This window comes from Microtus pennsylvanicus, chromosome 21 (assembly GCF_037038515.1).
Source record: "Microtus pennsylvanicus isolate mMicPen1 chromosome 21, mMicPen1.hap1, whole genome shotgun sequence".
In the NCBI taxonomy this organism is placed as follows: Eukaryota; Metazoa; Chordata; class Mammalia; order Rodentia; family Cricetidae; genus Microtus; species Microtus pennsylvanicus.
Window position 1 is genome coordinate 26088044 of NC_134599.1, and position 288358 is coordinate 26376401.

The following is a 288358-nucleotide window of genomic DNA, read 5'->3' on the forward strand; positions in this document are numbered from 1 at the left end:
GACTTGGGAACAATACAATCACAATTAAATTATTAATATTAATTACAATAATATTTGTATTCATGAGAAGCTCAGATATAGACCACTAAGCTTATTTCAAGGCATTTTAATGTGTTTTAGAGATCTACTTGCAGACAAGCTGCCCTAGTCATGTGCTTTGACTCCTCAGATTTTATTTTAAGAACGCACTAATGTTTTGAGCTAGCATACAGCTAGCATGCAATGTCATTGCTTTCATTACAGTGTTATCATACATATGCTATTGTGCTTTGTTCATTTTGTGCCTCTCTCCCCACTGCCAGTCCTCCTGTTAACTCTCTACATGCCAATATTTACGTTTTCTATTTTAAAACAAGAAGAAAAAATGTTTAGAAGTTCAGAATAAGAAAACAAACCAAAGAGAACTCTCTTTTTGATCCTCTGGTGACTTTTAAACATCACAGGGGCATAGAAACATTCAAATCTTTGCACAGGTATGGCCAGAGATGTGTGTGTGTGTGTGTGTGTGTGTGTGTGTGTGTGTGCATGTGAGTGTGTATGTGAGTGTGTATGAGTGCGTGTATGTGAGTGTATGCATGTGAGTGAGTTGTGTGTTCATGAGTGTGTGAGTGTGTGTATGAGTGTGTTAGTGTGTGAATGTGTGTGAGTGTATGCATGTGAGTGTGTGTATGAGTGCATGCATGTGATTGTATGTGTGCATGAATGCATGTGAGCGTGTGTGTGTGTGTGTGTGTGTGTGTGTGTGTGTGTGTGTGTGTGTACAGTTTCTGCCTTGCCTAAGCAGAAAGTAGACAATTCCTTAACAGGAACAAGATAAGGATGAGTTAACTGAGAAGGTAGGGAAGACCTGGAAGTCTTAAGTCAGTATGGTTTCAGTAAAATTGTGGTTCTGAATAGGTAAATGGCTGCTTCCCTCATCACCAAGCAAAGACATGCAAACACCTTCACAACTAGCAGGGAAGCTCTATAGTGAAAGAACATAAGGAGGTCAGACTGCGTGTACAATGACATTGTTTTTCAAGTACACGTCCTACATCTTTTAGAACACTCATAGAATCTCTCTCAGTCTCCATTCTTATTCCATAAAATGTGCCTGATCATAACTTATGATGAAATTTCTACAAGAATTAAAGGAAAGAAGATATACAAAGTATTTTGCATATAGCTCTACTTGCTCAGTCAAGGCCTGTAGGAAGTAGAAGAGATATTGAGTGTGTTAGAATAGGGGCTGGTGGAAGGGCTCGGATGGTAAAGATACTTTCTGCTAAGCCTGAAGCCCTGAGTTTGTTCCCCAGGACCTACATGTTGGAAGAAGACAACAAGAGTTGTCCTCTGACATATTCCACCCCAAAACACACACACACACACACACACACACGAAATAAATGTAATAAATTAAATTATATAAATACGTTCTCCATTCTTCCGCCATCCTGCACGATATGCCTGACTCTTCTTGACATGTTTTTTTTTTCACAAGATTTTCAGAATCAAGCACTTCTTGGCCAAGAAACAAAAGCAAAATTGTCCTATTCCCCCAATAGATTCAGATAAAAATAAGAAACAAAATCAAAAACAAATCCAAAAGGAGACATGGGAGAAGGAGGCTGGGTCTGCCAGAATACACCATGATGACCAGACTGAGGTTTATGCTGAGTCATGGCCATTGACCTTACCAAATAGAGCTCAATGTTTTATCCTCTGAAGACTTGATCATGTTCAAATTGGGGGTCTGATTTGCTGTTTTCTGTTCCTTGTGGCCTAATTGGTTTGCTCAGTAATAAAATGCAGAACTTAAAAAAGAGATAAATACATTCTTTTTATTTTGTTTTTTTTTAGTCTTTATTTTCTTTTCTGTTGTTTTTTCACTTATTTATTTATTTTTAAAAAAGAAAACAAACTATCTCTTTTCATTGTACATACCAATCCAAGTTCCCACTACCTCCTCTCCTCCCATTTCCTCCACATACCCTCCCACTCCACCCCCATTCAATCCTCAGAGGGGGTAAGGAACATTGCTTTGGGGAAGGTCCAAGGCCCTCCCTACAATATCGAGGCTGAGCAAGGTATCATCCAAAGAGAATAGGTTCCCAAAAAGCCAGTACATGCAGTAGGGATAAACTCTGGTGTCACTGCCAGTGTCTCCTTGATCTGCTCTAGTCATACAACTGTCGGCCACATTTGGAGGGACTAGTCTGGTCCTATGTTTGTTCCTTCCCAGTCCAGCTGGAGTTGGTGAGCTCCCATTAGCTCAGGAAAACTGTTTCAGTGGTTGAACCCATCATGGTCTTGACCTCTTTGCTCATATTCCCACTCCTTTCACTCTTCAACTGGGCTTTGTGAGCTTAGTCCAGTGCTCCAATGCAGGTCTCTGCCTCTATTTCCCTAAGTTGCTGGATGATGGTTCTATGGTGACATTTAAGATATTCATCAGTCTAACTATAAGGCAAAGCCAGTTCGAGCCCCCTCTCCTCTGTTGCATAGGGTCTTAGCTGGGGTCATTCTTGTGGATTCCTGGGAATTTCTCTAGAGCCATGTTTCTGCTAACCCTATAATAGCTTCCTCAATCAAGATATCTCTTTCTTCAAAGATTTAAAGTTCTTGTCATACAGGTCTTCCACTTGTTTGGTTAGAGTTACTCCAAGATACTTTATGTTATTTGTGGCTGTTGTGAAGGGTGTTGATTCTCTGATATCTTTCTCAGCCCATTTATCATCTGTGTGAAGGAGAGCTACTGATTTTTTCAAGTTAATCTTGTATTCTGTTATATTTCTGAAGGTGTTTATAAGTTATAGAAGTTCCTTGGTAGAATTTTTGGGGTAATTTATGTAAACTATCATATCATCAGCAAGTGATGTGTTCTTGGATTCAGTTTGCCAGTATTTTATTGAGTATATTTGTATCAATATTCATGAGTGAAATTGGTCTGTAATTCTCTTTCTTAGTAATGTCTTTGTGTGGTTTGGGTATCAGGGTAATTGTACTCTCATAAAAAGAGTTTGGCAATGTTCCTTCTGTTTCTATTGTGTAGAACAATTTGAGGAGTATTGGTATTTGTTCTTCTTTGAAAATCTTGTAGAATTCTAAGCCCAGGGTGGGTTCTTTGTTTTTTTTGGAGGGGGTTGGTTTTGGAGGGGGAGTTGATGACTGTTTCTATTTATTTAGTAGTTATAGGTCTAATTTGCTTACCTGGACTTTATTTAATTATGTTAAGTGATATTTATCCAGAAAATTGTCCATTTCCTTTAAGTTTTCCAATTTTGTGAGGTACAGGTTTTCAAAACATGATCTAATGAGTCTCTGGATTTCTTCCATGTCTGTTGTTATGTCTTTCTTTTCATTTCTAATTTTGTTAATTTAGATATTCTCTCTCTGCCTTTTGGTTAGTTTGGATAAAGGTTTGTCTATTTTGTTGGTTTTCTTGAAGAACCAATTCTTTGTCTCATTGATTCTTTGAAACGCATTCTTTTAAAAAAATGTTTAAGGAGCAGTCAGTGTGTGAACTGATCATTTCATACATGATGGTTAAAAAAAGGTGCCTGCCCAATAATAAGAAATGTTTCTCTGAACACTGATTGATGTACTTAGTTTCTTAGAAATAAGAAAGAAACTTTGATAATGGCCCAAGAGTTTGAACTTGAAGAAAGGAACAAATAGTCAACTCAGGTCCACATAGGCTGAAAATGGAGTCTGAAAATGAGAGGAAACTATGTATCATAAAAACTGCTGCCTGGAACAAGAGTAAGTTGCCTTTCTGTTATGCGGCAATATTTGGAATATTTGATGGAGAGGGCGTGTCTAGGAACAATCTTTTATACACAGTAAATATGTATTACTCTTAATAAAGAGCTGACTGGCTGGTGGCTAGGCAGAATTTCTGGGGCTGAGAGAATGCTAAGAAGAAAGGAGGTGGAATCTCAGGAGCGAGGAAGAGATTGCCATGAGACTCAGAGCGAGCATAATGGGAAGTACACGGATGAGGTAAACAAGCCTGGGGCAGCAAATTTAAGTTATAAGAGCTAGCTAAAAACAAGCCTAACCTATCAGTCAAGCATTTATAATTAATATTAAGTCTCTGTGTGGTTATTTGGGAGACAGATGATGGGACAGAGCAGGCCTGAGATCACAATGAAAAACTCTGCCTACACATGTCCATCAGATAAGGACATCAAAGGCCCAGGTCACAGATAGCAACCTCAGATACCATCATCTCATCAACAGAGGTGGCGAGCCAGGAAACCAGGTATCCAGAAAAAAGAAGCAAGAGAAGCAAGAGGGGATCTTGGGACAGACTTACTAAAATGTGGCAATGCAAAGTAAAATATCCTTTTGCATTGTTATTTGAGGAGACAGAGCTAAGGAAATGACGAACGCAGGCAACCTACTGTGTGTTACAGGGGAACCCAAAGATGGCTTCTGTTGAGACACACCGTGTATGAAGCTGCAAAGACTCAGCTCATGGAAAGTGGTCAGAACCCCAAAACACCAGTTTCCCCATGTGTAAAGTGAGGGTTTTGGATGTGGTGATATCAAAAGGACTGCTCAATGCTGAAGCTGTATTTTTCTCCTCATTTCGTTAAGAAATCTCAGAGCCTTAGGTAGAGCAATCCTTTCTCGGAGCACAGAATGTTTGTACCTCCCTTACAAAAATTATACTTAAAGTATTCATCTGTGAAATTGTAATTCTAGTGAAAAATCTGCAGGTTTTTTTCCCCCGAGTTCCAAGTGTGCAGTAAAGAAAAGTTAACAACAAAGTGAAAAGCAGAAAGACAGACGTCACCCGTCTGACTTCAGAGTTCCTAGGCTATCCTGGAATTGCAGACTCTGACACCACACGTTTGATTCTGCACGCAGCTCGCTGCCACTGGGTAAGTCTCCTGGCAGATTCCTTTGCTTCTTCTCATTGTCCCTTTGTTACTCCTCTACGATGATGTCAATTTTCCACGAAGTAAGATACCATTGTTCAGAGGCACCAGCGTTATCTCATGTACCACCGAGAAGGAAAATAAACAACTATCTGGAAAGCTGCGACTGTGCACCTTACTGTCAGAGTATTCAAAGAATTTCAAAGGATGTTTCACGATCCATGAAATCTGGTATCTGGAGAAAATAAGAGTCTGATGGGGCTGTCTGTCTCTAAAAGCTCCAGCGAGTCTCTGATAGAATAAATTCTGGGCCTGTTGGCTAAGATGTTGGGTTTTCACTATTTAATCCAGCTTTACCAGCCTTGAGTCCCAACATGTACTACCAAGAACCTGGCAAACTCAAAGTCACTCTTTCTTCCCCTGTGAAAGCACATCTTCCTTCCTTCCTTCATCAGCATTTACTGAGGACTCACTGTACCCCAAGCACTGTCCTTGGCTCTCAACCTTTTTATTTTCTCAAACAACATTTTTGTTGTGTGATGTTTTACTCTTTTGGCTTTCTGAGGTGTCTAGGTGATTCCCTGATAAATCACACATGGAGGCTTATTCTTAGTTATGAATATCCAGGCTTAGCTTGACTTGTTTCTTGGCAGATTTTCTCACTTAAATTATCTCAATTACCTTTTGCCTCTGGGCTTTTATCTTTCTTTTCTGTAAATCTTCCTTTCACTCTTACTCTGTGGCTGGGTGGCTGGCTGGGTGGCTGGTCCCTGAGGTCCTCATCCCCTTGTTCTCTTTTACTTCATCTCTTCCTTGTTTCTCCTTCTATTTGCACTCTCTGTCTGCTAGCCCCGCCTATCCTTGCTCCTGCCTCACTATTGGTCATTCAGCTCTTTCTTAGGACCATCAGGCATTTTAGACAAGCAAAGAATCACAGCTTCACAGTTAAAGAAATGCATCATAAGCAAAAGTCACACATCTTAAAATAATATTCTCCAACACATTTTTGAGATTAGAATTCTACCATTTCCCCATTCCCTTTTCTCTCTCTGAACCTCCCATGTATTCTGCCTTGCTTCCTTTCAAACATATAACCTCTTTCTCTTTGTTACATATCTGAATATATATACACAATGTGTGTGTGTGTGTGTGTGTGTGTGTTCCTTAGTCACCTGTAAACTGAGGACCTCTTGAGCTTTCGCTGTTCCATGCCCATGCTCGTATATCTATTGGTGTTATCTTTGTTTGGGTCATATTTAAGCAACCACGTTAGTGAAATTTCGTGGGTGTAGCTTCTGACATTTCTAGAGGACAAAGTCTCACAGCAAACTTCCTATTCCTCTGGCTCTTATGAAACGCTCCCCCCACTCCGTCTTCTGCCATGACTCCTATGCCTTAGGTGTGGGAGTCATGTTGTAAATAAAACCATTGGAACTGGGCTGCGCAACTCTGAATTTTGATCAGTTGTGGTTTCTGTAATGGTCTCTGTTGCAAAGGGAAGTTTCCTTGTTGGGGATGAGAACTACACTTACCTGTGGGTATTAGGACAAGATTTAGAATGGGGTTATGGATTGTGCTGCTTTAAAAAAAAGGGGGTGATCGTAGGCTTTCCTCCATGATCCATTATTTCACCTGCCCTGAGTCATTGGCTAGGTTTCGAGTACCAGAAGTGTTTCCCTCTTGTTGAGCAGACCTTCAGCCCAATCAGAGAGCTGCTGGTGACCCCCAAGGTACACATGTCACTATTGTACCCTTAGGGTTATTGTGTCATACCGGTCACTGTAGTTCACAGATGTCACCCTGGGTAGAACCCTTGCTCCTCTTTTGGACTCTTTCATAGTGACTTCTGGTACCATGAAAGTTAGTCCTCATGGAGGAGGCTTTCAGAGCAGCTCCAATTCAGGTCCTCTGAGTCCTGTGTCCAAAATGCATTATATCTTCAGCAATAAGGACTTACTTTCCATTTCTGGTCAGCAAACAGGGGCAAGAACAATGGCCTGTAGTGTTTTCGTTACAAAACTACAAACGAGGTCTTATGCCTGATTTGAGTTTTGTTAGTCTGGTTCTTAGAGGAAGCATTCTTAGACCATATGGGAAATTTTCATTTAAACTATGTATGTACATTTATATACAAACTTAGATGACTTGTAGGTAGTTTTAGGTCAGTAGTTAATAGTAATTTCCTGTTAAGTTTTTCAGAAATTCTTACTATAATTTTATTCTCCTCCCTCTTTCTTCTGTATTTAGCTCCCCATTTCCTAATTTGTATTTTAAAAACCCCCTACCATTTTTCTACCCCCCTCACCACTTCTGATTGCTTGTACTTTGTCAATCCCCCTCTTTTTTGCTCCTGTTGCTCCCTCTGTCCCCTGCAATGGTTGGTTTTACTTTCCTTGTTTCTAAAGTTACTCCAGGTCACATATGAAGATATGATGCGAGGAGCTTCAAATGAGAGAGAACATGCGACTTAAATTTCCTTTGCTTCTTTCACGTAGACTCAGTGGGATAAAATTCTATTACACTATCCTAGGTGGTGGGCCCTTCAAGCACAGGAAAGTAACCTTCTATATTTTAAAAATCTTTTACCAAACTTGCTCTCTGACATCATGTGTATATACTCCATTCTAATTACTATTTACTCCCACTTTCTCTTATCTCCCTGCACTTCCAGTACCATCTTTTCTCTGTAGGTCCTTTTCCCAAATTCATGTCCTTTTGATTGGTTTTGTGAAGTATTGACTTTAACCAGAGGCATCTGTGTGAACTATCCATTGGAGCAGAATAAGATTCTCAGTAGAAACATAACTGAAGACAATGTGTGCCCTTCTCCCAGAATCCATCAGTAGCCAATCAATAATTCAGCAAAGAGGGCCATGTGGGCCCCATCACATTCTGTGACGATCTATTGATAGGTCCGCTCTGGTGCAGGCACATTGCAACTGTCACTACTGCTAGAGACCACGGCAGCATTGGCTGTGTCATGCCCAAAAGATAGATTCTACAGATCTTCTCCCTATCATTCCACTTTCATGTTTTTGAAACTTCTTTTTTTTTTATTCAATGTTCCCAGAGCCTTAGAAGGGGTGATATAAATGCCCTGCTTCGGGCTGAGCACTTGGGAGTTACTTATATTTTCATTCATCATCACACATGGCTCTGCGAAACTTCCCTGCTCAAGATTGAGAGTAGCATTTTTTATACGGTAAATAATCAGAAGATAGTTTAGTGCTGTATCAATTTATCTAAATGACAGGAGTAAGGGTCTAGGACTCCTTGGCCATGGGTTTTTAATCAGATTTACTATACGGTCATGGATTACCTTTTATGAAATAGGCCTCAAAGCTGATCCGAGAGCACTTGGTTACTCACATACACTGTGCCATTACCACACCCATGTACTCATTTTCTCCGCAAGCAGGTATTGTAGTTCTTAGGGTTCTCAGCTGGGTAAGATCTCTGGTCACTTCCCCTTGGAAGTCTGCAGTGCATTGATTTTTGCAGTCAGGGTAGTGATTAGGAAATACGATGCAACTTCTACCTTCAAAGACTCTCTTGTCTATTTATTAGAGACCCGGCTGGTGAGATAAATAGAAAAGGTGACATTATAAAGGGAACTAAAGGAATAATCCTCACATGGGCCAGATGCCCTCCTCGATACCAAAACTATAGACCAAATACCATTTCCCAAGACTTTCAAGGACCAAGAATTCATTGAATAGTGGATGATATTATGCTTTTAATAAAAACTTTCATCAGAAAAAGTGTTAGCATTGGGGAACCGAAGAGATGACTTAGCGGTTAGGACTGCTTGCTGTTCTTTGAGAGAACTTGGATTCAGTTCCCAGCACCCATATTAGCTCACAACTGCCTATTATTTCAACTCAAGGGTCTCATTACGCTCTGCTGGCCTCCATGGGCACCTGAATGCACGTGGAATATATACATAGATATGTACACATAATTATAAACTAAAAATAAATCTTCTTTGTTGAGTATCTATTATATGTTCTTGTACTATAGATAGTAATTTATTTAGTGACTAATGAGAAAAATTAAATCCAGATTAGATTACTTACCCAAATTCACATAGAAAATGGTGATCAGGGTCAGAAATTGGTCTCAGGTCAGTCTGATGTCTAAGATCATGTTCTTTCTATTAAAGCATCTTGTGGTACAAGGCCTTCTCCTCATCTTCCTCATCAAGGGCTGTCTCCATTTAATCAGCTATTGGTCAGAGGAAAAATAATAGTCATCTTTTTAAAACACCTGCATTGGCATCACTGGCTAGTTCTGCTTGGCAAAATCTGTCTGGGAAACATGACGTGATCTTTGGCAATGACCGGTTAATGAGAGAAATATTTTGGAATCTATTTCCTGTATTTTCTTCCTTCATCGGTTCATTCTCACAAGCTCAATCTTGCTTTTTTTCCCTCTTGCCAATTTCAAGACAGTAATTCTTTATAAAGTCATGGAACATTTGCAATGAGATTTTGGTCAATGGTTTTCATTTGTTTATCAAATCTAATATGAATTTGAACAGGCTTGTGAAATATACCAATTACAGACTGTACGATAGCAGAAACGCGTTAAGCTATTAAAGATAAATAATGACAGAAAATGTTGGTTCAATGAGCTCAGAGCCCGACATTGGGACATTAAAATATGCTTTGAGTTCAGTGATAAATAGGAGGTATTAGAGTTTACGAAAAAAATCTCCAGATCTTGATGAAATGGAGTACCAGTGAGCAGGTGTCTAAAGAGGTAAAGTACATAGCACTATTACAAAAGAGGCTTGGTAGATCTGGAGGACTTGGATAAAGGGGAAAGATGGAAGTCTGAAGTGTCCATTCTTTGAGCATACAGGCTCTTGGTTACTCATAATGAAGTCATGGATAGCAAAAGTCTGAGAGCATGGGAAGATCAGGAAATAAAACTTACTACGTAGCATCAGAGAGATGGTCACTTAAGTGCAAAGTTTGGATGTTACTTAATTTAATACCTACAAATCAGTACCAACGAACTGTTATGGTCCTCTTGGAATACCACAATAGAGAAAGTATTTTAAATGTAAATATTAGTAACTTAAGCATTGGATTGCCATTACATACACAACAGACAAGTGTAAGTTAGTCATAAGTACTTATAAAAATAGCATTTTTTTCTAATAACACATAGCAAAAGACAAAGCCTGAGTAAACAATGATTGCTAAATAATAAATGAAATATTTTTTTCCAAAGACAATTAGTGAAACAAACAAGCTTAAAATTTCAGTGATTTACCATAGTAGAGACTTTTTTCTCATTCAATTTAGAAGCCACTGAGATTCAGTGACCGCAATGTACGGGGGTATGTGTGTGTACCTGGAAAGTCCACTTCATGCAGTCAGTCACGCAAGGATGGAGAATCCATTCATCTGATGGATTTCAAATCTACTGGTGCTTCATAATTCTCTGTAGAAAACCTTAAGGCCATCCACCAGAAAGCAAATCAAACAAGTAGGGTGGTGGAGAGGGGTTTGACCTTTGATGTGGGATATGTAAGAACCTGAGTCGCTTCCATTCACACTTCTTGGCTCCAGCTAAATACGAGAATGCAGATGAGTGTTGGGTAGCTGTGTCTAGAATGAGGACCAAGGAACAGAGATTCTGTCAAATTTTACCATTTCCCACCAGAAAAGAGGCAAGAAATTTTCATCTTCAATGACAAAGAAGTCACATGATATTGAGAGCATGAAGACCAAAATATCAACATTCGGTGAACAATAGCATATCAAATTTACATTCAGATGAGTAATATTTCCTCACCAGCAATCACATGGAAAAGCTGTGTCCTTATTCCATGAGTACGCCCACGATCTACATTCTCTGTGACTCTTCTGTTATTTTCTCTAGAGTCTAGAGTCCAGAATAAGTTTTGGTGCTTTCCAGTACTTTCAACAGTGGCAGATCCTCCTTTGAGGACAAACCCTATGGGGGTTATAAAAAGCTGGAGCCACATGAGTGAAGAGCAGCTCCTGCTTCAGTTATAGCCTGGTAAGTCACATTCAGCAAACAGCAGGGCTTGTCTCCCCAGAGGGCTACATACAGCCGCTCCCAAACAAACACTGGAAGACTGTTAGATAAATGAAATCATTGTTAACATTTTTGACTTTATTTCTTAATAGAGCCTTCATACAGACTTGGAAAGAATGGCTGCCACTTACATCTATGAATTTTCAGGGTATTGAAACTTTGCATTAGAAAAAGAGATGGGTATGGAATACAGAGGGCTGTATAGAAGGCAGGAAGTAGAAATAAAAGTATCTCTTCCTCACAGTGGAGTGTAGCCAAGACCTCTATTCTCCATTTTTTACACTGTCCTCCCCCCCCTTCCTCCTTCCCTCTTCCCCTTCCCCAGTTGTTGCTAAATAGCCCAATTAAGCCTTCCAAGTGCTGAAATAGGAACCAGGCTAGTGTGCCACCTAGCCTGATACCCATACTTAATCTTTGTAGGTATGGAAAAGGTAAGGATGGTTAGCCTATGGTATCTTATCTAGTCTCATCTTCTAGGGGGAGAGGTCTCACTAATTTATTTGCTTTAATTAGTCTGGTTTTTAAAAGCATTTATTAGAAGAAAATTGTAACTGACAATATACTACTTTCTCTAAAAAACCATGCAACATACAATTTGACATGTTACATGAGTTGGTAATTGATGAAAAACCACACTATTTGGTGATGTATAGATGAAATCTCATAATATCGAAAAATTAAAATTTAATAGAATAAGGAATGTGAAAACAATTTTGAAAGTTAAAAAGCATAATTTTATAATATAAGATTCTTTATACAGCAATGAATGAAGATTTTTAATGCACGGGCCTCCACTGGGAAGGTGTGACTTTTCACAGTTTGAAGGGATACGTGTGGATAAAATTTTTCTGCGGAGTCATTTGCCAATGCCTATCAAAATGGAGCATATTTTAACCCACGGTTAATTCCATTTAGGAGTTTACCAAAGGAAATAACCATACAAGGGTTTGATGACTTGATGGTGACCATAACTTTATTTGGGACCGTGAAAATGTGTGTCAAACAAACAGAAACCCTCAAGGTATATTCCTGCGCCATCCATGAACCATGTGGCCTGTTCAAGGGCATTTTTATCAGCAGTAAAATGATGCAGTTATTGATCCTAAGGAGCAGTGTGAGCAATGAAGCAATTGGGAAGTAAGATGTCTACCTTAGTTTAGTTTTCACATCTTATAGGGAAAAAAATGAGCCTTCACAGATGTGTGACAAATATGGTCAACTATTATATATCAATGATGAGACTGAGTGTTTTTTTCCCTTCCTTCTTACTTCCCCTCTTCTTCTTCCCCTTCCTCCTTCCCTTCTCTTTCTCCTTTCTTCTCTTTCTTTCTTCCCTTGTCTTCTATTCTTTTCTTTCATTCTGTTCTTACATAAGATGGGTAATATTGCCTATGGTCCATGGTCCTAGAATCCCTGAGCAAGAGGGATTGGTGAGTCGAGAGGTTTTTTGTTGTTGTTGTTGTTTTGTTTTTAAGTTGGTTTTTTTTTTTGAGACAGGTTCTCCCTGACTGCCCTCAAATTCGCAGAGATCTACCAGCCTCTTCCTCCCAAATGCTGGGCTTAAAAGCATGTACCCCACCACCTGGCTTCAGAGTTACCCTTAAAGTCTGAATTCAAATGCCACTTCCCATTTAGAGCATCCTCAGCCTTGCTCAGACAGTCACAGGCTCTCTCGATATAGAACTCTGAGACTCCCTTGGGAACACAACCCACACATATTACCAAGGCCATAGGAAACAACAGAAAACAAAAACTGCACTTCAGTCAATGAGTGGAGGCATCTGAAGGTGGCACCTTAATTCAACGGCAGCAGTGAGAAGAGAGGGATGTTTCTGAGAAATAGCGTGCAATGCCAAGGGAAGAGAGCCTCTGATTCCACCCATGTTACTCTTCCTAAAGTTCCTTAGTCCATGCTACACTCACTGTCTTTACTGTACCAGGGTCCTCTCTAGACTCATCTACTCTGAGTCTGCGCTTCTGGGAAAGCAACTTGCCATGCCCTAGTAACTATAGGAAATGGTTAAATAGGCTCTTCAGTAAAAACAGGTATGTAGTCCAAACCTGACATCCATGAACAAGGCCTTCTATGCTTAGAACCCTTCACCTGTAAAATGTAGGCAACTTAAGCCATTCCCCCCAATGGCATGTGAGATCCAGTTTTGGGTGGATAGAAGGTTTCGGAGAGTAATGAACCCCTATAAGATGCTGAACATGCTGGCATTTAAAAGTGTTAGCTGTGGAGCTGGAGAGATGGCTCTGTGGCTAAGAACACTGGCTGCTCTTCCAGAGGATTCAAGCAGGCAAGAGATTCACGGACATGCGTGCAGGCAAAATACCCATGAGCATCAAATAAAAAGTTGTTAGTGATTATTTGTTATCATCATTAATCACTGCTCTTTAAAATAAGTTCAAGATGAGAAGGAAATTGATAAACATCACAAAATCTAAAATCCCAAGATTGGTGGAGACTGCCACAGTAGATCTAACAGAAGACCCCAAGAAGCTTTTAAAAAGCAAATAAAAGGCAGACAGATGTTACATAACAATATATGATAAAAAAAATAAACAGCTAGGATTCTGTCTTGTTGGGAAAGAGTCAAGTTGAGTGAATGTTATGTTATGTTATGGGCACAGATGTTTGAAAGACCAATGTCTCAGACCCATGGACATGGCAAAACCTTCCCCAGATGAGGCTCAGAGGCACGGGAAAGCATCCCTCTGATCCATGTGCAGATGTTGATCATGTGTGCAAAAAATATCCACTGCGGCTGCTCTCTCTGTTTACAGCCTGGGCCTTTCAAGGGACTGCAGCTTCTCCTGTCCACTTGGTCTTAGCTTTTCTGTGCATCTGCATGTTTGTCTTCTCTACCGGTCAGGCCAATCCCTGGAGCTATGCTGGATGAGTCACCCTCTCAAGCTCAAAACTTGGAAATGCCTTCAGTTAGATTCTCCCAATAAAAACAGCATAGGAAGACATGCATTTCCCAATACAACACCCTATAAAGTTGGGATTCTTGTCTTCATCTTACAGAGGAGAGAACAGCTTTGGAATGCAAAGCACCTGTTTAAACTTGTACAGAGAAAGCAAGGATCTGGTGGAACCTTAAAGAGAACCGGGGTTCTGTGTGCAGATCTTCCTATCTAGTTCGTGTCTCCGGAGCAGCTACCACACCCTGACGAAGCAGAAGAGACAAGAACTCCCTTCAGTGTGACATGCTGGATGGTGACAGCATAGCCCAGGCATCAGACCAAAAGCGGAAAAACAGGTAGCTGAACCCTCAGTCCAGGAGTTTATCTTCATCTCTGAAATTCTCTGATCCTAGACTCGGTCAGTATCCTTATATGGGAAAGCCAGCTAGGGATCGGGGAGACAGGAGAAACGGGATAAAGGGAGTCTGACCTATGGCTGTCATAATAGTTTCCTGTAATATGTATGCAACTGTTTTTTTTAATAAAAGATTTTTTTCCTCTTGTATAACTCTATTCTTTTTTGTTTGTTTTTGAGTTGTTTCTCTGCGTAACAGCTCTCTAGCTGTCCTGGAATTTGCTTTGTAGGCCAGGCTGGCCTTGAACTCACAGAGATCTGCCTGTGTCCGCCTCCCGAGGACTGGGATTAAAGGCATGCACCACCACCATGCCAGACTGTGTAACACTATTCTAATAACGCATGTGTCTCACTCAGAAGACAATATCTTACATTTTTCTTTTCGCTCTAGGGATACAAAACAGCATGCCCATCCCAAAAATGTGACTCCAGGACAAAAGCTCTTCCACACATTTCGGGAGCTTCTCCTAGTATTTCCATGTAGTGCGCACACTGTCCCACTGTCTGCTGGGCCCCCAACTGGGCACTTTGATTTTCACAGTGCATCCTGTTCTCCTCCAACCTGCCCAGTGGCCAATAGAGGGCGGACTGTCCCTTCCCTCCAGACCTCCGTCTGAGGAAAGCGCAACTTCTTTTGCTTTGGGACCGTCATCCCCCCCCACTGCTCCAGGTTCTAAGACACTCTCCTTCCTCAACTGTGCCTTCCATGTGCTTAGTGTAGAGATGATTACTAAGAAAGATGGGTCAGACAAAATATCCAAGTGTCTTTTTTTTGTGTGTAATTCTTCTCCTTTGCCAACTCAAGCCTGTTCTAAGTATGGGCCCCTCCAATGGGCTGACAATCTGAGTTTAGAGGTGCTTAGTCATTGTGTTATAACATGATCAGCCTCCAGAGAGGTACTTTGGAACGCTGTAGAACAGATAAGGGAATATCCTTAAGCGTTCTCGAGAAAGAGACATGAAACTATATGCCATATAAGCCCTGCTTCTTAATATTTTGAGTCTTTCTGGGCCCATGTCACCTTTCTCGGCCTACTTTCCAAGTTGGGACCTTATTAGTACCATGGTAAGCTGAACTAGCCTCTTTCTTTACCCTTAGTCTGGTTCCTATAGAAGATGACAGGATCTCTTCTATATTGGCATTGCTTCGGTTTCTGGACACCTTATACCCTTTAGGATCCCAGGAAAGAAATGTGTTGACTGAGCTCCAGTCTCAGATAATCTGGGAAAGCATTGGAGGTTTCTCACTTGCCACTCAGCTACTGTACTCAAGAATCCCATTCACTCCTGTGACTTAATTCTATGGCAAAGGACACATGCAGCTGAATTATTTTAAGTTAGTCCTTTCTACATCTGTCAATCTTCCTTACCATATTTCTATCTTCTAATTTTGTCTACCTATGAAGTCTCAAAGCAGGATGAGTAGCGGCCTCCATTTTGCTGCTTGTCTATACTCAGATCTGTAGTGGTTCCCAGTTCTTAATATATTGCCCTAAAAGGGAAGAAAAGCAAATGTACAAATGAAGAGTGAAACTTTAGACAAAGGTTAGCACACCCCTTTCAGACTACAGTGTCTTTTTCACTTCTGCCTCTTCTCTATTTCCTGACCTTGGCTTTTCCTGAGTCCAGCAGTGTTATCTGCTATGTTTTTAATAATGTCTTTATTCTTGCATTTGAACAGAAGTACAGATAACCTCTGTAGGGGTGGAAGGGATGTTATAACAAGGTTCAATGACGACAGTCTGTTGGCAAATCCCACTGTGAAGTGCTGGTGCCTTGTTGGGCAACAAGACACAAACATTTATTATGCTCTTTCATATTTGGTTTTGCTAAAAGAAAACCTAGCAGATTGTAAATGACTTCACCCTTTACTTTTTATAGGGCTACGAGATATGAAAACCTTTGGGGATGATCTAGTTTGACCACGTGAAATGTGCCACAAAATGCCTGGATAATAGTCACCCCAAAAGCAGTTTAAACTCCCAAGAAAAGGGGGTGCTCTCTCCCCCTTCCTAGTATTGAAGTTTCCCTCTACCCTCCTTCTTCAACAATCAGTATAATTAATGAAACATTTCCTCTCTTCAGCACAAACGTTTATAGTTTTCTGATGTCATTGGTTAGGGGAATGTTCCACTGGTGACTCTGGCTTTTTTGTTGAGGACTACCACGGTTAAAGCAAAATATTCTCCACAAGAGCAAATCTGTTCCACAAACAGGATTCCAAAGGCATCTTAGTCTCCTTTTGCCTTACACTGGTGCCATTAACTCTAGGTCCATTAGTCATGATGTTCCTGGTCTCTCTGGCGGCCACCTATCTGCAGGAAGACCATGTCAAGCAGCCAAGACCCCTCCACACTTGCCACAGCACCAGCCTGTTTTACATAACGATCCAAATCACTTTTTTTTGTTAATGTATTTTATTTATCCTTGTGGGGGGGCACTAAGGAACCGACGAAAGGACTACTGGTTCTAGCCTGATCAGTGATCACAACCATCACTGGGCGAATCTTCTGTGAAATAGATTGAAGATAAGCCCTCCACGCGTGCACAGTGCCTCTCTTCCGTTGTTCCTTGGCTCATTACAAAGAATATTTAGCCACGTACCTTCTTTATTAATATGCTCAAGATAAATCTTTGAGAGAAGGCATGATGGGAAGAGGGAAAGGAAAGCCCACCTCTTTTGCTCAGGAGCTTGAAAAACAAAACGGCAGTGTCAGGTGGCATGTGAGGATGTATAAGCTCTCCCAGTCTAGCATCATGTCAAGACTTGTACACCAGTACTGAGCCTTACTCCAGAGAAGGATTCAGCTCTGTTACTTTCCAGTCACCCCTTTCTTGATACAGCACCTCCGCACAGACATACAGAACGCGGATCGTTAAAATTCAACTCAAGCTACAGCCCTCCCCAACACTGTCCCGGCTCAGAATATTTGCCTAGCCCATTTAGAGCAATCAAACCCACCAGCAGTTTGGCTGGAGACGTCTCGGGCTTCCCAAGACTCCATTACATAATATCTTTTACAAAGTCTATTCCCAGCTCGAGTGGAAGATGGATTCTCGTCCAGTTTGCGGAAATTCCACGCGTTCGCTTCCCTTTCCTGGGGTTCGATCCGGCCAGTGCCCAGCCTAGGCTGCAGCAATCGCTCGGGCTAGGATCCCCACCACTCTCTGGAACTCAAAAAACTAACACCCCGAGGTGCAGCCGTCCCGCCCCCACGGCGCTCCCAGGCTAGCCCTCGTGGCCCGGTGCCGGCCGGGACTAACGTCGCTACGAGTGTCTCCTATTCCTGGCCGCAGCGCGCTCGCGGGGACCGGGCCCGAGCCCGGATGACCGGCCGCAGGGGCCGACTCGGTACGCCGGGCTGCGGAGGAAGGAGAGGGGGAGGAGGAGGAGGCGTGGAGGGAGGAAGGGCCCGGGCAGCCCCGGAGGGAGGCGAGGGGGAGGGGAGGGGGCCGGCCGGCCCGAGGGTGGGGGGGCAGCCAATGAGCAGCGCGCGGCGCGGGGAGGGCGGGGGGGGGGGGGATGAGGTAGGATGGGGGAGGGCGCAGCCGGAGCGGCGGAGGCTCCAGCCATAAACAAGCGCCCGGAGGAGCGGCGCGGGAGAGAGGCGAGCCGGGCACACGGAGCGGACGCCACGGACCTTCTGCTGTGCTACCGCGCCCACTCGGCGGCTCGGGAGGTGGGGACCGGCCGGGAGGCTGCGCTGCCGTCTTCTTGACCGGGCGTTCAGCAGCAGAGCCAAGGACCAGAGGAAGCCACCAGCCCTGCTCCAGAGCGGAGCGCAAGCCACCGCCGTCGCCGCCAGAAGTTTGGGTTGAACCGGAGCTGCCGCGAGGAAACTTTTTTTCCTCTTTTCCCCCTCCCGCCCGGGAGGAGAAGGAGAAGGAGGAGGGGAAGCCACCCGCCACCGCTGCCGCTGGCGCCAACGCTCGTGGGCTCCGGGTCGGCGCGGCCCGCAGGGGCGGCGGGGGCCTCGCCCCGCGAGGGGAGGAGCGCCCCGGGGGCCCCTAAGGGGGCACGAGGACCGCGGGCTGCGGGTGCGGCAGCGGCGGCGCGTGTGCCCCGCGCAGGGGAGGGCGCCCGCCCCGCTCCCGGCCCGGCTGCGAGGAGGAGGCGGCGGCGCAGGAGGATGTACTTGGTGGCGGGGGGCAGGGGGCTGGCCGGCTGCGGGCACCTCTCGGTCTCGCTGCTGGGGCTGCTGCTGCTGCTGACTCGCTCAGGCACCCGGGCGCTGGTCTGCCTGCCCTGTGACGAGTCCAAGTGCGAGGAGCCTCGGAACTGCCCGGGGAGCATCGTGCAGGGCGTCTGCGGCTGCTGCTACATGTGCGCCCGCCAGAGGAACGAGAGCTGCGGTGGAGCCTATGGGCTCCATGGAGCCTGCGACCGGGGGCTGCGCTGTGTCATCCGCCCCCCGCTCAATGGCGACTCCATCACCGAGTACGAAGTGGGCGTCTGCGAAGGTACGGCCTCCCTGCCGCGCTCCCCCTCCCACCTGGCCCGCGCAGAACAAAGTTTGCCTGATACTTTTCCCAGAGGAGAGAGGGTTGCTGGGGAGGAGGGACCGTCGCTGTCCCCGGGAGGTTGCCCTAGATGCCTGCCCAGCGGCGGGCGAGGTTGGGTTTCGTGGGTGAGCTCCTCTCAACCCCGCATAGACACGCACACGTGCAGTGATCTGGTCTTACACTGGGTGGCCCTTCCACGCCCTGGGCCGGGGTGCAGCGTTCAGGGGACACTGCGGAGGCTGGCACACGCGAGCCCCTCGGGGAGTCCGCCCCTGCGACCCTGCCCGCATAGCGCAGTGTGGCACCCAGGGTTGTACGCAGTCGGCGCAGCCGGCTTCCGATAGCGGAGTAGACCTGTGCTCCAGCTTAACACTCCCTGTGTGACTCTATTTTTTTTCTTTGCGCTCTTCCTTCACCTCCTTCCTCCTCCTTCGCGTAATAAATCAATTTCAGCTCCGGAATATGTCAGCCCAGGCGAAGTTACACATGGTGGTTACTCATTTATTTGCGTATTGGAAACGGTCAAAGGCTTACTCTTCTGGACGGCGAAAGGGGGTGGGGTGGGGGCTGCATCTGGATTGAAAAGTTATGGCTCACTACAAGAGGTTTCCTTTCACGATCCAGCGTCCGCGTGTTTCCTGAGCTGGTGCTGATGTCTTTTTGTTTGTTTGACAGCAGAGTCTGCTCTATTGGCTTCGCCGTGGTGCATTGTGTAACGCGGTGTGGAGATGTGCTGGGCGTTGATAGTGGAGCCTCCGTGGCTGGGAATTAGTGGGCCTTCCAAACGCGTGTGGCTCTACTTCTGCCTCAGGGTGCCTGGTGTGTTTGAGGTCTAAAGAGATGTAATCAGTTCTTTTATTTTGCTAATGGACTGGATTGTCTGGTACTAGTGGGATCTTCTGCTTACTTAGAGCTCAGACTTTGCTGGCCCACGACGTTGTTCCTGGTATCCTATGAGTGAGCAGGGGTCAGCAATCTTTCTAGGGTAGTGGCTAGGGAGAACAGCTGCCCGCTGCTTTCCCCCGTTGTCAGCCAGCCCCTGGGACACTGGTTTATCCTGAAGCATCTTTGTGTGTGTGTGTGTGTGTGTGTGTGTGTGTGTGTGTGTGTGTGTGTGCTTGTTGTGCTGGGCTACCGAAAAGGAGATGACAACCTTAGGGACAAACGTGGGTGTATTAAAAGGCTTGGGTGCTGCAATAACTCTTTAAACACGAGTTTATTTTTACCCATGGTTTTAAGGTATAGGACAGTTAGTGGAAAATCGGGGAGGCCTTCCTGATTTGGAAGCTAGTGGGCAGTAATGAGTGAAGGGCTGTGTTCCTTTTGGATAGTGCCCTCATTTTCCTGACACCCAGAAACGACCCTCCTGGTGTCCTTTTACAACGTGGGTTTGTTTCTCAGCTCAGGGAAAATGGTCATCAGACAGACTGATAGAATTTCATGTTTTGCCTTTACGCATTCTGAATGACTTAGACTAAAAGGTGCTAGGTGCTTCTCTGAACCCTGCCGCGTGGAGTGCATCACTTGACCCAGCCTCAGGCAGAAATGTAAAGGAGGAGGAGCCTGATTAAATCCAGTGGAAAGTACAGGGCAGTGAGGACTTTGGAAGGCTCAGGAGAGTGTGACCCTTGTTTGTTTTTTCATGTGTTTCTAGTGGAGGAAATGCTTGGGGGAGCATTGACAGTAATCAAGTGTTTTGGCAGCAACACCCCAAGTCACAGTAAGGAATGATTTTGGCAGTTTGTTGGGGAGCCTGTCATTCCTCTGAAATGATCCATCCCGCACGCCTGCCTTACCCCTGGTAACACCAGGTGCAATGACTGTTGGCCTTGAAAATGCTTGGAAGGGTTTCTTGACATGATTGTATTTCAATTAGTGTTCTCTGGAAAGACATTTCATTTAGCAGGCCTGTTTGTAGCTCAATGCTGTGGGTGCATCCCAATCCCCCCTCCCTCCCACCCTCCCTCTCTTCCTTTCTTGCCTTCTTCCCTTTTTCCTTCCTTCACTACAAGCAGCAGCCAAATAGAATCTTAAACCCATGAAACCAAGGTAAAAGAGACAGTGTTTTCTGGTATGATGTAATGGCTAGATTTAGAGAGTCCTTTTCAACCGTGTATCTAAAATTTTAGAATTTTTCACATCAATATAAAATGTATGGAACACATAAGTTAACTGAGGAACCCTTTTTCCTTTTTTTTTTTTTTCAGGATTAGAGGACTCTTTCCAAGTCACTAATTATCTAGGAGGTGTTCCCACCCCCATTTTTATTTTTTTCTGTAACTTTGCATAAAATTTCTCAATGGCCGGTGGTTCCCTCAGTTTCCATTTTTATTCAGAAATTCATGTGTTTTTATCATAACTCACATGAATAGGAATGGCTTTATTTTATTCATGTTCAAAGTCTCATGGACCGCATTTTTTGCACTAAAATGACCCCTACTGGTTGTATCTGTTAATGAAAAATCTTTTGAAAGCTTATTTAGTTGGCTAGCCTGAGAAAATATATTTCGTGCTATAAAAATATGACTAATCAACCTGCTTTCGAAGACATGGCTTAAGTATGAATTTTTATTACTGCTTGTCAGCTTGCAGAAATTTTTGTTATTCCCACACTGACTTTGCTGGGGGCAGGGGAGAGTTATGTTTGTAAGCACAGTTCACCAAGAATGTTTTGGGTCGGTGGCCAGAATGAACCCTTTTACAGACGTGGCTCACTGTTTCAGGCTATTATGGCACGCTGACCCTTAAAAATACATGACCAGTCCTAACCGTAAGAAGAACCCCAAAGAGAAAGATTCATTTCTGAAAGACGAGGAATCAAGACCTGTGAATCAAGTGACATATACCCTGAGGTTTCTTCTCTGCAGTTGGGCACCACCGTTTTCTGAAGCTTGCACGCTGTGGCCCCAGCCTATACCGAGCTGGATGCTTCACTGTTTTCAAAACTAGTGCCAATTAGTACCTCTATCATAACTCCGTTTTCCCGGTTACTTTAGCTTCCACTCCGCCACGCTCCATACTGAGGCAGGAAGAACGTAATATTGTGTGGTGGGAACTTAAAGCAAAGAGCAAGGTTTTGTGTTCTGAACTGTTTTTTGTGACGTTCCAGTTTCTTTACTTGTCCCCTGGGACAGTCAGTAGCCTCTGATGTCTGCGTGGAGAGCATGGGGGGTGTGAGGGGAGGCCCCAGAGAGCAGTTGCCCAGGACCAGGCAGACATACCAAAACGTTTGGCTGGTCCTGAGGCATACGGACACTACCCTTTTTACTCCCGGAGAGGATGGGAAGTTGAGAGTATAGATTTTTTCCTAATGAAGTCAAAGAGAGGCGGGTCAAAGTTAATGCTTCTCTACTGAAGTTACAGCAACTTGACAAAGCCAGGGTTCCAGACTGTTGTTTGTCAGCAATGCATGGGTTTCATTTTCTACCTCAGAAGTCGTTAGGTAGCGTCTATGCTTTGATGCCGTAGAGAAAGGCAAGTAGAGGGCGTGCAAAATATGTATGGGAAGAGAAACCAACTCGAGTAAACAAGGAAGTAATTAATTCCTCCTCAGAGTAAATATTGACCAAACCCACAGGACCAACTCTTCACTGTACATACACAAATGACAGGACAGAAATGACCTTCATTTTGACTGCCAGGCTTATAGAAGTCTCCCTGTGGTTAAGGAGTCCGGTCACATAAAACACTTGGCAGAGAACAAATGAGTTGCATACCGTAGAACAGAAAGGCAAAACCAGCAGGAATGTAGATAATTTGCTGCTGGTAATGCGTGGTTAACAGTAAACCAGGGAACCCTGCAAGCAGTGTGTTGGGGGTCCATTCGTAAGCAGAAGTCACTTTCATTTATAAAACATCTTAGTGTGTCTGTGTGTGTGAGTGTGTGTCTGTGAGAGAGTTTGTGTGTGAGTGTGTGTGTCTATAGAGTGAGTGTGTATACAGAGTGCCACAGTGTGTGCTTGTATGGATGCCAGAGGTTCTCTCCTACTCCCCTGGGGGTCCTGGGGATTGAACTCAGGGTGTCAGGCTTGGCAGCAAGCGCCTTTACCAGTTGAGCAACCACCTGCCCCAGACAGCTTCATTCATGAAGAAAAGTGAACAACCACCAAACTCTGGATATTACAGTTATTTATAGGAGCTATTGGGAGATTCAGTACAGGTTTCTGTTCTCCATGGTTCAGTTCCTATCCAGGGGACATGGGGAGGTGTCTGGGAGATGCAGGGTGCAGGCACTATGAAGATTCAGATAAGATGATGACCCCAGAAAGTGGGTGGACTAAAGGCTAAGGGATGAGAAAAGGAGAAAAAAAAAACATTGAATTCATCTTAGCACAACTATATCATCCTTTGAAGAATGATCCAAAACACATTCCAGAGATTAATTGTGAAATTCCTGAAAAATGTGGGTGTGTTTAACTCAGGAAATGGTGCCAGAGATGACAACGAAGCCTTCAGCTGTAAACGAGGCAGGGTGGGAGGTGGTGAAATGCGTGGAAGGTAGACATGTTTGGCAAAGCCAGGCACGTTGTTACGGTTGTTGCCCCATGTTCCAGATGGTACATTTCGTGTAAGGATTTTGGAGACATCTCAGTCTAGGCTGTTTAATTCTTAGAGGAAGGCGTGGTCGAGTAGCAAGTGGCATGGATTCCTGTCGTCTTCGAAGTCTAATTCTCCAAAGCATCGTTTTCAAAGACCAGCCTCACTTTGGCCCTGAAATCAATCACTCGTTCATCGATTTTTTTTTCTTCTTCCCCTGCTGTTTACAAGGCTGTCTACAGGAGTAGAAGGAAGCCAGGGAGCCTGGGGATCCTTCAGGGATAGGCTCCATTCTGTACCTCAGTTCTCAACCTGTGGGGTCACAACCCCTCTGGATATCTCTTATCAGCTATCTGGCATATCAGATATTTACATTATGATTCATAACAGCAAGATTACAGTTATAAAGTAGCAAGGAAAACAACTTTATGGTTGAGGGTCTGCACGACACGAACTGTATTGAAGGGTCTGAGCATGGGGGTTGGGGTTGAGAACCACCGCTGTGTGCTCCTTTAGTCGAGATAAGACAGACCTCCCTCTACCCAGAAAAGGTGGTTGGAAGTTCAAATCAAGTAAAGATGGTGTTTGATTCTGCAGTCTCACTTGCTGGGCTTATGGGTTAGATTTGTTACCATAAGAATCAGAGGTTCCGAAGTGGTAGCCTTCCTGGCCTCTTTCGAGCCCCTGCAATAAGGTGTCGGAGTGTTTCCAACACTTGAGAAGGAGCCTGCATTTTTACTACTTCTCTAGCTGTGGTTCACGATGGTAGGTTTCCTTTGGTGGGTTTTTTTCTTTGCTCTGTCTTACGCTAAGCCTGCACCGGAATGTGGGCAGTGAAGTGGGTGGAATCTCCCTCTTACCTGCTCCCACTCTCCTGCCATTGGCCTGGTCAGATCTGAGACCTCTGTCCTAAATAGACCGTTCTCCATCAATGGACTGAGGCATGCCAAACTACGCCTGTTTAAGGATGCCCTCGGGGTAAAAACAGAACTCTTTTTTTTTTAATTAATTTATTTATTTATTAAAGATTTCTGTCCCTTCCCCGCCACTGCCTCCCATTTTCCTCCTCCTCCCCCAATCAAGTCCCCCTCCCTCGTCAGCCCAAAGAGCAATCAGGGTTCCCTGCCCTGTGGGAAGTCCAAGGACCACCCACCTCCATCCAGGTCTAGTAAGGTGAGCATCCAAACATTGGAGCACCGGACAGAAATCTCAAGGTCCAAATCAGGAGCAGAAGGAGAGAGAGCACGAGCAAGGAACTCAGGACCGCGAGGGGTGCACCCACACACTGAGACGATGGGGATGTTTTATCGGGAACTCACCAAGGCCAGCTGGCCTGGGTCTGAAAAAGCCTGGGATAAAACTGGACTCGAAAAACAGAACTCTTAAGTGTCTGTTTGGGGCCCACATGGATGAAAAAAGTTTTTTTTTTTTTAAGGATTCTATTTTTCTTTGTTTGTTTCAAAGTGAACACATTTCAAGTCCTTATCTCCCCACTCCAGCCCCCATTTTATTCTGAAGTCAAGAAATGCCCCTGCTGTAGTGGATGAACGTGAAGGTCAGGAACTTGGTAGCTTGTGTGGAATCCTCTCCTGAGTCTGTGTTTTCGGGGTTAATCATAGGATTGTCCTAAGAACTCCCCTCAGTCCCCAGGAAACAGCAGGGCGGAAAACAGCTGACATCCAGCAAGGCTTCCCTTCTCAGCTCATGCAAGTCTAACATGACCTGGGCTCATTTCCTCCCTCCACCTAACCTTCTGGTTCCTCAGTGCCTGCTGGGAGTAAGAGGGTGGGATTTCTATAGTAGGTTCAAGTTCTTGCTGCCATCCCCCAGCAGCACCAGTGCAGCCAGATAAACTTGAGACCAGCTGGTTATGCCACCTCTAAATAATGACTGCAGAGTTTGTATATTTTGTGTAAATAGGAAATCTAAAATTCTTTGTGTTGCCTCGTTGGAATTGTATATTTAGCTCTTTTTTTTTCTTTCCCTGTGGGCTAGTATTTCATCTGGGGAGGAGGGGGGAGGGGCAAGCGCCCTCGAATTAGTAATGTACATTTTCTTTTATGTTACATTCTTAAAGATTTTGCAGATAGTTCCTCAGGTGTGTGGGGGTGAGGGGCAGGTGTCAAGCATAGCCTTGAACTAACGTATGTTGGCACAGCTCACCACCCCCTCACTCATCACCTTGCTAACTCTAGGCCCACCTGCTGCAGTGCTTGATACAAACCTCAAAGCCAGAAGTGTAAGCAGCCCATTCCTTTCTAGAATAACCACTTTACCCTCTTTCTGGTTCTGTCGTTTCCCTATTAAGTTAGGGAGCTCCAGCTAGCCAGAGAAACATCTGTCCACAAATTGTTTAACGGGCATCTGCTGTAGCTCTGGTTTCTGCATTATAAAATCCCGATACCATTTTCTGTAAAAACTGGGCTTCTGGAGGTTTAACAGCCCACGGTCACCTGGGAGCTTATTAAAAATGCAGCTTTGGTGACGAGAGATTATAGCTTGGTGGCAGGGCACATGTCAAGCATGTGCACGGCCCTGACCCCCACACCTAAGCAAACAGCAGACTCTGATTCAGGATTCCCTGGGTGGACCCTGGTGGTTGTCACTCTCCTGTGGGGACTGTAGGGTTAGTCCTAGGATCGTTCCCAGTACACAGCTTTTGTAGCGTGAAGTTGATGCATAAGGGTATCTGAAAACTGTCACCTGCTATGGCAATTGTATTTCAATCACAGTAAATAAGAGAGGACCCCTGTTGCCGTAGAGGTCATGGTTTAATGATGGATAGGGAGGCCTGGGGCTGTTCATTGGTCGGGGCAGTCCTAGACAGGGAAACCTGAGCTAGGGATGTACTGAGCACACCGGAGCAGGTGAGAGGTCTCTAACTTGTCCTCTGACGGCCAGGAACAGACGGTTCAGCCCCACCCAGGAGTGTCTTCTCTTTCTTTTAGCTCATTCTTGTCCACCACCACCACCACCAAAAGTAGGTCTTGAGCGTAGGTACAGCCAATGTTCATATCTTGACTCAGTTTTTAACTACGAGACCAACCTTGACTAGTGTTCCATGGCTTTGGTTTTCTCGTGGAAACCTGGAATGCCGTGAACTTCCATCAGGAAATTGCAGTGAAGATTAGCGATAACAAATGTGAATATATACTGTAGGATATTGAGCAGATAGGAGTGTTCTAAGATTATATGCTTACACTTAAGTACTAAATACTGCCCGTGGTAGATTTTTTTTTTAAAAAAATAACTAATAGTAATTCTAATTTGCATCCTTTCTTATTTTCATCATTGTTGGCTTTCCCTGCGTGTAAATTCAGAAGTCAGGTTTGTGGATATACTCACACCTCCTCCACACATACTCTTTCCACGGGAGGCTGAGGATGGCAATTCTGCTCTCAGATGTTTGTCCCAGAGAAAATGACTCTATAGTCCAGAGAACAAGGTGTTCCTTGGCTTGGCCTAGGGTAATTTCTAGGCCCCGTGGAGTTTGGTGGAATGTGAACGTCTGCTTCGCTCTGTGCTTTGAATCCTTACTTTGAAAGAAGTTTTCAAACTCCTATCTTTTAAAAGGTCACAAGGTAGGAGGTGTTGTCTCAAGACCCAGGGCCAGGTCTCCTCTGTCTTGCATGTGGTGTCCTTTGAGGAGAGTGAGTACGTCAGGGTTACCACAGATCGGCCTGCTGGGGCTATGGAGAGTGTGTCACAAGGGAAGGGGCAGGCATTCCACGATTAAAATATCTGACACACAGTGTAGGTGTGGTCCCACAATATGGCAATTGTTAACTGTGTGTCCTTCCTTCTTGCCTAGAAATGAGTGCCATTTAGTAGTAAATAAACATTAGCTCAGAGTTCCCGCGATGAATACTTCCTATTGGCTGTTGTGGAGCAAGGAGGAAGAACCTAATGGAAGTAAACTCAGATCAGTAATTTAGAGTTGAATCATGTGGACACCAAACTTCATAACATAGCAGAAACTGGAATTCTTTTCCCCAGACACTCAGTTAGCACCGTTCATTGAGATGTCCTCTGTCTTTTATCAGGAGTGTTGGTATTCAAGCATGTAACCTGTAATCAAAATGAGAAGAAAAAAGATCCTACAAAACATCAGGGTTTTCTTCTATGTCAATGCTAGTCACACCCAAGTATAACATTCTGATTAGAAACATTCTGAAAACACGTGTCTTATGAGTATGGAAGAAAGGAAATGAAGGGGCTGGAGAGACGACACAGTGGTTAAGAGCACCAGCTGTTCTTCCAGAGGACCTGGCTTTGATTCCCAGCACCCACACGGTGGCTCACAGCTGTCTTGTAATTCCAGTTTCAGGGTTCTTAGTGGGCACCAGGCATGCATTTATATGTACAGACAAAACACCCATAAATAAAGGAAATTAAGGGATGGCTCTATCTTAAGAGTGTCATTAGTTTTATTTCTAATTCCTGAGGATTTGACACTCACTTTTGACTACTCTAAAAGTTAGTGAACTAAGCCTTTAGCAACCGGCTATCCCGAACGGGGTTTTGTTTGTTTGTTTCTGATTTTTTTCTTTCCGGCTGTAAGCTGTGAATAGAGACTGTGTCTGTCTTGTTTAGCATTTCAAAACAAAATTCATAAACAAACATCTCAGATTCAAGACAGAAAGGAATTTCTGGCAGGGCAGGATGAAACCTGAGCTGGCAGAGCCCCGCTTCCTGGAGGGAACTTACCCAACTTCACGTCCAAAGGCCATAGAAAAAAAGGGTTCCCAGTTGTGTTTAAACCAAAGATGTCTAGATGCTGAAGGATTGTGACACCTCTCTGAGACTCCAGAAGACCTGTCAGAAAGAGGCGAATCTGCCTGGAGGATGTTCCACCTGGACCAGACAGTAGCAAGAACTATTTAGTCCCCCCTCCCCTTAGCCTCTTTGCTTGTCAAGAATAAGGACCCAGGGCTCCATCCCCCAAAATTGGAGTTTATCATTCTGCGTATCTAGCATGAAGTTTATGTCTCCTTCCACCTGCTCTTGGGAGATTGTTTGTTTGAAGGTATGAACCAGGTGAGGTAAAGGGGTGGGGTTTCAGACCATCCTGTCTCTGCCAATCAATGTAGAAGGATCTCTCCATGACTTGAGTGGGGACGCTGTGTGCTTTTTAAGAACCCAAGCTGGTATATTTTCAGGCAGGTTTTAGGAACATTCTTACCACTACCTATGACTTAAAATGAAAAGGCTAAATGACCCGTCTTTTAATCGCTGTGTGAATGTACCTGTTTATGTCCTGGCTTGTTTCAGAACGGTTTTGAGGCTTTTCCCAGGGGTAGATATCACCAGATTCTTATGTATGAGAGCAGGGTACTAAACGGAGAAAAGAAAATCGTCACGGCTTCTGGATCTTTCTTCATCACCCAAACAGCTCCGTGACTTAAAGCCCTGTAACTACGCAGTGCTTCACTTTGTCTTCATTTGTCACAAGGAAATTAGGCAGTTCCCTGTCCGAAAGCAGGGGGATGAAATCAGATGGGTTCCCAAGGCTGTTCTTTGGTCACAAGATCTGAGCTTTTATGACCCAGAAGTGCTGGCCAAGGATCAGGTATTAGCTCGTGTTTACAGAGGGAAAGAAGAGTAGAGGCCATCCACCTGATGCCCAACCAGGTGCTGGAAACTGGAGGCTCAGCAGGAAAACTCCAAGAAGTCTGCTCTGGCTGTATTTATTGGGGCACATCGGATGACAGCAAAAACATCATTATAGGGGCATTAGCGACATCTGTGAGATGCCTGCAATCTGTCACTGTTAACCGTGTTCTAATCTTCACCACCCAAGTCTACACTGGCCTGCTGCTTTCATTCTTTCTTCGTTTCTCATTTGCTCTGTTAATTATTACAGTTATGCTGGGCCCAAGGTAGGTAGGTGACATACCTCAGAGGGGGAAGCTTGGGCAAAGACAGGTCAAAACTCGCCCCGATTCACATGCTCCTTTCTGCCTCTGACATTGGGGAGAGCTGAGTAATTGCTGCTCTTCCTCATGACTGCAGGCAGCAGCCAGATTCTCCGCATTCTTCTACCTTCGCTGCTGTTTTCACTTGCCAGGGAGTTTCCTCAAGGAGCCAATGAATTTAAAGAAACATAACTGCCAGGGTACAAAAGTGTGTCTGTGGGGGGGCTGCCCAAGGTACCTCAAGTTAGAAGGATGCAATGATACTGCCAGGACCAAACCCCCGGCTGTACTGACTACTCACTGAGCCTTTTAGTCTCTCTGTGATGCAATACATCTTCACTTAACCTGTTTTCAAAGTACAGGCCAGTGCTGAAGCTTGGGAAGGTGCCTCTAGGAGTTTCTAGAAACTTCCACCTTCCTTTTCATATTCTACCGAAGGCTTGGGAGCATGAGCCCATAACCCTCCGACTCAGTGAATGTGTTCTAGAGATTGGGACCCCTCGTCATTTCCTCCAGCAGATATATCTGTCACCTTTCTTTGTCTGCATGCTGTTCCACATTTACAAGGACAGTCTTCCAGAATGACACCGAATGGTTTAATTCCCGTCAGTATTTACTCATTGATAAGTCTGCTGAATGTTGTAAACTCCCAAGTTAATTCCGGTCAGTATTTATTCATTGATAAGTCTGCTGAATGTTGTATACTCCCAGATGATAGCATACAACGTGAAAAATCATTATGACGTGGTTTTCCGGATTCTGGGTTTAATACCCCAAGTCACTGATCCCTTCCAATAAGGACTTACTTTTTAATTTTCTGTAATAGTTTGCTTTTTACACCATCCCCGCATAGCCCTTTCTTCCTATCTGTGAAACTGTTATCCAGTTTACTATGGACTGAGTGGACATTGTATATTGTACCTGCATTTGTTTCTTCATTTCCAGACGATGGTATCGAACGTTAAATCCTGTTCCAGACCTTGCCTTATCTCTTCTTGTCTAGCTTGCTAGATAATAGCTAGTAGCCATGAGAATAGCCATTGAGATGTGGGTGGTGGTGTTCACTTGCCAACTCGAGCTTTTGCCTGAGATGGGTTTCCCTGCATTCTTCCGTGGTGTATAAATAGGTCTTTATTTGGGTTTCTTCCTGCTTGATTGGGACATCTAGCGGGAGAACTTTGAGTGCATGAAGTTCTGGCTCCCAAAACTCTGTCTCGGAAGCAACCAGAAAGAATGCTACGTGTGTGTTGCAGTGAGTGCATGTTGGGAAACCCAGAGGATACCCAGGGGGCCCGTTCTCCACATTGCCCACCCTGGTGGTTCATCCTCCTTCTCTAGAAGAACCTCATGCAAACTGGAGGGCAAGTGCCTTAGAAGCCTATGGGAAAATGCTTCCCACTTACCTGCCTGTTCTCCCCAGCATGCTTGCTTTCAGCTCTCTGGCTGTTGGTAGCCTCGCTATTCCCAGAAGTCAGTGCCAAGCGACCCATCATCCTCTCTGAGGACTTTTTCCAGCATGTGTGCACGAACAGCTAAAGGATTCTGTGAAAGTCTTCACGGAGCCCAGAACTTCAGATTCCTTTGCTGTGGCATGTAATAACAAGAAACAAAAAAAGTGATAAAAGTTTGTAAAACACAGATCTTTACGAGGCTGTAGTTAACCTTCTGGCCTGAAAAGAAATGCTCAGGACCGAAAGATGTTTCTGTGGCATCAGCAATCGGGATTCTGAGTGGTGCATCCCCAGAAGCATCCTTGAGCGAGACAGCTGTTATCCCTCCTTTGCAGTTTATCGTTACCTTAGAAGTTGGATGTGTGCCTGTGTGCGTGCTGTCAGTTACTGAGGTTACAACACGGATACTCCATGTTACTGGTGGTATGCTGAAAACCATAGCGCGCTGGATTAGCACGCTAAGATAGTTGCCTCTCTGGAGACCAGCAAACCAAAGGGGCTGCCTCCAGAAGATTGTACATTGCTTTATATACTGTATGTGCATGTGTTTGCTTGGGTGTGTGTGCATGCGTGTGTATGCAGGTGTTTGTGTGTGGATGTGTTTATGCGTGTGTGGATGTGCAGGTGTGTATATGCATGGATGTGTGGGTGTATGTGGATGTGTGTGTACATGTGTATGTATGTATGAATGGGGGGGTTATTGGTTGATATTGGATATCTTAGTTGCTCTCCGTCTTATTTTTTGAAACTGAGTCTTTCACTGAGCCTGAAGCTCACTAATTTGATCAGACTAGCTGGCCGGTGAGCTGCATCTCACTGTCTCCATCCCACCCTGCTGGGGGTTTAGATGACCCATGCCTAGCCTCTGCACGAGGGTGGGTGATGTGAACCCAGGTTCTTACGCTTGTGCGACAGGTGCTCTACTGATTAAACCATCTCCCCAGCCCTGTTTTATCTATTAAATTTGAACATAGGCTCTAACGGAAGGCTTTCAAACTGCCTGTTTAATTGGAATATCGATGAGGAGCAAGTGGCACTTAGGAATACTGACATTTATTTCTTGGTGATTGAGACAAGCTTTAATGTGTCCAGAGCAGTGAAGGACGCTTTATAACAGGCTAACATTAAACATAGTTTTTGACCTTATAAAGGAATTTTAGATGTGCGAGCCAAAAGCAAACCCAGGAATCTAGGGTGAGAAATGGAAGACGTCTGTAGGGAAATAAACAAAATACAAGAAGCCAAAGGTGCTTTTTTGTTGGAAAGAGATCCTGTTATTTTCAAAGACTGAGCTGGGAAAAGGTGAGCCCTCGGCAGCCAAGTTTATTGATGCTCTGTTCAGAATACATTAGACACTTAGAAAGACCGAGGAGAGAGAAAAGGCTCTGCCAGCAGAGGCCTGGAAAACTTGAGGGAGATAATGTATTTACAAGTTTTAATAGCATAAAACACATCCAAGAGAAATACATAATTGCAGCTGCGTTTGGCAATGAAAATAGCCCGTGCATTCTACTTTTTAAATTGTCTGTGAATATGTAAGCTTTTGCCCTGGGGTCAGAAATACTTGGGTGATAATGTTTCTTCAGAGAATGGAAAAGTAGAAGGTATTAGGAAGTAAAAAGAAAGAGGAGGAGTAAGGAGGAATAGTCAACCTTTTTACTCTGGAGGGGGTGTATTTTATATGTGTAATCATTACAGTTGTTTCTAATCTTAGTGTAATAAGCATTTAACTTCCCATGGGGCTGTGATAGTTTGCATATTATTACCGAAAGCCCACAGGTAAGGGAAAATTAAGAGTGCTAAATTAAAAGGCCTGGCTGTCTTGCTCCTAATGTCTTGGGTTTTCCAACCTGATTTCAACCTTGGGCCAAGACCCTTGGAAGAAAATCAGAAACTTGGAAATGTGCTCAATACGTTGGTCATCCTGCGCCTACCAGATCTAGCAGCGAGGCCAGGAACTGGAAACTGGGTGTGGTGTCGGCTTTCAGAGCCGGCTGCAGAGGCTGCAGCCTTTTCGTGTGTTCCCATCCTCAGGCCGGGACTCTAGGCTGCTTTCTTTGTGAAGCCTTCCTGCCCTGCCCAGGAAAAAGTAATGCCATCCCCTACCCCTGGGTGCCCAGAAATAGCTCTTTCCCCTTCCCTTCTTCCAGGCCTTTCAGACTGTGTTAGAGTTCATATTTCTGCCTTCCTCCCTGCCTGGTTGTGATCTGCTTCAGTGCCAGGATTGTGTGTTATTCTGGCACTTGGCACACAGGAAGAACTCAATGAGCATTTGTTGACTAAATCCAGACTCAAGGTCATCCAAGATGTTAGACAAAAACTTTTCCGTCTCAGCCATTTGGTTTGTATTGTGGAAACTGAAACAAGAGGTACTTACCTGGACTCACCACCCCCTTACACCCCCATCCACCGCCGGTAAAAAAAAATATCCTGTCAATCCCAGAGGATGCACAAGTTGGTTTTAGCTGTGTCCACCCCAGCAAGTCTTAGGTTTTTGGTAGCGTTCCCACAGTGAGTTGAATGCAGCTATATTTAACAAGTATCGTAAAGCATTTTTAAATTTATTCGTCGGGACTTGTCTCTCCCGTTTATCATCAGTGTCCCCTTTCATGTGCAGCCCCCTCACCCCCTTGTGAGAATTGTCCTTTAGGAAGTGCCTGCTGCTAGCCTTTTCCTGATGGCCAGGGAGTCTGGTGCACTGAACAGGTTGGGCGATTAGCTGCTGGTAAACTTCTGAGAAAGGATTATGGGCAGCTTCGTGACCACACGTCAGATGGCCGCTCAGGAACACTTGACAGTAACATAGACTTCTGGAGCCTCAGCACATCCAAAATGGTGCCAGCTCACTGGGAGGGACTTGAGTTCAACCAGGATGCCTTGGATGTGTGGAGTCTGTGCTAAGTGCAGTGAATTGGGCTGCTTGCTCACCCTCTCAGGTGATCTCCCGGTCCTGAGGAATTTAGGTTCCTCTGGGGAAGAAAACCCTAAACCAACATCAGGAGGGTGGAGGTGTGACTGGATAATGAAAATGCCTCCCAGTGGCTTTCAGCAGGAAGTCCGCAGGAATGCAGCAGGAGGAATTTGGGGAAGTACAATCCCCTTTGGATTTACTCCAAACCCTGTAATTTTAGGGACTGAGGAATCTTTGATGATTAGTAGCAGGAGCCCCAACTTGTTGTATTTAGTGGCAGGGAGCTGCTTTTGCTTCAACACTAGCCGTGAACTTTCTGTTTGTTTGTTTTCCTAAAGGTCTTACAGTGATTTACAAACTAAGGCAAATTGACATTGGATACTTCAGGGAACAGGCGCAAATTAGACTAAGCCCCTCTCTCTGCTGCCAGGGAAGATTTGAACAAGATAAAGTGCAGGGGTCAAGTCACAGACACCTAGAGACTCACTCTGACAGGTGTGTGGTCCAGCCAGTGCTGAGACCAAACTCAGGCAGGGCGTTGGGCTCACACCATCCCCTCCCATGTAGTTTAATCATTGAAGCAAACATGCCTGGGGAGTCACGTTGATTTTGATGTCCGTGCTGCCGCAATCTGTCATTCGCACATTTTAGAGGCTCATCCCATACCCAGCTGTAATTGTTGATATGTTCCTATTACAGTTGGTGGGTTTCCCAGTCACGCAGTTCAGGTTTTCTTATTGATCACGTCTTACTGTTATTAAAGATTTTTGGAACTGGAAAGGGGATGTTGGAACAGATGGCTAAGTTACTTGGATTGTCCATAGTCCATAGTTGGCAGTGAAAAGTGGAGACGTCTAAGTTAAGAACTCTGGCGATTTCCTGATCTGTTAGCTCTCTAGAAATTATCGGAGGCTTAAATAAAGGTGAGCCTCTAGACGTCAGGGCCGGGTTTCCCTCTTTGAATGCTGTTTTTTTGTTTTGTTTTGTTGTTTTTAAGATCTTTCTCAGCAGGTGGCACTTTTGATTTGATGACAAACAGTGCCCCTCTGAGGTCTGTGTTCTTAAATCTGTGATTCCTCTAGTTAATTCAGAGGGCTGGTGAACCCTAAGCCTACTTGCTTGCTTGCTGCTGCAGTGCATGCAGTCTTATCCTTGGACTTCAGCAGAATAAATGAATGGAGGCTGAGGATTGGGAAGCATACTTGAAGGAGGACGTGCCCATCTGACTGTAAGCCAGAGCAAACAGTCCTTGTAACAGAAAGACTCCTGGGAGGAGAGGACTGGAGAAGTGAGTGTGAACTCTAACGAGAAAGTCCCATTTTAGTCACACAGGTAGCTATACTCCCCCAGTCTTGAAGAGAACCCCTCAGCGCTATTAGGGGGAGGTCGTTGTTTGAACTGGCTTTTGACTGGCTTATCATGCCTACATTTGAACACAGCAATGGTACTTGAGGAGAAAAGTGATGTTTGAGATAGAGAAGGCAAACAGGAGGGCTACTGGGGGCAGGGAAGACATCAGTGACCTAAGAAGGAGTCTTGCAGAGTAATCAGTGGCCTGGCAGAGTGGTAGTGGGAATGTTGTCCCTGAGTCTGCACCTGTGGAAACAGACATTCTGCATTCCTTACAGGGGAGATGGGTCACTACAGTGGACAGCTGTGTGTATGCATGGATTTTGTGATATGTGCATATTCATATATAAGGAACCATATGTGTAACACACATGGGCGCAGGGAAGGATCCTGACAACAACCTCTTTCTGTCTAGTCTTGTTGACTATCATGAGTTCATGGAGCTCCTAGACTCCTGGTTCCAACAAGTCCTCCTGTCTCTGGCTGTCATTGGTGTGTAGAGATGAATGCATGTACATTCTTTCTGTGCATAAATCTGCCTGGATCTTCTATCTTCTGAAGTTACTGGGGTTATCAAGAAATTTATAGTTGCAAATGTCACGACCAGGGCATTCACAAAAGCAGCCTATTCAAAAAGATTGATTAAAAAAACATTCCTTAAACCCTTGTTGCTTAAAAATTCTTGGTGCTAGCCAGTGGTGGCACGTGCCTTTAATTCCAGCACTAGGAAGGCAGAGGCAGGCAGATCTCTGGGAGTTCAAGACCAGCCTGGTCTACAAGAGCTAGTTCCAGGACAGGGTCCAAACTACAGAGAAACCCTGTCTCAAAAAACAAAACAAAACAAAATCCTTGGTGCTAAGTTACATATGCAACACCCCTCATGTAAAAAGAGACCCAAGGTTCATTCATGGCCCCTTATCTAAAGTCTTCCTTTGTAGCTCCAGGTTTGAACATCTTAGTCTCCATCACTAGTACATTGTGTGTGCTAGGGCCAAATATCGGGCCTGCTGCCTTCAGTTTACACGAAGCTATTACAAAAGTAGCGCGACTTTACTTGAGAACTGAGGAAGAGCGAAGGCAAAGTTATCCAGAATACTCTTCCTAAAACACAGACCACCTTCATGTTCCTATCTAGTCTTTTATACATGGAGTTTTTGTGTTTTTACCATGCATTGTACACCTGCTTCTTTCAGGTTAATGGGCAGACTTTCCTACCTCGTTACACAATTTCCTTTTTTAATTGAAGCCAAGCGATTGGGTTGCACCGACTATAGACTTCTACTTCATTTCTTTCAAGAAGGACAAAAAAATAAAATCATTCCAGATGAACTTAGTCAAAGTTTTCTGGGTGCCTAAGTTCTTCCAGCAGTTGACTGCAATTGTGCCATCTCCCCTGCTGAGTAAGGATTAACCACTGAGTGCTTACCGTCTGCCCTTTGCATCTCTGCTCAGGGAGAAATGTACCTCTTCATTGTGGTGTGTTCTGTACCACCAGCACTGCGGTGACTCCTAAGGGCACCGGAGCTTTGCAGAACTAATGATTGTAGGTTTTGTGTAAGTCGTTAGCCCACTGGGAGGGATGTTTTTAGTTCATGGCTTTGGGGGTGGGGGGAGTGGAGTAGCATATAATAGAATTGCATATGCTTATTTAGTATGAATAATGAGTTTAACGAACTCAATCCTAAATAGGAACTAGATATTAGCTTCACAATGAGTTTGCAGCCTTTGTACGCTGCATATACCATATATTGTAGTTACTGTGGATTTTATCTATTTCAAACAATCCCCCACTTCTGTCATTCTATAAAATGAAACATGGAAACCCAGATGTTATCCAGCAAGGCACAAACTAGACGAATGGTCAGAGTTGATGGTTAAAATCCTAGCAGGGAAACATATTTTTCTAATACTATCAACTTTCTACTTGTTTCTACAATTCTGATGCTAGTTACCTAGTCAATTTATAGCCCGTGTTTCCATATTTCAGTTTTTTTTATATTTAAAGGCTCTTGACTCTGCCATTTGCACAAATAGTCTATAAAATCATATGATCAGGTTTCACATAGATGTTTTGTATTTATTTTGAGTACCTTTAGATTTGAGGAATACAAAATCTTTTGGTTGCCCCCATAGCGCATGTGTCTGAATTATAAGTGTACACTGTACATGATATATGCCAATCAAGATAGTCCACAAAACACAAACACTGCCAGGCTACTTGAGAGAGTACCTATCTAGACTAAGCTTTCTCTGTGTGTGTTTAACTAGTACTTAATAAATACTTTTTTAACCAAAATACTGACTTAAAGGAACATAACTTAGTACTAAAGAAGTAATTTGTAGGTGAAATAATGTCAAATATAGCAATTTAACCTTGGTTATTTATGAGATTTATGATAATAACATTAAGTTAGCATGTAAAAACTCCCAGATTACAGCACATAGCTTAATCAATATTTTCTACAATCATAGACAGATGTTTGCCATTCTTCTTCACTTTTAGCACATCAAAGTGTGTGTGCTGAAGTCGTGTCTCGCAGAGGAAGAAACGGGTGTGAGAAGGCTGCTTGCAAATCAAAAAAGGTTAGAAAACAAGAGAAGGCCTGGGACTTTCCTAAGGTGTAACTCAAGGTGGGGCGTGCACTGCTGAGATCCGTTTATAAAGCCGTTTTGAGATGAGACTCAATAGCTCGGCTGCAGTGCTAGAGTTAATCTTTAATCAGCTGTTCTTTATTGTCTCCGCAGACGACAAGGGCTCCATCAGCCCAGCCTATAAACGTTTAAATCCATTTATAAAGCGCTCGATGGGTGTCGTCCTTGTATGGCAGATGATACAGCTTGTAGAGCAGCGTAAGCTATGTAAGGAGGAGGGGGCGTTGAATCAGTAGGTGAATGACAGAGTGATGTTGCTGGGCTGCGTTTCCTTGCTTACAGGGCCCTGGAGTGTGGCCAACTCAGATGAGCGGGGAGGAGGAGTTGGATTTTGAGAGCCTTGGGTTTATGTCTGGCTGTTGGGATGTGCAAATGTTAGAGAAGGCATTAGATACAGTTTGAGGTTCTGGCCAGAAGTGGATGCTGGACAGGATTGTTTATGGATGGATGTTTATAGCAGCTTCACACTTTCCCTCCTTAAGAGTCATTCGTTCCAAAAGGCAGCCTTGGAGGCTGGCTTTCCTTGGTGGCTATCTTGGGCGACTCCAGCACTGTGCTGACCTCAGCCGTCGTCCATTTCTTTCTGCATTCTTTTTTTTTTCTGCATTCTTATTTCAATATTCAATTTCAATTTAAAAAATGAGCATCAAATTTGGGGGGGGGGGGAGACAGTTTCTGTGTCTACTACAAGCACACTGTCTTTGACAGACAGAGCGGCGTGTGGGAGTTTGTGCGTTGTGCCTGTCCTTCCCTGTGTCCAGCACCCGGCTAGGGCAGCAGCTGTCTAACCTTGGCTTTCGTGTGTCTGTCAGTTGGCCACTGACCTACCTCGCACAGGGTCTGAATTCTTTCCACTGCTTCTACCCATGGGGCTCAGGAAAAGCCCACATGGAAAAGCTGGCCGTGGTTGATTCCCCACCTCCCAGCACACATGAACTTGGGGATGTGCGGAGCCAGTGACCACAGCTCTCTTCATTAGTAGGCACTCCCGGCCTTCCCTGTGGCGCCAGTATACCCCCCCCCCACTCAGTACTACCTTAGTGCTAGTTCCCCAGACGGTGGGGGTCAGGGTCCTCATGGGACATGATACCCACATGTGCCATTAGCGTGGTCTCCCTTTACTATGGAGTGTTAGGGTCAAGTTTCAAGAAAGACTAGCTGGAGGAAATTACTTCCTTGGGAAAAATCTAGATGACAGATTCCTTCGAGAGAAACCACATTTTGTTAATAGAGGCAAAATTGCCTCTGGATGGGAGTTCATGCTCTGAAGTCAGTTCACAGCCCAATCCGGCAGCTTGTGTGCTGTAAGATTGCATTATCCTGGCCAAGCCACTCACTCTCTGTGCTTTGCGTCTGGAAATGGCCACGATGCCGGTGTCTTCTCACTTAGGTGGTTAGGAGAAATGATGAATTTCGTTCACTCATGCAAAGGAATTAGAATAGTGTGGTGCGCATGCTGCATACGCAGTAAATGCTGGCTGTCATTCTGTCTTCATCCCTTGGCAGACAACAGTGGGTTTTACAGACCAGGTGCTTGTTAAATGCCGGGTTAAGGGTTATATATTCAGAAGTTTGGAACGTGGTTTTCTTTTCTCTTCCTAACTATAAATAGAAGTGCTGTTGGTTTGCAACCCAGTAGGGTAGGTGCGAGGATATTGACTTGCTTGGTTGGGAGTTCCAAATTCCCTTGTAATCACTGTGTGCCTGTGATTTGATCAGATCTAACATACCCAGCTTCGTTAATAGTCACTGACTCCGAAGGTAATTTGGGGAAGATGAAAGAGCTTAATCAGGTGACTTATTTCCAGTAAACACTGTTATTGGGACATTCCAAGCTCCTAAAATAGGTGGTGGATATAATAAGAAAGCTCTGCTCTCTATTTATGGGCTCACCCTGTATCCTCAGAACTGGTTTCCCTTCAGGTGGGCATCCCACGAGGGTAGACAGATATTTTGTAATTAAGTTGTTTACTGTGTCCTTTTGTTAGCTCCTCAGTACCTAGTATGGAGGCATGTAAGTAGCAGTTGCTTAGTGACTCTTTTTCTTTTTCTAATAAATGAATAGTAGATAGGTATTTATCTTCCATTGGATAAAACCTGTGCTCGGAAGGGACATCTATTGATGACTTTCTTCGTAGGTAGATGCCACCTTGGGTATTGAATCTGAGGGTGCCTCTCAGAGTTCCCACTCATACCAGAGGAACAGATGGTCTGCAGATGGTCCAGATGAGCGTTCGGGGTTGGGGCAAGGTGGGCAGGAGGGGCAGGGTGGGATGCCACCAGTCATCCATGATTTGTCCAGAGGCTTCTCACAGCTCTTACAAGTGAGCTGAATCTTTGGCAGTTGTTTTGTTTTTGTTTTCTCTAAAGAAAACAGATTTCAAAGTTTTTGCTGACAACATTTCATTTGGTAAAGACTGAGCTGGAGGACAAGACGTTTGGTTCCAGAAGCTGGCAGTCGCCATTTTAAAAAGGCCATCCTAGCTAGAAAAGGTGTAAAGGGCTGGCAATGAAGTCCTGTGTCTGGTTTTTTGTTTTGTTTTGTTTTGTTTTGTTTTGTTTTGTTTTGTTTTTAAGTGTTTCTTCTCATTCAAAAAGTAATTTAGATAGATTATTTATGTGACAGGATTGCAGAAATAATCCCGTTTCATGGTGGAGTTTGTTAGAGCTTTAGACAAACCTGTACATGTACTCATGCAAAAAAAAGGAAGGAAGCTTGTCCTGTTTTAAAAACCCCATTTCTACTGTTCATGGTCATTTTAATAACTTCCCATTCTACTTCTCAGGGCATTTCAGGACTTTTTCCCCCCATTAATTCTTTTCCTAGTACTCAACTTACAAAATGAAAAAAATAATAAATTTATTGTAATGCAAATGACGGCAGGGTGATTCTAGTGTGGCAAGATTATTTTGCCCTGGTTTAAAGGATTCATCCTTGTATAGGGAGAATGGAAGGGCATGCGGTCCCTTTCTCTTCCCCACATCTGTCTCACCCACATTGAAGCGGTCCATTTAAAGTTGGATCTTCATAAAAGGAAGAGCTGTCATAGGCGCACTTTATGGGCCGTCTAATTGCTTCTGCTGTAGTTCCACACTGCTTATGTGCAAAGCTCAGGCGCTTTTATTTCATCGCTGACAGGAACGCAGCCTGCCAACAATACCGGGAGAGCGGCTCGTGGCAGTAATGTGCAGTTTTTTGTGAACAGAGCACTGAGCCATTTTCTTCTGGAAGGTAGTGTGTGCAGGAGAGGGAGGGGGCGAGAGGAAGGGAGGGAGTCCAGATACTAGCTAATTTTTGATGATCTGCCACTTACAGAGCCGCTTCGTACTGGTGGTTGAGTCTTAACAACTGAGACAGCCTTACGGCAGCCCTTGCTTGATAAGAAGGAGGTGGGCGATGAGTGGTTAATTGGTCAGGAATTCCTTTTCTCTTTTTTAAACAAAAGTAATTGCTTAGAGTAAGATGGCTCTTAGCATTTCTTTTTGTGAGGTCTTATTAACTCTTTCTTGCTTAGTCTCTGCTATTTAGCTTCGCTCATAGGCATTCATTGAAAGCAATTGATTGGGGAAGAAAACATTAACTTAACAGTGTAGCTGATGGATTTGATCCATGCAGGGTCTTCTCCCACTCTGTCTTGAGACAGAATCTGGCTGACATGTGAAGGGTACGGCACCCTAGATAGGCTCCTTTGCTTCCTCCACTTCCGTGCTCTCCCAGCATGTCCTCTCTCTTCCTTCCCTCTCAGATCTGTTTCCAGCAGGGCAGCCACATTCTGACATGGCCCTGTTTAACCCTACAATTTGGCCTACAGAGTCTGGGAGATCTGGGCTTGAGTTGCAGAAAAATTCAGTACGGGGAGAGGTTCTATGTTGTTGCTCAGAGACTTAAGACGTTTGGATGTCACCTGGAAGTGGAAGTGGCGTTTTATCAGTCAGACTCTGAAAGAAACTGGGGCCAGAGAACCATTCCTTTATCAGGAGCCAGAATCATGGAGGTGCTTCTTCAGAAAAGCCTCCTCGGCCAGCCCCCCATTCTGCGATTAGATCTGAGACCCTGAAAGAATTATCCAATGAGCTTACTATTTTAAAAAGATCCTCCAAGTCTGTAGTGATGGCCTCGTCTTCCTCCCTCGTCCACAGAGGTTGGAAAACTTGTCCTTGTCCATTGTGAAAGGAGTTCTTGGGGTCCCTGATTTCCCACTGGCCCCATGGTGTTGTCCCTAGCATAGCGTACAGTGAGCTGGAATTGGCCCCTGGTGAACTTTTAACTCCAGCCTCCTTGCCCTGCCCCCACCCCCCACGAAGGAATCTGGAGCCCTCCATGTGGTGGTGTGAAGCCGCTGGAATGTGGCACTCTGACCCCTGGCAGTTGGATGTCCTGGATGGACCTGGCCTGGGAAACAGGAAGGAATTGGGAGGGGGAAGGCTTGCCCCATGGCCTTGGGGTGGGATAGAGGAAAAGAAAACACAGGGTGGTATTAACTCCCCCACTCCCCAAAGTAGTCCAGAAGGCTTCCACCCAGAGGGTTGACAGGCAGGGACAGGTGTGTTTTTCTTCAGACTAGGTGGATGTTGAACCTTCAGCAGAGCTGGCTTCAGGCAAGTAAGCAGCCACAGAGGTGGGGTAGTGAGGAAGGGATTTGAAGTGAAGAAGGGAGGCAGATACAGGAATGCTCAGGATGTTGGAGATGTTGAAAAGGGTGGATTGAAAACAAGAACGTCTGGTGACTGTATAGACTGAGCACATTTCTCACTCCAGAAACCAAATGTATTAGGAGAGACCCACCCCCCCACCCCAAAACCTTGCATCCCATTATGTAAAGTGGAGTAGACCCCACTTGAGAAATAATGTGTTAGGTTAGGGATGGGACCAGAGCAACACTGAGGTTAATTGTTACTCATCTGTCTCTCTTTTTCTATTGCTAATGGACCACACTAGACAAGAGAGGGTCAGTCGCCTCTGTGGAAAAGGTTTGCAGAACAAACCTCAGGGTAATGATGTTCACACCCACTCCCCCGCCCGCCCGCCCCCGCCGCTCCAGGGTATTGCCCCTCTGCAGGACAGACGTGGCCTCCTAACCGAATTCTTTGGTAGAGAATCTACGTAAGCCCTTCTCTAGTCATGAGTTAGTTATACTGGTTCCAAACTGCAGTGCGATTTGATGGGAAGGCGAGCAAGCATTTTTGTTAAAGATTCTGAAAATTAAAGCCCATGCTTTTGCGAAGGGAGGAGAAATGATGGCAGAGTCTGTTTGTGAGACACCTGCTTTGGAGTAGAGACATCCTATTGCCCCTGGACTTGAAGGAATTGGGTTTCCTCTGCAGCTGGAATCTCTGTGCCTGGGAAATTAACTCTTCTTAGCCCAACGTTGTCCTGAGGTAACCAGTGCCCCATGGTTATTCTGCATCTGTGGGAAGCAAGGATACTGTCTCCCTTCCCTCCTTCCCACATGACATTGTGCTGAGCCCTGGGACAGGTGCTCTGCAATGTTGCTGACTAGAAATGTCTTGGTTATTAGTTCAGTTGGGTTCAGGGTTCATTCATTGGCTGTTTAAGCAAGGTGTATACAGAAGGCCTTCTTAACTCGGCTTCTGCAAGAAGGGAGGCAAATACAAGAATGCCAGAATCTCATGATTCGAGGTGTGCATCTCTAGTCTGCCTGAGAACATAGCCATGGCTGTGAATTGGGAGGTTCAGAACCAACAGAAGTCTTGAAGAAGATTTCAGGTGCCCCCATCCAGTGCACAACTGGGTATCATTGTCTCCCTAATCATTCGGTGGACACTAGTGATCGTAATTACAGCTAGCTAACCAGGCTGTGGGTTTGATTATAGTGCCCTTTGGAAAGTTCGCCAGTTTAGTTCTTTCTTTTCGTATATAAAAATCTATCCATTCTTATAGCCTGTACTGTACTTAGCAAAACTATGAAGTGATTTTTCCAACCTTTGGGTGGGAGTTAGGGTAGATCTAGGTCCTCAAGTTGTGAGTCTTGCGATTTGAATAATTTGAATAATTTCCTCGTGGCTTTCTTCACTACTCCGAAGACTGACTTTAAATAGAATACCATCGCGGAAGACTGGTTTTGAAACATCCACCTCCCTGACTGCAGATGGGAATACGTACTGCGGTAGCATGTGGGGGAAGAATTGGGTGATTCACGCTTTTTGTTTACATTTCACTTGGAGCAGACTAGTTACTCTCTTGCGAGTGCATGCTTATGCATGCATGTGTTCTAATTAGAAATACAAAAATGTCTGAACTTCATTCTTTCACACTGCTATGGTTTAAAATACCTGAAAATTACCATCTTGCCCCCAGAAGGCCTAATTACTGTAAAGTTTATTTATTTTGCATCTCCTGATATTAAATATGAATGTGCCCGCAGTGCAACCCCGACTCTCGGAGACCTACAGGAGGATGGTAACTGCTGCTTGTTTTGTTTTGCAGTGTAGTAGCTGTAGTAGAGAATGCTGCTGATTGGTCACCGACCCAGATATACCATTCTCTTACTTCCCTCAGCAAGTGGGTTTCGTAGTCTCACTGTGTGCTTTCCATCGGCTCCACACGGAGCAGGTTTTGGAAATGAACGCATCTTTGGCTCCCAGACACTTAAGAGTTCAGATGCAAAGCAGCCACTGTAATGCTTTAGGGTAAGGGACGGGTTGTGGATGGATCTGCTAGATGGGGCGTGTGGAGAAAATCTTAGACACTTTGGAGCTGGTTAAGCTAGACTGGGTATTTGCAACTGTGTGGAGGAACAGGAGGTCAGTGGTACCAAGAAGAGAAATGCGATCTACTGAAGCCCATGGAAATGAAAATGTACCTGGACCTGGGGAACTGACTCATTCAGGAGATATTTCTGGAGGACCTGCTTGTGTTGAATTCTACTGCAGTCCCAGAAGGTACAGAGGTAAAGACAGGCAAAAATCCCTACCCACTTAAAACTTTGTGGTAAAGAAAGAAGCGGCAAAATAAAGTAAAGCAAAGCCTGGAAGTGAACAGGGACTGTGGAGGTGCTAGCTGGCTTGTATGTTTAAATAAAATAATTAGGGAAGGTCTTGCCACAAAGGTGAAGCCTGCCTTGGACCTTAGGAGGAAGGGTGTGAGCCATGCACACACCCAAAGGTGGATGTTCCTAATGGTTGGAACTGGGCCTGGGCCTGGGCCCCGAGGCTTCTTCTTCCACTGAGGGTAGGAGGAGCAGGCTGCTAAGTGCATGTTGTTGAAAGGTCAGCTGGAGCAGGACACAGATTCATTTGTCAGTGTGACTCCCCAGGCAGGAAGAGGCTGTGTAGACTGAGGTCCTGAGTGTGGAATCACTGAGACCCCCGCTCCACTAAACCTTGACTTTGACCTGGGTATCCATTATGTTTAGAGATACAGCTCCCACCCGGCAGAAACTCCCAGGGTTTTGAGAAACGTGCAGCCATGTCTTGCAAACATGGACTTGAGGTTTTTTTAAAAAAACATTTTGTGATCAGTTTCGGTTGTGCTTTAGGGGGTTACATCACTGCTGCATAAACCACGGGTCCAGACCTCCAACATGGGAGGATTGGCTCCCTGACACGTTGGAAGACAAGAACGCCTTTTGTTGGCCCATAGTCGGCTTTCGCTTCGTGATGGAGAATCCAGAGCAAATTTGAAGGGCGAACTGTCTTTAAAGTCACTGTGTCAGACATTTCTCCAGTTGCCGGGGTTCCCTAATAAGCCACCGCTCTTACTCTAGTTCTCGTTTTTAATTTTACACCACTACTGTTCTCATAAATAGTAGCCAGAAATTAAAAAAAAATCTAGATGTACACTTCAGGCTTTCCATAATGGTGAAATGAGCTACCTAGCGGTAGCTAGAAAACCTTACACTGTTCACAAAATCATTGTGCTCGTTACTTTTACTGGGAAACCGGGACCAAATAATGAGAGAGTCCTGTAGTAATAGGTAGATAGATGTAGGTGAGATCAAATGTAAACATATCTTACTGTACACACCCCCGGCCCCACACACAGGTTTGAGTTATTGACTTTTTGTTTACACACACGCACGCACACACACACACACACACACACACACACACACACACACACACACTATGATGTTGAGAGCTGAGCTCAAGAGCTTCTGCATGGTGGGCAAGTGTTCTGCCACTGACCTATCCCCTCCAATCCCGAAGGTTTAGATTTTCAAGTAAGAGCTTTAGGGGAGGTGCTTTGAAGAAGAGTGTTGGTACCGCAGGTAAGAATCGACCAGAAGTCCCATTGTTGGACTATCTTTTCCCTGAAGATCAGCTTCCACTCAATGGATCTTGAAGTATGCAGGCATTAGTAAGGTGACGCTCACAGCAGGCTTAAGTTGATATATGAAAACATTTCTTGCAGCAAATGCTGACCGAATTCACAAAGTTACTCTCCTGAAAGCATTCCTTAATGCTACTTATAGATCATTACACCTTTAAAAAGTCATTCTGTGCCCTTCAGGAGTCTTGCTGCATACGAAAGCATTGTTTGCTCTCACAAAGAAACCCTTGTTTCTTAGAAGGTAGGAGAGTTGAGATCACATTTATATGCTTAGATTTCTGTCCCTCTGATGGTTGTAAAGGTTTGCCCATGGATTGTTTGTCTTGGCCTAAGGTGTGTATGCCTGTTCCCAATGGTTAAGGGATCCTCATCAGTGGGCCTTAAGGTCATGTTCCCTGGAGATAGGCGTCTCCAGCCTGAAAGTCAGTTGCATTTCTGCCCTGCTTCGTCCAGATCTCAGGTCTTGAGCATCCAGTGAACTTGATTTTGTTCATCTTCTGCTCAGCTCACTCCCCTGTGTTCTTAAGTCTTCTTGCCTGTGATTACAGTCTGCATGGAATTCAGACCTAGTTGGCTCAATTCTCACCTCAGCCAAGTGAGTTAATCCTGATGGGGCCCCTAGTCCGTTCACTGGCACATAGCAGTTGCTCACCGAGTGTTGGCTGTTATCAGGGGCTGAGAACTGCTTCTCTAATCTCTTGTTGACTGTTCGGCTTCTGTGACGAACAACTTAAATTCTCCAAAGGGCGTACTTCGTTGTTGTTGCTTAAGGACCCAGAGGCATCTTTCACTGGGGTAGCTCACAGTTTTGGATAAGTGCAATGCTCATACTTTGTCTTCCGGTTTGCTCTTGGTTATTTGACTAACAGATAGGAGGCTAACAGCATACATTAATATTTATAAAATAGTTCTGTGCATTATTCATGCGCACAAGTGCCTTTCTAGCAAAAGGCATTAACTTGTGTCACGTTATCTAATGTTATGTTATGCAGAAGTGGCAGAAAGGAAACCAAGAGTTTATTATTTGTTATTATTTCTCGAAAATAGTTGAGGTGTATTACATTCATTCACTCATTCAAAATGTCATAAATATTGATACACAGAAGGCTTGACAATGCAGTGTTGCGATTAAAGGGAAACTAGAGTTTGTATTCGTTTTGTCATATTAAAAGCCTAGAATCCAAAGACGCTTTTTCAGTCATGGTTGGGTTTCTTCATCTTGCACCAAACTAATTTTCTAGAAATAATTTGACTTTTAAATATTCACATTACTTAGCTCACATTCGAGTCCTCCTGTCTTCGGTTCCCATCCCTTCTGCAGACATTCATTTTGCAAAGTTGGTATTTGCCGGCTCAGTAATGAAACACCCGTGTCACAGAAGCCACTGTGGTGGTTGAGTGAATATGTCCCCAGTAAGTTCCATTTGGTGACGCTGTTTAGGAAGGTTTAGGAGCTGCAGCCTTGGAACAGGGAATACGTACTGAAGATGGGCTTTGAGAGTTCATAGGAGCTTCTGTGAATGGTAAGCAGAGCTGTGCAAAGTCATGGCATCAAGGAACAGTGCGCATAACTGAGGAACAGACACCACTCTGTTGCTGGTGGAAGGGGCCATGTGGAAGACAAGAGGCTGAAGATGTGTGTTGGGATTAGTCTAAATGGCTTTGTGCTCCATGCCAAGGACTCGGATGGCCAGATGTTGGACTTTTTATAGGCCATTGTTTGCAACTAACATGTCCTTAAAAAGCCTTGGGGCTGCTCTCATAATGCCTCTCGATGAGTGTTATTTCCACGAAAGTACCTCTTTAGGAAGATCAAACACTGGGACATATGAGGGACAGCTGAGGGCTTTTAGGGAATCTTGAAGAAATAAAACAAAATATTAGATCCCTCCCCAAGATGATTTCACCTTAACTAAGACTTCTTCATTTGAGGCAGCAGAACATTTGATAATTGATAGTCTTCGGGACTAGATAAACATAGAGCTATGTTTTACTGGACATTTCAGTGATGGCTGCATCTGTAGTTCACCTTTCTTAATACATACTTTGAAACTTAGTTTTCAAAACTCAGCTGGTCGCTTAGTAGGAAACTACTTACTTAAATTATGACTTCCATACCTACATAATTCTGTGGCAGTACCCTCAATAAATTTTTAGTATTTCACAATTTCAACAGTCTTTGCCAGAATCTTTAAAAGAACTTGAGAGTAAAATCTAAAGGGACCTCATGAATTATCCATTCCAGCCCCTTTTTAGTCATTAAAATTTCAGAGCCCCAAGAGCTAAATGCCAAAGGGTCCTCGCAGGAACCAGTGTCAGATCCAAGGCTGCGGTCTCCTGGGCCGGGGCCCTCTCTGCTACCTCACCCGTTTGTCTTAGTCTCTGTGTCCATGTGCAGCTTGCGGTAGTTTCTAGAGTAGACAGAGTTGGGAATTGCTCTGTACTGTGTTGGCTGGAACCTGACTTTCTCTCCTCTCGTCCAGTTTTTCGTTCGTTGGTTTGTTTTTTTAAATCCTTGCTCCTAGAATCAAGACTTACCTTCTCCTAAACCCCCTTACTGTTCTTCACCAGCATTCTGTAGTCAGAAAGGAAATGATTTTCCCCATGGATTTCCCTCACTCCTTCAACATATGTGTTATATAACTTGGGGTTGCATGGTGTGTACTAGAAACGCCTTTCCCGACATTGCAAGGCTCAGTTTGGCAAACATAACAGATAACGGGCCTCTGTTTGGAGAGTCAGATTGAAGGAAAGACAAAATCAGTCCCCTTACGTTCGCACTTCATTTTTGGCCCTCCTGTTAGTGGCCTTGCCGAAGCACGTGATGGGACATGCAGAGGTAGAACCTTGTACTTATTAATCAATATGTAATAAAACGATCTAGTCAACTGTATTGCTCCTTGTCCATGAATTCATCCCTAAGACACAGTAGGAATCAGTGTTCTTGTCCATTGCATATTTAGGGCTTCCGATCCTTTCCATCCAGAGTCAATATCCATGGGAGTATTTTAGCATTGCCATTGTTTAGAGACTCGGGTTTTGCCCACTCTAGTGCATAGTGACATACACCCAACATGGCTTCATGTGCAGATGTCCGCAAAGCACAATTTTGTAGCAGAAGTCCTTTCTTCTGATATCCATAAACATGACCTTCCTGCTTCGCCCCGGTACAGCCCAAGAAAGAGAGCGAGAGGGAAGCACTGCTCCCGGAACATCGACTTTAAGCCCAGAGCAGAGAGAATGAAAGCTCACTGCATTAGACTCCTCCAGGAGCAGAACGGAAAGCCTGATAACAGCCAGCTGGGAGCCGGGGCTGCGCAGAGCAGCATTTTGGACCTTATACTGGGGTTTCTAGGCTGGCGTGGAAAGAGATACCAGTGTTAGCTATTTGCATCTTACCATAGCCACAGGGATATGTGAACAGCTGAAGAATTAATTTGATCTATATTCCCAGAAGTCTCTCCTCTGCCAACAGAATTCCATTACAGTGGGCTTCGGCGTGTGTACCGTGAGTTTGTTTCTTGCGTTTAATATCTGCTCTAGCATATTTCTGGTAAGTGGACTGCTCCAGAATGGAGTGCAGCTACCTCTCAGAAACTCCATTAACCTGAGCAGGGACAGCATAGTAAAGGTGGGCATTTGTACACTCAGCCTCCAGGAAGGCAGATTCCAGGTTAGCACAGCCCTCTCTCCAGTAAGTGTTATCACACCCGAAATGTTTTCTTTTCAGAAGGAAGACTACTTCGAGGAGCGGAGAAGTTGAGTCCTGGGTTAGTCAGGCTGACAGGTTCACAATCAGTTCTTGGAGCATCCCATACGGTGTAGAGGAGAGATCTGGTTCCTCTTAGACCTGGAGTTCAGGGGCCTACCAGACTTCTTGCATGAGGTCTTGCTACATCCCTCTGCTAAACACTTCCCCTCTACTCTCAGCATGGAAGGCTTTGTATTTCAAATCGTGCGTATCAAGTTTGGAGGAAGGCCATTACAGACACCATCCAGGATATAGTTAGATACGATGGAGCAGAGAAGCAGTCCAAGAGGAAACGAATAGGGGGCAGAGTTTTTACAGTACCTCCACGTGTTCTACATTAAATAAGGAAGTCGCTTCCGTTCTGCAAAGCTACCTTCTGTACTGAAACTGCCAGAGCTGTTGAAAAGCACAAGGCTAGGCGATGTCACTTTAAACCTATAGGGCCACGTGCTTAGGGGATACCTGTAAACTACATGAACGTATCGACACAGGTGTAAGCTGCCCAGGCTCGGCCCCAGATACCTGGCAGTTTTATACAGGCCAGAAATCATTCTGTTCCCTTCGGAACTTGGAGCCCAAAGATAGGTGGTTACTTATGATGGGGTCCAGTTTTGTGAGAATGAAACAAAAGATCCAGAGTCACTTCTTCCTCTGCTTCTGCATTTCTTTCTGTTGCTTAACACATGCCAAAGTTTCTTCTGCTTTTATATTTTTGTTGGCAACCTTTCTAGTTGGCTTAATGTAGCAGAAGTTTTAGCCAGTGGGGAATCCCCTTTTTTTGTACTAAATGAAGGGATAGAAACTAGATTACCTGAGTAGCACCGGCGTCTATTGTTGATACTTTTACTGTGATTGTTTAAAAAACAGAAAGAGATCTCAAATAACCTGTTTGTTTATTTACATACGCACACACATACACACATATGTATAGATAACATTAATATCTTATAAAAAGATCTCATGAACAAGTAAGCTTTTGATTTTTTATTTGGACATTTGTGACTTACAAATCCCATGTGAGTGTAATTGTATTTGGGAAGCCTATTGGTCATGTTTCTTTTGCTGTGATCCAGTTCCAGGACTAAAGCGTTTTACAGTAGAGTTTCTTTAGCCTTGTGGTTTCACAGGGAGAGTCCTTAAAGTATGGAAGGCATGGCAGCAGGAAGCCGAGCGATCAGACATTCAACTGCAAACACGAAGCAGAGAAAAAGAACTGAAAGTAGGGTGAGCTTTTAAACCCTCAAAGCCTGACCCCCAGTGATGCACTTCCTTTATCAGGGCCACGCCTCTGCATACCCTTCTGAAAGAGTGCCGATCATCTAGGAACCGAATATTCAAATACATGAGTCTGAGGGGAACATTTTGCTTTCAGACTACCACAAGAGGCATTTTTCTGGTTCAGTGATGACCTTTAGAGGTATGCCTGGTGCGTTGTTATTTCTTAGCCTTCTTCGTCTTGAGTCTCCTGCTGTCATGACTGGAAAACCAGCAGGGCAAGGCCATGAATCAGGACAATTCTTAAAGTGTGGGTTGCAGCCTTCTACAGCCCCCAAGACCATTTCAGATGGCACACAAGACCACAACTGCCTATGTAATACTAAATTTGTATGTGTCTCCTCCCTACCCCACATCCATTTGACAACAGTTGGAGCCAAAACAACAGTGCCAAGTAAAACGCATCTTAGTCCAAATAGAGGTTATAGCACCAGACTTCAATGAGTCTTCCTTTTCACCAGCTTGCATGGTGCTACGCAGTAAATGATACAACAAATAAGATAAAACAACAACAACCCTTCCCCAAGGAGGTGCTTGATGGAAAGGAAGGTTATTAATTGTATTAATTTTCAACTCTTCATCTCACAAGTTCTATGAGACGGTACGAGGATGTGCCTGAGAAGTAAATTCTGCTGCACACAGAAAGATGTCTCTCTGGAGGAAAAGGCATGGAGTTTCCAGGGAAAGCCTGTGTGGAGGTGTCCTGTTGGCATTTGGATATACTTACGTACTTGGACATACCTGGAAACACAGCCCTTTGGCTTTGTACGCAACTTTAGGTTTCTCTTACAGTTAAGAAATGTAATTAACATTCTGATTTGTTATCTTATAGTACCAACTTGAAAATACCTTTGCAATAGAATCTGTTGACCCTTCTGTCTAGGAGACTACATCAACTCACATGTTGAAACAAAAAATAAGGGACAGTACCCTGATCTTGACTCTGGTTCTGTTCCAACCAGCCCAAAGAGAAGCCGAGAACTGTGCCAGAAAATCCGGTGCTGTGTTGTGTAGACATCTTCAGAGAGAAGTCACCACCCCTGTGTAGTACTGTAGATAGGACCATCCTGGTTCTGCTGTCTGAAGTGTTCTGAAACGCAGCTCTGAGCCCTGATATAGCACAAAGTCTGTTCAGATATTTTATTTTTTTAAAAATCTGACATTTGAAACAGTTTTGGTTTCAAGGATTAGGATAAGAAAGTTTCAACTGCCTCAGATTTGATTAGCTTTGTGATCTAATCAATTTTCGTTAAATTTTGCTTTCAATCCCTGTTGATTTTCTGTTATTTTAAAGTATAATGTTCTGTAATAGAAAGCTGTGAAAGCATTTGTCTTCGAAGCATGCTGTTCTCAATCCTATAAAACAACCGTTGCTAAGGGAACTGCTTGCCAAAAAGAAAAACAAGTATTGATTAGGTGGGGCCAGAGAACTGAGAGGTTTCTTTTCAGCGCAGTCGAGAAATACATCTAAGATATTGTCGGCACAGAGAGGCTCGCCTAGGCTAATGATTCGAATGGGTGCTGGTGACATCCCAAGGGGACAGCAGCCTTACCTGTGGAACTGTAGGTGCAGGCTGTGCTGCAGCAGGGTACTTGGGCCAAGAGACAAAGCAATGCAGAGCCAGGGGTGTCAAGAAGGTCTGTGGCCCTTTTTTTCTGATTCCCAATTCAGGGCCATTGGTCTTCCTGTGTGAGAACGGGAGCCTTATCTGGTAATCCACACAGCTTGGCTCTGTGAAAGGTTTTCTTGAAAGGATGCTAAAGTCTACCAGGTGTTGAGTGGTCACTGTCTGAGAGCTGAACCGAGAAAGAGAACAATGGCAGATGACTCCCAGTTGGAAACTACCCGTGGCCAAGCATTTTTTTACAATATGTGCCTAGGCTGGGCAGTGGTGGCACACGCCTTTAATCCCGGCACTCGGGAGGCAGAGGCAGGCGACCCTCTGTGAGCGCAAGGCCAGCCTAGTTTACAGAACAAGTTCCAGGACAGACCCCAAAGCTACACAGAGAAACCCTGTCTCAAACAAACAAACAAAACAAAAAAGTTCCTCACTCAGTGCTTTCATGACAAGCTTCTAAAATAAGATCTGCTTAAAAATGCTTCTTTTATATATTATTTTGGGACACACTCTTTCTTGTGACATCATGTGTCTGTTTTATAATAAGATTTTTTGTTATATATACATATATATGTGAGTATATATGTTCATATGTTCACATATGTGTATATGTATATATGCACATATATGCACACACATATATATTATATACTATGTGTTGAGGTTAAGGAAACTGATGGTTGTATTTCCCTGTTCCTGCCAGCTAGGTCTCTGGCCCATGAAGAAAGTTTAACTTAGATAAAACCTCGATATAAGCAAGAGAACCTGCCCATATACTTGCAGATAGATGGAAGATGGAACAGTTCATTCTCCTGGGCATTGGGAGAAAGCATCTCGAATGAGGTTCTCATTGATCTAAGTCTCAAAGAATGACTAAGAGTTACATGAAGCAGAAAGCAGACGTGTTCTCGGTAGAAACACAAAGCACTAGGAACAATTAACAGGGTTGTAGTGAGAACATCAGTGCACATGCAGGATATATCTGTGAGGGGGATCTCGAAATAGTCATAGACTCTATCATGAAGAATGTTATATTCAGCAGTAAAGTTTGGACTTTGTTGTCTGGCAAGGAGAGCCACCGAATAGCCTTGGCTTTTTAAGAAAGACAATGGTAGCAAACGTGTAGGAAGTAAGGTGGAAGGACACGGAAATAGTGGTGGGGGACAGTAGAGGACTGGGTGGTAGCCCCCTCTCTCCTGGGGGTGATGGTTTAATGTAGGCGTGGGGTGTTTTGGGGGAAGATTGATTGTGGAATAAGCAATTTGGAAATGCCACACGTGTTCATTAAGTCAGTATTTGAGATTTCCTTTCGTTTATAAAGGGGGAGACATGGATGGTCTTTCAAGGCTGCAAACATTTTATGAATTACCTAGAAGTTTCGCAATACTTGGGATTGAACTGTCTCTGCATTGCAGATTTGAATATGCAGTCACAAAAAGTCCTTTGCAAGTGTCTCTGAACTGTACCAAGACCGCCCTGATAGCACACCGACAGCGACACAGAGAAAGCATGGAGGTGCCACCCCGTGACGTAACTGAGGACAGATAATGCTTCTTCTGTCTTGAGCTGCTTGGTGTATTTTCTGGTTTTCAGGGGATTTGAGTGGTTTCAGATACCATGAAGCATGCCTTTGTGCGTGTGAGTATTATTTACGTGTAATTTCTGAAGACCTAGTGCAGGCTAAGTAAGAGAATAGATTATAAAACAGATCACTTGGGTATCTGCTTCAACTTTGAAACCGAGAGATAATCAAAGCTGAGGGAGGCATTGATTACGTAAGTGAGCTTCACCTAAAACCAACACAGCTTTCTCTCCTCTGCCATCTCAGAGAACCACCCCGAAGCTTCTTAGGTTGTGATTTCTTCTCCCAAGATTCTTTGGCAAGAATATTATTTCAATAAGGGAAGAGTAATCTTGTCTAGTGTGTGCATTGAGAAGATCAGCGTTAGCTCTGTAAAAACCATAGCGGTTTGTTTGCATTGTCTTCTATGCAAACATAACTGCCACCCCCCGCCCCCAACTTCCCATGTTAAGGATTCATGTCAAGGTCTCCAACTGCTAGGCTTGCTCTCTGCTGCAGAACTACACACCCCTGCTGAGGAATACTGTCTTAAGACGGCATTTATTCGTTAGTGTGAACAGCAGGTGCAAGTGCTCTTAAATTCAAGCACTTTGAAACATTCTTTCTAGATACTGTTATCAGAAACATGTTTGCCGTCCAGCAGTCAGTCCCAGTTCTGATATGATAGGGTCTTTTAAAGATAACGTGAAGAGGGGGAGACTCATGTCCCTGGTGTCTGTAGAGAAGTACTGTGGTTCTCCGTAACAAGGCATTTCAGCTAGGAGGAGCATTGTTAAGAACGAACCCTAACTAGTGTTTCTTATGTGTGTGGCCTTTTCCTGAACTGGCTCCCAGAAAAAGCTGGTTTTAAAGATTTTAATTCTCAGTCATTGTAATTATGTGTGCTTATATGGGTGTGTACACATGAGGACAGATACTGATGAAGGCCAGAAGTTGGTATCAGAGCTCCCCTGAAATGGAATTACAGGAGATTGTTAGCTGCCAGTGTGGATGCTGGGAGTAGACCCCAGGTCCTCTACAAAAGCAGTTCTTGCTCTTAACCACTGAGCCTTCTTTCCAGCCCCAATGCTGGCTTTAGAACCTGTTTCATTACTGTCTATTCCAGTCCATGGCCAGCACCTGAATTGGTCTCAGCTTCTGAATGTCATGGCGTCTCTTCTCTCACTCGGTTGTAGCTCTTTTGTGTTGTAGTCATCATCGGCTCCGTTGTAGGTCGTGTTGGGTACCATCAGTGGGTCCCAAATATGCCGAAGGTGATCGATCTCCTCCTTTGGATCTCATTCTCTTATCTCAGTGGTATCTGATGTTTACTAGCTGACTTGGTGTATTGTGGTCTACAGTAAGAAAAAAATTAACCTAGTTTTCCTTTTGAGATTGGCAAATGTAACTCGTATATACGTGTAGTGAAAGTGGTGAAGTTGAAAAAGCTTTGTTTAAACATTTAAAAGTGTGTGTGTTGTACGCCTATGCATATGCGACGGAGAACAACCTTGGATGTCATTCCTCAGACACCATCCACCCTTTTGTTCTGAGAAGGGTCTGTAGAATTCACCCATTCATCCAGGCTGATTGACCAGCAGCTCCCAGGGAGCCTCTTGTCACTTTCTCTTCAGCACTGGGAGTATAACAGCAACACACTCGGCTCTGGTGGGTCCTCCCAAGTGGGCAGCGAGGCACACTGGAGTCGTGGATTTTGGTCAGAAATGTTTGTGTATGTGACTGTTTATTTTCTACATGTGTGGCTGTATTTCAGGCTTCCCAGGGACTAAGACAAGGCTGTGTTGCATTCATGTGTACAGTTTCCACCCACACTGCCTTTCCCAAATGAAGGCCTCCCAGTGGGATGCTCACCTTGACATCCCAGCGTGTGTTTGGTCTCACGGCACTTGAATGAAGCAGTGAGCAAACCGTTCTGTGCCTGACTGTTTTACAGATGAGGACTGGGATGATGACCAGCTGCTCGGTTTTGAACCATGCAATGAAAATCTTATCTCGGGCTGCAATATCATCAATGGGAAATGTGAATGTGACACCATCCGGACCTGCAGCAATCCCTTCGAGTTTCCAAGGAAGGACATGTGTCTCTCCGCTCTAAAGAGGATTCAAGGTAAGCGTGGGTTCTTCGTTGCCAGCCTCTACAATGTGTGACTCTGTTCCGTGATAGCCTATGAGCCTGCCGAGGCAAGGACAACCTCATGGAGTCCTGGGTTTCAAAATGCGTATCGGGTGCCGGTGTGACCGGAGGTGTGTGTGTGTGTGTGTTTCCCAGAAGTTGGGGATGGGGTGCTGTCATCTCGTGAGCACGGTGCCTTGTGCCAGCTGGCCTAGGTCACCTCTGCATAATGGATGATTTCATGAGTGGTGTGCTTGGAATCAGCATCTGTTGTCACCGGGTCCATTCTGCTTGATTGACCCTTGCATGGTGCTCTGCTAATTAGAAAGCTGGCTCATCTGGCAGACAGGAAGAGCGCGCCAGAGGAGAGAAGTGTGCCTTTACGTTGAAAGCTAAGGTTAATTTCGCCAGGAGCCAGAATCGGGAAGGTCTGAATGGACTGTGAGACATTTCACCTCTGGAGAGAAGTCAGAAATTGTATTAAAAGAACGAGAAAATTACACTAATATGGGCTAGAAACTTTGTCCGTTCATACGTACAACCTAGGAGAAGCGATTGATCCTTGAAAATATATTTGTAAACGTAGAAATTCCAAGAGAAGTGCCCAGAGTTTAGTGTTGGAGCTCGCAACAAAAACTGAGAGGAAGGAGGGAGGCCTGGATGTCAGCTCTGTCTGTCCAGCACTGAGTTCTCCCTCGGCCCCTGGTTCCTTTTGGAAATGAGAGAAAAAGTATGAAGAGGCGACAGTCTTAAATTCACCTTTTTCCTTTCCAATGTTGTCGTTTTAAGAACGACAAAACACACAGTTTGGAATAACAAGGACTTCAGCGTCCAAAAATCAAACCCCTGGGGCAGTAGAGCAGGACTGAAGCTTCTGGAATGTATTACATTTACAATGTATTGGATTTATTAAACTGCTGTAAATAATAAGGCATTTATAATAACCTATAAAATAATACTGCTTTTTGTATTTACCAGAACTACTTAATCATTGAGAGAATATAGCATAAAATAATAGAAATGAAATATGAATTATTATTAGCAGTAGTATTTTGTGGCACAGGTAATTGAACCCAGGCAGGGCCTCACTCATGCTAGGCAAGGAAGGGCTTTCCTACCGACTTTTTTGAGTTGCTTACTTATTCTCTCATCAATCACATCCCGACCACAGGTTCCTCTCCCTCTTCTCCTCCCAGCGCTCCTCCATCTCCCCTCTCCCCCAGATCCACTGCTCCTCCGCTTCCCTTCAGAAAAGAGCAGGCCTCCCAGGGATATCAGCTGACCGCAGCATAACAAGTCACAATAAGACTAGGCACATACCCCTCATCAAGGCTGGACAATTAACCCAGTAGGAAGAAAAGGGTCCCAGGAGTAGGCAAGAGTGTCAGAGATGCCCCCACTCCCCACAAGAACACCAAGCTACACAGCTATAACATATATGCAGAGGACCTAGGTCATACCTCATAAGCTCCATGATTGTTGCTTTGGTCTCTGTGAGCTCCATGAGCCCTACATAGTTGATTCTGTGTGCTGGCTTCTCTCCCCAGCCTGAGATAAAGGTTCAGAACCACAAGAGAGTTGTAAATAGCATCCATTCCTGTCCTTAAAGTGTGCATTGTTAATTGGAGTTTCCACATATAGGTAAGTTACAAGGTTAACCGTGATGCAAACGCCTAGGGTTATAGATGATTTGCTTATATGACTCTTTAAATCATCAGCAGATATGTGCATATTTTAAGAGTTAGATTATATGAAATAGCATGGCAGATTAGATCCCTCCCTTCTTGCCACTCTTACACTTATGAAGCTGCTTTATTCCAGGTTTCCCACTGCACTGCAATGGCTGTCACTCAGCCACGTTGCCGTCATTTAACTAACTCCCTGCTCCTGAGCATAGCCCCTTCACAGCCCTCCACCTTGTTCGAGATGTAGCAATTTCAATAGGAAATTTGTCACCAGACCTGCTGTTCACATACAAGTAGGACATTGTGTGTAATGAATTAGGCATTCGTTCATGACCTTGGAAAAAGTGATCCTACAATGACTACTTGTGACAGGTACCATCTCAACATTGAGATCATCCCCACAGTAATTGCTGTATCTAGTTATATGCCTTCACTTAAAAAATAAATAAAAAGTAAAATAAAAACTTAAGCTAATTTTGTCAGAAGGTCTTCATATAATCCAGAGGTAGAATTGATTGAGGTCATTGGAGGTTAAATGCTTTGTTAGTCAAAATAAGGCATTCTATAATTTTTGAGATCATTTCCAGAACTCGAGATTGGGGGATTTCCCTTTTCTGAGGAGGAATTTTGAAGAATAAATCCTTTCTTATTGTTCAGCAACATGCAAAACTTAAAGATGCTTTTGAACTTATTAAGTCATTGGGAGTAATAGGAGCTTGATAGTTGGGGTGCTATAGTTATCTTATGGTCAAGAAAAAATGACCCAGAATTGTAACTTAAGATATGGTGGGGTGTCCCAGGCTTTTTGTTTTGGCCCACCAACCAGCTCCCAGATCATGACACAGAAACTTAATACTGGTTTTGAATGTTCTGCCTAGCTGAGACTCGGTTTTCTGGCTAGCTGTTTTAATTTAAACTAACTTGTTTCTCTTTTATCTACTTTTCCCCCTCAGGGCTTTTAACCTTTTCTTTCTGTATAATTTGCATTCACTAATTCTCATGTCTGACTGGCTGGCAACTTCCTGGCTTCTTGCCCCAGGAGTGGCCCTCATTCTCGCCTCCTCACGGTCTGCCATTTTTAGCCTAGATTTCTCCTATTTATTCTTTCTGCCTGCCAGCCCCGCCTATCCTTTTCTGCTTAGCTATTGGCCGTTCAGCTCTTTATTAGACCAATTAGGAGCATTAAGTGGCAAGGTGAAATGAATGCAACATAATTTTTAATTTTTAATTAATAATTAAATGCAACGTAAACAAATGTAACACCCTTTGCATGGTAAAAGTAATATTCCACAGTGTAAACAAGTGTAGCACATCTTTGCCTACTTAACATGATATTCCACAACAGTGGAGGGTAAAGTCTGTTTGGATAAGGGTGGATTTTAGAACTGAGAACAACCAGAACTAAAGAACACAATTTTTTTTGAACTGAGAATCTGTATGATTTACACTAGGAAAAGTGGTCAGTACGAACATGGTTTTATGCAGGTAGCTAGTAGGAAATAAAGATGAGGAGACTGAAGAATTGCTCAAGGAATAGGATCACTGGGGCTGAGAGAACCCATGCGAGCTGCGGTGGACCCCGGGGACAGTGTGACAAGGACAATAAACAGGAGCAGGGACAGGAACCAAGAAGTCTGCAGACGAATGTGCTAGCGTTGCTTTGTGATGTTCCCCGAATACACACACTTTAAGTGAACAGGAGAGTATCCCTGAGAGGAGACCTCTCGAAAAAGAGAAACGCCCCCACTTAGGAGATGATGGAGAAGCATCCCGGTTCACACTGCTTGGCTAAAGAGTGATCTGTAAAATGTATCCTTGAATAGGCTTCTTAGCCACACTTTACGTGGGATTCTAGAACAGTATGGATTGTACAGCACACTTGGCGTTGCACATTGGACATTTTGGAAACAGAGGTAGAGACATGGGACTTTAGAAAGAGTGTTGTTAAATGATGTGTACCCTTTTGCTGACTGAGGAAAGGTGAGCAGTTGTGTATTGACATGCGGTGCTTTCTGTCACAGATAATCTGCTGTGAACGGAGGTTTCGTGGAGGAACTAGCAGTTGAGTTTAGCTCTGAGAAGTGCATTGAGTAGCTCTACAGAAGAGAGACTATAAAGGCAAGCTTGGACAGAGGAGATGGTATTGACGGGAGGGCTTGGGGTTGGTTGAATCGGCAAGCTTTGGTGGAGAATATGAACGGATAAAAAAGAAGAAATCTCCCAAATTTGGTAGGGCAGGTATCAGAATAAAAGACTAGTGGGTGATGGCCAAGATAGATTTTAGGGAGCTGATGAATAGGTTGTGTGCAGTGGTCATTTGCTATGTGTGGGACACAGTGAGAGCAGCTCCATGGGAGACTGATTGACAAGAACCTCCAGAGTTTGTTTGGCTGTGTTTGAGTTAACCATGGAGATGCGCCATGAAGCAAAAACTCAGGGGGAGGGGTGGGATCTGAAGTGGAGATGAGGCTAATGAGAATGTGGTGTCTCCCATGACTTTGGGGTACATCAGTGATGTGAGCACATGGAACATGCTTTAGGAAAACTAATGTAGCAGGAACGGACTTGATAGAGGAGAAAGGGTGGTTAGCAACCGGAAGTGGCATAAAGGGACCTGTGCAGTGAGAGAGGTCCTAGTCATAGCTGCTCTCAACTAAGTGACAGACTCATCCGTGGCTGTTGGCACCAGAATGGTAAAATGGGATACATAATTTCTAACTGGTCGTTAAGTGATTGATCAGGCTCGGTTGCTTTGCTTTGCATTCCTTAAAGTTTGTAGGACTGTTTGCATTAGAGCTGGCCAGCCCAGAAGGGGAGCTGGCTCAAAGCAGAAATCCTAAAATAAGGAAATGACTGGAAAGGGAAGTGACACCGGGGTGATGGCCATAGACGATCAGGATCCAGAAGAGCCCTCCCCTCCGCCAGCACTCAGATGTACCTTCAGGGACTGTTCCCTTTCCTTCCAGCTCCTGCTTAGCTTTCATGCTGCCCTGCCTGTGCTGGGCCATGCAGGAGGTGCTGAGTGTACACATGCCACTCATCCCCTGACTTACCGGGTCCACCCTGCTCTACCGTTAGCCAAAGACTTCTTCTGGGTGGCTCTGTGGGTGCAGGAGCATAAGCTGTATTATGAAGGGGAAGTTTGAATGTCATTTCTTAACAAAAGATGAGTTATAAGCGCCCCAAGACAAACTCAGTTTACAGCGTTTCCGATCTGTATTTATTTTCCTGTTGCTGCTTAACACGAATGGAAGTTTGGTCTTTGTGTTGTGTGCTTCTGTTCTCGGAAGCCAACCTGATACTGACGCCTTCAGTTTTTGCTTGCTTGCATGTTTTTGTTTTGTTTTGTTTCCCTTTGAATTTTAAGGCCATCAGAGCCTTGGCTTTTAACTCAATTCATTATTTCAGTTCTGTCTAAGGAAAGATATTGTTTCTTTCTAGCTCATTTTTTAGTGTTTTGATATTTTCTCTCACATTTGTCCCCTGCAGGATCGGGAGCCAAAGTTAGATTTTATTTCTGATGGTTATCTCTCTCCTGGTCTCTTGACTACACGCTGTGCTCTGTGACCCCCCTCAGGACTCCTGGCTCTCTCTCTGTGCCATTTGTAATATTTGTCACTAAACGAAAATTACCTTGTATTTGGAAAGCAGTATTGTACTGTATTCTTTCATAGAACTTTCCCAAAAAAAATATTTTTAGATGTAGATATGAGGTAGAAGTTGGGGGTCCTCCCAGAAAACACACTTAGAAAAATGAGGTAACTTGATGCTGTGTGTGTAGCATTAACCTTTATCCACTACGTGAGGCAGTGCATGGAATTCCCTCCTGTTTCTCTTGCCCTCGGAACCACCTGATGGAGACACTTCAGATGCAATAGGAAGGCTGCTGTCCTATGACATAAGCACAGGGAAGGTAGAAGGCCTACTCTTCTGCCCCGCCCACTCATCCTCTTCTGGCCTACATCCACAGTGAGGGCCTGGTGTCTCTGGTTTTCTCAGAGCTCTTGATTTACCAGGGCTCACCTACAGCAGGGGACTGTGCGTGGCCAGCAAACCCCAGCAGAAAGAGCTCCCTGCTGGCTCTCCCCACTCGAGTAGGAGAGCCTGTTCACATAGCTCTTCTTCCCTCCCCAGAGAAACAGATGTGTTATGCTGTCCCAGGAGAACGTTGTGTCTTTAATCACTAGACCAACTTTGAACAACTTCTTCCTTGTTTTTCCAAATAAAGCATATGCCTGCCTCAGACTGCTTTACTTTAAATATCAACACACAGTGGTCTCACTATGCAATTAAAGATTTCCTCCAAGTAAATGCTAAAAGAAATTAAAATGTAAATGGGAGTGTTTTACCTGTCGCTGCTGTTAATGCAGCGCAGGGTGGCTCAGTGGGTAAGGACGCTGGCTGCCAGGCTCTGATCTGAGTTTCATCCTCAGAACCACTGTGATGGAAGGAGAGAACTGACTCCTCCAAACTGTCTTCACGCACACATATGCACATATCGTATGTAAACGTAGAAAATATGATCATCACTACTACTATTCATATTATTATGCTTAAGACCACATACTAAAGGATAAAATAAACCCTGAAGTTAGATTCTGGAGAAAACCATCTGTGTGTAATAGAGGTGACAGCCTTGCATAGCCAAGTGGTCTGATCCTCACATTTAAAACCTCCTGTCCTTGGATTTTCGTGTGGATTACTCCCCTGTATCCTACATGGTATTAAATATCAGTGCCTTCAAATATTGTCTAATGTAATATGGACTGTTAGAAACAATAACATTGTGGTTATTAACTTACAGGTCATAGGTATAGTTGTATGTGACTGCTGGTTATTTGGAAACTTGATTTAGCACACTTAAACCTCTTCTAACAATGTTCTGTTGACGAGAGGATAGATATGGGCTGCGTGCTGTCTAATGAGGGGTATGACATCAGGGAGACACTTTGGGCCTTTTCAGGCTGCTGCAAATGAATTCATTGATGATGATGATGATGATGATATATATATATATATATATAATATATATATATATAATATATATATATATATATATATCTTCTCTTGTTTCCTCAAAAAGGGTAAACTCAACACATGTGACCTTGCCTTCTCAACTTTAGGACTTTGGTATTTACAGATTCCTAATTGCTAAGTCAGGTTCTTCATTAAAACCATTCAACCTCGTTTCTATTTTTCTTCAGCTAATTAGAGCTGAAAACCATGCTGGGTTACGCTTATGAATGTATTACTCTAACTCATAGGAATTGTCTCCAATTTTAATTTTAAAAGAACCCAATTAATATTGCTTATAAACTTTGGGACTGTTAGCTCTTCTTGTAGCCAAGTGAAAAACACATTATCCACACCTTCCAGATGGTGCAAGGACCTCATTACCATCAGGGTCCCCGTGGCTTTCCCGTTGGCTACTCAAATGCCGTCTACAGATCCTTCCTCTACTCAGTTAGGACAATCAGGCCACTGTGCAGTTTCACATCTGTGTCACCGCTGCATTCTTTTTGTAAAGACAATTATGGATTGATAATGCAGTATGCTGTTCTCTAAAAAGCAACAAAACTTTACTATGAAGAACTTGCAGTTAAAACATCACAAGGCAAAATTAACTAGACCACAAGTCTGTATAGCTAGCTATAGAGTTAGAGTCATTCTGCATTTTTCATTTGGGAAAAATAAAGGCTTATAAAAAAGAGATGTACATATAGAAGTATGTGTGTATAATCTTGAAATGGCTTTAGCTTCTATTTCATTTTCAGTTCCAACAGTGACAGGGGAAAGAAAATAGATTCAAAATAAATGTTTGAAACAGTAGACTTTTTATCTTAGGTTAATGCTTAAATCAGTATTCTAAAAGCGTGTATGATAGGTACAGACTCCTAGAAGAATTATTGTTAAAAACATGCTTGAATTCATTTCTGTTTTGATGTTCTGATAAGTGATACAAGAAAAACAGAAAAGGCTACCAAAAGGCGGAAACCAGTGTCAAGTATCTGGGAAATAAAAACAGGAAGCTCAGGAACTTGGCCTCAGACCAGTTGGAGGGAGCAGTTGCTTGAATGGTTGTCCCTGCATTTTAGCTGTGGGACGTCAGACCACGGTGACCCACCTTCTGGGGGTTGCGGATTCTTGTGCCCCTCAAGGAGATAAGAGGAAGTTCTGACTAAATATGTTGTTGCTGTTGGTCAGAGAAGCGTGGGTGGATAGGTAAAGAGGAAAATTTTGTTCCGCTGCGCTGGGAATGCAGGAAGGAGTTAGCGTTAAATGGACTTCCACGTTTACGTCAGAGCAGTACATTCCCGGTGTGTTCTCTAGGCAAGGACCCTGAGTCCTGTACCGTTCCTTGGTTCCTTTTCGTTTTCAACCTTTTAAAGAACTACATAACTCTATACTTTCCAGACACGTTTTCTGTTCTGAGATGTATCCCTTCAACCAAGCGCGTGCCTGTCCTTTTTCCATCTCCCTCACCTCAGGTTACCGCAGCGCCCGACTTAGTGGAGAGCAGCGGCTACACATGTATAGGTTTAATTTAACAGTGTACTCAATGTGCACTTTCAAAATGCATCAGTTATCGTTGCCAAAAGGATAAAATGCATCCCAGTTTCTTCAGCAAGGGCAATAAGGGTCTTTTAGAACCAGGTTGACACTTTGTCTTTCCACCTCCAGGGACTGCTTACCAGATGTTGATCTAATGCCTGACCGCAGCAGGTTGCCGCTTTCTCTCCTGTGTACCTCCGAGCGGTCCCTCCTGTGTTTGTGGTTTCTTACTTCTCAGTTGTTCCCAGGGTTCAGCATGTGCTCCATCACACAGAGCTGCCGAGTGGCTGCCTGGCCCAGCTATGTCCAGCTGAACCCCGGACCACGCAGAAGGGTTTTCCTGATAACGAGCACAGGATATAGAATCGCAGCTCCCTGAGCGGCCACAGGGACAACTGACTGAAGTGGAGAGCAGGAGGGACTGCAATGTCTGGGCTTCTCCAGTCCCTGCAGAGCAGCAGATCTGTTCTGCAGAGCTGGGTCACCAACCAGAGGGTAGGAACCACCACAGGTCTCCGGAACTGTTCTTATATGTGTACCCCAGGCCATTCAAACCTCACTAACCACCGTGATTAGTATTCCCAACCTATTATCTGGGTGTGGACACTTCACTCAAACTGGACAACTTATATTTGTACTTTTTACTTGAGGGACCAGAGCGGGAGTGGAGTGGGGGGGAGGTGTTGTCCTTGGAAGGAAGTTCAGGCCTGAGTTTGAGAGCACAGTGACTTTAGCAAGAATCTGCCTTCAGTCAAAATGCTGATTATTGCAAATATCCGTATGGTCTTTCAGTGTAGGTGTGGATTTGGTAGAGTTGTTTTATGCTTTTCTAGGTTTGCCAGTATTATATATTTACTAATATCTTGGTTCAGAGGTCACCTGAGTGGGAAAGGCCCTCATGATTATAGAAGAGTTTCATTTTTTTAAAGAATGGGGGAAAAAAGTCTTTCTCAGTGGAAGGGGCAGGGTTGATGCATACAGCTTCACCCAAATAGACCTCTGTGTGAGTGAAGAGTTTCTCCACCTGCAGCGGAAGTCACTTGGACCAGCCTCTGTGTGACAAGAAGAATGTGAGGTGGCCATGTTTGTCCTTGTCCCATATGAGCATCCCATTCGGTCTTCCAGAATTCTGTCCACTTCAGAAGCCCAGACTCATGTTTCTCTCTTTATACATCTTCTGACAACCTAGGGAAATGCTCGCCCAGGCAGTGGCATGGACAGGATAGTCACAATCAGTCGAATGGTGCAGGGCATGGCAGTTCAGGGCAGACTGGACTCACTGAATTGTAATGAGTTTCAAAGCCCTCTGTGACTCATAGGCGAGCTATGTTTACCTCCAGACCTTATGCCTCTGTCCTCTTTGTGCAATAAAGAACTTTCTCAAGAAAGTCCTTTCAGGGTTCATTAGAATTCAACCTTTGGTTTAAAAAAGTTTAGAAATGTTCTAATAAAATTTGATTCACCCCCCCCCCCCAGTACAAATTGACCTCAGCTAAGCCTACGGTAGCTTGGGGCGCTCAGATAATTTCTCTGGAAGTGTGCGAGGTTCTTCTTTTAATGGTGTCTAGGCTCTAAGATGACCACAGAGGGCTCACATGGGTTGCTGATGCCTCTGAAGTCCTGGACATTCTCTTTCATAGGACGCCTTCCTGCTTTTGATTTGTGACCTCTGTTGCTAAGTGTTTTTTTACATCAGGAGGAAGTGACAGCAATAAGCAATGACTGTAAAGCTGGGGAAGGGAAGGCATTAACACCATGTGAATGTTTGTGTGGTTTTCAGGGGCTGGAATGTTCCTCTGAATCAAGGATGTCTTCTTTGTTTCTGGCTGACAACTTCCTAGTTTTCCAAGGGGTAGGGAAACTTTTTATTCTTTTCTCTGTCGCTGGAAGTCTTTTTTTTTTTTTTAATTTCCCGAAAAGCAAGTACAGTGTTTTCTGCTTATCAGAGGTCCTTCTTTTCCTGTTCCAATAACAAGAGAACAATACAGGAATTTAATAATGCTTAAAGATTGATTGTTTCTTAATGTACCCAGATATTTGTCTGAAGATAAAAAATGCAGGTTTTATAACATAGAGAAAAACTGTTTGTTGGTAGTATAAACAGTTATTGTGTATTTGTTTTGTTTTTTGCTTCCCTTTTATCCAGTTTAGAAAACAAAATGGGTTTTGTTTTTTGGTTAAAAATGTGGAGCTCTGTTGTTAAAAGTGCAGAAAATTGAGAAGTTGTTAAGGACACTGGTTGAGCCTGCTAGAAGGGCACGTAAAGGTGTCTGGAAGATGTCTCAGCCCTGTTTGTGCTTTTATATTATATTAAAGATCTTTCTCAAAAGAAAAACTAGTTAGTCTGCCTTGAAGAGCTTTTGAAAATGCCAGGAGTGTGTCTTTGCAATAGAAGATGTGAGAAGGCACTCTTGGCTGTGTTGGTGCAGTTTTCAGGGTGTGTGGTCTTTCAGATGCGTTCTGCAAGTGTACTCGAAACCTGGTGACCTGTCTCACTGTGGTCGTCCTATGTGTTACGCCCTTCTCTGGAGTGTGAGACAGAATCTGAGGTTCTCTGCTGTGTCTGATTCAGGTCCGGGTAACCAGTCAGGCTTTTAAACTGCCTAAATACTCGGCACATGCCATTTACCGCGATGTTTATCTCTGCCTTCGTGAAGAGACAGCAAGATTTACACTTCTAGTGTCCGTTGGCGCTCTGCTTGCTAATCGAACTAGAATCTTCTAAGTGCTTTCCTGTGGAGAGTCAGCTCATCTCTGGTCATCAGGAATGTTGCAAATGAGATTATGCTGTAGTCTTGTTATAGACCTTAGTGGGACGTGGAACTCAGGAATGTTATCCGCGTGTTCCTTTGTGTCCCTGCCTGGATCCATGTCTGCTTAATGCTCCCGGGAGTCCTTTGACTGCATCAGGGGTTAAACATGAAAGGACGAATGTGTCTGTCTTGACTAATAGGTCATTCTTGGAAATGAGTGTGGCCATCTTGTTAGCTCTTCATGTGTGTGCGTCTGCATCCACATATGTGTTGCCAAGTGTAACAAAGATGACAATGGTGCTGCAGTCCCTGGTGACAAGTTTCCTGAGAACTTTGCTCCTCTTTGATGGTCATAGCTTCCCTGCTAACCTCTGCCGTACACATTCCAGCCATTCTTTTTAAGAGCAAGTGTGATTTTTATATACTTTGTAAACATCTGAGGGAGAAAGAACAAGCTCTTACTCCTCAAATAAATATTATTCAAGCTCCTTCCACTTTCATTTCCCTTATCACCAGGACAACCACACCCAATTTTGCTATTAAACTATGTTGTCTATCTGCTTCCCACATGCCAGCCAAGCTCGCCCTATTGAGTAGCAAAGGAAACACAACAGATAAAGTTGAATACTGTCTTCCTCCTGTTGACATTTCTAGAGCAGCAAGTCCTAGAGTTTGTCTCCTCTGCATAGACAAGAAGTGTCGTGGGTCATGATCAGATGGCATATCCCTCGGTAACCATGATAACTCCCAGCAGAATTCTTTAGAACATTCCAGAATTCTGATAAACAGAAGAAGAATGACTATTAGCTTACGAACTGTTTGCTTCATTTTTCTATATATGGAGAGAAAACGTGGGGGCAAAGCTAAAGCTCGTGTAGGCTGTTGGCTTCTCCCAGGGCTCAGAGTCAAGGCCATCCCAGCTCTCCCTAAGTCAGTAGTTCTCAACCCTTGGGTCATGACCCCTTTGGGGATTGAACAGTCCTTTCACAGAAAACACAAAGATTTACATGACAATCCCTAATAGTAGCCAAATTACAGTTATTAAATAGCAATAAAAATAATCTTATGGTTGGGGGTCATCACAACATAGGAACTATATTAAACTATATTAAATGGTCACAGCATTAAGAGGGTTGAGAGCAAGTTTGTCTTGGAGAAGCCTCCATGTTTGGCCACTCTTGTGGTGGGACACTTGGCTGTATTCTATGGCGTTGGTGGCTTTACTGCAGGGTTGTGTCATTGCTCCGTTCAGAGGGACTGCCCACAAAATCCTGCACTAACTTTGATGTTTCATGCATTTTTGTGCCATAGGTTTCTTAGTAAATATCCCAGCAAGATTATTTTGCCACTCCCCCCCAGAGTTCCTTCTGTTTTAAATATGTTTCTGAAAACTTAAATGCAAGTCATATCAGCAAATGGAGTGACCCACTTGGTGACCATTTGTTTAAGGTGATGGCTGACTCTGTTGTATTTCCTATGGCAGAGATACCGGTTTTTGTTTTACCAAGGAAACACATTTCACTTCCTTACTCATCGTAGGTGAAGCAGTTCCTAGGAAGAGAAATCATCACCACACCTCATGTTATTTACTATTATCTGAGGCAACAAAAATAAGGCACTGTCCCCGAAGTGTTATAAATCACAGCACATAGACACACCAAGGCCTAAGAAGGTAGTAAACGTGAAACGGGCGTGCAAATGCGGCCTTCACGCGCTGGCCCTTTGAAGGGGCTTGGGCAATCAGTAAAAAGCACTAGGAATTCATATAAGCCCTGCTCGAAAGTAATACCAGGGTTTCCCTTAAATGCTGCTGAATGGATTCTGCTGTGTTAAATGCCAGTTAAATGTGTATCACCAGCATGCCTAATAAAAGGAGAGGATGACAAAAATATCTACTTAAGGCTTTGAAACCTTGAAGCCCTTTAATGTGCTTTTGACCTTCAGCGAAAGGACATAGTCACAGAGCAGAGGAAATGCCTTACATTCTAGCATCTGGGTTTGTTTCTTTATACTTTTTTTGGCACAGTTATAACAGTAAGGCTTTTCTTTCCTCTTTTTTTTTTCACAGTACAGTCAACACAGGTTTTCAAACAAGTAGGGAAAGACAGTCCCAGGGCCAACAGCAATGAGTGGCAGGGCATGATTGAATGGTTTTGCTGTTGTAGGGAAGCCTAGAACCCAAAAGCAAACTAACAGAAGCCCACACAAACACAAATTTTATATAAAATGGGATACCTAGGTGTGTGTGTGTGTGTGTGCATAAACACACTTCCGTATGCCCAGCGCGTGGTCGAGTGAATGCCGTCTTGTGTTGAGCTTGTTGATTCTGTCAGCTGTGCTGGGGTTATTCCATCTCATGTGGTTTTTGGATCCTCCCTCGGATTTCCAGCTGTTTGAAGATTATTTCTTCAAGGGTTTTCCCCCACCCCTGTAGTTGAGAAAATAACTTGGTTTAGTTGAAGTCCTTCTTGAAGCATGCGTCTTCTGTCTGACAGGAGCCCTTCCTTTCAACTCACTTAGCATTTCAGCCAGTCTGTCATCTGTCCTTAGTAAAAGGGCACGTAAACTTCCGAGAATGAAACAGCGAGATCTGATTTTCTTTCCATTAGTGAGATTTTCATATCAAGACAAAACTGGAAGTACATTTGTATTTGTCGTGATTTCCCAGCTTTACCTCTAATGGATTTGTTTGCGTGTGAAATTTTCTTCAGACTTTGAATGACATCACACAGCTTCTCTGAGGCAGATGGGTTTTGTAGGACCTTGATTTGGTGGAGCATCTTCCTGCTTTTGATGTCCATACCGTTTTATCAGCTTGTGTCGCTCCGACATGGAGGACATCGGGGAAGTGATGTGTGAATGCTTACGAGCGGAAGAAAAGCAGTTCTTAAAGGTAGCCTCGAAAGTTGTTCTCCAAAACTCACGGGTTCACAAAAGTGTTTGTCTGAAGTACTAGTTCCCAGTGTGCGCATTCAGCTAGCCATCCATTCACTCGCTCACTCAGCAGATAGCTGTTGCGCGCCCGCTGTGCTCCACAGAGTTCAACAGGAACCAGACAGACAGGGTGGAGCTCCTACCTGTCCTGTGCTGCCCAGAGCGCAGGTAGACCCCCACAGTTGAAGCTGATTCGCAGGGTGCTGGGACAGAGAGAGGGTGGTTAGAGAAGGCTGTCTCTGCTGAGGTGGTCTGGAAGACAGACCGAGCGGGAGAGAGGTGTTATGCTGCGGACCTAGAGAAGGCGATGGAGAGACAGCTCTGCCATGAAGAACTCTTCTGCAGAGGACCCAGCTGCGGTTCCAGGCACCCACATTGGCTAGCTCACAACTGCCTGTAACTTCAGCCCCACGGATCTCGGCCAGCTGTGCTTAAGTACCCAGGCTGACACACAGACACACGCGTACAGATAATTAAAGTGAATCATATATGTATACAACAGGAGCTAAGCCACAACCATGGCAGCTGTGGTGGTCCATTTCTTTAATCCCAGTGCTTGGGAGGCAGAGGCAAGTGGATTTCTATGAGTTTTGAGGCTTGCCTGGTTTACATAGCCAGTTCTAGGCCAGCCAAAGCTACATAGTGAGACCCTTTCTCAAAAACACAAAGCAAAGCCAAAATAAAAATTTATTATCACAGCAACAATAATGTTAAATAGATAACATGCCTGGGGAGAAAATTCCTAGGCGGGGCAGCACGTGTTAAGTGACCCTATTGTAGGGAATGTTCCCTGTCCTGGGAGCCCGAACTGTTGGTGCGGCTGGTATGTTGAGGGCTGGGAAGGTGGCAGGAAAGGTAAGGAAGGACTCATTTACACCTACAGTAGTACGTTTCGATTCTTCTCTTAATACACTAGGAATCTATGGCAATGCATTAAGCTTCAGCAGAGATAGTAGGGAGCGCTGTTTTTAAGATCAACTCTGGCCACCCTGGGAAAAAAATGATTTTACCTGGAGGCTGCAGGGTTCTTAGGGGTATTCCTCTTGACCCTGGAGGAGAATTCTGTCAGCCGGACCAGGGTATTATGGATGAGATAGAGAGAAGGGTGTGGAATCCCTGTCCTGGAAACACTCTATTGAAATACTGGGTTTCACATTAGGAGCAGGGTTTGAAAACAACCTTTAGGAGGTAGTACCTATTCCTAGGTGAGGTGACAAGGCAAAGGCCTAGTGGAGTCAGCGACCCTTTGGAATCTGCCGAAGTGTATCGAGGAGGATGTGTTTCTGCAGCCCTTTCCTCCTGTGCTGATATTTGGGCGGGAAGCCAGCCCAGGGACCAGAGTATCTGGGACAGTGAAAGGAAACTTCTGATGCAAGCTGTGCATCCCGCTGCTGGCCAGCCCATGCCCGACTTCTTCCTTGAGCCCAGCCCCCCCCCCCCCACTCCCGTCTTTGGAGAATGATTGTTGGTTTTCCCTGGGGATGTTAGCAAAATTCCTATCCCAATTTGCTCAGCTTCCCTCTAAAATTATTCACAGAATCTTTAAGTTTTGACAAGAAGCATCTACTGTCTCTGGCGCGATTATTCTCACACCGGAATCCCTGGAGAATCAGGACCAGCGAAGGCAAATGCAAGTTGATTTGTGCGGTAGCTCATGCATATTCCACAGCGCGCAGAGCCTCTCCATTCTGGGTCTCAGTTCTCTCACGGAGGGTGCACCCTTGAGTGCGCCGGGACTTTGTTGCGCTCTCAACCGTCCCAGTCACACCCCCATTATATTTTATTCTCCTACGCGTCACCCTGGAAGCAGAGACGGTGCCTGGCACGTAGAATAATTAGTAGATAATGTATGGGGGGAAATGGACTGAAATGAAGTTATGAGAATGGTAACTCACGATGAAATTAGAGAATGAATCCGACTTTATTTTGCCGCCATCGTGGAGGATGAAGAGAAACCGTGGCATGCGGTATTGGGAATAAAACGTCGTCTCAATCAAGAAGAACAAGGAGACCATGCAGACAGATTATCAGAAAGCATTGCAAAGTTTAAAACCCATTCAGGTTTCAGAAAAAAAATCCCAAAGTCATGACCAGCAACAGGAATCAGCCTCCAGCCAGTAGGCAGCAGCATGATTTCTGGAGCGTCCCAGCGGGTAGGAAATGGGACCCTTACTCCCTTTAATAACCGTGTATTTGTCTTCTGGAAAGAAAAGACATAGCAGGTCTGGGGTTTGGGTTGTTTTTTCCTTTGTATTTGGGTTTAGTTGTGCCTCATTTTGTTTAAGCTCACCATTTTGGCTCTGGTAACATTCCTTTTTCGAATTACTGCTGCCAGCATTTTTTTTTTGATACAAAAGGAAAATAGTATTTGCTGTTTGTAGTTAGAGGAAACCCTGGCGTGAATTCCTCCAGAAACTTAAGAGAGAAATTATTAGCCATATCCAGACCGGTAGCTAGCTGGCTCAGAGTCTCCTCCCAGGAGCATTCCTGATTAATGGGGGAATCTGTTCTGTAGTCAGAAGCCTCCTTCTCAAGCCCAGGCTGTCCTGGCTGCAGCCATGACCAGCTGCGCAGCTGCAGTCACTGCCAGGGCTGTGCTTCTGATTCGATGCCACTGCACGTTGGAGGTGGTGGACGGGAGCTGGGAGTTTGGAAGAGCACCTGGGATGGTTTGGATGTGTCACCTGGTAACAAAGATGCAGCAGCCTCCCAGGGGCCTCCCACTGGAAGGGGTGGCTGGATGCACTTAGGAGCCCTTTCATTATTTTTCCTTGTTGTTTTGTTTTGTTCTCTTCGCAGGATTTCTCTGTGAAACCTTGGTTGTTCTGGAACTCACTCTGTAAACCAGGCTGGCCTCGAACTCACAGAGATCCGCGCGTCTCTGCCTCCCGAGTGCTGAGATTAAAGGCCTGTGTCAGCATGCCCAGCTGCATCCTGGCTTTTATCCAGATCCCTGCAGCTCCTGTCTTTAGAGAGCAGCTTGCTCTGTGCATCTCCTGATAATCCTTTCCACTTCCCCAGCTCCCACCATACTGCTCATGGGTTCTGTTTGCTTCCATCCATTTCTGCTACAGCCCTCTCCCCAAACCCCCACTGAAACAGCCCATTGGCCTCTTTCCAGGAATAATAACCCACCTCAATTTTTTTAAAAACATAAAACGTTTCCCAGTATAAGAGTGCTAATAGAGTTTGTGACAGCACTGATGGCCTGAAGATAAAAATATTATCATAACTGATGATGTGTACCTAATTCCAGGTAACTTTCCCCTCGATCCATTTGGAGTCTCATGGGAGTCTCCATGAAGGACAGTCTGCTACATCTGTGAGACCCTAAAGACAAAACACAGATCTGGAAGAAATCAGTAATGGGTAAACCCTGTAGCTAAAGAATTTTAATGTAGCCGAAGAGTCAACAGTAGAAGACACAACCCCAACTGGAGATGAGTCTGGCGTTCTTAAGAAGACAATATTAGAGCAGAATAGGCTATTGGAATGAAATGAGCATTTTGTCCATTCGCAAAGGCCATAGGAGTGCCCAGAAGTAGTCTTATTCTGATTGAGGAAATAGAGGATGGTCTTTCCTGCCAGAGAAGGTAGCATTTTATTAGACCCTAGGGAGAACAGATTTTAAAGATGGCGTAGGATAGAGCACCTTCCACACCAAGGCGATGGTAGGGATGTGGAGGAAAGTCCTGGGAGGTGGAGTGCAGGCCTTCAGAATTTGGGAGCTCCCATGAGAGATATGGACAGTAAGTGCTTTGAAGAAGGCTGGAGTGAAGCGGTCGGGTGTGGGGAGACACTGTTCCCTGGAGGCCAAGAGAGCTGTCTACAAAGAGTGTGCTCTTGCTTGTGAAGGTTAGCTGTGAGCATGCCTGCAGACAGAGGCCTGAGCACAGAGGAGGGATGGCGGCCCCACAGCCCCTCGCAGAGGAGGGATGGCGGCCCCACAGCCCCTCGCAGAGGAGGGATGGGGGCCCCACAGCCCCTTCACCTGCTCTCTGCTGGTGTTGTCTGCGCTCGAGTTCTGTCAGGTCCCGCTTGCCTCTTTTTACTTTTGTACAGTTGGAAAGTGGGGTACACTGCCAAGGCAGACATGGGGCAGAGCTACCTTCCGTCAGCGGGAAATGGCAGCTGCAGATCTCTAGGTCTTTTTCTCTGTGGGATTCACAGGCAGAGGGGTGCAAGCTTTGCTTTCTTTACGTCCCAGTCCTGATATCTCCGTGGACTGACGGTAGGCTAGTGGCTCCGCTTCGATGGGCCAAGGAGCCATCCCTTCCTCAACAGTTAAAATGAGGACATAGTCTTGATTGTAGGATCCCCACTGTTCAAATCAAGGCCCCCATCCTTCCATTTTCTGCTTTCTTACACTTTGGCTGTCCTCTCTCCCCTGGGATTCGTCTGCTTTAATCACTTCATGATCTAACCACACTATATCTGTGATATCTGCGTGCCCCCTGCTAACTTAGCACATGCATGTTTAAAGAAATTCTCTGACGCCGTTAAATATTATACACGCTTCATGTGTATGTAAAAAGAAAAAGTCTTGAAGCTTAATGTCGAATTCCAGGTATACGGATGAGTACTCTTAGAACACAAGGGAGATTTTGTTGGGAAAGGGCTGGTGGACCCTGCAAGGCGTTAAAATGTATGTATACTCTAATCAATGTCATTAATAATTTTGTCTTTTGGGTTTGCATCTGCTACTGGTTTGGACTGTTGTAATTTCTGTCAGGGTGAAATTGTATTCACCATTGTAACTGGTTAGTTTTGGTCAACCTGACACAAGCTAGTGTCATCTGGGAAGGGGGATCTTTAATCGAGAAAAATGCCTTCATCCGACTGGCCTACAGGCAGGTCTTTGGAGTATTTCTTGATTAATGGTTGATGTAGGAGGGCCCAACCCATTGTGAGCAATTCCACCCTTGGCCAGGTCATCCTGGGAAGTATTAAAAAAACTGAATGTGAGCCTGAGAGTCAGCCAGAGAGCAGTGATCCTCTGTGGTCTCTGCATCAGTTCCTACTCTGGCTTCCCCTCATGATGGAACTGCAAGTTTTAAGAGGAAATAAACCCATTCCTCCCCAAGTTGATTTGGTCATGGTGTTCACCCCAGCGACAGAAACCCAAACTAGAACACGTGTAAGGTATAGTTCTCGTAGGCATCCAAGACTAGATAGCTTGGTGTGTGCAACTTGTTACGACTAAGCTCGGGCCGATTTTTACGTTTGCATGTTCTTGAGAATGTTTTTGAGAATGTGGCAAGTTCTTGGTACACATACCGTATTTACCACATTGAACATATGAGTGTACTTAATTTAGTAAGGGACTTGTGCCACAAGGACTAGCTCTTTTAATATTGCTTTCCTTCTTCTGAAATTTATGCTGAGCACAACTTTTTGTATTATTTTTTTCTGGAGCCAACTATTTTAAAACAAGAAATGCATTAATAAGTAAAGGAGTTTTTGAGCTATTTTGACCTGGCTGCCATGTGCAGGATTCCCATACTACTGCACGGTGGCATTGTGCAGTGGTTAAACTTAGTGGGGAGACTAAGAAACAAGGGAAAGGCTAGGGGAGATAGCTTCGTTGGTACAATGCTTGCCGTAAAAGCATGGGCCCCTGAGTTCAGCCTCCAGAATCTATAGAAAAGCATGTTGCTGCATGCTAATAGTCCCAGTAATGGCTGAGACAGAGACAGGTGCACCGCTGGGGTTCGTTGATCAGCCGACCTAACCTAATCAGCGTTCTCTAGACCAGTGAGAGACCTTGTCTCAAAAACCAAGCTGGTTAATTGCCCAAGAAGCAACTTAAGGTTGACCTCTACAAGCACATGTATGTGTAAGTGTGCATGCACACACACACACACACACACACACACACACACACACACACACACACACATACACAGCATGGCATACACATACACAAAAAAGTAAAAACATCAAAAAGTAGCTGATTCTTTAATTTTAATAAAAAAATAGTGATATTAGAGACCAGTTGTTTTATCTTTTTGATGACCATGAATAACGCAAGACCCAATCAGTTCTCTGATCCTTTTAAACATACCATCACTCTGTTCTTACTTCCTCTGTCTTACATTTCCCTGTTTGTGCCACAGATTTATATATATTTATATCCCCCCCCGCACCTCCTCTTTCTGACTTCTTCCTGCATCCCTTATCTGCTCTTTAATGGTTGAAACGTCCTTGCCTGCTAGCAAACCATAGCACTTTACTCCGTGTATTAAAAATAAATCATCTCCTGGAGGGATAGCTCTCTGTGGAGGACTTGATTAGTGTTCACGAGGCTCTGGGTTAGGTGCTCAGCACTGTTTTGAAAATAAGTAAGTAAAAACAAATCTCAGTTCTGAGGTTGCAAATACTATAATAATAACTATCATCTCTAGCATGCTCACCCTGTTCCAGAAGTCAGCAGGCACTTCTTGGGGACTGTCATATTTCATACAAGAACCCTGTGTAGTAAGGTCAAGGGGTGGAAGAACTTCCCAATGAAAAGTTCACAGCCAGAACAGTCAGAATGAGATAGAGCCACCCCTCTGCCCCTGCCCAGTGACCTTGTTCTGGATCTCATGCTAGTGACCAGTTCTGTTCCCTTTGCTGCTTCAGCAGTTCAGACCATCACAGTATAATGATTTGCAGGCAGGGTTTTGACAGACAGGGACTGGAAGCATAGCCGAGACCCTTTCCTCTTGCGGTCCTGAGTCTGAAATGCCCTTGGAGAGCTGCGATTTTTTAGATACATCCAATGCCCAGCTGTTTTTTGGGGAGCCAGGAAAGTCTTCACTCTGTGCTGGCGAGTTTTATGTCAACTTGACACAAGCTTGAGTCATTTTGGAAGAGGGAACTGTTGTAAAACGAAACAAGAGAGACCTTGGCAGCAGTGGGTGAGTCCATGGCGGGGCGGGTAAGGGACAGACATACCATGCAGGCAGAACTTATGTGGGAGTTTTATTGAGATAAATGAAGTGGAGGAGGGGAAAGAAGGAAAGAGAAATACCGAGAGAAAGAGGAAGAAGAAGGCTTGGACCAGTGGGGAAGAGAGATTGGGAAGGGGCTGGCCAAGGTACTGCCTGGGTTTATCTTGCCAGGTGATAGGGGCCAGCATGATGCCGAAATCCTGAAAGGAAGCTCAGTTTTAAAAATGCTCCCCTTAGACTGGTCTGTGGGCAAGCTTGTGGAGCATTTTCCTGAGTGATGCTTGACGTGGGAGGACACAGTTCGCCATGGACAGTGCCGCCCTTGGACTGGTAGTCCTGTGTGCTCTGTTAGGGTGCCAGGCTGAGCAAGCCACGAAGAACAATCCTTCCGGTCAGCAGCCGTGTTTTATGGCCTCTCCGTCAGTTCCTGCCTCCAGGTTCCTATCTCGAGATCCTACCCTGACTTTTCTGGATGATAGGCTACCAGTCGTAAGCTGAAATAAACCCTTTCTTTTCCGAGTTGCCTTTTGGTCTTGGTGTTCACCCCAGCTACAGACACCCTGACTGAGGTAGCCCCCTACGGAGCTCTGAAGTTGGAGGTGAAAATTGTGGAGTTGCTGACATTATGTTTCCGGTCTTGTGTCCCTCCTGCCTCTGTCGCCTGCCCTGTGGAGGCCACACAGGATATGGACGCTTGGGAGACCTGTGTAAGAAGCTGAGAATATAAAGCGATTTGCTAAAAGGAATTTTTTATTGGAGTAACATTGTAAAAGCCATGTTTTCATATACTCTTCTGATCCTTAGAGCCACATAGCATCGATTAAATTAAATCTGAAATCATAATCACTCATTTTATAGCAGTGGTGATATTCTTAGATTGTAAAATTAGTACAGATCCCAAAACCACCGAGAAACCCTGTTTTGAAAAACAACTACCCCCACCCCCCCAAAAAAATAATACAGACCTGTTTTCCAAAGACTTTTTTTTAAAAAAAAATCTGACTTTCGTGCATTCATGGTTTGCTTTTCCTAATCAATTTCTTTTGGAAAAATTATGCTTTTAAGTGTTGCCGTGAAGAAGCATTTGGACATCGGTGAAAAGCTTGATAATTAGTGTTATCTGAATGCTTATTTACCTCAGCTAAGAAGTGCTGAAATTAACCTTCATGAAGCAAGTGTGTTTCTTGACAAGTTTATTTATCAAAAGCTATTTTGTTGTTGTTGTTGTTTGCATGATCTTAAGGTGACCACATAGATGTGTGTCACATTTTTAACTTTCATACGTAGGCCTATGTTTTTCCTTTCCTCCTGTCAGTCCCCCGAAAGGCTTCAGTATTTCAGTGGAATTGTAAGGATGACACCCTAGTTTTGCGGGAAAAAGGGAACTAATGCCTGGCAAAACAAAAATAATGCATAATAATATAAAATATGCTTTATGTTGGGATTCTCAGGCAGAGTGTTAGCTTTCCACCGCTATAACAAAATCACCAAGATCAGCAGTTCGTAAAGAGAAAGGCTTGACATGATAACGCTTTATGGTTTCCAGTTTGTGATTGGTTGACCCAGTTTCAGTGTTAGCATATCATGCCCGAAGGACACTGGTGCACCTCATGGCCGGAAAGCAATGAGAAAAGGAACCAGATTCCCACGATCCCATTCAGAGACCTAAGAACCTTCCATAAAGTTCCCCCTTCCAAAGGCTCCGCTGACTCGGTGGTACCACTCTGGGGGCCAGTCTGTACAGTCTGTTCTTGGCTTCTGGAGACTGTTTTCCCCCAAGATACTATTTTTATTGATTATTTTGGAATTTACATAATGTACCCGATCACACTTGATTCCTGTACTCGGTCCTCCAGGTCCTCCAGCCTTCCTTCCCTCCCCTCCTTTTTCTGTTTTCAGTCACCTGTAGTGGTCTTCAGTGGTTGAGGGCCTTTTCTTCTGAATGCCTTTAGAAGTTAGGTTTTTATTTTGGGAAGCAGCCAAAAGGCCCGTGGAGTCCTATCTGCTTAATAACACAGGTAGGCCCTTTGGGGAATTGTATTTCTGCTGAAACGTAAGTTCAAACTGTTAGGCACCAAGAGTGATTTTTTTATTATTGTTTATAATTTTATTATTATCTCATGAACTACTGTAAAAGAAAATGTCAGAGGGGGTATTAGGGGAAAGTATTGAGAAGTGGCAGAATGGGAATAGTCATGGGCCTCCCCGAGGCAACTGAAGAATGACATGATTTGAATATAGAAATTCCTTGATGCCTCTTAGGGACCGCTTAGTTTGGTATTATATGTCATACATCAGGCGCAATTAATATTATTTGATTTAAAACAAATTTTAGAGTACTTTCAGCACTCTCAACCTTTAATGTGGATGTTAGTGGTTTGCTGGGGCCAGGGGCATATGCCTGTTCCGTTTAGAAGTTCCTATGAGTAGATGCTAGAAAGGAATGGCGGTTCGAAAGAAAATGGCCCCCCAGAGGGGAGTAGCACTATTAGGAGGTGTGACTTTACAAGAGTAGGTGTGGCCTTGTTGGAGGATGTGTATCACTCTGGGGTGGACTTTGAGGTCACCTGTGCTCAGTCTACACACATTGTGACACACAGTTCACTTCGTGTTGTCTGTGGATCAAGAAGTATAACTCAGCTCCAGTAAGGACCCTGTCTGCCCGCACACCACCTTGCTTTCCACCATGATAATAATGGACTCAACCTCTGACATTGTACACCAGCCCCAATTCCGTGTTTTCCTTTATAAGAGTTGCAGTGATCATGGTGTCCCTTCACAGCAGTAAAACCCTAAGACAAAAGATAAACAGCTTCTTCCTCTGTATATTTGAAGCTTTAAATGCTGGTCAAAATCCTCAGTATCCAAGGCCACTGGGTTCTCGTGGCTGTGTTGTTGGGGTTTCCTGCCAGTCCCTGCCAGTGTTGAGTGTGGGGTTGCTTCGCTGCCTCTCTTCAGATGCACGCGTTGTTCAGCAAGTCAGCTCGCCATTGCAAGAGGGAGCATCCTGGGAGCACTGTGCTATGGTAGGAGGTGTCTACGATGCTGAGACTTTGCTTTGTGAATGATGTGGTTCATGGGATGGACTTTTGCAGAACTCTGTAGTAGCAGACAGCTTCCTGCACTGGGGCACACAAGTCTAACGATGCCCCCTGTGCTTCTACCATACAAGACTTTGGAAGTGGACGTTTGTGGCAGGGCCTGTTACTGCTGACGCTAAGGTTTGCTACCCATAGCCCATTGTCTTCTGTGGTCATGCTTTCTTGGTCTCCTGACATAGGTCAAACCGGAAACTGGGAATGGAAATACTGTCCCGCGAAAGTCTGCTTCACCTTCTTTCTGAGGAGCCTCTAAGCACGTAGGAATAGATGTGGTGGAAATAAGACATAGACTGTGTGGGAAGAAGGGAATTGCTTTCATCCTGGAGTCTTCTCATACTCGGTGAGATCCGCCTGTTTATGTTAGGCTTGGAGATACTTTAGAATTCACTTTAATGCACTGTGCAGTGCTTTGGAAATGACAGCTGAATTTAGGCAGTTTGTTTGCAGAACGAATTTTTGAACCTTTCATTGTGTTTGAGGTAAATAGTGACATACTAGAAGCCGTAAGCAGAATCCTTCCCGTTTTTTTCTCACGCCACATGGTCCCATCAGGCTTCTGGTAGAACATGCTTTTCATTATTTAAAATAGCCGTGCTGGACTGGGAAAGCCATGAAAACATCCATAAAGTCAATTATATTTGAGACACACCCTCTCCTTTGCTGGTTAAGCCTAGTGTCAATTTTATAACATTCCTTTGTTAGCAAAGTCAATATGGTTGCCGTGCAATGCTGTAGTAATGTTCAGCTCATTGTGTGCAGACGTTTCTAGAGTAAGAGAATGCTAACAAGTACCCAGCTGTAGGACTCACGAGTCCGCAGCTGTAGTACTAACGAGTACCCAGCTTGAGCACTAATGAGTACCCAGCTGTTTACTAGCCCACACTTATCAAGACTGGTGTGTAGCTAGGACAGGAGACATTGTGAACTTAGTATGTGTTTTAATGCTTTAGGCTGATGATGCCTGGTTATTGTAGCAAATTATATGAATCTTTTTTCTCCTCGTATCCTTTGATTCTTTAGAGTTTGCATTATTGATGTGGTTCTCTGATATAAAAGGATCCGTAACTTTCTGTAAGGATTTGGAAGTCAAGAGTTAGTGATAATTACAACTACCAATAGTTATTTGTATGCCAGATGTGTCTATAAGAAATTTCTCAAGGGCTGGGGAGATGGCTCAGTGGTTTAAGTCGACCTAAGTTCAGAACCCCAGAACCCACATAAAGCCAGGCATGGCGGCATCTACAGTCCTGGAGCTCCTACAGTGAGATGGAGACAGGGGAGTCCCAACCACTCCTAAGCCAGCTATCCTGTGGGCAACAACAGTGAACAGAGACCCTTTCTCAGAGTACAAAGTGGATGGCGAGGACCAACACCCAAGTTGTCCTCCCACCCTCTGTGTACTTGAAATGGCACACGTGTCCCCCTAGACACGCACACCTATGTGAGAGCACACATGTGAGTAACAGTGACAGAGATGGACAGAGACAGAGAATGAGACGTTTCTTGAAAACTGAAGCTAGGCAACGTCCTTCTGACTGTCTGTGCTCAGCACAATCAGGCGCTCAATTACCTATGGAAAGAAAGAGCCTCGCAGGAAGTCAGATTCATGGGAGCTAGGAAAGGGTGTGAGAGAGAAAACTGAAAGGGCCATGGCAGCTGATGAGCGTCCTGCTGTGCTCCTCTGGGTGTTACGTGAAGTATCAGAGAAACATAGGTCTTACAAGACTCAGGTGCCAGCTTCATGGAAACACATCACTCTGGTTTTCCGTGATGTATCTATAAATAATGATGTAATGTGTGCATTTTAAAATAGGTGTATTGCAGAATCCACGAGAAGAGGGCTAGAGGGAAAGATTAGATTTTGATGTAGACAGAAGTGAAGAGATATTTGCAGGGGAAATGGCTTTGGCTTGATGGTGACCTGCAAGCTCTTGAGGTTAGGGACCACTTTATATCTCCAGAACCCTCAGTATACCTAGCTAGAATGTCTTCAGTGCTCAGCAAATGTTAGGGAGGTTGATAGTCTGGCCGGCAGGGGAGTGTGGGTGAGGAATGTAAGTGATGAGCACTCCTAAGCCTGGACTGTGGCCTCTAGCCTCAAAAATGGTCAGCTAGGGGATGGGTGAGGCAGCTTAAACTTGGATTTCTTATTTGTGATAAGTAATGACTAGAAGTTAGTCTAAATTATTTCTCAAAGTGAAAGATCACTTTCTTATTTTTTTTTCTTTACACTGGCATAATTAAGCATTGCTAATTGATAATCTGTCTCTAACTCATGGCTGTGAGATGGCCCTACTGGTAAAGAAGTTTGCCATCAAACCCAACGACCTGAGGTCAATTCCTGGAAAGACTTGAGACACGCTGGAAGGAGAGAACCAAGTCCCTCAAGTTGTCCTCTGACCTTGACAAGCGTGCCCTGGCATGCACCCACACGCCCACATAAACAAATGTGATAATAGTTTCTAAAGGAGGCTTTGCTAGTGGTGCACTGTTAGAGCCAACATTCTCCCCTGATGAGAGGAGTCTTCTGACGCGTTCTTAATTGGGTAGTGGGTTATTGTAGTTAGATGGTAGGTTATGGCAGAAGATGAGCAACCATGATTTATTCAGAATTTATTGCACGGAGAGCCGCACAGTGGACCCTCGCTGTTCATTGATTTAGCACTCACAAATTCAGTTATTCATGACACACTGACCCAGGAGATCCATAGCGTGTAGCGATTTGTAATTTGAATCAGATGTGCTCCGAAGCAGCTGTGCAGGAGTGGAGCACTTACCCAGTGACAAGCCAACCGCCCAGTTGTTTTTAGCTCATTATCACACACGTAGGAAGTCAAGAACTGGTCAAAGGTTTTCTTCTTGATGAAATAGAAAATGCTAAGAGCCGACATTGTGGGTGAAGAGGATGTAACGGGGTCCTAGAAAGTGATCTGGTTTGGGGTTTTTTTGTTGTTGTTGTTTGAAAACTGAAATCTGGGACTAATTAAAATACTGTTATGCTTGTGTTTGGCAGTAGTTTGAGTCATCGAAACGCATGTATAACAAACCAAGAAGAGCAGTCTCTAGAAATGCCTCCACAGCACGCTGGCCAGAATCACATTGCACTCTCTAAGGCCGTTGTAGTCTGTAGTGTGGTGCACCAATTAGGCCCCTTATAAAGTGACCACAGAACTTCTGTTGGGAAATCCTGAGTCTCCTATATTATCATTGCTTACACAGAGGAGGCCCGGCAATCGTATGAACTATTTTTTAATACAACCATTAATCTTGAGGGCTGTTTGACAGATCTCAAATCTCTTGTAAGGTTTTGAAAAGGTCAGATAAAATCTCACCCCCAGTATATGCCAAGAGTCATGGGTATCAAACATTGTGCCCATTTTCCAAAAAGAGTGTCTGACTGATGGGATTCCGTTAGCCTCCAAGGAGGAAGCATCGTGCATGGGGGAAAACTGAAAAACCACCATCTCCAAGTAGAACCAGGAGCCAAAGAGAAGACTGTGTAAATCCCAGAGCTCCTGACCCTGGGCATTGTGTCAGGGAGTAAAGGTAGCTCCTAAGGCTGTTATGAAAAACACTTAAAAGAGAAATTCACAGGTCACTGTCACTAAGCCACTGAGCTCCCAGCATCCCCAAAGAAACCTGTGGGATTATCGCTTGCCTGTATCTCATCCCTCCTCTTCCTCCCTCCTCCTTGTGTCTCTTTCTTTTCCTCTACCTCCCTTTCACCTTCTCCTCCTCTTTTTGCTCCCTCTCTTCTCTTCCACGTCTGTTTTCCCCAACGCCTCTCTCTACATTACTTTTCCCCTTCAGGGCAAATTTTCCTGTTCGCAGTTACAATGGGGACAAAGAAGAGATAGCCTTGACATCAGGCTTAAAATTTAAGATATCCCAGAGAATGGGTGCATCTGTAAATAAAGGAAATGGTGGTAGTAGAAAAAGGAAGAACAGACGGGAGTGGGGGAAATATAGACGAGGAAGGCTGGCTCGGTCTTCCTCTTTCACTAGACCAGAGGGTCTGTACAGAGCATAAGATAGCCCATGCAGAAGCGTTTACAGGATAGCCTTTCGGTTCTCTCGGGGAGATGACTTCAGGTCGACCACAGATGGAGAGACAGAAAAAGGTGAGGGCAGTGTTGTCTAACTTCGAGCAGCAGGATGTGGCTCTGCACAGAGAAATGCTTTCGGAGTTTGGAGCCATGCCTAGCCTGCCCGGGAACTGATAGATACCTGGCCTTTATTATGTGTCCTTCTACCATCTTGAATTCTGAAGAACTCCAGTTGCTCCCATCAGTTCATCTAGTCATTGTTTCTCCTTGGCTCTGCCCAGACTTTCTGTTCTGAAGGGCTTAGGGAATATACCCGAGCTCTAAATGCCCTGGAAATTAGGCAGCTTCAAAGAGAGTTTTTCATGGGCACTGTTTCCCTTGAGTCTCAAGAAAGATAGAAAGATTAATCCGGACTCCTATCTCCGCCAGCCTTCGTTCGCATGCCTAGCATTTGTGTTCACAAACCTCACGGGCTGTGGCTCTCCGACTGTCAGGGTGGGCAGCCTGTCGGCAGCTGGCTAGTGGACCGGGCCACCACTGGTCACATTGAGAGGTTGCTCTTTTGACCTTCTCAGCCATACCACTTTCATAAAGTACTCTTTTTGTTGTGGCTCAGTCTGTTATGTTTATCTGGCTTGATGATAAAGGAGCTTTAAAATCATGTTTACACTAGATTCTAAGTGGTCTTAAGTATTATATGAGAGATTTGAATAACTGTTGGGGGAGATGCTAACTGCAGATGGAAGGCCAAGGAGTCTGGGGCTATGATGAATGACTGTGTCTTGGTAGAACCAGTAGAAGATTCCCTGGGGGGGTTGGTTTTGGGCCATTAGCTCAGTGACCTTTTGATAGGTCTTTGGCTTTGTAAGCCACTGTTTTCTTCGTAAATATCTAAGAATTTCTGATGAAAACTAGTTTACTTTTAGCAATGAAGTACTGAGGACAGGACCATCCCTACGTCTTTATTCATAAACCAACATTAATTCATCCACTGTCGTGTAATTAAATCTTCAAATCTGCACAGCCCCCATTTTATTACATAGAGTTAAGTTGATTTGTTAAATTCTGATTTATAGGGTATTTCACAAGAAATCTAGGCCCACTGATGACAAGGTCATCTCATTCATCTCATTTTTGCTAAAATACCCAACTTAACTGTGGCATATTACACGGTAGTTGGTTTATCAAGGACTTTAAAGTTCGCGAGAGGAAATTGATCTTCCAGGTGCCTTTAACAAGTAGATGGAACACTCACATTCAGTTTGAGTATTTCTCAAGCAGTTCTTCAAAATGATTTGTTTGCTTTTGCTCTTAAAAAGCACAAGATAAGCCTTGTGTAGTGGCACACGCCTTTTCTCCCAGCACAAGGGAGGGAGATGCAGACTGATCTCTGTGAGTTCAAGGCCAGCCTGATTTACACAGTTGAGTTCCAGGACAGCCAGGGTTACAGAGTGAGACCTTGTCAAAAGCACAACAAAGGACAAGATGCAGCCACTGTCCAAATGATAGATTTTTGTGGGGACTTGTTGCCAGGAGATCCAGTCGATTCTGCTGGGACCCATGTGTCCATTCTCCTTTTCTCATAGAAATGGAAATTTGTAATCAGAAGTTTGACCACCCAGAATAAAGAGGACATTTCCCACACTCTTACAACTGGACGAGGACATGTGCCTAAGTCCTGGTCTACAAAGTTAGCAGAAATAATTACGTAACAGCTTTGAGTCTTGCTACCTAAAATTACTGATTTCGCTTCCTCCTTTGCTACTGTGTGGAATGCTATATGGGCCAGGGCTACATAGTGTTGGTTGGAAAACAAAAAGCTAGAAGGAACTTTGGTTGCACACACTTTGTGGAACTGGTTTCTGAGAACATTTGTGAAGTTAATTTTCAGTGTCAGGACCCTAGCAAATGGATACAGATTCACACCTGTAGAAGTGTGAATTTGTGAATCTTAGCTCACTACAAATTATCTTGTCTTTTAAGTTCATTCTGGCTAGACTTGTTTGTGGTTATCCTTCCACCCATTTGAGAGCCGCAGCACTGAAGCCCGTGTAGCACACACCGTAGCAGCAGCCTGAGCTCGAAAGCCAGTTTGTCCTCTGTATTGTGGTTCTCCAGGGGTGATAACGTCAGGAAGAAACGGATGCTGTTCAATTAGAAGAGTCTTGAGATGGAATAGGACCTCTGCTCAGTCTATCAAGCAAGTCCTTTGATACCTAGAGCCCATTCCACCCTACAGCTGCTGGAGAGGCAGGCAGGCAAGACCAAGCGAGCACCTTTTCTAGGAGACAGGAAAATAGTTGCTAAGAGACTAATGTCTTCTGGCAGAGGTGCTCAAGGACGGTACCTGGATAGCCGCAAGAGAGCCTGCGAATTTGTCACCCATGACCCTCCTCCAGCCCTGTTGCTTACCAACCCCATTGGTGACTCTGGGCCGAGATTCTTTGTTTCGGAAAGCCTTCGGGCACACTGCAGTTGAGAACCATTAAGTGCTAGAAGTCAGCAGAGTGAGATTTGCATCTCGGGGGCCCTGATGAGAGTCCTAAGTTCAGAAGGAGCTTGGCTGGAATGGAAGGACCAAGTGAGGGATCGAGGAACAGTTAAATTAGGCCAGGATACTTGGACCGTTCCTAGAGGATGCTGGACACTGCACCTTCTCTGTTTGGTACCAGGAATATTTCAGAATTCACACTCCTTGGACATGATGAGTCAGACAGACTTATAAGCTGTGATTCTTAAATTATTGGTATGTTTTAAATGGGAAAGTTTATTTAAAAACATATTAACTGTGATGAATTAGAGAGCTATTGCCAGACTCAACCCCCATTCCAGCCCCGCAACCGAAAGACAGCTTAGAGTGAGGAGCCCAGCCCTTTAATACTTACAAGGGGGTGGGGAGGTGGGAGTATAACTTCCATGTAAGGGCTACCCTGAATATAAGTGCCCATTTAATAAATTATTTTTTGTAATGCCTTTTCCATTTTGGTAGTTGAAGTTTGGAGTACTATAATTATCATTTCTGGGAAAAAAAATACACATGACTGTATTTTTGTTTTTGCTCCAGGTCAAGTTGTAGTTCAGGGTGGAAAGTCAACACATCCCTTTGCTCAGCTGCAGCCCACATACTTGTCGTCTCGGGTGCCCTCTTGGCGGTCGCTGTGGGCCAGCATTTATGCACCGGGTACACAGAGAACACAAAGACGCCATAGAAACGTGGGGCCCTCTCAGGGGTTTGCCCCAAGAGCTAGCCTGGTTGGGAAGTGTGTGGGAGCTGAAGAAACAGTCCAGAGGGGGTGGAAACGCCTTCAGAGAAAGAGTTTGAAGCAGAAGCGAGGCTGTGATATGAGTGAGGTCCGGAGCACTCCGTGTCAGTGTATAAATGCTGTCGGCCTTTCTTTGTTATTAGAGACACCTGGTATTGTCATCTGCCCACTCATCCGTATAACACCTATGTATGCAGGGGCCCATCTACGTACCTGGAATAGAGAAGTATGGAGACGTAGTCGGTGGAGACCCTTCGGTGGTTCTTCTTTCTCCATAGATGGAGTTATATACTGTTCCCTCAAATTAATCAGGTTGGAAGGAATGAATAAGACCAGAACCATTTGACTCTCTAAGATGACGGAAGCATTCTATACTCTATAGGGGCAGTCGGGTCTGTGTTTCATAATGAACCTTGACATCATCAATAGTGGTCACTTCAGTGATCACACCTGTCTTCCGGGATAGCCTATTTAACCTGCTAGGCATTAAACTTAAAACAATAAGAAAAAACACCAGGACTCTATAGAGCAGTGGTTCTCACCCCTCCTAACGCTGTGACCCTTTAATACAGCTCCTCATGTTGTGGTGATTCCCCAGCCATAAAATTATTTTTCATTGCTGCTTCATAACTGAAATTTCGCTACTGTCACAAATTGTAACGTAAAGATCTGTGCTTTCTGATGGTCTTTGGCGACCCTGTGAAAGGGTCATTTGATTCCCCAGAGGAGTCACTACCCTCAGGTTGAGAACCACTGTTCTAGAGCTTGGATACACATACTGTGCTCTACATAATAGGAATATGCATATACATACATACATACACACACACACACATATCTATATATTCTGCTGCTCTTCAAGCCAGTCTTGTACAATAAGATTTTTCATCTTAACACCTGAGGATTCTGAGGCTCTATAAAATGTATAATTTATATAGGGTAGCAGAGGTAGGTGGTGAAGGCATGTGTGTACGCATTCATGCGTGTGTGCACTTGTGCATGTGTCTAGACTGTTCTAGTAAGTAACGGTGGTACAGTGGTGGCATCACCAAGCCACTGATTGCTGCGCATGCACCAGGTACACGACTTCCTGCAGCCTCTTTTATCTCGCTAATAACAACCCTAAGGAAGCTCCAACTCAGAACCATTTGGTGAAGATGGCACAACTTGTTTTTAAACACCCAAGATTTGTACCCAGTTCTTGTTTCTTAAGCCTTTGTGGCTATAATGACTCCTATATAAAACTGGACTAAAAGTAGCTAAAAATAACCTCTGTTCAGTGTCTGAATGGTTCAGACAAACGGATTATCTTCCCTGAGGTGGAACTTAAAAAGAGAAAGAGAGGAGGCAGAAAAAAATGGCCAAAATATTTTTCCAAGCATCTATTTATAATTTTAGCCACATGTCTGTGTCCAGCATGTGCGGACCTGCGTGAGAACTACCAGTGGTACGGTTAAACAGCCTGTTCTTCCTTATTTTCTGCTGCTGTCGTCAGTGGGGATGGAATAGCAACAGAATGTTCTGTGCCACCCCCTACCTGTCCCTTATTCCTGCTGCTTGAGCCCAGGAATTCTTCTCTTAAGTGATGTCATCTGCTGCAACTCCAAAGGTCTCATATCATCATAAAATAGTACTTAAAGAACTTCTCAAGACTTTTTAAAAGTTCATATATCATCTCTGAGTCTCGGGAACTTATTGATAATACCTTCAATTTGATGTTCTCGTTCTCTCTCTCTCTCTCTCTCTCTCTCTCTCTCTCTCTCTCTCTCTCTCTCTCTCGTGCGTGCTGTGTGTTTTCACATTTTCTCTTGTATTGCGAACACTTGTGAGTGTTGACAAACTGACATTTGAAAGGATGTGATGGGCCGCTCCTTTCATTCAGTAAGCATCTACTGGTCCTCTTGAATGAGCTGATGCCAAGGGCTTTGGAACCTGATTGAGTAGGAAATGCTCCTAGAAGCTGGCTGGAGTGCGTTCATTGAGCACACCCACAAGGGCCGGCCCTACATTTTACAGCTGAGGAACACCAGACCCTTCCTTCCCTCGTGTTTAAGATCTGGTGTTTTATTGTACTCTTGTCAAAGCAGTGCCGTCCTTGCAGGAAAGAGCAGAGTTACAGCATCCATTCCTTGGGGACGCTAAGCACGGAAGGCAACTAGACCCACAGAATGCTGAGGCAAAATTGAGGATTCTGTTTGTGTTCTGTAATGGATGTCGCCTTCTGGTAGGACCCGTCCCAGAGAGCTAATGTTTACACCTCCTTGACATTTTCAAGCTGTGAGGAAGAGCGTTTTTTAAGACGCTGCTTAACTGACTGTGAAGCTAGTTCATTTAGGCTTCTCTCGGTTATCATTTGTCCTGCATCCTAATAATTACGATTCCTTTGTGGGGGGAGGGGAGCCCAGCATGTGACAACAAGGAGGGGGTATTTACAGAAGGTGGCTCTATTAGGTAAAACTAATCATTTTAAAACCAACATTTGGTTCTTTGTACCTTTATTCTAACCTGTATTTAGGCCTTATCTTATTGTCAGAGTTCTTTTTAAGAAACAGATTGTAACATTTTGGAATTCATTATGGTGTATATGAATATGTAACTATAATTGTTTGAATGGCAAATCCGTCTGGCAGTAAATTGAATATACTTTCTTGCTATGAATTCACAGATGACACAATAAAATTTCTCTGGGCTGGGAATTCTGCTGTCACATGCAAACTGTGTCTAAAGTTAAGAAGAATGCACACGCTCCACACTCAGGGTCTGCCTCTTGCCTGTTCCCCCACCCCAAGCCTTCTGCCCGTGATCAAAAGGCGATCTTGGGTTTTGCCTCCTCTCGGGTAACTCTGATCCCTTCACAGAAGATTCCAGAGAAGGCTGGTTAGGTCATATTTTCTAAGAACGAAGACAGCTTTGAATTTCCTGAGATCATGGAACAAGGGCCGGCACAGGTGTGCTGAGCACATCCACGACCGCACCTTTCCGTTGCCTTGGGAGTCTTTGGAAAACTTTGCTTTGCTGGAGTAGCACACTTCCACCCCAAGCTTTCGGGTTCTGTTTCCCAGGCAATTCTGACAGGAGGCAAGGAGTGAGTGAACCCTTGTAGAGTTTTTAGACTCAGATTCCTTGGCCTCGTTCCCAGAGTTTCTGATTCTTTACACTAGATGAGGACCTTAGGATTTTCATTTCTGGCAAATGCCTAGGAGATGCTGATTGCCTCGGCCCTGAACGTCACTGGAAAGCAGCACCCTGGCTCAGCCCATCTGAAACTTTACAGTGTCCTGCTGCTGCGGTACAGCTGCTCCACTTCCTAGCAGTGCTGCCTACTGCTGACTGGGGGCCACCCCTGGAGTAGCCAGTCTGTAAGTCTAGGTCAGCAGTACTCTGGGCTAGGAAAGCTGTGTGGTCCAGGGGCCCCTAGACACGTCTTGAAGTGTAATATGCAGACTGGAGCTCTGAGCTGGCCAGACTGGAAGAGTCAGTTGGCCCTTAAGTACCCATGGTTTGCCTTGAGTGTGTGAAGCCGCCCTGGCAAACGCTGTATCCATAGCGAGTATCCTTGGAAAGATTTTCAGTTTGCCGAAGGAGTCGGGGCTGTTTCTTCACCTGAAGAACACAGTGGGATCGCCTGGGAGCTGCTGAAATAAATACACAGACCCCTCCCCCCCCACACCTCTCTTTCCGAGCAATCAGATCTAATCAGTGAGGTGTTTTACAGACAGTGGTGTTTTTAAAAGCGTTGTGAGTGATTTTTAACGTGCACACACAGCCAGAGTGTAGAAGACTGAATTAAAATATTATATCCAGTAGTTGTGTAGATCCTTTACTGTTTTCTTCTTTGTCTTCAGGCTGAGTTATGTTGTGCTGTGAGGCCGGGGGACTTTATTAGGCAATTGAAAACACTTTAACTTGGCATCTTTCATAAACAGTGCAGGGAAGGCCCTATGCAGGCTCTCCTGCTCTTAAAACCCAACTTCAGGGGAAAAGAAAGAGCTGGGAAAGCAGTGTGGGTGTTTCTGAAGGAGCTGAAATATGAAGTATTCCTGGCTCTTTGTCAACAAAAGCCTAATTTCCCCCCTTGGGGTTGTGATCGTGTGGAGCAAGTCTTCACAGCAAAGCCTGCCAAAAAAGGTTATGATAAAATCATGGAATGTGAATGAAGAGAATGCGCCAGTGTAGCTTTTAAAGGAGTCGGCCTCGAAACTTGAAAGCAGGGGGATGACATATGTACTGCATTTGCTATAGAAGTTTCCAGAACAGAATAACGCTGCATGCAGGCAAGAATTGGGCCCGGTGCTGTCTCTGTGGCTAAGAACAAACGAAACAGGGCGGCTGGCTGTGCGCTGATGAGCACTCAGCAAAGACCGTGCCTTCCTTGCCATTGCAAAGCCATGTAGAACTGAGTATTTGAGCAGAATCATGGCCACGGACTAGACATACAAGTCCTAGACGAGCCAAGTACGGAACTTTTGCTTTGGGCTTTATGGACTACAGAGAGAATTGTGGACTTTGGCAGCTCAGCCACTCATCGTGTGTCCTCAGCCAGGTGTCTTAGCTTCCCGGGATCTGTCTTGTCATCTGTTCTGTACAGATGAAAATGTAGTCTCCTTTTCACTGAAGAACACAAGGTGGGGTGGTGGTTGGGAGGTTCTCAATTTGGAGAGTTTTTTTTCCATTTCAATCCTTAATAAGAAATATTATATATCTAAATGTTTGCCTTGTGGCTTTTTTGTGAGTTTTAATTGGTATTCTCTGCATGTTAATTATACTTCAGTTTAGATTTCTTCTTCTTAACTCTCAATGTCTATTCCTACTTAGAGTCAGCTCTGTCTTGCCTTCAAGGTGTTTTCCTCGCTGTTCCTTGGTGCTGGAATATTCTTGTCTACTACTTGTATTCCTATGGCCCTCTCTGTTATCACCATGTATTCTCTAGCAGCTGGCTGGCTTAGAACTCACTGTGTAGTCCAGGCTGACCTGGAACTTGCCATGCTGACCGTGTTTGTCCCCTGAAGGCTGGGATTGCAGGCATGTGCCACCAGGCCCTGCTTTCTCTTTCTTTGCAGCACTGAGGAACTCTGCTGGCTGATGCAGTGCCTTGGTATCATTGATTGTACTTCAAAGCCTTTATCGCCACCTGGCACTATGCTGAGAAGCCCTTTGTTTGAATGCCTCTCTCTGGAGCCATAAATCCAAGAAAGGAGGACTTTGCTCCTTCCCTGCTCAAGTCATTCAGTTAATGTTTGTCAACTGAGTGAGTGAAAGACAGATACCAGGACTTCATAGACTGTGCTGCTACCTCCAGATTCTATCAAGTGGCTGAGGGCCCCTGTGACACCCAAGGTCAATGTCACAGCTGTTCCCATCAGCGGAAGGGACATCACAGTGAGATCTGGAGCAAACAAGCATAGTAAGCCCTTCGCCTTTTGACTTCATACTCTGTGTCCTTATTGAAGTCTGTGATATCAAAACTCATCCTAAGCTGGGGTCTTTGAGTTATCCTAGGATAAGTTACTGGAATTCCCAGAGATGTCTCAGAATGGCGTATTAGGAGTTTAATATCAACAGGCAGAAGGAATCAGGGTTGGTGCTGAGGCAGGACCCAACAACTCAACTATGCAGTTGAGTCTTCAAGAGTCAGATTTGAATTTCACTGCTATTTTTCAAGTTTTCCAGCAGCCAATGTGCAGCATTCTGCTGCTGCCTGGAGTGACCATGCCAAGGGATTTAGAAGTCAAAGGAAGGCTTCGGTCTCAGATGTTTCGTGGAGCTCAACCAAATACACAGGGTTGACAAGAGTCTGGCTGCATGACTTTACCCCTCTCTCTTAAAAACTCATTTTTCCTCTTTCCATCTAATAGCTGTCCATTTGTCTTTGACTTAAAACCTAGGTTTAAGCAGAAAACTCTGAAATGCATTTGCTGCCTTCTGAGTTGTGGTTTTACTTTCTCTGTTGGTATATGGTTCTGGAAAAGGCCTAGAAATAACCATTGTCTAGTCTAGTCGTGGAGGGTCAAGTGACTAGGTTTGCTTGATACTTTGCATAATTACTATGACATCATTTTATACTAGGTAACCATATCAGTCCTCAAAGGAAGATTGCTAGTATGGTAAAACTAACTTGTTTTTCCTTAATTACTTCAGTTGTGAGTCATATTGTCTTTCTATATCTGGGGCAATTTTTACTTTTATAAGATGCCAATTGCAAAGTTACCAGGGCAACCAGACAAAAAAGCTTGCTAATTAGCTTAAGTATTATATATAGATTTGTTAGATGCCATTGGGAAAGAGTTTAAAAGGACTTCTTTTCAAATAGATAAAATTTTCAACTTTCACACTTCCTTTCTCATTCATGGGAAATTTATGATGTGGCAATAGTTTCCTTATTTATCTTCCGTGTGGAAAAACGAGCAAGAGAGATGTAGAAGAATAAATAATGATTTCCAAGAGAACTTATGTGTTTGAAACAGGCTGAGAAAGAAGGAGGCAGAACAACAGTTGCTGGTGCCATGGTAACACATCGGGTTAAGTGTGTACAGGATGCTGAGTGCACACAAGTACTAGGTGATCCAGTGAAAGATGGGAAATAAAGCAGCTATTAACAGTTATTAAACAAGAAAATATCTAGAGGTTTTACAAATCTCCATTCTTTGAAAGCGTGATTTCACAGTTCACCAGCTCAGTGTAAAACTTGAAACAAATGCCTGCTGTCGTCGTATTAACAGCCCCGGTTTGAAGTGTGACGGCGAACGGGGTGGCGAGCGAGACGTTGCGACTCCCAGGAGAGTCTGCAGAAATCAGAAGACCTGAAGTTTCAGAATTAAGAAGGCTGATTTCAAAGATGGGCGTTTGTGTTCAGTAGATAGAGAGCGTATGTTACTTTTAAGTCCTCATGCTTTAAAAACTGCCCATGACACTATATATGTTCACACATATGTGCAGAGCCATAAAATCTCAAAGAATTAACAGAAACAAAAAAATTAGACAGCACGCATGAACTAGTAACAAATCATTAAAGAAAAACAAAAGGAAAACTCCCTCTCCTCCCGCCCCCCTACTTAGCTCTACAGACATTTTATAGCAAAATAAAATGTTCCGGAAAACGTCAAAAGAAGAAACCAGTGTTGAGTTACAGATTATTTCAAAACAGATCACATTGAGAGGATCACATACGAAACTTAAAACATGACCGAAGAAGTATTTGGCTAAAATGTTAAAGTCACATTTTTGTGTGTTTATAAGTAAGCAAGAAACACAAGTGAATTAGTCTTCATGTTAAGGCTCTTCAGGAACACCAGCAAGAATCTGAAAGACTAAAACATCCCAAAATGTAGAGGAACTGACAGGTACACAAAGCAGGAACAGTGAAGCCTTGTCAGTGAAGTTTCCTGGGAATTTGGGGTTTAATACAGCTTAGGAAAGATGAGTCTAAAAGGGCTAGGATAATAATATAATATTGAATTAATTGCTTAAGGCACCTGCCTGTCCCCCTTTCCCTTTAAGGTAGTTTTATGAGAAAGTTATATGTAAACATCAAAAAATAGTTAACTTTGTGCTTACTGAAATAGTTTTGCAATAGTTGGGCATGTTGGCACACACCTTTAATCCCAGGATTTGAAAGGTAAAGGCAGACAGATCTCTGAGTTTGGAGGCCATTCTGGTCTATATAATGAGTGCCAGGCCACCCAGGGCTACCCAGAGAAACCCTGTCTCAGAACAAAAACAAAACATCATTTGCAGTAGTGGAAGAGATAGAATACAAAAGTCCTCGTTGAAAGAGTCTACGTAACTATATCTAAGACTGAATAGGCCAGCACTTGGAAAAGAAAGGGGGGGTGAGAGAGTAGGCGTGAGTATTGGGGGGTATGAACTCTAGTAACTACTATACTCTTCTTCTTCTTCTTTTTTTTGGTCTTTCGAGACAGAGTTTTTCTGTGTAAGTCTTGACTGTCCTGGAACTTACTTTGTAGACCAGGCTGGCCTTGAACTCACAGAGATCTGTCTGCCTCTACCTTCCGAGTGCTGGGATTAAAAGCATGTGCCACCACCATCCAACCTATACTCAAATTTTTACACTTAAAGATCCTAAGTTATTAGGAAGTCACAGTCAACAGAACCATTTAAAATGGGGTGTTCTCTAAGAACCCAAAGGGTGCTTTACCGTCTGCTAATTGACTGTATTAGTTAAGGGAAAGCAAAAGCTAGTATAATTGTCTCGAGAAGAGTTGAAATAGTGTTTGGTAAGATTAAACCTTAATTCTCGACATTCTTGGACACTTTCACATTTAAAGTCCTGATTCGTGTATGTTCACTGACAGTTAGCACTGCCTAGGTCGCCTGCCTTGGCCCCCGTGTGCTGCAGAAGCTCACAGGACTCTCATGCCGTACACGCTTTAAGAAGTGACATTGTTAAAGAGTGTCAAGTCGAGTAACTAGCAAACGCTAATATGTTGGATTTGTATGCAAAACATGAAAGAATATGTTTGAAAAACCTTAACTATATATGTCAAATCCTCAAAGAATATGAATATAATAGAATGTAGGGCTGGGTCTCAGAGAGTACTTATGTACGGGACGTCCTAGGTTAGATCCCCAGAATCCCATAAAACCAAGCCTGGCAGTCCATACCACAGTCCCAGCGCTTGGGAGGAAGAAACATGAAGATCAGAAGTTGAAGGTGATCCCGAGCTACATAGCTGGTTTGGGGCAACCTGACCTACACCAGACCCTGTCTCAAACAAATAAATCAATTATAATAAATAAGCAAATGTAATAATTCAGTGCTCTTTATAGGTAGAATTGGGGCTTTTCTTTATTATAAATCAGTGTCAGCATCTGCCAGATAAGCAGTCCTCTTGGATGTACTTTACAAAGACCAAGCTGAACCCCATCGCCAAGATTAACCTTCTATTTCTCAGCTCTTTGAGGATCCCCATACTGATGCAGTGGGGGGAGATTCTCAATGTAGACTCCTCATCATTGACATACCTTCTCTTTGCAAGGTAGTTCCTAGGGATTTTGGTATGAAAGTAAATGGCTAGGTGTTTTGAGAGTGGAGCTAAGACCTCTGTGGCCCACACATGTGATTGTAGGCTCTGTGGCTCTGAGGAGAGGAGAAAGTTCAGCTGTGAGGGCTTATCAGAAACCATATTTCCAGTCAGGAAATAAGTTAGCCCAGATAAATCAACTCAGGAGGGAAGAAGGTCAGGGCCAAAGCTGAACACCTTCAACAGCAGGCAATCCTAGGACAGGAGTCATATCATACCAGAGTTCATGGACCAGACGGACCAGGGTCAGCTCACCCCAGCCCATTCACCAGTTGTATGGACTTGGGCAATTAGCTTAACCTGCCTGAACCTTCATTTCATTACCTGCAAAATGGAGCAGATACTAGCTCAGAGAATTCCCAGGACGTCAGAAGTTGTGTGTGTGTGTGTGTGTGTGTGTGTGTGTGTGTGTGTGTGTGTGTGTGTTCCACTATTGAAGTTTACCCTTAGGCCAGAAGCTGTTTTCACTTTCCACTCTGCTTTAAGCGTATTGGCTGTTGGTTTGATGGCAGCAACTGGTCACAAGGGCAGGGCTTGCACTTGACTATTGACCCTGACTGAGGCAGAGGTGTGGTGCAGTTGCCTTCTGTCCAACAGGAAAAGTAGGGCGCAGCTATAAGTTGTGTGACAGAAAGCACGTCGCATGACCTTTAACGACAAAGTCATCTCCGTGTCCAATGGATTTGGCTCTCTTTCCTCTCTCCAGATCCTTCTCTGCCTCTTACTCCCCGCTCCCCCGGGTCTTCTGTTACTCACAATCCCAAAGCCTTACAATTGCAAGAGGGGACCTCTTGCGCAGTCGAGATTCCGTCCCCTTTCTTGGAAGGCTCCTCTGGGTATCTCTGCAGCGCTCATCTCATTCCACGCTTGCTCTGTACCTCGTAGCTGCCCCTCCTCCTCAGCAGCCTTAGTTCCCCTTACTCTGACTCCCAGAGCGTTTAACACTCTCTGTTGCTGTTTATAATATCGATCGCTTTTCTGTCACCCTTTACTGCCTCATAGACCAGATGAGAGCAAGAATCAATCTTAATCTTTCTCTCTCCCCCTCCCCCTTCTCTCTCTCCTGGTTATCCCAAACGGCTAAATCAATTGGCACTCAGTAAATAGTTCTGGATGCATTTTCTAGGACTCTAAGCGTGTGAAATCTCCTCGCACGTGTTTTAGCTAGACACGTAGTTAAGGAAGGCGACCAGGAAAGTGAAAGGGAAGGCAGCCAGGTTGGAAAGTGAGCAGAGGAAGAGCCAGGTATCATCCCATCACTTGGCAAGAGGAGGCAGAAGGATGAGGACTTCCAGGTTCACCTCTGCTGCATGAGGCTTTTGAGGGAGAGAAGTCAGAAAGAAGCAGGTTTGGCTTGGGAATGACAGTTACGTCTGTGCTATCAAGAGCTGAGTGAAATGTAAGCGGTGCCTTGGCTCTTGCTTTTTCACTGATTAGGCAGGTTCCTTGCGTTTTCTACCGTAGGTTGGTTGGTTTGTTTTGGTATACACACACAGACACAAATAAGGAAACCCTTGACTTCAATCCTGTTCTGCGGTGCCATCTCTGGGTTTTAGTTTAGTAAAGTCAGTTAAAGGTTGCGGAAGTGGTCACTACAGCACAGTGTGGCTATGTTTCACTAACATCTTCCCAACACCCAGACCCTCTTCAAAGGTCACCATCTTTAGTAGTTTTAGATTGTCGCAGTCTTTTCCTCGAGGCCGTGGGTCTCTTAAAAGCGGAAACCAAGAACATAGCCTGAGGACTCCAGTTTGATGAGCTCCGACTCCGCTGCTTAGCCTTACACTTGCTGGGTAAAGCCCACTGTTACTTTCCCCATCTCTGAGACCGAGCTGTCTCCATGGGTCAGCAGGTGGCATTGCATGGACAGGTGCATCCCCTGGGCCAGACATGCCGTGTAGGAGAATGACGGGGGAAGGTGGCTCCTTGTCTTGTTCAGCTACCACGTCATAATCAGCTGCTTTCATCGAAGCCCATTTGGAGGTCAAGTTCTTCATGTCTGGTATCATTCATATTGTCTTCAGTCCCTGGAGCAGCCAGGGCTTGTTTCTGTCACTGTTTGGATTTTTAACCTATATCACTATCAAGAAAGAAACCTCACGACCCTTGGGTTCACATAGCCTAGACCTGAGTCTGAGCCACGTGAGGCCTTCCCTTTGCGTCCCCTTGAGCTTTGGAGTCGGTGTTGGCTGTACACCATGAGCAAGGGATGACCTGTATTTTGGTGTCACAGGCAGCTCTTGGTAGAGAATTCCCGTGGTTGAGATTTTCACCAGACTTCTTTTGTCCCCCTGCTCTTTGCATAGTAAATAGACTTGGGATGATGTGTTCTTCCCACAGAAGTGCCCCGCACTGCCCTGGGCATGAGCTAAATTCTTTCTCTCCCATTCAGAAGAGAAGCCAGATTGCTCCAAGGCCCGCTGTGAAGTCCAGTTCTCTCCACGTTGCCCTGAAGATTCCGTTCTGATCGAGGGCTATGCTCCTCCCGGGGAGTGTTGTCCCTTACCCAGCCGCTGCGTGTGCGATCCTGCGGGCTGTCTGCGCAAAGTCTGCCAGCCGGGATACCTGAACATTCTAGTGTCCAAAGCCTCAGGGAAGCCGGGAGAGTGCTGTGACCTCTCTGAGTGCAAACCAGGTAGGCGCCAGCTGGCTGGGCAGCATCGCCCCTTTGCGTCAGAGGGCAACAGGTCCCTCCTCCAGGGCTTCTCCGCTCCCACCAAGATGAGCATTCTTACTTGTGCTCGAGATGGCTTGCTGCTTCACTAGTGTCTCACTTCAGGTCTCTAATCCAAGAGCCAGAGGGCTAATTTCCTGGCGCATGAGCGCCATTATGGAGTAAGCCAGCCCTTTTCTCTTCCGTCTGTATTTTCTTCACGTATGTTTGAGGAAGCTGTTGGGCAAGACTGTGGTGCTATAGCTCCCTGCTTCGCTGCCCCGAGAGACAATCGGAAGCTGCATTTGCAGATGCGTGTGTCACGTGGAAGTTGTACGTTTAGAAGCACACATATATAACAGAATTGCGTTTGGATAAACACACATCCGAATGACAGATGTTTTATAAGGAAACAGCCCCAGTTTTCTTCCTTGGCAGCCCCTCCCGTCCGCCTTGGCTTCGAAGCATGCCCTCCGTCACTTGACTGTTTACTCACCTTCTTTGCCAGTATTGGGATTCTTGTCATGTCGCGGCTGTTTCTCGCTTTATAGTGTATCTAACAGCCTTACCCTAGCGCCAGCATTTCTGATGTAGTCTGTGACTACATCTAGGTTGCAGTGGTGTCTTCTTCGCAAGTTTCTAATGACTGATCAGTTTTTAAAATTTTTTTCCTTTTATTTTTCTTTCTTAATTTTAGTTTTCCTGTTAGGTAAACGCTTCAGGCCGAGCGATCCCTTGTCCGTCTCTTGAACTGCTCTGTCAGAAACTCTTCTCGCTGGCCATCACCGTCCGTATAACTCCATGGTCTCACTCCGTTCTCATCCTAACTCTCGTCCCCTGTTTGAGACGTACCACAGTTGCGCTTCCGTTTCATTGACAGACAGAAAAACACTAGAAGGGCCCCCTGGGTTTCAGGGATGCAAGGAATCTTTGGACATTTGTTGACAGTCGTTATTTCGTTTGGGGATTCAAAATACAAGTAGATGTCGCAATAAACAGTGCTTCTCTGTTTGCCCCTTTCAGTTTTCAGCGTGGACTGCAGCACCGTGGAGTGCCCCCCTGTCCAGCAGGCCGTGTGCCCCCTGGACAGCTATGAAACTCAAGTGCGGCTCACAGCGGATGGCTGCTGTACCCTACCGGCAAGGTTGGTTTGTCACCGGTTCAAGTTTCCTTTCTGACTTATTTGCTAGCACCATCCCCTGGACAGTTTTTCTAGCCTGCAGCTTGTTTTCCCTTGGGAAACCCAATCCTTGCCTGCTTCTCTGGAGAAACCACTGGGCTGTTACTATTACTTGCTATTTACATATGTCTCTCCTCACTTCAAAGCCAGGTGTCATCAGGTTAAGCCATTAATCTTAAGGATTAAGACTCTTCCTGAAAGCACTTGGAGGACTAGGAAGTAGGCAGGCACGCTTTCCCCTCCGTGCACAGATTAGGAGGCAGAACGAGGCCTCTGATAGTGAGACACGCCATTTGATCCTTTGCAGCAGATCTTGTGAGTGTGTAAGCCAAGTGCCCAGTGTTATGAAACACTGACTGCTTCAAAGAGCTCATCAGAAGGGGTCTGGCTATGTGGAGTCATGCATCACCCAGGGCCCATTTCATACTGAGGCAAAAAGGTGTCTGAATTCTTAACAGTAATTTTGAGTATCAGACACATTTCCCTTTAGCTGTAGGAGATAAGCCACCATCATTTTAACGTCAGTAACAGGGCATCCATTGAACGCTATTGAATGAGGTCTCTAGACCCCGAGAGCCTGCGGGTCTGCTGTTGTTGCTCTACAGAGCATCACAGTGATGCTAGCCAGCAGTATGTTGCTTTCAGGGAACCTGGGTCTGCAGTCTGCTTCCCCTTACCCATGACACCTGTCCCTCTTTTCTGTCATCACTACCTCCTCCGTCTTTTCTAGCCCTTTATGTCGTCTTTGGAATAAAGACATTTCCTTTCTTACCACTTCTGTTCTGCATAGAATACCAAGAGCTGAAACCCTTCCTTATTTAGTTCCATCTGTAACCTCTGCTCCAGTCCCGTCCTAGTACCAGGCATTTGGCATTTAGCGTTTAGACTTACTGCATGAGTAGTTTTGGTTATAGGAATGACTTTATGAATTAGGAATATGTAAGTATAGGTAGCCCATAGTTAAAATAACCGTGTGTTAGCTGGGGTTCTATGCTTTGACCAAATCTTTGAGATTTGGCTCATGATCTCAGAGGTTTCGTTCTGTCATAGGAGGAGGATATTTCAGGGCAGTTTGCAAAATGGCATCCAGGGAGTAGAGAAGAGAGATTTTTGATTAGGGAACCCCATACTCTTCTCCCATCTGTTCCATTGGACTCTAGCCTATGCGATAGTACCATCCATATTCAAGGCAAGGCTCCCCCACTTAGTCCTCTCTGGCAGTGACCTCCCTCTCAGACCCACTCAGACCTAGACCAGCGGTTCTCAACCTGTTGGTCACAACCCACTTGGAAGGTCACATATCAGCTATCCTGCATGTCAGGTATTGACATTACGATTCGTAACAGCAGCAAAATTGCAGCTATAAAGTAGCAATGAAATAATTTTGTGGTTGGGGGTGACCACAACATGAGGACCTGTATTAAAGGGTCAGAGCATTAAGAAGATAGAGAACACTGATCTAGATCTTTCTCAATCCCATCAGGTTGATTAGATGAACCACTACAATAAGTTTCCTTTTTCAGTAATCAGAGAAGATACTTAGAGTTTGTTTTCATAATTGCCTTTTTTCTTCTTTCAGTTAACGAAATGTATTAGGTCTCTAGTGTCCTGGCCTTTTTCTTATCCGAAACCTAGGATTCTTTCAGACATGTCCTCTATGCTGTGTCATGAAGTGGAAAACCAAGATTTCTGTGAAAGTGGTGTGTTAAAGAGGTACAGCCACCTCCCTGTGACATTAGGATGCTGTATCTATGTGATGTTGTGTGCAAAGGGTGAACACCCATGCACACACAGGTACAGCCAATCACCAGCAAAAACAGTGGAGCAATACTAGTAGTCACAAATGTTCTTTCAAGGCCTTCATAAAAAGGGAGATGGTTCATTGTATCAGAGAACCTAATTAGTCAAAGCCAGGCAGGCCTGTCGTTGAGGGAAGGAACGGGACAACTTTGAACTCAGTTTTACAGCTCTAATTAGCACCTTTTGTATGTTGGAGGTGCAGGGGACTTTTTCTCCCAGTCACTCTTGTTGGGTAAAATGTATAGGATCTGTAGGAAAACACTAAATCTCAGCTTAAGGAGGAAACCTCACAACTAATAACACTCCTCAGTGAGTCACGCTGCTTTCTGCGGCCGACTCCAGTTCCTGGCGCTGGGTAGATGTCTTCCCATCTGGATGGCTGCCTGCCAGCCGTGCTTAGAAGAAATGTTACATTGGGACAGAGGTTGCACCAGATGCTTTCTGCTGCGACTCTAGTAAACAGAAACCTGAGGGTGGGTGTTATTGTATTAATGCAGTTGTGACTCGGGCGTTCTGCTGAAGAATGGTCCGAGGTAAACGGTGCCACCGCAGAAGCACGGAGAAGGAAGTCATCAAAGTCCTGCTGTCAATTATTTGCAGGGAGGACTACGTTCTCACAGCTCTTGCCTTCCTGTGTGTTAGATAGCCAGTGACCCATGCTTGTCCCCTTCCCTGCTACACACTCACCCTTTGTTCCTGCCCAATCAGTGCTCTCCCCGACTCTTCTCATGCTCAGGACCTCTGCATTTCCAGCCGCCTCTCTCCACATAGTGTTTCTCTTCTTTGACCTGGACAGCATCTGCTGTCTTTTGAGGATTCCGTTTTCCTCTCTTTGAGGTGTTTTCGATCTTCGATGTCTCTGGTGTGCCCTTCTGCTCCCTTGGAACTCCTCATTCATCTGTTTACATAACACGTTTATAATACATTGAAATCATTCAGATGTTTCTTTTTTATTTTGTGATTCTCAAAGAAAAGTGGGTATTTGTGATCTCTAATACAAAGGAATAATATGGCCAGAGTATATTATGAATGAATGAATGAATGAATGAATGAATGAACAAACAAGCCCATGCTTAGCCAAGGTAATGCATATGTTAAGGAAGAGTGGAAAGAACACTTGTAGCTTCTTTATCCCCTCCCCATTGCTCATAATGCAACTATTATGCATCATCTCACTTTAAAAGCCTTGACTTGCTCCCAGACCCTTTCCTTAAGCTCTCCTACCCCCCAGGACTACAGAACGATGGCTCCCTCCTAGCACTGCCCTCCCCTAACATAGCATGAGTCAACCTTTATCTCTCCATTCCATCTTTTCTGATACCACTCTTCCAATTAAATTCCACTTTATCCACAAGGTCTTCATCTTTCACGTCATACCTGTCCTGCCCCCTGGCAACTCCAAGAATATCCTTTTCCTTGCTGTCAGTTAATCACGCATTTCCTTGCACCTTTATTTAATTGCTGCATACATAAAGTCTTATCTCACTAGCTGAAGAATGTTTCTAGAGGTCAGCAATTATGACATATTTCCTCTGTGCGCATTAATATTGGTAAATGCAGAATATATGTGCTCGGTCTGTTGCTTAAGTCTGTTCAGGATAGCTTCGCATATGAACCAGGGTCTCTCTTATTAAAGAAGTTTGTAGGTTATACTGTGATCAAAGAATGAAAACCCAAGCAAACATATAAAAATAGAAATAAAAAGAAAATTGCCTAATGTATAGTAATAGCATTTTAAGAGAAACCTTTGTTCTCATGAGAGAAACATGATTCCTGCGCAACAGAAACCAGGATGGAATATATAAAATACTATCATGATTGTTTGACTTTCTCACCTGCTTGTAAAGACCTTGGCTAAGAACTTAGAACAAAGCCAGTTGTTAGAGAATTCAGGCAGGAGAGTCTTTTAGGGCAGAGAAGGGTAAAATAGCTGAAAGTCCAGCAGTAAAAATTTACTTTTCACTGAGAGTAACCACTTCTCTTATGGCTTTGCTCTCTTTCATAAAGACCTTCCAGCTCTTCCTAGCAAGGCTGTTTGACTCAGTCAGGCCCCCAGCCGCCCATTTCTGTGTGAGCTCCTGCTCAGCTTGTGAGTCTCCTCCTGAGTGGCCTGCTTTTATTCCACTGATTCATCAAACTCAAGTGAGGTCTTACAAGGGAAGGACTCCGCTCTCTGGGTGTCCTTACCACACCTGGATAACACTTTTGCCACTGACACGCACTTCTTTCCTGACCTGCCCCTGGCCTCTTGCAGCATCCTGGCTATCTCTTTAGGACCCAAAGAATTCAGTTTCTGCTCTCTTCACGTGGATCCTGAAGGCGATAGATATCTATCATGCGCACGTGGGAAAGAATTAACCATTGACCGAGGATCAGTACTCTGCAACCTGGTGCAGAGTTGCAGGCACACTGAATCTTTTTAACCCTTTTCTGTTGTTTCCACTCCGTGATCTCAGCAGCTAACTTATCACACTTTCTAAGAGAAGACAGATCTGGGGCCTTAATCAGGGTTTGAACACCACCGCACAGTAACAGAAGGAGAAACAGAATGTCCTATAGGGCTGTGACCTTTTGTGCATATAGTGTCCGTGAGTGTGTGCACGGTGTGTGCCTGTACAGATGCTGCCATGCACAGGGGATTTGCAACAAAGCAACCAACGTGTTGTGTACATCGATGCAAATGCTGTCTTTGTAGAGCTGGGAAAGCTGTCCTTACACAGTGTGGGGCCAGCAATAACAGACATAGCTTAACTGTGTCACGTACCTTGATCATTACCAACCCTTTGCTCATTTTATCATCTCTATCACCATATGGAATATACAGTCTAGAAAATGGAAGTCTAGAGAATGACTGACTTCTGTAAAGCCGCAGCTGCTCCTTGGCGTGAGGGGCAGGACCAGTCTGCCTTCTAATCAGGATCTTCAAAATCCCTGTGCTCCTTCTTCTGTAGTGTTGGTGATGTTTTCTTGTTGTTGTTAAAACGGAATGATAGGTCAGCGATGTGAGCTTATGTCTGTATCAGCAAAGTGCAAATTAGCGACAAATATGTATTTCAGTTTTTCATTGCCATCCCCATGAGCAGTACAGAAAGCAAAAGACCTTCCGTGTTTCTCCGTTCTTGGTGCTGGCTAGGCAATTCTCGGCATATAGGTCTGGGTGCCGGTTGTGTTTTGGGAACCCCGCTGGCCTGACTTGAAGGACAACTTGTGTCTGATCTTCCATCCTGAACTGCTTCACGTGTGCCTGAAGGAGGAAGTGTCACAGCAAGCATCTCTAGAGACCCAGATGTGGACATCCCTGCTCCTGCCACTTTGTGTTTGTGGAAGCAGGTCACAGAATAAGCCCTTATCCAAAGAGTAGCAGAGTAGAGTCTTCCTTTTGATGGAAGAAGCATCAAACAATGTCTGGCCGTTTTTAATCCACCACGGTATGCATTTTACAAAAATAGGTGACCTTTAGACCTGACTTTCTGGTTGAAGAAAGTTGCTGAAATCCTGCAGGTGAGTGACCCTGTTCTAAAAACTAGTGTGCTTTTGGCTCTGGCCATCTGGGTCTTCTGAAATTCAGGCAGCTTTATAGTTAAACTCGCTACGCCCTCAGCACTTTGCCCCTCCCTCTTGACAGTTCGTCCTCAGCGCAGACACATGTTCAAGGCCTCTAAGTACGACCTCAGCTGTAAACCTCATTTCGGTTACTGTAACTCAGATCATCTCTCCTTAAGAAGTACTGGGTTTTTCTCGCTCAGACAGCAGAAGATGTCATTGAGGTGTTCGGGGAGGGAACGCCAAAACAACTATTTCCCAAAACTAGGACCCTGTTTAAAACAGAAAGCAATCTTTAAAGGATGTGACATAGAAAAATTCCGTCACTATTCATCTTGTCCCAGAGAAATGGATCTACCTGCTGTATCTGGAGGCTGGATGTACCTGAGATGCACCGTGTGCGTCCGCGTTCCGCTGCCAAGCCTAACCCTTAGCCCAGCTGGATGTCTGTCCAGATAGCTTCCAGGTCACTCTCTGTTGTTTGTTTGTTTTCCTATTCTAAGGGCGCATTGCCGGCTCCAGTGTCTACACCTTCTTTCATAGAGCTTTCACTTTGCCAATATCATTTCTCAGTTAATAGGACATTAAATTATTAAAATTTGCGGCAGTGATTCTACTGCACCTTACTGGAAGTTAACTGAATTGCTATTTAGAACATTCCATGCCTTCTGATATTTTTGTGTGTTTATTGAGAAGATGAATGATAGTCACTCATTCTAAATTTAATGAGAGTTGTCATAAACTCTTCTTTCTGAAACATTATCTTATCGATTTCTGTCTATAAATATGTTTTTCTTAAAAGTTATTGAGAAAAAAATCCAAGCCAGTTATTTTGAGTTCAAAATAAATTAAGTCATTGTTTATGATATCCAGAAACTTAAAATAGCTTTGTCTTGGGTTGTGTATGCTGCGAAAGCCAGGTTCCCAAGCTCCCTTTTGGCTCCTGCTTCTCTCTTGACCAAAGGGCCTGACTCTCTTCCAGAACCAAGATCCAGAGCATTGAGATCTCTTACTTTCTGAGACGCTGTATCCAAAAATCTTGTTTTTATTTTTAGCTCAAGATTTATAAGTTCTACTTTTTTTCAGTTCTAAGGTAATTAAAAGTTTTAGATTTTCTTGACAAAAATGTTAATACATGACTCCTGTTTTCACCAAAAAAAAGAGGGGGGGGGATATATTCAGCACATGAGAAATGAAGTAAAGATCAATGGATTAGGCTGAATCTTGCCAGTCAATCCGATCAGAGAAGTTGTACCATGATCCTTTCTCAGAGGCGACGTGTGTAGAACTGGAAGCTCCCTGCCTAGAGCAGCAGCGGCCAGTGCCTGGGTGAGGGTGAGCCACCAGGTGCGGTGTCCCCGTTCCCCTGAGGACCACATGTCACTGTCAAGGCCCATACCTTCCCCTGTCCAAGCACTCGGGAGACCCGACCGTTACTTTGTGATTGTTGTCAGTGGGCACATGTGTGCCCACCCGTGCACAACACATGTGGTAGCTGGAGGATACTCGGTATGTCACAGGAACTGGGTCTGTCTCAGTGTGAAGTGAGCAAACTTCTCACTTTCTTGTTCTCTGAGCCAAAACGGAAGGCAGGAAAGGGTTGCGTGATTTTTGTTTGTTTGCTTGTTTGTTCAAGTTTTGGTGCTTGTCATGGAACTAGCTCTTGTAGCGACCAGGCAGGCCTCGAACTCAGAGATCCACCTGCCTCTGCCTCCCAAATTCTGGGTTGCGTGATCTTAAAAGTAGCTTCCACCTCTGAGATTTTTGACTTTCCCAAATCTTCTCAATCGGATGAAACCCAAGAAGTTTGTGTTAGGAACTTCTTAAGAGAAAGCAAGAGGAAAAGAAAGCCCTCAAAATTCCAGGACTCAGGAAGATAATGAAGCAATAAGTAGGGTCACATGGTGATAGGAGAAGGGGACAGTCCAGTGAAGTCACGGGAGAAAGATGGCTGCTTTTTTATCCTTGCATTTTCTTAGAAAAGGCAAAATGAAACACGCAAACTACTAGGCTAGTTCTTCGTGCCTTGGTGGTCAGATACAGAACAGAAAGCTGTGGGTAAGCAGGTGAAGTGGGTGGTCGTGTGTTTGATAGACGGCTCACTGATTACTGCTAACTGCATATTCTTTTGACGTCTATGAGGAGACAGTTCCTAAGGAAAGGGGGTGGACGACATCTGGCCAAAGGCTGGATCTACAAATAAGGATTTACTGTATTAAATTGCTATTCGACAATGGAATGCGGCCTTCTCTGTCAGCTGCCTTGGTATGTGTGCTGTGGGAAGGACTCCAGTGTGTGTATGGGGGTGCGGTCCCCAGTGCCTTACATACTCCCCATGTGTGCTGAGCAGGGATGCCTGCTGCCCCCTGGACCCATGTGCACATTCTTTCCCTTCTCTGAAGACTCATTTCTACTGAGTTTCCCACTACTCATCTCTCCTCTCTGCCACCCTTCAATCAGCTGTGTGTTCTTAATACCTCTGTGTTTCACATTTAGTTGTGTGTGTATGTGTGTGTGTGCGTGTCACAATTATATTTTAGGAGAGTTTTATGTCCTCTGTTACTAATTTTGTAATTAGCCCATTATATCACTTAAAATAAATATTCTATGCGAAGGGCTCATTTTTCTCCCTTGTTTGAGCCTCAGTTTGACTTTTGTCCTCTGAAACACCGAATGATATCTAAGACAGTTTCCCAGCCCCATGCTGGACTGTCAGAACAGTTCCACACATCAGGAAGGGAAATTAGATTAAAGCAAAGATGCTAACCCACACATGATAGCACAGCCCTGGCCAGAATGAAGGTCTTGAAATGCCTTTCCTTAAGACCAGATCTATGTATTTGCTCCCAGCTGCTTCCGCTCAGAAATCTAAGGTGTCCCTACCTCGAATCCCGATTTCTTTGCGCTTGTGAGAAAATCCATTATTGCTAGTGCTTGGTTGTGAGATGCTAATAGAATTCTCGCAGGTTGCTAGCACACTGTGTTTGGGAGTCGATAAAGATGTTTGGGGAAGGAGCGTTCTGGAGTTCCAGAATTCGCAGCCTGAAGTGGACTCATCCCAGATGAGGCCAGCCGAATGGAATCCTTGGCAGGGTGCTCCTTCCCCTCAGAAGCATGTAAGTTAATAAAAATTAATCTGACCGCATAGCTGCAGTGAGTGAAAACAAGGTGTACCAATTCGAAAATGCTGAAATCTGTTAAAACAGTTCAACAGAGACTCATTGAGGGAAGACAGGGAACAGAACGCTGGGCTTGCCGTAGGGTGTGGTGCTTACTGAAAGGAAAGGGCTCAGCAGTTTCTGAATATCACTGGTGACGGTGCAGAAGGTTCTGGGTCTTTGGAAGGCCATCTGATAGAGGCGCACACCATCAGTAGCCCGCCCTCAAGGGAAATGCCCCATTGTAGACTTGTTTTCCACCACATAACGGAAACTGAGTCCAGGCGGTGCCACCTTTACACCTAGACCAAGAAGCCGGAGAACTCTAAGAGACACTCACGTGGAAAATTATGGGGAATACTTACTGTTGAGTCTTCTTATTTGCCCTAGTTCCAATCTTAAATAATATGCTTCACTTCCTACTGAAAACGATGTCTATTAGCTTACTGTTGAGTGCAGTTGTAGCTGACAGAGTGTCGGGGTCACTCAGCACTCTGTCTGCTAAAGTTCGGATCCTGAGGGAGTGAGTTGAGCTTCTCGAAGTTTTCCTAAACAGTTCTTATCTCCAGAGACCCACCTTTTCAGTCTCTGGGGTGTTTAGCCTCCTGTTAGGGTGGGAGTGCTGGGTCAGGGGCTATCAACAGAACACACCCACTCCACCCAGATAGACATGTTAAAGCTGGTCTTCCTGGGGAGTTAGGACCTCTTCTGTTTTTCATGCTTGGAACTCAGAGATCTCCTCTTTGGCCTTTGTGAAACAGCCTTGGTTAGCCCAGATCATCAGGTCATATCTGTTGGAGACCTTATGGCTGTTAATGTTGTACAGGGTAATTAAGTTGCTTTTCTCATGCCAACTCAAGCTGCAGTAGAAATTGTCCCTGAACGTGCAGTTCCAAGAAACCTTTATCAAATTAAGTATCTTGTAATGAATTATCATGTCCATCTGTTTTATGCTCCCATCTCAACAAAGATGGAACTATCTTTCTATATTTTTTTAAGATCAGTCTGTTGGTAAACAGCTCTCTCTTTTTAATAAAAGAAAAATTCAGTTCTTCTTTGAGGTATGGAGTGTCATTCTCTTTAAATAATTCCTCCAGCTGCTTTTTGAGAGTAAATTATACAGTATGTAAAACATGCATTAACACGTGCATTTAAAGCATTCCTGACTCGTGACATGCTATGTCAGTAGCATTCTCCTTGTTTTTAAACACATGCAAAAGAAGAAAAAGATTGTAAGTATATTTAAGTGTATTTAAAGCTCTTCTTTCTCAGCTTAGGAAAGAACATTGATTCTGTTGCCCTCTGTCATAGTAATTTTTGGTCCAAAAGAGCAAATCAACTCATGACTAAAAAGCCAGAGTCTATATTAAACACTGATGTTTTTTTAAACAAAATAAATTGTAAGAATTCCATGTTATTATTGGACTGATCTCAGACGGAAGAAAATACGCTTTCCTAGAAGTTAAAGCCCTTACCCATTAGAGATGAAGCATCTCCCCAGTAGGGCGCTTGGCTTGTCAGTCATGTGCTTCAGCTGTGTGAGCCTTCACACTTTCTATCCCAGGGCTGTGTGCCCTGTGTGCTCCTCCACGAACTTGACCCAGGACCTAGTGTTTGTTTTTGTGTTGACCCTGAAAACAAACAAGGCCGCATCACTCATTGGCTTATGTCTGTTCCAAGTGGTCCAGACATCACAACTGAGGGGAACGAGTGAATCTGTGGAGCCTTTGGTGAAGCCCAAATGGAGAATCCACGGCAAGAATAATATTAAGCTTGACGACTTTCTCCATCCATCCATCATCCAGAAAATAAAAGAACTGCTCTGAACAACTCTACGGGGGAAAATAAAGCTTTTTGAAGTTTTTAGGGATCTAACAAACGAATGTAATACATTACCTCTCTGGTAAAGACTAAAAGAAGCCTAGAATTTCATAGAGCACATTTTACCCACTTGGCACCCTTCGCGGTGGCCAGCGGTAGTGGCGGCACATCACTGTGTTTGAAAGCTTGTAGAGGTTCGAGGTCGTGTCTGCCTGGTAGACACTGAACAACTGAGCTGGAACCCTGGAGGCAGAGATGGCTGGATTCCCTTGGCCTCTTGGGAACAGACCATGCAGGCAAAAGCTTTTCACATTATCCTTTCCCAGCCTTGTATGGATTGGGGAGGCGTATTACGATTAGCCTAAGTCATTAGTTACGTTTGTCCTTTCTTGTCCTTGGCAAACCTGTTCCAGAGTCTTCATGAATGCCTGGAATTTCACATGAGGCTATGTGAAATTTTCTTCTATGCATGTAGACTCATAATAAAGGCACAAGAAGATACTCATAAATAAAACTATAGCAATTATAGTAACATACTGTAATAAAAATTATTCATGCTGGTCACGGTGACTTAGGCCTATAATCCCAGGACTTGGAGAGTGAGACAAAAGAATTACCATAAATTTGAGGCCAGTTTGAGTTTATAGAGTATAACCCTTTCTCAAACCACCAGATACATGCACAGTGTTATTTATGACTTTTGGTTGTTTATTTCTAGAACTTTCCATTTGAAAAGGGGTGACTGGCATAAATAAAGCAGGATAGATTAGGCTAACCTCTGCACCCTTTGAGGGCCGAGACCCACCTGTGTGTGTTCCCCTCGCATCACCTTCTAAGACAGATCAATAAAAGCTTACATCCATTCTGTAGATCATCTGCGGCAAGCCCCGGCACCCAGAATCCTATAGTTTTGACTTGTTCAGGAAACAGATTCTTGGAATGTTCGTCGTGTACCTGGAAGGAATAAATGTCTGTGAGATCAAGGAGCCTTTAGTTTATGGGGAGGCAAATGTGAATAAATCACTGTAGTTTTAAGTGTTGCTTGTTTTAGAAGTTGAAATGTGCAAAATAAGGAGAAGCTTATGGGACAAAGAGATACTAATTCCTATTTGGAAAACTGTCAGATTTCACTTTTGAGCTGAGTCTTTGGGAATGAGTCAGAGTTCATGGGATGGAGGAAGACCAAAGGGCATTCTAGGCTATTAGAGTCTTTGACTTTTCTGTTTTTAAATGTGTCTTGGAGCCGAAAACATTTGTACTAATCTCATGTATCTTCATGACTTAAGAGAAATGGAATGGACCCCCTCTTCAGATAGCCACCCCATGGCCAGACTACATCACTTGCTTTAAGATTTCTCTTTGCGTTCCTCTTCCAGCGAGCAATGCTTCTTAGAATACTAGGCAGATCCCTTGTTATCCAGCCTTCGCCTGCCTCTCCTCCATATCGACTGCCAAACCCTTGATAATAATGCCCTGTCCTCATCTTGACATGTGCTGCAAAGATTGTTTCTTGTTCTTGTAAACCCACCAGGTTCTTCTGTACCTAGAATGTCTTCCTTCTGTGCCCTCTCTCATACTTGGTGACTTCTACACAATCCAGGACTTCTTACAGCCTTCCTCCCACTGCCTCTGCCATCAGGCACCCGCCACATACTTCTACCACATAACCGAAGAGCTGGGCTCACAGGCAGAATGGCTTCTGCAAGGAGTGCACTCTCTCCAGCAGCCTTCGGCACAAAGGTGCTCACTAGGTGGAGTCCCGGTTTGCAACGGGCATCCTTGGGACCCATTTCACCCCTGAGAAGTGTTTCATTTCTTGAGATTACATCCTTTGCCCCGTTTATAGTAATGGCCAACATCTTTAAACTGGCCTGTTTTGCAAAAAAGACAAGCTTCTTCTGAACACGTATTTGTTTCTGCCCAGGACGAGAGTGGTACCTCTTAGAGGGAAGCATCCTGAGCTGTCTGCTCTGTCCTTACTTCTTCTTCTGGACTCACACTGATTTCCAGGCTCGTTGTCCCTGACTGATATAACTGAGGAGTTCCCTCTGAAAGACCCAATGCAGGAGGAGGGAAAGGGGTCAGGAAATGTAAAAATATTAGAAAGATTAGCTTAGGGTGGCTTCCACTGGAGCGCCACAGGCAGGGAGGAGGCTCATGTGTTAAGGAGAGCCGGTCAGAAAGAGGCTGAGGCTTGGGAGAAACTGGCAAAATCATGGAGTGGACAGCTTCACAGAGTGAGTGTGGAGACCTTGGAAAGTGGCCTGTTGTCATGTGCAGGTGGGCTGTGTGACTTCAAAGACTTTATTGATAGGGTTGAGTTACTTACGTGGGACAGGGGCAGAAGCAGGGACCCTGGATCTTCAGGGACTGTGAGAGGTCAGAGCATTGAAAGTGCTTCCTCTGCATCACCCCGAAGCCTCCTAAATGGCATAAATAAGAGAACAGGTGTTGAGTGTTTTCATGTTTCAGCCACGGTGCTAGACATATCTCATGCGTCAGTCCGATTAATCCACGCGGCAGTCATATGACATATGGAAACTTTAACCAGCTCTATTTTCCATGTGTTCCAGTTGAGACGTAGATTATATAACCTGCCCAAACTCCCACGGTCACATCGCTGCTAAGGAGCCAGAACTCAAATATGACACTGTTTTAAGTCAGTGTCCCTTTCTGGAAACCTCTGTGTCTTAGGTGAGAGTCAGAGCTACAGGGAGGAAACGTTTGTGTGAATGGAAAAGCCTTGCTGACTTCCCTCCCAGCCGCCACAGTGGAGGAAATGAGTGTGGATGTCCCCAGTCTCTCTGGAGGCAGAAGGATATCGTTAGGGAAGAGCCAGGTAGGTAGTAAAAGGTTTGCGTGGTGCAGTTTTTGTTGATGCCCGGATCGGCTCCTCAGCTCCTGTTAGAAGACAGGTTGGTGCGTAGATGAGTCCCTGGCACACGTATGTTCTCCAGAGGATGTGAGACTACCGTCTGCCACTTCACGCTGATGACAAGAATGAGTGAGAGGCTTGGAGTTGATTGTTCACTGGGATCCAGTTGGAAGTCTACAGTCATCTGCTTCAGTGCCAACCTGGGTACAGATGACTCTAGATGCCCGAGGCAGTGTGTGCAGCCACAGCAGTGGAAACGGAGCTTAGGTTTTAAAGCAGTTGATCTGTTCGGGTGTCATCGGTCCGTGTTTGTGCTTGTATTCCAGGGCACTGTGCTCTCATATCCAGGGCTTCCCTAAACTGAGTCTTCCTGGCATTTCCAGTATCTGACTAGCTGCGTGCCTGCTTGCATGTGTATCCTCAGTAAATAAACACAAACTGAGTACATATTTGTAGACAAGCCAATTCCATGCTCCAGAGCCTCCATTTTTAGTGCAATGGGTGATCCCAGGTTTGAGATGAAAATACTTGACATTGCTGCATTTAAACTTATTCTCCAGCCCAGAGAGATGGCTCAGCAGCTAAGAGCACTTCCTGTTCTTGCAGAGGACCTAGATCCAATTCCCAGTACCCACATGGCAGCTTGCAACTGTCTGTAAGTTTCAGGAGATCCGGGGCGTCTGCTGACTTCCTTGAGCTCCTACTTGCACACGGTAGGGGGTATAGACATATACTCAGACACGCCTACACACATAAAATAATTTTTTAAAAAATTGTATTCTCATGTCCATTCCCCTTTTCGAGGCTGTGATATGACAGTTTCTCTTCTTTTTTCCTTATCTTGAATGTTCCTCTATACATCTCTTCCTCCTATCCTACCAGACCATGAAAGGATACACCAGTGACTTCTCTCAGATCTGAGGAAGTGGATCTCAGTGTCAGACAGCTGGGCTTGACAAGGTGGTTGGGAATGCCTGTGGGATCCTCGCCCTAACATTTTCAACAAGGGCCAAGGAATATTTTCAGCTGTTGCCTGCTTCTGGTCTGGCTCCTGCCCAGATCAGAGCCTGCCCCTGGACTTCATTAGAAAGTCACATCGGGGTAGTAGTGTGTAGAAAGCATTGTTGCTTTATCCTCGCCATACTGACTTACCGTGGGGGTCTGGGAAGAACGTCTACTTAAAGCTTGTATGTTCCTAAAGTGTGTACCATTTTCCTTCAGCTGCACACCTTCTGCTTCCTAGGCACCTGGCATCTTTGAGAAGGAAGTCATAATTGTCTCTTGAGAGATCCAGGAATTGGGAAGCTGTCCTAGTTACTTAATTGTCTTGGGTTTATATCTCCCGTGCTTGTGAGCACGTCCATCCGTTATTCCTCCTAGACAAGCAAGCAGAACATAACACTCACAGAAAGCTCGGTTGCTTCCCTCCTTCTCGGAGGTCAGAGTCATAAGGAATGTGCAGTTACGTGTTAGGCTGGAGCAGCTCCCTGTCCTGGGGAGGGACCACTGATAGACTGCAGGGATGGATCCTCTGCGGCTGGCTGTGACTAGTGATGAAGAGTCAAGGAGCTCATACCGGGATTAGCTGGAGGAAGGGTGAAGTAGGGTCAGTAGTTCTCCAGGGAGCGGTAAATCTCCTAGGGAGAGACAGGAGGGAAATTCAAGCTTGAGGCACTCCCATAGGGAGCTAGCTAACCATTTTCCAAAGTGGTAGTTGGACCGTTCCATGTCAAATCTCCTTCTTTGGGATGTTTTATTTACAGTCATGTTTTAAATGTACATATTCCTGGAACGAGGAAGAAAATGAAACCACAGAACGGTAGAGCTTTACATTTCATTAATGATGAAGCTGCTTTTAATGGAAGAGCATTGTGTTTTGTGTGGCATCTTTTCCATTCTTGACAAGCTATTTCATTAGCAGCCTCTACAGCCTTAGCAGGGAGTACTTAGTACCTGTACTTTATAAGTACTTAAATGCTTCCTTTCCCCTGTTCCCTGACCAAGGGAAACCCCCTGCCTTTGGTTGCAGACAGGGGATGTCTCCACATTCCAGGGCTCAAGCAGGTGTTTCAGATGTGGAATAAAGCCACTGTTGGATGAACTGTTTTCTAGAATATTCCACAATTTGGACTTGCTTTTGATGAAGGACTTGGATCAAAGGATAAGTGTCTGTGTTGGGAAAGATGGGATGTCTATGGCGTGCAGTCTCCCGTGTCTTCCTCTGGAGAGATGTTCCTATGGAGGGATGTTAGGATAATGTTTGCTGTCTGTGTGCCAGCCAGCGCCCACCGCAGGGCACATTTCTGAGACACTCCTACGTTTTTCAAGAGGGCTGTGTGGGTGTCAGAGGACCCCTTTCCCCAGGTTCAATGGTCATCCCTCTTATTTAGTGTCCTTTGAAGTTTCTCTCTTCATTCTGGTAAACAGAAAAACACACATCGATTCTTTAGCCTAGTTTAAAGTCAGGTCCCAAATCTGCTCTATGATAACAGAACCCCAACATTTAGCATGCTGTTTCTTTTCGTGAAATATATGTCTATATATTATATTTATTTGTATATATAATACAAATAAATATGCAACTGTTACCCGCCTCCCAGGTAAAATTATGAGGAAAAGTGAGGTCAGGGGACATAGTGAGCCAGGTCTGAAGGTCGGGATTCAAGGAGAGCAAGAAGGAAGAGAAGCAATCAGATGCAGAGGTGACGTGACTGGGTATCAGCCGGTAAGATGCAGTAGAAAAGTCCTGGATCGGGTGCTCACATGGATGGGGACGGTAATGGTGGTGGTAGGATCATGGGGTTTCAAATTTAGAAGAATTTATGAGCAAGCGTCTTACTTTATGAGTGAGCAAACCAACCTTCTAAGGATTGGAGTGGGTTGCTAATGTTTTCACATTTTCCGGTGGAGACAGTTAAGTAAATAACAGGAGGAGCCTTTGTGAATGATTGACAGCATACAGACGATTATAATCCCCATTAAAATGTTAAGACGGACTTGGTCTTCTCAAGTGGGAAGAAAATGTACACCCTGGTGACCCAGCCTCTGCACATGTGGGCCCAAAGGTCCTAGAAGGTGGTTCCTGGAGAGCATGTGTCTTGCAGGTTCTGAAGTTCCTCCTCTGACTGGTCCTCAAGGGCAGTTCCCCAGAACCTGTTCTGTAAGCAGATTCCATCGTCTATCTCACATACCGAAATGGGAAGCCTCACCTCTACGTTCCCCATTCGTCATGTATAAGGAACAATGTGGGGCCAACAAGATGATGCTACACATAAAAGGTGCTTGCCACTGAGCCTAGCGACCTTCATTCAGTCACCAGCACCCCCAAGAAGGATGGGGGAACTGACTTCCAAAAGTTCTTCTCCCATTTCCAGATGTCATGTACAACACAGACACACACACAGAGACACACATATACATGCATATACGCACGCACTAAGTAAATGGTTAAAAAAAATAATCTTTTTAGAAAGACAGGACATGCTCCAAGGTCTAATAAAGAAGATGCTGGCTCCAGGTTTTTGTTGGTTGTATTTGTTGCATATTGTCTTCTTTTATAAGACATCCCCTTCTTTGCTAGAGAAACACATGGGAGAATCAGTATGATTTTGATTTAGTAGAATTAGCAGGCACACTACAAGAGTCAGGGGCCCTGCCTGTATATTGTTAAAAGTCAGAAGATGGAAAATTAATTCCGGAGAAAGCCTTTTGGGTGTGTGGTCCTAAGGGCTCTGGGGTCTTCACCAGGGGCCAAGGAGAGGCGGGCATGAGTGGGCATCTGTGGGACTGACTGTTGCATTCAGTGAACGGAAGACTGGCATTGGTGCCAGAGTGTGAATGAGCAGAGCCTCCGGGGGAGCGTGGAAGCTACAAGATAGGCAGAGGCCAAGCTTGCACACACCCAGTAAGCTATGTCTGGAAGCTTCCGCACTGCCTGGGAACTGTGTTTATAGTCCCCGAAGCAAAAGACATACAGGTGAAGAGGAAATGTGTACTCTGCTCTTTAGCCAGCTACCCAGCAATGTGAGCCTCCTAAGGAAGTGAGTGCCCTCTAGGGGTGTATGTGATGTCTCAGTTCTGTTCACCATTGCTCATAGGCCCTCAGGATGCCCACTAAACTGAATGAATCAATTACCTGCTCTGGGAAGAGGAGAGCAGGGCCCTCTTAACCAAGTCCCACCTGACCGCAGCTGTGATTACATTATGCAAAAATTTATTAACAGGATGTTTTGATTGATTACTATCTTAATATCAAGGATGGCATTAGAGGATTCTCTGCTACCTCGGCAAATTGCAGGTACAGATTAGTGCTTCTTTGAAACTAAAAAAAAAAAAAAAGTCCTTAATTCTCTTCTTTTATGATTCCATTTATATGAACTGCATAAGGCAGTCAAGCACACAGAGGTCTAACTTACATTTGGAGTTGCCAGGGCCAGAGTCGGGAGAAGCCGGGGAAAGGCTGCTGTATGGTGCAGGGTTTCTGTTTGGGGTAAAGAAAAGGGCAGCAGCAATGACTGCACAGGCTCACAAATAGAAGAGCAGTGAGCAGGAGTCTGTTTTAGAAGGGGTCCGTGCTGTGTGATGACTTCCATCTCCTAGGGCGAAGGCTTGCTGCTCAGAGGATCCTCACACCGCTCTGTCTGAAGGGGACTAGTTGAGTTGAACAACTGGGGTCTCTGCCTGGTTTTCCCTTGCTGTACAGCCTCTGATTTGTTAAACTAGCTAATAGCATTCATCCTTCCTTTCTTTCCAACCCCGTCTCCTTTTCTATACCAGCTCTACATAACAGGCACAAAAAGAGCATGTGACCCAAACAGAGGGAGAGAAGGACTCCAGACAGGTGTGTTCAGGTGTTCGCGGCCAGACCCGGGGGCTAGAACAGGACACTCAGGAGGCAGCAGGAGTGAACGGTAGAGCAAGTGTCTGCCCAGAGCAGGAGCAGGGAGCGAGCGCTGTTTAAGGGAAACGCTGGGGGAGAGAGTTGGAAGGAAAGGTATGTGGCCCTCCGGGTGATGAGTGCTACCCCGAGACACTGATAAGTGGAATGAGGAGAAGATTGTTGGCTGTGGAAGTGAGTGCAGGAACAAAGCTGTGGGCTGGGTGTGGCGTGGCTGGAGTGAGGGCAAACAGCGCAGGAAACTGGGGAGGGGTGAGTGATGACATCAACCTCCTTAAGCATCTGTCTCCTGTTAGTTTCTTAATCCATCTGTTTTCTCTTTTGCCTTGCTTGCTCTTACCCAGGAATGGGGTAGAGGGAAGGAAGACTGGCGGCGGGGGGGGGGGGGGGGGGGAATAAAAAGAAAAGAAGGGAGGTAGCGAGGACAAAGTACAGTCTCTGTGCTTAGGCTGTTCTGTAGCTCAGCGTTTCCTCCAAGTGACTGCCGAGAAAGTCATGTTTCTTCCAGTGAAAAGCACGGAGAGTAGGGATATAGCCATCTGTATAGGGTAGGTCAACAAGGGGTCTGCAGTCGTTACCGAATGAACGAGGAAGAAGACCTGTCAATAGACGGTCTGTGGAAATTGTGTTAAACTGTATGAAATTGCTATTGGGCCATTTTCAGCCTATCAAAACAAAGTAAAGGTGTATTTGTACGACGGAGGCCTAACAGATGATAAGATGTAGCAGGCCTTAGCCCGGATGTTCACCTTTTCTGATTCCGTCCTCAGGTCATCCATTAAAGTGTTGATTTTAGGTTCAGAGGAATCTGTCGAAGTCAAGGGACGGATGGCATTAGGTAGGGAGGCAGGGTAGGTAAGAGGACCAGGAACCAAAGATGCACCAGTCTACAGACATCGTGCTTCTTTGCCGGTCAACCATTTAGGCTCGGTAGTAAACTTGGGAGGACGAAAGGGTCCTTCCTTTTCTAAGTGGGTTACTAAGCACTTTTGAGAGTTTTTGGTTCATCTTCATGGTGCCGACATGGGCCTCTGAGGATAATAATAGGGGCATTGGAACATTGGGGAATGTGGCAGATACAAGGCAATGTTAGAATGACTTTTGGTGTGATGTGATTTCCCAGAGTTCGGCAGCAGGGAGTCTAGCAGAGAAGCGCACAGTGTGTTTGGACAGAAAGAGCACGGAAGTGTTGAATAACAACAGCCGAAGAGCGTGCTTCTTGGGCGTCCGTGTGCTGCCTGGCATTTAAGAGTGATTGTAACACATGAGCAGGCAGAATGTGATTCTAGATTCTAGAAGAAGCGGTAGAAAGAGCTATTCCTATGGGGTGCTGTCACTAGGATGTCACGTGCAGTAATGTAAGCAATACACCAAGCTGCACGATTGCAGCGGTTTGACTGCACGCCTAAAACTCTAGTGGCGAGGCACTCAATGCTAAAACACCAGCTCGCAGTACACAGCCCTAGAAGGGAGTTGTCCTGCAGGAATCCAGAACTCCACACGCCAAACAAGCAGGCATTTATCTTAAATGGTGGGCGGAAATATGATTGTAGAAAACCTTAATGTGGTTTTCATTCCCGCTCTCCCAGGAATCTAACCGTCATCACGCGGGGAAGAACCAAAAGAGAAGTGGTGGGGGCAGGTTTCGTTCACGTCTTTTCCAGTGGCTTATAATGGTCTTTGGTGCAAACTTGAACGTCATTTACATTGTTTAGTTCCCCGGCTAATTGAAAATGTCATTGAAATTCTGGGCCTGATTATTGAGATACTTGAGGACTATAAGCATATTTGTAATTTATTGAAGTTTCAAACAATAGATCAAACCAATCACTTAAGCAAGAAAGGGGGAAAAACAGAATTAATGAATCTGTTAATAATTCTTGATGTGAATGGCCCCTCCCCTGATCAGAACAACACTTCCACTTTAAATGAGAACCCACACATTTCTTTCCAGCATCTTTCTCTTAAGGATGCCTTTATTTTCTCCTTTCGGGCTGGCATCTCATTCCATCTCTCTTTCACTGTGACCCATAGTCTGCTCCCAGCGGAGTCCTCAGGACCAGAGGCTAGCAGCTACTTCCCATTACTACAAGTGTATGCTGGTACCCAGCTGCCCGAGCATCTCTTTCCCAGTGTCTTATTTCATTGCCTCTGAGAAGCCAGTTTGGTCTCTCCTCTGTTCTCTTCACTGACCTCTGCTTATCGGCTCCTGCAGATTTCACAACAGAATTAAAGTCAAGAGCGACCAGAACTTATAGCTCATAAAATATCTCATTCCTGCATGTGGAGATGCATGCACATGTGATAGCTCAGAATCTAAGACATTAAAACTTTCTACTTACAGGACAACTGTCAAACAAAGTTTATTTGCCTAAACCTCATGCCCCGCTGTGTGTAGAAACTTCAGATTTCAATCTGTTCTATGTATGGCACACAAACATAAGTATTGCGCAAGATGACAGCATTCCTAGAGATGATCGTACTGACAAGGAATGACTGGAAAGCCAATTAAATTATTATGGGGTGGGGAGAGATAAAACCCTATAGAGAATGCCTACCCATCCCTGGAAACAAGGCCGTAGTCTGGGGCTCCTTAACAGAGGGACCACTCATTCACTGTTAGCATCCCTGACCAACATAATGAGCATGTGTAGAAATGGCCCTGCATCATTGAAAATGTTACAGTGAGTACCAACGTGGGGAGCTAAGGAATGAGGTGAGATGTGTCTCCCGAGATGGGCAGGGTTAAAGTGGGGCTGTCTAGGTAGAACAAGAGCGGTAGTTGTTTGGGAAGTGGCTTACTGCTCATACAGCCCTCCCCACATTCCTTCACTGTACCAGAAAACCAGGTTGTATCATGTAGCCCAGGTACTTGTCACTTTGTTTGGGGGTCTCCCAACGTCTGTGTTGTTATTTATTCATGGGGTTTTCCTTCCCTTTTCTTTGGTTTCAGATGCGAGTGTCTCTCTGGCTTATGTGGTTTTCCCGTTTGTGAGGTGGGATCTACTCCCCGCATAGTCTCTCGTGGAGATGGGACACCCGGAAAGTGCTGTGATGTCTTTGAATGTGTTAATGGTACGTGGGGTTTCTCTTGTTCTCAGAGAGTGTTCATTTGTGCAGCAGGAGGAGGAGGGAGGGCCAGCCTAGCTCGTTCTGCCAGTTGGAGCAGAGAGCGTACTTAGGGACATGCTGAGGGTCACTCCGAGAGGGGACTTGCTTAGTGCTGTGCAGCTGAGAAGATTAGGGAGGGAAGCATCACACTGTCACAGAAAACCTCACAGTTTCGGTAGCAGACCATATGATAGGATGTGTCAAAAGTTCAGTTTGGGGATTTCAGGGGGAAAGAGAGGGGACTGTAGCCCATTAGATACTTTCTGTTCTGCAGTGACCTGTGCCCATTGCTGTCAGGAGATATTCTCACGGAAAATACGTGGAAGCTAGCACAATTAGAAATAGAAAAGACGTTGTTCTTCCAGCCCAGGGTGTCTCTAGTTAGAGAGTATCTTAGATCACTGTTTGGGATTAGCATTGGCCAGTTTTACACCTGACCTTCCTGGCTTTAGAGAAAAGGACTCGCATGTCATAAGTTCCTTGAGCAGGACCTGCCTGTTACCTTCACCCTTCACAAGACAGCTTGGTATTTGGCAGCTTGATGATTATTAAATTGAGATGCTAGGAGAGCAGAAAACCTGAGCCATGCTTCTCTAGTGGAATTTTCAGGGGGGACAAAAAGTAGTTGCATAGACCACAACCACTGTCCATGCATGGATGAAAGTAGAGACAGTTAAACAAGCATACCATTGCACACACAGAAACTGGCAGTGACTTCCACCTGTGAGAACCCAGGCTTTGGGATGCCCCCTTCCTGCTCTCAGGTCCCTCTTCCCACAAAGAAGTCCTGCTAAATTTGAATCATACTTGAATTGTGACCTTGCATTTTCCAGTCACGTGGCCCTGTGTTTTGTTGCTTTGATTTGCACTGAAAAAAACACTGGTAGCGTAGCTGGGTGATTAGGAGAAACCTCAGGCGAAATGATGCCAGATGAGGGTTGGTTGATCCTTCTTGCTGTGTAACCAGGGAAGGCTCGTGGTCACTGTGGGCCTCAGTTCTATGACTCTAGAATGAAACCAGTAACAGTGATTATGCATCACGTGTTAATAGTCTTTATTATTCTGTGTGTTCACATTCTGCCCACACTCTCAGAACACCGCTCTGGGTGTTGGTGGTGGAGACAGTAAGACTAGAGTAAGCATCCTCACATACACATACAGACTTTATAAATAGAATACAAGGGAAGGCACGGGGAAAGTTCCGTGTGCTAAATCTCTTTGAAGTACTTCCCATCAGTCCTGATAGCACCCAGCCAGTGGTTTTGTCTGTTAATCCCGAGCCAGTGGACAAGCAGACCTCTTCCTTCTGGCCGAGCTGCAGCGTGATTTATGGCAGGTGATGTTCGCTGTGAATGCTTAGCTTGTGCTGTTAACTCATGCAGCCCTGCAGATGCGCCTCTGACACGGCTGTCTCTCGTTCATTCTGTAGGGACAGACAGACAGAACAGGCAATCTGTCTGTCTCATCACACATCTGTGGATGTTGTTGGGGCTCCCCAGACTTTCTTGATTTAGCAAGTGAATAACCATCTTTGTGTGCCCTTCGGAAGTGACCGTTAACACGCCAGCTCACAGGTGTCACCTCACAGGGGTAGCCCAGGTTTCATTGCCCTATACCTTCATCTGGTCACTTTGTCTTCTGCAAAGAACACCTGCATGAGAATATTTGCTCCATTTCTCTGCCCTTGGCTCCTTGCTTCTAGAGAACCAAGCATCATACCTCTCTGCCTATCAGGTCATTGACTGTGCCTTTTCATCAACCCTGATATCAGTCTTCATGGCGTGCCCTTGCTTATAGACACATCTTCTAGAACCCAAGCCTTAATAGTAGGACTGACCATCTGACGATGGGAGAGAGTTGCTGTGTTTCCTGCGGTTGCTTCCTCTCCCCACAGATGTGTTGTGTCAGCCTTCCTTGTTTCCTTCCCTGCTCCAGATTCTCTTGTATTCTGTTACCATTCAGTTGTAGAAGACTAGACAGTAGCTATAATTCTATGACGGCTCTAATCAGTACTAGAGGATATTTTAAGGATAATCTATTTTTTCTGTATCTTATTTATTTTGGCAGGTACATGTATTTATATATCCATGTGTAGTTATGTGATTTATACCACAGTCTCTCTTTCTGTTAATCTCTGTGTCTCTCTTTTTATCTATCTCTCTGTATGCATTTGCACCTGTGTGTATGAGTGTGTGTGTGTGTGTGTGTGTGTGTGTGTGTGTGTGTGTGTGTGTGTGTGTGTTGGAGGGGACAAGGAAAAGACAGAGGGATGGAGGAAGGAGAACCAGGTGGAGGGAGGGAAACAGAAGGGAGAGAGGGGAACTTGCTTACCCACAAGACTTTGGGGCTGCTGTACCCTGAGATCAGGTTTAATAACATAGTGGTTAAATATTAATTAGAAAAGAGAAGAATAGCCGTAAGCTTGTTAGCAGAAGTTGAAAGTGGAAATTAAACGGAGCACACACAAGTGTGCAGGCTTACAGGTGTCTTCGTAGTCCATGCAGTTGCCACAATTAAACATCGCGCCTGCCCACCCCACCCCCAGCTTCCCGTCATTAAATGTAAGAGCATGCAGGCTCAGGTACACCATTCTTATTTGTAGAGGCACAAAGGCCCGCTGGACAGAGCAGCACACAGTCCCTAATGGCAGCTTCTTTCTCACATGGAAATTAAATTAAAAAGACAGCCCTGAGCCATATGTCATAGGTTCAGTCACCTCAACAGCACAGACACAGATGCCAGTACCCTGTTGCCAGGCTCCTGGATAAAAGCAAGATACTCCTGACACTTGGTGAAAGGGCAGATGTGCATAGTTGAGCCTCGGTGCCTTTATCACTGTCTCGTGGTCCAAGAAGTCCCCAGGTGCATGCAAAGGAAGACCCCAGTTGAGGAAGGTTAGGTTAATGACCAGCCTCAGAGTGGAAGCAGAGATTCCCCCAGTAAGACTCGACTCCTGTGCTGACCACGGGGCTCACGTTACTTTTTCAAGATAGACCTTAAAATGAAGAGGTAAAATTTTAAAGTTTATGATGTAAATTCCCGAAATGAATTTGAGAGCTCCTGAGTGCGCTAGGCCGGATGACTAGGTTGGAGGACTTCCTCCATAAACCTGGTTTGGCCTTGTGTTGGTAGAGGGAGGAGCTGACTGTGGCTGACTGTAGCACAGGTTAGGCTTCTCTGGCGCAACCGAGAATAAGGCTTGAGAGGTGACGTTAGACACCATGGGAACAAGTGATAGGATTGAGTGGTGAACAGTCAGCCACCTCCTTCAAGAAACAACTGTATCTGCCCCGGCTCCCAGGCAGATGCATTATCAGCAGGGAGTTGGAACTGCCTTCCCACCTCACAGCTAAACATGCCTGTCTGCTTCATTGTGCCCTTATCTTCCCGGCCACCTTACGCATGTCCCACGGCTCAGTCCGTAGGCTCTGGTTGCTGAGACACCAGCTGTAGAAGGCAGAAGTGATTAGCAGTCATACTTAGACACACAGCTTCCCGGTGTATAAGCCAGGCACCTAGATGAAAAGAATATTTGGTTTGAATGACATCATCGACAGGGGACACTTCCAGGATGACTTAGGTGTGTCAGTGAATTTGGCTGTGGTGTTATGGTATTGGAAACATACCAGCTGAAACTTCCAGAAATAGTTTCAGCCTTACAATATTTCATACTGAGCGCAGTGAGCAAGACTGGATATAACTTGAGGTCAGTCCACGTTCAACAGTCTAAGAATCAGTCACCAGAACAAAAGGAAGAGAGCCTTGCTCTTCCCAGGCATGCCAAGAGTGGTGGAGGTTGGGGGAGACAGAAAAGGGTCGCTTGTGTGCCTAGGATTAACCCAGAGCAGTATAAGGTAGGTATGGACTAAATTCATAGGAAGGCAGCAGGAAGCAGTGTGGCTTGTATTTTTAGCCTGTTCTTGTACCATTCAAGACCTCTGCCAGTCCCTGTGGGGCTGTTGTCTCTCTCGGCAGTCTTAAAGGACAGAGTTGGTTAAGGGCCTTCATCAGGACCAGGATATCTGAAGTCAATTTACTCACATGAAAGACACACTCAAAATCAGCGTTCTCGTCATGTAAGAAGTTGGCCTACAAACCCAACCTGGAGTGTGTAGATAAGAAAGCTGTTCCTTCCTAAGGACATGCAGGAAGAACCCCCTGTCTGGATGGCCCAAGCTCCGAGTGTCTTCCGATATAGAAATGGAGAGAATTCAGCAGTTTGAAGGAAGAGCTCATTTGGGTTTGTTTATTGAGCGCTCCTATTCCCCCTCACCCCCACCCCAGAGCCTTAGTGAGCTAGTGCTCATGAGGGCTTTCTGCAGCATGTGGAGTGTTGTCCTTTTTCCCTTGTTCTGAATTCCTGTCTCCTTGGCATCTCTAGTGTACATGCAAGCGTCCAGTAGAAAAGGTTCATTTCCCTTTCAGGTACTTGGAAGCCTTTATGCCTGGTCTTTTAATTCAATCCGTCTCATTACTTCAGTTAGAAGGAAACATGGAGCAGTTGTCCCATTGCCCCCCTCCTCACACTGCTGAAACTCCTGTGACCTCCTGTTCCATGTCATTGACTTCCTATGCAGGTCACTCCCCAGTGATAGAAGACCAGTGACAAGGTAGAAGCCACCCTCAACTAAGAGGTTTAAGAAAACATTCAGCAACAGTAGACCTGGGCAGTGTTGGGAGTGTTCCTCCGTTTTCACATTTGCTATGACATTCTGTGTTTCAACATTTCCTTTGGATACCGCTCACCAATCAGAACTCGAGTTCTCCAGCAGTCCATAGAACGACTCTCTCTTTCAGAATTGTAGAATGTTAGGTGGAAGAGAAGTTCACCGAATGTAGAAACATAAATTGTCCGACACAAAGTGCTTGAAACAGTCACCCAGAGACACTTCCATACTGAAGAGTGCAAAGTCCACCTTGGTACTGTTTCTGTTCCAGTAGAGGGGAGTGGCCAGCTCTTCATCACTCTAAGGTTCACGTCCATCATAAACAGGCGAAGAAGTAGCTGGGCATTGCTCCCCACGGCCACCAGTAGCTTTTTCATGATGCACTTGTTTGGAAAGTTCTTAGTAATTAATTTCAACATCAAGACTTCATTTTGCTGCTTTGTTTTGGTTTTTTGAGACAGGCGTTTCTCTTTGTAGCCCTAGCTGTCTTGGAACTTGTTCTGGAGACCAGGCTGACTTTGAACTCACAGACATCCGCCTCCCTCTGCCACCCAAATGCTGGGATTAAAAGCGTGTGCCACCACTGCCCAGCGCTTTGTTTTAGCCCAGCAAGGCTTACCTGGAAGGTTGTTTTCTGGACTATAAGTTTGGAGACTCTCCATCTCTCTTAAGCTTGACTCCCATGCCCTCATCCCTGTCTGTGCTTAGCTGATTGACTGCCCCCACCCTTCTGTCAATCAAATCTCTTTCATATAAGCTTCTGCACACCTACCCTGAAAACAAGTCTGGCGGCAGCTTTGTGCATGACCATGGCTTCATCCCTTCCTTTTTCAAACCCTGCACTGAGATGTGTGGTCTTACCCCTATGATAAATGTGGTTAATTAACGAAGCTAAATAATTAATACTGGTTGACTTATTTTTTTTTAAGTCTGAATGGATATTGAAAGGGACCCTCATAGAGCAGGGGCTACCTCCTGGACCCGGATTAGGCAAAAACCACACCCAAACACCTGTTTTCACACAGAGGGATCCTTTATTAAGCAGGGAAGAAAAGTTAAAGTGGCTGCTTTCTGACTCAGGCAGAAAAGCAGCAGCAAATGACCTTGTAGGTGTGATTTTAAGAGGGAAAGGAGAGGTCTGTGTTAGAATGGGCTAGGATGCGATGCTAAAGGAGATAGAGGATGAGGGAGAAGGGGAAGGGAATAAGGAAAGGGGGCAGGGGTATTTGTCCCAGAGGGGCAAAGGACTGCCTCTGGGTAGAGAGGAGACAGACCTGGCACATAGGCAAATGACGGTTTGTAAAAGTAAAGGAGGACACTCTGTGATAGGATGAGGTGTTTAATTTTAATTGGGCATGTTAATTAGGTGAACCAAAAGGGGCTTCTGATTGCCTAACTTTGGTAGGCAGCCTCAGAAAGAGGAAGTGACCAAATAAGGGGGCTAGAAACGTAGTCTAATGGTTTTAGATAGGCAGATGGAGTCGGGGAGAAGGGCAAAGCCTGCCACAGCTGAAGTGGGCTGGTGGCCCTTTGCGGTTGACCTGATTTTGAAGTCTGGGAAGAATACTCATTGCCATAGTAACTCATCTGGTACATTGCTAGTGGTTGAGATGGGCCAAGATGTAGGCGATTGGTCTCCATTCTTGAGCGTGTGGCTGTTGAGTTGTCTCTGCATCAGGTTTTTCCTTCATTTCACCGAGTCATCCTGGCGCTGTTGTCAAAGTTGTTCCTGCTGATAGCTTATTTCTGAATTCTACGTACTGGAGGCATCGCGTCTTGTTCTTACAGCAGCACCTCACTGTCTCGGTCACGCTAGACTTGGGTCATGTTTGGAAATCGAGTGTGAAGCCTCTAACTTTGCTTTTAAAGATTATTTTATCAGTTCTTAACTCCTTACATTTCCGTTATGACCAGAGTGTCAATTTAGACTAAAGAATGAGCTAGGATTTTGATTGGGGTTGCACTGAGTGTTAGATTAACCTAGGGAATATTTTCATCTCAACAATATTCATTGTTTTTTCAGCCTGTGTCTATTTATCTAGAACTTTTTAATTTATTAAAACAGTGTGTGATTGACCAGAGTATAAGTTTTGTAGTTAAATATTTTGTAAGTATTTTATTCTTTCTGATTCTGTTGTGAAATGGGATTTTTTTTAACTTTATTTTCCGAGTGTATAGAAATCCAATTTTCTCATATTGCAATTTGTACTCAGTAACTTTACTAAAATTGTTTATAATATCTGCTAAATTCTCAGTAATTTTTTTTTATATTCAAGATCATGTCCGGTGCTTCTAGAGATAGGCTTATTTCTTCCTTTCCACTCTGGATGCCTTCTACTTATTTCCTTTCCCTAATTGTCTTGGCTAGAACTCCCATTATAATGTTAAACTGATGTTCTAAGAACAAACATCGTTGTCTTTTCTTTCCTTTCTTTTCTTTTCTTTCTTTTTTGGTCTTGGGGACAATTTTCAACATTGCTTAGTGTGATGTTTGCTGAGTCCTTATATACTCTTGTATTAGCTATTTTTCCACTGTGATTTAAAAAATACTTAAGAATTGCATCTTACAAAGAAAGGTTTATTTTGGCTCGTGGTTCCAGGTTCATTGTTGTCTGTTCTAGCCCTATTGTTCTTAGGGCTATGGCAAAACAGTAGCATCATGACAAAAAGGACATGGTAGCCAAAGGGGGGGGGGGTTCCCAGCACAAGATATATCCATTAAGGGCATGCACAAATTCCTCCAGCAAGGCTCCACTTATAGTCCATTCAGCTATGAACTTAATGTATCAACCCATTGATGAAGTCCATGTCCTTATAAGCCATGTATACTTCAGTAGCCAAATCTTCAGTCCACAGTCCTTGGGTGATGGTGGGGTTGGGAATACATTTCATATTCCAAGTATGACAATGATATTTATCAAGTTAGTGAAGGTCCCTCCTAATCCTTATTGCTAAGTGTTTGTATAATGGAAGAGTTTTGGGTTCCTTTAGGTGTCCATTCCGTATCATGAGAAAATGCTATAGTTCTTGTCCTCTACTCAGTTAACACATATTATTAAAACTAACTTACTTTTGAATAATTGAACTTTGCATCATGTAATAAATACCTTTTAGTCATGGTGTTTCACCTCTTTCATATGTCATAAGATATGACCTAGTAGTCACATTCTTTGAGAATGTTTGTCTTGATTCAGAAGAGATACCGATCTGGAGTTTTATTTTCTGGTGCTGTCTTTTGTCTGGCTGGAATTAGTATTCAAATTCAAATGAGCCAAAAAAACCTCATTGGTCTCATACTGAGCGTTTTAAATATGAGGCTGTTTAATTCCTTAGCAGAAATAACCCTGAGGTGAAATGTAGGACGGAAGCTTTCAGTTGGAAGGTTCTGGTTTTTCTTTCTGCCATTTGTTCAATGTGTATTTTTGAGACAAATTAACTAGAGTCCCCTTCCTTCTAACCCCACAATAATCCCTGCATCGTCCCTTTGTATTGAGAGTAGATGAAGTAATGATGTTACCAGCCAGGCACTGATAATTACAGGTTATTATCCCAGGAGGGAAACAAAGAGCTTAAGAGAGAATGGACCTAACTAAATCTTTGGAAGTGAAAACAAAAGTCAGTGTGAAAACAGGATCCTTGTTCAAAGACAAATACAGCCTCACATACAAGTGAGTGTCATGGGCATGGAGGACGGCTACCTGTGTTGGGTGGAGAAAGTCGGTATAGGTCTTGCCAAGGGGCATTTTCAATTCCTTGTGTGGACGGCATAACTGTGTGTTTTGTTTTTACTGTGGGCTACTCCCTCTGTGAGAGGTAAATTCAGTTTAGTACATTTCCTTCAAATTATAACTTCCTGCTGACAGAACTTTCTAGAGGCTGTTTCAAAACACACAAAGACACCACTCAAACATGACCTCAAATGTGCCTTGTTTAGTTGAGTTTCTTCTATTAAAATATAATTGCATCATCTCCTCCCTTTCCATTCTTCTTTCAGCTCCCTCCTATGTGTCTCCCCTCCCACCTTGCTCCTCTTGAAATCATGACCTCCATTGGGTGTGGGGAGAAGCGTGCGTGTATGCCTAAATATATAAACACAACCTACTCCATCTATGTAGGGTTGTTTTATGTGTTTGAGTTCAGAGCTGACCACTTGGCACTGTAGAGCCCAGGCAGGATTATTTCTCCCCCCCTTAGCGTCCCTTAGTTATGTGTTATTTCTTTATCCGTGGGTGGGGCCCCATGATATATGCCCTCTTCCACATGCCTTGTTTGTTTTGACCCTGCAGAAACAAAGCCAGCCTGCGTATACAACAGCGTGGAGTATTACGACGGAGACATGTTCCGAATGGACAACTGTCGGTTCTGTCGGTGCCAAGGGGGCGTCTCCATCTGCTTCGCCGCTCAGTGTGGGGAGCTGAACTGTGAGAGATACTACGTGCCTGAAGGGGAGTGCTGCCCCGTGTGCGAAGGTAGGCCGAAGGGTCCAGAGCTTTCATTTCAAAATTGATCTCATTCAGAGCAATGTGAAGTCCCCTCGTAACGGCGCCGTTGTCTGTCCTTTAGAGTGTTGATAGTGCCTAGTAGGGTATGTGGAGCTCCATTTGGGGCACAGTCAGTGGTCACAGGTTTTACAAGTTGACACGTGATTTCCGGGTTGCTTCCTGTTCCCGCCCTGGGACTGTAGTGGTGGCGTAGTTAGTCCCAGCTTGTCCACGCTGTAGCATTAGAGTCTGTCATCTGCCGTCCTTGGATTGCTCAGCTAGAATTTGTAAGGCTTGTCCGCATCATTCCCGGCCAGTCAGCTCGGAATCAGGACCCTGCTGCCATCTCTCCTGTCAGGATGCAGATTGGCGAGGCAGCGGCAGCAGCTTCGGGACCAGGCATGTGTCGGGTGTGACTTTTAGGGACCTGTGGATTCTGTATCCCTCTCTTGCTCAAGCAGTAGTGTTTGCATGCTCTTCCTGCAGACTCCTCCCATTTCTGGTTGTCATAAGTAGTGAAATTTCAGAATGGCACCCCAATTCTCATCCTCTAAACCCCAGCCCCTTAAGGATCGGAAAGCTGAAGTTCAGAAAAACCATCCATCTCCTGAATTTGCAAAGGAGCCAAGAGCAATGATCCAGGGCATGAAAGAGCCTGTGGCATCATCTGACACATAAAAGTGTCCTGCATGGTGGTCGCATGAACCTTATTGTCCTGACTGGGTCACAAACCTTTAGCCCAAAGTCTACCTGCCCCTGCTTCCCATGTACCGGGCACAGTGGCCTGTTGAGTTCTGTGCTTTTTTACTTAAAATCCTTTGGATGGTTGTGCTTTCTTTATGCTACAGCTTTGAAGACCTGGAATGTCTGATGTAGGGCATCTCTGTTCCTAACCCTGAGCAGTTATTCATAATAATGAGCCCTTTCCTTCCTTGGAAAATATTTCAGCCAAGTCAGGACACTTTTTATGTGTCACATAGGTTTTAAAAAAAGAAAATCACCTCAAACTCTTATTAACTTTCACAATTGCTAATGGGTATGTGGAGCTCCATTTGGGGCTAGTTCACAGTAGATTCAGAAACTGCCTCACGGTTGGTGTTGTAAAACAGGTGGGCACCTGTGTTAATAGTCTCAGGGAGCTGCCTGCATACAACTCTCACTTCCCAGAATCCAGATCCCAGCTCAGTGCGGAATGGAGTATGCATTGTAATATTTTTTATAAAGGGCTTGAGAAAGCCCTAAGTACCTGAGGTCTGTAGCCCATTTCCATCTAACTTTTGTGTAAATGTCCTCTGCCCCATTAGTATAAGCACTAGCCTCTAAACTTAACCGGGGCTCTCTCCTCTTATTTGTTGATGCCAGTTTTTATGTATTTTTAGTAAAGGAAATGGAATAATTTATCGATGGTTCTTCTTATGGAGCTGCTTGGGGCTATTTTTTGCATCCATTATTTATGTTCTTGTCAATCCTTTCAGAATATTTCTTCTCTGGTGGTCTTGTCTAATTCTGCCTTTCTGCCACGTTTGTTACTCATTGTGGCAAGGAAAATGATGTAAATTCAGCCCTCCTCTAGGGTGCCATCAGTGACCCCTGCCAGGGTACCATCAATGATCTTTGCCAAGGTGCTATGTGTGACCCCCTGGGACATCCACATGAGCCCTGCCGTGCAGAAGACCACATTGGGGACCTGCTGTGCTTCTTCCCATTGTCCTCAGCAGCCTGTGAACCGATCACAGTCAGCTCAGTCCCAGAAGTAACGGTTATCACTCTGAGTTCAGTGGAAAGCGCTCTTCCTCCTTTCCAGGTGGGGAAATCGAGGTGTAAAACATATTCAGTTTAGCAGCTCGGAGGGCTCTCTCAAAACGTCAGTCCAGAGCTTGTCTCTATCCCTGCATCTTGCCCATCTTAGGAGTGAGGCTCGTATATACCTGCTTCTAGGTCCCATTGCTCTTCACAACAGTATCAAGGATGGGAAGATACCAGTCTATTATGACGGCTGCCTCTGGATGCAATCCCAGGGACCGCTTCCTGTTAGTCCCCAGCTTCCATTGATCACTCTGGAACAGCATCGAGGGATGGAGCCTGGAGGAAACTGTCTCCAGGTGCAGGCAGAGGTCAGGTTTCGGTGGCTCAGTCTCATTCTGGAACTTACGTTTTCCTGCAGATCCCATCTATCCCTATAACAACCCCGCTGGCTGCTACGCCAATGGCCAGATCCGCGCCCACGGGGACCGGTGGCGGGAAGATGACTGCACCTTCTGCCAATGCATCAATGGAGAACCTCACTGCGTGGCCACGGCCTGTGGGCAGAGCTGCATGCACCCCGTGAAAGTGCCTGGGGAGTGTTGCCCCGTGTGCGAAGGTAAACCTTGCGATTCTAATGAGTGTCTGGCACAGCGCATCCCGCCGAGGGAGCTTCTGCCAGTACGAACTTGTTTTCCTTTTTATTTCCTCGGGCGTAATGTCTGCTTCGTGCTGTTACCGGTTGCAGACAAATTTATTATACAACCCAAATTCGTCATTAGGGGGAAGTGTTGCAAATTTAAAATGAGCATAGCATGGGCTTTGCTCTTGCATTGCACGTGTGCTTGTCTGAACATATTACACGGTACAAGGATGCATACATTTTGAATGAGTGCTCCGGGAGCCTACTTACCACCCAAAGGTCAAGGCGAGGTAATAAAATCAGAAGTCAGAGCCATAGCTCAGGCACAGCATGTTCAGCTTGTGATACTTCATAGCCCAAGAATGCTGACGGCCAGAAGAAAAGCCCAGAACTCTCAAAGGCAATTCACACTGGCTAATGCCTCATTCTGCGTATCCTGCTCCCTCCATGGCCAAGGCTGAGATGACTGTGGCTTCCGGTTCCTCTAATTCTTTGCCTCATGACCTGGTTCCCCACATTGACTGTGTCTTTTCCTGCTCTGGAGAGAGCAGCTGAGGCTCCCGAGCTCCCTTCTCTGAGGCAGCTGCTGTCCAGTTCATTTCCTGTGCCCTGAGAAGATACTTTGCGTGCATCTTAACGCACTCATGCCAGTCTTCATAGACGTGAGGTGACCGAACGTTTTTTACGCTGACAGAGCCAACAGGGGACCCATACTTAAGAAGCATGCTACTTAGTAAAATGGACAACAAACGTAGCCCAAAATCTATGTTAAAGATGGGTCCCTGTAGAGTTTGTAAAGCATGTAATAAGAAACGGGCAGGCTTTCTTCCAGGAGAAAATCTAATTAAGGTCTTTTTTAGTATGAAGATTTCTTTCTTTTTTTATGGACCAGTTGTGTGTGTGTTAATTGCTATCTACTGCAAGAAGAAGCTTCTCTGACGAGGGTCTAGTGATGCACTGATCTATGGGTACAGCATTATGTCACCAGAAGTTATTTGATTGCCATGTTCATTTAGCAGAATCAGAGTAATTGGTTTTCCCCTAGGCCTATGACATGTAGTATCAAGAAATCCTTTGCTAACCTCTGAATTGTAGTACATTAAGACTTCAGTTTTGCGAATGGTCTGTGGTATTAGCTAGCCTCACAAGGATTAGACTTAAGACCTTGAAAACCATGTAAAAGAAATGGAAGCTGGAGGAGGACTCATACTGTTGACATCACCGGTCCCCTCATTGTTACTCTACATAGAATACAGCTACCACCACCCCCCGAGACGTCATAGCTTCCAGATGACCTATTTTGTGACACTCCCTGCCCCTCACAGACTCCTTTCCATCCCTAATGTCAGCCTTGTGGAGCTGCAAGAGGGACGCACAGAAGGCTGTGCTTCCTCAGTGGGCTTGGCAAGACTGCCTTGCTGATATGGGGGGAAAATGGCAGTGCCTGACCTTAAGAATTATGGACAGCCCGTTGTTGACCTGGAAAATTTAAGTCCCAATGTAAGAGTGATAAAGTAAACAAAAAAAAAGTCATAAATGCATAGCTCACTAAAACCAGCCTTTTAACCTCAAGTATTGCTGCCAAGTTCAAAATGAAACTTTTAGAGATTGTTACTGAACTGGGGTGGAGGAGATACTTTCCAACTAAGGTGAGCAAACAAAGCCACCGGAGTATGTGTGCTGTTGAGGTAGGTGCCTGGGTGGCCACGGTTAGATGGGTCACTTCATGTTTGGGTTCTGTGTCATCTGCCCAGAGTTGTGACCTAATTCTTGACAGCTTAAGAAAAACGTCACAGCATGAGTGAGCCATTACCAGTGCTTAATGGAGAACCTCCTGCAGCCCAGCAAAGACAAAGCTAACTAAGGGACAGTTCACACAGCACACTTAGGCCTAGTTTTCAGTTAACCAGGGCAGAGAGAAGCGTGTCTGTCTCGTGAGGCATGCGCTTGACATCTGCCCCCGACTCTGTGAGTCTTTTGTAATGTGCACTGTGCGCAAGGCCTTATTGTCCCATTTTAGAGATGAGGAAATGGAGGCGCAGAGAGATTTACATAAGTTGTCACTGAATGGCATAGCTGAGCTGTGTTTTTATTTTGCTTTTACTGATGGCCTTGTGCCCGGTGTCTCCCCTTCCTTTATGAATCTTCATTACTGGCTTTTGACTTCTTGTCAGGGAGAGACTGGGGTAGCGTGGCAGGGTAGCGTTCGGCTTGTGATCACCCACTGACCCTCTACCCCGGTTCACAGAACTTGGGAGAAGGTGCCTTTCCAGCCTCCCGGCATAGAGGCCCTCTCGGCCTTGACGACACTGAATTTTTCTGGTTCCCTTCACAGCTAATGCTGGTCTTTTCTTCATCTCTGTCTGTCTTCCTCAAATCTTTCAGGAGAGTGCATTTCCTAGTCCGCAGAGAACTCATTTGGCTAGGATTTCTTTTTCCATTTGTCACCCGAGCCGAACAGCGAGTTTGGTCTAGGACAGTATTGTCCTCCTGTGACTTTCACTGTCGGGTGTAATAAAGGCAGAGACCAATACGGGAAAGTTACTGATAAATAATAAACATTACTAAATATTTCTAGAACATCAAAGAGGGTCTTATTGCATAGAGTCCAAGAAAATCTATGCAACCATTTGAAAACATTTTTCTCAGTAGCCGGTCCGTAGTATTGTTAAGCATAATGTCAAGTGATTTCAGAATAGCAACAGAATGGCATGAAATAAGAAAAATAAATCCCAAGCTGTTGCTGAGTAATAAATGAGCCATCCGCCAAGATCATTTACGGACAAACAGAAGTCCGGGCGTGTGTGCAGCTCAGAGCCGTGGGAAACTCCTGCACGCACCCTTGCATAATGAGTGCTGACCCTTGCGCTTTAGCTTCGTCTCAGGTGCTCGGAATGGGAAATCAGAAGCACTCACCCCACACAGGCATTGCGGTTTGGGATGTTTTCAAAATAACTCAGAAATCACCAAATATATCGTGTTAGGACCTCCAGAGAGAGAGAGAACCTTGGGGCTGTCATTGTGATTAAAGATTCCTACCTTCCAAGGGACGGCATGATATGACTGGCTACTCCCAGAGGACCGGAAGGTGAACTGGGAACCCTTGAAGACAAGGCTGTCACTTGACAGACAACTTGATTCAGAAGTACTTTGGTGCTTTTTAAGGTTCCCTTAAGTACTCTCGTAATGAAGTCTTACCGAGTTATTGTCAACACCCGGTTCAGGTGTTCAGATAAGCCTGAGCCATTTCAGTCTGTAGGCTGGAACAGACTGTATCCTCCTGTTCTGCTTTGCAGGCTTTTCTCTACATCGCCTCCAGTTCACCAGTCTTGTTTGCTTTGCTTTGGTTTGGTTGTTTGGTTCTTTGAGACAGGGTTTCTCTGTGTAGCCCCAGCTGTCCTGAAACTCACTCTGTAGACCAGGCTGGCCTCAGATTCACAGAGATCCACCTGCCTGTGCCTCCGAAGTGCTGGGATTAAAGGTATGAGCCACCATGTCCAGATAGTCTCAGTAGTTTGAATTTCTTTCAAAGAGAGCTAAGGGAGACATGCATGGAATAAATATGAGGTTTGCAATTCAAGTATGTATGTGAAAGACCTGCCTCTGTGTGTGTGTGTGTGTGTGTGTGTGTGTGTGTGTGTGTGTGTAATTTAAAGTGGAAAGGACAACAGAATAAGTATCATTTTACTTGCAGTTTCTAACAACTAACATCACTTGCTCACTTATGGAAGTGAGGACCGGGTACAGTGAGGGCATCATCTCATCTGATCCTGCAAGATCATTAGCGCGGATGCTGGATTGTCACAGAGCTCACAGCGCAGAGGTTCTATCACGTGCTTTGGGCAGTATAGCAGGTGCATAGCAGCGCTGTGCCCTGAAAGCCCAGACTCTGGACTTTGCACCCACATTTCCTCAGATCGTATATTACTTTCCGGCGGGCAAGGAATTCCCTGTTTTCTTTTGAATTATTGATGGTGACTACATGTAAGTGGTTCCTAAAAGCTTTTCAAATTAATAAGCAGCGAGCAGAGGCAGGAAGGAAGGATAGTAAGAATGGAGCAGCAAGCCCAGTACTTCCCTTGTCTCGGAGTCTCCTTTTCTTAGAAATGGCCTGATGAGAAAAGGTGACCTTAGCCAGAGTCTCCGTCACTCTCTGGCCCCATGACCAGCTGAAGAAAGAACAACTTTGGGATGCTTGTGTCGAGGTCAGAGTGCAGAGTGTCACCTATGTTTGACACCAGTGAACCTGTATCTCCAGGTTGTGTGGACCCACCAGCTCCCCTTTGCTTACTGGGAGTTGCGACAACTGCACCCTGCTCCTGGCTCCATCACAGAGGTAGCCCCTTAGGCCTCCCATAACTGGTGTGTAATCTGAGGTTGGTTCTTTCCTAGGTCAGCTCCTAAAGACCGGAATTTCAAAACTTTATTGAGGTTTCCCTGGGCCCAGGCCAATGCCAACTGCCCTGTTTTAATACATACAGCTTTCAGGGCACACTGTGTGCCTGTGTAGATGCCCTACTGTGTGATTACTCACTTATTTACACAAAAAGAACGGTACTTTATGCCATAATCAGGTGTTTTTAATATTCTCCACAGCACTATCATGTACGCAGGTATGTAAACTGCCTGGGCTGGTTGTTAATGCCGTGCAGAACCTAAGGACGGAATGAAACTTTTTTTGCAGCGGAAGGTAAAATAAGGCCGAGAAGGAAACCGGCTGCGAAGATGTATGATATGCTTACTAAATAAGAACGTGATAAGTGGCCTATCGGGTGTCAGGTGTGGGACCCACTTAGTGGTAACACCCAGTACAGGAGATACGAACTGCAGGGTGACTCCCAGCCCTTAATCTGAGGTCTCATTTTGAGTGGTGGTTGACCCACCCAGGTGACCACTGTGACCCAAATGTCCCCCTGGATCATGCAGAACTTCCTATGGAGAAGAGCTGATGGTTTGACGACCTTGAAGATTCTGGAGCCCACTCCTGAGTACATCGCTTCCCAGGAACTAAAAGCTTAGGTCACACTGTAAAAGGTGGCCTGCAGAGCCATGTCCAGTGAGTGAGCTTGGTGCTTGGATTGGGTGAATTCACTCACTCTCCCCTCCAGTATTTATGATTCTCTGGAACCAAAGCAAACTCCAATTTTGTCTTAGACCAGGAAGTCAAAGTTATTTGCAGGTTTCCCAAGCCGAGCACATGAGGGTCTATGTCATTATTCTGTTTCAGCATTGTTATATGTTCTGACTTTTCCTGTAGTAAGTTAAAGCAGGGCTGTTTGTGAAGCTGTTAGGGGCATTCTGCGGGGCGTCGGGCAGGTATAATTCTGTTAACGTGGACTTAAATAAACTCTTATAGCAGGGGAATAAGAAATTCATTGTGTGGGTTGTCCCCTTCCACACACACACACACACACACTAATTCCCTAGATTTAAGATGGAATGTGATTGAACCAGAAATTCAACTGCTTTTCCCCCACCACCTGGCTTTCTTGGATGTCTGGCTTACTTAGGGGCTCCTGGTTCTGACTGGGACCCCGAGAGGATCAGACATTAGGCATGTCTTTACCTGTATGGAGTTAGCCAGCAACTTCACCTCAGCATCAGAAATCTCAGGCGGTGCTCTGACTCTCTTGGAGGTCTGTGAGCTGTCAGATACACTGTCTTCTTAACATCAGTCTTCACTGTTTTTTAGGAGTAGTATAATTCGTTCTCATGAATGTTGATGATACGGTTTGAGTTGAACTGCCCTTCGAGTGAGATTTCAACCGACCTGCCAGAAAATTCTGTACCAGGCACATATCTGGGTGGGGATTCCTTGAAACAAGACAGAAATGTTTCCAGCCCCGCCTTGCCCACAGTGTTCCTTACTGCCCCGTATCTCGCATGATTAAGCTACTGCTCCAGTAGTGGGGAGTCAGGGAGAGTTTGGCTGACCGCACCCTCCCAGAAGGGCAGTGGAGTCCGAGATGCCACAGAGTCACAGGGATCAGAACTCAGTTATGGGGGGTACTGCTTTGGTGCCATCCATGCCAAGAATAATAAAATACTCATAATAGCCTCAGGACTGTTAGGCATGCTGCTTCATCTTTTAACTCTGAATGTCCTGGAAATATATTCCATAAATGGAAATTAAAATATAGCACAGTCTATTTTCTGCTTGTCCAAATAAGGTCATATGTTGGCTGCCACATGACCGTGTATTACCCTAGGTCTTGGACCTAAGTGCCAGAACATATCAGGCATAAATTTTTTTTGGGGGGGGGAGGCACTTTTGGTTTTTCTCTGATAGTTTAAAATACCTTGAGATATTTCAAATAGTATTCAGATACAGGTGAAATGGATGTAAAAGCACCCCCGTGTGACTAAGTGTGACTGTCACGGTTTTCACAGTTACACACAGAAGCATTATGCACACCCATCCCATGAATGGCTCTTTCTAGTTGTTCCATTTCCCACATGTCGTAGTAGCTAAGCAGGTGGGAACCAGCACACGCAGAAGTCACTTAGCTGGGACGAAATGCTTATCTGTCCTTGCTCAGAGCCAAGGCTGCATCTGCTGCTTCCTTTCTACCTGTGTGCCTTTTCCTTTGCAGCTGATGTGAGGGACACCACCCGGGTCATCAAAACTTACAACTACCCATGACGGTGGTCCGTAAACTTTTGAATTACCCAGTGCCTGAATCATTTAACATGCTTGGGAGTTGATGCTCAGGCTCTGCCATTGTGGCCACTGACTGTGTCCTAGCTGAAGCAGCACGGAGCAATGGGCCCTGTCCCTGCTGTCCACCTCCCATACCATAAAGGGTATTATTGCTAAGGAGCCTCGTGGTTTTCTCAGGAAGATAATAATTGCATCTAATAGATCAGACCTGGCCTGCTAATTTTCATGTAATCAACAGAAGCAGGAAAACATAGTCTGGAATGCGAACTATGTGAATGAAAAATATTTAGTCATTCTCGAAATGATAGGAATGTTTTTCCAGCGAGCTTAAATAAACACAATCTCTTTTGAGACTGCATTAGACTTTTTTTGGAGAAGAGACAACTCTTAGGCAACCAAACAGAAGTTAATGAAGGTTTTTAGGAGGCATGCCCTGCAGAAAGGGCTCGGAGACTGACAGCAAGATTCCATCGCTTTCACAGCGCAGCTCAGCAGTGAGAGAACTGGCTCCCTTTGAGCCTTTGTCAGCAAAGCAGGGCTTGACATTTTAACTAGCCACAGTTCCAGCGTCGGCGACATTGTGCTTTACTGACAATGGTGTCGTAGGACCTTCTCACTTTTAGAATCCTCACCTTCAACTGCCACTACTGTATGATTCAGCTCGCAGGAAAGGACTGTCCCTGGCTTGTCTCTATTGAATGCACCTAGTGGCACTTTTCCTGGGGTCACGGTTACTCATTGCCATCAGTCCTGCAAGGCCTGGTTATCTAAGGAAATCACTTTTGAGCCTAGCAGCACTTCCATGGTCAAAATAATTATGCAAACAACGTGTACGCTTATTCCAGGAATATTTTTTGACGCCTCTCTTTTGAGACTTACTTGCACGCTTACACATCCTGTGTACTGCCCTCCACTTTGTATACTCCTGCCTCTGAAGGTTTACTAGACTTTCTGAAAGACTTGTATCGTTCGTGTCGGAGTAAGGGGAGACACACAGGTGACCTAGCTTGGTAAAACTGTTCAGAAAAAGTGAAAAGCGACAGTAAAATAAAAGAACACAGCCGTTTGCTCGGGAACTAACTGAAGACAAGTTCCAAATAGAACTGTTAGCCTGAGCAGCATTTCAGCATAAGCATCTAGCCATGGGAAGTGGCTACTTTTTACCAGCAGTGCTTATTTGTAAGTACAACTCCTGATTCTTCGTTTAAAAGCATACCAGTTCACCTACTGTGAGGCTTAAGGGCATGGGCTAAAATGGGTGCAGATGTTTCCTTCGACATGATTTCAAGTAAATTTGACCAAGATAATTTGCCTGTAGAAAGAACCTTTGAAATCGTTTCTTTGAAACAGTGATCAATATAACTTAGTTTTTAATAATTTAAGCCTCTGCTTCCATTTATGACTATCCTGTTTTAAGCTGTTTCCAGAAACATTCTTCAGTGTACTTTCCAAGAACAAAATTATTTCACATCATCCTGGGGGCTCTGGTTGAGAAACAGGATCCAATCCCCAGGAGACATCTCCATGGCTTTAGTAGAATGTAGTGTGTGTTTTATCTGGGTTATAAATAAAATGTCTATCCAATGTCTGTTGTGGCACAGTTGTACAACGATAGGAGCAGGTGGAAGGGAAAGGATTGTCTCTTAAAGAAGGTATTTTTCTGTCTGTGGATGTGGTTCAGAGGCTGCCAAGATGGTGAGAACAGCATCAACCTGGACCAACCACTCAGACGTTCCCAGCTTGGACTCCAAGTCTAGGGGCTGGACTTCTAGGTTGATTCAAGTTGAGTGAGGTTTTGTTATTGTTGGTTTTTTTTTTGTTTGTTTTAGTTTGAGTTGATCTTACACACTTTGGCCAAATAGTGATTTGCTCTTTGATTTTACTCTCGCATCTGAGAGATTGCCCAGATTCAGCAGGGTGATTTGAAACAGAACCCTCGTTGGGCATCCGAACCCTTTGACGCTATAGTTTATGCTAAGTACCTGTCAGAAATAAGATTTGTCAAAAGGACTTCTGATCCTGTTGTGTACCAGTATTAAATAATCTAAGAAAATCCTTGGTCTGTATGGACTCTTGATAGTCTTATAGTACTTGGGGTCTGTTTTCCCCATTGTCTGTTGGAGCGCATTCGAGAGTTATTCATAAAGCACCTCCTCACCTAACACCAGCGCTCACAAAGTGTGTTCTGTGAGCTGACCTCATTTGTGGCTGCGCCTCCTTCTTTATTTAAGATGCACATAGATTCTTTCTAAGGACTTAACCTCCTGTACGTCGTGTATATGATGTTTTGACTACATGTATGTGTGTCCGCTCTGGGCATGCCTTTGGATCCCCTAGGACTGCTGCTACAGACAGATGTGAGCCAAAATGTGGGTGCTGGGAACTGAACCTAGGTCCTCTGCAAAAGCAATACATGCCCTTCACTGCCGAGCCTTCTCTCCAGCTCACCTGTACCTGGATTCTTAAAAACGTATATTCACCTCTGCTATACTTGGAATCTATGTTGACTCAATTGTAGCGTCCTATGAGTTCTGTTTGTGAGTGTTTGTGTTTCCGTGTCCCCTGTGGACCTGATCCTGGACCGTCCAGCAGGACAGGTAGTGGAAAGACTGGAGATCTTTTGTCTTTGTTGGATACCTGTTGTTTTGCATAACAACTCACTTTTTCAGCAGTTTAGAGACTCTGTTAGTGAAGCTGTCAGTTTAAGATGGTTTTGGGCTTTTCATGTTCAGTGGGATCAACTGACTCAAATCTCCTCAAAACCATGAAATCATCGTCATATCTGAAATCCAGGTTTTTCAAAGATTCCATGGAGCTGGATAAATTCCAGCTTCCTTTAATCAGGGTAGGGGCTCCACAGCCATGGAACCAGGAGTGAAACCATTATTCTTTGGGTGAAATGCTCTGATACTTAGTCATAAAGCCACCAGTTGGGCATCCTCTCACACTGACATAAGTTTGAGATCACTGGCCTACTGAAACCGAGATCCAAAAGACAGTTTTCTAAAGCCGGGTTTCCCACGTCTTCTTTTCACTTGAGAATTACTGAACTATTCACAAAGATCCCAGAATGGCTTAAATGGCACTGAGATGAGTTTGGCCTTGTCCCTACAGATCTGTTAAGGTCCACATCATGAGAGGAAGACCAGGGCCAGCCAGGCATATCACATTGTTTCAGCTCACCCGATGAGCTGCCGACTAAGAGATTTCTCTTCTCTTGGAGACACCATGGATGTAGTCAGACTGGGGAACAATGACCTCAGTCTGCCACTCAGCAAAGGTGAAAGGCGCCAGTGGCTGGTCACTAACATGGTCCAAAGCTTACCAGACCATATCAAAAGACATCACAGAGCCAGCCACATCCTGGATGCTTTTCTTGTTATTGGTAGAGATACAAAGTGATGCTTAGGTTACAATGGGCAGGGTTGAGATTGTGAAAACAGCTGTCATGCCGCTTCCCAGCTGCCCTTCTGAGGTCTGTCTCATTAATTAATTTATCTGTGACCAGGCCAAGCAGCGTTGAAACATTACAGCGGCACGTGTTGTTGGTGTGACACATGGCTTGACTCCAGAGTGCTGTCGCACTCCGTAGCCTTGCAGAAACATCGTGACTGCTCCCATCTTACGGAAGCCCAAGAGGTCAGTGTCACATAATGAGAGCTAGTAATGGCTGGCACAAGGACTCAAACTATGGGCTCCTGCCCCCAAATCCACGAGTTCGGCACTGTTTCCCTCTAGACTCACAATGTCAAAGAGAGTGTGGGAATGGGAGGGAACGAGACGGTGAATGGCAAAGCCCCTGACAGCCATGCTAAGAATCAAAAGCTGTCCTTGTCCCTCGCTACATTGTCACTGTTGAGGCCCAGCAAGTGTTGCTCTGACCTCTGGCTTGGCTTTTGATCCCCACTTCTTTTCCGGAGCCTCTGCCTAGAATTCTGACCTGGCTGACTACACTGTCGGGAATACTGACTGTTTGTTGCTTCTGCTTGTTTGGTGGTTGCTTCCTTCTTCTGTTCTCCTCCCCGTGAATAACTCTCAGCCTGGAAGCCTGCCTGCTTCCCCTAGCTCTCTCCGTCTCCTCATCCAAACTTCAGAACACTTGCCATCTGGTCTTAACTCTTCTTTTTCTCCTTCTGAATCCCAGTTGTCTATTGTCGATCAGATCACGAGTGTGCTGAGCGGTCGGCAAAGACGCCCGTACTTCCTCCGGTGCAGCGTGAGTTCCTGTCAGGAATATTCTCATACCAGTTTACTGCTGGGCAACGCCAATCAAAGGAGCAGCCCCAGAACAACTGGGTTGGAACTGGGTTCCAACCTCATGTTAAGAATGTGGGCACGGGCCCGTTAGCAGGGCTCGGTACACTCTGTGCATTGTGCAGCCGAAGGTAGAGATGAACTTGTCAGGAGCCCAGGCGCTCTTCCTGAGTGGTGCATGATGTGAGCAGTTTCAGTTTCCATGAGTTTTCAATATAAAAAGTGTGCTGGATTCACAGCAGCCCTCAGACCGTCCTCCCTGCCTCAGTGGTCGTCACTTACTAAGTACCGATCATGTTCAAGAGATGAACATCCGGAGAGACTTAACTGCCCATTGCTTCAAAAAGGCCAAAAGAGACTGAGGTGACCAGGGACAGTATCAGATGCACGTACTTCTTTGTCAGGAAGTAAGGCCTTAAAATGACCAGGGACAGTATCAGATGCACGTCCTTTTTGTCATGGAGTAAGGCCTTAAAATGACCAGGGACAGTATCAGATGCACGTCCTTCTTTGTCAGGGAGTAAGGCCTTAAAATGACCAGGGACAGTATCAGATGCACGTACTTCTTTGTCAGAGAGACAGGCCTTACTTGAGGTCTGTAGGTGTTGTCTGTCCTCCCTGTCCTAGATGTAGTCCAGACGACATGTTGAGGCTGAAGTTACAAACTGTGAGTGAGGCATGGTTCCTAAGTGAGATCCCCCGCTTCTTCCCCAGCCCTCAACCATTTCCCAACAGATGGATTGAGATGATCAGAATCTGGCTGATTCACCGAGTTGCCTGTATGTAATGTCTCTGTTACAGTGTGCACACACATGTTGTATGCTGTGTAGCATATTGTCAGTTAAGAGGTGCCCGGATATGTTATCTTTGAAGGTGAGCGGTGGGGAGGCGATCAGACTAATGGAAAAGGTCCAGATTATTCTTGGAACCCAGAGATACGTTTTTGAGTTATTTCAGCCAAGTTAATGGAAATGGTCTCCCCACTCTGTATAGAAATTTCTTCTTAATTCTCTTTTGTGATCACTTAATAATAATCTTATAATCATACTACTGTCTTTCCCTATTAAATATGAGGTTGGTAAAGGAAGGAAAATAGGTCCAGTGGCCAAGATTCTTTTGAAAAAACATACAAAGTTAATCCGGGTCTAAAATAAATAGATCGTTGTTTCTCTATCTGACCACAAAATAATACAGATCTTGGGAACATTTTCACACTATTCATTTTAAAATAAAACAGAGAAAGTGCTCCTAGATAAGTGCCGCAGAAACCACAAGGACGTAGGTGTTGTTATGAGAAATATATACAAAGGGGAAAGGGATCACTCGGTGTGGAGTGGCTGGAGGAATTTGAAAACTCCAAATGCCAATTTTTTTTTCCATGACTTAATGAGACTTGCTTAAGTACACAAAAATATTCCATGGAAACCCCCACTTCCAGATTAGGGAATTTCTGTGCCCTGGCCTCCCCACGCCCCTTTCATGTTCTCTGCATTAATAGAGTTTTCTCTCTATCTTCATTTGGGAAAATTTTAACTTCACTCTGCGCCTCTTCGCAGCCTGGGGTTATGTTGACAACTTGGTGATTTATTTGAGCGGCACTGTGGCTAGAGAGGGGTCACATCTGTAAAGCGGCTATGGCAACAGAGGGGCACATGAAGATGCAGTGAGTCAGATGAACTGTCCTCCAGTTCTGTCTTGGCCAACTTAATCTCCAGTTTTATAGCCCCAGCTGGGCTACCTCTAACCCGGAGGGGGCGGTGCTGGAGGAGGCCTGATAGATTTAGCCACTGGCCTGCCATATAAAGGGAGAGAAGCTTTGGGAATCTCCCCATTCATTGGCTATCCGTGTGGCTTAAGCAGCCCCAGCCAAAAGAAAAACATAGCTTAAGGAAGAGAGTGCCTGAATTAAGTCTGGAAAGAGAGCATAATTGTTCATTTTCGTCTCTCATAATCAAATAAGCAGGCCTGGGAATTTACTGAGAAAAGTTATGTAAAACATGCAAAGCATAATTGAAGCCCAAAAGGAGGACTCTGAGAAACGAGAGGCAGAAATGAGGTTCATTTATCTTACTGCTCCGACTTGAAATTTCTTGCACTGCTAAGAGAATGTAAGACCGCCCTTAAAAAGTTCTTTTCCTAGGAATTTGCCTATAGTTAGGTTTTTCCAGAAAAAAAAAAATCATTTCTTAGTATATGGGTGGGTGCAAACAGGGAGTTCCAGGAGTCAAGGGCCTTGCTGGACAACTGCTGTTAGCAGCAGGGGGCGGGGGCATCCAACCTTGCTGCTCTCCCGGAGCTTAGCTCCTCCACAAGGCAGCTCTTCAGTAGACCCTCCAAATCTAGAACCGATTAATTATCCCCGACAGGGGCATTGCTACAGTCAACCTAGAGGGCGGGCTCTGTGTGCCATCTGCGGTTGTAATTACAACGTCTTCATTCACCCATGCCTGCGTGCTAATGAGCCTTCCCAGGGCTGCTAATCAGGAAGAGTGCTAGCTCATATCTCTGTGGGGATAATTCATGCTATTTGTAAGACAGAACCAGCTCCCAGTCATCGAGGTAATGAGAAGACCCTTGCAGGTCCATTCAAAACTGCAGGCTCAGTAGAGTAAAAGATAAGACAAAACCACCCGTTAACATTCTCGTTGCGCTAACATACCTGGGAAATTTTACTGGATGTCTTAGAAATAGATTAATATGATGATTAGCACACATCCCAACATGGAAGGGGGTCAGAATGTCAGAATGCATACTTTTTCTGTCTTGTTCTTCCAGAGTCACGGAACTGTATGGTGTGCATGACTGTTGGAAAGATTTAAATTAGCATCTTTCAGGGATGCATTGGAGCTCTTCCTTTGACCTTCTCTAGCTTCTGATTTGGAGAATTCTCCATGAAAGAAAATAATGAGCAACTAGAGAGATTTTTGTTGTTGTTGTTTCCAAGACAGTGTTTCTCTGTGAAGATCTGGCTGTCCTGGAACTCACTCTGGTGGCCAAACTGGCCTTGCACTAGCAAAGATCTGCCTGCCTCTGCCTCCCAGGTGCTGGGACTAAAGGTGTGTTCTACCATGCTTGGCTGAGATTAGAGTAACTTAACATATTATAAAACCTAAATAATCAAAAGAGTTATTTTATGTTATTTTGCTGTGGCCTTAGAGTTTGAACCATAACCATACTTAAACTTTGTATTTTGATCAAATTCAACATAATCACAATGTCTTCATTTCTCAACTGGGTAGATAAAGTTCCTAGGAGATGCTAAAAATATTGGTGGTAGTTTGCAGACACATGGTATCTGGGGCTAATTCCAAAAATATATGAATATTTTTCTGAAAATATTTTTTCTGTTTGTGAACCACCTTAGGCTATGAAAATCTCTAAGTCTTAAATAATTATAAAAAACAATTACCATATACATTCACTTATACATTTGCCTAATATGAGAAACTTCCTCCCAGACTTCCAGCCTCTCAGACTCAACTGAGACAAAATTTAGTGGCTGAATATTTGCACCCCTGACACAGTTCCAACAGTTGTTCTAAAACTGTTTCTCCCCAACAGTTTAGGGTGCTCAGGAAGTCTTTTAGAAAGTCACTGAGGAAAAAACATCAGGTTGAGGAGAGTGATGGTTCCCACCCAGAGGCAGTGTAGGAAACAGAAACTGGATGTAGACATGACAAACACCCACTTTTTGTTCTTTGTTGCTTCTAGGCTCAGAAACCATTTCTAGAATTCTTCTCCACAATGAAGCTGTTCCAGGGTTCCCTTTAGAAATAGTTGTAGACAGAGGCAGTGACTTCCTGCTCTTTCCAGCCTTCTTCCTCAGCTGGAGATGAGATGAGATGGACTTTCAGGATGAACCTGTAAGCATCAGTTCGTTGGATTATCCCTTGCCGAAACCTGCCTCGTGCAAGCATTTTCCTACTCTCACAGAGGAGACAGGAGACGCCTAACCATCTCCTACCCAGTCCATGTCAGTAGACATCATATACAGGGAAAGCTCCAGAAGTGTTACCTGGACCTCTGTTCAGCCCAACTCTGTTATCTAAACTTGCTGAGGGCAGAGGACTACCATTGCCCTTCTAGAAGGCTTGGACTATCTGATATATCATTTCAACATCATACCCTCCCATCATCCAGGAGCACAGACTGTAGAGTGTAAATGAGAATTCCCTGTGCCAGGCCAAGGTCCAGGAAATAATTTCCATATACAAAGGGCTGCGGTGACCAATAGTGGAAAGGATGGAATAATAACAATCTCGAGCACACAGACTCCAGGATATTGTGACTCTGAGCCAAGCAAAAATGCATGCTTCACATATTTCACTAATACGTTCTCTGTACACAGCTATAGTTCGATACTCTTCAAAATCACTTCTTTTGTACTAAGAACTTACCTAGATTAAAACCTAGTTCAGCATGCTCTGAAATGCCTCGCTTCAGAGTTCATTATTCAGAATAAAGAATTAGACTTAAACTTTCTTAACCATACTTCCTTAGTCAAAAGACAAGAGAAAAGAAAGACATAGTAACAGGATAGTTCTGACATTGCATATTAATATGTTGGGTGGAATGCAGACTCTGGTTGATGATAGCAGCATTTTTTTTGTGTATGTGTCCCATTCATGGTTGGATGTTTTTGTTGTAAGGATTCCATAGAAATGGAACTATTGTATAGGCTCACATGCAAGGAACTGAGCACGCTAATGTTCTGGGAGTGCTAGCAGGCAATATTCTGTGATTCCAGATAAAACAGTGGAAGACAGCTGGTCGCCTGCCCGTGTGTCTATTAAAATCCAGCAGTTATTCCAGGGACATAGAGAGACAACAGCAAAGACATGAGACACAGATTACCACCCTAAAAGCTTCTAAACTTCTCTCCGGTTTGTGTTTGAATAGAAACGATATACTTATTTGGTAAAGGTAATAAAATGAGGTGCCAGATATTAAGATGGCTCATAAAAATTAAGTGTCAAAGGTTACTATATCACAGTAAATACTGTTGGGCTCAGCTTCATCTACTGAGCAGAAATTGAGTCACTCCAGAGTAAACTGACAGTTTTCAAAATATAAACAATTTATTGAGTTTCTCTGTTTTTTCATATTAACTATTAACTTTGCAATGTATATACTTGCCAGTATTTTCCATCTAATACAAGGAAGAGGAAGAATGGAAAATGTGAATTTTAGAAGCATAAAATAGTATTTTACCTCTTGCATATGACCATGTTATCTAAGGTCTTCAAGGCATTCGTCTGGAACGGCTTACTCTACCTAAACCATTTTAAATGGACATTTTAGACTCTGTACGTACTCAGCAACCTTTCTGTACATTTAAGTTTCATTTGTCCAGCTGAACAAAAGGTTGTTGTGCTGGACGCTGTAGGTGAACACGTTGAACATATCCCCTGCTCTGGAGAAAGGTGGTGTGCACCACATCTGGATGCTGTAGATGAACACGTTGAACATATCCCCTGCTCTGGAGAAAGGTGGTGTGCACCACATCTGGGACCCTCCCAGCTGGTGTGCAGCACATCTGGGAAACACCCAGCTGCTTAAGGCATCTGAATAAAACACGGGGTCCTCAAGTCAGTTGTGTTCAGATCCTCCAACATCCTGGTCTGTATTCTTCTTTCACTTCCTCGCCTCAGGTCAGACTCCTGATCCTGCCCACTGGTCATCTAATAGGCACCAGACACTAACTTATGCGTCACTATTGAGAAGCAGTACCTTTGGAGGTGGAAGATGGTCTTTGTGCACTTGGAAAACATGTTCTCTTACCACACCCCTAGAACTCAGTACAAGTAAAACCCTGTCCCTTTCTGGGACTGTTACATGTTCTTCTGTGACGTTGCTCTTCCCAAATGTATTTCCCATAATATATCCCCTGAAAGTAAAAGCTTCTCTTGGAGTTCACATCTCAAATGTCAGGAAAGAATACAAGGATCTAGTGTGAATATGCACAAGATGTTTCCTTCCCCACTAGCTGTCCGCTGAAGCAGCGTCTGTGAAGTTCAGAGTCTGCCCCCACTCATTGCTCTGTTAACTCTCTAGAATATAACACGCCTTCCTCGCTGGGGTAATCTTTAATGTGGTTTACTTAGAGTGGATACATGTTTTCTGTTTTACACTTAACACAGAATAATTTTGAGATAACATTGGCAGTCTTTTGGTTGAGGGCTGGAACAGAACTATTATTTGGGGAGGACAAACAAGAGTGGTGACTTTAAGAAGTCTGGAAACTAGAGATGTTCATCATAAATTTTAAGAGAATGCGGGACAGAGGTATCCCTGCAACTAAATCAGGATGGCTTAAAACTTGCTTAAATTGAACTCCTTGGTGTTTACAGTTGCCTACCAGAAAGACTAGTCATTGAAGGAAAAGAGAACTTTAATGCCGGTGGGAAGTTTGTATAAAACTCTCAGGAAGATCCGTTTAATAAGCCACGTTACAGTAGAAGTGGAGAAAGCATGATCCCTCATCCTGGCCTCTTTCACCAGGAGAATGCTGGTAGGAACATTTTGTGAACAGGTCAATGTTGTTTCCGATATCCGAAGACTTGAATCACTGTCCCATCTTAGGAAGCAAATAAAAAAAATCAGAACCCCTGATTGGAGCAGCGGTCACACGTATTTGGATCTCTCTTCCTTAGTAGCGGGAGAGGAGACTTGAGAAGACAGTGCGGACGAATGGATAGCGTGTTGAAAGGCAGGCTAGGAACCGCTGCGCCCTTCTATTCCCAGCCTGCTACTGGGTTGCTATGTAAACCTAGGTAAGCCACTTACGCTCTGCGCCTCACATTTTCCATCTACAAAAATGTAGGTAGAGACATTCTGTACTTGGCCATTTCACAAAGATATCACGAGAAAAGCCTTGCGTTGAAGAAGTTCAGGCATCTGTGGGTTGAAGAGATGATGTGGAAGTACAGCGGTGTCTCTGTTTCCTTTGGCAGTTCTGTTCCTACTGCCCATAGCGTTCCGTAAACGTCTCTTCCCAGTGTACCACAGAGCAGGTACCGTCAGTGCAGCTGTGTGCTGCACTGATGTCAAGAGAGCTTCTTAAGCCCAGATGTGAATCGTAGGTCTACCGCCTGATCCTGCAGTGACCGTGAACATATCAAGGTCCTCAGTTTTCTCGTGTGTTACAAGAGGATAACGGTAACAGCCACCCCAGCTGAGCTCGGTGACGCTTCACGGTGCTTGCAAGCAGCACATGTAGAATACAGAAACAAATATATATCTTATGCCAGAGGATGCACTTTGTGTCCAGAGTAGCTCTTCCTTCTTAGAATGGAAGGGGAGGGGAAGTGCCCCCCCTCCCCACATGGTAGATTCCTCCAGAATGGAAGCTGATCCTTGCTGCTCATTGGTTGCGTCTCACTTTGACTCTCTCACAAGGCTCTGGTTCCAGGGCATAAGCCCTTAGCCACTGATATCCATTCATATCATGTCATAAGTGATAGAGTCACAAAAGAAACTCGGACGTTCTTCTCCAAAACATAGCTGGCCTATTAATTTTTGAAAAATGCTAACATAAAGGACAGGTACTGCGGAATGGGGAGGAATTGACAGTTATGTCTTGATCATTCTATAAATTACACACGGAGCTAGGGAGATGGCTTGCTGGTTGGTAGCATGCTTGCCATACAAACATAAGGACCTGAGTGTGATCGCCAGTACCCATTAAAAGATGAAATAAATAAAAGAGAAAGGCCAGGGGAAGTGTGCATCTATAACTCCAACTCTGGGAAGACAGAGAAGGAAGACAGATCCTGGGCAAGCGATGTCTGTAGCTCATTGACCGTCAAGTTTAGTGGCATCAGTGAGCTCCAAGTTCAATGAGAGAACTCAAAAAATGAAGTAGTGAATGATCAAGGAAGATAAGACAGCTAACGTTGATATCCAGCATCCACACATGTGCATGTCCACAAATGTATGCAACCACACACACACACACACACACCCATGCTTAAAACAAAACTTTACAACTATGTAGATAGTGACGGAAGAGCATAGGCAACGTTGAGCTCTGGCCTCCACATGTAGGCATGCACCCGTAAACACATGTGCTATAGACTACAAACATACACACATATAGCATACACTTGCAATACATGAACTCAGAAAAAAAATCAGGAAGAAATAGAATAATGGGTACATTTAAGTAGCTTATTTTAACTTCACTTGTCTGGTTTCTATAGTGATGACCTGCCAGAAAATGTTGTTTGCGGGGAGCAAAAAAGGGCACACACTGCTGAACTATAGAACGGTGGAGCGACAGGGAAGTCACTCCACAGGCAGCTCTATGGTAGAGTGCTCGCCTCACATCTGTGGCGTCCTGCTTTTCCCACCCACTAGGAAAAATAAAACTGGAATATTCGCATTATCAAAGACTCTGAACAAAAATACCGTTTCGTGAGTTAATGACAGTACAGTATTGTAAAAAGTTTCGGATCTGAGGAGAAGTATTGATGGGATTTTTGTACTTACTGTAGTGTGGGATTTCCGAGATTGAATGCTATCTTCGAGGTAATAACATGTTTCATTGATTCTTTTTTCTTCTTTTCATGTCATTAGAACCAACCTACATCACGATTGATCCACCTGCGTGTGGGGAGTTATCAAACTGCACTCTGAAGGAGAAGGACTGCACTTACGGCTTCAAACTGGATCACAATGGCTGTCGAACCTGTCAGTGCAAAAGCAGTAAGTAGACAGATGGGTTTTCCCCCGGAGGCCTAATAGGATCTTGTCAAAGCATATTATATGATTGAATATCTTTTTCACTCCTGTTCAGACATCGCCTTGACAGCCTGAAAGAAAGGGGGTGGTGGTAAGCTTAGCATAAACAGTTTTGCAGTCACTTAGGGAATGCCATGCTCTGCCATAGTGTTCCCGTCTGGATGTCTCTGTGTTCCTTTTCATGTGGGGCTTGATAGCTCCTTGCAGCTGGTGTTGGGAGGCGTTTGCAGCCCTGAGTGGCTCGGGAGTGCAGCTTCATAGCCTTAGCCTTAAGAGGGCAACCTAGAACACCCCTGCCATGGTCATCAGGTGACTAAGAACACTGTATTTTCCCCTTTCTATACATGGCAGCCCTAATCCTTTAAAAAAAATGATGCTTCACTCGGGACCTAGGAGATGGTTCAGTGAGAGAGTTCTTGCTGCGGAAACATGAGGGCCAGAGTTTGGTTCCCTGGCAGCCACGTAAAAGTTGGGTGTGGTGGCTTACACCTGTAACCCCAGTCCTGGGGAATTGGGGTTGTGACAGACAGACAAAGAGGATCTGTGGAGCTTGCTGATCAGTCAGGCTAGACAAAATGAGTTGTAGGTTCCCTGAGAGACCATATCTCAAAAATAAGGTGAAAAATGATAGAGAAGACACCTCTGGCCCACACACACATGCACACAGAGACAGACAGACAGAATAGACAGGCCGACACACACGCCTAGGGAGAGAGCTTAAGAACTTAAGAGCTTGTTCGTATTATTGACCCCAGAGCCATGACCTCTGAAACTAGACAGAATATAATACATTTCTCCCACAGGGGAAAATACACCCCACAGGTGTTAGAACTATTTTGAATTCTCTTAATTCCTCAACCAGAATACACATCCAAAGTCCCCTTCTCCATCACCTATGTGGCATGCTTTCTAGAGCTTGGTCTTTTCTACCTTCTGACAGACAGGCTGGCATTGTCTTTATCTAAAATGTGCCTGAGAAACAAACAGAACAAGACTCAGAATTTAGTCTGAATTGAGTGCTGTTTCTCGCGTGTGTTTGCATCTGTGATTTGTTTGCGCTTTGTGGGTTGGTAGTGAGCTTATAAGCAGCGAGTGCCCCTAAATATTTTTAGGTCAGCTGCTGTTAGGTACTTATCTGTTCTATGTTAAGATGTTGCAGTTTTTGAATTCTGTTAACATAGGGCCAAATATAAGAAATTATGCTAATAGTTTCAAGCCATTTTCCAAGTAGATGAAATTGTTTTTTTTTAATCTTGGTAGTGTGATCTTCTGCCCTATGCCTCCCAGCTTATGGTAAATAAGTACAACTTGCATGTCCTCCTAAACTGCTGAATTAAGATAAATTAAACTGCAGAGAAACAAGGACAGAACCCAACAGTACCAAAGAACTTCCTGTGTCGTGACACTGAACATTGTCTCTAGTCCTCAAATGGCACAGGTCAGCTCCGGCCCCACAAGGTCTTGGCCCACATTCTTGCAGTCCTGTCTGAATTCAAGGCTCATTGCACCCACAAGATTCCTTCACTGACAACTCTTATTTTGTTCTTCCCAGACTTACTTTCAGGTACTTTGGAATCCTCTACCTTTTTTGAGTGACATTTGGCCTATTTTCTGCAATCTTTCCCTATCATCTCTGATCTCTCCCAAACACAGACAGTGATTCTATAATAAGCAACTTCTCTGCGGGCTTCGGGGTATAATTATCCTGGGCTTAGAGGCTTGGACTGACTAAGGGTGAGAACGTACACTTCCTGGGGTATCAGCTCTCCTGGTTTAAGGTGCCTCTCAACTGTAACAAGTCCTCGTTTGTGCCAGTATCTCTGAGGAATGATAGAATGCGTCTAGGAGTTGAATAGTGCCGTGTTCTCCGGCCCCACTCTACCGCCATGCCCTCTGCATGCTGGGTTACGGCTTCCAGGGTTTAGAAGCCCAACGTACTGGCAGTTGTTGCAGTCTTAGGTTTTCAGGTGAGCCTCGCCGCCTGGGGTGGTCCTGCCTTCCTGCACCTGCTTCTGTGCCCTGTAAGAATCAGCCCCTGTTGTGTGCATGTCTGCCTCTGAGACGTTCCTTGGGAAAGCCAAGTCTGCTGGGGAATTGCCTTGGCAGCCTCGTGTGTTTACATATCGCCAACCTTGTCTTCCTAACACCACGGTAATTGGTAGTTGTGTCATGGAGTGTTTACACTGCAGTCTCCCGGAGCCGCTCGAGCTACACGTTCTTTCTCAGTATGGGATCGGACCTAGTTTTTTTTTCCCCCTGAACTTCTATGAAACCTAAAAATACAGAATCGCGTTCTCCCGCTGCCTCGCTTGCCCTTCACCTGGGCTTTGTTACAAAGTTTTGGCCACCCAGCCACAGCCATGGCAGGTTCCTGTCACTCCATTGAACCTGAAGAAGCAGCTTTCCACATTTGTCACCGAGGCAACCGAAAGGCTGTTGTGGCCTGTGGAAGGAGCTGCGGACTGCGTTCCTGCCGCCCGGCTCCTGGCCGCCAGCTAACTTATGCCCCGAAATAACAACACACAAACTGTATATATCTAGCCTCTTCTAGGTAATTCTCACGTATTAATTTAGCCCATTTCTAATAATCTGTGTAGCACCACTTGGTGCACTTACCGGGAAAGATTCAGCATGTCTGACCTGGCGGCTTGCTTCATCGCGCCTGGCTCTGAGAGGAGCTGCATGATTTCTGAGCTCACTTCCTCTTCCTCCCAGCATTCTGTTCTGTTTACTCCACCTATCTAAATTCTGCCCTATCAGATGGGGCCAAGGCAGTTTCTTTATTAGCCAATGACCTTCCTCCATCAGTGGCCAGGCTTTCAAGTGGGAGGCTGAGGAAGCTGCCCCCGTGTGCTCTGCCCTCTGTAGCCTGATGCTCTCAGAGGCATCATTATGGACACTGCTTGCCATAAACTTCCTTTTCGTTTCCATTTAGAAAGAAATATATACAGGAGAATGTTGTATTTTGTGCCTGTGATTTTTTTACATAAAAACATTACATTCAGTACTTGCAAATTTTACGTACTTTTAGAAATATCCAGTCTTTCCTTCCCATTTTCCTTCACCACCTGCCATGGTTCAGATAATGCGTTAAATGTTCGGACCACTGTGGTGAATGGAGCACGAGACATGAGGGAAAATCTCCAGTTACCGAAACACAAAACAAAATACCCAGTGCTGGAGTTTACAAGAGTAACTCTTTCTAAAACACTTCTTTGCTTCCTAAAGATTCAAGCTGTCGGTCACACAGAAGAAGTGGGTTCCTGCCTTCTGTCAGGGCATGCTCAGTTCTCCATCTTTGCTGTACATTGAGCAGCTAGATGAAGAAGCAGAGACCCTTCGGGATCAGGGATGCCTCTGGATTTTGCGCTGTCTGATCCAGTCATGCTGAGCTGCCTGGCCCTGGCTTGGTCTTGACAGTCCACTTACCGCACCCCCCCACCCCGCCAAACCTAAGGCTTAAAACCAAAGTTACCAGCTTGTCTGAATGCACACAAATTGATGCATGGATTTTGCCTCTGCCCCTCTGCTCCTATGAGCCATCCTGACTACATCGGAGGGATTGGGAGGCGTGCTTTACTCAGTGTCCTCGTCTATAGAGGACGGACACCAGGACCTAAGTACTGGGGTATTTTGAGGATTAAGGGAACGAATGCCAAGTGACTTTTATTAGCTAGCAAATGGTAGCTGTTTGCTCCACACACCAGCTGTTCATACCATCCGTTTCAGCCCAAGCTTGCTAACATGGTGGCTGCCCAGCTCCCTCCTCCTTGGTCCTCACCTACCTGCCTGTAGATCTTCTGGTCCTTTCAGGACACACCCATCCACAACCAACCTGTCACTTGCACGTTTGTGCCTCACCTTCTTCCTCTACTTGGTTGTACTGAAATAGCTCCCTGAAGTCATGGAGAGCATTTGGTTCTTTTCCCCGTTGTAGCAACTTAGTGTATACTCATCTGGACCAAAATTCACCCTTACATGGTGGTGCATGCCTGTAATCCTAGCACTCTGAAAACAGGGACAGTGGAATCATTTACTTGAGGACAGACCAAGTTACAGGACAAAACACTGTCTGAAAAAAATCAAGAGCCGGGATGTTTCTTAGTGGACAAGGCCCTTACTCATCACACAGCAGACATTGGTTCACGGCTCAGAACACAAAAATAAAGTACCTGGGAAATACAAAACAAAGGAGGTCTGCTTGTTTGAACATAGCTATGTTTTGATATTTTTAACCTGCAACAGTAGCATGCTTGCAAAACTGTTAAGCTGCACCAAGAGTTTAAATCACCCTGCCTCAGTTTCTCAGAGACACGTTTGCAATTAAGAGGAATTATGATAAGAAATGCCAGAGAGTGCAGTGGCTACAAAATTAGAGCTAAGACCCTCTAAGCAGCTAATAACATAACATTTTGTTGACATAAGCATTAATAACATTAACTTTTTAACCAAAGTGTTTATTGCTGTCGGGAAGATGAAGATGCTTCAGCTTTACTGCCCAAACTGCATATTGGTTGAAAGGCATCAATCTTTTAATATCTTACTGCCCATGGCTTTAAAGCCATGAGTTTGACTGGATATTAGTAACCTCTTTCCCAGTTTTAGCATTGTTTAGTTTTAGAAACTGATAATACTTTTATCTGGAAACAGATTCAGACATATAAAACTGATAGGGGCAAAGAAGAGGAAGCCAGTGTGTCCATCATGAAGTGTCTGGGTGAAAAGCTCCACCTTTTATATCATTGTACTTCTCAAAAGACACCATGTCGCTGGGCACAATTGGGATCAACATTTGCATATTCAAATGTCTTGGTCCAAGAGTTTCATGAACTTCCTGGTTGGTAGGACACTCCTGTATCCACAAGTTTGAAGTGTCGCAGTGCAGCTCTGGGAGATGCATCCACTCTGTGTGTGCACATGCAGGTTTTGCTGGGGTCATTGACAGCGGGTATCTCTTGGGCTCTTTTCCAGGATGAAAGGACTCTACTGTGTACTTGCGATTGACTAGCCACAGTGTACGGTCCCTGTGCCTTGCCATTCTTTATCACTTTCTCTTGCATGGTAATTGCTTCCATCAATTAGAAAGCCCTTTAGAGGCCAGGGCGGTGGTGGCGCAAGCCTTTAATCCCAGAAGTCAGGAGGCAGAGGCAGGTGGATCTCTGGGAGTTCAAGGCCAGCCTGGTCTACAAGAGCTAGTTCCAGGACAGGAACCATAAGCTATGGAGAAACCCTGTCTCTAAAAACCAAAAAAAAAAAAGCCCTTTAGGTCACAGAAAACTCACAATGTCTAAAAATTGTAAGATCAGGAGGCCACCTATGTTCCATAATTGCCATAAGCCGTACGCTAAAACTTTATAAACAAACTTATAAGCCCCACCTCCTGATCTTTTTGTTTGATAGTACATTTCCTTTAAGGACATTGATAAGCATGGATCTAGGACTACCATCAGGTCTTTTTGTGTTCTCTGTTTCAGAACTGCAGCATGGTGGTGGTGGTTGTTGTTGTTGTTTTGAGATGTTTAACAAATGATAGTGTTTTAAAAACTATTCTGTATTATCAGAGGAAGCGTGACCAAGTTGTTACTCCTCTACCAATGCAGCAATACCTGATGGAAAGAGGATGAAGAACATTGATAAATGGTTCATTCCGCAGTTAGCTATTGTCCCACCGCATGCTAAATACCATAGGCCCTGGCCTGAGGACAGAGAGAAACTACCCTAGGATGCTCTGGGTTTCCTTTGTTGTGGAGGAAAACTGAGCTAGTCAAGGCTAGAGGCTGCAGATGAATGGACCCAGAGTGGATGAATGGCTCGAAATTGCATCTCCAGCCTACTTTCTCATGGACGTCCTGTGTTAAGTGCTGCAGATTTTTCTTTTTCAAAGCCAGCCTAGGTTCACATGTTGGTTGCCTTCCCATTGCTGTGACTAAATGCCTAAAAGAATTGACTGTTTTAGCTCACAGATTCCAAGGTTTGGGTCTGTTGATGGTTGGATCTGTCCTTCGGGCTTATGACCAGTCAAGTTCATTATGGTGAGAAAAATTGGGACCTTATGGTGGGCAGCAAGTAAGAGAGGAACAGTGGAAGGAAACAGTTAACTGTAAGAACATGTCCCTGGTGCTCTATTATCTCTCCCCTAGTCCTCAGAGCTGGAAGGTTCCACCACCTGACTGACCACTGAGCCCTGGACACATGGGCCCTTGGGGTTCCTTTCGAACCATAGCACAGAGATAAATAAAAGACAAATACTTCCATAACTGTTCAGGGTGAGTTGAGAGCATTCTAGATCAAGGACTGTGGAACGGGTTCGTTTTTACGTACTAGAAACACAAAACCAAGTGTCTCTACACTCCAAAGCTTTGAGAAAATCACTCTCCGCAAGCTCTAGGCGTGCTTTTGATCCAGCTATTCCCTGACACGATCCACTGGGTGCCTTGATGGTAAATCCGTTATAATGGAAAAACGCGATCAGCTCAGCAGAGATTTCTGTGTCGGGACAGACTCGTGGTTCCGAGGGTCTCGTCCTGCTTCCGCCATTCCGGTCATTGACCTGCCTCCGAGTCGTATGATTACAAATTTTAAATGAGCCAGTTAGACTTTTCTCTTTTAAGGATGCAGATTAGCCTTTGGTTGCCTCGCAGTGTGATGCAGACCCACAAGGTTACACTAAATACATGGAATGAAAAGTTTCCGGCAGTGACGAGGTAGAAAATCATGCCATTGACCACGTTCTCCTATATAAAAGACAGAAAATTACATTTGGAAGGAATGTTAAGATTCACAGGAGAGTCTATCATAGAAGTGCTTATGTAATGCGCAGATCCATTTTACCTATCAATTATAGCTAATGTTTAATTGCAGGCTATAAGACTCGACTGTGGGATGGGATAAACATGTGGCTTGGTTAGCGACTTGTGCTTTAATGCAGTCTTTGCCCTTCAGGGATGCCCAGATAAAACGGCAGTTCACTCACCAGCCTCACCACAATAGACCACGTTCCTCATCACACCAGTTGCTAGAGCAGCGTCAAGTATTGCCATTCCCGCCACGCCAGCTTCCTTCCTTGCGGCCCATGTTCTTTCGGATCCTGCCTTTAATTTAGATGGGCCTCAAATTGCTCTTCCATCCCGAGGCGCATTTACTCCACCTTGACATTGTTATTTTCTCTGGTTTTCTGTTAAACTGTGCCACCTTCTCAAATAGCTTTGTCATCAGGAGTTTCCTCTGAGAGCGTTGCTTCTCCTGTTTCACTTTAATTTCTGAAATAGCTGTAGTAAGTGACTAGCAGAAGATGATTAAACATCACTCTGGATTCGGCTAACAAGAGACGCCTTAAATATTTCAAATAGTTGTTAGTAACACATTAATGTGAGTATTTCTTCCACCACGTAGATTTTTTTAGCCAGCTAAGTACATTTCCATACCTGAATGTCAGCATAGTGGGGCAAACAGAGCTACACGTAACACTGGTTGCTTGCTTTCTATCATGTATGCCAAAGGACGGAAGAAGTCCCGAACGCTACACGCGGGCTGTCATGTTCTGTGATGACCCTGCTGCCCACAAGGGAGTGTAGTGTGTGCATTCAGGTGTCTGTGACCGCTGACTTCAAGCAGTAGGAGGCGTCTGAAATGAATGTGGATTGTCAACTTCTGATTGCCAAACCTTAGCGTGAATTGTCAGCAGTAGTTTGAGGTGGCCCATTAACCAAAACCATGAGAAACCACACCCAGTCATTGCTTACTAGTGGTGACCCCCCCCCACTCTCTGTCCCAGGCCGAACAGATTCAATTAGGCTTCAGAATGCCACTTCCGAGCTGGGCTCTGTTTTGTGTGTCACCACTGAAACATAGAACTCGGTTGTGAGAACCGTGAAACTGCGCCGTCTATAGCTGTTAGCTGTGGCCAGTGCCGCGGCAGAGCTGAAGCTTAACCCTGCGTAAGCCGGGAGAATTCAGGGCCGGCATCCAAGCCCCATGGGATGCTCTCCCGTGTGTTGTCTCTGAAAGAACCATGCCTTCCGTGTGTCTCCACAGGGGAGGAACTGTGCCTAGGCCTGAAACGGGGCTGTACCTTGGACTGTCCTTTTGGTTTTTTCACCGATGCCCACAACTGTGAACTCTGTCAATGCCGTCCACGGCCCAAGAAATGCAAACCCACAGTGTGCGACAAGTTCTGTCCGCTTGGATTTCTGTACGTATTGGTCTGTGTTTTCCCCAATTCAGAAACTAAGTGTAACTTGCTCAAGTGGTCATTCCTGTGTTCGGGGGCTGGGGTGTGTGTGTGTGTGTGTGTGTGTGTGTGTGTGTGTGTGTGTGTGTGTGTGTGTAGATTATACATATATGCGCATGCCTCACATCAGATGGGTTTCATATTCATTCTCTTTTGCCCATTTTCTTCTAGTCTGCCTTAAAAAATTACTAGGTTAAATTTGGGCATAATTCTTATTTTAATTAGATAATTGAGTTTAAAAAACTATTCTAAAAGTTTCTATTTAAAAAACACAGGTTTGGTGGTGAAAGCGTATGATATCAGCACTCAGGAAGTGAAGTCTGCATCTAGTTCAAAGGCAGCCTAGATTACATGAGACCCTGTCTCAGAAAAGATGCCCCAAGTGTTAGTCATCACTATTTTTAATTGTAAGACACAAATGTGATACCAATAAAGAAGTAATTATTAGGACTGAAAAGATAGCTCAGTGGTTAAGAGCACATATTGCTTGTCTGATAATGTAAGTCCAGCTCCAGGGAGCTAATGCTCTTTCTGGCTTCTGTGAACTGTTACAACACCACACACACACTAAGTAAAAATAAATAATTTTAAAGATATAATCATTTTGTAACTTAACTGCTGATACAAATATAAAGTGCCCCTCCAGCCCAGTAAAGCAAGTAATTAATAATTAATAGCCACTAATACCTCAGGTTTTTATTCATTTTCAATATATACAGATTTGCTTGTTTATTTATATACGTGTGTGAGTGTGCAGCGTGTGTGCATATGCAGAATGGCTGACAGCTTGTACGGGTTAATTTTCTTCTTTCACCCTGTGGGTTCTGAGAATGAAACTCCATTCACCAGGGTTGGCAGGTTCCTTTTTTTGCCCATTGAAACGCCTTGCCAGCCTAAGGCTTTTATATTAGCATTTGTGAAGCCTCCCCAGGTCTCAGAGTCCTTACAGCCTTCTCTGTGTTGTGTAAGTTTTGGTAGTTAAAATTTTTACTAGCGTATGGAATTTCTCATTTGGGAAAGCCCACAGCCGTAACAAAATGTCCCCGATGTTAATCTCTCAACATTGACCAGTGACACGTCCCTCAGCCGCTCTGCGCGCCTGAGTTGCACGTCCATCCTTTATATTGCGGTACCATCTTTCTCATGAAACCCTCACCCGTGCCTCTGGGACTGGCCACATTCCAGAAGCGCACAAACGCTTGAGCAGTTCTAAATCTTCCTGAGAGCTAATTACACCTCACCTGGGAGTTCCGAGTGCAGGTGTCCCGTCACTCTGCGTAAATAGTGACGTCATTGACCCTTGGTCTGAGCGCGTGGGCATCATTTGAGACTTCTGGATTTTCTGACCTCTGGCAAAATTTTAATTACCCAGGAAGAATAAGCATGGCTGTGACATCTGTCGCTGTAAGAAATGTCCTGAGCTGCCATGCAGTAAGATCTGCCCCTTGGGCTTCCAGCAGGACAGTCATGGCTGTCTTCTCTGCAAGTGCAGAGGTAAGTTCGAGCCCTTCCTCTTTGCAGCCTGAAGGACAGAAGGACAGACGTCCTGTAAATGATAGGATTTAAGTGACCGGTGCCTGTCCTGAAACAAGTGCCACTGTGGGACCCTCCCACAGGACACCCTTTATCTTTCATCATAATAGCATTAAGAGGGCTCCAAACAGAATTTGAACTGAGCATGTGTGGTAAGCACAGTGTCCAGGCCAATCACTGCAGAGGGCTTCTCTCCTGCTAGTCTCAGACACATTAGCCTGAAGCTGTAGTGTATCTCGGTGCCTATGGCGGAAACCATCCCTTCAGGAGTCGGATTGACATCCTTGGGAGTGGGTGTCTCTAAAGTCCTGTTTACCTAGGTATTGCTCCAGTAAGAGGATGTTCATGAGAATTTAGGCTTGCCTTGAGAAGCCCACAGCAGGCCAGAGCATTATGTAGGCAAGGTGACGCCAGTGCCAGTCTTCCTTCTGCAGTGACATTCCTGAAGCCACTAAATGTGCACCCAGGGTGCTTCCTAAACCAGCAGCTTAGTCCTAGCCCTTCCTCCCTTTCCAGATTGTTGTAGTTGTCAGAGATATGCCAGTCAAACAGCTGAAGATCCCCATAGCCTGCTTCTCCAAGTTGAATGCTTACTTGTATTTTGAAGGAGTCATGGTAAACAAAACTGTGGAGGAGTTAGTGTAGTCAGTCACTTCAGCCTTCTTACTAATCAAAACTCCAGTTGTTGCAAGGGGCCCAGAATCCCCTCATTGGACCAAACTTCTAGAATGATGAGCCTCTCTCTTTCTCTCTCTCTCTCTCTCTCTCTCTCTCTCTCTCTGTATGAGACTGTCCTCCCCAAGCCTCATTTTTGGTGGCTGGGTTCTAGTCCACATAAGGGCACTACAAGCTCTCTGTCCTACGCCATAGCTGATTCTATGAGAGAGAGAGAGAGAGAGAGAGAGAGAGAGAGAGAGAGAGAGAGAGAGAAGACAGAGAGACAGAGACATTACAAAAGCAATGCTTGTTTATTGTATAAAGTATTTGGAAGTCAGAACTACTCCTCCAGTCAGAAACATATTCACAAACTCCTTTCTTCTCTTGGTTTTCAAAAGTGGGTGCCTGTAGGTTTGAATTCTTTTCCCAGGCCTTTCCTGTATCACCGACTGTCCTCCCCAAGCCTCATTTTTGGCGGCTGGGTTCTAGTCCACATAAGGGCACTACAAGCTCTCTGTCCTACGCCGTAGCTGATTCTTACCGGGCTGCCTTCTATCTGTCCAGAGGTCCCTCCTTCAGCCGGGCCACCTGTCCTGTCAGGCACATGTCTGTCCATGGATGGCCATCATCATAAAAATGAGGAAAGCTGGCATGATGGTTGCCGGGAATGCTACTGTCACAATGGAAGGGAAATGTGTGCCCTCATCACCTGCCCGGTGCCTGCCTGTGGCAACCCCACCATTCGTCCTGGACACTGCTGCCCGTCCTGCACAGGTAAAAGCTGGCTGCCATCTTGTTGTGTACCACACCACCTCCAGCCTTGTGGGGCCCTGTACCCTCCTGTGACTCTGGGGGAAGCGTGGGGTCTGTCCTCAGGACACCTTCTCAGCTATCTGTGGCTTCTGTTAGTAATAGCCACAGAGTGAAGTGGATACTGTGAATAATTAGCCCCAAACCAAAGAAAATCCTAAAGCTCTGGAAATGGTTCTCCATATTTTGGAATGGTTTACTCAGTTATATTGCTCTTTGGACTGGCTTTTTTTTTCCCCCTAGAGGTCTGTGGACTTAGATTTGTAAATCTAACCCTCCGGTTCACTGCTGGCATATTGGGGCCGAAGACTTTAGCCCTAGTTAATTGGATGGGATTGGTGAGATTTTTACTTCATAAAAGCTTATAACTTACCAAGTAATAATGGAGGGAAGAATTACTGAAATCTGTGGCTGTTGTTCTGTCTTCAAGAGATGACATTCTTGCCAAATGGAGACATTTGGAATGGTCAAAATTCAAAACAGTCTAGTCCTAATAATAATAATCAAGGTGAGTTGCTAGAAGAATAGAAGAGGGGAAATAATCTGTGCTGACCAGGCTGCACCTGCCTTACCTCCTGGCACACAAAGATCCTCTCAGCTATAAGATTCTGTCTTTCTCAGCAATTACCAAGTTGGTGACACCCGTACCTTTGCACAGGGAACGTAAGTGCAAAAGAAGAGTCTTGTTTCCCCTAGTGCAGTTAGATGTGTTCTCTGCCAGCTCCTTCCTTGATCACGTATTTTGCAAGTAAACTGAGCAACCACCATGTCCACCAGATCAGAAGCAGCTCGACGAGATAGGATTGTGTCTGCGCCAACTCTCCGAGTGAGAGAAACATCATTTGTTCCCTCCAGATGTTCTTTATTAGAGGCTTGTATGACTGGGAGCCTGCACCTGGCTCTCTGTCAGCTACGGCTCAGCCAAGATGTCTGAGCTAGACAGGTGGAAATAGAGAGAGATGGACCAAAACAGAACAGCAGCGCAGACTAGGACCAGAAGTATCTTTCTCTGGTTCAGAGATGCAGCCTATTCTAAACCACATAGTTACTGACATACTGTTGGGGGCTGAGAAAAGCCCCGTTGGTGAAACGCTTGCAGCAGGAAGGCCCAAGTTTGATCTTCAGTGCCTAAATTAATTTAGGTAGGTAGGTAGGTAGGTAGGTAGGTAGGTAGGTAGGTAGGTAGGTAGGTAGGAAGATAGATAGATAGATAGATAGATAGATAGATAGATAGATAGATAGATAGGTAGGTAGGTAGATAGATAGATAGATGGAAACCAGGCAGTGGCTTTAATCAAACGAATCTCTGAGTTTTGAAGCCAGCCTGTTCTACAGAGGGAGTTCCAGGACGAGCTCCAAAGCTACACAGAGAAACCCTGTCTCGAAAACAAACAAAACCAAAAAAAAAAACAAAAACAAAAAACCAGGGATGGTGGCCCAGACTGTAATTCCAATACTTGTTGGGGAGAGGGGCTGAAGGGTCCCTGAGACTTACAGGCCAGCTAATCTAACCAAGTCTGTGAACTCCAGGTTCAGTGGAAGACCATTCAAAATGATGGGTGGGTGGGTGGGTGGGTGGATGGATGATAGATAGATAGATAGATAGATAGATAGATAGATAGATAGATAGATAGATGACAGACAGAAAAATGGGTAGAGAGCTGTTGAGACAGACACTAGACATAGACCTTTGACCTATACACACACACACACACACACACACACACACACACATGCACTCACTGTGTGACGTCCATCCGCCATTACAAGATGGCGCCGGCTCCCACTCAGGGCGATGCCCTATGTTGTTTTTCACATCAGCGCTTCTGTGCTGTTTTGCATTCTTTTGCCTGCTAATCTGCCTAGCAACGCCAGCCGTCCAATCCTGTATAGCCTTGTGTAGTAGGCCAGCTAGGCACGCCTACACCCTGCATATAAGCACACCTCCTGCCGTGGTCGGGGCCCCTCACCTTCAGCTCTCCCTCAACCAAGCAGCGCTTCAATAAACCGTGATTGAAGAAGGATCCTCGAGTCGTGGTGTTATTCCCTGCTGGTCAGGGCTCGCCGCATCACTGGCTTTCTGAATGTACATACATATACAGAAAAAAAACATTCCTTTGCAGGCATGTGTAGAGTTATGTTTTTTTCAGAATCTTTAGTGGTTTGCTGTATGTGGTCTCTTCTGACTGGAAGCCCTAAAGGTCTGCCGTCCTCGTGGGCTCCTTCCTACCTCAAAGAGCAGTCGCTTCTTCTCCCGTGCAGAGCCGGTGTTCCCTGGGAGGAAGAGTTTATGATCACCAATTAGCCCTGTCTCTTGCGTTAGTCCACACCCTCTACTCATCCTTTACCTTTTCCTCACCGTCCCTCAGCCACTGTGTTTTGCTTTAAAGCAGGAACATAATAGAGCAAGGAGATTAGGGAGGTAAAAACCCCTGCACACAGGTCTCCTCATGACGCCCCCTGCTTATCAGCTTTTCAGAGTGTGTCGGTTGTCTGTCCTCTGAACGTCCTTTCTGAATGCCATCAGAAAATCTTTGCCAATATTGGTTTTCATTGTGACATTTTCTCTCTCTCTCTAAGCCACTGGAAATGCTCTTCAAGTGTCTTGTTCCCACCTCTGCTTTCATTTCCACCGCTTATATCCTGGGATTCTACTTTAGCCATCGGTTTTCTGGAGTGCGTCTGCTTAGGCAAAGTCCCAGGCTTTCCTGGTTCCCATGAAATAAAGCTGTCCTGAAAGTCAGCCCACGCCACTGTATTCCATCAGTGTTATTGCCTCACACACTGCTTTGTGAGGGACTCAGAGTTTGTGCTTGAACTCTGACCATTTCTACATAGACAGGGTGGTTCCCCTCAACCCTCAGCGTCCGCTGAGCTCCAGGCCTAAGCCAGCGGTGATGTCTCTAGATCGTTTCTCAGCAGGGTACACCTCTGTCAACACCTCCTTGATGTCCTTGTTGTGCTTGAACTCCAGGAATATGGTTGGTGCCGTCTTACCTCCCAGCACCACATCAGGGGAACTCCCAGTACCTCTGTAGCCATTGTAACATTAAAGTCTCCCCATCGTTATCAGCTCGCAAAGGGACCAAATCCACATCCACTCTGGGGAAAGAAATCACGGTCATCAGCCTCCAGGCATGTCTCTGGTTGATGATGGCACCGTCCACCAAATGTTTAGTCTCAGGTGAAGGGTTTCAGACTGTTGATTCTGTAGAAACATTCCTGCTTGGGGTCCTGGCAGCTGGCCGAAGTGAGGTGTGGCTCCTTGACAGTGGGCCATATTTCCAAGCATAAAAGTGTTGAGAATCCCAAGATAATAAAGTAGACAGGACATCCATCATTTGGAAGTTTTGTTTAATCTAGAGGCATATCCGTTTTCCAAATAACCATTGACTTCGGTCCCAGCCCCTTGACTGTGCTTAATGCTCCGAACTGGTAGCTTTCGAAACACGTAAGATAGAATAATAGTGCCTTGCTCACAGGGCCTTTGAAAGGAAGAAAAGAAATACAGAAGCGAGAAGTGCCCAGCCTGGAGATACTTGGACCATAACAAGCATTCAGTAAATGAACGATCTCAATTCTAGACAACTCCTGCATACCCCGGGATGCTCCAGCGAGTGAACCTCCCTGTAATTTCATTCTTATTGAATTCTCTCAGGACTATCGACAGACTCAGCCACTCGAACCTCCCTTCCTGAGATTAGCTCTTTGTCTTCCGTTTCTAGGCATGGAATTTGTTCTTTCCTTTTCTATTCCTGGGATAAGAATAGGGGTGAGTTCTCTCGCTCCTTGGGCCCTTCGGCTTCTCTCTCCCTTAAAGCAAGCACCACCCATTTCGTCGGCGGTTACAGAAGCTGCGGGTGAATAATTGCTCGTGTTTTGGTTCTGTGTCATTCCTCAGATGACTTTGTGGTGCAGAAGCCAGAGCTCAGCACTCCCTCCATTTGCCACGCACCCGGAGGAGAGTATTTCGTGGAAGGGGAGACATGGAACATCGACTCCTGCACGCAATGCACCTGCCATAGTGGCCGGGTGCTATGTGAGACCGAGGTGTGCCCACCACTGCTCTGCCAGAGCCCCTCACGCACCCAGGACTCCTGCTGCCCCCAGTGTACAGGTAACCAGCATGGTGGCATGGCACAGGCTTGGTGGGAAGGATGCAGCTTTGTTTGATGGTTCTGTAGACATCAGGATGAGCTCTATGCCAAAGCCAGGAACCTGTGCATGATCCTCTTGGCTGCCTGCTTCCCCAATCCATTCCCCTCTGTCACCCACATACTACAATCAGTATGCTTGGCACCTGAGTTGACTTTGAAAGAGAAAGACTGACTTTTCCCTTTCTCCTTTAGCCTTACAGTTCACATTGACGATGTACATAGAGTACAGGCAGCCCCTCTGTGCCAAGTTATGTCAGATGACTTTGCTGATGTGAAAAGTCACCTCACATTGTTTCTAACAAATGCGAAAACTAGTTATTGGAGAATAATATAAATACAACTCCTGGAAATTAGAGAGGTTGTAAAAATTCTTTGAAAATATGCCCATGCCCTTCCAAAACTGTGATTAATGGGCTAAAACCAAGAGTGTTGAGTGGGTGTCCCTGTGTGTGCATGGGGGCTGTTCCTGTGTTCTTCCTGTGATTGCTCAGGCCTTAGCAGGTAAATTTCAGGTCATAAAAGAAATATGTTATATTGTAAACTTGCTGAGATATTAAATGTGTGCTACACTTCTGGTTTTATACCTAAAATAGTAACTCTGCCAACACTAGGAAAAATGACTTTTAGAAAACAATTCTAATTCAACACATAAAATTGCCAAAGCAGCTGGTTTTATTTGGTTGTGTTTAATCTTCCCAGTTTCTCAACTAAAACCATAACCACTTTCCTTCTCTGTATACAGTCAGTGAGTTTTTGCTCGGTGGAACATAAACTTTCATGTTTTATTACTTCCCTTTTTATATTGATGATCTAGTTAGCTGTCTGGGATCTTGTGCTGTCTGTCTGCCCATCATACTCAGTAACTAAATTTCAGCCAAAGTTGATCTTGGGACAGATCTATTTGTGTAAGTAGCAACTATGTTCAGCAGAGAGGCCTAGTGCAAAATCTTGTCTACCGTAAGTAGTCCATTTGTATTCTATCTTTAGACTCTGTGTGGCCTGTTCCAGCCGTGTTTTTGTCGTGATCGACATGTTATATGGAGGCAAGCCCTGCTGGTGTTTGTCTGTTAAGGAAGACCTATGACTGTTCCCATCCTCCTGATGGGAAATAGTTAGTGTCAGTGAGCGTCTATCCATTTTTGCAGGCATTTCCGGAATGCCTGAACTCAGCCCTGGGGATCCTGAGAATAATGAAAACAAAATAACTCCTATCCTGGGGAACATTGGTCAAAGAAAAAAAAAGAATAAAACATGCCAGTGTGGTTCTACGTTAAGAAAGTGACGGTGCACAGAGAGGAACGGTGAGAGGGGGTACTTGAGCTCCAGAAGATGTGAGGAAAGCAAGAAGTGCCCTGTGCTCTCGGGGCTAGGGGCTGAGTGACTAGGAGAGGTTCAGGAGGAGATACTTCTCTGTGACCGCCAGCCCAGGTTCTTGGATGGGACACCTGACTGCACTCAGAACTGAGCCCAGGAAGAGGTGATGGACAAGGCCCAGGTCAGGCTTAGGCCCAGCTTCACAGTAAGAGTCTGCATTGCAGAGGCTCCTCAGGTTCCTGGCAAGGCAGCTGTGGCTTTCTGCTTTTCGCTCTCTAGGGCTGAGTGATACTCCATCTTATGCCTTGCTTTTTCTTCTCATTTGTAAACTTGGGCCAAGGTGACTAATATTTTTTCCATATATTGATTAACTCAGTGGTAACTCTCATCTTAAACTTTGGAGGTGTGTGTATGTGTATTCCAAAAGTTACTTTTGGATATCTGAATGAGGCCCAAGCTAGACTAAACAGTATTTAAATGAACTGTGGATCCCGTAATGAATCTTTTCAGACTATTTGTAACCAGACTGTAGCAATGAGGATATTTTTTTAAGTCAGACTCATACTGCCTCGGCTTCTCAAATGCTGGAATTATACATACTAGCCACCATGTCTGCTTCACTGCCATTATCTTAAAAAAATGTCAGTGTCTTTTACATCACAGTAAATTTGAAGAGTAGCATTGGTACGTGCTACACATCTTGAAAAAGACCAACCTTAGGTGACCACATGCTAAAATGGTCTAAGTATGATGTAGACTCGTCCACAAGACACGTGTCTGTATGGTGGCGACTTCTGTGAGACATCTCCCCGTTCTGCCTTACCTATGACCTGCCTCACCTCCTGTGCCTTACCTGTGGCCGCCTCCATAGAAGTGGGCCCTGAACAAAGAGTAGGATACTAGGGTGATCCTAGTCCAGACGCCACAACTCTCAACCGTCATCCCAGCACTGGAGAGACTAAAGAAGGGTAATTGCCACCACTTTGAGACCAGCCGAGGCCATGTGGTTCCAAGCCAGCCTTTCTCGATAAAACAAATGAATAGGGTAAGAGAGACAGGGAGACACAAAAGAAATAAAACGATGAGTGATCACCCAGGAAAAACACTGTTAAGTAAACCAAGAAATAAATGTTTGGAAACAGCATTAGACAGTCTCTGGGGCTAGGAAACAGGAAAAGAAAGGAAGAATCCAGGTGTCATTCCAGGTGGTGCTGGTGGACAGGGTTTGGTCAGGAGCCTCCTGGGTAGTAGAAATACAGTCTACTCTGACTCTCCCGCCCGCCACAGCAGCGCATCTCGCTATCCTCTGGAGTTTTCTGGGCGTCCGTAAGAAGCCTCTCTGATGTTAAGGCATTCATTTCCAGTGTTGTCATTGCTGTCCCATCTTCATCATCTCAAGTTTTAGCCACAGAGTTGAACATGGTTTGCAGAAAGCTAAACGAATCCAAGTCTGCAGGATTCTGGGGAACTTAGGGACCTAGACCAGCAGACCAAGCTGAGTTGTACTTACTTCCAGCCAAAGTTAGCTGTGGCCTCCCTCTTAAAGAAGAAATTCTCTCTAGGAATAGATGTCCAGGGGATCCCATCCTTCCATCTTTTATTTTACTGAACATGGATGGGACATAAGGAACCGTCACAAGGAACTGTCCATGAACCAAAGTCCCATAGTGAACCGGAACCAGTTGAACCAATGTCTGGTCTTTGTGACTTTGTCTTCAGGACTGGTGTGGGGAGAGGTAGTAGTGGTTGAGGAGAGATTTTGGACTCTTGCCATTGTAAGAGCTTCCCTCAGAGATAGCTCCAGGTGCAGCAGCTACCTTGGTCTTCAAGGAGGAGCAAATGTGCTCACTGAAGGGTGTGCTGGGCTCATGACACAGGCAGAAGAAGGGCCCTCCCTCCACTTAGAACTTCTGTAGCATGTGGTCGCTACACATCTGCCTCATACTTTGTCTCATGGCTGAGGACAGCAGCATTCATGATCCCGATTCAGGAGCACACAAGAAAACACCCCACTGTGTGGCCACTGGGGAAAGGTGACTGGATTCTGGTTTTGCTTGGTCCGCTGCCATGCCTCTTCTTAGACTCCTGGGATATTGTGACATTTCAAAAGCAAGAACCCCACTAACTGTTTCATATCCCAGATTTCTTCTTGGGCGTCATTGCCATTCATTTCTGTGGCTTACCAACCCCCAAAGAGCTAGCTGTATTTCCTGGCGACACTCTTTTTTTTCCATTTCAAGTTGTCATCTGATGTGGAGACCTTCCATACTACAACCACGGATGGTTTGTAAATGCTTGATCTGGGTTGCTAAGCCTTGCATCGCTAATGGGAACGTCTCAACTTAGGAATGTTACAGACAGGCATCTAGATAGCGCAGATCAGTGAAGACACATTTGAGTGTTGAGTGGTTAGGACTGCGCTGACTGCAGCTAAGAGAGAACCTAGCTCTAAAGTTTAAACTAGTAGAGGTTTGTGTGACCTTACACAATGCTTGAGGCAGGTATGGACTACTGTTGATTCTGTGGCTCAGTGACTTAGGATAAGTTTGTGAGTGACTTCAGTCAGCACAGTTTTCAGGGTAGGAAGAGCGTGGAAGGGATGCGGGCGGCAGTGCCTCCACCCTCGGAAGCAAAGCGGAAGCAGCCCTGGAGATCCCTTTATTAACCCTGTGCTGCAGCTAGACCAGGGGCCTCCCCTCCTCCTCTCTGGGTTGCAAGAGAGTCTGGGAAAGCAGGAACAGGGTTTCCTGACTCACCCATTGTGATCCAAGTTCCATGATCTCCAAAGAAAATGAAGACTTTGCTGAAGGTAAGAAGGAGGGCGAGTAGAACCTGTGCAAGCACCTGGCAGAGTCTCGATGACAAGTCTTTTCCTATTGTTACTGTGTTCTAAAACTCAAGACCTTGCTAAAATCAGGCTTCCTAATTTTATGACCAGCCGTGTCTTTTTTTTAATGAGGCACCCAGAGCCTCAGAGACAGGGCGTCTTTGTAAGTGTGACACTTAACTGTGCTGTGTGCGTCGTTGGGACCTGCCGCGCTGGCTTTGCTGACCTGTATGCTCATTTTTCCAGATGAACCACTTCAGCCTTCCACATCCCATAATGAGAGCGTGCCTAGTTACTGCAAAAATGATGAAGGGGATATCTTCCTGGCAGCCGAGTCCTGGAAGCCTGACGTTTGCACCAGCTGTGTGTGCATGGACAGCGTCATTAGCTGTTACTCGGAGTCCTGCCCGTCCGTGTCCTGTGAAAGACCTGTTCTGAGGAAAGGCCAGTGTTGTCCCTACTGCCTAGGTAAGATCAAGGGGAGGAAAAACCAAACAGCCTTCACCTCTCCGAGTGACCACTGAATTGACACCGACAGCCATTTGCGTAGATCAGTTAGTGTTTTTTAAATTGGTTTTCCTGGTTGGTATACCATACCAACGCAGTGTGTGGACATTAATCAGGGAGATGAGGGAGATGTGCTCCCAAGGTGGAGGGCATGGAGAATAAATCGCTGCTGTCTCAGAACGCAATGGTGTTACAGCGCCGTTGTGTTCCACTGGGACCCTTAGCCAGCTCTGCATTTTTAATATCATAGCTCTCGCTACCTGACTGATTTTGATAGCCATCCCAAGACTACTCCCCATATTAGAGAATATTCGTTACATAAAACTTGCCTCTCCCTTGCGACCAACTCAATATGAAATATTCATTAAATCTTTATTTGTTTGGCTTTTCCTGTCTGACGGGGCAGTGGGGTGATCCTATTTAAGCCACGTGGCTGTCCATGTTGGTGGCCTGAGCACAGAGTGAGGCCTAAATAAACGATAGTTCTCGTTCCTCTTTGTGGCCCATGGTGCCACATCCTATAAGCAGAGGACATACGAATAGTAACCCCTAATGTCCATACCAAACCGGTCCTGTGGCTATGAGCCAGATGCCGCTCTGGGGACCAGAAGGAAGGCTGAGACAGATGGCATCTCTAATCAAGGACAGCCCTGGCTCCCAAGGCCCTTGCTGTCTTTATTGGTTTTGCATCCTAAAGTCAAATGAGAGACAAGACACATCTCAGTCCCACAGTGAACCCTTAATCAGAGTGGCAAATGAAAACACATGCCTTTGTTAATTAATGATAGCTAATTGTGCACTTACTGCCAGTGAGGTCTGCGTGCTTCCTAGGCATAAGTCATTGCAGGTGTTTTGAGTAATACCTGGGGAAGAAGAAAGAGTTTCGGGCCTCAGAACGTTGTTCTTGAGAATTTTACAGAGCTGGATATGCTCAGTGGTTATACTGAGTGTATTCAGTGTGTGTAGTGTGTGTGTGTATTTGCAAAGAATTTAAAACAATATGTCTTGAAAACTGGGTCTCTCCTTTGACCATCTATATAATTTATCCTTTAAACTAAAGTGCTGTTGGGTGAGGACCGTGGGCAATTGTGATGTAATAGCAACTACTGATCAGGAGTCTACAGAAACTGGGAAGGACGGTAATTTCCCAGCGGGAAGAGATACCTGTAAGCATTGTTCCTAAATGGAACTAAAAATTGATCAAGACACGCATCCACATTAGCTACTTACCTTTCAAAGAGCTGCCTACAATTTGTACAAGAAATGGCACGCTGCCCTTGGTGCTAATCTAAATCGGAGATGTAACCAGGATACTGCCCATCCCTCCCAGGGATTCCCTGTGAACAAGACAGTTGTGTCCCGCTCACTTAGCGGACCTCCAGTGACAAAAGGAAGAATTAATGAACCACCCGGGAATACACGGTTAATCCTTGGGAAATCAAGCCCAGATGGCCTAAGAATTCCATGTCCGCTTCAGAGGGGAAAACAGATCTCCTAACACATTTCTCTTGTGTTGAAATTCTCAGAGGGTTTTGTTCAGCTGATCCTCCCTGTGGTGTTTTGTTGCTTCATCCCTTAAGCCGGTTACTTTAGTGGTGAATTAGTTTTCATGTGATGATGGTAAATCACTTCTCTTTCTCATAAAAGCAATTCCCCAAAATCATGGAAAGAAACCTTAGTATGTTCTGCCTCCTGCGTTTCCCCTTCATTATCTCAGTTCCTGAATCATTTAGACGATGCAGTCTTCTTTAACGTAGGCGAGAAAGACCTATTCGGCCAGACTTTGTGATTAGGGTTTTAAGTTAGAGTATAAGCACTTGCATTAAATTATGGTTCATATAAGTGCATATTGTGTTCCAGCACCCTCTACAACAAACCCCACCCCCCACCCCTTCTACCCACTGATGTGTCTATATGTTCACATGTGTTCGATAAGCCTGGGAGCCATCCTAAGGGAACATGAAAAATTCACTATCTGGCACCTGCAGCTTGCGTGTGCTCACGAATCTTACCGCTCCATCCCTGTTGTACCCTTAACACCCGAATTAAGCCTCCCCTGTCCGTGTCGTGCTTGCTTTGTAAATACGCTGCTTAAATCGCGCCTGCTCTCGTGTGGCTCTGCCAGTCAAGCATTGAAAGTTGAGTTCATGAAGTAACTTAGGGATTTCCTGTCTGACTTGCCTCTTTTATGTTTGGGTATTTTCTCTTACTGTCCCACCTTCCCATTAGCCCAGCCCTTCTACAGAGGTACCAAGCCTGGGCAAACCAGCCTTCCCGAAAATCCTTCATAACCGTGGCTGACCTGCAGATCCTTAGTCATCTCGAGAAGGGAAAACAATGGGTCCGGGCCAGGGTTTCGTGCTATTGAGCACCCGACTGCTTTCCCATAGAACAGTGAGAACCAGTCTGGGCATTGGGGCATTGTCACTTACACTCCAGATTGTCAGCCCTCACTAGGGACCGCCCAAATCACCAGGGGCACTGGCCTTGCTGTGGCCTCAGGTCTCCTACTGGTGAGCCGTTGCTCTAACAGCCTCACAGCTCCTGAGAAACCCACTTTTTTCTCATCCCCAAACCAGGAAGTTCGCTCATGTTTGCCTTTGAATTTCATTTTCTCAGCAAAGGTAATGAAAAGTGGGCGATCCTCCTAAAAGTAGGCTTCTAATTACAAGTGTTTGTGTTCCTTTCAGCTAAATTATCTGCGCGCTAATACGCGGTGATAATGGTTCTCTTTTGATGTGTGAAGGCCTCCTATTACGTGTGCTAATTTAGTAGGATGTGTAATACAGACATAATTAATAGGATTGGTGATTAATTTTGAAAAGTGAGCAGCTTTGTCTAATTGCTTATAATACTTATCATTAGGGAATTCATCCTTCTACTCGAATGAAACTAAGTAGTAATTACCCAATCATTTTAATGGAGCATCTTAATTGATTTTCTAATTTTTTTGTATTCTGCCTTCCTATACAAATACACACAATGCTTGGCTGTATTGTCATAGGCTTTCTGACTATAAAGATGGCTCAGAAGGTAACATGGGTGTGGGTCAGATAACATGCATGGTATCTGGGTGGTTGGAACTGCTAGATGCCTCTGTTACCGTGCTCTTCACTTCGAGAGTCCAGGCTGATGTTGAGGGTCCTCACTTTCTACTGGCCATGCGCTGTGTGCCTTCTCATTCCTTCCCAGAGGGGAAGAAAGTCTTTCAGGGCCCATGAGATCTTGGCTGTCTTTTCCCAAGAGAGGGAAAGCAAACGAAGGACCCATGACCACCACCCCACCTTCCCTCACCATATTTGTGAAGATGCCTATCCTGCCCACAGCTCTGGCAAGGGGGCCACGAGTAGTCCGTTGGATCCTTTGTAGGCCTTTGATTCGGTTTTTCCGGGTTGGTCAGTCCATGGAAAGAGCAGTCCTTTGATTATAAAGATTATTCCTTATAATCAGTTATAACAGATGGGGTCGTACGTTAGTTCCCTGTCAGCTTTGGAAAGTGAGGTACTCAGATGTACTACCAGCAGGCTGGTCCAGGAGAACAGGAGCACTCTGCTGGCTGAGCCAGAAGTCTTGCGTAGACTATTACCTGAAAATTACAGTCTGGTAAGGATGAGTTTATTTGTTAGTTGCACATTGCTTTACTTGATATTTTAGGTCACATACTGAGAATTACAGCTAGAAATCCCCGAGTCCATGAATCTTTCGATTTAAGAAGATTCTGAGAAGCATTGGTTATTTTTGGATGAGAGCTGTTTGTTTACATATATATATGCTTATGAGCATAGTTAAGATGTTCTGCTTATGACTTAGAGTCACTTCAGAATGCCTTTAATATGGCTCTTTGAAGATCTGTCAAATGAATTTTTGATAGATGATTTATTATAGTTTTCTTCCACCACGTCATTCTTTTTATTATACCTCTGTCTGATTAGCGCATAGCCGTACTTCATATTTGCTGTGTGTTAGTCTGTCCTAATATTTGAAGTGGCGCTATCACGAGGCTGTCCTGGCTCGAGTCAAAGCCCCCTTTTCCCCCTCAGTGCACTGCAGTGCTATAATTGTATAGTCATCTTCAGGGAATGCATAGGAGCATGGCTCCCTAATAGAGAGGGCTCTGTGTCCTGAACCACACCTGTCGGCTGTACAGCATCCCTCATGCTTGGACGTCAGTGTGCGTCAGGCTGAGTGATCAAAACATTATCTCCTTAGATCTCTGTATGCATGTACATCAGTCAGCATCAAGTATAGTAACCGTTTGCATCAGCATCATTGAAATGCAGAATCCATGGGGTTCATGTCGCATGGTTTTAAGTCATAATATCAGGACACTAGAATCGAACACTCCGGTATATTTCTTTAAAATTAAAAAGTTGTGCACACTGTAAAGAACTTGCCGTAGAGCCAGGGTTGTGATCCTGACTCTGAAACATACCGGCTTTGTATCTTGGTGATACGATACAGTCTAATCTCCTATAGAGGCAATCTGTGCATCTCAAAGGTCCCTGTGTACATGAAGTGAAGCTATATTTGTATGCGGAGAGGTAAACACTACCTGAGTGGCCTGCCTCGGTGAACCGCTGCTGCTTCAGGACAGACTGCAGCTAATCTAAGCAATGTTCATGTAGTTCCGTTTATCTCCTCACATGGAGTGGAGCTTCTGGCTTCACCAAGAGAGAGGCCGGCACCGCATGTCTCTGGTGGCCTTCTGAAGGAGGAGAACACAATGATGCTTGGTGGTGCCCTTCCTCCTGTCTTTTCTCATCTTTAAAGGTCCATGGCTTCTTTGGTCCTTTCTGTGGCCCAGGTAGAAATAATACGCTCTCTGTAATACTTGTGTTGAGGGCAGTGTCTTACCTACAGACCTCACTGTCTTTAGACATTTTTTTTTTGATTTTTCGAGACAGGGTTTCTCTGTGGCTTTGGAGCCTGTCCTGGAACTAGCTCTGTAGACCAGGCTGGTCTCGAACTCACAGAGATCCGCCTGCCTCTGCCTCCCAAGTGCTGGGATTAAAGGCGTGCGCCACCACTAGACATTTTCTAAATGTGAGAAGAGGGGACCCATAAATTTGGTTTTAGAAGTTAGTGTCATGAGAAGAGTCCATGAACTATTCATGTGGTCTTCGCTGTTGTTGATTCTGGAGGGCATGCTCTCCTAGCATCCTGCATCCCTTCCATCCCTTCCCCAGCTGTCACAGTGGCTCCAGATTGTCACCCTCATTGTCAGAACTAGCATTAAAGGCATTTAAGGGAAAGGAAAGAGATGCGGTGTGATGGAAAGGCAAGGGAAACAGAATGGGCATTTGTGAATCGTTTAGAGGGTGCGAGAAGGAAAACATTCCAGTTGTCATCCACTGTACCAACCTTGGAACTGCTCTAAAGTTACCACACCAAAAATAAACCGTGTTTGATTTCAGTTTGCTTAGGTCTTGCCCTGCACCCTAGAAAGCTCCTTCTTCTGTATAGTTCCCCCTCTGTTTTTGTTTCTCCATTTAGCCAGGCATCATGAACAGAAACTCACATGTTTGTAGTTCTGGGACATAGCATCTGTCTGGGCTCATGACCTTGTGTTAAAGATCCCTCTGCACGGAGGGAGGCTGGTACTGGAGTCTCAGAGTGGACCAGCATTTGTCCCTTCCCGTTTATGTCTGTACAAGAGGCCAAACCTGGTTTTCTACCTGCTAGTGATAAGGGATGGGTGTAGCCCTCTGCCAAGACAACCCACCTGATGAGGACCCCTGGACACTGCTGGGAGAGGATTTCTGACGACAGGGAACATCTGCAGGTTCAGAGACAGCGACATTTGGCCAGTTAGGCTTTCTTAGCCAGACGCTGTACTCAAGCATCCTAAAGAAAGTTGCATCTCTTTTCCTTCTTTTTTAGAGCCACCTTGATCTTGCATCGTTACTGTCTGCCATTTAGAATACATTTATTCATTTCCAGAATTATTTTGGTGTGTAATATCAACACACACACATACCTACCTTCCTGTGAAATAGTAGGCCTTACTATAAAATAAGACTTCGTTTCAAGTTGAAAATGAACTACTTGTTTGAACTTGAATCTTGAAGTATCCCCAACCGACCCACCGTAAACACCTTGATACAAGAACTACATTCCATAGCTGAGAAATTGTGCCCTCTTTGCATGCAGTGGGCTCAACCAAGGCACGGTATGCCAGCTGGTTGGATTTCTGTTGATGACACTCAGGAACATTTGTGACAATTCTGTGGGTTTGAAGCAACCATTTTACTGCAGTGTGGTGAAGAAACCTGGAAGCCTCTTTTGATCTTTTTAATAGACTTAGACATCATATCCCAAAACATAGATGAACTGAAATAAAATAAAACTGAATTTTGAAGAAAGGATTTTGAAGGCCACTGGCTTGTGCATCGATAAAGATACTTTACAGAGGTGGCAGCACACTGCATGATAATGTTTGCCCCCTTTTTCATATGCAAAGGATTAAAACTGAATGTTCTCCCAAGCTCTTTCCCTCATTGAGATTGTTCAGGCCCAGCATGCACCCAAGCCCATTTGAGCTCCCCCGCTTGACCTCTTCCGAGTCTGCACTTCCCATTGAGCCGGCGCTCAGGGTCTCTGCCTATACATCTGCAAACTTGTGCTGACCTCTTGGCTCTTTACTTAGATTCCCGCTTCTTGCAATTTCTGTTTAAGACATCCCTTTACGTAAAAACAAAAAAGATAGTGGTGCTAGTTTCTTGAATAGAGCTTGTTCACATCTCCTGTGTTCTGCAAGCATGGCTCTCATGCCTAGCGTTTGCCCAACTGAAGTTGACGAAGGAAAATGACATCACAGGCAGGGACTTGGTGTCTTATCAGAAAGTAAAATGGAACATAGGTTTGTCCTGCTCCCTTGTGGGCTGGAGAAAGGCGCCGGCGGTGCATTGTGAAAGTGCACATGGATGTTTTAGTGAAGCCCTTGCCCTGTACTGAGGCTTGATCGTTAGTAAGCCTGGGCTGCTTGTTTGACTCCCTCTTCTAAACCGCATGCCACCCGTACTGTGCCAGCGGCCTCCTTACCCCTGCCTGAGTGACCTCACTAAGTATTACTTACCAGAAGTCAGACTGAGGAGATAGCTGGACAGATAAAATGGCCGCCGCGGCACAAGCAGGAATGCCTCCCTTTGAATCCCCAGTACCCATGCAAAAAGCCAAGCATGGTCGCATACATCTGTAGCCCTAGCAACAAAGGAGAAGGGGACACAGGCAGATCCTCAAGCTTGCTAGCCAGCCAGTCTGGCCAATCATGGACTTCTGGAGTCAGTGAGAGAAGCAACCAAAGTATAGGTTGGGGAATGATAGAACAAGATACCTGTCATTGATCCCTGGCCTCTTTATACACCCATGTGCACACACAACAGACACACGTGCGCATATACAGACATATGCTAAACTATATATACACACCTCAGACTTCAAACTTAGTGCCCACACTAAAGTGGAATGCTGTAAGCAAGCCCTGTGGCTCTGGGGGCGTGTCCCGAAGGGAATATACCCTGCTCATTACTGAAGCCAAGAGTTGAGAACAATTCTGTCAGTGTGCCTGCATCCCAATACCTGAGGAAGGAACAGATGCCCGAGAACAGGACTGTGCTGGATTGATATAAACAGGGGACTTCTTAAAGCAGAAGCAGCATTTAACTTCTTAGCCACCAGGATCCCAGAGTAAATTACTTTTCCGGACTCCGTTTTGTGGCAAGGATTTGAAAGAACTGATGCAATTTCTAAAGCTGCCCAACTTCCTCCCAGGAAGGGCCTCCCACACTATGACCAGCGAAACAGAATTAGAACCCCAAGTGTCTGTCCGAGAAGGTTATCTCGGAGGCAGAAACTGAAAGCCCAGCTGTAATGCAGGTTACAGTAGGTTTGGGGTTCCGCATCCTTCCGTAGAGGAAAGGGAAGCCATCAGAAGCTTCCTTAGCAGAGGCTCATGTATCCAGCAGTAGGTCAGAGTCGGCCAGGCCTGTGGGCCCATGTGAGTCGAGACTGGAGGTTGAACCTGGAAAGAGGAAGAAGGCACTGGTGGCCACCGCTGCCCTTAGTGAACTTTGTAACTAAAACAGCTCAAGTAGTAAAAGCCAGGTCCATCCAACCTTCACAGCTTGCCGAAAGCTTTTGTTGTCATACTGAAAAGACGTGAGACTGTCGAGTTTAAACAGCTGAATTCAGCCTAGAAAGAGTGGCCATGGAAGACCTTGACAGTTCTCCCGTCTATATAGCCAGAATCCAGGACAGACAGAGGGGAACCACACTGAGTTCTACACCTCTGCTCCCAAAAGGTTCTGCAAATTTTTCAGTGTGGTCCTAGGCGGTACAAGATACTGTTGCTTGAATTGCATACAAAGAAGTGTGTGTGAGAGAGCGACAGAGACAGAAGGCGTGGGCTTGTTCTGGGATTTACCCTGTCATAGAGCCACTGTGGCAAACAGACCCCAGCTCTTGGCTCACCATGTTGACAGTGGCAGAAAAAAAAAATTCCTTAACTGAACGAAGCCATTCCAGATTGGATCTGATGGGAAAGACAGAGACCCAGGATGAGGAAGCAAAATGCCAGAGCTTATCACACCAAGGTATAGCCATTCAATAGTGACTGTCTCTCCCGAATGTGTCAAATATTGGCCCTCGATACCATTGCCAGTGGGAAAGCCCAAAGCCGTCTGAAACTGGCAGTGTCCTCAGAATACGATTTTAGCAAGGGTTGCTTCAAAGAGGACCTTGTTTGTGAGGATCTTTAATTCCTAATATATTTGTTTGAAAAGCAAATGTTCCTCCTCTGTATCAGTGCCGAACCCGATGCTCCCTTCCCTCGTCATTTTCCTCTGAGAGGGAGGAAGGGAGACAAGAGTTGTGAGGGGGAGACATATTGGGGGTGGCTTCCAGGCTTGCCCAAGTCCTCAGCCAGGCTGTGCCGCTTGGTTGAAAGAGATCTCCATTGCCTGGAGTCACTGAGTAATAATGACTTTGGTCTCTGTGGCACTGATATCTGCCCAGAAAGCGACCCCCACATCCCCCAAGTCATGCTACTGTGCTTGGTAGATAGAAGGCATGTGGAGGGCGGGGGGGAGCCAAACCCTCTCTAGTTCCTGCCCCACCCTTCCTGTCCTCACATCTTAGTCGAGTGACATTAATTCCGTGTGCCTCCGTTGTTTATGGAATTGAAACAGTAACCTGTCCCCTGGGCTGTGGGGATCACACAGAACTGGCGCATGCGTGCCTGGGGCAGAGTAGTCATCCAGCGGTGGAAGTTATGAATGATATGAGGTACTGAGAAATAGGAGCGCATGGTGTCATTGCCAGCGTCAGCAGAGCCATTGGGTGTTCGGTGCAGTGGTGAGAATCAAATAGCATATGCTCCCAACAGCCACACCAAAGCCACACAGAAACTGTATGTAGGTCTGCATTCCTCCGCAGGCGAGGTGTTTAGAGTAGCCTTTACATGTAGTCTCCATTAGGCTAAGCAGGTCCTACGAGAAAGTGACAAGGGCTTTATTAATTCATTATAAAGACCTTCAAAGTGCATAGACTTTGCCCCATCTTCCCATTCTGAAGGGTTCTTGAACCCATGGTCCATCTGGCTACCACCGGCTCTATACCATCAAAACTCTACCAAAGCAACTAACCTTTCAAGAGAAACTTAGTGTAAAGCAAAAATACTTCCATTTTTTCTTTTTTATTTTATTTTATTACTTTAAAAAATACCAACCCAAATTCCCACTCCCTCCACACACACTCTCCCACCCTACCCCCTCCAATCCTATGAGAGGGCAAGGAACTCATTAACCAAAGCCTATCTTACTATTTATTGGGCCAGATGGCAGTTGCCCTGCTAAAGCTAGTTACAGTTTTCTCAAAATCAAGAGTCACGTCCATTTGCTTTATTGGCAGCATGAAGATTTATTAGCACAGTGTACCCTGGTTTTTGACCCTACTCGGAGAAACAAAATTAGTTGCTATGTAATGTTTTGATATTTCGGTTCAAAAGGACTTTGCCAGCGAGAGCAAGAATGATGTCTTTGACGCGGGGGGGTCCCTGTGAATCGGGGACTGGCGATGCACTTGGGGTCTCTGCACACTAGACAGTACACTAACTGACCCACCTCAGGTCAGACACCAGTTGAGCCTTTGGGGGGCTCTGAGTGTACTGCATGACCTCAGAGAGCTCCTGAAGAGCCTGGTGCACCCTGGAGCCCACGTAAGACGTGTCTTGCTGCCATCTGGCAACCGCCGTGCTCAGAACATCTTCACGCCCCGTTTTCCACATCTGCTCTCAAATCTGAATTAAGCCATTTGCAGATGAACCGAAGCTGAAAGTGACACGCCTCTGAGGTCCTCGGGGATAAACTGGTGAAAAGGCCAGGTAGTCAGCCCACCTGTGGGGAAATAACTCTGTAGAGACTGCACATCACTAAGGGGGTCAGGAACTCCATTCTGCTCTGGGAAACTGAACCTGGATCTCCTCTCCTTGGGTTGCTAGCATAATGGGTTCCACTGTGTTTGATGTCACTGTCCCCCTTGTGTTTCCTTGTATCCGTGGTGGTAGCTGCACTGGACTTAGTGAGGGAGACCCACACACAAGGCTGCCTCCACCACACTTGGACAGGCTTCTGGGTCAGGGTCCGGCCTACATTAGCACCGTGGTGAGCGTTGGTTACATGTGTGGATGCCCTCACAAGGCTGAACACATAATTGCCATTGTTAACAGCTCAACCTCATTCTGGAAGCGAATATTGCCTTGTCAGCGTTACTAGCGATGAATTATTAAATATCTTAAGGCGTAATGAGTTTCCGTGCTGAGATCCTAAGAACATAGAGCCCAGTGCTTGGCCTTCACTTGAACCCCTTTGCACAAAACCTTCAGCCCGTCTCTCATGGCGCTTCATTCTCTTCCTCCATAACAGCACCGGCAGGGGTGCCACCAACATAAGCTGCGGTGAGGGTGACCGTCAAGATGGGGCAAGGGGTTGAGCCTTCCCTTTCCCAGTTCCTCGCTCAGCACTCTGGTGGCTGCTCCACCGTCGGAGCTATTTCACAGTTTATGTAAAGCATAAGCAGGAGGGTTGCTGTGTAAAGGATCACTTCCTTCCAAGTACAAGGTCACCGCATAATGGACTCTGGATCAGTGGCCAAAGCTATCGCCATGCGATGATGATGGGTCAGAAGACTTCCTGAATTAAGCATACGATGTAGCTCTACCCAGCCCATTTCCTGTGTACGTTTCAGATATCGTAATTGAAGTTGCCTCCTTTAAGGATTCCATATTAGCAAACACTTGTATCACATTTGGTTTGAAAGCCTTCAAATGAGTTGTTAACTTCATAGATGATTCACCAAATCACTTAGTGTGGAACATGGACTAGTAGCCAAATGACATTTTAGCAGATACTGAAAAATGGATTTCTCATTACTTCTAAAACATCCCTTGTTGGGCTTTAGGCAGTAGTAGTAATGAAACAGTAGAAAAATGTTGAGAGACGGGGGCTGTGCCTTTTAGTGCATGTTACAGCTTTTATTCCTTTGCTTAGATGTTCTGTGTTCTGTCCTTTGTGTCTGCCCAGTGAACATCATAACCCCCGAGAGTCTCTCGGAGCCTCCCGGGAGAAACACCGAGCCCTGAGCATGCCAGCTTTCCTAAGGGTGTTTGCCATTGCAAGTGCCCAGAGGTGCATAGTGTAATCTTTAGAATCCAAGCATAAAAATGCCTCACACTTAAGGTGTCACCCAGCCAGTCATTGGCCTGGTGACAGGGCTTCTCCGTGGATCAGTACATCTCTGCCTTGCTCCTGAACTGCTGATCTGGCTTCCTCAGGGCCACCAGTCTTGAGCTCCAGAGAGAAAACAAACAAGCTGTTACATGAGATCAGCATGAATAGGTTAAGAAGAGAAGGGAACCTGCGAGGGAAAGGATGTCCTAAGGAGGAAACGAGAGTGGCAGGACATGATACAGATTTCTAAACACAAATCATTTTTAAACGTATTTCGTTCTGGAGAACCACAGTTTGCTGGTGTTGAGAGGAGAATGGGTTAGGAGAAGTCAGTTTGCGTTGGAGGGGGAGAGAGATGTCCTTGTTGGCGAGAAACCATGCGCTATCCGTGAAAGGGGAAGGGAGCAGTTCTCTAGGCTGCTGTCTTTATACGGTGCCGTCATTCTCATCCCTTGCCATCTCCCAGCGTGGTTCACACTAACGGTGGGCACGGGGATTGGTAAAGTCCGGCTCTGTAATCGTGCCCAGCTGGACCCCTTGTCCCTCTCTGCATCACATTCTGGATAACAGCCTAAAGACACTTGCCCAGTGAGCAGCACTCCCGGGAGGTTGTTACAGTTAGTATTCTCTGCTAGACTTTGTGGTCCCTGGTCAATTGTGGGCCACAAGAAAAGGGTCAAGAGAATGGCAGACAACAAACACTGTTGGGACTAGAGAAAAAATGGGTCACCAAATCCTGGGGATCATCGACCACCATGTGATCGTGTCAGGCTGTTCCCTTTAGTTCCCCACTAGAAGAAGATGCTATGCAGTCATTCAGTCATGCCGCCGTGTTCTCTTCTTTTTCACTAGAAGACACAATTCCAAAGAAAGTGGTGTGTCACTTCAGCGGGAAGACCTATGCCGATGAGGAACGATGGGATATTGACAGCTGTACACACTGCTACTGCCTGCAAGGCCAGACCCTCTGCTCCACTGTCAGCTGCCCCCCTCTGCCCTGTGCCGAGCCCATCAAGGTGGAAGGAAGTTGCTGCCCGATGTGTCCAGGTATCTAAGCCATCATCCTTCTGTTCTCAAGCCAAATAGGGCCCAGGCAGTGGGTCAGCCCAGTTGCAATGCTCTTACACAAAGTCCTCAGGGTAATTTGCAAAACTCTCACCATGTAGGTGAAGGCTGTACCTCTTCTGATTTGCATACTCTACCTTTAAAGTAGGGGACAGCCACACAGGTAGAGCCACCCCATTAACGGCCCCTGCCCTGTCAGAGTAGCGTAGTTTCAGTGTGACCGTTGGACCAGCCCAGAGCAAAAGCTTAAGATGGAACACAGAAGGGAGTAGGACATGAAGGTCTATCAGAACAAAAGCGGAAGACTTGCAGTTAAAGAGAGTAGATCTGAATCATTCTTTTTTTCAGTTAAGTAGTTCTAGCTTGTACCCCACCACCCCTTGGCTGAACCCTTTTCTTCCCACGTGTAACACACACGGATACCTCCTCTGGCCCTTCTCCTTCTCAGCAGCTGCTTAGTCAACCTCTTAGTTTCAAACCTGAGCCCCCACAACTGCCCAGATTCTCCCTGAGTCTTCTAGTTTTCTATCCCTGGGCCGGACTCCTGCCAAAACAGCTCCTTTATCCCCTGCCCTAATCCCAGAACTGCAGAGCCTTAGCCTTCACCAGGACAGCCTCTGGGCAGTGTTCCCAGTCTGATCCCCGGCACACCAGAGACTCCCCAGGCAGTCCGGACCACACGTAGGCTCCCTCACATCCAAGTGAGGCCCTGAGTGAGACAGGAACCATTCCATCACCACCTTGATGCTCCCGTCTCCTCGCAGTATTCGTGTTAATGAATCTCTCTGTTGAGGACAGTAACCTGGGATCCGTGTCAGCTTAGGGGTACAGCTACACTGTGGAACTTTAAAATGGCGCCACTAGACAGTGCATCGCTGAACTTCGGTGGCCTTGGGTTGGGACTCAGCAGATAAACCTATCTGAGCCTTTCTGAAAAACCTTTAAAAAAAAATTACAGTGGTAAATGCACAAGTCCTTCTCGGCTCTCACCATGCTTGGTGAATGGTGGTATACACACACAAAGAACCAAAGCATGGAGAGATGGAGAGCCCAGTGTAGCTGTGACACACACACACACAACTAGACACAACTACAAAGCCAACATTTGCCAGGAGAAAAGGGTGGTGGAGGAAGAGGCTGAGACATGCTTCCACCCCCCACAAACCTAGCTGCCAGCATCAGCTGTGCAAACTGGGAAGGCGAGCCATTCACCTCCTGGGACATAGGGCATTGACTCGAAGGCTCTGTCTGGATCGAGGGCATTAACACCAGCAATAAGCAGCCTGTCCATCATTTCTCACGTAAAACACTTCGTTCTTTTAGAAATGTATGTGCCAGAGCCAACCAATGTACCCATCGAGAAGAAAAACCATCGTGGCGAGATTGACCTGGAGGCTCCCATGTGGCCCACCCCAAGTGAAAATGACATCATTCATCTCCCTAGAGGTAAACCCTGAAGTCAGGTTACTTGAGATCTGTCTTGTCTTCTTTGTAGTCTGCTTTGTTTATTCCTGGTTTAAGGGAAGAAAAAACAACACTTTCTTTCCAAATGGCTCATGAAAGTTCACTCCCTCTGGGAAAAACCATGGCTGAAATGTATTCCACAGGTCAACATTAGTCAAACATGTCTACAGATCATTGGATAAATGCCTCCTTCCTGGTCCTTTGTGCTCCACCTCCTTCCTGGTCCTCCGTGCTCCACCACCTTCCTGGTCCTCCGTGCTCTGATGCTTGGTGATGAGGGGAAAGAATCTGTTCCTGAGGCAAAGTGGGCATGAATGAACATAGCCCCTTGGGGACCTGTCCTTAGCAGGCAGTATCCCTCTTTCAGATTTTCACACTGAGTTCATTTCTACAGAATTATTTTATTCCTTCTACTTTTTAGTCGTGTATAATAAAGAGAGGAGTTTGTTTCTCATTAGCTCAGAGGCAAAGCACGGCTGAATTCCCATCACCACTTCTCTTAAAAAGGAGAAGAGTTAAAATTTATGCTAAGCCCTGGTTCAGTACTGCCTCCTGTTGACTTCAAGCATGCTTTTCAGAATCGTTTTTGCAGTTTTTCTATTTCTTTTGGAAGAAGCGGGCATTTATTGCATGAGAGATTAATGATCTGTTACTTCAGACATTATAAACATTATCTTTGGAGCAAGGCAGATGACCAGAGAGCCAAACCCCTGTACCCAGGGTTCTGGCTTCTTGTGAGATTGCTCAGACTGGATGTACATTTAGCATTGTATGTTCAGTCACTCAGTCAGCATATTTGTCCTTGTTGGAAGTGAGGGCCTCCAGTCACGAGAGCATCCTCGTCAGATATAGTCTGCTGGGGACCTGTGCATACATAGCGTCTGTTCAAAGTCCCGGAGCGAGACAAGCGTGCTTCTCCTTGGTAATTCGTCTTGTTTCGACCTGAGAGGTGTGAGGCCTGTTGGTGATTTTTACTTCTGGTGTTTTGAGTTCAGGGAATTCAAAGTTAACTTCTTTGGTGTGCTTTTCAGCATCCTAGCAGAACAGAAAGAATAAAGTTTGTAAAGAGCCCTCAGTTCTTCAGCAGGATTTTCCTTCATCGTTTTGAATCCTCACACAGGATGGATGCATAGGCCTGAGACCACACCTGGTATCATTTGGAATATGGGAAGAGAGACCTGCTTTTTTTTTTTAATTTAACCTAATCCATCAATAAAATAACAGTTTTGTCATAAGCATTTTCCTTCATGCTATTTATTTATTTATTTATTTATTTATTTATTTATCGTCTTCCTATAGAGTATTCCCCACTGTACTGGCCGCTCAGTAGCCATAGCCTTAACAGCACAGAGCTGCCTTTTGAAAGAGCAATTTCTTTGGACATCACATCCTGTGTCTTTCTGTCGCTGCCCTTGATCGGTGCAGACACCTGACTAGAATGGTTGCCATGGAATAAAATGACATTAAAGTTTCAGAAACCAGTTCCGTTTGCTTATGATTTTGTTTTGGTTTGTGCGGTGCTGGAAGTCAAATCCCGGACCTTGAGCCTCATAGAGTGCTACTGTGGAGTTACATGTCCCGCTTAGCACCTTTGTTTTTGGATTTTTTAAAATTTATTATTTTGTGTTTGTGCATGATATATGCACGTGGAGGTCAGAGGAGAACTTTGAGGTCGGCTCTCTCCTTCCACACTTATGTGGATTCCGGGGATCGAACTCGGGTCATCAAGCTTGTCAGCACTCCACCAGCTGAGCCATCCCACCTCCCACAGAACGATATTTCTCTTTCTGAAGAACTGTCGTTCCCCCTGTGCTTCTAGTATAATTCACCAGGGCAAGAAATAAGATATTTTTTCAACAAGTTTATTAAAAATAAACATTTTTGCTTAGAACTCAGCAAATTAGAAAACCAACTACATTGTCTCATGTTTGATCTAATGAAACTTGGTATCTACCTGTGGAATGCACTTGGTTCTGGTCTCTCCATTTGCCAATAAGTAGGGAACGAAGCTGTTTCGCTACTAAAACCATAGCCCATCCAAAATCTTATTCATTGTAGGCAAAATATTTTAATATTAGTAACAAATGTTCTTAAGTTAGTCTAGTTTTAATCACTTTGAAAAATCTACCCAGAGTTTTACATTCCCCCAATTAGCGACAGGAAATACCTTCTTGCCCGGTCAGTAACATTCTTACCCTCTTTTTTAAAGTTACTGTTATTGTTGTTGCAAGTTTTTTCTTAATCTTATTTAGCCTCGAAGTACTTTCCCCGTCTAAGAGCGCTTTGGCTCGACATTAGACTTTAATCACGCCTGTAGCCCAAAGTACCGGGAAGCAATAAAACCAAGCTGCTGATCTGTATTTGCAGTGCAATTAAAATAATCCTCTAAAATTCCGGGGAAGCACTAAGTGCTTGTCTCTTCTCTCCTAGATATGGGTCACCTCCAGGTAGACTACAGAGATAATAACAGGCTGCGCCCGAGCGAAGACTCATCGCTGGACTCCGTTATCTCAGTTGTGGTTCCCATAATAATATGTCTCTCCATCATAATACTGTTCCTGCTCATCAACCAGAAGAAACAGTGGGTGCCGCTTTTGTGCTGGTACCGGACACCAACTAAGGTACCCTTTGAGAGTCTCTCGAGTGCCAGATCCACCACTGCTTACACTCCTTTTCCCCTCAGTTTTCTTTATATGTTTTCTGTTAGGCAATGTCATTTTTATTTTGCTAAGTTTTAATGTCCAGTATTTATCAAGCTGGAGCAAGCAAGCGTGTAATACTTGTGCAGGGCAAGATTGAGCATGAATTACCTGCCGTCCGCTGGCGAATGAGTCCTGACTTCCACAGGACCCAACTCCTTGGAGCTTTTTTTTTTAACATGTTTAAATGAGCTGATACCTGCTGAAGTGAGTCCTGAATTCTCATTTATATTTGAAGCCAAAACTTGACCATCTTGGTCTTTTAATGGAGAGAGAAAAGGAATCACTAAAGAAGGGAAAGGACGGAGAAGGCAAGAGGAGCTTGGAAGATACTGAGCGAGCAAAGAAGTCAGCCAGGCCAGACAGGGTGAAGAAAGACACGTGAGATAACACAAGGTCCCGAGGCAGACTTCTCACCGAGGGACAAAGAGAATGCTTTTGTTCTAATCTAAGGACCTCTTAATCATGCCTGTTTTAAAAGGAAGAAAAACGTATATTAAGGAAATAGCCACTGCTTCCAACTCAAACCCTTCCTTTTGCACTCAATTAGACAACCTGAGTATTTCATCCAACTTCCCCTCCTGCCTAGTAGGGTTCCCCTTGCATATAAAGTTCCTGTCTGGTGTGTGTGTCCATGTGTGTGTGTGTATGTGTGTGTGTGTCCTTGTGTGTGTGTGTGTGTGTGTGTGTGTGTGAGAGAGAGAGAGAGAGAGAGAGAGAGAGGGGGGGGGGGGGAAGGAGGGAGGGAGGGAAGGAGGGAGGGAGGGAGGGAGGGAGGGAGGGAGGGAGGGAGGGAGGGAGGGAGGGAGGGAGGGAGGGGGAGGGAGGTGCATGGGCACAGCCTTTATGCCAACATGACACGGTACTGAACAAGGAAAGGAGGAGGTGCACTATCCAGTATTCAGGAAACCTCTGTTAAGGTGTGAAATCACAGCGAACAGAACCTCTTTTGCTGTGAAATCTGCCTGCCTGGTAACTTCTACCGGTTTCCAGCCCTCTTAAATGCAGGCCTGCAGCCCAGGATTTGCAAACAGCTACGATGTCCCTTTATGTACAACTTTAATGATAAGACATCATGCCCCGCAGACTCTGGCCATCCTCATATGGTGAAACTCCTGTCTCACCTGAGTTAGGTCCTGAGTTTCTGTCCGTTTGGCATATAGAAAGAAGTAAGCTAAGTCTGTGGGTTTTCTCTTTCTCCTCTCTCACTGAACAGCCATCTTCCCTGAATAATCAGCTAGTATCTGTGGATTGCAAGAAAGGCACACGAGTCCAGGCGGACGGTTCCCAGACGATGCTAAGAATTGCCGAACCCGATGCGCGATTCAGTGGCTTCTACAGCATGCAAAAACAGAACCATCTGCAGGCGGACAATTTCTACCAAACGGTGTGAGCGCAGGCGGTGGCAGCATGGATGAGGTTTCGAAAGAGAAAACAACAACAACAAAAATCTGCTCTTTAAAGTAAACTAGAATTTGTGCACTTGCTTAGTGGATTGTATCAGATTGTGACTTGGTGTCCGGCACTAAGGACTTAACTGGGATGGGCTCTGTCTACGGCATTGTGCAGAACAAGCATTCCCACTTGGCCTCAAGATCACTGACCATATGTTTTCATAGAACCAAAGTTTTAAAACTTGCTAAAGTATATTTGCTTGTAAGATAGCTGTAGAGACATTTGGGGGTGGGGCAGAGAGTTTGGTGGGGGAAATGGGTTGGGAGGGTAGTGTTGGGAAGAAAAATTGGTCAGCTTGGCTCGGGGAAAAAAAGCCAGGAAAATAAAAGCAATTCATGGCCCAGAGGAAATTTTTTTTTTCCTGTTGCTCTGAAGAAGACTCTGTTGGTCGCTGCAAAGCTCGGGCCTGAATGAGCAGGAACACAAAAGGCCTTGCGACCCAGCTGCCGTACCACCAGACAAGCGCACCAGAACTCTTGATAGCCATCCCAGGTGTAAAGCCACAAGTTTCTCTTCTATACAGTCACAACTGCAGTAGGCAGTGAGGAAGCCAGGGAAATGGATAGCACCATTTCTCGAAAGCGGGTTATTAAGGATCTATACAGTTAACTCTTTTTGCTGCTTCTGTTTCCTTCCGTGCCAATCAGCCAGTTCCTAGTAGAGACAGCAGGTGGGTAAGGACAAGGTCACCTCTTGACATGAGCACTGGAGCTTCTCTTACCCCACGTGGCAGGAAGGCGGGCGAGGGTGAAGGACACCAGGCATTTCCAGGGGCTATACTTCATTGTTGTTTCTTTCTGTTGTATCGTCGGTTGTTCATAGTTTTGTTGAAGCTCTAGCTTAAGAAGAAACTTTAAAAAAAAAAAACTGGGATTTTTTTCTTTATTATATACTGATTCTACAAAATAGAAACTACTTCATTTTAATTGTATATTATTCAAGCACCTTTGTTGAAGCTCAAAAAAATGATAATGATGCCTCTTTAAACTTTAGCAATTATAGGAATATTTATGTAACTATCTTATGCTTCAAGAACAAGAGTATTTGTGTGCATGTGTATATAATATATATACATATATATTTATACACATACAATTTATGTTTTCCTGTTGAATGTATTTTTATGAGATTTTAACCAGAACAAAGGCAGATAAACAGGCATCCCAGAGCAGTGCTTCTGATCACGTAGGGGTTTTTGAATAACACAATCTCATTTATCTGCAGTTTAATTGGAAAGAGAGGTTGTGAGCACGCGCGCACGCACACAGGTGCGTGCATGTGTGCGTGTGTGCACTTTGAGCAGCCAGCATCCCACCTGCTATGGAAAGGATGTCCCTTTTATTAAAATCTTCTTCCTCGTTTGGGTTTGCTTTCACTTGGTCTTCAATTCGCTCACTGGCCAGAGACATTGATGGCAATTTTTTTTATCTGCATCACTAATCAGCTCCTGGATTTTTTTTTTTCAAACAACTGTTTGAAACAACTACTGGAATATTGTCCACAGTAAGCTGGAAGTGTGTTGTCGTTTGCCTCAGATATAGCTGACTGTACTCTAGTGTTATCTTTCAAACAGCTCCTAGCACTTTTCCACTAATGGCCACCCGTGCATTGATTTGCCTTTTCAAAATGCTTGTTGTGAAAGACACGGATACCCAGGATGCTTAATGTGAAAAGAAAATGTGTTCTGTTTTGTAAAGGAACTTTCAAGTATTGTTGTAAATACTTGGACAGAGGTTGCTGAACTTAAAAAAAATTAATTTATTATTATAATGACCTAATTTATTAATCTGAAGATTAACCATTTTTTTTGTCTTAGAATATCAAAAAGAAAAAAGGTGTTCTAGCTGTTTGCATCAAAGGAAAAAGATTTATTATCAAGGGGCAATATTTTTATCTATTTCCAAAATGAATTTGTTAATGATATGATGTTACTGAAATAGATTTACATCAGCCTGATTAGTATAAAATTTTGTTGACAATTTATCCATTCCTGGCATAAGAAAAAAAAACTTTATCAAAAAAATTGTAAATGCTTGCTTTTTGTTTTTTCAACCATGGCCATATATGAAAATACTAACAGGATATAGGACAAGGTGTAAATTTTTTTTATTTTAAAGATATGATTTATCCTGAGTGCTGTATCTATTACTCTTACTTTGGTTCCTGTTGTGCTCTTGTAAAAGAAAAACAAATATAATTTCTTGAAGAATAAACCGGGCATATAGCACTTGGAGTGCACCAGACTTCTGGAGTATTACTTTTGTTTTCGTAAAGCACAGCTGTGGGGGGATGGTTTACAGCCCGGTTCTTGGCAGAAATAAACACTAAGTCAAAACCATGCACTTCAGGAAGACTTCTGATCTGGGGTGAAAACACAGTGATCTCCCAGGGCGACCTGGTCCACAGCAGTTAAGGAGCATGGGCATCCATCCCTCAGCAGGTGGCCCTTCCCCACGGACTCCTGCAGAAAGCTGTCTTAGACTGGACTACCTAGGAGTGCTGCTCTCGCAAAGACAAGAAGCTGGCCTGCCTGCTGCTGTCAATCACAAGTGAGAAAGGTTCTCATCATTAGAGCAAACTGAATATCCCTTCTCCAAAGTATTGCAAACAGCAGACCCCCTTAGGTTTTACGGTATCTCCCTATATAGTGGAATACTTGGGGATGGGGCCTAAACATTAAAGTGTCTGTTTCACATATATGCCTTCTAGACAGTCTCTGGACAGCTGAAGTAACACTTTGTTTAGCCAGCCCAGAGAGGCCAGCTGTGGAATTCTGCATGTGACACTTAGGGTATCATGTTGGTACTCACAAACTTTCAGATTTGAAGACATTTTGATAGAAGATTTGGATAACTAGGTCATCGCAGGCTTAGTTTTTGTTTGGTGGCGTATCCTAGGCAGTGTGCTTCTGAAGAATAACGTGTTCGTAAGACAAAACTGGGGAACCCATTTAAAGAGAACTGTCTTGGTATAGGATTGCAGGTGAAACTTTAAGCACAATCCAGAATAAGCCATGAGCAGGTCAAGGGCTTTAAAACTGATCACTAGAACTCTGTTTTTAGTCTCAGGCACCTTACAAATTCGTTCTAATAAGTTTCTTAAATTACTAATACTGTGTGTTCAGTAATTCAACTGAATGTGGTCAGTAGTCCTGCATCTTCACCGTCAAGCAAGATGCTGAAGTCCAGTCTCTTAGTAAATGCCACGTGCCCTCAGACTTCAAACTGGGCCTGCTCCAGCAGCCAGCAGCATTTCACTGACAAGAGTGGAGAGTCTGGATGACCCTTGTATATGAGACTCTAAGGTGGAAAAGACTCTTAAGTACACTTGCTTTCTTTTGGGGAGGGAGCTGCCCAGCACAATAGGCTGTCACTGCACAGTGGTGTATATGACCTAGAAAGGTCCTTCCCCACTTGGCCTTCTAGCCAATCAGAACCTCCCCCGCACATGCTTTAGTGGTGAAGTCTACATGAAGTTCAAGCATCAGCACTGTGAGAACAGAAAACAAGAACTCAAGACTCTTAAGTATGTATTATTTTATTAAATATCATTGACTTGATTGAAACTGGCAAAAGTGTTCATGATTAGTGTTGTAGCCGTGAGCAGTTTTTTTTTCTAGAAAAGCACACAGGTGTAAAGAAAACTGAACACAGCCATGAGAACAGGCAGTACCATAGTAGCTCCTTAAGCACCTTAGAGGGCATGGACGCCTTTCAAAATACACTTCTTCACGGACACACAACACCCAGGTCATAATGATTCCAGACGGCATCCTAATGGCTCACACGTCAACAATGGTGCAATAGGCAGAAGTTACAAACTTAGTTTCCAGCAGTGCAGGTGACGGCATTCTGCGTCACACCAGTCCACGGTCGGTCTGTCTCTGGGCAATACTGGCAGGTAATAGAAGATGCGCTAAACACTCAACACTGATCTCACCATGACTGGAGAACAACTGTGGTTGGCTCTCCCAGTGCTTGAATGCAGTTCTTCAGTGCAGTTCAGATGGAGGAAGTCAAGCGTTAGCAGCCACACTGAATTAAGGGAATGGATAATGGCGTGCCCAGTTCCTAGCTCTCTCCTCCACTCTGCTCACTTAGGAACCATCTCCAGAATTCGAGAGTGCCATAGCTCGCTCTCGGTGCTATAATATGACGGATTGTGAAGTTGTGATCTAGTAACACTGAATTGCAAATCCAAGTTGAAGTGTGCTGGGTCTCCAGAAGCAGCAGGGACTCACAACTGCCACCTTCCAGAGTGACACTGCAGGAAATCAAGCCTGGAGTCCACAGAAGGGGACGCGCTCCCACGTGATGCTGCTCTATGTAGGACACAGAACTGCAACAGAGAAAAGAAACAGGTAGAAATGTATCTTCTCCACACACCTGGACTAAATGCATGAAATCTTACATACATTCTATATGTGTATGTAAAGCACCACAGTGTAATGAAGACTAAACACTAATGCAATCTGTATTAGCATTTTTAAGACTTTAGAGGGCTACCACCAACAATCAGAAGTTCTCTAAGACATTAACTAGAATTTTCCAGAAATGAGACACCTAAAGGCCATGTCTCTTGGGGTACCATATGAGATGTAAGCCCATCACTCCAGCCCCAAGTCCTGTAACAGCGCAGGCCCCTGGAGAAGTCAAAGAAGGGTGTGAGTCAGCTGTAGGCAGGAACAGTGGCAGCCATACGGTGGCCTAGGTCTTGGGTACTGTGACTGACGTCAACAGTGGCTGCTAGGTGGTAATTGTGAGAAGTTGCATTTGGCCAGCAGCACTCATTCCATCATAGGCCAAATGGGGTCACTTCACCTTCTTTTCCTTCTCACCTTGGCATTAAAACTAAGGAGGTATATTTACACAGCCAAGCCAGAGGCATCTGTTAGGACTGTAGGAAGGCCAGCTAAGCCAGGAGAAGGAGCACCATTCTCCATGGTGAGCAACAGCCCCTCCCACGGAGGGTCCTAGTACTGGTTCCCAGGAAGAGCAACAGTTGACAGGCTGGGTGGAAAAGAGCATTTTATTACCAACAAGCCCATAATGGCAGCTCCCCCAACCCCTGAACACTTCTACATTCTGTTCCCTCTTTCATGCTCTAGACTACAGCATCACTGCTGGAGTCTGAGTGCTGGCTGCTTTTCAACCCAGTCTTCACAGCAGGAAACAGACAGCGCAACCCATGCAGAGAGCAGCTCACGAGAAGCAGGCACAGCACAAGCAGACACGGTTCAAAGACAGCCAGTGGCCTGGGTGGAGGGGCAGGCAGGAATAGGGGACACCGCCTCCCCAAGTGGGAGGACAAGATTTACAGTAATGGTCCTAGGTTTTCAAAGTAAAAGCAAACCTCCCTTTCCACAGCCCTGTTCCCCAGGCCATCCCATCCTTCAGAAGCCATCACTGTTTGGCCACCCTGGCCGTGCCCTGTAGACCCACTGGTTTGGAAGTCTGAGCCATGTTCTTTATGTTCGTCTCATTCCTGTTTCACTTCTAGGACAAACCTCAGGGCCATCCAGCCTTCATACCAATGCTAGCACAACACAAAAGTAAACAAGGATGTCAGGTAAAGAATAATAATAATAATAATTAGTTTAATAGCGAGAAAAGGCCGTCCATCAGAAAAAAAGGCCGTTGACTCCGCCCTTTCCACCTGTTTAACCCGCTGGCAAGTGGCCAGCTGCTGTGTTACCTGTTAGGTCTATACATTCTGCATCACAGTCTGCATCATCCACTGCGAGCCCCTACTGCTGAATTAAAGCCCATCGGAGATAGTAAATGTCTCGGAGGTCACAACACTTTTATCTCCTTCTAACTGGTGGGGGAGGAAGTCAAGGTGCGCAGCAGAGAAAGGGCCTCTCCACGTTCAGTCGGCTACAAGATGTGGATTTCGTGCCGCTGTCAAACCTGGCCCAGTGAACCCGCTGCACAGCTGAGTGAGCGCTCTGGTCCTACAGCTGAGGAGGTGCTGTTAACATTCTGCTCTTTTCTCAGCAAATGAGGCCCGTATCTTCTGGCTCCTTATCCCTCCACAATACCCACCGCCCGTACGATCCAGATCATGTGCTCTAATATTTACAGCCCACGGATCACCGGTGAGGAATCTCAACTCTCTTCCCTTCTGTACATGAGACTCTGGTCTGTTCTTTGCTCCCCTGGCACTGCCCACAGTTTTTCCTCCACCATCAACCCTGGCAAATCTGCCCTCCCTTTTCTATCATCCTCAAGGTAACAGAGACACCCAAGTCTCCCAGGACCAACGTGTCCATACCTCAGAAACAGTGAACATGTCTTTGAATTATTTTACACATTTATTCATTTTTTTAAGGCAGGGTCTCACTATATACCCCTTGGCTGCCTGGAACTCTCTATGTAGACCAGGCTGGCCCCAAACTCAAGAGATCCACCTTCCTCTGTCTCCCACATCCTGAGATTAAAGGTGTGTGCACCACACCCAGAGTGCAATGCCTTTTAATTCTCTCTTACTTCCTCCTCCAATAAGTGTTCACTGCTCAGCTGTGGGAATCCTTTCCAGCCCAGGATCTCAAGTAGAAGCTACATTTTGTACCCTATATGTTACCGTCACCCATCTGCCGTCACTGAACATTAACAGCTGTGAGCGCATTTTATCTGCCGACAATCACAGCTCCTCAGCCATTGCTCCTCACCGTCATAAAACCCACCTTTCAGGATATAGTCGGTTAACAGGCTTGGAACTTTCTCACTGTCCTCCTTCATGGCATGCAGAACTGCAAAATAAGAAAAGACAGTGGCAATAACTTAAGGTTCGGATCAAAAATCATGTTTAATTTTAAAGTTATAGCCTTAGTCCTAATGAATGACATGGTGTAACCGATTCACAAATTCTGCGTAGATTCTTTTCTAGATGGAGAATACAGGGAAGGCTCGGTGAAGAAGTGAAACTCATTCCCTGGGTTAATGTTCCCAAGCACTGGAGGCAGGAAAGGCGCTGGGCTGTTTCCAGAGCATCTGCTTTGTTCTAAGGGATGCTGGGGAGTGAAGGACAGTCTATTGTGTGCTGATGAGCCCGAGCCCTCAGAGCTCCTCAGAACTGGAGGGCCTCCTAGAGAAAGGGGAGACAGCTGTGCTCTCCAAACAATACGCTAGTCAGACTGAGTGAAAACATCCGAAAAGCAAATGAAGAAGGCCTAAGAGGTAACTCGGCATCTGCTGGGCTCTGAACACCTTCTCTGCTAGGGAAGAAGATGAGGAAACGTGTGTGTGTGTGTGTGTGCATGTGTGTGTGTGCATGTGTGTGTGTGTGTGTGTGTGTGTGTGTGTATGTGTGTGCATGTGTGTGTGTGTGTCCACTCAGCCACTGGGCATCAGGATTTCGGTCTTCCTTTTTAATCAAAACCACCTAGGTAGAGACAAATTCAAATTCACAATTCTTCCTTCCCAGTTAATTTTTTCCCTGGACATATGAAAAGACTACATGGTAGAACTGTCAAATCAGCCATCTGGGGTTTTTAACCCTGGCTCTGCCACTTACTCTGAGTAAGGACTTCACTAGCCTGTGGACCAGGCTCCACATCTGTAACCTATGAGGATCCAGGTCCTCACTGCAGGCAGAGAACATACACAGTGACTCATGTTAACCAGCAGGAGCACAACTATTGTAGCTCTCATGACTATTATCATCATGCCTATGAAGGCCACAGATCCGTAGATGGCTCTTCTTCTGTGGTACCCTAATGTCTTCACCAGAGAAATGCTGTCACATCGTCATCACAGCTCTCTGAGAGTGGACTTAATCCGTCACCCAAAGATGCCCGGACATTCTACAAATTGTATCCATCCAGCAAAGCACCAGCTAAGAATCATTTAAGATCGTCCCAGGGAACCAACATTCTAGGCAATTGCAATGACTTTGGTCTCGTTCCTGAGCTGAGGTCTTCAGGCTCAATAAATCTTGTTTTCTGAGCAGTATTTATGCTCCCTTCTTTAGACAACTGTCAGGTTCAGCATTTCTGCTTTCAATGAGGTTTAAACGTTTTTTAACGTTTCTATAAAATCACATTCTAGAAGCCAGTGTCATTCTGAGTGGAGCTGCCCAGGAATTAAAAGAGTCAGCCCTGTAATTAACTGTCTTATGTGGTCTTGGGCACCCAGATTTGCAAGCTCTTGCTGAAAACGAGAGGTCTACCCACCCAGCTGAGCTCCGGCTTCCTTTAGACTGACTAGCATCACCTGATTTATCTATATCTAAATATAAGACTTTTTATGTACTGCTCACCATGGAAAAGAGTAAACAACTGAGGTCAGCAGGCAGTCGAGTGGCTAAAAGGGAGCGGCTTGTCCCCTCAGGCCTCCCATCCATCCATGTGTCACATCAGTACCCACCAGCACGTGACATTTTCATTTCCTTCTTGTAAGCAATTATCATAAAATTTACAATTAGAAGTAAGCTACTTTAACAAATATAATCCTTGATATTTTGTTTGTCTTGAGACAGGGTCTCACTCTGTAGCCCAGGGTGGCTAAATCCCATGATCTCATGGCAATCCTGCTGCCTCAGCCCCCTCAGTGCTAGATTACACATGTGAGCCACCTTGGCCAGACAGAGCTCGATCCCTTCACTTTCTTCTTCTTCTTTTTTAATGAGATTTGGACAGTGACTGCTTGACTGTGTGGGTGCGTGGGGGGGTGTCTTGCTTACATGTCTATCTGTGTATTGTGTATGTGTCTGGCACCTGTGGAGGCCAGAAAGGGGCACCAGATTCCCTGGAACTGGAGTTACAGGCAGTTGTGAGTTGCCTCAGGATGCTGGGAATTGAACCCAGGTCCTCTGGAAGAGTAGCCACTGCTCTTAACCACTGAGCCACCTCTCCAGCCCAAGCCAAGCTGACTGTGACTTATCCCAAATCATATATTATTTATTTGCTCTCGGGTAAGCTGAGAAAATATTTTTAATCCTAATTTCCTAATGTTACCAAGAAAGAAAAAGTGACTTCCAAGAATATCTGTGAAAATAGAAGTGATCAGGTTTCTTTGGCCCTTTTTGACTACTCCAAAACATACTTAACACTACGTCTACTTAGTAATCTCACAAACAGTCTTAAAATGTACCACCACACACAGGTGGAATACCTGTGTCTGCTTTGCCCATTAACATATCGAAAGTACTAGAAGAGAGTGCGGCACACAGCAGAGCCTGGCGATGCCTGCTGAGTGAAGGCATGTTCTAAGTCTCACTGTGGACTCTCCCTACAACTAAAACCTCTGGTATTCTGTTCACAAGAGTCTGGGTGTTTACCCTAAAATCTCTAGGTCTCCCCTATTCAGACACTAAGTCACATAAGACCCAAAAAGCATTTAATTTGTGGACAGACATGTCCTCATGTAAGATGATGGAGATTCAAGACACATGTTTCTATTTAAAAAAAAAAAACAAAAACAAAAATAAAAAAAAAAACCTTAGCTCACAGATAATTAAAAAACTAAGGGGAAAAAAATCAAACCATGAAGACTAGAGTCAGCACTGTATTTGATATTCTATTTATTTCTCTCTCATAAGAATCTATCATACACCAACCTACACTGACAAACAAAAATAAAACCTGAAAATAAAAAGCAAGAGTCAAACGAGTAAGCATTTAAATTTGTCTTTGCTTACTTTTTGTTAATATCTGAAGATCCTCGACAGACGGTGGGCCATTCTTTTTCTCGTAAGGGATGACTGTCGTCAAATACTGCCGAGTTAAAAGGGGAAAGAAAAGCGAAAAGCACCATTTAGGCCTGAATGAATTTACCTTCAAAACAATGCAGTTCCTAGAAGGCCTACTCTCTAACACGAAGGAGAGCTGGTCTGGAAAGGAGCCGGGCACAGGCAGCATCCCCAAGTCTGACTTTCAGCTGAGGTTCATTTTCCTCCCTAGTTCTCCCTGCTGTGAGGAAGCCTCGCATTACAATAAACTTCCAACTGTTCAGCCACTAACCATTCCTCGGGACTAGGGCTGAGGACAACTGGCTTTATTTGCTCAATTTTTTTAAGTGGAATCTTATTAGCATTCTCCTTGCACAATTTTTAACAGTTTCAAAACAGTAATTAAGCTAACAGCATAGCTTACCAATATTATACAACTGATCATTTCTGGCAGTCAACTCATTCCCTCTCAGAGCACTCTGACTCCGGCTGAAAGCAACAGTCCACACGAATAACATGACAATGTTTCAAAACACAAACCAGCTTCTCTTAGACATGAATAACAAAGACTCACTTCCCCGAACAATTACTAAAATGGATAATTAATATTTAAAGGACTGTAAAGTATGCATAAATGATTTTAGATATTAGAGATGAGAAAAGTGAGACAGAATGGCCTAAAAAGCAAATAAATAATAAAAATTATCTCCAAATTTGTGACAGATTGCCCTGCCCGTTCGCTCCGCTAAAGGCTCACTATTAACACATTTGTGTCCAAAAAGAAAGAGAAAATCTCATGAGAGCATGTTCTAGAAGTAACTGTCTGGAATCTTCTAGTCTGCAGTTCAGGACGGTTCGCAAACGCTTGCTTAGAAAGTTAGTGTCCTGGCCAGTCCTTGAGTTTCTCTAAATTTGCCCTCCATGTTCATTCTCAATTCCAGCTCTGTTCCTAATCCCCATGGACTGTGTGACTCTATAAATAAAATAACTGAGCCTGAGGTCCAGTAAAAATGAGCTGTTCCACTTCTTAAACCCGCAGTGTCCCACAGCCTTTCGGAACCAGACTTCTCCAGGTGAGGCTCGACTGTACAGCCAAGTATGTTTCTTTATAAAAGTGCCCATAAAAGACAGGAATGTGCCCGCCTAAGATTTCAGTCATGGCATGCATCAAGCAATTTGAAGAAGCATCAGGGATCTATGCTGAGGCTGTGGGCCCACCTCCTCAGTCAGGTCAGTTTGGAAGCTGTTTTTCCTTCTTGCAGGGAGGTGAGTGGTAACTAATAGAAACTGGAATTCCATCACCCCATGGAGCCTGTCTATCCGCTGTGAATGTCAGAGTAAGCCTGACCTCTTCCCTCCGGAGTGACACACAAAATCCTTCTGTAGAACCACTAGGCATTGGGTTCTTCTGATAATTTGCCTACATGTTACATTATCCAAGACCTAGCCTACAAGAGTGTCTTCCTTCAAATGGAATTCCCAAAGGCTGAAAGATAATTTCGAACATAGTCACCAATATATACATTTTCCTGATTGCGACCCTTCTTTGAGTTATGCAGAACTGTACATATAAACCAAATCACTTCACATCTGACTGCACAGCTCACAGCATACAATTCTGATACATGCTACCTTGTTCCTCACTTGGCCAACAGCTGAGCTGGCTCACTATACAATATGCCCAATTTCAGATGAAAGAGGTAAATACCATTCTCTGAATATTTTTTACCTGACTCTATACCAGCCTCTAGCCACATTCTCCTTAATTCTTTCCTGGGTTTTTAGGAGGAGAGTACCATGTTTCAGTTCAGTTGTCTTCGCAACCGGCCCTTTCTGCACAGGCCATCCGTTATGTCAGTATATTAATATCTATTTGTTAAAGGCGGGCATGAGAAATGGGGCCCTGAAACCTGCTTAAGAATGCAATTAGTCTGTTGTCCAGTCTAAATGCTTTTTCCCCGGAGGGGGATTCCATTCATTATCGGGACTACAGATATAATGAACCTGCGCTTCTCTCCTTTAAGCGACAGTCTTAATACATTAGTAAAAGTGCCAAGTTTCAGGGCCCTCACAGAAAAGGAAAGGGCAGAAAGAGGAAAATAAGGATAACAGAGCACCTGTTTCTCTCCACCCGAGTTTCCAAAGGTGTGGCGGAGGCCATTCTGAATGACATTTGAGATCCCTTCCATGCTGAAGCGCTAAAGGCAGCAGTATATGGCCCAGGAAGAAAAGGACAGAGAAAGAAGTTCAGAGATTTTAGTAGAATGTCCCATCATGACCTTCTGTGCCCAGCAGTCAAGCAGTTAGAAAATGCCACAATTACTCATTCTCATAAAGCGGACAAAAATCATGCTGTTCAGAACCCGCCTGTGTGAGTTCAATGCAAAAATAACCGTTGGCAGGCCGTCATACCACGGAGAGCCGTCCTGGTGTAGCTAATAGATTTGTTCCGAGTTGTTAGAAACGTCAGCTGCACACACATTTTATTAAAAAGTTTACCACACAATTTTTGAGATACCTTTTGATTCTGTTTACCTACATTTTATCGAAAGACTGACAACTTGATTCTGAGGTGAAGTTCGTGTTAGGGGACGATGACCCTACGGCTGGCAGATGAGCGTGCTGCCACTCAGAGAGCCGACTGCTCCCGCTTGCTCTCAGGCACCTGCCATTGCCTTGCTGCTGAAAATGTGAATTGGAAGACGCCATGTGCTTCCTGGGGAGCAGAATGGATCCCATTTTACCAGAGGAGCCCCCCAAAACTGTTGTAAAGACTACTCTGTTTTGAGAAAACAGTTTCAGCTCATTTCTCCCGGCAACTGCCAAGACTTCCTAGAATTCACTGCACTCAGATGAGATTTCTTTTCCTTTCTCTGACTTATCTTGGTTTGTCACCAGCCTGCACAGCAGCATGCATGGCAGAAAGGGGTCACTGGTACCTGTCTAACAGCTGAGTCAAGGGCAGCAGAGATTCCTTCAGCATGACTAACAAAGGGAAAGGCTCCTGAAAAGGAAGCTGGAGTCTGACTCACCGGATAGTGCCTTTCCCTGGAATTTCAGGGGGAAAGTTGAGCCTGTAAACACTGAAGGAATGAACTTAAAGACATTTTTCCAGGTCCCAAGGAAACCACAGCACTTGTCTCTGCTCTCATGAAATGTATACAATAGTTTAAGGATCTCAAATTGTGGCCCAGGTACAATGTAAGAGATCACTGAAATTCTCCTAGAGGTACATGAACTCAAACATCCTATATGATCAAGACATGACTTGTCTTAATTACTGCTGTACAGTCACCACGCACAGTCAGCTTTCATAAAGTTTCCTCCCAGTATGTCACATACTCTGGCCATATACAGCTCTCCAGTTCACTCAATCTGTCTCAGCTTACAGTGTGATACTCCAGAGGACAGACAGAATGCAGAAGCAGAGCTAAGACCCATGCCCTTCAGTTACGCCGCACATCAACAAGACTGACAAAAACAAACTCCAATGACATTTTTCTAGCCAGAAGCTTTGAAGTTATAGTCTGTGAAAACGTAACCATTTATATAGGAATTAATCATTTAACTTTGGTACTTTGAATGAATTAATCTTTCATTAGTTTTAATTTTTAATACAGTAAATATTGATCAATTCAATATGTATGAAATAAGGCCCTCTGAGGCCCTCGATAAATATTAAGAGTATAAAGAAATCCTGATTAACAAAGAAAAGTACAGAGAGAGCTGCCCCGCAAGGAGGCAGCTGCGTACCTCTGGCCCAGCCACACCAGTCAAGGGCACCACTGGAACTCTGAAGACACAGCCTTCCTTCGCTACCACCCTCCTGCCCCACCTTTTCCAGATCCATCTCCGCACACAGTTTTATGTTGGCGAAAATCAGTTATCTGAACAAAATATTTCCATGGCTCCTCACTCTGCTGAGAATGTAACTTTTTGTTTGTTTGTTTGTTTTTGGTGGATTTTCAAAACAGGGCTTCTCTGTGTAACAGCTTTGGCTGTCCTGGAACTTGAGTTTTAGACCAGTAAACCAGGCTGACCTCAAACTCCCGCAGATCCACCTGCCCCTGCCTGCCGAGTGCTGAGATTAAAGGCGTGTGCCACCACACCTGGCTATACATTACTTTTGATGGAAGAGATTTTTTTTTAACAAGAAAATCCTACAAACAACTAGTTTTGCAGATTCTTCACACACTACATTGCAATATGTTCCCTGTTTTTAAAAACAGTTTATTCAAAGAGATGACATCAGAGGTTCCAGAGTCAGCAACAAAAACGATGGGAAATGATTTTCAAGTAAACAAGTCAGCTCATTATTTAAGCACTCTACAAAATAAATTCCCTTGGAAAGGCACTCGAAAGAATGTCCGCTTTCAGTCGGCATTACCTGGCTCCGTTTTCTATGGAAACGCTAAAGCCAGATAAGAACTCAGAAAATCTCAAGCTGGACAAAGGAGCTAGAACTCACATACAGGAAAACTAAGGTTCCTTTCTCCATTTGGAGAGAGAGTACAGTCCAAATTCATTAGCTTTATTCTCCCAGTCAAAACCTACCTAGGATCACTGAAGGAAAAGGAAAAAAAAAAAAGGTTGATACACATTCTTAAGATGCACATGCAATTTCAGATTTCCTTTTTAAATACACAAATAAGAACACCACCGGATTATTTCAATTACAAGAAAGTGAAGAATGGTGTTCACACCATCAGAACTGTAGCCTGGCTTAAAAGAAGTAAAAGTGCAACCATGGGGAAGGAAAGCAAGCTAGAAAACACAAAGCCACCTGCTGATACGAGCAAAAAAAGCTGAATTCAAGTTTGCAAAAAAAAGCTGAAGTTCAAGTTTCTCAATAAAACCTCTGCCCTGCCTGGGTCGGCAGACAGACAAGAGCACCCAGTCCCCAGCACTCCCCAGCCAATGCCAAGCCAGAGCAGCAACGTGGCAGACGGCAAGACTACCGCACCTGGCACCGCTGCAAAAAAGAAAAACAATCATCTAAATAAACTGTCAACGAGATTCGAGGGATGAAGGGATGTGTGTCTGTATCTGTGTGTGTATGTCTGTATCTGTGTGTGTGTGTGTGTGTGTGTGTGTGTGTGTGTGTGAGAGAGAGAGAGAGAGAGAGAGAGAAAGAGAGAGAAAGAGAGAGAAAGAGAGAGAATACAACATAGAACCCAATTAACAGAGGTGACTGAGAGCTGAGCATTCTAGCTCCTATGAACACTGGCCAAATGCGTGCAAATTTTTACATGAATCTAGGAGTCACATGCCAGTCTGGAATCAGAAAAAAAAATGTAATGCCAGCTTGGGCAGAAAAAGGTCAAACTCAAAATCAGAACTCCCAGCTCTGCCACCATGTGGTGAGAGCGCTGTTACTATCCTACAGAGGCCTGCATCTTCACCATGAGGACGGTCAAGAGACACGATTTGATGACTTCTGAATTAAAAATTCTATGAATACATGAATTACCTCAACCAAAAGATACATTATTTTTAAGAAGGTGAATCAAATGAAAGCTACACACACAGGGGCATGCACACACAAACCGGCAGTCAGACAACCAAAGTGCCATGCGAGGCAGTAAGCGCTCCAGAGTGGCAGCAGACACATGGTCTACTTCCAAGTCTTTGTTTCCTTAGGAGGAAATGACTGTGTTCTCAAGAGAGAGACTAGGTGGGCCTGGGTCATGGGGGGTTCTTGTAAAATTATCTACCACACTTCAGAGACCCTAACACTAGCAGCCATCAAGAACAACCCGGAGACCAGAAGCAATAGTAGGAGGTTATGGTGCTAAAACGGACCAGGGGCAAAAATTCTTTCTACATCTGAATATTATAAGTAAAAGAAGGAGCGTGAGGAGTGGGCAGAGTGAGTTTCTCTGCTCACTATTTCTCAAAGTGAAGAACCACAGACATGTCAAGGCACTGCCACTAAGTCTCGAGCCAATGAATACTGAATGACAGGAACAATGCTAGAGACTTGTTACACTTTAATTAAAATGATTCATTAAGATGAATTAAAATATTAAGAGTGGAAGGAGCCAATCTTCCATCCCCCCTTCCATTAAATCTACCATTCCCACTTAGGAAGCAGAAGATCCAAAGGGCCCAGCACAGAAGCAAAACATTGGGCAGGTTCTGGTTCTAAGGCATCTCCCGCTGCATCTTTAGGAAGGAGTTAATAATTCCACAAAATGCCATGCTTGGAATGGAATGTTTTGCATGAACCCATATATAGGCAGGAAGTTGATTAAGCATTACAGTATTTGCCTTATTGTTGCCCTTGCTACAGACAAAAATACCAAAGCCACGGAGCAAGGTCAGGGGAAGGAAGAGGTTATCTGACGTAGAACACAGAGCCTTCACTAACTCAGAATATCCAGTTGCCTCGTACATTTCCTTTTCTGAAGAGGGTACGAATTAAAGAGTCTCAAATTCATTCTCTTGAAACTTTCTTCAGACAAAACCAGGAGCAGCACAGTATATAACATTTAGAACTTTAAAAAAATATATAAATTCTAAAAGACAAAGAAAGAAGGCAAGAGCTCTGAGCCCACATACAACCTGCCTGGGTAGCTCAAAGGAAGGAAATGCAAGCCATTCCTGACTCTTACCTCTAGAGAGCTCTGCATACCCTCTAGAAACTGTCCTCCCCCTTTAGATCATGCTTTACTTCCTCTCTCCATTCATGCTGCTTCTGTGAGCTAAGGCCTCTGTAGAGCTAACATTTGCTTATTCAAGATATGGCAATAAGAATATTGTTAATATCATTCTAGGATAGATGTGCAGATTAAAATGAAATAATCCATGGAAAGAATTGAGCGATGTGCTTGGAAAAGGCATACCATTAATCAAAAAAGTCTGGACTCTATTCACTTAAAGGGGGACTAGAATAAGAGTCATCACTCCCAACAGAAATCATGACACCCTTCTACATCTGTTGAGATCAGCAAGACCGCATTAAGTTGTCCGATTATAAACAAGATGGCGACTGGGAAATACTGGACTCCTACTGCAGGTTGTAGCAGAAAGGACAGGAGACCACGGGAAGAAAAGACCTACAGCAAGATCTAGAAATCAGCTAGAACCCTGAAGGTCTTTCTGAATAAAAAAAGAGAATTTGGAAACTTTCTGCACACTCAAAAGCAACAAGAACCAGACACGGTATTAGAGTGTATTTGTTATTTTCTATAATCCTTAGTATCAACTCTTCCTATGCAGAGCATCTCATCAGTTCAACTAACTTCACAAACAAAAGAGGACGACAACAATAACAACGACAAAACAACATCCAACACGGGAAAAAGCAGATCTAGGAAGAGGCCAGGAGACTCAGTTATTTCTGCCTGCATAACTGCTCTATGACTTGTCAGAACCAATCAGAACAGGTCTCTAACTAGCAAAGGCAGCTTTCAAACTTACAGTATCAAAGCTGTGTCAGAAAAACAGTTCAGAAAAAAAATAAGGAAAGTTTTTATTTATTTATTATTTCCTTACTCTCATCTGCGCTTCCTCCCTTAATATTCTTATATTCGGGGAGTTGGAAAGAAACAGAATTACTATTCCCCACAAGTCATCAGCTTTAAGTTCTAATTTACTCAGTAGTAGTTTCGGTTTTTAGCAAAATAAAGTTCTTGAAATTAAGGAGAAAACATTAGAAAGGTCTAAAATACAAATGAAATTATATTCAGTTAACAGATACTATTTAAAAAGTAAAAGCTTGGATGGGCGGGGTGGCACACCTTAAATCCCAGCATTTGGGAGGCAAAGGCAGGAGCATCTCAGTGATTTAAGACCAGCCTATTCTGTATAGCCAGCTACAGGGCAGCCAGGACTAGAAAGACTCGATCTCAACACACACCCCAAAAAAATGTAAAAGTATTTTTTGATACTTTAAGAAAGTCAAATAATTTCAATGTGAATTATAAAATTTATAAGAGAATTCTACCAAAATTTACTTTCAAAAACCCTTATATCCAAGTTTGAAAACATGAATTATTCCAAAGCAGGTAACTACTTACTATTGTTTGGAATATTAAACTCCTATTTGTAAGTTCACTCTCAGAAAGCTGTGACATGGAGGTTTTCAAAATTAAAATTAAATGGAATAATGGAAAATGTTATAACACTTTGTATTTGAAGAACCTTTCGAACATTTATGTAATCTGAGTTATATGGAAACTAAATTATTATCAAACACTTCAAAGCCTCTAAAAAGAGTAAAATAATTAACCTTGGCACTTTTCTAAATTCTCTGCTGGTTTATGGATCAGTATAGAGTAAGAATGTAGTGTCTTTAACAAACCGCCTTCTAAACTCCTTTCTGTCTACCTGTCAATCAGTGCAGCTCTGAGACAAACTGGTCAAAGTATAGAAGGGAAGTGTGAGCAGAGTGCTCAGCCCAACCCGAGCCTTGGGGCCACTGTGGAACTGTAAGAACAGAGGTTAGGGAACAGTGTCTTCTGGACACCGCAGAACCAGTGCGCTCATGAACTCTCGCAGCTGAGGATGCCTGCAGAGGCCCTGCACTAGATGAAGCGGGTCAGCATTCTACTGTCGAGCAGGTGGAGCTCACAAGCCCCATAACCAACTGAGAAGCCACTGACAGCTGATAGCTTCAAACCAGTTTTCTTTAAGGGTATAGATGGCTCCTGGTAGGTGGACCAATAGCGGATGGCCTCACACCCGTCATCACAAATTGGGTTATAGGGGCTGGAGAGATGGCTCAGTGGTTAAGAACATTGCCTGCTCTTCCAAAGGTTCTGAGTTCAATTCCCAGCAACCACATGGTGGCTCACAACCATCTGTAATGAGGTCTGGTGCCCTCTTCTGGCCTTCAGGCATACACGCAGAAAGAATATTATATACATAATAAATAAATAAAAAACAAATTGGATTATAAAAAGGGGGGAAGATACCAAATTAACAGGGGTCAGGAGGTGGATTATAGGTCTAAGGTAACAAGTAGAATGTTGGATGAATATGATCACAACATTGTATTCATATACAAAATTCTCAAAGAATTAGTAAAAATACTTTTACTAAAATGGAAATATTAATTCACTAGACAATACTATCTTTCAGAAAATAAATGTTACCATATAAAAGAGTTCATAGTTTTGCTTTATCAAAAATAATAAATATTATATATCCAAGTTTTCCCTATGCCACAATAACCTTCCTTGTTGCTAATACTAATATTTAGGAAATAAACTTTGCAATAAAGTGAAGTACAGAGCCAGGAGTACAGCTCAGCTGTACAGCCTTTGCGGGCATGTGTGAGGCCCTAAGCTCAATCCGAAGGGAGGGAGGAAGAGAGGGAGGGAGGGAGGGAGGGAGGGAGAGAGAGAGAGAGAGAGAGAGAGAGAGAGAGAGAGAGAGAGAGAGAATGAGGGATAATAGGAGGGAGGGAAAGAGAAAAGTGAAAAAAAAACAAAAGAATACTGTCAATTATGAGCAACGAATGACTGATGAAAATGTATTAATAACTGTCTGCATTTGAGGATGCAAAGTAAATTTGTCCTTTCATGGAGAACTGTTTAAAAGGAAAGGATCAGTCAGCACCTTCTCCACTCATTTTCTGCTAAATCGTCTTCTAACACGATGTGGAAAAACACTGTGCCCTGGTGGCACCCAACATTTTTATCCCTTTCAGGTATTCCCAAACTAGAAACAACTAATCTACCTGCCAGTCCCTTTGTTTAGCTACTGGCTCAGACACACATAGAATCATGGTCTATTGTTGGGTCAGGAGCCTGTGAGGCCTGAAGACAGGTTGGTCAGTGCATGGCCACCTTGTAGGCTAAACTCAGGCTACTGAAGAGGGGCCAAACAACAAACTCTTAGGATAGAATATGGCGATATTTTATACAAATTATATACTGTGATATTTCTTTCTATTTAAATCCAAATTGAGTTTATATTTTCCCTTTAATTAAAAAAAGATTGACTTTTATGTGTATGAGTATCTTGCCTGCATGTATATATGTGTACTACAAGTATATACTGCTCTTGGAGGCCAAAGAGATCATTGGATCTCATAAAATTAGAGTTAGAGATGGTTGTGAACCAAGTGATAAGGGTGTGGGAAACTCATCCCAGGTCCTCTAAAAGAGCAAGTACTCTTAACTCCTGAGCCCTCTCTCTCCAGTCCCTTCCCTAACATTAAGTACAGTCTATTTAAATCGGGAGTTGACACACTGTTCTGTGAAAGGTCAAACAGTAAGTATTTTAGGCTTTGCTGGCCACACAGCCTCCGCTGAAATGCTTTAACTCTGTCTCCATAGTATGAAAGCAGCCACAGGTGCTATGTAGATGAATGGATATGGCTGTGTTCCAGTAAAACTCTATTTATAAAATAAACAGAGGAGGGATTTGGCTCTTGGGCAGTAGCAGTTTGCTTTGTTACCTTAGAAAATGTTCAAAATTAAAATCCAAATTAAAGAAAGGGAGAAAAGGGTCCCTGGTACTTTTATTTTTCCAAACAAAGGCCAAAGTTTCAAGTAGATATGTCAGAACATCCCGTTTAGGCTGGAACTAGGATTAATTAAATAACACTTCTAGGTGATCTAATAGTGGCTGTCTAAATGAAAACAAATCTCTCTTAGATGTCCACTTTGATCAATATTAAATGGAAAGTTATCACTCAGGGTACTTTTACAAGGCAAGAAGAGATGAACTAAATTGGCCATTAGTCATAATAAGAGGTGCATCAAATACAAAGCAGGGCATTGTGGAAGAAAACATATCCAAGGAAGAGTTTCCTCCAGCTAGCCTGAGTTCTCCCCCCAGCTCTAAGCAACCAATTCCTCACACCTCAAAAACAAATACTTAGGATAATATTCTTTTTAAAACAGAGTTTCCTTTTTTCTCTAGAACTTATAACTTGCCACTTGCTGATATCCCAAACTTCTTTGGGGTAGTGCGTTCCAAGTTATACTAGTTAATACATTTTTGACTGTGCTAAGAATAAGACTCTAAACTCTCTAGTTCGATGTGATTTAGCCAAATAGAAAAGATATCTAAAAAGATTCCTATCTTTGCAATCAAAGACTTAGACTAAGGAACCTCCCACGTGTCCTGTAAATGAAACAGTCAGGATTCTCACAGGGTATGTCCTTTTCCATCCAGACTTACAGAGGCAGGCTACTAAGCAGATAAACAACAGTTCTTTCAAACTTGAGATAATTCAGGATATACAGGGATGAGTGAATTTAAACACAGGCTGGTATATTTCAACTTGTTTTTGTACCCAAGGGGACTGCCTCTAAAAGTTAATGGTCTGTGAAAATGTCTGATACAAACCTGAGTCTCCCCCCAGAAAATAAGAAATCCTGAGGGAATACTACTAATTCAAATCCAAAATCCGAATCTCCTGGAAGTCAGTCTACACACCGGAGATGAGGTGAGGTACTCAGAAGCTGCAAATGAGCCCTTGAGGAGCCTACACTGTGACACGGGGATTGGAGCCAAAGATTACAACACAACACGGTTCTGCAGTAGCCAAGGAATCTGCACCTAGTGACCAGATACAAAAACCATCTCAATTAGGACATCATAGGAAACACAGGAAGGGATACGAATAGATCAAATCACTACTTACCTACCAGATCAGGTCATTTTCAAAGGCTAATCATATCCATTGCTCCTGCAGGGTACTGGCAAACAGTCTCTCTTATACTATTGACAGTGTGAGAACCTGGCCACTTAAAACTTCATATTGTTGGACCTAGAAATTCTATTAGTCTCCATGAGTCCATGTTAGTAATCCAGTTGCACTAACTATGGTTTGATAATATAAATGTCAGATTCTTATAACATTATCTCCGAGCAGAATGTCCAACAAGCAGGTGATTATATACAATAACTAACATTTACTAAGGGTACATGCTAATCTAAGACATAACATTTCATTTAATCCCTCTGAAACTCAGAAGTCTCTATCTCCAGAGTGGCAGGACCAAGACTCAAGACAGCCCAGGACCCTTGATTTATATGCTACTTAGCCTCTAGGGGGTTGCCACCCAATACAAAGTTTCAAGATACAAATGCAGATCTAAGCTTAACCTCTTAAATATTTATTTATCAGAAATGTACCAGATACCTAATCCTGGACACCAAAATGCCACAAAAGCAAAGGTAGATCTCCTATCCTCAAGAAGCCATCACAGAGATGGGCACAAAAACACAAGATTGGTATTTCTGTACTGCTAGAAATAATTAAAAGAAATCATACTAGCCCCAAGAGAGGAGGAGTCTAGTCAATTCTGTGTTGAAGGAAGAGTCACTGAGGAAGGTTATAAGAAAGAAAGATAATGCTTGACCATAATTTTGAAGGATTTAAAAAAAAAAAAAGCAAGGGAAGGGGAGAGAGGGGGTAGAAAGAATGTCCACTGCAGAAAAATGGATGAGCTATATAGAAGCATCAGAGTCACTTAGGTCACCACATTAAGAAGCAGAAGTGCCACCACTCACCCCCAGGTGCCCCAAACAAGACAAGGACGCGTCAAGCACCTGCTGTCTCAGATCACATTCCCCCAAAAGACTGACTCGTCCCAGTGGGAAAGGAGCTGAGGAGGCCCTGCCAAAGGTTGAGCAGTGCCTGGCACAAGGAAGATACTCCACAAACTTGATAAATGGATGCACACTATTGTACCTTACCCCATCTATAATTACCACCTTAAATATTAAAACTCAAACGAAGGTAACATTTCACCTTTATCATATATGCACTGTTTCCTATATGATTTAATGAAATATCACACGGTGATAAAATTTTCTAATGCTCTAGATAGCAGCCCTAACATCCCCCCCACCCAATTTTTTTTTTTTGAGCAAAAGTTCGAAACAAAACACACCTAAAGACAACAGTGGAGAGTTTCACCTTGCTCTGTTCTCCCAGATATTTCATCAGAGTTCATTATCTGAACCTAAGACAACGAAGCTGGCAATTAAGGATTTATTACACCTACTGTAAGTGGGTGTATGTCTCCCAAAGCATTATTGAAAACAAAAGGAAGCCATTCCATATCTAAGGAAAAGTTCAAATTCCATCATTTCTACAGAACTGATGGGAAGGAAAATAGTGACGTCACCAGGAAAAACAGGTAACACGTGGCATGTATATGCAGATCACCATTTTTTTAATTAGTATTGCTGATAACAGTCAGCTCACTGAGTTACATGCCACAACTGCATATTATAGAAAGAATCTAAGGCTGGGTGGTGGTGGCGCACACGCCTTTAGTCCAAGCACTAAGGAGGCAGAGGCCAGGGGATCTCTGTGAGTTCAAGGCTAGCATGGTCTACAGAGCAAATTCCAGGATGGCCAAGGCCACACAGAGAAACCCTATCTCGAAAAATAATAAAGAAATAAATAAATAAATGGAGAAAGAGGAGGAGGAGGAGGAGTTGTTCTTTTTTTTTTTTTTTCTTTTTCGAGACAGGGTTTCTCTGTGGGGTTTTGGAGCCTGTCCTGGAACTAGCTCTTGTAGACCAGGCTGGTCTCGAACTCACAGAGATCTGCCTGCCTCTGCCTCCCGAGTGCTGGGATTAAAGGCGTGCGCCACCACCGCCCGGCAGTAGTTGTTCTTTTGAGCCACTGTAACTATCTTCAAAATCACCAGGTTGAAGCTGTTTGTGTTACAGATGGGATGGTTCTCTGGCATTTGAGACTAAAATAAGACATAGGAAACAAGTGCCAGGAGTTGAGCCATGCCATTACCGTCCTAATTGAAGTTTTTGACACAGATAGTAGATCAGGGTCAGGAAGCGACTTCATGAGTTCAAATATTATGAAAAAATAAATGGCGTCTTGTATGACCCTATTTCAAGACCAATGAAGGTTTAACTATAACCCCCATGTTGTCCTGCCAAATCCATTTCTCGGTATAAATGCCATACAAAATTACACAATGGGTCCACACTAACCCTATTTATATGGGAATTACAGAAAGAAGCCTTTAAAACCCTGTAGGGATAAATTTGTTTTTCTCAGCCAAGTGTTAACAGCAATAAATAGAAGATTTGCATGTAAGCCCTAACAGCGGTTACTCAGAAATTACCACCCATGCTAGGGTTTAGCAACTAAGCATTTCAGTTAATCCCCACTGCCATAACAGGGCAATTTAAAAGATTTGTTTTTATTAATATACTACATGCAAAATGGAAATATCTTTGATATTTTAAAGTAAATTATTTTCCAGGACAGAATAGCCAAACAAATGTTTTCCCTCCAGTATAATCATTAAAAATGACTAAATGAACATCCTTTCCATCAATATTGGTATTTCTCAAAAGTTAGATACATCTGAATCCTTCACAGTGAATTTATACGTTTTATTCCTTCTAAATTTTTACAAATGGACACCACACTAGGAAATGTGAACTCATTCACAAGTTATTCACATCCGGCTAATGGGTATGTGGTAAGATTATGTGTCGCCCACTCGCTGCTGACCCAGCTACCCAGCAACTTGATTCTCTTCCTGGGATTCCATCAGCATCTGCCAGTGAGACTGCATTCTCTGGCAAATAATTCCAGACTTAAAGAGAAAATGGATACTACTTTAAGCCCTGAGAACCAGTTTGTGACACATATTACTATGTTATGTCGCGATTGACAAAAATGATCATTTTAGAAAAACGAGTTGCTTCACCCAACTGTTATACTCTAAATATACAACCAACACCTCTTCACACGCGAAGTCGGGGCGGGAAGATACAAGACCCCACTTGGCCATGGAAAAATGATAACGTTTATGATGACGTTTAACCCATAAAGTCACTTTGGAAAAAGGTTCATGCCGAGAACAAAATACCTTTTATGAAGGCTTGAGATTTCAAATATTCCAGTATGTTCTCACGTGTCAGTAATATTTTGGTCTGCTAAATATGCCGCAGCACCCTCTGATGAGTCAGGAGGAACCTGTTTACATAACACAGTTCAGCTACCCCTAAAAGGGCCCTCTTCATTTCTTCTACTACAACCCCCAGAGCTAAACACAAACAAGAAAATAAAACCACTCATAAGCCTGGCGACCAAACACTGCCGTCCTACTATCTGATGCAGTCAGGAGAGACTGTTGGCCAGTCCTCTTGACTTGAGGACATACTTCCCTTCCTGCTCTTCCTTCCACTCACGTCCCCACTACACACTCGGGTACTGAGGCGTCCAGACAGGGCAATAGGCATCACTAGGAAACACCTTCGTGAAGAAGCAATGTGTTCCAGCAAAAGGCCCCTGTGGCGCTCTGATTAGGCTCACACTCGCGCACAGGTGTGACCAGCCAGACCCACCGCTATTGAGTAGCTGGGCTGGGGCGGCCTGTGGGCAGCACTGGGTGCCTCTGCAAATATCACTTACTGTGCCTGGCATGTGACTTCTCTCGTTCCTCCCATTCTGAGAACTGCCATTTTTGAGCTTCTTCTTCTTCTTGGCGGTCTCTTTGTGTTCTTTCTGCTTGTTCTGCACTTCAATCAGAGCAGAAATAAAGCTGTTTTCCACTTCCTTCTCAAACTCCAGTTCATCTCTCAGGGCCAGCTGCTGCACCAGCTCCTCAGAATACTCCTTGATGGCCGTCTCGATTTCTTCCAGCAGTTCGTTCAGCTCGGACACCGAGAGCCTTTTCACTCCTGTGACCAGAAACAAAGAACGGAGAATACTGAGACACCCCTGTCTCGAAGCAGCATAGTGGGGTGTTTAAAACCAAAGAACAAGATCAAAGTCTAAGCAATTACGCTGACTGTCTGGGATCTTCTCAGAAGCCCAGAGGTGAGTAAGCAATGTCACTCAGCTGAGATGAGAAACGCCTCACAATTTCTAATGTATATAAATCAAACATCCCATGAAGAGTCCTACAGCCAAGACTGAAATCAAGCTGGTGTGAAGAAAGAACAAACACAGAAGGAGAGGAAGGGTCCAGAAACTGCCTGCTGACATACAGAGACAAGATGACCAGGGGTGAAGGGGAGGAGTCACACTGAAAGAACTAAACTCAATGCTTGTTTAATCTTATATCCCCCCTCTCGTGCATCTGGCTGAAGATCAGGAAAATGAAAGGAGGGTCAGTCCACAGGAGTCACCCCGGCTAGCATGGGAGGTCACTGCTGGAGTCCCAATACAAGACTGGATGAGCTGGGGGGGAAGATTTAGAAAGGTCATCCAATAACAATGAGCTTATTAGACGAAATTTAATCCAAATGCAACAGCTGTCCTTACAGAATAAAGACACTATCGGGCAGAAGGCAAAGAAGACCACATGAAAACCCAGGGAGAAGACATCGCAAGCCAAGGAGTTGGATTTTAACACCACCCAGTCTGAGGGACTGTTTGTTACAGGACTGCGACCTAACTAAGGCATACTTCCTATATCTTACCACGCATCCACGCTAGAGTTTGCAATCAGGACTCCAGCAATGCTAAGGGCTCATCTACAGAGTTGCGGCCACATCCCACCAAAAGGTGTCAGAGGACCTTCCACAGGTTAAAAAGAAGCCATACAATACAAAAAGATTGAGGCAGTCCAGCCCCAGACCTCTGCTCGGGCCACAAATACAACCCAGATCACAAGGGTGTTATCCAGCATGGAACCAGGGGTGGCGACAGTCACAGATGCACAGAGAATTCTTGTGCTGGGCGCAGTCATTCAGAACCTCTTTGTGACACCAAACACATAGCAGTATTCAGTGTTCTCATGTAAACACAGATCCCCTTCTAACAAACTTTCATTTCCCAAAATTCCTCAGAGCTCTATCAAAGACAACTATTTATAAACATAAGAATTATTTCCAATTAATACACCCATCTTGCTTTTTATGGGCTAAACTGTCTCCCTCCAAAATGCATGCTGAAGTCTTAGGCCACAGCTCTGCAGAATACACCAGCATTTAGTGCATTTACAGAGACACAGTTGAAGTGGGGTCCAGTGTGACCTGTGTCTTATAAGATGAAATGTGGACACAGATATGTACGGAAGGAAGGCCAGGGGAAGCATGGCCACCCACAGGCAACGGAGGAGAAACAACTAAGCCTTAACCTTGGCCCTGAGGCTGTCAGAACAACCAGAAAATAACTTCAGGCTGTTGAAGCTCTCCAGGCTGCAGTAAATTCTTCCAAAAGCCCCAGCAAACTAATCCAGGGTCTGAAGAAAATACAACACGGTCCTGAACAATGACCAAATTATGTACAAAGAACCAGACAGCCAGAGGACCCAAGAAGATGGGTAGCTTTCTGGAAATGATGACATTATGTGTTGGACATAGACAGAAGGCACAGAGACGGAGGTAAGGAGGGTTTTGTACTGGCTGGTTCTGTGTGTCACCTTGACACAAGCTGGAGTCACAAGAGGATGGAGCCTCAGCTGAGGAAATGCGTCCTTGAGATCCAGCTGTCAGGCATTTCCTCATTTATGAGCACTGAGGGAGGGCCCAGTCCATTGTAGGTGGTGCCAACCCTGGACTGGTGGTCCTGGATTCTAAAAGAAAGCAGGATGAACAAGCCATGGGAAGTAAGCCAGTAAGCAGCACTCCTAATTGACCTCTGCATCAGCTCCTGTCTCCAGATTCCTGCCCTGTTTGAGTTCCTGTCCCGACTTCCTTCGGTGATGAGCAGCCATGCTGAAGTGTAAGCCAAACAAACTCTTTCCTCCTCAACTTCCTTTTTGGCCATGGTGTTTCGTTGCAGGGGAAAAAAAAAAAAAAAAAAAAAACCTAAGATAGGTCTCTTACTCTCTTCATAGCTGCTCATGCTAGACCTCTTCAGAGTCTGAATCTCCTGGGAAAGCATAGAGAGCCGGTCTGACTGTGTGGGGGTCTCATCATCTTCTGGGTCTGGTGATTCCTGCATCATTTCTTCAATTTCTTCAATAACCTTCCAAAACACATATACCAGTGTTAATCGAATGCACAGGAAAAAAGCCTGCCTGTACCACAGCACTCACCGGAGTACCCAAGCAGAAGTACGTGAAGTCCTTATTGTGTGCAGGAAGCACATGGAAAAGTGAACACAGCTTACCAAAAGCTACTTAGAATATATGGACACAAAATTAAACAGAATATGAGCTGGTATGTCCCTCTCAATTCAGGAGATGCTAATACATCTACACATGTCTGGAAAATGGTGCCATGATTTATGCAGACCAGATAATAAAGTTATAGCTAAAAGATAGTAAATAAGGAAACATGTACTCTGTACCACATGCATGCACTCAACATAAATGTAATCTACATTAGCCAAGACTTTGACACAGTACTCGCAAAATGTAATATTCATAAAAATATCCATGTATAAAGCAGGAAGTAGCTCTCTAGCAGCTAAAGAATTTCATATATTAATTCAGTGGAAGACAAAGGGGGTATTTTTAAATTACTGAAAACAGAATCAGATGGGGGGGAGTTGAAAGGAGGATGATTCTAGAAATAAACATGCCTTTAATTAAACCATGACCTGCTGTCCAAAACTGCGGGACTCGAGTCTGGCAACTGTAGACAGCAGAAAGGTACTAACTATGCCTTAAAGGAGTGAGAGGGCATTTAACCATTGACAAAAAAATTAACAACACAATTCAATGAAAATATAAAATGCCATGAGTACACGTGACAGTACCTAGGAATCAGAAAATGTAATCAGTAGCTCTTCAGCTGGGAAAGGACTATGCTACGGAGGAAGACTTCCCAAGAAGGGACTGTCAGCAGGACAGGAGACATTCAAGGCTATAGAGTTGGTTTCTGAGGAGGGGACTGCTCCGGGTCACATCTCTCCCTGGGTTTTTATGCCCTCCGGAACAGCATTCCCTCTCTCTCCAGCACCAGGGCTCCAGCCTAGAACAATCCAAGCACGAGGGAAAGCTGGACCATCAGGACATTCTTAGCGTTACATTTACTCCTCTGACCTTGCCTTAACATATCTCCTTACTGACCTTCTCATCCCTGCCTAAAAATAAAGCGTGACAGAATTCACAGCCCACGTAGCCACGGAACATTTTATTTCAGGAAGTTCTGCTGTCACACTTGGACGACACCACAGAGGTGGGGGGTGTTCAGAAATGACAAGCCTGCCTTGACTGGTTTCAGAGGAGCCCAGGGTTGATATGACTACAGTGAAATGTTTGCTTCTTTCTACGATGCTCAACAGATGCTTCTATTATTTGTCAAAGATTCTTACCCAGGGTTCTACAAAAATTTGTCTGGCAGAGCCAGGCATGGCAGCTCAAGCCTTTGATTCTAGCACTCAGGAGACAGAGGTAGGTGGTGGATCTCTGTAGTTTGAGGCCACCTTGGTCTGCATAGGGAGTTCCAAAACAAACAAAAATACCAACTCAAATACCGTCCAGTTCCTTCAGGTAGGGTAACCTTGTAAAAGAACTTACTGATTATTTGGTGGGGGTGGGGGTTAAGCAATAACCCTTCATTAGTAACTTGTAATCAGTCACAGACAATGCTGAGTCACAGACAATGCTGAGCATAAAAAATCTCACCACTTCCTTGGATAGCATCTACCTTGTTTTTTCCTCTCCGTTGAAGACTCACATTAAGGCTGCATTAGCCACACAGTGTAGGGCAAGTGCAGTAGTTGTGATAAGCACCATCTGCAGTTTTAGTAAGACATGGCTCTCAGCTGTGGGCTCTGCTTCACCTCCATACCTGGTCTGCAGTGAAGAGGGGCTCCTCGTTGACACAGGAGACGATGATCGAATGCATATCCAACTGCTCCCTCAGCTCCTCCTCATCTGAGGTGTCAAAGAGTAAGCCGTCACTCATCTAAAAACAAATGCACCGCCATTTAACAGCAAGTCCTTCTGATGCATATGTCAACATTTCTGCACTAAAGAAGCAACAGAAAGCACACGCAGTAGAGCTATTCCTTGGAAAGGAGTCAGGAGTCACCCTAGATCAAGCCACACCGTGTACTCCCCCAGTAGCAGTAAGTACAGCACAGGACAAACTTTAAAATGACAAGGTCGGCAAGCACCCTATGGTCTCACACAAATGTAGAGCTACTTTTCGAGAAGCAGCACCTACCAGAGCAGCATAAAAACTAACACTTGGATAAAAGGAAAAACAAAATGCAGTATTTATTAGCAAACTGTAAGGCACTGGACTGAACAGAAGGTAGCAACGAGTACATAGTTGACAAACTGGCATGTGTTTCAATTCTAGAAAGCCATCTACCAACTACTTTCTAATATTCAAATACTTAGAATAAAAGTAGTCAACATCCTGGCAGGCAGGAGCCATCCATGAGACATTCAGTCCTCCCAAATGAACATCCCTCCTTCCAAAAGAAGACAGAATACCTCTAGGTTCCTAAAACACCTTTAAGCCTAACTCTGCTGGAGAGTCTCCATTCACCTCAGCTCCATTTGCTTCTATGCTCTGTATCCAGGAGGCTGACCATATGGACCAGATCTAAGGATGCCCTTGACTTCTGGGTTACATATCACTGGCGCACACCAGGAGACTGCAAGGTGAGGAGTGAGCTGGGCACTCATCCTGCTGTCTTCCTCTTTGCCAGGATACCATTTGTCAGCTCTGGCTCTGTACCAAAGACCACAGCTCTTGTCAGGCAGAGTTCTTCTCAGCAAATCTCTCCAGACTATAGAAACTTCTATTTTCCTTTTCATATTGGGGCTGCTAAAGTGACGGTAGCTGTTGCCATGATTGGGGTACTGTACCATCCAGTAACTGTTGCCATGCCTAGGGTACTGTATCATCCAGCAGCTGTTGCCATGCCTGGGGTACTGTATCATCCAGTAGCTGTTGCCATGCCTGGGGTACTGTATCATCCAGTAGCTGTTGCCATGCCTAGGGTACTGTATCATCCAGTAGCTGTTGCCATGCCTGGGGTACTGTATCATCCAGTAGCTGTTGCCATGCCTGGGGTACTGTATCATCCAGTAGCTGTTGCCATGCCTGGGGTACTGTATCATCCAGTAGCTGTTGCCATGCCTAGGGTACTGTATGATCCAGTAGCTGTTGCCATGCCTGGGGTACTGTATCATCCAGTAGCTGTTGCCATGATTGGGGTACTGTATCATCCAGTAGATATTGCCATGCCTGGGGTACTGTATCATCCAGTAGCTGTTGCCATGCCTGGGGTACTGTATCATCCAGTAGCTGTTGCCATGCCTAGGGTACTGTATCATCCAGTAGCTGTTGCCATGATTGGGGTACTGTATCATCCAGTAGATATTGCCATGCCTGGGGTACTGTATCAAGCCTTGTCAATTTCCCTTATGCCTACCCAACCCAATATAAACAGCCCCTTTAGGAATACTGAGTTTTGTATTAATAGCAACTGAAAAGCTACCTGGGAAAGCAACAGAGTCAAGGAACGATTATCTAGCTAGCTGGCTATGAGTCAGTCACCTATTTTCACATGACTATTCTCTTGGTGAACAGAACTAAAATTAGAACTCTATTCTCCAAGAGCAATTAGCACACAGTGAGACAAGGGGCAACAAGGACTGTGGAAGAAAAGAAACGTGCCATTACATTACATAGTACATCATTAAGATGGTCTAGTAATCAATTATTATATTATACAAACGGCCAAGAAACTGTAATCTGAAATTTTTAAATAAATAAATAAAAACCTTTAGAATTCAAATGTGCCAAAATCAGAAGCTTTTTGAGAAGTAACACGATGTCACCAGTGGGAAATTCCTCATATGAATGCTGTGCTCAAGACACAGGTACATCAAAAGTATTACATAAAATTGCCATCAGACTATGTATATAAGGTATATGTGACACAGAAATGTAATTATGTTTACACCTGGATCCCATCTCCATATCTCAGTACATGCCTACAAATATCCCAATTTTTTAAAAAAAAATCCAAAATCTGAAACACTTCAGGCATTTTGGATATGGAATATTTGAACACTTATAAATGTAACATTTAGCATAACTAAATTAACACATTTTAGGCAGGTGTAGTAACTCAGGCCTGTAATGCCAGTGAAAGGCTGAGACAGGAGGATCAAGTCAGCTCACAGCCATCCTAAGCAACTTAGTAATATTCTGTCTCAAAATGAAAAGTACGAGGCCAGTTAGGGATCTAGCTCAGTTGTAGACAAGACCTGTTTAAAGCCCTGGGTCAAACCCCAGTACTCAGGGGAAGGGAGGTTCATCTGGAAAAATGATTTTATTTACTAGTACATAGGATATATTTAAACTTCAGGATACCATGAAGCGGATGCAGGTCCCTAGAGCCTTCCCAGTTCCTTACACAGAAGTTTTCAGATGAATGTCAGCCAGGGTAAGGCCGGTGAATGAAAAAGGCATAGGAAGGAGCCACAGGCATGCTGGTTTCCCATGGGAGGGTGGCAAAGCCTGCTGTTCACCAGGTCTACTGTCAGTAAGTAATTCCCTGCAGACCCTCAGGGACAATGTGCCTCCTCTCTGTTTCCCACAGCGTCTTAGGCCAGGAAAGGCCTGGCAGCAGGGACTCTGACATACACACCCCGTGAAATTTCAGAACACCATGTGTCAAAGACAAAAGAAAAACGAGCAGACAGAAGAGTCGGAATTAATACATCACTTTAATTTACAACAGCAACAATAGATGCCAAAAACCAATCAATGCAATTTCCCTGTTCAAAAACAAAATCCATCCTGGAGCCTGGAATCGAATGTCCAGCCAACTGAACAACTGGGCGGAAGCTAAAAATAAAGACATTTTTAGATGTGCAGTACTCAAAGAATGTACCTTTCCTGCACCCATTCTCAGAAAGATACCCACAGGAGACTGGGGAGGAAACGGCAGACAAACACAAGGGGCAGAGACAAGGCAGAAGTCAAGGTCATTCTTGCGACGACAGAGGATGTCTGGGATGGTTAGAGAGAGAGCAACCCATTCACACTAGAAAGGCCACTGCACAGCCACAATTGTCTACTCAGGGTCTCTTAAACTGTCTACTTGCCACCCCCTTTTAACTAAAAAAATTTTCACATGCCCTTGTATCTATATAAAAAAGAAACCATCTACCAATAAGACATTAGGAAATTTAGAAATGTATTTTACAACATTTCTTTTGGTAGAGGTGTATTTTTCCATGTAATAAGAATAAACCAAATCTGCATACTAGTGGAGTATATGTTTATTTTTACATACCAATTAAATCTTAGCTGAAAATTTGATACCCCCAAGACACAGCCTATCTTCAATGCTTTTCAGACTCAATCAAGATTTTGATTTTATTTTATTTTTTATTTTATTATTATTATTATTTTGGTTTTTTGAGACAGGGTTTCTCTGTGGTTTTGGAGCCTGTTCTGGAACTAGCTCTTGTAGACCAGGCTGGTCTTGAACTCACAGAGATCCGCCTGCCTCTGCCTCCCGGATTTTTATTTTATAATCCTCAATGCTAAGAATGCCAAATATATAGTACAAAGGAGCAGAAGCATGTTTAGGGCCATTCCAGCGACTATTGAAAACCCTGTTGCAATCCTAAGCCAAAATTCACTGAACAATTTTTGATGGGAGCTCATTAGCAACTCAAACAATAGTTATTTAAGTCCAACATTCTGACACATTACAATCTGAAGATACACCGATGTGATACTTGCCTGGTTCAGAATGAAAAAAGGAAAATACTACGTCCTTGGTTTCTGTAATCAAACAATTATGTTTCTATAGGAACAGAGAACTTGGTATGCACAGTGCAAACAGTGCAATGCATGTTTACTGCAACAGTCCCGGATCTGAGCAGAGATGTCACAGGTGGCACGTGCAGGGCAGAGTGCACAAGCTGTGTTCAGAACCAAGGCTGCAGTAAAGTCACAAGATGCACCGAGTGAACACTGGCAGCAACACCTAGGATTCGTTACACACTCCAGTTTGAATTGATCTGGGGTATATTCGGAAACTCTTTACTGCAGTCAGCTTTCTTTCCTGCCCACATTCACTGACGCAGCGCCGTGTGGGGTCAGACTGAGTTTACGAAGCTGGGGTCCCACTAGCACACTATCGAAATGAGGTGTATGTCCCCGCGAGGCTGACTGACATGTGACTGTGGTAAGTATGCCTCACACAAAATGTCAGATGAACTTCCCCGGGGATTCTGACAGGCTTACACACTGGGAGAGCAGGAGAAGGGAAAGTCTGCCTGTCGGTTAGAGCTGGAAAGTGGGGGACAGTAAGAGCGCAATTTCATCCTCTGGGGAGGCCAACGCGCAAAGTCCGTGAGAGAGAAAACTGAGTCAAAAGGTTATCTGCTAGCACAGCAGCTGGCGGTGGCAGCAGCGGCCACCGAGGATGCAGGGCAGGAGCAGCCCTCACGTCTCGGCCCCCGTAGTGCTTGCTACTAAATGATGGCAGTTACTTCTGATAACTAATCCCAGTGAGAAAGGTTCAGAGACGAGGCTCTTCATGAGAGTTTGAGTCCACTGCCATAGAAACAAAGAGCGGGGTGGGGGAGGGGAGCTGGTAGGGTCACAGTGTGATCAGAGCATACAGGATGACACCCATAGTCAGTATTCCCATGCCGTACACTCACCTGCCCCATCATCCTTCCCTGTAGCTTGAACATTAGAATTTTGTTTTCTTTTTCTTCCCTGCCTTATAAATAAAGTTTTAATTTTAGAATCACTGTTAAGAAAAACATCATCATATCCATCCTCTTTCTACTCTGGGAGATATCAAGATGCACTAGAAAACAAACCCTGTGGACCAGGCACGGTGGGCACGCCTAGGATTCCAGCACTGGGGAGATGAGACAGAAGGACTTCAACTTCATCCCCAGCTAGGTAGCAAGTTCAAGGCCAACCTGGGCTACTTGAGTGACGGGAAGATGGAGAAGAGGAGGAGGAAAGTAACATCCGATTGTACCCAAGAAGGAAAGGGAAGGTCACGAGAGACACCCCAAGCCAAAATGATGAAAGCATTCCATCACCCAAGCACAGTAAGCAGGAGCACTCATCTAGAACAGGTTCCAAACACACCAAAAATGCAAAAACACTGCACTACGAAATTTCCATGACAACAGAAATAATGATCCCAGATCATCTTTCCGGAGGGGTAACCAGGCCCACTCCCCATTTTCCCCCACACCAGGCCTTTGAAAGCTAACCCCTGACTGACAAGGGGCTCCTCAGTCACCCTCCCAGCGAGCAGACTGTGCCTTCCGAAAGCCAAGATTCCCTTCACGCCTCCCATGCCTGGGTGAGGCCCAGCTGATCCTACCGTGGCCCTGCATTCAACTGCACACCCAGCAAATGGAAAAAACATGCCCATAAAAGAATGTGGAATGTGCCAGGCTTCTAGAAAGGACCCAACAAATGCGAAAAATGTGTGCCATGACCGTCAGTGAGAGAAAATGAAATCTAACTGTTGTTTTCCTGAATATTGTTAACACGAAAAAGCAAATTATTCTCTTATTCTTGAGAAAAAAATTCCCCTTAAAGATCCCATTTCATACGGAGGATAGTGTAAAGATGCTTTCAAAAGCCAAATTTTACTCAGTCGTGGAAAGAATACAGCGCCGACATGGCGATGATGATACCACTTTCCTAGGCTACATTTTGTCCTAACTGTACAGCACCGAGGAGTCCCACGATGGCTCTGCCTGACTCATGCGCACCAGTTCTTCAGGAACTCTGTGCAGAGATGATCTTTCTGGGGGTGGAGCTCTACTCTGTCAGCAGAAGAAGAGCCACAGCAAGGCACGCCACCGACCGAGTGATCGTCGCGTGTCTATTTGACCTACCGAGTCTTCCCAGGTAAAGCCTTCCACATCAGTCCCAGTATTAACTGGAAAGTCTTTACTCGTCACTAGCATGGCCACAGACATACTCTGACACTACAAACAGCATCCGAGGGACACAAAAGGAATGGAGTTACAGAGGAACAATACAAGATTGATATTTTATTCAGTGAAGTCGGGTCGGAGTACTTGAATCATGGAGCTACTGTGCTTCTTTTCAAAGCTATGAAATGCCCTGTTTTATGCTACTTTTTTAGAATGTCAATAAGAAAATATACCCAAAAAAAGAAAATATACTCATGAATCCTTTCAATTAAAAAAATTAAATTAAAACAAGGCAAAATTTCCATCATGGTTTCTGACTTCAGTCTCAGTGAAAAAGTGGAAGTCTCCGTTTATCTACTTACTCAACAGACAGGCTACTAAGAGCAGTAACAGAGTCAGTTACTAGAAAGTCACAATCTAATGACCGCAACCGAAACATGATTAGTGAGAAAGCACCGTGATTTGAAAGACACATGGACGCTGCCCTATTGGGACTAGCACCCAGGAGACAACAGGGCTAAACTCACTGGGACAGAAAACAAACCCTGTAAAAGTTCACATCTCCGCAGGGCTCTCCAGTTTCTACACAGGAGCATGTTTTCTTCCGCGAGAGGATTTAGGCCATGGTGAAGAAGCCATCTGTCAGTGATGCTGTAGGTGGGGTTTCTCCCATCTGAGAGGCTGGATTAAGTGTCCTGTAGAGACCCTAAAATTGTCTAATTCCATGAGATCAGCAGAGGCTAAAACAGTAATAGGAAGCTTCAGAGAAGCAGGGGAACTTGGACAAAGTCCCAAATGACAGCTAAGCCCTAAATAAACAGAAGATGGAACAAAAGCGATCTAGCTCTGGTCCTGTTTAGTAAATGTGTGTCAGGTCAACCTGCAAAGCCTAAAGGAGTTAATGACAGGAGGAAGCAGTGAGGCTGGTTAGCTATGAGAATTCTGGCAAACAGAGTCAGAATCTTATATTCCACTAGACATTGAAAGTAACGGCTTTTGCAAGTGACATATTTAAGAAAATCAATTCATGAAACGTTAACAACACTGCTTACCACAGTGACAGCCGCACAGCATTACGTTCCCTGTGATCGCACAATGGCACTGAATGGAACAGAGCGCCAGGGGATCTGACATGCGTTCACACTGCTCTGCTGAAGAACTTAGAACGTAAAACAGGGTGAGTCTGAAATTTAAATCATTTGGCTATTTAATGGAGCTCTCTCTGCTAATGTCTACTGCAAATCACTCCTTTCCGGCCCCGAGTCATCACACCACTGTGTCCACGCTTGTCACACAAGGCATCTTCATGTGACAATATCAGGATGGACATATATTAAAACGTCAAAAATCAGTAATGGGAAGACATCTGGGTGCTAAAGTGGGGAGACACAAGCATGAGGACCTAACTTCAGATCCACAGCACCCACATAAAAGCCAGGCACAGTAGGATGCAACCTATAATTCTAGTGCTGGGGGGAGGGGAGGGCAGAAAGAGAAAGAGAGGAACTAGGGCTGGCTGGTTGGCCGGCCAGCCTCGCTGAATTAGTGAGGCCCAGATTCATAAGACAACCTATCTTAAAAGGTAAGGCAGAAAATGACTGAGGTGAATACCCAATGCCAACCAGCAGATAAATGCACACGAGCACTCACACACACATACACACATGAGTGTACAGATCATACATGCACACAAAAAGTCAAGAACAGAAATGTCTTTTGATGGTTCCCTAATAATCACAGAAATATACGTGGTGCCCAGCGTCACTAAATTACATACCATTTACTCTCTACTGATATCCTAATACCCCCAAAATATGTTTAATAAAACAGGAGGATTCTGAGTGTTCTCACTCTATCACAGTTTGGTTGTATAAGCAGAAGGTGGAGATCGTTGGTGACAGAATTTAGCAGCCATGCAAAAATGAAGACATAAGGAACGGCAAGATCACACCAGCAAAGGGACAGTAGTGGATCCAAGGCCGCAAGAGTAGGCCGGACAGCGGCTTGAAAACAAGAGGCAGCTCCAGGAGCTTGTGCTAAGAGATGCTGCCCCTACTGTCCCACTATCAGCACCGCTGCACAGTCATTGGGTCCAGTTCCTCACTTACCCCTTTCTCTGAGAGGTTCAGAGTAAGCAAATGCAAAGCCCTCGTATGGGACGACTTCCAGTCTACCGGCATGACATTCCCGTAATTATCGGTCAGGGCATTCCAAATCCTTAAACAGAAGAAAACAGCAGTCAGTGAAATATAACACTCCACGTGGCTTTTATTAAAGATCCAGCAAAAGGACCCAGAGTAAAAAAATTGTTAAAAATTAAAATAAAAAAACAGAACGTGCATTGTTTCTTAGAAAAGCAACAACAAAAGTCATGAAAAATCCTAATTGGACTGACTATGTGCAGGACACTGTTCCAAGAAGTTTACACACACAGAAGAATGACAGAGCGCGCACACACACACACACACACATACACACTAAGTAACTAAATGTAAAAAAAAACAGTATAGATAGATAAATGAAGACACAGACACACACATACACACGAAAACATACAGAGTCATTTAATCCTCAAAAACATTAGAAGCAAAAAAAAAAACCTACATTAGAAGCAGAACCCTTTATTACCCTCATTTTCCAAGTGAAGAGCCAGGAAACACGGACAATCTCAGGACTGTCTCCAGAGACACAAAGCAAACATGCTGTGCTTTCCAAAGACATGCTATATTCTCTGGAGGAAGGATTCCATCTCGGTGTGAGAACAGGGTTTGATATCTATTTGTTATGTAACAGGGTAAGAATTGAGGCTGAGGAGAGGAGAGACCGTGAGGGATCACAGTGCAGGCAGGTTACACAGTCAACACAACTACCCACCTTATCAAACAACATCTGGGTTCAGGGGTGATGGAGTAAAGTGAAGGGACATTTGGCTTGGACTCAAGAAACAGAATTGTATATTCATTTCCCTTCAAATAATGAGCCAGTCTTTGGCAAGTTCCTAACCTGCCTGGGTATCAGTTGCCCTACAAGATGAAGCTTAGACATGAAGTGGGCATCTTTTCCAGCTCCAACATTTTAAACATTAATTCAAACAAATCGTATTGAAAATATTACAAACCATGATGGACAAAGACAGCAGACTTCACGATCAAAATTCAGGGTCTGGTACCAAAATAATCATCAACATAGTACAACATGATGTTTTATGGGGAAAAAAGCATAAGTTCAGAGATATCAGTAAGATAAAATTTAGTTAAGGTAAGAGAGATTAAACTCTACATATCTGAGCTACTTACTGGGAGACAACACTAACATGTCACATTTTTTAAAGTTAAAATGTATAACAGGTATCTAATTGTAAGTAATAAATCATGAAGTATTTAGAAAAGCATTTTTTATTCAAGTTTGTCAGCAATCAATATACAAACAACCCTAGCAAGGGCAAAAACGCAATAAGGAAAAGCAACATACTTGATTTAATAAACAAAATTCTATGCTTAAGAAAAGAAGCTGCCAGAAGTATAACAACCCAAGGGGTGTGGTGGCTTCCAAAGCAAATCAACCTCGAGAAAAACATGAACCCAAAAGGCTCTAGGAAGCAGGGTCTATCATCCTACAAATCAGAACCTGGTGTTCTCCATTGTCAATGAACCAGAACTGGAGGCAAAGGCAAGCTACTTGCTGAGTCTGACCATCCTGGGCCACAACTTTTCAAACACTTAACAACTGACTATATACCTAACCCTGGCCAAGGACACAGACTATTCTAAAAGGTGAGGAGGCCCAGGTTTGGAGGAGCTGCTTTGCCTGTTGGTCACATCCTTCTTCAAAGAAGCTACAAGACAAAGACAGTGGAGTTTCTCTCCAGGAAGGAGTATCTCTGGGCTCCAGCTTCCAAGAACAAGACGGTAAACAAGGCCATCACTCTCCCTCTCCCAAGGTCAGAACAATTGTAGCTAGAAGGACATAAGGTCAACTTCCCGCAAAGATTTCCAGAATTCTCTAGTCAAGACATCTGAGCTGCCTTGTCCTTATCATAAATATTATGACCTGTCATAAACAGCTGGTGGAAGAGCTCCCTCCCAGCCAAAGTCCTGTAGACAGCGGCTCCAGGGGACACTGTCCTGGCCATCCTGGGCCACAGTACAATCCATACTGACAGAAACTGAAAGCAAAGCTCAAGGAAGTTAAGTAAAAGATCCAAGTCCAGGCAAAGGGATTTCCTTACTGCTGAAAGATGCTGAAATGGACCCTACAAAGCCCAAGTACACCAGAGGGAGGAGACGAGGGGGAGTGAGCCCTAGCTCTTACAAGAGTTCTTACACATTCCCAAATCAGGAGACACGTACTCTTACTAACACACCACCTACTAAAAAACATATCAGGAGCAACAGGGGTTACAGATGAAGCCCAAATGCTAAAATGTTTGCCTAGCCTGGGCGAGCCCTGGAATCAAACCCCAGCACCACAGAAAAGTGGGTGTGTTGGTGTGTGTGTACTCTGGTAATCTTGCACCAGAAAGATCAGGAGTTCAAGGTCAACCTGAGGCTCTACCTCCAAACAAGGAAGGGGAAGTGACAAAAGGCTTGGTGGTTTACTAGGGAATTACACACAGTCCAACACTTGGGGGCAGCAGGAAGAACTGGAAGTCAAGGTCAGCCTCAGTGCAGAGCAAGTTCAAAGCCAGCTTGGGCTAGAAACAAAACCGGAAAAGCAACAAAATAGCTTAGACTTTTCAGTCACCTAAGTTTGAAGGGCAGGCTAAAATAAACTTTGCAGAATGTCCAGCTGAAGCAAAAATAGGTCTTCTAAGAATCTTAGGACAAGGCACATGCATCTTTTTTAGGTAAGTTACTCATAAATATAATTTTAAAATCCAGAATATGCAGCAAGCCTCAACAAAGTGTACGAATCTACACACACGTAAAGCTATATCTTTGGAAAATTCCACAAAAGTCACCTTTTGTTATGCCAGCACACCTATCTCTGCATTTAAAATCCCACCATAAGTTTACCCCTCCTCTGCCCCTGGGCAAAAGAAATGATAAAAAGGAATGGTGTTGGAAAACAGCTCTTCAGCCCCGTGTGCAGGTGTCCTCTCCCGGCTCTTTCTTGACAAATCTCCTAATTCCCTGAGGAATTAAAACTCTTTTCTTAACAGGAGTCTTATCATCATTCAAGAATTTTTCACGTGGCTTGGCCGGTAAAGGCGCCTACAGCCACAGGGACCAATGATGCTGGAGAGCCACATGATTGGGAAAAAGGAAGCACCATCCATGAGGGGTCCTTTGACCATCCATGAGGGGTCCTTTGACCATCCATGAGGGGTCCTTTGACCATCCATGAGGGGTCCTTTGACTCCAAGGATGTGCCACCGCACTGGAGAGCCTTGCTGCAGCCACCCACACTCACACAAGTACTCACAAAAAATTAATAAAATGTAATAAAAAGGTTTCTTTTTCTAACTAACCTCTAGTCCCTCCACCGCTCCAGTGCTTTGGAAATAGGTCCCACCCAAGCCTTCTGAGAGAACTCAGTGCACCTAGAGCCTCCGGTCTCCCTACAAACAAAACACTCTCTCGCGCTGGCTCCCACCATTCTCTTAGTTTTCTTATGAGGTTAAATCATGGTCCATAATCACAACTTTCACTTAACCAAACAATGACTGGAGTTTAAGTGTTTAAATAAAGTGCTCTCGTCAACCCTTGTGAACGTTCTCATAAAAGTAGTCACATAAAAGATTCTGTAGCCATTGCCTGCCATGCACTAACTAGTCTTCCCAATACACTACCGGATCCTCGACATTAGTAACTGCCGCCCTTCACTTTTTGCTTCTGTGGCAGTTTGCTCTTGTGGTCCTAACAGATTTCTGTGTCATCAATGGTACCTCACATCCCTGCACCTTTGCACCTGACTCCATCAGGATTCAATTTGCGGGCTGCTTGCCCTATGAAGTCTTCATTCGGACATCCCCTTTGAAATAATTCTCCTATAGCAGGTACAAATATCTATCAAAGCACTCATCACATCCATAAAACATCCATTTAACAGACCTATGTCCCATCCCACTTGGTGTCCTACTTGGAAGGAGCAATGCACACTTTGGTCATGCCCAGTGCCAAGTACTTGGCAGGGGCTTTAACAGAAGCGAGTTGAAGGAACGAATGATCCGCCCGTACCCCAGGAGGCAGCACACAGGGGTCTGCAGGAGGGTTCAAGGGAAGGCAAAGGGCTTTTAAACTCCAGCCGGCCAGGCCAGCAGCTCGGGGCGGGGCTGGGAGCTGCCGAGGAGGAAGGAGGGCGTGGGGCGGGGCCTGCTGGGACTCCCGGTGGCGGCGGGGGCAGGGCGAGGTGGGGGCTGCTCCCGCCCGATCCCGGGCCCGCACTCACTCGTCGCCTTGCAGGAGGCTGCGCTCCGTGATGGGCCGCACGGTCGTCCGCGGGGGCTCGGCGTCCTTCGAGGGGCGGAAGCACAGGCTCAGCTTCTCCTCCAGGCTGCAGGCCAAGGCCGGGAAGCTGTCGCCGCCCGCGGGTGCCCCTGCTTCGGCCTCAGGGCTCGCGTTACAGTTCTCCTGGTCCTGGACGCTCCGGGCCGGCTCCTGGAACTCGTAGAAATCCTGCCAGTCCCCGTCCGCCGCCATCGCGCCCGCTGCCGGCGCGCACCCCTCCCCGGCCGGCCGGCCACGCCCTGTCGCTGTAGGACCACGCCCCCTGGTGCCGCCCACTCGTGGCCCCGCCCCTTGGCCTTCTGCTCCGGGGTGTGTGATTCCTAAAGTGTCCCCTAGAATCTTCTTCTGGTGTCTTTTGGAGCTGACCACTAGTTCCCAGGGAAAAGGAGGTCTTAACTGAGTTGAGTCACTTCCTATGTTCTTGATCATTTAGAAATAAGTTCCCTCAGCGTCCCTGTCTAAAAGTGGCGAAAAAGGAAGAGTTTTTTTTAAACCTAGTGTTAGATTTTTTTTTTTTGCCCCAGGGGACCTGTCTCGTAACATTCCATCCAGAATGACAAGAGTTACTGGGAAATGTTTAAATGGTAGCCAAAATTCGTTCCACAAACATATCTCCCCCACGTGCAAAGCACACGCGGGCTGAATAATTAGGTGAGCGGATATTCTCGAAGTACTGAGTAAATGCCTGAAGTGTAAATACCCACCTGGTTGCCATCCGTGGGCACTACCTTATTACTAACCGTACCTGGACTGTTAAGGCGAAGTGAAAATTAAATTCTGTAAACGTGTGACCCAGGTATGGGAAGTTTGTTTCATGGATATAGATAGCTTCTCTGTTTTGCAAGTTGAAAAGATTTCTGGAAGTAGAGAGCAGTGTTTGTAGGCAGTGTGACTACGCTGTATCCTGAAGATGGCTAGGATTATAGTTTTGTTATGTGCATCTAACTAATAAAAATTAGAGGAAGTAGATATAAGCAGAAAATGCCCAGGAATTGAAAGGAACAGTATCTCTTCAAATGTGTCATTTAGAGGGTGATACATCATTAAATAATGTATTATAAAATATTTTATATACACACGTACTCAGGATTCTATAAAAATTTATGAGCAGTTCTATCCAGAGGGCTTGTTTTTATATATAATTAAATAAAACAATGGATACAAAATGCCTAATAAATTACATAACATACAGTATACCCCCCCGCACCCCCCTCCAGGCAAAAGGAGGTGGCGAGATGGCAAGTGTCGGAAGTCATCCAATAGGAGACCCATTTCAGCACAAGTTGTGGCACCCACCCTTTCTTTAGACTCTTTTTGACTCAACCAGCGTTTCTCAGAAACCACTGGCTTCCAAGTTCCGGCTCCCTGAAATCCTTCACTTAGTATTTCCTCTCAGCTCTCCTTCTGGTTAACGCTCCTCCCCTCAGCCAAATTGGCACTTCCTACCCTGGCTCGGAACTGAAAATGAGAGCGCCAGCTGAAGGTGTAGACAGTCCGCTGACAGAGCCTCTGAGGAGGAAGCAGGTCTCCTTTAACCACCTCATACAGGCTAGTTCTACCAACTCACTCACTCAGACTTCATTATTTTATGCCTATTGTTTTCTACCAGCTCCTAGAAGAGACCCCATGAAAATGAACGTGTGTAAAGGGCGTTGTTCATTTGATAGATTAAGAAAAATTAGCTGCTGGGCGGTGGTGATGCATGGCTTTTATTCCAGCACTCGGGAGGCAGAGGCAGGCAGATCTCTGTGAACGCGAGGTCAGCCTGGTCTACAGAGCTAGTTCCAGGACAGGCTCCAAAGCTACACAGAAGCCTTGTTTCGAAAAACCAAAAGGAAAAAAAAAAAGAAAAGAAAAGAGAGAAAGAAAGAAAGAAAGAGAAAAGTTGGCTTACACATGTACCAATAATAAAGAAAAAGAGGCCATGAATTTGGGGTGGGGCACCTGAGATGGGAAAACTGTAAAGTTCTAAATTAAAACTAAATTTAAAAAGAAAAAAGTTAGCTGAGAAAAATGATTTATAACATTTGGCTCGAAATTAGAGAAGACAGAATAACAGCTTCATGGTACTTGAGTACTGTGTTCACATAAACACTGAGATGGAAACATTCCGGTTTTACAGTGCATTAAAGTTTCTGCATATCTCATATCCCAGTGGAAACTTAAATTAAAAATAGAAAGGTATATTATTTAACTTGTAAATCACCTAAACATGTAATTAATCTGAAAATATAAAACAAAAAAGAAAGGAAGTACTGAGTACTCCCAGATACTGACATGGCGACCAAGGAGCCTGCGTGGGTCTGTACTTGGTCCTCTGCAAACATGCTGTGTTGTTTAGCTTGGGGTTTTAGTGCAATCCCTAACAGTGGGGGTGTCTCTGACTCTGTAGTCTGTTCTTGAGACCCTTTCCTCCTACTGGATGGCCACGTTCAGCCTTGACATGAGGGCTTATACTTGGTCTCATTGCTTCTTATTCTGCGGTGTTGAGTTGATATCCCTGTGGGCCTGCTCTTTTCTGAAGAGAAATGGAGGAACAGTGAATCTAAGAAAGAAGGGAGGTGGTGGGAAGCTGAGAGGAGTGGAGGGAGGGGAAATTGCAGAAAGGATGTATTGTATGAGAGAAGAATAAATAAAAAGAAAAAACAGAAATATATATATATATATACATATATTTATATACCAAAAATGCCTAATTGTCAAAGTACCATGCTTAGCAAATGCTAAAGGGTCATAAAGCAACAAATAAGAAGGTCTATAAATCAAATTTGCTAGAGAAAAACTCAGAAAATGGATAAATTTACTTAGAATTACAAAAAGAGAGACAGAGAAAGACAGACTTTCTAAGTGACATCTGAGTAGAGGAGGAGATCTGGAGACATCAGAGGACACACCAATGGGTCTCTAAAAGAAGTAGATAATTCCGAGGAGTCTGCAGCAGAAGAGAAGCCAGGAGGCTAGGGGAATCCAGCTCTTCAGTACAGACAGAGAAGAAAATGAAAACAGAAAAGACAGCAATCTATATTGACCCATAAATTTAAGGAAAATGTGTTTGCTTGTCAAATTAAAAAAGTGACTTCTTTCGATCTGTTTCCCTGTTTAAAAAGTGTTTGAGTAGTCAAAGACCACACACAAAGAAGTCATAATTTTTATGAAATGGAAATGCTAATTGCCCTGATTTGATTATCACAAAATGTAAGCATTTATCAAGTGACCACATTTTACCCCATAAAACATGTATATTATAAGCCGATTAAAAAGAAGACCTCACACAATCCAGCTTTGTTAATAAAGAACATTTCATTCCGGTTATTTAAACTTGACAGGGGAAGTAGCTAGTAAACAGTTCCACTTTGTTTAATGGTTAAATTGAGGTCTTCATTCAACTTGAGCCAGAGCAGTTGGTTACCAAGATAGGGAGCCAAGACGACTGGCCATGGTTTCACCCTGTGCAAGGTACCAGAACAGCCCGACAGAGTCAGCACTCTGAGTACATGTCTGCGTGTGTTCTGTGTCATCAGATGCTGGTCTCTGAATGCTAGTTGCAAAATAACATTAATAGCATTCTTTACCTAACGTTAAAATGTGCTTGCTCTGATATCTCTCTTACTTTACCTCTGATGTAAATCTACATTTCATGCTACCATTATATAAATTACTGCAAAGTAATACACCATTAATAAAGTAGACTATTGGTGTTGGTGAACTTGAGTTTTCTGAACATCCAATGTTGGAGTTATAGAGAAGACATTCAGTGGAGATGGGACATCTCTATAGCCCAGTCATGAAAGAAAAAGAAAGAAAGAAAAGGTTACTGTTCTCAAGAAACTGAACAAGACACTTCCTATTCATTTGGGGGTGGGGTGGGAAATAAGTTTCTTCTAAATTGTATTAAATAAAATGACAAATGAACAGTAAATGGCAATAAAAGGGAAGGTCTGGAGACATCAGAGGAGACCCCAATGGGTCCCCAAGAGAAGTAGATAATTCAGAGGAGTCTGTAGCAGAAGAGAGGCCAGGAGGTCAGAGGAATCTAGCTCTTCAGTAGAGCACTGGACTGTAGTTGGTATTTTCTTTGGGCCACCAACCAGCTTCCTAAATAAAGACACACAGACTTATTAATTATGAAGGTTGACCCATTAGCTCTTTTAACTTAATTTAACCTGCTTCTATTCATTTACTTTTTGCCATGGGGCTTTTTACCTTTCATTCCTTCTGTCTGTGTTACTTTCCTGCCTCATCTGCATCTGGCTGGCTGGCCCCTGGCTGTCTCCCTGCTGTCTCCTTTTCTTTCTTCCCTTAGTCTAAATTCCTCCTGATACTTACTGTCCCTGGCCAGAAGTTCCACCTATACCTCCTCCCTCACTATTGGCTGTTTAACTTTTTCTTAGACCAATCAAGTGCCTTAGGCAGTCAAGGTAAAAACAACAACACATATTTACATAATTAAACAAATACAATACATCTCTGCATAGTTAAACAGATATTCAGCAACACTGTACTTTGTGTCTGATATAATTACATATTTCATGTGCATGTGCATTATACACATCATTGTGCTTTATCTTCTGAAATATTTATTAATATTTATAGAAATATTCTATATATTTTAATAATCTATGTATTGATATACAGTAATCAGGCTTAGGTGATCATATTACCCAGCAATATCCCACAAAACCCACCAAAGCTATCCCCCAAATTTTACACCGATGAGGGTGATAAAAAATAGCATCATAATCAAGGTGATTTCAGTAGAGTTGACCCTGAAGGTGTAGTTTTGGGAGAGTAGCCCCTGGGGGTGTGAAAGCAGAACTGACCCCTCTGTTTGTTCATCATGGCAAGGAGTGAACTAGCCAGGAGAGTGCTGGAGAGCTCAGCCTGGTGGTGAGGACCAGGGAGGACAAGGGAGAGCTGGTGGACTGACCAACCCTGGAACTAACAGCCCAGGCTCAGAACCAAGGTTATGAGTTGATTCACCCCAAATCCACCCTATCTATGACTTGCTGGAGTGCATGAAGGGGCTAGTCCTGTAGACCCAAAGCTGCCGGATGTCCATAACACAGGGCAGCAACAGGATATCCAAGAGGAGTCTCAGTGAGGACCCAGCATTGATAGTGTAGCAGAAACCAGAGGCCTCGAACCAGACTCTTTGCAGTGAACACTTGCAAGTAAAGATACATAGATAAATTAGTTTACTGTGTGACAGGCTGTGTCACATTGCAGCTTCCATGACAAAAGTCTTTCTTTTCTCCTTTTTCTCTCTTAAATTTTATTTTATTTTATTATTGGGGGGCACTTGCAAGGGCAAAGGATGGATCTGAAGGGCTAGGAAATGAATGGAATCGAGATGCATGATATGAAAGACACGGAGAATAAATACAAAGAATTCCAAAATTATTAATAATTGAGGTGGTTTATCCTTGGGATTTTTTTTCCTACATCCTTACTCTTTCCCTCCTAAGTTTTGATGTTCAAAAATTTTTCTTGCTATCTTTAAAGAAAATTTTCACTTTATAAATGGGAAGAATGTGAGAATAAGGACGGGATTAGCTAGTCTACATATAACATAATTTTAATTTTTTTCACATGTATTTATTTTGTGTGTATATGTGGTTTGTGCACACATGTGCCCACAAGTTCCACGACACATGTGTGACGGTCAGAAGACAATTTGTAGGGGCTGGGTCTATCTTTCTGCCTTGAGGATTCTGAGCCTTGAACTCACGTCATCAAGCTTGGCTGTAGACACCTTTACCTGCTAAGCCAGCTTACTGGCCCCTAACAAAATTTTTTTAAAGCTGTAAGTCTGATAGAATATGTTTTTACCCTGGGTCTTTAAAAATACATCAGTGTTTTGATAGCAAAAGAGCTAAATCAATACTGACCCATCAAAAAAGCCTCTTCCAAATAATCTGAACCTAAACAGACATCCTATTGAAGCCAGACAGGAATTGGATTCACAAAACCAAAACAAAGTGGACTGTTAAGATAATTGTTTGTGTAAATTAAGCAAACAAGTAATTACTCAATTTTCTGCTCAATTTGAGTAGGATAGACACGGAAGTCGCTAACTCTTTCTAATTTACTAATGCAGGGTTGAAGTTAGGGGACTTGTAAAGTCCTTCTTATGTCACTTAAAGAAAGAAACGTTAGTTACAAGCCCAAGAGACTGATTTGCTGCTTGGGAAAGCGAATCAGTATGTCTCTGAAATCTCACAGGATGGGGGATTTAAAAAGCCCCAAGTTGGCACCAGACTTTGAATTTTACTTACTCATTGCACTCTATGAACCCCAGCGGTGTTCCAGGGACCCCTGTCACCTGACTTGTGTTTTTATACACCTACACCAGGGAGCCTTCAGGTACAGGCATGAACGTGCATTCTCTAGGATTCCTGTGCCCGGACTGCCGGCTAACCCCAGCCGCAACCATTTCCTCTTTCTGTGGACTGACCTGCGTCCGTTAGAACTCCTATGCGGAACCTCGGCTCTTATCATCTTGACCCTGGCAGAGTAATGCCAATCCATCTTTTACAACCCCCACAATGGCTTCAAGAAGTCCCCACAAGGTGCCTTACAAGTTTGGGAAAGAGACAATTCCATTTTTTCCTTCTGGCTTTGTTGGAGGCCCTGGAAAGGTCTCGACGGTGTGTTAAATGGGTGACCCATGTGTAGAGAGCAGAACTAGATCTTTCTGCTCACGTCACTCCCCACACACACACACACACACAGGACGAAGAAGTGGGCGTTCTGGACTGTGGGGCAGTCCAAGAGGGTTTAGTGCACTCTCCAGTCGGCGCCCACGAGAGAACTCCCCAGAGACCAGACTTTGGGCATGTGGAGTGCACAGCATCTTCATCTTCAGCTAGGTGGTTTCTCAGATAAGAGACCTGGACCTCAGGGTCCCCATGAGAGCAGAGCATGACATCACGTGAGTTCACAGAAGAACCTCAGGTGCAGGCCTCGAGTTTAGAATCATGTGAGACATTAAGAAGGGGACTATTTCCTACTTGGAGAATTATTAAGGCCAGAGGGCTGGGGCAAGTTCTATGGTGATGGCATCTAGAGTCAGGACAATGGAGAGGTGGGGGTGAGAGGGACACAAATTTTCAATATTTGTTGGACCAGGAAGTATGATTTTTTTTTCCCCTGGAGACCCAGAAGACGTCTAAAAGAGTACTCGACTTGAGTCATTGTGAAAGGGATGTACCTTTCAAAAAGAAAAAAAAAGTTAGAAAAACTAGCAATAGTGGGGAGAAAGAAAGGCTACGGGGATGGAAGGGTTCCAAAATAGAAAACGAAAGTAGCAGACCCAACCTTGCCTGTCTGATGGTCTAGGCAGGAGCCGGGGGATGAGCACACGTATAAGACAGAGTGACTTACATTAGCACCTAAACCTAAAGCTGAGCTTTCCCGTTGATATGGCCTGGCAAATTCAGCCATTTCAACACGTTACTTCTGTGACTCGGTGACCTTCAGCCCTCCCCTCCTTGGGCTCACAAACCCAGCCCCTCTTCTCATCCTTGTTGGACTCCTCCCACCCACAGCCCTGTTGGTGAACAAAGATGTCCCATTTACTTTGAAAAACAATGGTAATGATCCAACACGCGTCAATTCGGTACACGCCAAGTACAACCCCTTGAATTGGGGTCAGCTGGCACCCCTATGCTGCCAATAGGCTGATAGTTAACATGTTAATAAATACAATGCCAAGTGGAAACAGAGAAAAGGAGTAGAAGAGAGACACCCACCATCTAAATGAAATTTACCCCCAAATTCCAGGCTGAAATAGTCATGCATTCTGCTTGCTTAAATAGAGCAGAGATCAAGAAGAAGAAGAAAAAAAGAAACAGCTAGCAACTTTTTCATCCCCTCATGAAAGAAGGACAAATACCAAGTACTGGGAATCACGGAGGACTGGAGCCCGGGGACAAAGGAGTTACAGAGAAGGTTCAGTTCAGAAGGTGGCTGCCGCAGGAAGCGAGCGATTGAAGGGATGGACGTGACAAGGTCCCCTTTGCAGTGAAACGCTTTGATCTGGGTCAGGTAATTCATCTGTCAACCTCACCTTCAGGTCAGCTTGGTGTTTGATAAGTCGGGGCCCTTCTGCATCACAGAATCTGCGACACAATGCTAGCACATGACTACTTTTATCTGGCAATTATGTTTGAAAAATGATTCATTTACTCTTCTTTGTTATTCAAGTTTGCTTTGTCTCAAACCTCAACTTCCCAGCCCTCTAGAAGGGATGGCTGTGTGTTACAAGAATGAGGAGAACGTTAATACAGAGGGGAAAATACTAGGTCAGAACACTTAAGTCCCTCACTTCTGATAAGCTTTCCATCCTTTGATGGATAATCTTTTACTAAGAAGATGAAAATGTACAACGTAGCAGAAAAAAAAAACCTCTGTTATTGGTACCTGAGAAATGTTCATTATGTTCTGAGACAGGTTCTCCATATGTGGCCCTGGATAGCCAGGGCTTGTTAGGTAGGCAAGGCTGCCCTCAAACTTGCGGTGGTCCTCCTGCCTCTGTTTCCTGAGTGCGAGCTAAGATACCGGCATGCACCCCCACACCTGACTTAAGGTCCAGGAAAGGTACAGAGAACTGAATATACTTTTCCAGGTTTCCCTGTCAATAAAAAAGATGCCCTCTGTGGCTCACGCTGGAACGAGAGAGGTGAATCCAAATCCCTGTTTCTGCAGTGCCCCGCCTATGAATGGTTTATGATGTGATACTTGTCTCCATGGATTGTTTTGGAAGATCGATCTGTTCCTGTCTGTCTTTTCTAAAAGTGATATTAAAATGCTCTCCCACAGGCAAAAGGTGACGCAAGCTAAAAACCATGCTCTTAATACTTAGAGACTCAAGCCTTGACATTGATTTTTTTTTTACATTAAATGACTCCTGAAGGAGAGACTTGTCTCCATTGTCCAATAAAATAAACAATATTAAGTTCTTTGAAATCACATTATTTAATTGCAGGCCTGCTATAAAAAAGTATGTATGGTGTTTACATGGTCCCAAGATATCAGGAGAGTGAGGAAAGTTCGCCCAATCACTTCATTCTAGTTATTTTATTTGCAGATGATAGTTACACATACATCAGATGATTTTTTAAATCAAATTTACTTCTTATAGGTTTCAGGGAATAATGCGATTTTCATTTATAATCCTGGGATTTGCAATCAGCCCTTGAGTTCCTTCAATCACAGAATGTTCTTTTTCAGGTTTGGTAATTGTATTCTCATACTGACTGCTTTGCTAATCCAAAAACACCTGCCTTAAAACAAATGGTGGGCAAAATAAACCACAAGATGTGGTTATGTGATTTTTTAAAATTAATTCATGCCTTCATTCATTTGGCCCAAACACGGTTTCAAACAGAACTCATTTCTCACACTCATTGCATACAGACCTTATTTTATCCACTGTTGGTCAGATCTTTCCTATGTGTGTACCCCTGTGCCATTTGTACATATATGTGCTCCTATGTGTGGGGTCATATGCACCCATGGGTGTTGTGTGCATGTGGAGGCCAGCGGTGGAAGCTGGATGTCTTCCTCTGTGGATCTCCACTTTACTTCCTGTTGCTGTTATTTCAGTTTCTGTTTTGTTTTCTTGGTTCCTTTTTATTATAATTTTTTTTAAACTAAGGTCTCCTACTGAACCTGGAGCTTGCCATTTCAGCTAGACTGGCTGGCCATCCAGCTCCTCAGGTCTGCTAGTCTCTGTCTCCCCTCGACTCTCCCCAGCGCTGGGGTTGCAGACATGTTCCCCGATGTGTATCTGGGCATCTGCACTGCACCATGCACATCTGGACTTCCTAGCTCAGGCCATTACGTTTTTACAGCGAGCGCATTACCCACTGAGCTGCCCTCTAGTCCCTCTCTCTAACCTTACTCTTCAGCTTGTTGCGTCTCTCATTTGGAGGGTTTTGATTTCTTCCTAGTTTTCACCCATTTCTCCATTATTTTACTTTTTAAACTTGTGCTCCCTACAACTGATTTTCCTGAGACGCGGACTGCAGCCAGACACGCACTCAGGACGGCACTAATTGTTTTTCACAAAGACATTCGAAGTATTTTCATTCCAAGCCCAACCCAGGCTCGACCTTAAGGGACAAAAGGGCACCTGTTATTTACCTACGGCAGTTCCACCTCTTCTGTAATCAGATCCAGTGACCAGCCTGGGAAGTCTGGTCAGCCAGTGCTACTGGGAGGTGGGAGTCTAGGCCTGCCACTGGGATTTGACTAACCAGTGGAGGGCAGTGGGGGCATCAAAGAGACCCTGGGGCAGAGGTCGAAGCTCTGTCCGAACCATTTTCTGAACCAAGCATTCAGAAAACAGTGATGGTCTCCATAGCAACATGTGAGGGTCTGACCACGCTCTGCCCTCACACGTGAGATGCACAGTGATCAAGAATCTGGCAGAGCAGGCAATACCCTGAGACTCAGTCATGCAGAAACGGGAGCTTTCCTCAGAATAGTCTGCTAGCAATCGGTTGGACCTCTGCAGGTTGTGACTAGAGACATGGATCTGGTGCAGAAAAGGACTTACCATGAAAGTGAGAAAGTTTAAGTTCTGGGGGCCCTGAGATAAGCCATGCAATGTACAGGAAGGGATCCTTACTGTTACAAAGTTTGTGGGCCCTTGGAAAAAGATCATAGACTCAATCCCATTATAATTAAAAGATGTATTGATTGACTGCTAGCAGGATGAACGATCTCTGAGCCAGATTTGAGATTGCCGCGAAGGAGGGGGATACAGAAGGGTTTTTTAAAGGCGAAAACCACAAGAAGACCTTCAACATCTACATAAGCAAGCAAAAACTGCTCTGTTCTGCCAAGTTTAAGTGTTAAAGTGACTCAAAACAACCTCTGGGTATCTGCGTAAGCACATTACAGAAGCAAAATAAAAGCAGTTAGTCATAACATAACAAGTAGATAATCATGGCTGTATATTCTCAGGTGTGTGAGGGGTTACTGAGTCAGGGATACTGGGAACTTCTCTTCCAGGAACTGGAGTCAGAAACAAAAGGCTGGTGAGCACCAAGATGAATGCCTAAAGTAAAATGGAGTTTCTTTAGCCATCGCAGAACTGAAGAGTGACGTCAGTTCACAGATGGAATACCAATCACCGCAAAAACCACTTGCATTGTCCTTAAATGGTGTGGGAAGTCCTTTTGTGTGTGTGTTGTTTTTATTGGTTAATGAATAAAGAAGATGCTTGGGACTATGACGGGGCAGAATAGAGCAAGTTGGGAAAATCAGAACAGAGATGTAGAGAGAGATTAGGCAGAATCAAGGAGATGTCATGTAGCTGCGGAAGGAGACAGACACTCCAGAACCTTACTGGTAAACCACAAACCTCATGGTAAAAGACAAAAAAAATAGGAATGGGTTAATTCAAAATGTAGGAGTTAGTTAATAAGAAGCCTGAGCTCATAGGCAAGCAGTGTTTTAATTAATACAGTTTCTGTGTGATTATTTTGGGTCTGGGTGGCCAGGGATGAACAAGCAGCCTCCACTTACACCTAAACCTCAGCTTATATATTCTCAAATTCCATAATAACCTTACACAGTCACCTGTTAATATTTCTTATAAGCCTGAAATCTGAAGAAGTTTTAAAAACTATCAATCACAAAGAAAAACATTTTCTTTTTCTCCTGACCTCCCCTTCCATCCAGACCCACACAGGTCCTGTCTCTCCTTAGAAAACAAACAGGAACCTAATAAATAAAATAGGGCAAATAAAATTGAACAAATTAGAATATGACTAAACAACCAAAGAAGAAAAAGATTCAAAGGATAGCTCAAAAGATGCATATCAGTGCAGAGACACACATATTCGCACACAAAGGAATTCCATAAAAACCTGAGCTGAAAGTCATAATATGTACACAAAAACCTGTAAGGTAGGGGAAACAAAACAAAACAGAACTCTCTGGTGTAACATTATGAGAAAAAAGATCGGCCAAAGATGGCATTGAGTTCATTTTTGGTAGCCATCCACTGTTTAGCATGCAGGCTACCCTTAAGAGTGACTTATTTCCCCAGTGAGACTCACTCAGAAAAAAACAATTTTTCATTTACACGTGACTATCAGTTGGTGATAGCTTCTGGGTAAGGGATGGGGGCATGTATCCATTTCTCACAAGGAAGAACATTCTGGTAAGTCATATTTGACCTTTGCTTATAATAACTTATAATATCCTTCCCAGAAACATGACTTTTTGGGAATGTAAGAATGTTAACCTGGGTATTCCATTGCTGCAATAGGTCATAACCCTAAAAATTCACTGCAATATTAGCTATATATGGCCTCATCCTTTCTTTTTGTCCTTCTATCCCTATGCGTTCAACCCACCTTGTGCTTTGTTTCACTTGAGATAGGATTCCAATTCCTAGGAATTAAATATCTACCTCTTGAAGAGGCCAATCTGGATGCCAAGATTCTAGAGTAATGATACTCATGTTCACACCCATGTAACTCCTCAATTACAATGTCATTTTTATGTACTCTTAGCTTTGGTCTTTGATCATTTATAGAAATCTGCCAAAATATACATTTCCTATTTCCTCTGAAGTTTTTTTATTCATCCTCCATGTCTGTTCCATCATCCAGAACAGTATGGGTTTTTACAGTAGGCACTGGATTGTTTAATTTTCCTTGTGAGACATGTTCTCCACAGTGATTGTAATGACTAGACCTTGTTTGACATGTAAGTCTCTGAGAGGTCCCCCAAGTAGTTTCCTGATAGTATTGGGTTGCCTTGTCTGTCTTTTGTCGACCTACATTCATTGGTCCAATGTCAGCCTTTTCCACACCTCCTACATATAGAAAGCTGAGTTCTCTTATTCTTGCCATTTCTAGAGTAGACATTACTCTTAAGAATTCCTTGACTACAGTCCCTTCTTAGATGTCCTATTCTACCACAATTAAGACATTTGGCATTTTGGTGTCTCCTCATACCATTAGAAATTGCTCCTCCTACCCAAGCCTTAGTTCTATAGTCAAATATTTCAACATTCATTGTATGCAAGATTCATTCATCCATTGGTGCTTACCTGACCTTTAAAGGCCCAAGGATCTTATTACATTCTAAGTTGTCATTTTCAAAAGCCAAATATTCAATAAGTACTCATCTAGCTTCATGGTCTTATTTGTACAGTCTCAGTTAATCATTGTAAGAAGTCGCTAAAGGATTCTTTCTGACTCTGTTTAACTCTAATATATGATTCAATTCTCTTTCTTGGTTTCTGAATCCTGTCACAAGCATTTATAGCTGCTGTGATATATAGGGACAAGGTGTGTTCATCATAGCGAATCTGTTACTGAGGATTGTAGTAATGACCCCCACCAATAATTTGATTTAGGAATTCTCAAATCCTTTTGCTTTCCCCTGTTGTTCTAAAATTTTGCCTCATCTCTCAAATAACACTCCAAAGCAGCTGAGGTCCATTTTTTAGGTCCATTGAGATTATCTGAATAATCACACATAAAATTATGTGGAGTTACCTTATCACTTGAAGCCCATGTTTTCACCATTTACTGGACCAAAGGTGAATGTATCCAATAAGAAACTATTGCTTGTTTAATTTCTTTTAGATTGCTCATACGTATTGGTTCCCATGCATATTTCTTTGACTATCTTAGGGTACTTTGTGCCAGATGGTCTTTCTGAGGAAATTTCTGGATATGCAGTTAAAACTCTGTGTAAGTCATCCCAGGTCTGGCACGTACTGATGAGGCTAAATCCTGTCCTTGTACCTTCTGTCCCTGCTCATCAATTTCAATAAATTCCTCAATCTTTCAATTCTTTTTACTACTGCCTTTTGTAAAGTCTGAATCTCCCTTCCAATGTTCTATTCTAATGCCCTCACTGAGGATTCCAAAGTATGAAACTTGTCCAGTAAAGATAACGTTTCATCCTTGGACATAATTTTGATGGTGTGCATATTACCTTCCTGGAGGGATAACTTATCCATTAATCTATCATAACTTTTCAAGAGATTCTGATTGTTAAATTCAACAGCACAATTTCTTTCAGATAATTCTGTCAAATTGATACTATCCCTCTCCATAGTATTGATCTCAACAAGCTGTTCATTATTAGTCTGTAAAGATTGCATTATTTCTAAAAGTGCCTCATTCTTGGTCCTATTATCAAAACCATTTTTAATGAGATAATATAAAAAAGAAGATTCCTAGAACCAAATAAAGGGTTGTAGAAGGAAAATTGCATAAGCCTTGTAGAAAATCATCCATAGTATAAGCAAAATAATTATTGAACTCCGAAATAGTTTGTTATCAGTAATTTTTGTAGTTTTTCATATTGTCCCTATCATAAGGCCATTACAATGAATTGTAATTAGCATAATAGTCGTTTTTGGCCAGCAGGTGTCGCAATTGCAGCCACATGGGCAAGAGACGCTGGCAACAGCAACAACACAGTGTTGCTTACTTAGGCACTGAAAAATATGCTTTGTTTATCAAATTAAGAGCAGTTATTAAGGCCATCAAACAATTCTGAGAGTTGGAGCCAAAGACAAAGAGAAAACCCAAAGTTTTTTGTCGACGCAAGTTACGGACTATGTGTACCATGGGGATCACAGGCAGTGGCGTCTGGGCCAGTGTGTTCAGCAGCAGTGTCTGGGTCATGAACTGGGGAGCACTGAACAGCAGCCCGCTGCATCTGAGTGCTGGCTGGAGCAGCTAGCAGGAAAGTCAGTGCACAATGTGCTATGCGGCTGGTGAACCCATCCCAAAAAGGGTGGACTGGTTCCCACATTCAGGCATCAGATGATGGTGGAAGTTACAAAATAATCCCACACTAGTTCAGAATTACATATAATAAAGAGTTATTTATTTAGGGGTAGACTCACAGATCACAGTCCTAGGTCATAATACCCTGCACAAATGGGAAACAGGAACCAAATCTACCAGCCGGAAGCCAGAGCTGGAAACAAGAGAGTGAGTGCATGCTTTACAGCTGCATTTATAGTTTAAGAGACCACACCCAAGTGGACTGGTATCTTAAAGGCTATTGGCTGAAGGAGCTCCCACAGCAATATTGAATAGATGTTGAGAGAATGGACAGCCTTGTCTTGTTCCTGATGTCAATGGGATCACTTTAAGTCTCTCTCCATTTAGTTTGATGTTAGTTGTTGGCTTGCTGGTATATTGCCAGCCTGGTGTGTGAATCAAGTTCCAGCACAGCCAAGGCTACAGAGAGAAACTCTGTCTTTAAAAACAAAACAAAATGCCAGTGTGTGCACTGATGGCATTAAAAGTGTGCCATTTACTGTCAATCCCAACAATTTTCCTATAAAAGCTTCTAATATTGTTTATATTGTATGAATATGGGTGTTTTACCTGCAAGTATGTCTGCTGATAGAGTTTCTGTCCCACCTGGTCCTGCAGACATTCAGTACCAAAGAAACACACAGAGGTCTACATTAGTCATAAACTGGTTGGCCTATTAGCTCAGGCTTCTTATTAACTCTTATAACTTATATTAGCCCATAATTCTTGTCTGTGTTAACCACATGGCTTGGTACCTTTTATCAGCAAGGCATTCTCATCTTGCTTTCTCTGCATCTGGATGTTGCCTGCAGATTGAGCCTTTCCTCTTCCCAGAATTTTCCTGTTCTGGTTGCTCTGCCTAAACTTCCTGCCTGGCTACTGGCCAATCAGCAATTTATAGTCTTGTACCCTGTAAAGATTGGTTACTTGTATTTTAATTCAAAATATGGCATTTAAAATGTTTTTAAAACTTAGGACTTTTTATAACAAATGAGATACATCCACTCCTGGCAGTACCAATTACTTAAAAGGGGAAGCATTGAAGAGGCTCCTCATGGAGTTTGTTAGCCATTTGGGTAAGAAACTGCTCTTGCCTGGACTGCCTGATATTTTTTTTATATTTATTTATTATGTATACAATATTCTGTCTGTGTGTATGCCTGCAGGCCAGAAGAGGGCACCAGACCCCATTACAGATGGTTGTGAGCCACCATGTGGTTGTTGGGAATTGAACTCAGGACCTTTGGAAGAGCAGGCAGCGCTCTTAACCACTGAGCCAACTCTCCAGCCCTGGACTGCCTGATATTATGTTGTATAAACTGGACATACAGGACCCACAGAGAAATAATTGCTAAAGTTGCCTAAGGAAAGTAAGACCATCCTTTGAGATTCCTGATTCATGAGTCTGCCAGACATTCTACAGAACATAAAAAAAGTGACTGACAAACTGCCATCAGGCAAAACTGTTTTTAAAATTTCCTGCTTCATGAAAAAATCTGATGGATACCATGAGCCTGTAGACTAAAGATGGATGGATGCTCCAGTGATACAAACAACAACAACAACAAAAACTTTGGGTCACCGTCCAGGCAGCAAGGTATCTCTGTCAATTCTAGAGTTTTGAAAGTTGCTTACAATACACTTCCTGTTTACTTAGATAATAATTTATCCTTCTGGGGTCTTTGATAGAGTTAAAAAAATAGATAATTATAGTCTTCCTTAGTTTTAATAAAAGATAAAGTAGATATAAATATTGTAATTGTAAATATTGCTTAATACCTGTTTTGTTATATGTAATTTTACTATGTTAAAGTTAAAGCCTTCCTTTTATTTAAACAAAAAGGGGAGATGATGTGGGAAGTCCTTCTATATACGTGTTGTTTTTATTGATTAATAAATAAATAAACTGCTTTGATCTTATAACAGGGCAGAACAGAGCTAGGCGGGGAAAACTAAACTAAATGCTGGGAAAAAGCAGATGAGTTAGTCAGAAGACATGGAGCCACCGCCAGAGACAGACATGCCAAAACTTTGCCGGTAAGCCACAGCCACCTGGCGATACACAGGTTAATGGAGATGTGTTAATTTAGTATATAAGAGTTGTCCAGAAATACACCTAAGCTCTTGGTCAAACAGTATTGCAAATAATATAGTTTCTGTGAGGTTATTTCAGGAGTCTGGGCAGCCAGGAACACACAAGCCGACTCCCACTACATATGTCTGTTCACTATGTACATCTCCTACAAAATATTTGGAGAAAACACAGCAAAATAAAAGATTCTTGTTCAAGCCCTATTTAGTGCTCCAGTCCCTTCCTGGCCCCCTTGTGGTTGTGTGGGGCCTTGCAACCAGATCTGACCAACCAGCTCAGAAGCAGTGCACATCCCTTCCAGGATGTATTTAATTGCCAGTGTGACTTTCTTAGGAGCTATATTTTCCCTCTGGCATGGTGACCAATGACATTTGAGATGGCAGCTGTTCTGTTGGCCTTGGTTTCAGTGCGACGGTGATGCTCAGAGATCTCTTGCTAACCCCTTATGTAAGTGAAAAATAAATCTGTTATTTTAAACCATTGAGATCTGGGGTTGTTTGTTTTAACAACATAGAGGAGGCAAACATGACTGACAGACATTGACGTATGAAGGCAATTACAAATAACCAATGTGTTCTTTCACGTGGGAAAGCCAAATAAATGATTATGCATGCAGATTATAGATTATGCTGTTGGCAGTGTTAACCGCTCTTGAAGAATATTGAATGCGATAGGGAACCGCTCACCATAGAAAATTATAGAATGCATTAAATAAATGTATACATGAAATTATATAAAAAACTTTGCACAGTAATTGCTCAGTGGTATTGGTTATTGCAGTATAATTAGAAACACATAAATAATGAGCCATCCCAGATCCAACATGAGTTACGTTCTAGCTGAGGCAGTCCTAAGCTCTGGCTTGTGCTGTCTTGTAGTTACAAGGCAGGGGGTTCTGGGATGCCAACCTCATTTAACATACCTGCAGGGCACGATCAAGTCAGCAACTGACTTGAACATCTTGCCCTTAGTATATGAGAAGCTGTGGGTTTGGAGCTAAATGACGCCACGGATCCCACTGGCCAAAATCCCAGGGTTGCAAGCTGCAGGCAAGGATGTGGGAAGGGCCACCCACCCACACCTACTCACCGACTTGTCCTGAAAGCCCCTGGTTTACGTTGCAGATGCCTCAGCTGCTGACTGGAACCTAGCCTCTCCAACAGCTGATGCAGGGACCCGATGACGCACCCTGGAAGTGTGGGGGAGTAAAGCCTATGGGGCGAGTGTTGATCAACTGGACAAGGGGCCCAGATGATGAGCGCTCCCTTGGAACTCAGGAAGGGAGATGTAATCACTCCATACTGTCTCTCTACAGACATCCTGCAAGACCCGGCAGTGAGTTTCACTTGTCACCTGCTGTGGTCAGCTTTCTCACCCACCTTCTACTTTGTCACCTTCCTCCACAGGATCTGACTCCTCCAGCAAAGCGTGTGAAGGACTGGCTCGGAGAACCAGCAATGTGTCGTCTGTGAAGTGACTCCTGTGTTCTACTCTCTGCCGTCCTAACTGCAGTGCACAGCCCTGTCCCCTCCAGCATCAACTCCCGCCCATTCTAGGAAGAAGCAGAGGTGAGGAGGTGACCCAGGCTGAGCACAGCAATGGAGGTGCTAGTATATGACTGCCTAAATCTTGGCAACGCTGTCGGGATTTTAGATGCCCTGTTACAGGCTTTCGACATACAGAGACAAGAATAGAATATATATATATATATATATATATATATATATATATATATATATATATATATATATATTCCACTTCTGAAAACCCAACAGTAGCTAGAAGCCTTGCTGGTCAAGCATGGATAGCGGTGCCAGCTAGTTTGATGTCACCTTGACCCAAGCTACCGTCACTTTGGAACAGGGATTTTGGGTGGAGAAAATGCCTTCAGTAGATGGGTCTGTGGGCAAGCCTGTGGGGACATTTTCTTGACTGCTGGTTAGTGTAAGAGGAGCCCACATCACTAGTAGTGGTACCACCCCTGGGCTGGTGGGCATGGGTGCTATAAGAAGGCAGTCTGAGGGCTGGAGAGTTGGCTCAGAGGTTAAGAGCATTGACTGTTCTTCCGGATGTTCTGAGATCAATGCCCAGCAACCACGTGGTAGCTCACAATCATCTATAATGAGATCTGGTGCCCTCTTCTGGTGTGCAGGCAAACATGCAGACAGGATACTATATGCGTAGCAAAATAAATCTAAAAAAAAAAAAAAGGAAGAAGAAGGCAGACCGAGTAAGTCTCGAACAAGCAAGTCAGTAAGACCCGTTTCACAGTGACTTCTACTTCAGTTCCTGCCTCAGACTTCCGGCCCTGGCTTTCTAGGGTGACAGAGAGTTGTAAGATAAAATAAATCTCTTCCTCCCAAGTTATTCGTAGTTACAGCGTTTCTCCAGAGCAACAAGACTCCTAAGGTAAGAGCTTTGCCATTGCTCTGCTGTAGGACGTTTCTTTGCTTTTCTGTAGAGGGCTTCCGACACATTCAAGCCATTACAAACCCAGCACTACCGACCAGCCGCGTCTCCCTGGCGCAGGGATACGTTTCCGTTTCTTCGGGCCCCTGGCTGGCTCTCAAGACCTTCGGCTCTGGCATGGTCTGCGCCAGCTCTGGAGTGGAGCCTTCTGCAATGGTCGAGCCAGACTCCCGTGTGGGTGTCCTGTTAGCTGGGAGCCACCTGCTCACCGACTCTTGGCCTGCCTTCACTTCCTGACAACTGAGCTTGTGCCGGTAACTCTGGCCCTTAGGTACTGACCCTTGGCCTATGGCAGATCTTCTCAGCTCCCACGTCCTTCCTAGGCTAGTAACCCCCAGCTGCCTGGTTCCCGGTAGGAGGCGCTGTTTTGAGAGGCTGTGAGACTTTTAAGTGATGGGACCCAGCGGGAGGAGTGTGGATCTGGAGTTAAGGGCAGGTACTGAAAATTAGAGCCCAGCCTCTCTTCTGGCCCCGTTGCTCAGGTTCCTGGTCCCTTGAGAAGCAGACAGGGGCCTTTTACCCCGCCATCATGTCTTCCCTGGCATGGTAGGCTAGAGACTAGCTGCTCAAATGTGAACCGAAATACATTTTCCTCCTCTAAGTCTCTTTGATCAGTTGTTGGGTCAGATCAATGAACAAAGCAATTATTACATGCTGCGTGTTGTACAAGTCAATTAAGTCGGGCTGGTGGTGGCACATGCTTTTAATCCCAGCACCCGGGAGGCAGAGACAGATGGATCTCTGTGAGTTTAAGGCCAGACTGGTCTACAGAGCAAGTTCCAGGACAGCCAGGGCTACACAGGGAAGCCCTGTCTTACAAAAACAAAATAAAACAAAACAAAACAATAACAACAAAAGTCACTCAATGCCTTGAATTCACTCGTCAGTCCTGTTATCCCTTTCATAACAAAAATAACTATGGACTTTTTAATTCTTAAATGACATTTATTTATTTATTTACTTTGCGCATGTGTGTGCATGTGTGTGTACATGCATGTGTGGGGATATCCATGCACAAATGTGCATGCCACAGTAAACATATGAAGATCAAAGGACAACCCACAGGAGCTGGTTTTCGCCCTGTACTTTGTGGGTCCTTGGGATGATGAGGTCATCATCTTTGGCATTCGGTGCCTTTGCACCTTTGATTTGATTTGTCTCTATAGACATTAATTTTAATGTGGATTCAGAACCTTATTCTAGCGATCACCTCCCAAACTCAGGGGCATTTCTCGCAATCAGGCACAGTCTGTGTTTGTTGAGAAAATGAGTAAGGCTTGCTCATACACAGTAACCTGGCTCAGGAATGGAGGCTTGCATCTTAGTTCATTTCTCCAAAAGGGTTTTGAAAACCTCAGGGCCATCTTGAGACCGTGGATTCCCCATCACTGCTATAAGGACTTGAGAGGTGAGGAAGGCAGCAGGGTTTAATTGGATGCTAAGTGCACACATAAAGAACCCAGCCTTCTTAACCAGCTTGTAAGTCTTCAGAGATTCCCCAAGTAATTGGGATTTCATTTATATCTGGGTTCCCAGGGATTTTCTTAGATTTATTTGATTTTATTTCATGTGTTCGTGCGAGTGTCTGCATGTCTGTGTTTGCCCCACAAGCATGCCTGATGCCCAGAGGAGCCAGGGGAGATCACCTACAACTGGAGCTATAGGCAGTCGAAAGCTGTCTGATGTGGGTGCTGGGAACTAAAACCGGGTCCTCTGCAAGAACAGAAAGTGCCCTTAATCTCTGAGTTAGCTGCCCCGGCACTGAACTTTACAAAGAAACTGAATTATCTAAACGTTAGGATGTCAATTTAAAAATTATTCCTAAAAGAAAAAAAAGAAAAAAAAATTATTCCTGATTTTTCTTTCTGTAGAATTCTATTCTTGTTTTAGGGAGAGTCTCCTCAACAATCTTAGATAGAATCATCTCACCATAAAAATAGTGACTAATAGTATTATTGTTGTTATTGTTGTTACCTATATTTCCTATGTATTTTACATTTACTGTGTGCTTTAGCAAGTACAGTGAAATTCAAAGCTCAAGAAACCCAATTTCATTGAGAAATCTATTGATCTTAAACTAGCAAAGAAATCTACAAGGCAGTTCGTGTATATTACTCTAAGGATATTACATTCATATATACATATTTTAGCTTAAAAAACTATATGCATACCTTCAAAAGCAATCTGGAATAAACAGATTTCACTGCCAGTGCCTATATAATCAAAGTCCATGAACGAAGATAATAAACATGATGATAACTAATACTGAATATGCTAAGCATGAGGTCTGCATTTGCAGGTTTTTGAGGACATGTGGTGATGTACTGCATACATTTTCACCTTTTTTTTTAATATCTAAGAGTGGCTATCAAAACTTGGAGCTCCCGTGTCCCCACCAGCACATTCGCACGCCAGGCCCACCCACCTACAGCATTGTGGAAAGAACAGAATTAATGGGAATTTTTGAAGTGTTCTAAATTTTTAGGAAGAAAGTCATTGCATAAGCCTTTCTCTTTTAGCAGCGTACACAGATCCCCAAGGAGAAAAGCGTTCTGTCTCACTTCACCTATTCACCCCTGATGAAATCCTCCAACCCCCAAGTTCACTGGAGGAACAATGCTCTTGACTCAGATGACAGCTATTTGCAAAACATTTCTTGAGACTTCCTGTCTTAAGACCTGTTGCCTGCAGACTAACCTAAATATTTGGCACTTTTGTGGAGTCCAGGCAACAGAAGGGACAGTCACGTTGTTCTCTCTCTGTGTTAATAACCCATTGATGAGTCATATTTACCAGTGTGGGAACAAGTAAAAGGCAGATGATGGTTTACAAAGAAACAAGGACAGAACAAGCTAGGCCTCCTTATATCCTCCTCCTTCTCTGATCAAGACGATATTCTTCACAAACGCTGCCCCAAACCTCCAAGACCACAAAGCCATGTACTTCATTCGGTACCATGGCAGTAACTATCCATGTATATTCCAGTTATCTCTGGGGCTGTGCAGGACCCAGGGCTGCCTGCATGAGAAGGCTGCTTGCACCTTCATGGTATTTTCTAGAAGCCGTAAGTTATTTTTATTTTCCTGCATTTGACAAGCGAGAATTTTGATGAATCCACTGGTTGTAGTTGCCTGGGTAGCAGCAAGCAGCGTCGTGCCGTCAGAAGGTGTTCTCAGACTGGTGCTGATGTTGTAGTTGCTGTTTGTTCCTCACTCCAACTCAATTGTTATAAGGTGGACTAGACCCCATATAGCATTGATTTTGTTGTTGCTGTGTTTTTAGTTTTGTTTGTTTTTTTTTGTTTTTGTTTTTGTTTGATTTGGTTTTTCGAGACAGGGTTTCTCTGTAAGAGTCCTGCCTGTCCTGGAACTCGCTTTGTAGACCAGGCTGGCCTCGAACTCACTGAGATCCACCTGCCTCTGCCTCCCGAGTCCTGGGATTAAAGGCGTGCCCAACTATGCCGTTGCTGTTTTTAACATAGGGTCTTACTATGCCTCCTAGCCTGTACTCACATTTCTCTCTGTCTCTCAGGGTCTGAGGTTGCAGGCATGTCTTTTTAGACCCGCAGCTTTTTGTTGAGTAGTAGACAGGATGGGAGAAAGAAGGGCTGAAGCAGAGGCGTTGCAAATATCCCCACAGCATGCCTCAGTGGAAGACGTTTGGATTATTTCTACATCTCCTTCTGAGGCAGCCTACCACCCCTCACTGTGAGTGATCAGTGTCTTTGTTCTCCGGCTAGCAGATGGCCAACTCCAAACTCTTAATCAGCCCATTTAAGCTCTAGACGACGATGTCGCTCATTTGATAAGAAGCGAAGAACGATATCCAGCCTGCCAGGCAGCCCTTGCAAATGGTGTGTTAGTGACATTGCCAGCACCACAGACATCTTTTTACTTGACCCTTGCATTCATGTGCAAGTCAGAGCAGAAGTTCGTGTTCCTCCTGTCTTTCTAACACCTCCTAAAATGGTGTGAAATCTGGTAGGAGATTGGTCTTGGGAACCTCTCAGAACAAGAGCCAAGGGTTAACTAGCTGTGCATTCTCTGCTCCCACTGGGAATCCATTAAGACTCTGTAGACCTCTGGGAGATGGGAACATCTCTGTACAATGAAGGGTTTTCTGTCCACTCATTCAGGGTTTGGACTGGAAGAACACCTCACCCTCAGGACAGAATAGCACAGAAGTTCAGCACCCTCTTGTGTCGTGAGGAAGACATGTTGGTGCTTTTGAATGTGAAAAATGTAAAAGAGATCTGACATACCGGTCTGGAGGCTATGTTAATTTGGGGGATGGTGTTGGATGAGCCCTCCGAAGCAGGCTCTGTATGGAAGACCGTTTTTATGCACACGGACATGTGGATCAATCCCTTCTTCTACAGGAGCTTTCTGACCGGCTTCCCTGGTGAGCCACCAGCAGACTCCTCACACATATAAGAGCTCAGAAGATTCTCTTTGCTTTTCCAAAATACGATGCATTCAGTTTCCTAGGGGCAGCCTCCTTGTGTTTTCTTTGCTATCAGTCTTCAGTGGAGCAAGGAGTGTGATGAAAACCTGGTAGCATCCTAGGATCTGAGAAGTGGTACAAGGATGGTTGCTTTTGCAGGCAGAGGCTGCGGAGCTTGGAGCTGGCCAAAGCACACACAGTACAGGTCTCAGAACCAAAACCAGACAGGTGACTTGATTCCTGTGCCAGTCCAAACACCTGGATGGAGACATCTTGGAGTGCTCATTTTTTTGTTTGTTCTCTTAAGACATGTTCACTTAAAGTTAATTATCTGTTGGGTACTATGTTAATTAGTGATGAACAGCTTGGCACAACCTAGACAGAACCTCGGCTGAGGGATTGCCTAGATCGTATTAACCCGTGGCTGTGTTTGTGAGGACTGTCCTGGTTGGTGCTTGATGTTGGAGAGCCCAGCTCACCGTAGTAGGTGAGTATGAACCTTGAAGACATTGAGCTGAGCATGACCCAGTGAGCAAGCCCACAGAAAGCGTGTTTTCTGCCTTGATTCCTGCTTGAGTTCCTGCCCTGGCTTCCTTCAGTGATGAAGTATGACCCGGAAGTGTAAGCCGAATAAACCCCTTTCTTCCCTAAATTGATTTTGGTCAAAGTGTTTTAGCACAAAAACAGAGAAGCAAACTAAAGTGGGCACTATTAAAGGTTCATGTATGCATTAAAAAGGGGGAACAAACATTGTCCTTTGTGGGGTGTACATTTGGTAAGGAGGAGACAATCGCCAAGGAATGTGCCAACAGGCAAGGGCGTCCCACAAGCAGGCAGTCCCCTGCAGCAGGCTGATATTCCAGCTTGCATGGGCATGACAGTTGAATAAGCCAGTCAGTCCAGAGCCCGTGTTTGTTCCAATTTCTCCCCTTGTGGAACAGGGGTCGCGATGTCTGGGTTCAGATACTTTGATTTCCAGATGAAGGAACTAATACCCGATCTGAATGCAAAGCTGTTCTCACTCCAGCATGGAAGATCTCTGGGTGTTTTTTTTGATGGTGTCACATTTCAAAAGCCTGGTGCTCAAGCAGGGTGATCTCCCCCACCATGAGCTCCAGTCCGAGGACCCCCAGATGTGGATCCAAAGGCAGGGTGCTTAACCTCGGGGAACCCCAGCCTGTTCACCTGGAAAATGATTGGAGCTCATTTTAAAAATACAATATTGTATTAATACGTTGGGAATTTCATACATGCATATAATGTGAACATATTAACTCCTCTTAGATCCACTTCCCATACTTCACCTCTTCCCAACTTCAGGTCCTGTTTTTTGGTTTATGTGTGTGTGTGTGTGTGTGTGTGTGTGTGAGAGAGAGAGAGAGAGAGAGAGAGAGAGAGAGAGAGAGAGAGAGAGACCAACCCAACCCAGTTCGTGCTGTTCCTATAATCATGAGTATGGGACCATTTCCTGGCACATCAGTTGACCTACCATGGGTTATGACTCTTCTTCCCCCAGAAGCCACCTGCTCCTCAGTTAAGGGTGAGAACTCGTGAGCCCCTCTCTCTCCAAGCTGGAATGTTGACTAGATTGATCTTGCATAGGAAAGCTCCTTTTTTCTTCTGATCATATTATTAAAAAAAAAATTCATTTCTTAAAGTGGCCTTAGCAATATAAATACAATATAAAGTTCATGGTTATAAAAAATGCCTGGAACAAAAGCAGCTAAGCGAAGGAAGGGGTTTGCTTGGCTTACACAGGCAAGTCACACAGGAGTGTGCACTCCGTTTTGTTTATTTGCCACAACAACCTCGTCCTTCACTGAATACAATCGTGCGCTTCTTCCACACCCTTTCCTGCGTATTGGGTTCTCAAAAGTTTTAGGATCTCTTCCAATAGTTCTATCACAATTCGAGCTCTTTCCTGTTTTCCTTTGCTTACCCTACATCAATGTTCTTCGTGTTGCTTACCCACGAGAACCCAGTATGATATAAATTGTAAGTGGTACTTTTCACCTATTATCTATTTTGCGTGATTGTTTCTGAAACCACGTAACCTAATGTCATCACCTGAAGATGGATGCTTAAAAGAAATCTCACATTAGCTCAGAACTGAGAATAATAGAGGGTTATTTATTTAGGGGTAGACTCACTATCCTCGGCTGGAACAAAGAACAGCAACTGAATCCCACAGCCAAAAAGGCCCAATGCACGCTTTACATCGGTATTTATAGTTAAGAGGCCCCGCCCAAGTGGGCGGGTAACTTAAAGGCTACTGGCTGTAGGATTTCCTACAGCAATCACCTTTATCTGAAATGAAGGGAGAGTGATCCCCTGAGGGTTGGGAAGTTTCCTTGAGATTGTCTTCTCCGGCTCCAAACTCATAAATGCTCTTCCAGCTAGCTCAACTGGTGTGAAGAGGAAAGCAACGGGGAGGGGGAGAAAAGGGGAGAGAGGAAGGAAGGGAAGGGGAGAGAAACCACCAGAAAAAGAATAGGAAAAATTAAACTCAGGAGCTATTAGTTTCACCCTCTTTCCTTGAAAAAAGAAAAAGAAGTGTATTCAGACCCACGGAAAGTATACAGTATTGCAATTCATATTGTCCGCTTTAGTGAGACCACAGAGCTGATAAAAAAAACAATGCTTCCAGTTTTCACCATCACAATGTTATTATCTGGGTCTATTTAGGAAGCCGTAGGATGGCGGCAGCTCTCCAATCTTCCATTCTGAAGTTAGATACTGGGTCTAGGGTCAAGGGCAGGGCAGGCGCCCCCCACCCCCACCCCCCGTGGCTCAAGGTCAAAGCCTGCCTAAGACTAACCCAAAGGCTCAGGTCCCAGAAGAGGTGAAAGTTAATTCACAAATTCCTTGGCGATAAATCCTGTCTCTCGACTTCTAAATAGCCCATTCTATTTTCAAGGAAGGTCAAGTTCGGAAGCTGAATTCAGGACAAGAAAGATCCAATAATACTCTTGGCTGGAAAGGCTGCCATTCATCCGCAGACCACATGCCTGGGTGCTCGCCGGCTTACCTCGATTCATGACCATTTTGGGGAAGGTATGATGTCTGTCTAAAGCCCCGGCTTTGCTCCTGAGGCTCCGGTGCCCCAGCCAGAAATTGTGGGCAGTTGATCCTCGGTGGAGGTAACCTCTGCAGGGGCAGCTTTAGCTCCATGGCTGTGGTTGCCAAGAGGCTTTACACTCAATCACATCCATTGACAAGCTGGAAGCTGCTAGGTCACTGGCTGAAAGCCTCAGCGAGGTTATTTATGAGTTGCTACAACTCCGGGACTTTGTTTCATGCAAAGATCTGAAGGACTGGAATAGTTTTATTCAGAGAGACGGAGATTGGAAAGAGCTGTCGGGTACTTACAAATTCTTCCAGTTACAATGATCTCTAACACTTGAGCAAATAGTTACATAAGTCTATTCAACTTCCAGGATCTCGCCCTCCCCCTGAGCCACTTCCATGGAGCAGCAGGCCCCCACCCGCAAGCATTCTGAACCGCATAAATCTCGCAGGCAGCTTCTCCATCTCCTCTCTTGAAGGCCAGCTTGCCAAAACTGAGCAAGGACTACTTGTCAGCTGACGTTACCGGGTGCTGTTCTTCCTCTTTGGTTTTTTTTAAAATAACAACTACTAATAGACATACTAATATAGAGAGAGGGAACCTCACAGGACCCTCATCCCTAGACAAAGAACTACAGCAACTGACTGCCAGGAAGGCAGAGCTCATTCCCCCCAGGGCCGAGCCCCTAGCTGGTCATCCAACACCAAGTGATCAGCCCTGACATCATAAACACACAAGTAGCAGTAAAGGACTCAGCAAGGGGTGTGTGTGTGTGTGTGTGTGTGTGTGTGTGTGTGTGTGTGTGTAATAAGCAAAGAAAAAGAGACGATGAATTTGAGAGGACACGAGGGAAGGGCATGATGGGAGGGGTGAGAAGGAGAGAAGGAAAGGGGGAAATGATGCAATGCACCTTAACTTTAAAAGAGTTCCCAGTTCTAAAGTAAGCCCTTTTCTGTTCTTATTTCCACCTTAAACACTTTGAGCGTGTTGTATAGCGTTTGCTTTTGTAGGAATGATCTCTACAACCTTTCCACCGTGCTGATGTAAGCCTCTACACCCTCAAACAAAGGCCTGGGTTTCCCCTCCCCCACCCTGGTCCTCCTGCCATCCCTGTTCTACTTTCTAGAGGTCTGAATATTCACACAGCCATCACAGAAGCTAGAGAGGGAGATAGTCCCCATGACCTTGGCGTTATAAATGGTCGTGAGCTGCCATGTGGGTGCCGGGGACCAAGTCTGGGTCCCCTGAAAGAGCATCAGTGCTGTTTGCATGGTCACTCTCATACCTTGCTGTGAATCAGACCACACAGCTTAAGTCAGGGGTTCTCAGCCTTCCTACAACCCTTCCGTAGAGTCCCTCCAGCTGTGGTGACCTTTGGTCACAAGTTTATTTTTGTTGCTACTTCATAACTGTAATTTTGCTACTGTTGTGGCCCACAGTGGAGAACCTCCCGTGTAGGTCTTCCCGTGTCTGGATTAGCATAGTGTTCTCACAGTTCATTTTGTAGCATGTGGCGGGATTTCCTCTTTGAACAGCTGAATGACACTCCATAGCGGCTGCAGGCCACATCTTGTTTACTCACCTGTTGGTGAGCATTCAGGACGAGTCAACCTCTTGACTTTTTTAACACTGAGACGTGAGTGTCCAAATCTCTTAGAAATCCTGTTTTCAGTTATTTTGAATAAATATCCAGACATGGGGTTGCTGGCTCGCACGATAATTCTACTTTAAAGTTTTGGGAAACGCCATACTGTGTCGGATAGCTTTTGTGTGCTTTATGCTTCTACCAACCTCCAGTCCGCACTTCAGCGCAGCTCTGCCGGCTGTGCCATCTGCACTGGTTCTATTGAAGAGCAAACGAGCCAGGCAATTTTAAGTAATTCAATTAAACAGTCTATCAAATCAGTCACGTGTGTTGCTATCTTTCTGACATGGATTTATTCCTTGTCCCATAACAGAAAATCTCCAGCTTCACACACACACACACACACACACACACACACACACACACACACACACACACACACAGAGAGAGAGAGAGAGAGAGAGAGAGGGAAGGGAGGGAGGGAGGGAGGGAGGGAGGGAGGGAGGGAGGGAGAGAGAGAGAGAGAGAGAGAGAGAGAGAGAGAGAGAGAGAGAGAGAGAGAATCAACATACACAGACCTCTGGTGCAGCAATTCAACAATGACAAATACTCTGGCACCAAGCACATGTATGAGAAAGTTCATGGCAACTTTATCCACAGCACAAAGCTAGAGACTTTGAGTTCCATCAGTGGATAAACAAACCACAGTTTAGTTACACAGCACAGCGCTAAAGAGGCACAAACAGTGAGCTTCTGCTGCTCTGACTACACACATGAAGTTCACACAGACCATGTCACGCGTGGAGGTGAAATCCAGAGTGCTATGTGTGGCAGGAGTCCGTTTGTATCAAGTTTAAAACAGGGAAACTGTAGAGTGAGGTCAGCGTGATTCCTAGCCTTGACTAGTAGAGAGCAGAATTCTTTGGGATTCACCAGGTGGTGGTGGCGCACGCCTTTAATCCCAGCACTTGGGGGACAGAGGCAGGTGGATCTCTGAGTTTGAGGCCATCCTGGTCTACAGAGTGAGTTCCAGGATACAGGACAACCAGGACTAACCAGGAGACCCTGTCTTGAAATGTCAAAAAAAATTATTTTAGAGTCTATAAATATGTAATTTCTCTACCTGGGTAACAGTTGCGTGAGTATATGTATATGTTTGTGAAAATTAATTATAATATGAAGTAAATTAAATCTGCATGCTTTTCTTTATAAAAGTTATAATCCCGAGGAAATAAAAGATTATGTCTCAGCAAGAAGACCCATTTGTTCTGATAAAAAATATCCCTTTATATTTAAAAGACGCTAATACCAAAAAAAAAAAAATCAGCTAGCAAATGATTTGGGAAGTGTTGGAGAGAGAAAAAAAATTCCAAGCTTAGAATTGACATGAACCTCCTAACAGGTCAGAGAAATGGGGGGGGGGTGCAGAGACAATGTAACAAACTTATTCACTCTGTAGCTAACCCAGCCACCACCAACCCTAACTCTAAACCACCCCCTCCACCCCTGGCAGTCGACTAGCAAGTGAATCTGCAGTGTGAAGGTTATTTGCCGGCCCCTAACTTACTCTAAATGTATCAATTTTAAGAGCTAAGCTCCATCACTCAGCTGTCATTGCCAGCAACCGACTGAGGCTTCACCTCCAGTTTAGATTTGCAGCTCTGCAGTGTTGGGCGTCCAGTGGGGTTTGTTTGTGTTCATTCCGATTGCACCGAGGCGAGCCGGTGACGTCAGGGGAGCATTGGAAAGCAAGCGACCGCTGAAAGATTAGTGTGCTACATAACTCAGCTCTAAATAGATCCTGTCAACTCTTCAATATTAAAGAAAGTGCTGCCTCGTGAAGTCACCCTAATTTATAGGTAGGGCTCTTTATTAGTGATAATAACAAGACTCTGTCTAGATTTCAAGATATAAAATAAGCCATACAATAAATCCTAGTTTAATTAGCCTGTGTTTTCCATTGTAAAAGGCCTTGGCTACTAGCGCTTATCCTCAGACAATTAAACGGCACCGGGTTTCTCCAGGATCAGAAAATACACACAATAAAGGCAGACTTACTCTTGGCGTGTGGAGCCAGGTGCAATCAGCGTCTCTCCTCTCCGCACCCTGTCCCACCACTGGCAACCGTCACCTACACAATTATAGCCTCTCCACTGTCCCTGACGCCGTGCTTGCCTTACTGTGTTCCCGGACAGGTCATTAGAAATGGGTCCATACTATCTAAATCAGATCCTAACTCTCGCAAAACCTTCCAGAAACTTTATCTTGTTCGAAATAAAATCCAAAGTCCTTATAATGGATTAGGACCTCTTATTTCGTCGACCCACTAGCCCGGCTCTCCCTAGCCAATTGGCCCATACTGGTGGGCTAGTCCCTGGATACCTATGCCACAGGGACGCTAGCACGCTGCTTCCTCCGTCCCTCTCTCCAGTCATTTTGGAGAATTTACGACCGTTCTAGACTCTTCAGGCAGTATCTAATTTTTAGGTTTTTTTTAAAAAGAAAAACAAAAAAGGGAAACTTTGATTTATCGTATTTTTCCACACTTTTTGTGCTTTAGATATAAATGTGTTACCGCCTCTAGTCCGCGAGCGCCCCCTGCTGGACAGAAGCGACAGTGATTTATTAACACGTCCCTGCCTTCTAATTACCCTCCTAGGTACGTACAGACATGGCCTGGGTGGGGTGTGCAGTACATACTTACGGATTAATCACATAAGAAATGATGTCACAAACAAGAAAAGATAGTGAGACTCACGGGCATTTTTAATTTAGGAATGGGAATCAGATTTTCTAGGTTACAGCTTTTCTTCAACAGTCAAGTTTCCGTGAACGGGTGTTTATAACCATTTAAGATGCCCTGACATGTCTGTGAGGCCCCACTCAGCTTTGATCCTACTTGTAATAATAATTTGGTAGATTAGCATATTTTTGTCTCCCAGACTCGGTGAGGAACAGCAAGCCTGTCTACACCAGGATCACAGGGCCGCTGGCGTGGCTCAGATGGAGCAAGGGGCTCCTTGGGGTTTCCTGATTGATATCCACCATCTGCTATGATTTCTCCTTCCTTACCGTTCAGATAAACATAAGGACTCACAATAATGCCTCACTGTATACAACAGGGGACAGCGAACTGTGACATATGTACCAAATCCACGCCAGCTGCCTGTTTTTGTACAGCCCAAAAGTTAACAGTAATTTTTGCATTGTAAAGAATTGAAAGACAGAGGAAAACGTGAGCCGGGCAAAGTTGCCCATGATGCTTTGCACGACGGGTCTGGCTGGCTGGGTCTGACTTTGGGAAAGGAAATGGGATCTCTGAAAAGTAGCCAGGACACACGTGAATGCGGAGACATCACCTTGCTTTTCTCTCACAGGTGGAAGTGAGTGGCTTCTGCCACACCCAGGGGGCATGACCCTAGTACAAAAGATGGAATCCTTCCTGTGAACAGGAACCTTGAGCTTCAAAACTGAAAAGAAAAATGTAAATAAAGCATTTTTTTTCAATTACTAGAAGGCACAACTTGGAAAAGAGGAAACCAATCTCTGTGGCACTGGACTAAATGGCTCCTGGTGGAGAGAGCCCCAATCCAGAGTCAATAATTAGTTTCAATGTTGCAATTGTAGAATTTCTGGAAGGCTAACGACTAAATTCCTTGCAGTGCTCTCCTAAATGGACAGGGAGCAAAAGGCTGCACTGTGTTCTGAGTTCAAGTCCTTTGGGGGCGGGCGAGCCATGCCCCTGAGAAAGATTCTATAAGCCTGACTGATAAGAACTTCGTGATCTAGGAAAGTTGGAATATTGCAGATCCAGAGTCTTGTGCTGTCTTTGAGCCCCTTTAGAGCTATTCATTACCCACTTCTGGGTCTGACCTAACATCCTGTGGCCATCAGGTGGAACCTTCTGGAATGCTGACTGCCGGCTCTTTCGCCAGCCTCAGACCTGAAGGGCATGTTTCTAGACACGTATTTGAAAAATGCCTTGATTTATGACGGTTCCGCAACTATAAAAAAATTTTGCAAAATTGTTTTTCATGTTGGAACACAACATTTAAGGTAATTAGGATACATGTCCCTAGGCCACAGCCACTCATATTTGGCTCCAGGATAAACAAACTTTTATTTCTTTGGAGGTGAGAGCTGGATTGTCCATTGAGAGAGCTCAGGATCATGGCCGGCCACTCTCCACGATTACGTGTCTCCCTTTGTCCTACCTTCTGCTCAGTGACTGGAAAGTGGAAGGTGGGGTTGAGGCTGCATAGTTAACCTGTTAGTCTTTGGTATGCTTTTTGTAAGAGCAAACTGTGTTAGGATTTGTTGAAGTCGGTGTCTTTTGTGCTCTGATACAGAATTGTATCCTGAGTGAGAACAATGATACTGTATGTGGTATTGAGTCTATACGATCAACACAAGAAAGCCAGGCTTTAGCCTAAGATGCAAGCAACACCTTAGCGATTGCCCAGGCTACATGCAATATTGTACTCACACATCAACGCAGAGGCATAAAAACATTCAGGAATGTTTCCTTTGGGTAGTGTTACAGTTTCTCCAGTGAGGCGTGACTCATGTATGTTAGGACAGCGATTATCCAAAAGATAAGAAATCACAAGTGTTGGTGGAGTTTCTGAGGAATGGGAACCTTGATTCTCTTAATGGGAAGAGGATTTAAAAGAGCCAATATGGAGGGTTCTCAAAAGTTAAAATAAGAACTATGATATGATCTAGCTATCTGGTCTACTTCTGCACACATATTCAGAGTAAAGGAACTCAATACCCCCCCCCCCCCAAAAGATGCCTGTAGCTTACCCTCATCCTAAGACACCCTTCACAATCACCTAATACAGAACTGGCTTCAAAGATTGTTGGTAGATGAATCGATTTCAAGTGTAATTTATATAGCTAAGTATCATTCCATTACCGTAAGAAGAGAGCCCCATCATTGGAAAATATGGGTGAACCCCAAGAGTGTTGACTGAGGTTTTCTGTCCTGCCTGGTTCCCATAGTCGTTAAGTCCCAAAGAAATCACACAGAGGTCTACATTAACTATAAACTGATTGGCCCATTAGCTCAGGTTTCTTATTAACTCTTATATCTTATATTAGCCCATTACTCTTGTCTATGTTAGCCACACGGCTCAGTACCTTTTTCAGCGAGGCAGCCACATCTTGCTTCTTTGGTGGCTGGTGAGGACTACAGAGGAATGGGCTTCCTCCTTCCCAGAATTCTCATGTTCTCATTGACGTGCTTCTACTTCCTGCCTAGTTGTCCTGCCTCTACTTCCTGCCTGACTACTGGCCAATCAGTGTTTGTTTAAAATATAATTGAAAGAATACAGACCATGGTCCCACACCACGAGGGCATTGTATGAAGAGAAATAAGGAACACAAAAGAGATAAATGCTTTTATGTCCTCATTTAAATGTAGAAGCTACAAAAGTTAAACTCCTTGAGCAGAAGGTAGAAGGACGATATCAGTAGTGGGGGCCAGGAGGAGGTCATGCTAAAGAAAATGGGGTAAAAGGTACAGATGATCAAAAGGTGTAACTTCAATTCCAAAGTGAAAAATTCTGGGGACTAACATGTAGGACGGCAGCTGTGGGGTATAGCACAGCTCTGTGAGCTTGCGATTTGCTGAATGTATCTAAGCATCCTCAGCTCACACCCACACTCACACACAGGCACACATAGGCACACACCTACTTGCGCTGGCTGTGGGGGGAGGGGTAAAGTATGCTGTCTATGGTTGGGCGTTAATAGTGTTCGTTTATTTGACAGTGGCAGTTGTTACATCTGTAGCAGTGTGGTTCTAATCGCTTACCTGAACAGATTATTGTCTTGTCTGCCCTCCTCCGTGGATCGTCACAGTAACCATAGGACGCAGAACGCTGTGGATCATGTGTCCTTCCATATTTATGAAGGAAGGAGGGAACCTGTGCGTGAAAAGTGAGTGAGCGATAAAGGTGCCTTGTCACGTTAGAGGGGGGCAATCAGATTGTTTCAGAGACACACACACAATGTGTGTGTGTCACAGCATGATGCTGGACACCTTCAGCACACAGCTTTGTTCCTTATGCCTCAGAAAGATGTGGGGGATGGGTAAGACAATAATTTATACTTTAAATTATTCAATTAAAACTTGGACTTTAAGTTCACTTTTATGTAAGGAAATAAGAAATTAGCACATTCTTTGTTGTTGAAATGGCTACCTTCTTACAAAAGGACTTCTTTAGCAATCCCCTCTCCTCCCCATCCTCTCCTCCCCTACCCTCTCTCCTGAAAGGACAACCTCAGGTGTCAGTCATGGGGAGCCATCCACTGTGTGTTTTGAGACAGATTCTCTGTCCTGAAGCTCCCCACTTAGGTCATCGAGTCCCAGGGAGAACTTCCCCTCTCCTGAAAGTGTTGTTTTTCCTTTTCCCTCTGTAAGTGTGTAACTCAGAGCGAGCACCCATCCCCAGACTAGAAGACTATGTGAAGGTGCACAAAGCAAGCAGTGACTGCCTGGTGGCCTCCCTGTGCCCTGCCATTGTGTGTGTGTGTGTGTGTGTGAGAGAGAGAGAGAGAGAGAGAGAGAGAGAGAGAGAGAGAAACTTGGGGAGCCATTTCTCAGAAGGCCATTTATTTTGTTTTTTGAGATAGAAATTCTCATTGGCCTCGACCTCATTACACTAGTTCCGACAGGTTCCCTGGCCAGAGAGCCCCAGGGGCTGGCTTTTCTCCACCTCCCCAACACAGGAGTTGGAGCCCTGGGGAATCAAACTCAAGGCCTCATGTTTCCATGGCAATCATGTGACTGACCAAGCTATCTCTCCGGTCACAACCTTTGAATAAATTTCATCAAAAGGTTTCTGTAATCCTGTTGTATATTTAGGCCATGATTATGGATGTTTGGGGGAAGGAGGAGAGAAGGGGCTCAATAGGGAGAAACAGGACTTAACAACTGGGGGATAAAATACAAAAGTCTGTGAAAGCGACATGTTCATATACTGCAGTCCGCTTCAGACCTGTTCTCCCATTGTTTCTGCTTTTATTCCCACCTGAATGTTGCCTAGAAAACTTCGTGATACATTTTTGATTTATAATAAAGCAAATTTCCTGATAACAACCTACTCCAGTTTTCCTAGCATTCCCTCATGTTTTCATTTCTATTTGATCTTTGGGGTCATCTTGATCAACTCCACAGATAATCCTGGTAAGATTCTTTCCAAGTGGGATTGCATACATTTTACAAATAATTAATTTAGAGACAATTAGGACCTTTATGATATTGTCTTCCTGTCATTCCGAAAGAGCGTCACTCTATGCATTTATTCTGTCTTTATTTCTGACCTTTGCAGAGTTGCATGGATGTGTGTGTCGGGTCTGGACTGACTTGTTCGTACGTTTCTGAGAAGGAGAATGTGAATTGAGAAAAGAAATAGAAATAGACAAGAGACAGAAGATAAGAGTCTTCCAGGGACTTAAGATAAAGACTTCCAGTGAATACTGTAAAAAAAAAAAAAATCTAAAGGGGAGGGCACAAAACTTCCAGGATACAAAGAACAAGCAAGCATAATTACTTCCTTATATCTCAAAAAAAACCTAGTAACTTCACCCTAAGTCAAACACCCTGATGTCTTGCCTTTGAGGAGCAAGGCATCCAGTAGCTACACCTTTGTTCGTCCTTGAGCAGCAAGAATAGGTTTGAACTCTCTGACCTTTAATCAAGATGGAATGGGTTCAAAACTGTGGGTCCTCGTATGTATGTGTGTGTGTGTGCGTGTGTGCATGTATGTGATGTATGTGTGTGCATATGCTTGTGGAAGGTAGAAGTCAACACTGGATTTATTCTTCTATTGCTCTCTGTCTCTCTCTCTCTCTCTTTTTGAGATAACGTCTCTCTCTAAACTTCAAGTTCACCCATTTGGCTAGGCCAGCTGACCAATGAACTCCAGGGAGCCGCCTATTTTCCAGCATTTATGTTACAGACATTCTGTACTGGAAGGTTTATTTATTTTTATTTTATACATATGTCCATTTTGATTTCATGTATGTCCAGGTACCTCATGCATGTAGTGCCCACAGAGGCCAGAAGGGGGAACTGGATCCCCTGGAACTGGAGTTTAAGGTTTGAGCCGCTGTGCGGGAGCTGGGAGTCAAGTCTAGGTCTTCTAGAAGAGTAGCCAATGCTTTCAATGGTTGTTTCGTGTGGTGTTGCAAATCTGAACTCAAGGTCCTCATGCTTGTCCAGACTCTTCACTGACCGAGCCATCTCCCCAGGCCCTGTGCAGCTATTTTTAAACTGATATTCTAGACATCCGTCTTATACTTTCCTTAGGAAGTTCATTACATGATGATTTTTATTCTTGTGGCTGTAATTAGAGTCTTTCTGTGGTTATATTTCCTGATATAACTCTTGTCATATTCCTTTATCTGATAAGAAAGGTAGAAGGTATATGGAGAACTCATTAGTCCCCTGCTTGGATGCTAGCTAGCTGTGGAATTAAGAAGCAACACTTTGTATCCTTTACCTTCTGGACCCACAACAACTTCTCTTGAAGCACAGATACTACTATCTCTTGACCCATATGGAAGAAAATGAGAGTAAAGGAGAGTGTGAGGAAAAAATAAGTCAATTAGTGCTTAAAACATTATTCTACTATGATATATATAAGGTATGCATCTATGGAAGCAATATGCTAAATAGATCATTTTGTAAATGCTATGTATTATATGACCTCTAAGGACAAAGGTCCACTCACTCAAAGAACAATATAAGATGTGTCCTTTCTGTAGTGCAACACACACACACATGCCCAACACACACACACACACATGCCCAACACACACACACACGCCCAACACACACACACACACATGCCCAACACACACACACATGCCCAACACACACACACATGCCCAACACACACACACACACACACACACACACACACACACACACCCAAAACACACGGACACAATACTCCTCTCTAGTTTCCAAATTTTTGCCAATTAATTAATTCTAGTTTGGGAATTAAAAAAAAAAAGCATTAAGGAGAAAACCTGAGATGACCTGAAATAAAGCAGAGAGAAGAAGGGAACCGTCCGTGCTTTCACAAAGAGTGTCTGACTTCAAGGTAAGGTGTGCATCAGAAACTGAAACCTGACCACCGTATGATCCCTGGGATTGCAAATGGACAGAAGAACCAGAAATCGGGGAGCGAGAGAAAGCAGATGAAAGGGGCCAACGACCGCATAAAGAGTTCAGTATAATTCTGCATAGGGAGGGCTCTTTGATGGCCAGACGGGCCAGGGCTATCGGCTGCTTTGTTGATCTTTGGTTTTCAATAAGAGGGGCCATTTTCAGAATGAAAAGCGCAGCCCTCAGCAGCCTAGAGGAGGTAATACGCCCGAGCAGGTGATCTCCGGGATCAGATGACTGAAGCGCAGAAGAAACCTGTCAATGTCTTGTCAAGGCAACTTCAGGTAGGAGTTTCAAGGTCACAGCCGATGGGAGGAATGTCCCGGGCTGCAGAAAGACAGGAAGTCTGAGCGCCAAAAGAAGAGCATTGCAACAGACAGATGAGCTGGGTATACATTGGGGGGGGGGGGAGTAGCCAGGGTTTTTAAAAAGTGGCCTAATCCTTTTAAAATGGTAGTGTGTTAACTTCTAAGTTCCTGAAAGAATAGCCCTTGCCCTCCTCTAGCCGTCCCTTTCTACCCATTAGACTAGCTAGTTGGCCAGTGCACATGATATTCTTGAAGGCACATCTCCACTGCACTCAGAGCAAGGTGGGGCAGCTGGAGGCCCACCCTGTTCTAGCCTCAGAGCTCCATGGAACAACCTGCATTTCTTCAAGGGCTGTTGTTGGCTAGACCCTCTGCAGGTGTGCCAACAATTGTCACATTTTCCAAGACATTCCCAAGGGAAAATAGGTCACGGGTACTCTTGCAATCCACGGCAGTTGGGGACTGGGGGACTGAAGCAGTTTAACAGTCAAATAACCCTTCAAGACCAACAGGGAAAGATTTAAGAGATTACCGTGGGAAAAGTTGTCTTGGATGGCCATGTACTTACCGACTCTTTCCTGGGCATAGGTATCAGATGCCTCATGTCCTTTCTGGGATAGTGTCGAGGCCTTTGATGCACAGGAGAATGGATGTGTTCTGGGGCCTCTTGTGTCTTTACATATCCTGCCTCTGTCAGATCTGTCAAAACTTGGAGAATCCAAAGGGCCTCTCGGGAGGAACTGAGACCTAATTTTGAACCCAAACAAGGCAAGAATTTTAAGAAGCAAAATGCAGAAAGTGGCCCAACTTATTGCACCTCATCTCACCGAATGTCTGCGGGGCAAGCGGATTAGATGGGAAAGGAGCGAGTCCTAGAGGGATATACAAGTGTTCCGTTAGAAAGACAGCAGCAGACATTCTAAATCCTCACGCTGGGAAAAAAAATAACCTAAACGCTCCTGAATACTAATAACTCCATTCATAACACAACACCTCCATCCACAGAATTTCAGGAAAGAATGAGTAAGAATTAACAGACCACAGCCTATCAGGCCCCATGCGTACCAGAGAGTCTCGAGTCCCACGTGTCTCGCGTCCTGTGCTCTGCTGGGAAATGTTCTCATATCCTGATGAAGGCTGTAGAGTATGAAATGAGGGGAATGAAGGGTGAACCCGTGGCAACCATATGACCTAGGCAGAGGCTGTCCAGATTTTATGAACATAGGAAAGAGAAGAGCAAACACATTCTCAGGCTGAAGAAGGGATGCCACAGGACAAGATCTATCATAGCCTCAGCTCTGAAAGCAAGAACTGTTGTCGTGTCTCTGGAAGTAATAATGGCTCCTAAAATTGTGACTGAGTTCTTTCCACCGACCTTTAACAACCTGACTCCTTGACGGGGCTTTTACTTGTTTAGTCAAATGGTTTTCTCTTCGCCCTCGTAGACGGACAGCAGAGGCCTTTTGTTACATTCACTCACTATCTTCTCAAGATCCTTCCTCTGACTGGAAACCCTCCACATTATAGTGCTCAGAGCTAAGTTTCCCAGCTAGGCTTGGAGCATAGAAGCAGACACATGGGCACCAATCCAACATGCTCATGCAGAAATTCACTTCATGGGGGGAGCACAAAAAGGTGGAGATTTTGTTGTTTTATTTCTCTGGTTGGGGCAAAGAAGACGAAGAGCTATATGGCCTCCTTGAAGCAAGAAATGGTTTAAGTTCTGGGGGCCAGACCTGAATGCTCTCAGTTTGAGCTGCACACAGCATGGAGTGCTTCCTACACTGTGAAGACAGGAATAGGTCTGGCAGTGGAGTTTCTGCAGGGACAGCGGTGAGGACTTCGTGTAGGCGACCTGGCTCTCCTGATGTTTCTGTGGGCCTCTCAAGAGTCCCTACAACATCCATGCCTTGCCTAAACTAGAGAGAGTGGATTCTATTTCTACCCCCTCGGCTCTCTGAAGATCTTATTGACCTACTTTGACCTCGTCTTCTTATGCCTTGGGCCTACTACGTGTCATGGAGGATCCTGATTCTGGTTTACACATCACAGACTCAGAACCTGTGGACTATTTACACTACTGCCCAGAACAGTAAGTTTTCTCTTGTCTTCATCTCTTAGCAAATACGCCATGTACCTCCATCGCCAGTGGGTGGTTTTGCCAACAGGCAATGAAAGATAGAGCAAAATATCATAGATGTGTCTCGTCCTCTGAAGCAATACACATAGATGAAAGTGTGCTTTGTACAAGACAGCATTTCCCCCTTTCTTTTCAAAATTGCTTAACGCTTTTTTAAGATGTGTATTTATTTGTGGAGTTTGTGTGTATGTCATGGTGTACGTGTGGAAGTCAGAGAACACCTTAAGGGAGGCAGTTTTCTCCTCCTCCATGTGAGTCCTGGGAAATTCAGCTCAGGTCATAAGAGCTGGTGGCAAGCAGTTTACCTGCTGAGCCACCTCACTGGTCCCTAGATTTCTCTCTCTTATAGGATAATCATCCACCCTCAAAGAAGAAAAAGTACAGGTTAAAAATGCAGACCCAAATATATCTGTAGACTCCTTAGTGGTAACAAATATTTAAAATAAAATCAATAACTTAGTCACTTGCTTCATACGCAATACCAAATAGCTCGGGTGGTTATCTTCATGCGAGTCTTTGACTGCATAGGTTGCTCAGTATCTCGTGATCTCCGGTTAACCTCAGTACAAAGTGTTACGTTTGAAGGGACTACAGTTTAATGGGATTTTAGAGATTTTGGTAATGACCCAAACAACTCTTCCAGATTTATAACTGCAAAACTTAAGAGAGCATTTCTCGGATTGCACCATGTACATTTTAAATTTTTCTCAGGGCTTATTTCATACCTCCAAAACATTCAGACTCATTTGGCATCATTCGGCAGGTGATGGCAACACTTTGGGAGTGACTTGATTAAATACACACGCTCATCTCTGTGGTGAGAACTTTCCCCCTTACCTTCATTTAAGAAATAGACGCCAAGTGCTCATTTATGAGACACCAAAGCATTGACTAATCATGATCATTTGTATTACGGTTTCCTTTCTGCCCATAAAGGGGCAACTTGTAAAACTCAATAGCGCCCCTTTGTGGAACAGGAGAGCAACTGCCAGCCACTCGAGGTTATGAGTTTAATTTGCATTTGTTTGTTATAGAGAGAAACTTTCTCTAGTGTGAAAATAGAAGCTGACCACCACAGGCAGGAGTGAACTAATGGTGCATTGTGGATTAGTTTATCCTTCCCAGTAGTGGTCCCTAGCATGTATACTTCCGTGACTAAAGAGACAACAAAAGCCGATGTCCAAATTGCTGCTTGTATTTTCCACATATAATACTCCAAAATGAAGACGTTTAAATCATAAGAAGAATATTAGAGACATCACAGAAAGTCTTTTTTTCCTAAGGGGAAGGACAAAACTGGGCACAACATAGAATGGCAATCTGTCTCCAAGCTTCATCTCATGATCAAATCAATTAAAGTTCAAGAGTCTGTACATAAAATAATTCACACCCACGGTATCATTCCTGCTACAGATTGTGTGTTCTGAAAGTCTAGATGGAGGTAAAACCAAGGCTCTGTACCCGAAAGTCATGCCTGACTCTTCACACTGGAAGAACGGATTTTTCTGTTTATTTTTAAAACAATCTTATTTTACATACCAATCCCAGTTCCCTCTCCCTCCCATCCTCTTGCTCCCCCAAACTTCTCCCCACTCCGGCCCCCATCCACTCCTCAGAGAGGGTGAGGCCTCCCATGGGAAGTCAACAAAGTCTGTCACATCACTTGAGGCAGGACCAAGGTCCTCTCCCCTGTATTCCTCCATAGGGAATGGGCTCCAAAGAGCCAGTTCATGCACTAGTGATAAATACTGATTCCACTATTAGTGGCCCCACACACTGCCCAAGCCACGCAACTGTCACCCACACAAAGAGGGCCTAGTTCAGCCTTAGGCAGGTTCCCCAGCTGTCAGTCCAGAATCAGTGAGTTTGGGTCAGCTGTTTCTGTAGGTTTCCCCATTATATCGCTCTTCCCTCTCTATGACTGGACTCCAGGAGTTCAAGTCAGTGTTTAGCTGTGTATCTCTGCGTCTGCTTCCATCAGTTACTGGATGAAGGTTCTATGATGACAATTAAGGTAGACATCAATCTGATTACAGGGGAAGGGCAGTAAGTATAGGCGTCCTCTCCACTGTTGCTTAGAGTCTTAGCTAAGGTCATACTTGTGTGTTCCTGGAAATTTCCCTAGTGTCTGGTTTCTTGCTAGCCCCATAATTGCTTTCTCTTTCAAGGTATCTCTTTCCAGAGAGAGAGAGAGAGAGAGAGAGAGAGAGAGAGAGAGAGAGAGAGAAGAAGAAGAAGAAGAAGAAGAAGAAGAAGAAGAAGAAGAAGAAGAAGAAGAAGAAGAAGAAGAAGAAGAGAAGAGAAAAGAAAAAAGGAAAAAAGGAAGGAAAGAAGGAAGAAAGGAAGGAAGGAAGAGGAATTCATCTGCAATTTTGTCTCTCTCATCATTGCATGGGCCAGAGTATTATTTCATTTTCTAATCAAAGCTAGACTTTCCTCATTGTTTCCCTCAACATTATAACTTGATTATAAAATGGCCCCCAGGGCTCCTGTGTCAAAAGCCTGCCCCATAGCTAGCGGTGCTATACCCAGAGGTATCAGTTTCATTCACTGATGAGTTCATAACTGGCTCTAGGAGGTAGGATTCAACAGGAAGGAGTAGGTTCCAGGAGGTCGACTTCGAAGAAAGGGTATATTTTATCCTTGACCTTCTCCTGTTTCTCTCCCTGCTCCTGCATACCACGAAGTGGGTAGCTTTTCTCCACTGTGACTGCTACCATACCATATCTGCCTTGAACAGCCTTAAAAGGAAAAGAGAAAACCAGCCATGACAGGCGCCTCTAAACAGTAGCCGAAATAAAACCTCCCTCCTCTTAAATAGTTTAGACCAGCTGTTTTTCACAGCAATGCAAAGTGGTAAACACACCCATTGTCCTCCAGTTTGAGGTCACTCCGAAGGGTTGTCCTAGGTCTTTTTCTTTGCTTTGCTTTTCTTCTTTTCTCCTTTTTCAGGTGAATTGTCTCCAAGACCTTAAACTCGCCCATGCATAAAACGTATGAAGAGGATGCCCACTCCAAGCTAAGAACTAAACCTCAAAAGCAAAAGCATGACAAAGAACAAAACCAAGATTTCCCATCTAGGGACGTTTCTAAGACATGGCCAAGTCTTCAGCAATGTCAGGTTTCCATTAAACTGCATTGTACCATCTCTGAAGCAGAAGTCAGCAAAAACCCAGAGGAGAAAATTTCTATAGTGGTAACCCATCCCGACAACAATAGCATTTTTGTCAATATTAGTATTGTCAAAAGTACATTATTTTATAATAAATGTTTAAAAAAGGGTAGGCTCTGATACTGAAAGAATGTGCAGCCTTCAAAAGACTAAAGAGAAATAAGAAGCATTGATGAAGCAGGAGAAACTTGAGTGGATACTGAAAAGATCACAGATGTACTGAATTGTGTCATGAAACCAAAGGGCCATGAAATTCATCGGGAGACGATAATAAAGAGAGAGGTTAAAAACGCAAGTGTCTCTAACAGCAGAAATAGGTGCCCTGGATAAATCTCAAAACACCAATCACAGAGAAGACACCACAGAGAATTAAAGAGCAAAGCAAAGCCCTGTTTACCATTCTGAAGGTTAATTTCAGCATTCTTCATGTAAGAACCCGGTGAGTTCCACTCGGAAATAATCCTTGCTGGTTCAGACTTGTCACCAGCTCGGTCTTAAATACGGGATTTCTCGGCTGTCAGAAAGATGTAAAGATGGATGGGGAGAATAAACTGGCGTCTTCTTAGGCTTTTGGAAAATGAAGAATCATGCAGGGGGGTGGGGGGATCTGAAGAAGAAGAAAGTCATCTTGAGCTTTAGATTCTGCAGTCCTTTTAAAAGTCTTGGCAAACTGCTGGTCTGGAAGGTCCCTAGAGGGTTCCTCCAGGGCACACTTCTGTGGGGTTTTTTTATTCTTCTTCGCCTGCTGAATGCCTGAGGCCTCTGGCTTGGAGACTTTTTTTTGTTGTTGTTGTTAATTTCCTACCTTAGGATTCTCTTGAGTGGAGGTAGTATAATTTGGACTCCAAACTTACATGATTTCAGGTTCTTTGATTGCAAATTCTTAAAATAGACATCTTTATCCAGAAACTAAACCAAGACAGCTTGATGTCACCACTGAGAGTGGATCCATCTTCCTCCTTCTGAGGTCACAGTCCTTTGAGGTCTCTGACTGCTGGAGACCCAGTTTCCTTCAGGAGCCCCTGTTTGTTTTGTCCTCCTGCCTTCACCTATTTCAACCTGAACCCCTAGATTATGCAAACCCCCAGCCCCTTTCTAACCCTGTCTCCCAGGTCATTTGCTGAACAAGCTTTTGTATTTATCCTGCTTTATCTGTTTGGTTTTGTTCCCTCCTGGATTCTGGAGACTTCCATGTTTTCGGGATTAAACAATAACCATATTTGTGCGTCATTCTAAAAAGTGCATACTTACTGTCTAGAAATACTAAAATTTATTTGCCATAGTCCAGTAATCTGAACAACATGCTTAGTAAAGGTATGTTGGCTTGAGTTAAACCAGCTAGTAGATTTAATTCTCAACAGTAGTAAACGTGTCCTTGAGTTTCATTCAAGCTTTCTGCTCAGAGCTGAAAATGTCCTCTTGAAACAAAGACAGTCTATCCAGATTTTGTGCTAGGTATCCAGAAAACTTCAATAGAGGAAAGGAATATATATATATGAGGAATGAATGTAAGAAAGTGAAGAGAAAGAAAAATGATTGCTGACTTAGAGACAAGGGAGGGGGTACACAACTACAATTCCGCCGCTCAGGAGCTACATACAAAAGGAATATGAATTTGATATGCCAGTCAAGGCAACATAGCAAGATACCCCGTCTCCAAAAAAAAAAAAAATTCATGCTCAAGTTCACTTTTCATCAGGGAACTGCCATTCAAAACCAGAAGGCTCTCTGGGGCTAGGAGAGATGGCTCAGCCGTTAAGAGCACTTGCTGATCTTGCAGAAGACCAGAGTTGGGTTCCCATGTGATAGCTCTCAATACTCTAGCTCTAATTCCAAGGAATACGACACTTCTTCTGACCTCTCTGCACAGGCACACACTCAGGCACGCAATACACATACTATAAAAAGGAAAAAGACTATTTAGATAAAAAGCAACCATGTGTCACACCCACAGAAAGAAGTGTCTTCTGTGAGGATGTGGGAAAATGGAAACTCCCACATTGCTCGTGGAAACGTACATTTGGACAGTAACCCTGGAAAACAGTTATCACCGCCTCAAAATGTTAAGCTGGTGACCATGTGACCAGAAATTCCATTCTTACATATTTTCCCTGAAGAAATGAACACATTATATTCACACAAAGCTTGTACATGAATGTTCATTCATTGCTTGTAATATCCAAAAATAGGAAACAAATTAAATGTTCATAAATATAATAACAGGGTAAAAATATGTTTGTCTTGTGTGTCCACACAATTAAATATCTTTTTTCCAGCATCCTATGACTGTGAAGAAACACCAATAGCAAGGCAATTCTTATAAGAGGAAGCATTTAATGGTGGGCTTGATTACAATTTCAGAGGTTTAGTTCGTTATCATCAAGGTGTAGGGATGGTGGCCTGCAGACAGCTCTAGAGTAGTAGCTAAGAACTACATTCTGATCTGCGATCAAGACAGAGACAGACTGGGCCTATCACGGAATTGTGAAATCTCAAAGCCCACCTCCAGTGACACTCTTCCTACAACAAGACCACACCTACTCCAAAAGGCCACACCTCCTAATCCTTTCAAACGGTTCCACTCCCTGGTGACGAAGCATAAGACTATACGAGCCCATGGGGGCCATTCTTATTCAAACAACCACAGACTGTAACAAGAATGATAAGCTGATGCATTTTATTGCACAGATAAGTCTTGTGAACATATCACTAGAAGAATCCAGGTGTAAAGAACACTGTATTAAATTATTCCATTTACATGAAATGCCCAGCATGGTGAATCCCTGGAGACCCAAAGTAGACTAATGTTTGCCATGGCATAGAGGAGGGTATTAGGAAGGAAGGACAGCTCTGCAGAAGGTTCTTGAGGATGTGAAAAAAACCTCTAAAATTATGAATAATTGCATAACCCTATAAATACCTTAAAATCCTTAACCTGAAGCCTCAAATGAACAAGAATTATGAACGGAGCCATGAAAAAAAGAAATTGGAATTTGGTTCCAGCGTACCCCGTCCTTCCTGTAAAGCTCCATACTCAATTGCTTATCATTCTTATGAACATTCAAATTGTATATGGGCTCAATGATAGTTTGAGGCATTCCTCCAAATTACAGAGATGCACCTTCACTTCCCAACCTCTTTGGTTGTTGTTGTTTCTTTTTTAAAGACAAGATCTCACTACATAGAGCTAGTTTTCTTTTTATTGGTCTTTATGTAGATCAGGCTAACCTCATCTGCATCTACTTCTCAAGTGCTAGGATTTAAAGGCATGTGACAGCACAGCTCATCTTGTCTATTATTTCAGGCTTTTTTTTCAAGACAGGGTTTCTCTGTGGTTTTGGAGCCTGTCCTGGAACTAGCTCTTGTAGACCAGGCTGGTCTCAAACTCACAGTGATCCACCTATCTCTGCCTCTCGAGTGCTGGGATTAAAGGCATGTACCACTACTGCCCGGTTATTATTTCAGTCTTAACTACTGAGATTGATTCTCAATCACATGTGACACATCACACAGTAATTATATTTGCATCGATATAGGTGGAACAGAAATTGGCTGCAAACTGATTAGAGAAGCATGACAAAGCTCAAGGAGTGCTGACTGTAGGCAGAGGCAGAGGCGGATAAAGATGAAAGGCGTTCGTGTGGAGAAAGTGTTTAGATAGCAAACCCTGTTGATGCCACCATGGAGACAAGCCATGAAGTCAGTATAGAGCTGAACTCAGGGTTAAATTGAACTGTAATGTAGACAGAAGTTTCTGTCCTGCTCAGTCCCACAGCCATTCAGTACCAAAGAAACACACCGAGGCGTCTATTAATTATAAACTGTTTGACCTATTAGCTCAGGCTTATTATTAACTCGCTTTTACAACTTAAATTAACCCATAATTCTTATCTATGTATAGCCACATGACTTAGTACTTTACTCAGTGAGGCATTCTCATCTTGCTTCCTCTATTCCTGGCTGGTGACTACAAACTGAGTCTTTCCCCTTCCCAGAATTATTCTAGTTTGGTCTCCCTGCCGATACTTCCTGCCTGGGAAGGGGAAAGGCTCAGGTCTTTGAAACAGTTGATGAATATCTATCCATCTGAAATATATTTCTGTACATCCACAAAACCTAACTAACGTGACTACGGTTTGACTATTATAGATGACTATCTTTTAATCATAATTTTTAATTATACTTTACATTTTAAATGAGCTGTACAAACATAATACGTTCAACAATTTACATATAACAAAATTGATCTTAGATTACGAGAAATCATGTTTCTCTAATATTCTGTGGAGGCGTAATCTGGCTCTCGAAAATTTATTTATCTCGTTAAAGTGTAGACTTAGGTCTCTGGAGGTGAAGTCCAGGACTGGGTCGAGACAGAAGGATAGGGGACCATTTGAGTACAGCCTGCCAGCATTGGAGAAACACACCCGAGAGCCATATGGTTCCAACCTACTTTTCTATGTTTATAGGGGAGGACCCTTTTTATTTTCAGAGGTAAGCTATGTATTGGTCTTAGTCTTCATCAGTGGCATTGAGCAGTACAACACGCACACGGCCACCTGCCTTTGTGTTTGCAGAGATTCAAAGCAGAGTCAAATGCTCCTTGAAAAAATGGAGTTATCCAGGGCAAGAGACAGCCCCAAAGCCAGCATTTCACCGAGTGCCTTGAGACAGAGCGTGGTGTTTTCTCAACACTTCCTTAAGAGCAGGCTCTGTTTCCCTTTCCTCCTTCACCCGTGACTGCAGCTGCAGGACAGGCACAAGAATACGGCTGTGGGGGTGGAGCCAAGCGCCTTGTCTTGTTAGGCCATACTTCTGAACAACACCCCCAGCCCCGGTCACGGAATTCTCAAGAGCAGACAGTCCCTTTCTCCCAAAAGTAACTCCCACAGCACCCTCCTGTCTAGCTCCCCCAATTTCGAGCATCTCAAGATGACTCCCGTCGATAGCTGTCCTCAAATGTGCCTACGGTTTCCATGGATGAGCACTCCCAGAGCAGTTCCAGAACAGCAGCCAAGCATCTGGGCGGGTCTGGAGTGAGCGAGGCCCAGGAAAGTGGTTGTTCCTCCTTTGGCCTCAGGAGAGAGGCCAAGAGCGGGCAATAATGATTAGATTATGCTGTAATGATTATAGCCAGTGAAGGGAAACTTTAATGAAAAAAAAAACAAGTCACATGCTGAGTCAGAAGCTAAGCAAGTTGTCTAGAAAGATGAGAGCAAACGACAACTTGAAGTCTGTAGATCCTAGGATGCTTGATAAAGAAAGCCTAATGTTGTTGTTTATTTTTACATCTATCTATCTATCTATCTATCTATCTATCTATCTATCTATCTCTCCCCAACAATCGCACACGGGTGCAAGTACACACATGGAGGTCAGAAGACAACTTTCAGGAATTGGAATCTGTTCTCTCCTTCTACCACACGGGTCCAGGTGACGAGACTCAAGTCATCAGGCTTGTCATCAATCATCTTTACCCACTGAACCATCTTGTTGACCCATCATCATCATCATCATCATCATCATCATCATCAAGCAATTTCTTACAAATGTTGAAATTTTGCCTGGCCCAGGAGTTAAATAGATGAATTTACTTTTTCCTCAATCCATTCTCACACAGCACTTTGTCTTCTCCATTTTCATGCATGTGTGTGGGTAATTTCCTATTTCATCTGCCAGCATTCTCACGCTGACCCTCTGCCCAGGATGACGCCAAGAAAATGTGCATTTATCAAACACACCATAGACGCAGCATACTTTTACTGTTGGCTTCATTTTGCCCCGAGGAAAGCTATTTTTTTTTCCTTTTAAGGTGTTTGCAGCTACAGAATCAGGGCAAGAGGCAGGATGGACCACACATGAAGAATCTGCACGCTGGTTGGCTTGACCTGACTCTTAAGTGTCGAGCCAGGAAGTTTGAAACTAAACCAAACTGCAATGCGTTTGACTGTGTGGTAGGGAATGACCTTGGCTGCGCGGAAATCATCAACTAATGTACCATAAGAAATCCTTTTCGATGAGAAGTAATAGTCGTTGCAAATAATGTTTCATATTTTTAAAATGAGTTCCCAAGGTAATATCTCGAGATAGATTCTACCTGTTAATCAGCAGGCTGCCCAGCCCTGAGGCAGAAGGCAAGAGCTCTTAGCCTAACACCCCACGCTGGAATCAAAAGCCTGCTCACCCTGAGATCGAGAGCCTCTTACCCAGAAAAGAAGTAACTGAAGACTGGGTGAGAGAACCACAGAGTTGATCACGTGTCAAATAAACAAAGCAATGAAGAGAAGAAAAGGACCACAAAGTGAGTCCTGAGGGCACAGAGGGAAGTGGAGGAGGAAATGCCAGTAAAAGATGGAGTAAGAATCACCAGGAAGCTGGACCAAAATCAGAGAATAGACACGGTTATGTGGAGGCCACATACAGGCATCAGACCAAAAGACCAAGTTAGAGATGGGCAATAATCGGCAACCCTGGCGGAGGTTCTTAGTGTCTGCCACAGAGGCTTGGCTGCAGAGAACCGAGACCCGCAACAGGAGATGGAGGAGAAAATGAGAAAGTGGGACTACATGCGTATGAACTTCCTGGGGATTTTTGTGAAGGGCGACAAAGTGTGACGGTGCATCTAGGCTAGAATGTCAAAGCAGAGTGGGAAAATGTTGTTGCGGCTACTGTTTTGAGACAGGAGATTCTTGAGCACATGGGATACAGTGAGTGCAGGGCTTCAGGAGAGGGGACATTGACAAGGCCAAAGGAGACAGTGCCAAGACTGAAATGTTTAACTCTGTGAGTAGACAGGACAGGGAGCAGATGTCAATTCTAAAACAGAAAAGAAGGATGATGTCGCTCCACATGTGGATAGTTTGCAGAATCTGTTGTTTGTTTGTTTGTTTGTGTAGAAAGATGAGCTAGCTTCTTCTGGAATTGCTTTCTCAACCCCCAAGGAAAGCATGAGCATTGTTAACTCAAGAGATAGCAATGGATGCTGTGTAGGGGGCGATTTTGACGGTTTAGGAAGAGATTGGCCAATGTGAAGCAGCCCCGTCTGTAGAGTGGTGGAGCAAACCTATGCAGGGGGCAACAGCTGGACAGACGTATTGGCTGCTCCCAAGGACTGTGGCTTTGAGTTCAATGTAGGTGACTGCAGATTAGTGCAGGGTTTTCCTGGGCTCCCTGGGGAGGCCTGCACGAAGGACTACTTGTGGAGCTGGCTTCAGTCCCTTCCGAAATTCAATCACATTGTTATAATGGAGCAGAATGAGCCACGAAGTTTATAATATGTGACCATAGAATTCATTCCTGGGTGCTGGAGAGATGACTCAATGATTAAGAGCAGTTGTTGCTCTTGCAGAGGACCTAGGTTCAGATTCCAGCATCCAATGGTTGCTCATAACTACTCTTTAACTCCAGTTCAGGGGGTCCAATGTACTCGTCTGAATTCTGAGCGCACCAGGCACACAGTGTACACACATAGATACATACAGCAAAAAAACCCTCATATATATATAAAATAAAACTAATATAAACAATTTTCTTTTAGAGAATTCCTTTCTGGTAAGGACAGAAGTGTAGACATGGCTGGTAGCAAACAGTATAAAGCAAGCCAACAAACAAAAGCTTGGCCCATGGACAATGAAGCTGTCATTTAATTCCTTCATTTTTTAGAGCACAGATATCAGAGCCCTTGAACAGAATGGTGCAAAAATGCATCAAAGAATGAAACAGAGATGCTTAGCGTGTCTGATTATCTAGCACAGCAGTATAAAGTTCAAAAGTGGACTTGGGAGCTGCACCTGGCAGCACACATCTGTCCCCTCGGCGTTCTGCCAACTAAGGAATTTCCTACTCAAGGCCATTAAGGAGGATCTTTTGGTAATGTTGATACAACAAAAATATCAGAAGCACAAAAGATGAAGCCACATCACTATCCCCCCGCCATCCATGACCCCTGGGTGGGTCCTGCACTGGAGAGCCAACAGTCCAGAAAGCACTGGGTGTGGACTGTCGATTCGATTAACATTTTATTCTTACATAAACTCACAACACTGATGACTGTCCTGTGATTAGGTAAGAATATGTCTCTAGTTTTCTTTGATTATATTTATTTATTTGTTTTTATTTGTTCATTGTGTGTGTGCTCATACATGCCACACATGTGTGCAAATGGAGAAGAGAGGACAACATGAAGGACTCCGTTCTTTCTTCTGCTCTCCGGGTCTTACAGAGTGAAATCAAGTTTCCGGAAGTCATCTTTCCCTGCCAAATCATCTTGTTGGCCCCAGAATACACCTGTTCTCGTGAAATGCACCTGGAAGGATTTGGAGATAAAGAAGCCCAGTGTGTGTGACTTCCCATCAAAGGGATGAGGGAATGTGTTCTATATGTAGGTTAGCGTAGCCTCTCTTGTTTAAAGATGAAACAAGCAGCAAAGAAAATGGGATAAATGTCAACAAAGTGAACCCAGGTCAAAGGCATATGGAGATGTGTATTAGTTTTGTTTTTGATTATCCTTTGTAAATGATATTACTTTCAAATAAAGTTAGTGAAGACTCTAGAACAGATATAATTGATATAATCATAGAATGTAATAACAGAAAGCTCCTAGAGATGCCATCACTTGAATCCTTCCTTACATAGACAAGAAAACTAAAACCAGGCAAGTGTTGTGGGTTTTTATAAGGAACAACCAAACTCCAGCTTAGTTCTGCTTGTAAAGTTAGTTGTGTACCTCTATCCTATAACCTGAACATTATACTCTTGAATATTTACAATCCCAGTCTAACATCCTGGGCTACCATTGCGAAAGGCTGAAGATAGCATCTACCAATTGTTGTAAAATCTGTGTAATGATTCCAGATACACAACACGACAAACACATGTCTCCAAATGTTAGAAACAATTTCCCATTATCTGTAAAAGCTTAAATAATGGTATTATTTAGTCCTTAAAGGTTGTTGCCATTGTTATTTTAAATCAAATTCACAAGGGAAACTTTCTACTTGGAATTTGCGTTGTGGAGAGGCTTTTTGATATGTTGACTTGGTTTAGTTCATTGTTTGAATAAATCTGACGGAAAGTTTTAAATGGCATCCTTTATTGCTGCAACTGCAGATTGTCGTGGGGTTATAATGCAAAATCTCCTCAGGCAGTTCCACTGATTGTGATATTGCACAGAGCCAGTGGAAAAAATCACAGTCAGAGTGTTTGCATTAGAAGACCTCTAGTCTTTGTTAAGATGCTTTACTTATTCACTATAAAAATTTCTTTCTTTCTTTCTTTCTTTCTTTCTTTCTTTCTTTCTTTCTTTTTTCTTGGAAAAAAAATTTTCCGCCTCCTCCCATCCTCCCATTTCCCTCCCCTTCCTCCTACTCCACTCCCTCCCCCCCCCACTCCTTTCTTCCTCCCTTTCCAGACCGAAGAGCAGTCAGGTGGAAAGATCAAGGTCCTCCCCCCTCCATCCAGGTCTAGAAAGGTGAGCATCCAAACTGGCTAGGCTCCCACAAAGCCAAAACATGAAGTAGGATCAAACCCCAGTGCCATTGTCTTTGGCTTCTCATCAGTCCTCATTGTTCAGAGAGTCCGGTTTTATCCCATGCTTTTTCAGATGCAGTCCAGCTGGCCTTGGTGAGCTCCCAATAGATCAGTCCCTCTGTCTCAGTGGGTGGGTGCACCCCTCATGGTCCTGACTTCCTTGCTCATGTTTTCCCTCCGTCTGCTCCTCATTGGGACCTTGGGAGCTTATTCCGGTGCTCTAATATGGGTCTCTGTCTCTATCCCCATCCATCCATTGCCCGATGGAGGTTCTATGGTGATATGCAAGATATTCATCAGTGTGGTTATAGGATAGGGCCATTTCAGGATCCTTATCCTCAGCTGCCCAAGGGACTAACTGGGGACATCCCCCTGGGCACCTGGGAGCCCCTCTAGGTTCAAGTCTCTTGCCCACCCTAAGCTGGATCCCTTAATTAAGATATATGCTTCCCTGCTCCCATATCCATCCTTCCTTTATCCCAACCATCCCAATTCCCCAAGTTCCCCCCATCCTCCCCTTCTCACATTTCTCTCTCCATCTCCCCTTACCCCTATCCCACCCCACCCCCAAGATCCCAATTTTTGCTCGGCAATCTTGTCTACTTCCCATATCCAGGAGGATAACTATATGTTTTTCTTTGGGTTCACCTTCTTATTTAGCTTCTTTAGGATCACAAATTACAGACTCAATGTCGTTTATTTATGGCTAGAAACCAATTATGAGTGAGTACATCCCATGTTCATCTTTTTGGGTCTAGGACACCTCACTCAGGATAGTGTTTTCTATTTCCATCCATTTGCATGCAAAATTCGAGAAGTCATTGATTTTTACCACTGAGTAGTACTCTAATGTGTATATATTCCACACTTTCTTCATCCATTCTTCCATTGAAGGACATCTAGGTTGTTTCCAGGTTCTGGCTATTACAAATAATGCTGCTATGAACATAGTTCAACAAATGCTTTTGTAATATGATAGGGCATCTCTTGGGTATATTCCCAAGAGTGGTATTGCTGGGTCCAGGGGTAGGTTGATCCTGAATTTCCTGAGAAACCGCCACACTGCTTTCCAAAGTGGTTGCACAAGTTTGCGTTCCCACCAGCAATGGATGAGTGTGCCCCTTACTCCACAACCTCTCCAGCAAAGGCTATCATTGGTGTTTTTGATTTTAGCCATTCTGACAGGTGTAAGATGATATCTCAAAGTTGTTTTGATTTGCATTTCCCTGATCGCTAAGGAGGTTGAGCATGACCTTAAGTGTCTTTTGGCCATTTGAACTTCTTCTGTTGAGAATTCTCTGTTCAGTTGAGTGCCCCATTTTTTAATTGGGTTAATTAGCATTTTAAAGTCTAGTTTCTTGAGTTCTTTATATATTTTGGAGATCAGACCTTTGTCAGTTGCGGGGTTGGTGAAGATCTTCTCCCAGTAAGTGGGTTGCCTTTTTGTCTTAGTGACAGTGTCCTTTGCTTTACAGAAGCTTCTCAGTCTCAGGAGGTCCCATTTATTCAATGAGGCCCTTAATGTTTGTGCTGCTGGGGTTATACGTAGGAAGTGGTCTCCTGTGCCCATGTGTTGTAGAGTACCTCCCACTTTCTCTTCTATCAGGTTCAGTGTGTTCAGACTGATATTGAGGTCTTTAATCCATTTGGACTTGAGTTTTGTGCATGGTGATAGATATGGATCTATTTTCATTCTTCTACAGATTGTCATCCAGTTGTGCCAGCACAATTTGTTGAAGATGCTCTCTTTTTTCCATTGTATACTTTTAGCTCCTTTATCGAAAATGAGGTGTTCATAGGTTTTTTTTTAAATATTTATTTATTTATTATGTATACAATATTCTGTCTGTGTGTATGCCTGCAGGCCAGAAGAGGGCACCAGACCCCATTACAGATGGTTGTGAGCCACCATGTGGTTGCTGGGAATTGAACTCAGGACCTTTGGAAGAGCAGACAATGCTCTTAACCTCTGAGCCATCTCTCCAGCCCCCGAGTTGTTCATAGGTTTGTGGGTTAAAATCCGGGTCTTCTATACGATTCCATTGGTCGATTTCTCTGTTATTATGCCAATACCACGCTGTTTTCCTTACTGTAGCTCTGTAATAGAGTTTGAAGTCAGGGATGTTAATGCCTCCAGAAGTTCCTTTATTGTATAAGATTGTTTTGGCTATCCTGGGTTTTTCGTTTTTTCCATATAAAATTGATTATTATCCTCTCAAGATCTGTGAAGAATTTTGATGGGACCTTGATGGGGATTGCATTGAATCTATAAATTGCCTTTGGCAGAATTGCCATTTTTACTATGTTGATCCTCCCAATCCAAGAGCAAGGGAGATCCTTCCATTTTCTGGTGTCCTCTTCAATTTCTTTCTTCAATGCCTTAAAGTTCTTGTCAAATAGATCTTTCACTTCCTTGGTTAGAGTTACCCCAAGATATTTTATGCTGTTTGTGGCTATCATGAAAGGTGATGCTTCTCTGATTTCCCTCTCTGCTTCCATAT

At 44.4% G+C, this 288358-nt stretch overlaps 2 protein-coding genes across 6 annotated transcripts; one reads left to right on the forward strand and one right to left on the reverse strand.

Moving 5' to 3' along the window:
• The first annotated feature begins 17797 nt into the window (after window positions 1-17797).
• Window positions 17798-193436, forward strand: Crim1 (cysteine rich transmembrane BMP regulator 1). Of its 3 annotated transcripts, XM_075954985.1 has the most exons (17): window positions 17798-18723; window positions 56034-56207; window positions 98916-99158; window positions 100200-100320; window positions 121404-121525; window positions 130515-130697; window positions 132874-133071; window positions 152588-152716; window positions 160787-160943; window positions 162355-162476; window positions 163737-163946; window positions 167884-168099; window positions 172527-172748; window positions 185363-185557; window positions 186899-187021; window positions 189470-189660; window positions 190955-193436. In XM_075954985.1, the coding sequence occupies exons 1-17, from the start codon at window positions 18393-18395 to the stop codon at window positions 191129-191131; spliced, it is 3114 nt and encodes a 1037-aa protein (XP_075811100.1). In that variant the 5' UTR covers window positions 17798-18392; the 3' UTR covers window positions 191132-193436. The 3 variants fall into 3 exon arrangements, with proteins under 3 accessions (XP_075811100.1, XP_075811101.1, XP_075811102.1); XM_075954986.1 differs by lacking the exon at window positions 98916-99158 and having other exon boundaries at window positions 17799-18723; XM_075954987.1 differs by lacking the exons at window positions 98916-99158; window positions 100200-100320; window positions 121404-121525 and having other exon boundaries at window positions 17800-18723.
• A 1276-nt stretch (window positions 193437-194712) lies between these two features.
• Window positions 194713-233295, reverse strand: Fez2 (fasciculation and elongation protein zeta 2). Of its 3 annotated transcripts, XM_075955219.1 has the most exons (9): window positions 233004-233295; window positions 228722-228830; window positions 220504-220620; window positions 218590-218731; window positions 216227-216495; window positions 202980-203060; window positions 200833-200908; window positions 197879-197944; window positions 194713-195531 (listed from the first exon to the last, which is right to left on the reverse strand). In XM_075955219.1, exons 1-9 carry the CDS (start codon window positions 233252-233254, stop codon window positions 195515-195517), a joined length of 1128 nt encoding a protein of 375 aa, XP_075811334.1. In that variant the 5' UTR covers window positions 233255-233295; the 3' UTR covers window positions 194713-195514. The 3 variants fall into 3 exon arrangements, 2 of the variants coding, with proteins under 2 accessions (XP_075811334.1, XP_075811335.1); XM_075955220.1 differs by lacking the exon at window positions 202980-203060; XR_012908713.1 differs by lacking the exons at window positions 200833-200908; window positions 202980-203060 and having other exon boundaries at window positions 195394-195531.
• Between the last annotated feature and the right edge of the window lie 55063 nt (window positions 233296-288358).

What these genes read in the sequence shown, in the direction of transcription:
- Fez2 (XM_075955219.1), bottom strand. Translation starts at nt 233,254, where the DNA reads ATGGCGGCGGACGGGGACTGGCAGGATTTCTACGAGTTCCAGGAGCCG. An exon ending in AGCCTCCTGCAAGGCGACGA is followed by an intron (nt 228,831 to 233,003) that starts GTGAGTGCGGGC and finishes CTTCTGTTTAAG; the next exon opens with GATTTGGAATGCCCTGACCG. An exon ending in GAAGTCACATGCCAGGCACA is followed by an intron (nt 203,061 to 216,226) that starts GTAAGTGATATT and finishes TGCTGCCTTTAG; the next exon opens with CGCTTCAGCATGGAAGGGAT.
- Crim1 (XM_075954985.1), top strand. Translation starts at nt 18,393, where the DNA reads ATGTACTTGGTGGCGGGGGGCAGGGGGCTGGCCGGCTGCGGGCACCTC. An exon ending in TGCTGTACCCTACCGGCAAG is followed by an intron (nt 100,321 to 121,403) that starts GTTGGTTTGTCA and finishes CTTTGGTTTCAG; the next exon opens with ATGCGAGTGTCTCTCTGGCT. An exon ending in TCTTCTCTGCAAGTGCAGAG is followed by an intron (nt 162,477 to 163,736) that starts GTAAGTTCGAGC and finishes CTATCTGTCCAG; the next exon opens with AGGTCCCTCCTTCAGCCGGG.